This window comes from Rhinoderma darwinii, chromosome 3 (genome assembly GCF_050947455.1).
Source record: "Rhinoderma darwinii isolate aRhiDar2 chromosome 3, aRhiDar2.hap1, whole genome shotgun sequence".
Classification (NCBI taxonomy): Eukaryota; Metazoa; Chordata; class Amphibia; order Anura; family Rhinodermatidae; genus Rhinoderma; species Rhinoderma darwinii.
In genome coordinates, this window is record NC_134689.1 from 207,183,334 (window position 1) to 207,471,691 (window position 288,358).

The following is a 288,358-nucleotide window of genomic DNA, read 5'->3' on the forward strand; positions in this document are numbered from 1 at the left end:
TATTTTCTCGCTCTATAAATAAAATATGTGGCCATCTGTCATTCCAAATTTTTATACAGCTCTATTATAAATTGATTCAACACATATCTAGTTATGTTCCAAATAATACAACTTTAAAAAAAAAAAAAACCACTATGTTAATACCAAACGGACACTCGTTTAGCCTCTGTTGGGCTAAGGTAGCCCTATGGACACTTTTATCGTGTACATAGGAAGCTTTCCCAACATACACGATAAACAGGGTTCATAAACGTAATTTCGACAAGGCCTTGATATGAAGTTAGGCCTTTTTTTTGGCTAGAACAGCCTCCACTCTTCTGTGAAAGCTTTCCACAAGATTTAGGAGTGTCTGTAGAAATTTGTGTCCATTCAGTCAAAAGAGCATTTTTGTGGTCAGACACTGATGTTGGATGAGAAGGTCTGGCTCACAATCAACGTTCCACTTAATCCCACAGGTGTTTGATGGGGTTGATGCGAGCAACTCGAGTTACTCCCCACCAAACACGTCAAACATGTTTTGTTTTTATGGACTTCACTATGTGCCCTGGGTCACAGTCAGGCTGAAACAGCAAATGGCTTTCCCCAAACTGTTCCCAGAAAGTTTCAAGCATACAATTGTCTAAAATGTTTTTGTATGCTGTAGCATTAACATTACCATTTCACTGGAAATAAATGGCCTATCCCAAGCTCTGAAAAACAGCCCAAGATCACTATCCCTCCTCCACCAAATTTTACAGTAGGCACTATGCACAGTAGGCACAATGCCTGCTGGTAGGTAGCGTTCTCCTGGCATCAGCCAAACCCAGATTCGTCCATCAGACTGCCAGATAGTGAAACATAATTTATCACTCCAGAGAACAAGTTTCCACTGCTTCAACGTCCAGTGGCAGAGTGCTTTACAGCACTCCAACGCTTGGCATTGCACATGGTGACCTTAGGCTTGTGTGCAGCTGCTCGGCCATGTAAACCCATTAATGAAGCTCCGAACAGAGGCAGTTTGGAGCTCTGAAGCGAGAGAGGTAACAGAGGATAGGTGATTATTACGGACCAAAGGATTCAGCACTCGGCAGCCCTACTCTGTGAGTTTGTGTGGTCTACTGCTTCGTGGATTAGCTGTTGTTACTCCTAGAAATGTCTATTTCACAATAATAACACTTAGGCCTGATTTACACGAGCGTGTGCGTTTTGCGCGCGCAAAAGGCATTTGACAGCTCCGTGTGTCATCCGTGTATGATGCGCGGCTGCGTGATTTTCGCGCAGCCGCCATCATAGAGATGAGGCTAGTCGACGCCCGTCACTGTCCAAGGTGCTGAAAGAGCTAACTGATCGGCAGTAACTCTTTCAGCACCCTCGACAGTGAGTTCCGATCACAATATACACCAACCTGTGAATCAAAAAAAGACGTTCATACTTACCATGAACTTCCTGCTTCCTCCAGTCCGGTCTCCCGGCCGTTGCCTTGGTGACGCGTCCCTCTCTTGTCATGCGGCCCCACCTCCCAGGATGACGCGGCAGTCCATGAGACCGCTGCAGCCTGTGATTGGCTGCAGGCTGTGCTTGGCCTGTGATTGGCTGCAGCTGTCACTTGGACTGAATTGTCATCCCGGGAGGTCGGACTGGAGGAAGAAGCCGGGAGTTATCGGTAAGTCAGAACCTCTTGTTTTTTTTACACGTATATGTATATTGTGATCGGAAGTCACTGTCCATGGTGCTGAACCAGTTTAACTCTTTCAGCACCGTGGACAGTGACTGTCTCCTGCCGTCGCGTACCCGAACATTTTTTGCCGGGTTCGGTCAAAACGAGTTCGGCCGAACCCGGTGAAGTTCGGTGCGCTCATCTCTAATTTGACACTCCGTTTGGATGTTTGTAAACAGAAAAGCACGTGGTGCTTTTCTGTTTACATTCATCCTTTTGACAGCTCTTGTGCGAATCACGCAGTTCGCACGGAAGTGGTTTTCACGCACCCATTGACTTCAATGGTTGCGTGATGCGCGAAAAACGCACAATTATAGAACATGTCGTGAGTTTTACGCAACGCACTCGCGCTGCGCAAAATTCACGCATCGTCTACACTGCCCCATAGACTAATATAGGTGCGTACGACACGCGTGAAAAGCACGCGCGTCGCACGTGCGTATATTATGCTCGTGTAAATGAGGCCTAAGTTTGTGACATTTCTGATCTTCTAGATCTGCCGTGGTCAACGGGAGTTTTGCCAAAGAGAACATCATATATAGCAGTGCCATGTTTAAAGTAACTGAGCTCTTCAGCACAACTCATACTACTACTACTACTACTACTACTACTACTACTACTACCAATGTTTGTTTATGGAGATTGCATAGCTCTGTGCTTCATACTATAGACCTGATTGCAATTTGTGTGGCTGAAACACCTGAACGCAATAATAAGGAAGGGTGTCTGCATGCTTTTGGCAATATAGTGTAGTAGACAGGTAGGAGTGGGTGCAGCTGTATCACCTCTCCCTCAGTATCAGGCCGGATTCACACGAGCGTGGGCGTTTTGCGCGCGCAAAAGGTCCATAAAAGCTCCGTGTGTCAGCAGCATATGATGCGTGGCTGCGTGATTTTCACGCAGCCGCCATCATTATGACACTCTGTTTTTATGTTTGTAAACAGAAAAGCACGTGGTGCTTTTCTGTTTTCATTCATAGTTTTGACTACTGTGTCCGTGTGCCGTGTGAGGTTTTCACACACCCATTCACTTCAATGGGTGCATGATGCGCGAAAAACGGGCAAATATAGGACGTCGTGAGTTTTACGCAGCGGACATACGCTGCGTGAAAATCACGGACAGTCTGAACGGCCCCATTGACTAACATAGGTCCGTGCGTATTATACGTTCGTCTGTGTAAAGGGAAGTGTCCATATATATATATGTGTGTGTGTATATATATATATATATATATATATATATGTATATATATGTGTGTATATACAGTATATATGTATACACAAATATATAAAATATATGTGTATGTATAATACATATAATGTATCATGAGCCGGGGCTGTAACAACAACAACAACAGCCCTGGTCATGAATGCGGTTGTAAGCAGAGCAGGACAATTAGCATTGCCCTGCTTTGTTTGGTAACCATGGAGACAGGAGATAGTTATCCCCTGTCTCCATTTCAATTCTCCCGCATTCTCGTGCGGGTGCTCATGAGTCGGCTGGTGATACATTATCACCATGCCGACCCATGCTAGCCGGGGCCAAGCGCCACATCCCCCGCTGCGAGTGTACCGACAGGGTTAAATAGCCCTGCGTCGGTACGCTCAGGAGCCAAAGCTAGCTGGAGCCAGCAGAAGACCAGCTGAGAGCTGCCTGTTTTACCACCAGAACGGCTCACCTCTCTCTCCTCCAACGACCTGCTATGGCTCCTGCTCCACCAACAAGAGTCACGCTAAGTATCAAGTGTAGCAATAGCTACACTTAACCCTGTCTCTCCCTGTCTCCTCCTGCTGTAATCCTTGCTTCCCTGAGTTAACCCCTTGCTCTCCCTGAGTACTGTCCCTACTCCCCCTGAGTACTGTCCCTACTATCCCAGAGTTAACCCTTGCTTCCCTGAGTTAACCCCTTGCTCTCCCTGAGTACTGTCCCTACTCCCCCTAAGTACTGTCACTACTGTCCCAGAGTTAAACCTTGCTTCCCAGAGTTAACCCCTTGCTCTCCCTGAGTACTGTCCTTACTCCCCCTGAGTAAGTTAACCCTTGCTTCCCTGAGTTAACCCCTTGCTCTCCCTGACTGTCCCAGAGATAACCCTTGCTTCTCCCTAAGTTCACCCTTGCTGCCCTAAGTACCCTGCAGTGATCCTTGACCTGCACATCCCCAGGTACACAGAAACCCATTCCCCTTGTTCCTCCTTATCCCGTATTAACCCTTAGTGTATAGGGAAAGTTATATTAGGAGGGAGTGGGATAGAGATAGTGAGCGTGTGAGAATCACAAGTAACTTATGTGTATTGTGTTGTAACGTAACTATTCATATGTATGTTTAGGTAAGTGGGTGGCGGTATAATTAGGATTGTGATACCGTGTTTATACTGTACTGTGATTAGTTACTGTATTATATATATGAGAGTGATTACTGTATGTTAATAAATATTACCTTTATTTATTATACGGTTTTATTCCCTTGAGTAGCCGCTAAAGCAATTAGATCGACGTTAGTATAAGGAAAAGGTAGGAGAACTAGGCATAACCCTAGTGACCCTGTTTATAAAGGCGGTAGTAATAGTGGGTGTCACTAACCAGTGAATCCCACTATTACCCCACCCCCTTTAACATTGGCGAGCCAGCCCATACTGCTTTCAATTTATTTCTGTCTTTTGTACAATAAAATTGTGTTAAAACGTGAACTGCAGATAGGCGGCGAGGCGTGGACAGGTAACGTACATACACGGTGTAGTGTTGGGTTATACTGTGCGCCTAGACCTTTTTGAAGTTCAGACGAGTAACACAGTTTTATTTAAGGCTTGATACAGGATACAATTGATCAGCGAACCTATTGTTTTTTGTTTATTTTCTGAGGTATTAACGTCTTTTATTTTGCTTTGCGGCGTGCTGCTCTACGGCGACGAATCGTCGGGTGAGAGAGCAACTTATACAAAAGAGTTTGCAGAAGTATCAACGTCGGTGTTCTTCCGGTGAAGTCCAGCTGATCGGGAAAAGGTGTTCCGGAAGAAAAGGACCTTTTTCAAAACAGCGGGTGACAAGGAGGACAACGCAGATGGAGATGACTTCTGGAACAGTGAGTATGGACTTCTCCACACTTAAACACCTCGCCAAAAACAGTAAATTTAATCCAGTAACACCCACGACATACAAGTCAGCAGGAATGCTGTGGTCCACTCTGCTGGACGAGGCTTATGCACATGATAAGTTGTGTATTAGCAAGAGGAGTGTTCTTAACAAAACCTCCAAACGTCTCCACATGCTCGCTAAATTAATCTGTGTGTATGAGGAGACGTGGAAACCTGATCACTCAGAAATGAAGAGTGATTCCCCAAATCTTCACTGGCAGTGTTGTGCCAACAATGTGAAACGGGTTTGTGATTTGCAGACACAACTGGCAGAGAATGCCTAATGTAGAGATAAGCAAATTTGCTTGCTGGAATCGCAGGTGATAGATTTGAAAAATCGTGGCGATGATATTGATGCACAGCTGACTAAGGATAAGGCTGCATCTACGGATGCCATCGTTGCCAAGTTGAATGATGAGCTTGCTACTAGGTCACAATTGGTTGCCAGTATGCAAAACATAAAAGATTTCTCAAAAATTTTACCGGCTTTTTCTTTTTCAAGGCCTGATTCTGCTGTAAGTTTGCCCTCTACAGGGCAAAAAGGGGGGAGTAGAAAGAGTGATGGATCAGATGTCACAAATCGTGATCCCATCCGGAATCCTGAAGGTAACATTGTTACGAAAGTGTTACGCAGATGTAAGCGTACGATATTTAGAAGTGCGTCCCTAGCCATGCAGAACTTTAAGAGATCATGCACTGGTGACTGCCCTAAGTCCAGCAGAGCATGCACTGTTAAATGTTTCGCATGTGCCGGATCAGGCCACATTGCGAAGTACTGTAAGTGTTTGAGTACTAAGAAATGTGGTCCTGTTAAATGCTTTAAATGTGGTCAGATGGGACATATTGCTAGGAACTGCCACGGCAAAAGCAACCATGGAAAGCCCAGCGAAATGGCAATAGAAAATGGCCACGTCACAACAAAACGTGGGTTTAGACAAAATGGCTGCATAAGAGTCTCCTTACAGCCTTATGTGCTCCGCCACATGCTCAAGGGTCTAAATGACAAACCACAACTAGGGAGGAGTTTAGGAAGTTGGCCATAAATTCCATGTTCAGCCTGGTGTTACGTCTGTAATGGTTGAATATGGTCTGTTGTGTTTCTCCATTTGTTTTCATTTGTGTTTTTATTTTGTGGTTCTTTCACATATTCTATTGTGGTATATTCATGGTTATCAGTAGTTATGTAGTTATACTATATGGGTGTTGCCTGTATTTATAATGCATAATTAGAATACCACTCCAGGAAAACAACTGGAGAATCAACCATTGGATAGTGGTGTTTTTGCGCCCAATGGTTTAGTTGCTCTCTATTAGGATAACGTTGAAGTTGTTATTATACTGTGAACTCAGGTTGGGCAGTGCGAACAGGTAACATAAGTTCACGGTGTAGTGTTTTATGTTATTCTGTGCACCTAGACCTGGGGGGTTCAGACAGGTAACACAACTTCATCTGAGGCCTAATGTGAGTGCAATTAAATACAGCGAATAACAGTATGGCTGATTCTTTTGTGTTTAAATGGAGTTAGGAAACTTTGGACAGGGGGAGGTAACCCTGGCATTACACCCATATCTTGATTTTAAGATAATGGGTTTGGTAAGACAGGGATATAGTTCCACAAACCTGAGAATTGTGAGGAACCACAAAAACAGTGCTTCATCCACAGCTCCCCTCGGATATCCTGACCTACACCAGTGTTGGGATACCGAGGGGTCCTGTGATATGAAGGCTAATCCAATGCCCTCCTCAAGACATGGGTCAAGGATATTGGTGCTGGTATCTAATGCAGAATGCCACGCGACTAACTGCTCTGAAAGAGGCATACTCCTCCCAGAAGCATACTGTACCCTTAATCCCGTATTAGGCGTTGATGTGGCAGATCAGAAGGGAAGAACTCCAGTGACACCTGAAAAAAGGCTCGACATCCGTCCAGACACCGCTGTGAGACTCCAGACGATTCCTCTTGGGTTTGGCATCGAACTAAGAAATCTCCTGCTAGACTTCAATGAGGAAGAGGATGTCGTGGAGAAACTGAAAGATTCCCAACACCAAGCCACTATTCAGTTGGAACATGACACTAAAAAGATCACAGGAATTGTGAACAACCTTGAGGCGGACGCGGAAGTGTCTTGGTGGGAGACCTTGTTCGGATATAGTCCCAAGGCCACTTCCTTCTTCAACTTGCTCATCCACCCAGTGATAATCCTTCTCACTCTTGTGGCGATTATGTACGTTGGACTGTTCCGCGTGTACCGACGAATGAAAGGACTGGTTGACCAAATACAACGAGGTCAAGCAGAAAGCCACGAATACATTCGTAGACGGATCTAAGGACATAATGATACAGTCCTGCAACCCAGAATTGTTTATTATTGTATGTGTATATATATTTGTAAAGTGTAAATCTTAATCAATGGGTCGTACAAAATTTTCAAGGTGTACATATAGACATTCAAGATGTTGATATGTGTCCGCAACATAGGCATACTCAGTGAGGACGTGCCCGTCCCACAGCGAGTGAGTATGTATGTGTAGGCGGGCATATATTTACAGCCTGTAGTCACCTCATTTGCATGTGTACCTTGCACGTGTTTATGGAGTAGTGTGAGATGCTGTTTGAGCATGAATCTCTATATGTACATATACCTATGGTTGGTGGGGGAATATTTTTGTATGTTTGGTTATTTTTCACTTTGTTTCTATGATTGGGTCGTGTGTAGGAACCCTTAGGGAAAGGTAAGGTACACACACACACTTGTAGGTATTTGCCACCTCAACCTGAGAACTGGTATGGTCAATATGATGATGGATTGAATGTCAGAGGGGAAATGGAAGGCGATGCTCCACCCCACAGTAGATTCCTGGGTACCAAGACATCACCTCCTCCTCGGGGATGATAACCTGCCATGATAGAGACCTGGATATCGGCCCACAAAGATTGTTTCGTCTTCAATCAAAATGCTGGGAAAAGTTGGAAAAGTAATGGATCACGTAAAAAGGTTGTTGAAAGGCGGGCTAAGCCATTCCAAGGCTGACCATATGAGGGCACAAGTAGCCTTACACGGGTCGGCATGCTAAAATTGGATCGGCCACTGGAAAGACCTGCTGACGCCACGCAAGAGGAAGAAACTCCAAGCAAGAAAGAACAAGAAATCTGCAGTTCATGGACTTTGAGGTTTTCATATGAGCTTTGTTCGTTTGAGGCTTCGTTCTATGGACTGTGAGTTTATTTCAACCTCGTTCTATGGACTATGAAGGTTTCTTCGTTCTATGGACTATGAAGGTTTCATTTCAACTTCGTCTGATGAGCTTCGAGGCTTCGTTCTATGGACTGTGAGTTTTATCTCAACTTCGTTCTATGGACTTTGAGGCTTTTGTTCTATGGACTAGGAGATTTAATTTCATCTTCATTCTGTGAACTTTGAGGTTTCGTTTCTTTGGACACTAGACTCCAGAGTCAGAGGACTGGCGGGAAGGTGTCCTTGAGGAGATAGCTGATGTCGAGTATCTAGGTCTAATAGTATACTAAACACTTCCCCGAATTGCATTGTCGAGTCCCCGACAACAGGGGGATTGTAAAGGGAAATGTCCATATATATATATATATATATATATATATATATATATATATGTGTGTGTATATACACAGTGTATATATATGTATACACATATATATAATATATATGTGTATGTATAATACATATAATGTTTTATGAGCCAGGGTTGTAACAACAACAACAACAACAGCAGCCCTGGTCATGGATGCGGTTGTAAGCAGAGCAGGACAATTAGCATTGCCCTGCTTTGTTTGGTAACCATGGAGACAGGAGATAGTTATCCCCTGTCTCCATTTCAAGTCTCCCGCGCGCACGGACATTCTCGTGCGGGCGCTCATTAGTCGGCTGGTGATACATTATGACCATGCCGACCCATGCTAGCCGGGGGCAAGCGCCACATCCCCCGCTGCGAGCGTACCGACAGGATTAAATAGCCCTGCGTCGGTACGCTCAGGATCCGAAGCTAGCTGGAGCTAGCAGAAGACCAGCTGAGAGCTGCCTGCCTGCCTCACCACCAGAACGGCTCACCTCTGTCTCCTCCAACGACCTGCTATGGCTCCTGCTTCTGCCTCTGCTCCACTAACAAGAGTCACGCTAAGTATCAAGTGTAGCAATAGCTACACTTAACCCTGTCTCCTCCTGCTGTAATCCTTGCTTCCCTGAGTTAACCCCCTGCTCTCCCTGAGTACTGTCCCTACTCCCTCTGAGTACTGTCCCTACTGTCCCAGAGTTAACCCTTGCTTCCCTGAGTTAACCCCTTGCTCTCCCTGAGTACTGTCCCTACTCCCCCTGAGTAAGTTAACCCTTGCTTCCCTGAGTTAACTCCTTGCTCTCCCTGACTGTCCCAGAGTTAACCCTTGCTTCTCCCTAAGTTCACCCTTGCTGCCCTAAGTACCCTGCAGTGACCCTTGACCTGCACATCCCCAGGTACACAGAAACCCATTCCCCTTGTTCCTCCTTATCCTGTATTAACCCTTAGTGTGTAGGGAAAGTTATATTAGGAGGGAGTGGGATAGAGATAGTGAGTGTGTGAGAATCACAAGTAACTTATGTGTATTGTGTTGTAACGTAACTGTATTCATATGTATGTTTAGGTAAGTGGGTGGTGGTATAATTAGGATTGTGATACCGTGTTTATACTGTACTGTGATTAGTTACTGTATTATATATATGAGAGTGATTACTGTATGTTAATAAATATTACCTTTATTTACTATACGGTCTTATTCCCTTGAGTAGCCGCTAAAGCAATTAGATTGACGTTAGTATAAGGAAAAGGTAGGGAAACTAGGCATAACCCTAGTGACCCTGTTTATAAAGGCGGTAGTAATAGTGGGTGTCACTAACCAGTGAATCCCGCTATTACCCCACCCCCTTTAACAGTCTGAATAAGCCCTGAGTGTAAGGCTAGGTTCACACGAGCATGTTACGTCCGTAAAGGACGGAACGTATTTCGGCCGCAAGTCCCGGACCGAACACACTGCAGGGAGCCGGGCTCCTAGCATCATAGTTATGTACGATGCTAGGAGTCCCTGCCTCTCCGTGGAACTACTGTCCCATACTGAAAACATGATTACAGTACGGGACAGTTGTCCCGCAGCGAGGCATGGACTCCTAGCGTCGTACATAACTATGATGCTAGGAGCCCGGCTCCCTGCAGTGTGTTCGGTCCGGGACTTGCGGCCGAAATACGTTCCGTCCTTTACGGACGTAACATACTCGTGTGAACCCAGCCTAAGACTCATGCTGTCAGAAGAGAAGGGATGCAGCTGGTTGATCAGAGAACACTAGCACAGCTCTCCAGCCCCACACCAGAAAGAGATCCCCCTTTCTGCAAGCATAAAGAAAGAAAATGTACATTTACAAAATTATGCATGAGGGGGACCCAAAAAATGCAGGTAAAACATACAAATTCTGGCTGAACTATATGTACTGCACAGAATTCTAACCTATTCATTTATTTACTAAAAAAAAAATAATTATACACAGTTTTTATATATTAATTTCACTGAAACAACGCACTTAACAACAACAACAACAACAACAACAACAACAACAACAACAACAACAACAACAACAACAACAACAACAACAACAACAACAGAAAAGACTGTTCCTGGAGACAAAATTGTTTTTATTTAAAAGAAAATAGTTTTGAAAGTAACCTTAACTTTATTATCAAGGTGACAATGCGTGAAGAGATTATATTTTTTTAAATGTACAATAATTCAGCAGACCTAGCAAATGTCGATTGGCACTTTCTATCTATGCATATTAATGCATTTCATTTTTCCTCAGAATCTAATATGTATACCTCATTCAAAATGCAGTTACATCACACGTAAAAAAAAAAAGCTAAGAATGTTGTAGTAAACATGTTTTCAATTAAAGACACCAGCACCAATGCTTTGTCCATGACATTAGATTAGGACCATAAAGTAGGACCAGATCCTAGACAACTATCATATTCCTCCACAAAATTAATATTTCTCGCATATGATATGGTAAAACCGTATGTATAACAAGATATATTCTAAAGATTTTAGTTACAAAAATATAAATAGTTTTATTTGCGAAGCCATTTAAAAGGACTTACTAACTGTGAAAATTATGTATCTAATCGAGTTCTATTATTTCCTATGGGAAAAATAAATAAATAAATCACATACAATTTGTAGCTATTGCAGAAATTTCCAACAAGTATTGGTTTTCTATAATAGCAAATGAGAAGGAATTTTCCCTATAGAAAATAATAGTAATAGCAAGCAAATGCAATTTTAGTACATATTGCATGCAAATTAGGTCGTCATGTAGCCTGCTTTATATGATAAAACAAGACAAAAATCAACGTTTATTCAAGATTTATCAAGATAAATGTTTCAGTCATCTACTCCAAAGTGATTTAAATATCGATTATATTTGAGGGGATGGTCAAATAACACAAGTTATATCATTAACCTTCTAATTTACAGGTGAGTGAAACAGTACAAACTTTACCTCTTTGTAATAAACTATTTACAGAACTATTTTAGGTATCTAAGAACACAGAACATCACCATATACAATCAAGGCTCCCTAAATAAGAGCCCAACAAATGTTAGGTTTTAGATATTTAAATGAGCCATTTTTCTAAGTATCTGTAAAGTGTACAAAAGTAAGATTGCTATTACATGATACATCATTTCAGAAATTCATATTCCAATGATAAAAATACCCAAATAAATATATCTATATCTATATAGAGATATAGAAATATATATACATATATATATATATATATATATATATATATATATACACACTACCGTTCAAAAGTTTAGGGTCACTTAGAAATCTCCTTATTTTTGAAAGAAAAGCACAGTTTTTTTCAATGAAGATAACATTAAAGTAATCAGAAATACACTCTATACATTGTTAATGTGCTAAATGACTATTCTAGCGGCAAACATCTGTTTTTTAATGCAATATCTACATAGGTGTATAGAGGCCCATTTCCAGCAACCATCACTCCAGTGTTCTAATGGTACATTGTGTTTGCTGTGTTAGAAGGCTAATGGATGATTAGAAAACACTTGAAAACCCTTGTGAAATTATGCTAGCACCGCTGTAAACAGCTTTGCTGTTTAGAGGAGCTATAAAACTGACCTTCCTTTGAGCTAGTTGAGAATCTGGAGCATTACATTTGTGGGTTCGATTAAACTCTCAAAATGGCTAGAAAAAGAGAGCTTTCATGTGAAACTCGACAGTCTATTCTTGTTCTTAGAAATGAAGGCTATTCCATGCGAGAAATTGCCAAGAAACTGAAGATTTCCTACAACGGTGTGTACTACTCCCTTCAGAGGACAGCACACACAGGCTCTAACCAGAGTAGAAAGAGAAGTGGGAGGCCCCGCTGCACAACTGAGCAACAAGACAAGTACATTAGAGTCTCTAGTTTGAGAAATAGACGCCTCACAGGTCCTCAACTGGCAGCTTCATTAAATAGTACCCGCAAAACGCCAGTGTCAACGTCTACAGTAAAGAAGCGACTCCGGGATGCTGGCCTTCAGTGGCAAAGAAAAAGCCATATCTGATACCAGGGGCGTAGCTAGGGGGGGGGGGCAGGTGGGGCATGTGCCCCGGGCGCAGCCTAGAGGGGGGCGCCAGCGCCACCTCCTCCTGCACTATAATTGTACCTGTGTCGCAAGGACACAGGTATAATCAGAAGCAATGAATGACCGGGCACGGAACGTGCCCGGCCATTCAGCGCCTTTCCACGAATGAAGCGACTGGTACCTTTTGTACCAGTGACGCTTCCGTCGATGAAAGGTGCTGACTGACTGACAGGGAAAGTCATCCTGCCCAGCCAATCAGCGCCTTTCATAGACGCTGCGTTCAACCCCCAGGAGACCTGCGCAGAAGAGAGCAGGTCTCCATGGCTGCAGGACGGCGTGGGAGCGGGAATAAGGCGAGTTTGAATTTTTATTTTTTTTAATTGTAATAAAAGTGTGCGGCTGTATCTACAGGGGGGACGACTTTGTCCACGGGGGGGACTTTATCTACGGGGGGGCGACTTTTTCTTCACGGGGGGGGCCTTCATCTACAAGGGGGACTTTATCTACGGGGGGGGGGCTTTATCTACACGCGGGGGGCTTTATCTACGGGGGGGGTGTCTATCTACAGGGGGGGCTATATACTGGGGTGGGCTATCTATGGAGCACCATATACAGGGGTGGGCTATAGCTACAGGGGGGGCTATATAGTATATAGCCCCCTATAAATATAGCCCACCCCTGTAGATATAGCCCGCCCCTGTAGATATAGCCCCCTGTAGATATAGTCCCCCCTGTATATAGCCCACCCCTGTATATAGCCCACCCCTGTATATAGCCCACCCCAGCAGATATAGTCCCCCTGTAGATATAGCCCACCCCTGTATATAGTATCCCACAAATATCTCCCCCTATAGTGCTCCACAGAAAGCCCACCCCTGTATATAGCCCCCTTGTACATATAGTCAACCCCTGTATATAGTGCTCCACAGATAGCCCACCCCTGTATATAGTATATACAGGGGTGGGCTATCTGTGGAGCACTATATACAGGGGTGGACTATCTAGTGGAGCACTATATACAGGGGTGGACTATAAGTACAGGGGGGCTATATACAGGGGTGGGCTATATGTGGAGAACTATATACAGGGGTGGGCTATCTGTGAAACACTATATACAGGGGTGGACTATATGTGGAGCACTATATACAGGGGTGAACTATATATGGAGCATTATATACAGGGGTGGGCTATATCTACAGGGGGGGCTACATACATTGTTGGGCTATCTGTGGAGCACTATATACAGGGGTGGGCTATATCTACAGGGGGGCTATATACAGGGGTGGGCTATCTGTAGAGCACTATATACAGGGGTGGGCTATATCTACAGGGGGCTATATACAGGGTTGGGCTATACGTGGAGCACTATATACAGGGCTGGGCTATATCTACAGGGGGCTATATACAGGGGTGGGCTATCTGTAGAGCACTATAGGGGGAGTTATTTGTGGGACACTATATACAGGGGTGGGCTATATGGGGGCACTATCTACAGGGGGCTCTATGGCAGGCACTATCTACAGGGGACACAGTGTGTGTGTGGGACATGGTGTATGGTGCTATTATAATTAGAGGTGCAGTGTATGGCACTATTATATTTAGGGGTGTAGTGTGTGGTATAATGATAACTTTATATTTATTTATAGGTGCAGAAATGTTGGTAAAGTGAGAAGCTGAAGACATCTGAGCGGCAAACTGCAGAAATGGGCTGTGACTGGAAGAATTGATCATAGAGGTCTGGACCGGATGGAGAAAAAGAACTAGAATGTGATACGTCACCGGTGAGTCACTTAATGTAAATGTTTATTCTGCCTCTAATCAGGAATGTAGTCACTGTATGATCTGCAGCGAGATGATTATGATATGATTTATTTTTGTGAAACAGCATCTCCCAGCATATCCTTACCATTGTTCGGGCCATGCTGGGAGCTGTAGTTTTACGCCGTACACACCTATACGGCAGGGGTTGCACTAAATTGAGCTGTATTTGTTCTGGTGTTGTATTTATGTACTGACTTGGTTCTGGTGTTGTGTATAGAACCATATTGCTTGTAAGATGTACAAATGTGTTACATAAAAAGCAATGACACGTCGATTGGTAAAGAAAACAAACACGGCGAGGGGGAAGGAGATGTCGGGAAAGAGGTTGGGGGGGTGGGGCGCCAAACTGAATCTTTGCCCTGGGTGCTGGAGAACCTAGCTACGCCTCTGTCTGAGACTGGCTAATAAAAGGAAAAGATTAATATGGGCAAAAGCACACAGACATTGGACAGAGGAAGATTGGAAAAAAGTATTATGGACAGACGAATCGAAGTTTGAGGTGTTTGGATCACACAGAAGAACATTTGTGAGACGCAGAACAACTGAAAAGATGCTGTAAGAGTGCCTGACGCCATCAGTCAAGCATGGTGGAGGTAATGTGATGGTCTGGGGTTGCTTTGGTGCTGGTAAAGTGGGAGATTTGTACAAGTTAAAAGGGATTTTGAATAAGGAAGGCTATCACTCCATTTTGCAACGCCATGCCATACCCTGTGGACAGCGCATGATTGGAGCCAATTTCATCCTACAACAGGACAATGACCCAAAGCACACCTCCAAATTATGCAAGAACTATTTAGGGAAGAAGCAGGCAGCTGGTATTCTATCTGTAATGGTGTGGCTAGCGCAGTCACCAGATCTCAACCCCTTAGAGCGGTTGTGGGAGCAGCTTGACCGTATGGAACGCAAGAAGTGCCCATCAAGCCAATCCAACTTGTGTGAGGGGCTTCTGGAAGTATGGGGTGAAATTTCTCCCGATTACCTCAGCAAATTAACAGCTAGAATGCCAAAGGTCTGCAATGCTGTAACTGCTGCAAATGGAGCATTCTTTGACGAAAGCAAAGTTTGAAGGAGAAAATAATTATTTGAAATAAAAATCATTATTTCTAACCTTGTCAATGTCTTGACTATATTTTCTAGTCATTTTGCAACTCATTTGATAAATATAAGTGTGAGTTTTCATGGAAAACACAAAATTGGCTGGGTGACCCCAAACTTTTGAACGGTAGTGTATATATATATATATATATATATATATATATATAGATAGATAGATATACAGATATATATCTATATAGATATATCTATCTATCTATATAGATATATATATATCATCTATATAGATATATATATTATATCTATCTATATATATATTTATTTATTTGAGAAGATAATGAACACAAACAAGAAACTGCTAAGAATTCAATGGTTAATACTTACATGTCACAATCGTAGAGGCCGTGGTTTAATACATATTCCTCTTAGCTAATCTTGTTAAATCCATGTCTTCACATTTAGACTAGACTAACACTTAAGAACCTGGCGACTAATGCTCTAACACATACTGCAAGTTGTTCATTGGTTGAGAACAAGGCAAGTCTCTTATGAAAAGAAACATTAAATCAATAGCCAATGACTAGAATTAATTAAGGACGCAGGTTCCGTAAGTGAATGGCTATCCACTTGGTAAAAAACATAGTTTACAACTTTTCCACTTCTGTTGCTTAAAGAAAATGATAGCATTTTGGCTCAAGTACTAAATTGCCTTTTTGTTTACAGGGCTTTGATCTTCCCCTCTGGTGTAAATAAAATTCATATTTGCGCAGGTGCACAGCATGTCCCCAGCCATGACACTTTTTTCCCCGTCTGTTATGTCTCTATGATGAGTGTACAATCTCTATACAGGTATCTTAATCATTTGGCAGTAGACATTGTTACATATATTTCCTTATGCAAGGCCGACCAGTAATGGGGCTAACTGGTTGCTGTTAATACAATCTTTCTAAAATAATGGAAAATAACTTATACAGATCTGTTTTTCAGGATGATGTGATCTATTATGTGCAAACATGGTTTTATTAGCATATTATGTAATTAATTTAATAAACCATAAAATATCTGCCAACAAAGACTTGTGTATCAATCATAATGTTCTTAAATAGTGTTCACCTATAGCAAATCTGCACTGCTATTACAGTAAAAGCTGGAAGTAAATGGAAAGCTAGTGTGATGAAAAGCTGTTGCAAAGAAATTCGTTTAAACAATATAGTGATAAGTGCCACACGATGATAACAAATGGGCAAACACTCCAAATAAGATTTTTAGTAAGAACTGTACAATCTGGGACCTACAATTGTGTACTATTTGAGCAATTTTTTATAGGACTTGTTACCTGTTTATGATACACACTGCCTAGTCACCGTCATGTAGTCACAGTTATAGATCAACATTATTAAGAGAGTAATCAGAAATTGAAGAGATGAGAACAATATACAGAGAGAAGAATATTCCTCAACTTCTATTTTGGAAAAGTAACTTCTGAAACGTCCTTGTACACTGAACTTTCTTCTTACATAATGATGGCGTACAGAATTATTTCCACGACTTTTCACTTTTGCTGGTCAGTCAACATATTAGCTCAGGAGAACTGCAGAAAAAAAAAAATAGAAACAAAAATGATTAGTACATATGATTAAATCTGTCAGCAAGGTAAAATATATTACAAATCAATATAATACAGCACAATGGAAGGAAAGAATGCATTCTTTATATTTTGTATTAAGGATTCATCTCGAGACCATGATGCTTATTTGACATTTAAACCTAAACTAGCCCGGATAGATCTTTCAAGTTCAGCACAATGTTACATTTAAAAGAAAACGGTCATTAAGATCATGCTGCCCTAACCTAGAGCAAGGTGAAACGATCAAACAGCTATGTTTAACTCCAAGGGGAACCACCCAACAGACACTGCTTTCTGAGCCTGGCACATACAGTTGCAGGAAAAAAAGTAGATGGACCCCTTGGAATTACCTGTATTTCTGCACTGATTACTAATAAAACATGTTCTGATTGTTATCCAAGTCACAATTACAGACAAATACAATCTTACTAAACTAATAACACACAAACAGATGAACCATTGAATTTAAGAACATGTAAATCCCCCTTTTGCAGCAATCCGCTCCACAACACGTTTCCTGTAGCTGGAATAAGATTTGCACAACGTTGAGAAACAATTTTGGACCATTCCTCTTTGCAAATGTGTTTTAGTTTACCAATATTTCTGGGATGCCTTGAATACACAGCCAGCACCTCGATAGGTTTAAGGTCAGTACTCCAAAGGCCATTCCAAAGCACAAATCTTCTTTTTAACCCCTTTAGGACGCAGCCTGTTTTGGCCTTGTGGCACAGCCGATTTGTTCAAATCTGACGTGTCACTTTATGTGGTAATAACTTGGGAATGCTTTTACCTATCCAAGCGATTCTGAGATTGTTTTCTCGTGACATATTGTACTTTATGATAGTGGAAAAATTTGGTCGATAAATTAAATATTTATTTGTGAAAAACACCAAAATTTTGAGAAAATTTGCAAAAATGTGCATTTTTCTAAATTTAAATGTATCTGCTTGTAAAACAGATAGTAATACCACACAAAATAGTCACTAGTTACCATTTTCCATATGTGTACTTTATATTTGCATCGTTTTTTGAACATCCTTTTATTTTTCTAATACGTTACAAGGCTTAGAACTTTAGCAGCAATTTCTCACATTTTCAAGAAAATTTCAAAAGGCTATTTTTACAGGTACCAGTTTAGTTCTGAAGTGGTTTTGAGGGCCTTATATATTAGAATCCCCCAATAAATCACCCCATTTTAAAAACTGCACCCCTCAAAGTATTCAAAACAGCATTCAGAAAGTTTTTTAACCCTTTAGGTGTTTCACAGGAAATAAAGCAAAGTAGAGGGGAAATGTACAAATTTCTTTTATTTTTGCAGAAATTCCTTTGTAATAAAAAAAAAATTCTGTAACACAGAAGTTTTTACCAGAGAAATGCAACTCAATATTTATTGCCCAGGTCCTGCAGTTTTTAGGAATATCCCACATGTGGCCCTAGTGCCCTAATGGACCGAAACACCGGCCTCAGAAGCAAAAGAGCACCTACAGGATTTTGGGGCTTGCTTGTCTTTAGATTATATTTTAGGCACCATGTCGGGTTTGAAGAGGTCTTCTGGTGCCAAAACAGTGAAAGCTCCCCAAGTGACCCCATTTTGGAAACTAGACCCCCTCAAGGAATTTATCTAGGGGTATAGTTAGCACTTTGACCCCACAGGTATTTTGCTATATTTATTGGAGTTAGTCTGTGAAAATGAAAATCTAATTTTTTTCTGAAAAAACCTAGAAATTTGTAATATTTACAAGGAATAAAGAAGAAAATGCACCCCAAAATTTGTAAAGCATCTTCTCCCGATTACGGAAATACCCCATATGTGGTAATAAACTGATGTTTGGACACACAGCAGGGCTCAGAAGGGAGGGAGCGCCATTTGGATTTTGGAGCGCAGATTTTGCTGGATTGGTTTTTAGTGCCATGTCGCGATTGCAACGCCCTGGAGGGAACAAAACAGTGGAAACACCCCAAAAGTGACACCACTGGGGAAACTACACCCCTCAAGGAATTTTTCTAGGGGTATAGTAAGCATTTATACCACACAGGTTTTTTGCAGAATTTAGTAGAATTAGGCCGTGAAAATGAATATAAACATTTTTGTCCACTAAAATGTTGAATATTTTCATTTTCACAAGGGATAATGGAGAAAAAGTCGCCCTAAATTTGTAACGCAATCTCTCCCGAGTATGACAATACCCCACATGTAGTAATAATTTTTTTTTTTTAATAGAACTTAATTAACCTTTGAAGGACTGATCCTTTTTTGCTTTTCCATTTTAGTTTTTCACTCCACGCCTTCCAAACGCCATAACTTTTTTATTTTCCTATGAATTGAGCGGTGTGAGAGCTTATTTTTGGCAGGATGAGCTGTAGTTTTTAATGGTACAATTTTTTGGTACATACAACTTTTTTTTTTTCTTTATCAAAGATTTTTTCTTTTGAAAATATAAAAAAAACATAACAGCATACATATTGTTTCATAAATTTGCAAACTTCGCACGCATTGCAATATAACCACTTCAATATTGCATAAAGGTTATAGAGACATAGAAACAGCAGTAGGAGGTAGCCTCCCAATCAGTAAGTATAAGCTAAATAAGAAATGCAATGAGAATAACAATATCATAAGTGCAGCAGAATTAGTGCAATATTTAGGGAAACCAGTCCCCTCAAAAGTCGTCGCATATAAGTGCACATTATACTTTAGACCAGGGGTCAGGAACCTTTTTGGCTAAGAGAGCCGTAAACGCCACATATTTTGAAATATAATTCCGCGAGAGCCGTACAATATGTTTAAAGGGCCATTGACAGATCAATCGCTCCAATGTTCACTTAGTACAGCAAGGAATGCTCCTCCCTGCTATATAAAGCCACAACTGGACTGAAACAATGGTAATTAGCAGTAAAAAAATTAAATAAATAACTTACATTGTGAGCTTGCGATGCATGACATCAGTCCAGCAGTCTGGCTTCTTCTTTTTCCTGCGCATGACTGGAAGCTGGCATTCTTCCCACCTGATGTTGAGAGAATGCCAGCTTTGAGGCATTCGCAGAAGAAAGAAGCTGGAATGTTGGACATGTCACACAACGCATTGTCAGTTATGTCAATTATCTATTTTATTATTTTACAGCGAATTATTGTTTAGGTCCAGCGGTGGCTTAGTGCAGCAGAGAGGAACACTCCTTTGTGTACTAAGTGACCGCTGGAGCAATTGTATCTGTCAGTGGCCCTTTTAAAAGTGTTGGTCTTACAGAAAATGAACAAAAAAGAGAGGCTCAGACCCATAGGGAACTAAAGCATTTACTACCTAAAGTGGTACATACAAGCAGGCACACCCAGCGTAATAAATAATTGAACTTTATTAAATAGTCTCACTGTACATAAAGTGCACACATTGACTTGTATTTAATTTTAAAGAACAACAAATCTCCGAACTCTTTTTTTTATAACATAATAACGTTTTAATGCTGTTGCTAACCAACGACGAATAGAATACTTCCTACCGTTAACGTCCAAGGGAGACACAAGGGAGGAGGCAGATGCCGCTTCACTAGGGGACGCAGGTGCGTGCTTGCAGACGGCGCGGCTATGCAGGGAGTTATGGGAAATGTAGTCCATGCTCCCTGCCGCTCACCACTGCCGCCAATGCTTATCAGGCCATCAAAGAACTACCAATATCAGCGTGCACCGCGGCCTGATGGAGCGCGGTGCATGCATCCTTCCCATAGACAGGTAGGAGCCCTGTCTGCGAGCCAGATACGGCCATCAAAAGAGCCATATCTGGCTCGCGAGCCATAGGTTCCCGACCCCTGCTTTAGACTAACACAAACACAAGACAACAAAGGGAAACACATACGGACTTAGCACGCAAAAGTTGGCTATATAAGTGTTCAAAAGAGGCCATCCAGCCAGAGAGGTAGATCATCACTACCCCGGAATCCAGACCACACTGCCCAAGTGCGGACAAAGAGCTCGGATTTACCCCGATCAGCAGATATCAACTCCTCCATCCTCATAATTCCGTTCACCTCCGTTACCCATTCCTTCAAGGAAGGCACAGTGCTGGACTTCCAATGAGGAGGGATCACTGTTCTCGCTGCAGTCAAAAAATGCAGAAAGACACCCTTTTTGAGGTGTGGGAGTGATCCAGGAACCATGGAAAGTAAGCCAATGGAGGCTGAAGTCTGAACCTCAGTATGAAAAAGTTTGTTACCAAGATCAAAAATGTTTCCCCAAAAGGGACGAAGCTTGGGACAATCCCACCAAATGTGCAGCATGGTTCCAGGAGCCTCCCCACACCTCCAGCACTCATCAGATACATTAGGAAATATCCTATGCAGCAAAGAAGGACAGCGGTACCATCTGGTGAGAATCTTATAATTTTTTTCCTGGGCGAAACACGAGGTCGGTAACTTATGCGCCAGGAAGAAAGATGTACCCCACTCCTCAGCAGAATGTCGAGTCCCCAGTTCCTCGTCCCATGCGGTAGTGAATGTCAACTGAGAATAATCGTATTTAGGTAGAAGGATCCCGTGTAAATAGGACAACACATGAGAGGGGGCAGCAGTCAACAACAAATAGTGCTCCAGAGGAGTCTTATCCTGCAGCAATACAAGACAGTCGCCCATGGAAGAAAGATAGGAGCGCAACTGAAAATAGGACCACCATATTGAACGTCTCCCCGGGCAGGCCTCAGAGACAACAGTCTGTGACAAAATTTCACTCTCAGGTGTAAGAGTCTTAGCCAAATAACCACCGTCCTGTCTCTCCCAACAGAGGAATGTGTCCACACCCACCGCCGGAGGGAAGGAAGGGTCATCAAAAAGAGGAGTCAGAGGACCTGGACGGTGAACAAGGTCCATCGTGGCAATGATCCGCTCCCAGACTACAAGAAACTGACGTGTGAGGGAAGGCAGAGAAGATGAAGGTCGCTGGAGAGCAGACAACCAAGACAGAGACGACAGTGCTAGGGGAGACATAGCCTTCTCAATGCGCACCCATTGCTTACCCGCACCTGAGCGGAACCAGTCTACCAATCGCATGAGGACCGCAGCTTGGTGGTAGCGTTTAAAGTCCGGCAAGCCTGCACCCTCCTCCACTTTCGGCCGACTAAGCACAGCAAAACGAATACGAGGCTTAGAGGAGCCCCATACAAATTTGGTTATGGCCCTATGCAAGGTTTGGAAGAAGCTCGTTGGTATTATGATAGGGACGGTCTGGAATATGTATAGGAATTTGGGCAGAATGTCCATTTTAACCGCGTTAATGCGCCCAAACCACGATATGCGGTTCCCGCCATACGACATTAGATCCCTCAAGGTACGCTGCAGAATGGGTGTGTAATTCAAAGCGAAAAAATCCGACTGTTGTGTGGGGATATGCACCCCCAAATATTTCAGAGATTTAGATTGCCATTTAAACGGGAAGACCCGAGCGAGATGAGTGGCCAGAGTAGTATCAAGAGATATATTCAATGCCTCCGATTTAGAATAATTAACTTTAAAATTACTCAAATGACCAAATCGCTCAAATTCCCCAGTCAAAGATGGCAAGGAAATCATGGGAGTCGTAATGTACACAAGGAGATCATCAGCATAAAGCACCAGTTTGTGATGGTGTGCGCCTACACAAACGCCATTGATATTGGGGTTGCTCCGCAGTGCCACGGCCAGGTGTTCCATGACCAAAACATAGAGTAAAGGTGAGAGTGGGCACCCCGTAATGGACAAAGAATCAGATAACAGACCATTAACTCGAACCCGGGCCGTAGGCCCATGATATAATGCCATAATCCTATCCACCATAGTGGCGCCAAGGCCAACCTGTGTCAGGACACTGCGGAGAAACACCCAATGTACCCTGTCAAAAGCTTTTTCAGCATCGACCGAGAGTAGACACATCGGTATCTTACGGGATTGGCAGTATGATGTTAAAAGAAGGGTCTTGTTAGTGTTATCCCGCGCTTCCCTACCACGTACAAACCCAACCTGGTCATCTGTGACCAGGTCAGGTAAGAAAGGCGAGAGTCGAGAGGCAAGCAACTTCGCAAAAATCTTAACGTCTACATTTATCAACGATATTGGCCGGAAATTTTGCGCACGACGTCGGATCCTTGCCCGGTTTTGGTAGAAGGGTAATATGGGCCTCAAGGGACTTAGGTGCAAAGGGACACGAGGAAGACACGGAATTAAAAACTTTCGGCAAGAATGGAGCCAGTTGATCCTTAAATGTCTTGTAGAATTTATTATTAAACCCATCGGGTCCTGGACTTTTGCCCAAGGGAGTCTCCAATAGCACGCTCCACTTCCGTTTCCAAAAAATCTTCCTCGAGTCCCAAGGCCTCCCCGTCCCCCAATGACGGCAACGCAGTGTCATGTACATAACGGTCTATTTTATCCCGCAACGCATCCGCCTGAATATCCTGAAAATGGCCTTTAAGATTATATAATGCCGAGTAAAACTGTCTGAAGCATTCAGTGATGCCCACTGGATCATGAACCTCACCGCCCGAGGGAGATGTAATTTTAGGGATATACGACGCCTGGGTGCGAGGATGCAGTATCCGTGCCAGAGACCTACCACATTTGTCAGCAAATTCGTACGAATGTTTTCGCATCCGGTCCCTGAACCGAGCGTGTGACTGGTCTATCAGAGAACGCAAGGATTCTCTCGCTGTAGTAAGTTCTGCAAATATCTGTGAGGACAGAACACACTTATGACGGGATTCAAGGTCCCGTATCTGAGTGAGGAGCCGCGCAATAGCTACCCCTTTTTCCCGCTTCAAACGTGCCTCATGTTGGATCAGAACTCCCCTAACTACACACTTCAGCACCTCCCACTGTAATGGTAATGGGGTGGTGTCCTGTGTATGCACCTCAAAAAAGCCGGTTAGTGAGTCCTTAAGGGCTGACACGCACACTGAGTCACGCAATAAATTATCGTTAAGTTTCCAAGACTGGAAATTGGGTACCGAGCTAGGAAACGTGAGTGTCAGAAATACGGGGGGCATGATCCGACCAAACCATAGGGCCCACTTCAGTGGTAGGATGCCAGGTAAGCAAATGGTGGCTAATAAGAAAGGCGTCCAGCCAACTGTACATATTGTGTAGCGGGGAGAAGTAAGTATATTCTCTTACCTGAGGATGCAGAATCCTCCACACGTCAATCAATTGCATGGAATGCATCACAGTCTTCAAGGTTCCCAAGTGGGACTTCGGAACAGCAGACCTGCCCGAGGAGGTGTCAAGTCTGGAATCGAATGTCAGGTTAAAATCACCGCCCACAATTAAGACTCCCTCCGTGAACTCCTCCAATTTCCGCAAGTACGCGTAGCACACACGAGCCTGATCCTGATTGGGGAGGTACAAATTAGCCAAGGTGAACTGCTTATTCCGAAGGGACAATTTAAGAAACACATACCGACCACCCGGGTCAACTAGGACGTCTACCAGTTTATGTGAAAGTGACTTGTGAATCATATACTAGCGCCCTTAGACTTGGATTCCGGGTTGGCACTGTGGAACCAGACTGGATAATAACGATTCGTAAACTGTGGAGTATGGCCCACCTGAAAATGAGTCTCCTGTAAAAACAGGATATTTACACGCTCTTTGTGCATGTTGTACAATATCTGCGAGCGTTTTTCCGGGACATTAAGCCCTCTAGCATTAAAGATACAGACCTTCAACTGTGCCATCTCCAACGAAAGTAGGACTAGCAGGTCAAGAAATGTGCTACAACAAGGAAGAGAAAGACAAGACAGACAAGGAAGGTGTTAGGGATCTGCCAGGTACTACGTCTAGGTATACTCCTGGGATTAATCAATCCACACCTGAGGCCAGACCTGTTCGACTGACACCATCTCCCACCAACCAGGGTGGCAGGCTCAGGAGTGGGAGAGCCTATCGCGGCCTGGTCAGTCGGAGTTAGCTCCGCCCCCTGTCCTTTATTACCTGCCGTGTTCTCCTCCTCAGTGCTTGTAATTCTTTTGGATTCCTGGCCCCACTGCTGCTTGCTCCAGCCTGCTTCTGCCGTGCTTCTGCCTTGCTGCTGTTCTGCTTAACCTGCTTTGCTTTGCCTCTGGCTTGCTTCCTCCTCCGTGCTCACTTGGGTATACTCCACTTTATCCTGGTCCTGACTACTCATTCACCGCTCCGTTTCCTCGCGGCGTTCCGTGGGCTACTGCCCCTTCCCTTGCGTGTTCCCTGTTTGTTCTCCCGTGCACTTAGACAGCGTAGGGACCGCCGCCCAGTTGTACCCCGTCGCCTAGGGCGGGTCGTTGCAAGTAGGCAGGGACAGGGCGGTGGGTAGATTAGGGCTCACTTTCCCTTCACCTCCTTCCTGCCATTACAGAAGGGAGACACGACAACAGAGACAAACAAGCGGGTGAAACAATCACCTACTCCTTGATCTAATCAAGGAGAAACAATCCAATATACACCGGATATAACCAGTGAGTCCCTAAGAGGAGAAGTGTCAGGACAAGGTCTAGCCAGCGCCCCGCACCCCCCAACCCAGCAAATTTTATATAGCAAATAACGATATAACAGAAAAGAAAGGAAAATCAAGGCACTTAGTATGATACCCCAACATAATTAAGTGAGAGTATACAGCATTAGTAGGGACTAGAGATGAGCGAACCTGGACAACCAAACCCGGTTTCGGTCCGAACATCGGGAAAAGTTCGGTTCGCAGCGAATCCGAACTTCACCGGGTTCGGCCGAACACGTCTTGACCGAACCCGGTCAAAAATATTATACAAATCGGCAGCCACCTGTCTCCACCAATCACTGATAGAGAAAAGAGGCTGCCGATTAAAAACAAAATAAAAAGCATTTCATACGTACCCGGTCGTTGTCTTGGCGACGAGTCCCTCCTCTTCCTCCAGTCCGACCTTCTTTCCTGATGCGGCAGCCTGTGATTGGCTGCAGAGGCCGCCGCAGCCTGTGATTGGCTGCAGAGGCCGCCGCAGCCTGTGATTGGCTGCAGCGGTCACATGGGCTGTAACGTCATCCAGGAATGTCGGGCCGGATGTCGAGAGGGACGCGTCACCAAGGCAACGGCCGGGAGACCGGACTGGAGGAAGCAGAAAGTTCTCGGTAAGTATGAACGTCTTTTTCCTTTACAGGTTACTCTATATTCTGATCGGAATTCACTGTCCAGGGTGCTGAAACAGCCACTGCCGATCAGTTAACTCTTTCAGCACCCTGGACAGTGACTATTTACTGACGTCGCCTAGCAACGCTGCCGTAACGACGGGTGCACACATGTAGCCACCCGTCACTACGGGGCCTCATGCACACGACCGTAAAAACAACCGTCACTACGGGTCGTAATTATGATCCGAAATAGCGGGCCCATAGACTTCTGTTAGCCACGGGTACCTTCCCGTTTTCTCACGGGAAGGTGCCCGTGCCGTTAAAAAGATAGAACATGTTCTATTTTTTTACTTTACGGGCCGTGCTCCCATACTTTATAATGGGAGCACGGCTCGGACAAACGACCGGCTGCCCGTGGCCGGCCGTGCTCATCTCCTGAAACACTCTGCGCCGCCCCAAACTCCGTGGACAGGCTAGGACCCTGCCCCCCCCAAATGCCGCTGGGGAACCCGCTCGATCCACCACACAAGGCCGCGCTACAGTGCTTGGGAATAAGTGACTGGGGCAGAAGAGGATGGAGGCGCAGCCTTACATAGTGGATCGAGCGGGCTCCCCAGCAGCATCCAAAAGAAACAGGATCCTTACCTGTCCACAGAGTCCAAGGCAGCACAGAGCACCCCAGGAGATGAGCGTGCGGATCCCGTGCGGTGTGGCGACCTGCCAACCACGCGAAGGTGTCACTGAGGATAGGAGCGGAGGAGAGACAACAGACTGAGAGCCACGCAATGGCAAGAGCAGAGTTCACAGCAGCACAGAATCTGCACGCTCCTCTCCTGAAACACTACGTGCCGCCGTGAACTCCGCCCCCACCACCACGCAGCTCCCAGTCCGCCACCTCCCCTCCACTCCCGTCCCCAACAACACCCCCACACGATTGGCAAGTCACCACCACGCACAAGATCCGCACGCCCATCTCCCGAAACACTCCGCGCCGCCCCAAACTCTGTGGACAGGCCAGGATCCCGCCTCCCTAAATGCTGCTGGGGAACCCGCTCGATCCACCACACAAGGCCGCGCCACAGTGCTTGGGAAAAAGTGACTGGGGCAGAAGAGGATGGAGGCGCAGCCTTACATAGTGGATCGAGCGGGCTCCCCAGCAGCACCCAAAAGAAACAGGATCCTGACCTGTCCACAGAGTCCAAGTACATACAACTTTTTGATCACTTTTTATTACATTTTATTTAGAGCTTTGGTGACCAAAAAACAGTGATTTTGGCGTTTTAAATTCTTTTAAAAGCTTGAGGTCATAATATGCAGCCCTTTTTCCTGCAAAATGTTTATATAGACCTTTGAATTTATTGTTCCCTCAATGATCGCAAGTTGTCCAGGCCCTGAAGCAGCAAAGTAACCCCAAACCATAATGCTCCCTCCACCATGCTTCATTGTTGGGATGAGATTTTTGTGTAAGTATGAAGTGTTTTTGTCCCCTCCAAACATAGTGTTGTGCATTTGTGCTAAAAAATTACGCTTTTGTCTCAACTTTCCATAGAACATTTTCCTAGAAGCACTAGAAGTGTTGTGGAACATCTAGATAATCTCTTGAGACGGGTGGCAATATTTGTTTTGGACAGCAGCGGCTTCCTTTGTTTTGTCCTTCTATGAACGCCATTCTTGTTCAGTGTTTTTTTTTTTTTTAAATAGTAGTGGACACATCTGTAGGTCTTTTGCTGTTGCCCTTGGGTTCTTTATCACTTCTTTCAGGATTGCCCTGGTGGTTCTGGAGTGATCTTAACAATACACCCACTCCTAAAGAGCAGAAACATTCCTGAATTTTCTCCAATTGTAGACAAATTGTCTAACCGTGAATTGATGTACACCACGCTTTTGAAGCATTTTCCAGCTTCCTGCGTCTCTATAACACGTCTGTTAAGGTCTAAAACTGGTATCACCCGAGGTATGTTTCACACTAACCAATCTTCTTTTAGAAGAACAGACTTGTCAGTAACCAGGCTTTGTGTGCCTTTATTTAATGGGCAAAGCACCTTCGAAATCCACACTTCCAGTCTCTTCTCCCTAAATGAAACACCTTTTTCCAATTAGCTCTTGGAGAATTCTTTAACACAGAGATTCACTTACGTTTTCTTGCTGACTCTTGATGTTTACTCAATGGGCTCAATAAGACATCCATTTAAGTAGTGGGAAGGTCACTAAGTGTAATAAATAGGAAGCAAACTTTAGTTTCTAGTTTCTAGGCTTCTACCCCATTACAATTTAAGGAGCATTTTATTACCACTTAATATGAAGGATAAAAACAACTCTTCAGTAACATTTTAAATATTTTTTTTTATCTAGTCCTAACTATAGCTAGCAGCCTGTGCCCACGTAACAGCTTTGCATAGTGCCTGGGTCTATATATCCCAAGAGCGTTTGCTGCTGGCACAAGCTCCTAATGCGGCCATTCATAGTGAATGGCTGACCAGAGGCTACCTACTTTTCAAGTAGAAAGGAGCAGGAAGGGTTGTAAGATACTGCACATGCATGAAACCATCTATTATGTGAGCTTCCATGTATGTGCTGGCATTGCACGCTCCATTAAAGCCCTGGAGAAAGGAACTGTGAATACACAGCAACTCATATAGGTACTCTGGTTGCCATGTCAAGGGGTAACTAAAAGCAACAATGGGACCATAAGGATTTAGGTAAGAAGACTGCCTTTTTTCAAGAAGTAGACATGGAGGAGAGCAGGGTCAAAATGCTTCAGCAGGAGGTATCTAAAAATTTCAGACAAGGGTAAATTGAACAGAAAAAGGTTTAATATCATCCGTCGTCAAAAGATGGCATCGTATAAAGACCAGCTGTGAAATTTGTGCTGCTTGGTAGCATTTAGTCACATTTGGCACTCCCAGTCCTCCTTTGGATTTGTATCTAAAGAGAATAGCCCCTATTTACCCTAGGAATTGAGCCTTGCCAAATATATAGTTCATAAATAATGGGAGGGAGACTGCAACTGGGAGAACCCATGAAAAACAACCCCATAGTATTATCCCTCCTCCACCAAACTATACAGTTGGCACAATGCAGTCAGGCAGGTAATGTTCTGCTGGCATTTTCTTTTAAAAATGTTTGTAAAGACAGACTGCATGGCTAGGTGCCTGATTTTAAATAACTCTGGTAATGGAACTGAATAAAACACCTGAATTCAATGATTAAGAGGTGTGTCCCAATACTTTTGTCCATATATTGTATATTAAAGGCGTTTTCCAGGGATACAATTTTTTTTGTACTCTATGCCAAAATTAAATAAACTTCCTAATATGCATTCTGTCAAAAATTGGAACACATTTGTTCCTATTCACCATACCTCTGGCCGGCCGGAAGTTCTGCTTTTCACAATAGTGATTTTATGCTTCGACACACGCTCGTGCACGAGTGTTATTATGCAGATAGACCTGTGTCGATACCTCACTGAGTATCGACACAGGTCTGGCATTGAAGCATAAGCAAAGAATGAAAGGCGCAGGCATTGAGGCTGTGGACCAATAGGATGCCTCAAACCCCAGTATAAGTCAGAAGTCCCCGGGTTTGAGTCATCCTATTGGTCCACAGCCTCCTCAATGCCCGCCCCGTTCAACTCTTTGCTTACGTCTTAATGCCTGCCCCATTTTCTTAGTGTTCATTCTATTCCTCAGTGCTCATGCACTGTCCGCCCAGAAAATGTAGGTGTCCTTGGAAAACACCTTTAAATGCTTGGGATTTGGAGATTGTTAACCTTTTGGGTCAGAGTTATCCAACAGGTTTACTCACCAAACTAATGGTACCGGACATAAAATTAAACACTATTTGACCTGTGTATCTGATCATGTAATTTACATTATACAGTGCCTGTGTAAGTTATTATATGTGGGTGAAACATTCCAAGAATGTAGATCATGCATCAATAATCATAAGTCTACAATACGCACAAAGTAAATTGATTTGCCCTTACCAAAACATTTTGTAGAAATGGGTCATGGGGAAAATGATTTTAAACTTTTCATTGTTGATCATGTACCATGCCATAGACGTGGAGGCGATAGAATCTCCAAATTAAAACGTATGGAACTGGAATGAATTTTCACGTTAGATACTCTATCACCCCGTGGTTTAAATGTGGATTTTAAAATCTCCCCTAGTTTCACAAGATTCACACTGTTGCTCTGATGTGACTACTTACACTTTTCCCTGCTGGGTCCTGCTTATGTGACTTCATCTGTGTTTGAAAATGGTAACAGTGTGAAGTTTAATCTACAGCTATTTTTAGTAGTATTTCTAAAAATGTTCTCCTCTCTCCAGAGAATTATGTCTTCAAGTTTCTTCTCTGGGATCGGCTGGAAGCACCTATATACTATCTTGGATGTCCACATATTATCTTCTTAAAAAAAGCGATTTTTTTTTTTGATCACTATGTTGTTTGGACTTTAAAGGGAATGTGTCGCAAATTAAACTTTTTTTTTTTTAAGTAAGTTACTTATTTCTATTATATTTTTTACGTTTTTTGCTGTATTTTTTTTTCTTCCACATGGTGCAAAGTATTAAAAAATTAAATAATAATTTGACATGTTTTCCTATGTTGGCCACCAGAGGGAGCACTTCCCAGAATTACAGCAAGGTGAATAGGGCAAAGCAACCTGACTCACAGCTGCCCTTAAATGTGGGAGGGAATCTCACCCCCCTCCTACAAGCCAGGAAAAGGTGTCTTCAAATTGCTAAGCAGTGTCCGGCTGCCATTTTGGGTGTGATTCTGCAGCTGGCAGAAGCTATAGGACACACCAAAAGGCTAAGGGTATGTTCACACGCTTACTAAACAAAGGGAAAACAGCTCCTGATTTTCAGCCATTTTTTAATCAAACTCGCGTTTTTGGGGGCGTTTTTTACGGCCGTTTTTGGAGCTGTTTTTATATAGTCAATGAAAAACGGCTCCAAAAATGTCCCAAGAAGTGATATGCACTTCTTTTTGGCAGGCGTCTTTTTACGTGCCGTTTTTGGATAACGGCCGTGTAAAAAAACGCCCCGTTGGAACAGAACCCAGTATTTCCCATTGAAACGAATGGACAGATGTTTGTAGGCGTTCTATTTCCGATTTTTCAGCCATTTTTACGGACGTTTACGGCCTGAAAACACTGCGTGTGAACATACCCTTAAACAAAATTCACACGAACGTGTGCATTTTGCGCGTGCAAAAAATGCAGCGTTTTGTGCGCGTTGCAGTTCCGTGTGTCATCAGTGAATCGTGCGTGGCTGCATGATTTTCACGCATATGGCATTCTTATGACACGCGGTTTCGATGATTAGAAACTGCAATGAATGTGGTGCTTTTTTTTTTCCTTCATTTATTTAACAACTGTAGCGCGAATCACGCTCGACACACGGAAGTGCTTCAGTCTGCTGTGCGCGATTTTCACGCACCCATTGACTTCGATGGGTGCGTGATGCGTGAAAAACGGCCAAGTGTAGGACATGTCATGTGTTTTACGCAGCGGACTCACGCCGTGTGAAAATCACGGAATGTCTGAACGGCCCCATTGACTAACATAGGTCCGTGCGACGTGCGTGATTTTCACCCTGCCATATATGTCTATTATGTTATTCATATTCTGTCAATTTTGACATTAAACTGGCCTGGAGATTGCATATATAATAACCACAATGTATGAGCATTTTTCAGCGTTATATATTCCCCTATATGTACGTCTAATTTTCATTCCTTTGATAGTACCGGATTATATTGGGACATCTCTTTGGAACGTACAGCGTATCCTATCTTAATGCTATATTTTATGGTATGCGATGATTGTTGTAGTAGAATATTAATTACTTTGAGGGATGTTTGTTATATTACACATATTTATCCCACAGCATAACCATGTCTCATAATAAGGCCACATAAATATGTCTCATAATAAGACCACATAAATATGTCTCATAATAAGACTACACTGAATGCCCTTTAGATTCATTAGATATGAATTAGCTATCCTAATCTATACTGTGATGTATTGCTTGAATATCTCCTGATGGTCTTAATATTGCAATACTATTTACTAGCTGAATATATGTATCCCATCCTGGTATACATCTCCATTATAATCTGGGGTGTACCAAGATGGAATATGTCCCAATATGGCTACCGACTTTCTTGGGATTCTTTCCATTGGTCGGGGCATGTCCATTTCTGACAGGTCTGTATGTACTATCGGAGATGTAGCAGAGATTGTGCTCTTCTCTAAGATGTATTCAGCGGCACCATTGCGCGTCCGCGAGATGGCACGTGACGTCAAGACGCATACATGCGCTAGTTATGATTAATGGATATGCGCAATTGGTAGTGTAGGACGCTGACAGCCTTCCAAGTGATGGTAAAGTAAATCTTTTCATTTGTGTATACATTACTCACATTTGTTTATATATAGGTTACCAATTTCATTGATTAGCCTTATTTAAATGATATGACTATAAGGGTATGTTCACACGCTTAACAAAAAACGACTGAAAATACGGAGCTGTTTTCAAGGGAAAACAGCCCCTGATTTTCAGACGTTTTTTGAGCAACTCGCGTTTTGCGCTGCGTTTTTTTACGGCCGTTTTTGGAGCTGTTTTCATTGGAGTCTATGAGAAAACGGCTCCAAAAACGTCCCAAGAAGTGTCCTGCACTTCTTTTGACAAGGCTGTAATTTTACAAGCCGTCTTTTGACAGCGACGCGTAAAATTACAGCTCGTCTGCACAGAACATCGTAAGACCCATTGAAAGTAATGGGCAGATGTTTGCCGACGTATTGAAGCCGTTTTTTCACACGTAATTAGAGGCGTAAAACACCTCCATTACGTCTGAAAATAGGTCGTGTGAACCCAGCCTTACACTTTGTGAATATTTCACTTTGGTAATACACTTCCATATATGTCTGTATATTTCCATACGATTCCAGTGAAGTTGGTTTTATATGATATTTTGTACTTTTTTCACTATTTTTTTTATATGAAATTCTCTTAATGAAACTTGTAATTGGGAAGCATGTATATGTTTGATCATTTTGTTACACGGTTATGCTTGGGAAAGGCTCACACTGAGCTGAAACAACGAATGTGGAATTAAACAGGATCACTATTCATTTATTTGGTAGTGCTGCCTCATTCTCTATTTTGTTTAAGAGTGAAATTTAGGTGGGCTGTAGTGATCACTTGACTACCGGTCACTTTTTCCACGCCAATCCTTCGGTCTGACAGGGGATAGAAGATCTAAGCCTGATGCCCGTGATGATCAGGTGGCTGAATTTTATGGCTTCAGTGTAGAGCAATTGGACCCTGATCTAACTAAATCATGTGATGAGACAGATATAGATAGTTCTTAACTGTCAGAATCATACTGTCATTTACCTAGTCCCTCTGAACCATCTTTAAGGGAGATTCTTTCTGCCATTCAAATTTGCAGATCAAAAATGTAACTCCTTACTGAGCAGACCTCCCACATTAACAGTGATGTATCGCTAGTGAGAAGAGATTTATTGAATCTCAGAGATTGCTTCAAAGAAGCTGAAGATAGAGTTAGCTCCGTAGAGGAAAAAGTCCCCCATATTATTGTCAGAGAAGGCATTAGTTGCTGAAAATGCAAGACTTCTGCGTAAAACTACCGATTTGCAGAAACATCTTAGACGCGAAATCCCGTGGCTTTTAGGGTTCTCGGAAGGATCAGAAAATGGAGCTAGTTTGGGGTTTATTAAAGGTTGGATCTTGAGAATTTTGTCAAATGTTTTCTAACCTATTTTTTATTGAAAGAGCTCTTGGGTTCCCTTCCGCCCCTTTTTTAGTGGGTAATAAACCACAGCCCATTCTGGGCAAATTTTTGACCTCCATTGATCGTGACGCAATGCTCCAAAATTCTAGAAATTCTGGTAATCTTATGTTTGAGGATAGTAAAATTATGTTATTCCCTGATTTTGCACCTGAAACGAAGAAACGAGCTTCCATCATTGAAGAAAAAATTAAGGGAAAAGAATATTCAGTATTCTATGCTGTATCCTAGTAAACGTTGAATTATTCAAAACAATATAACTACATTTTTTGACGAGGCTCAGGATCCACAACATTGGTTAGAGGCGTGCTAACTGTTATTACTTGGATGGTCAAAATGTTTTTAGAAAATTAGAGGGTGGTTTAGTTTAATATTGTGTGAGGTGGGTAGGACGATGGTTAGGTGATCTACTGTATAGTGGCGGAATGCAGTAGGTTAAATAGTGGGAAGGAGGGAGAGTTCAGCCAACTAGGGCTGAGTTTGTTTTTTTTTAATCTTGAATTATGCTTAGAATTATATATCTTGGAATATCCGGGGGCTGAAAGATCTAATTAAAAGAGCTGAACTCTTTAAAAGAATTGAGGGTTTTCTTCCCGCAATAATTTTCTTGCAGGAAACCCATAAATATCTTCATCTTTTGTGCAGAAAATGGGTTGGCTTGGCCTATCATTCTTGTTTTTCAGAATATGCTTGAGGATTCTCTATTCTGATTCCGAAGAAATGTAATGTTGAAGTTATTAAGTTGAGAAACTGGATTTTTGTAGCTTTTTATTGTAAACTGGATGGAATGTATCTTGTTCTTTTCTTCTTATCTACCACCTTGAAATAAAATATATATTTTTTAATACTATCCATGTAATTGTTGGGACTAATTCTAAATGCCCGATGTACATTGTGGGAGATTTTAATAAGGTCATGGATGGATGGCCTATTGATTCTATTTTTTTCTAAACTTCTGACTCCAATTTCAACACATATATTAGAAATTTCGGTTGGCTGCATGCCTGGCGGCTGTTGAATCCAAATTGAAAAATTACTCCGGTTATTCTTCATCAAACAATGTAATGTCTCGAATTGATTATTTACTAACAGATAACTCGGGTCTGGCGACGTTAAGTGGTATTAAATATTGTGTCAGGTGTCTATCAGATCATAAACCTACAGTATATAAATCAATGTGCCAACCAACTGAACTTCGCACTTTTAACCCCTTCCCACTCAGCTCAGTACTATTACGTCGGGCTGAGCGCATCGTTCGCACTCAGCTCCATCATATTAATCGGAGTTAACATGGCGCCATTTTTCCCTGGCGCGTGTTTGAGCGGTGATACCAGTTTACGACAGCAAAGCATCAGAGCTCAGCATGCAGGGACCGATCACGGTGGTCCCCGCTGATTAACCCCTTATAATCTGCGTTCAATAGCGTTCGCGGCTTCTTAGGGGTTAAAACACCATAGACGTCCCGTGACATGATCACAGCCGCCAATTGTTGCTATGGCAACCGGAGGCCTAACAATTGCCTCCGGCTAAGCCATCTATGGAAGCCTAGTGTGTCCTGCCAAAGTCAGGACCCACTATGCTTGCTGTCAGTGAGTAGCTGACAGCTCTAATACACTGCACTACGCATGTAGCGCAGTGTATTAGAATTGCGATCAAGGCGTCCTGCCTTCAAGTCCCCAGGTGGGACAAAAAATTAAATAAAATAAAAAAGTTGTAGAAAAATAAAAAAATAAAAGTTTAAAAGTAAAAATCCCCTTTTCCATTATCAGTCCTTTATTAAAAAAATAAAAAATAAATAAACTATACATAATTAGTATCGCCACGTTCGTAATGGCCTGAACTACAAAAGTATTTCGTTATTTATCACGCGCAGTGAACGCCGTAAAATAAAATAGTAATAAACCATACCAGAATCACAACTTTTTGGTCACTTCACCTCCCAAAAAATGGAATAAAAAGAGATCAAAAAGTCGCATGTACTGATCGAAACTACAATTCCTTACGCATAAAACAAGTCCTCACACAGTTTTTCTGATGGAAAAATAAAAAAGTTATGGCTCTTAGAATATGGTAACACAAAAAAGTAAATGATTTTTTATAAAAAGTATTTTATTGTGCAAATGCCATAAGACATAAAAAAAACCCTATAAACATATGTTATCACTGTAATCGTATCGCCACGCAGAATAAAGTGAATATGTCATTTATAGTGCACGGTGAACACTGTAAAAAAAAAAAAAGGAATACAAAAAATAAATTGTAGAATTGCTGTTTTTTAGTTGCCACGCCTCTTAAAAAATAGAATAAAAACTGACCTAAAAATCTCAGCACCCCATAAAAACTGCAATGAATTCCTCAAAGGGTCTAGTTTCCAAAATGGGGTCACTTTTAAGGGATTTCCCCTGTACTGGTACCTCAGAAGCTCTGCAAATTTGACATGGCACCCAGAAACCAATCCAGCAAAATCTACATGCCAAATAACACTCCTGTCTTTCTGAGCCCCTCTTGGCACCTCAAGGCCTCTTCAAACATGAAATGGTGCCTGCAAAACATCCTAATAAAAAGAAAGCAGCAAAATCCACAAGGCGCTCCTTCAATTCTGAGGCCTGTGTTTGAGTTTGAGAACGCTACGGTCACATATGAGATATTTCTAGAAAATGCGAAATCAATGTAATAAAGATTGAGTTTAATTTCTCTGTTAATACCTGCTGTGTTATCTGATCGGTGGAGGTCCAGGTAAGCAAGTTCTCGGGATCGGGATATTTATCATCTATACTGTGAATAGGTGATAAATATTGATTATGGGAAAACTCCTTTAATTCCTGTGAAACTGCCAAAGGATTAACAAACTTCCTTAATACTGATTTAAATACTTCGAGGGGTGCAGTTTTTTTTTTTGTTTTTTTTAATTTATGGGAGATTTCCAATATATAAGCCCCTCAGAGCTAATTCACTTCATAACTGGTTCCTAAAAAAAATAGGTTTTGCAAATTTCGTTGAAAATTGTAAAAACTGCTAATTAATTTCTAAGCCATTTAACGTTCTAAAAAAATTCAATTAAATAAAAGATTATGCCAATATAAAAAAGACATATGGTAGAACTTATTAACTTTCTATTTTGCGTGGTATCATTGTCCATTTTAGAAAAAGATCATTTCAAAATGAAATTTTAATTTTGATTTTTTTTTATAAATAAAAGATAAAACATATCAACTAAAATTTACCACCAAATTAAAGTATAATGCGTCAAAAACAAACAAACACCAGTCTCAGAATCACTTGGAATAAGTAAAAGCATTTCAAAGTTATCACCAAAAACAGTGACATGTCATATTTGCAAAATGGAGCTGCGTCCTGAAGTCCAAAATAAGCTGCGTCTTTAAGGGGTTAAACAATGTATACTTGCATAAAGAAAGCGAAACAGATTTAAAATGGTTAAAATTGCAATGTATGGAATAAACCCCATCAAGTCTGTCAGGTCATATTTTGTTAAAACATCCATAAATCATAAAACATGATAGAAATAAATAAGAAGCTACATGCAGTGAAGTGTACATCTAAAACAAATAATTAAAACAGTCAAAAAGCTGTCTTGCTAAGAAAAAGGGGTCTTAGACTTGGATGGAGAGCAGGACAAGCATGCGCTGTCCCTCACCAAAGACTTGAAAGAGGGTGCCCAAACCCTACCTAACTTATTTTTATAATCTGTTTAATTGGAGGCTTCTAAAATAAAAAAAGATGGGCTGTTGTAGGACAACCCCCTGTAAGTAAAAAATACATAACAGATATGCTTAGTTTAACCCCTTCCTGCTGCAGCCACTTCCTGACAGAGCCTTATTTTTCAAATCTGATGTGTCACTTTATGTGGTAATAACTTTGGAATGCTTTAACCTATCCAAGCGATTCTGAGACTTTTTTCTCATGACACATTGTACTTTAAGTTAGTGGCAAAATTTGGGTCGATACATTCTGTATTTAATGATGAAAAACACCAAAATATAGCTTACAATTGCCGAAATTAGCATTCTCCAAATTTAACTGTATCTGCTTGTCAGACAGATAGTTATACCACACAAAATAGTTGCTCATTAACATTTCCCATATGTCTGCTTTAGATTGGCATCGATTTTTCAACATCCTTTTATTTGTCTAAGACATTACAAGGCTTAGAACTTTAGCAGAAATTTCTGACATTTTCAAAAGGCTATTTTTACAAGACCAGTTCATTTGTGAAGTGGCTTTGAGGGGCCTATTCAATACAAACCCCCATAAGTTACCCCATTTTAAAAACTGCACCCCTCAAACTATTCAAAATAACATTTAGGAAGTTTCTTAACCCTTTAGGCGTTTCACGAGAATTAAATCAAAGTAGAGTTGAAATTTACAAATTGTATTTTTTTTGCCGAAATTCATATTTAATAAAAAAAATTCTGTAACACAGGTTTTACCAGAGAAACGCAGCCTGATATTAATTGCCCATATTCTGCAGTTTTTAGAAATGTCCCACATGTGGCCCTAGTGTGCTAATGGACTGAAACACAGGCCCCAGAAGCAAAGGAGCAACTACAGGAATTTGGGGCCTTCTTTTTATTAGAATACATTTTAGGCACTATGTCAGGTTTGAAGAGGTCTTGTGATGCCAAAACAAAGGAAACACCCCAAAAAAGACCCCATTTTGGAAACTACACCCCACAAGGAATTGATCTATAGGTGTAGTGAGCATTTTTACCCCACAGGTGTTTCATAGATTTTATTAGAATTTGGATGTGAAAATGATAGATTTTATTTTTTTTCCAATAAGATGTAGTTTTAGCTCAAAATGTTTCATTGTCTCAACAAATAAAAGGAGAAAATGTACCCTAACATTTGTAAAGCAATTTCTCCAGAGTACGGCAATACCCCAGATGTGGTCATAAACCACTGTTTCGGCACACGGTAGGGCTCAGAAGGGAAGGAGCGCCATTTGGAGTGCAGATTTTGCTGGATTGGTTTCTATGTAGCATTTGCAAAGCCCCTGTGGGACCAAAACAGTGGAAACCCACCTGAAGTGACCTCATTTTGGAAACTACCCCCTCAAGGTAGTCATCTACGGGTCTAGTGAGCATGTTAACTCCAAAGGTGTTTTCCAGAAATCAGTGTGCACTCGATGTTGCAGAGTGAATGGGAATTTTTCCATAGACATGCCAATATGTGGTGCCAAGCTTGTGCCACCATAACAAGACATCTTTCTAATTATTATGCTGTGTTTCCAGGTTTTAGAAACACAATACATGTGGCCCTAATCTTTTGCCTGGACATTCGACCAGGCTTAAGAATGAAAGAGTACCATGCAAAATTGAGTTCACAAGTATTGGTTCACAATTGCAGAGGCTCTGATGTGAAATAATAAAATAAACCCCTGAGAAGTGATAGCAGTTTGGAAACGACACCACTTAAGGCATTTATTAAAGGGAATGTGTCGCTAGAATTTTTTTTTTTTTTTCAGTTAAACAGTTAGTCTTTAAGTGATTAAACATTGTTTTAATTTTTTCACAAGTCAGGAAATATTATAAATTAGATTCTAATTTATAACATTTCCATGTGCTGGTCACTAGAGGGAGCAATTCCCAAAATTGCAGCATTGCAGTGTGGTAAAGCAACCTCATTGCTTTATGGTGCAAATTTGGTGTAGACACACACGCTCTAGTGAGCTCACACAATCCCCCCTCCCTTATCCTGGCTAGTGCCAGGAGAAGGAGGTGGTTGAATCTTCTAATCCTCCTACACAGTGCATTCGCTCAGAAAATGGCGGCACACTGTGTAGGAGGATTAGATACAGTGGTAATCAGACAGTATAACACGAACATAATACACACATCACATACATAAACATAACTTACCTGCTCCTGACGCCGCTGTTGCCTCCGATCCTACTCTTCGCGTCTTCGCTGCCTGGAACATATGTCCGGAAGCGCAACCGGAAATAACATCTTACTGTCCGGCCGCGGCTTCCGGTCCACATGAAAATGGCGCCGGATGTCGCTCTGCCGAAGACCTTCCTTTTGGACTGTGTGGGAGCGGCACATGCGCCGTTCCCACACAGACGGCGTACACTATAGTGAATGGAACGGCTCCCGTTGACATTGTCTATGGGGATGTATGTGCCGTATTCCATCTCTGTATGTTTCGTTAATCGACACATACAGAGATGAAAAAAAAAATGGCAGCCCCCATAGTGAAGTAAAAGAAAGAAGAAAAAAGTAAAACACAAAAATACAAATAAATAAAATTTATATTAATAACATACTAAAAGCAAATTGATATAAAAAATTTTTTTTTTCGCGACACCTTCCCTTTAAAGGGTGTAGTGAGCATTTTCATCCCACAGGTCTTTTTCCATAAATGATCGCGCTGCGGATGGTGCAAAGTAAAAACTTACATTTTTCCCTAGCTATGTCATTTCAGTGGCAAATATGTCATGCCCAGCTTGTGCCACTGGAGACACACACCCCAAAAATTGTTAAAAGGGTTCTCCCGGATATGGCGATGCCATATATGTGGACGTAAACAGCTGTTTGGGCACACTGTAGGGCTCAGAAGGGAGGGAGCGCCATTTGGCTTTTTGGGCATGGATTTTGCTTGGTAGTAGTTAGTATTCCTGGTGTTTTCATTTATAATGTGGGGGTACATGTAAACTGGGCAGAGTACATCAGGGGCATAGTCAAGTGGTATAATAATCGGGTAAAAAAAAAACTGTAAACGAATCCATAGATGTGTGTTACGCTGTGAAGCAATCCTTTCTGCACAGGCTGGTGTCCACTGATAAATGGTGTTCTTTCTCATCCCCTTTTTCGTCCACACTCCGTACCTTTGCAGTTTGGGGAATTTTGCTGGGAAAGTGTTGTCCTGGTATAATACAGGCACCCTCAATTTCAGCAGATATATTTGGGCTGTACCCCTCTTGAAACAGAAGAAATGTTCCCCTCGGGCATGCACAACTGCATGTTTTTTCTTTCCAGGCTTATTGGAGCCTTAATACATTTTATTTTTTCATAGACGTGATGTTATGAGGGCTGTTTTTTTGCGGGACGAGCTGTAGTTTTTATTGGTACCATTTTGGGTTATATGCGACTATTTGATCACTTTTTATCCTATTTTTTGGGAGGCAAGGTGTTTTTTTTTTTATACAGCGTTCACCATGCGTTATAAATTACATGTTAACCCCTTAATGACCGGGCCATTTTGCACGTTAATGACCAAGGATTATTTTTTGTTTTTTCACGGTCGCATTCCAAGAGTCGTAACTTTTTTTTTATTCCGTCGACATAGCCGTATAAGGGCTTTTTATTTGCGGGACGAGTTGTATTTTGTAATTGTACCATTTTTAGATGCTTATAACATATTGATTAACTTTTATTAACTTTATTTTAGGAGAGAATTGAAAATAAGCAGCTATTCCAGCATTAATTTTCACGTTATAAATTTACGCCGTTTACTATGCAGCGTAAATAACATGCTAACTTTATTCTATGGGTCGGCACGATTACGGGGATACCAAATATGTATAGGTTTTATATGTTTTTCCTACGTTTGCACAATAAAAAGCCTTTTAGAAAAAAATTACTTGTTTTTGCATCGCCGCATTCCAAGAGCCGTAACGTTTTTATTTTTCCGTCGATGTGGTCGTATGTGGGCTTGATTTTTGCGGGACAATGTGTAGGTTTTCATTAGTACTATTTTAGGGTACATAGGACTTATAGATTAACTTTTATTTTATTTTTTATGGGGGGAATGGGAGAAAAGAGAGAATTTTGCCGTTGTTTTTTGCGTTTTCTTTGGACGCCGTTCATCCGGCGGTTTAATTAATGTGTTCATTTTATTGGTCAAGTTGTTACGATCGCGGGGATACCATATATGTGTATGTGTGATTTGTTTTGACAGTTTTACTAAATAAAACCACTTTTTGGACCAAAAAAGTAGTTTTATTTGACTTTGACTGTAATTTTTTTTTTATTTTTTTTCACAAACTTTATTTAACTGATTGTCATTTTATTTTAAAGTCCCATCAGGACACTTCACTATGCGATCTGTTGATCGCATATATAATGCTTTGGTATACTTAGTATACCAAAGCATTATTGCCTGTCAGTGTAAAACTGACAGGCAACCTATTAGGTCATGCCTCTGGCATCGCCTAACAGGCAGATGCTGAAGACAGACCTGGGGGTCTTTGTTAGACCCCCGGCTGTCATGGAAACCCGACGGCGACCCGCGATTTGTTTGCGGGGGCGCCGATCGGGTGACAGAGGGAGCTCCCTCCCTCTGTCAAACACATTAGATGCCGCTGTCACTATTGACAGCGGCATTTAATGGGTTAAACTGCCGGAATCGGAGCGCGCTTCGATTCCGGCAGTTGCAGCAGGAGCCAGGCTGTGTATAACAGCCGTGCTCCTGCCGCTGATCGCATGGGTACGCTGTCAGTACCCGCGCGATCACAGGACGGATATATCCGTCCTCCTGCGTGAACTAGCAGCTGCTGAGGACGGATATATCCGTCCTTCGGCGTTAAGGAGTTAACTTTACTCTGCGGGTCAGTACGATTCCAGCGTGTTTTACAAATTTTTGCACAATAAAATTACTCTTGTAAAAATAATATATTTTTTCTGTCGCCATGTTGTGAGAACCATATTTAATTTCTTTAGTCTACGGAGCTGTATGAGGGCTTGTTTTTGCGAGACGAGCTATAGTTTTTATAGGTACCATATTTTGGATACATGCGTCTTTTTGATCACTTTTTATTCCAATTTTTGTAGGGCAAATTCTGGCATTGTTTTTCAAGTATTTTCTTCACGCCGTTCACCGCGTGGAATAAGCAACATAATCTTTTTATAGTTCAGGCCGTTACAGTTACAGCGATACCATCATATATGTATGTTTTGTTTTTTTCAATAATAAAGGACTTGATAAGGGAAAAAGGGCGAATGTGTTTTATTTTATTACTTGAAACGTTTATTATATTTTTTACAACTTTTTTTTTTCCACTTTGTTTTAGTACCAGAAGGTCCAACTTTCTGATTTATTTTCTAATACATTGCACTACTTATGTAGCGCAATGTATTGGATCTGTCAGTCGTTTACTGACAACAAGCCGATTAGCCCATTATTAGGCATCCTATTGCCATAGCAGCAGTCGGCAGCCTTGCGATCGCATGCAGGGCTGCCGATCTGCTACCAACCTCTAAGATGCAGCAATCGCTTAATCTAAGGGGTTATTGGCAGGGACCGGAACTAGGTAAGAGATTTCAATGTATGTTCGTGTTTGTGTGTGTTTACTACTGTATGTAAACCTACTACACTGTGTGTTAGCTCAAAAAATGGCGACACACAGTGTAGGAGGTTACACCGTTCAAACCCCTCGTTTATCCCGGCACTAGCCAGGATAAAGGAGGGGGGGATGCTGAGAGCTCACTAGAGCGAGGGCTTTTTACCCAATTTTGCAAAGCTGCAATTTTGGGGATAGCTCCATCTAGTGACCAAAAATGGGTAGTATTATAAATTAGAATTAATTTATAATATTTCCTGACTCTAAAAAATTTGAACAATGTTTAATCACCCACACACTAAATCTTTAATTTTTTTAAAAAAAACATGTTTTTCTGGCAACACATTCCCTTTAAGGAATATAGCGTTGGTAGGATCATGTTGTCCCAAACTGTTTCTGTTTGGTCACATGGGGTAGCCCTCTGACATGCCCTTATGGATGTTGCTATCTTCGCTGATATACGTTACATTAGGCTGTCTGAGGGCATAACTGACCAAATTACCACTTTAACTATGTTAAGAGCATTTGGCAGTGGCAGTGAAGGAGGTTAATAAATATTGTTCCATGGATAGTTTCCTGTAGCAGGAGAAATAAGTTACAGCTTCTGCTCAATCCCTGTGTCCTATATACGGGACATAAAAAGTCTTAAAGCATAAGTGATTGGGTTAAACGAGATTTTCTTGTTAGAGTATGTTAAGATTTTGCTGAAAATTCGCAGCAAATTGTGCATGTTGACTTCACCCTTGGTATTGCAAAAATCTGCGACATACAGTTAGGTCCAGAATTATTTGGACAGTGACACAATCTTCATGATTTGGGTTCTGCATGCCACCATATTGGATTTGAAATCTTTTTACGAGGTAAACGAGATTTCGTATCCGTTGCTGTAAATCTCACAGAAAAGATTCAGAAGTGTCAGGATTCTGAGTACACATGACGTCCAGGCTGGATGGTCATGTGTATTCATTATCAGGACACTGTAGTAATGTTAGGGCTTGTGTATGAGGCTGCACATAGCGATATAACTATATCGCTAGTGCAGTGTAAATGAATGGAGAGGAGTGCATGATGCCGATTGGTCAGCGTCATGCACTCCTTTGTACAACGCCCACTTGGTCGAAAGTAAAAGTACGCCCACTTGGGCATTAAGAAAGCTCATTAGCATAAACCAAAATCGCTCCTAACGTTGTGAAAAAAGATCGTTTTTTTAAATAAAAAGCATTACTGTCACCTACATTACAGCGCCCATCTCCTTATGTAGGAGACAGGGCACTTATAATGTGGTGACGGAGCCTCTTTAAGTTTTGTCTTAAGAAAGTGAAATGCAGCTTGATCGGCTTGAGATTTGGTGATGGACTAGGACATTGCAAAATATTCCACTTCTTTGCCTTAAATAGCTCCTGGGTTGCTTTCGCAGTATGTTTTGGGTCTTTGTCCATTTGTACTGTGAAGCGACATCCAATCAACTTTGCTGCATTTGGTTGAATCTGAGCAGAAAGTATATCCCTGAACCCTTCAGAATTCATCCGGCTGCTTCTGTCTTCAGTCACATCATCAATAAACACTAGTGACCCAGTGCCTTTGGCAGCCATGCATGCCCATGCCATCCCACTGCCTCCACCATGCTGACTTCTTTAGATGTTTTGCAAAGTCTAATCTGGCCTTTCTATTTTTGAGGCTGATTAATGGTTTGCACCTTGTGGTGAACCCTCTGATTTGCTCTCATGAAGTCTTCTCTTTATGGTAGACTTAGATACTGATACACCTACATCCAGGAAATTGTTCTTCACTTGGGTAGATGTTGTGAAGGGGTTTTTCTTCACAATGGAAAGGATTCTGAGATCATCCACCACTATTGTCTTCTGTGGACGTCCATGCCTTTTGGAGTTCACAAGATCACCAGTGCGCTCTTTTTTTTCAAGAATGTACCAAACTGCTGATTTGGCCACTCCTAACATTTGTGATATCTCTCTGATTGATTTCTTCATTTTTTTCAGACTAATGATGGTCTGTTTCACTTGCATTGAGAGCTCCTTTGACGTCATGTTGTGGGTTCACAGCAACAGCTTCCAAATGCAAATGCCACACCTGGAATTAACTCCAGACTTTTTACTTACCCATTAAATAGCTATTGAGATAATTGTCCAATTACCTTTGGTCCCTTGAAAAAGAGGCACCTACGTATTAAAGAGCTGTAATTTCTAAACCCTTCCTCAAATTAGGATGTGAATACCCTTAAATGAAAGCTGAGAGTCTGCATTTTAAGCCCATATTGATTATATAACTAAATGCTGCATTTTCAAATCAACAGTACAAATTAAATTCTGTGTGGATTTTTCAAAGTTTTTCTTGTATGGTAAAGCCCCATCAACTAGCGTTGTACTATATTTTGCTGCAGATTTTCAGTGTGGAATTCACATTAAAAATCCACAACAAACCTGCTATGTCTGAGCTAGCCTAAGGACAACCACTTTTTAAAAACAGTTCACTGATCAGGTAATCGGGTCTGGTGGCTAAAGCCCCTGTGATCAGCAGCCAACCTGTTGCAGTGGAAAATGTATTACACAGGATGTAATAAATGGTAATGTTGGGCACTCCAGAGCTGGAGGTGCGGTTTCCAGCAGCTTTTTCCTTTGGATTTTAGGAAAAGAGTCCCAAGCAGTGGACCCCACTCCATAGGGCATATGGAAAGAGGTTCAGATGATTTTTTTGACTATGTAAACCGTTGCAGCCTATTTGTTTTATTTTAAATGTTTGTGTTAAGTGTTTTAACACATTTTTCTAAAAGACATTAAAAATGTGATTTCGTATTTATTGCTGCAGCTTCTATGTATCCACTATACACATAGAAGCTACATAATGCCGCGGCAAGTCGAATCCCTCAATTAGCTGTACTGACGGCTCGAGAGACAGTGGCTCCTGTGTGCCTCTGTCACACAATTTAACCATAATACCAATCAAAATATAGATTTGATCGGTATTAGGGTTATGTTGTGTATTAGAGGCACACAAGAGCCACTGTCATTCCAGAAAATAATAATCTTTATTTATATAGCGCCAATATATTCCGCAGCACTTTACAATTCAGGGGGTACATTGTACAGACATTACATATTGACAAAACTAATTTACATTTCAAACAAGAGGAGTGAGGATCCTGCTCACAAGAGCTTACAATCTATAAGGAAATAAGAGAGTCACAAAATGTAAAAAATACTTGTTAAGTACAATGGTCCAGCCATCTTTTATACATATTGGGTAGTACACATAACGCTGCATGAGCCGGTCACCAGCCAGTGTCTGTGTATGACAGACATGAAGTGCATTAGTGTGCAAGGTGTGTGGGGGATAGTGCTGAATAAAGTGGCCTCATTACTAATGTAAAGGGGGGCCAGGGAAAGGAGTTAGATTAGGGAATGTTATAGGCCTGTCTAAAAAGATATGTTTTCAGGGCGCGTGTAAAACTGTGGATTTTGGGAATTGACCTGATTGTCTGGGATAGTGCATTCCAGAGGACTGGTGCAGCATGGGAAAAATCTTGGAGATGGGAGTGGGAGGTTCGGATTATGGCGGATGTTAATCTAAGGTCGTTGGCAGAACGTAGAGCGGTAGACAGAGATGAGGGAGGAAATGTAAGCAGGTGCAGCACTGTGGAGAGCTTTGTGGGTGAGAGTAATAAGTTTGAATTCAATTCTGAAGGGTATGGTCAACTAGTGCAGGGACTGGCAGAGGGTAGAGGCATTGGTGTAGCGGTTGGTCAGAAAGATAAGCCTGGCTGCTGAATTAAGGATAGATTGGAGATGGGAGAGTTTAGTGAGTGGAAGACCGATTAGTAATGAGTTACAGTAGTCAAGACGCAAGTGACTCAGTGCAACAAAGAGAGTTCTGGCTGTTTCCACAGTAAGAAAAGGGCGTACTCTGGAGATGTTTTTGAGGTGAAAGTGACAGGAGTGTGCAAGTGATTGGATGTGAGGAGTAAAGGAAAGATCTGAGTCAAAAATAACCCAAAGACAATGGCCCTGCTGCCTAGGACTTATGGTAGTGCCACAGACTGAGATGGAGACATTAGGGTTAGGTAGGTTAGTAGATGGTGGGAACACAAGGAGCACAGTTTCAGATAGAGAGAGGACATGATGTTAGAGACAGCAGATAGACAATCACTGGTGTTTTGTATTAGAGCAGTGGTGATGTCATGGGAAGAGGCATATAATTGAATGTCATCAGCGTAGAAATGGTACTGGAAGCCAAATGGTTTGTCCAATAGGGGCTGTGTAGAGGGAAAAGAGAAGCGGACCTAGGACTGATCCCGGAGGAACCCCGATAGCAAGGGGAAGAGGAGAAGAAGTAGAATCAGCAAATGACACACTGAATGAATGGTCAGAGAGATAGGAAGAAAACCAAGAGATAGCAGTATCTTTAAAGAGGCTCTGTCACCAGATTATAAGTGCCCTATCTCCTACATAATGTGATCAGCGCTGTAATGTAGATAACAGCAGTGGTTTTTATTTTGAAAAACGATAATTTTTGAGCAAGTTATGAGCAATTTTATATTTATGCTAGTTACTACCAACTGGGCGTTCTACAGAGGAGTGTATGACGCTGACCAATCAGTGTCATACACTTCTCATTGTTCCCAGCCCAGCATGATCCACAGCACAGTGTGATTGTGCAGTGAAAGAAGCTGGGCTGGAACAATGAGAAGTGTATGACGCTGATTGGTCACTGATTGGTCAGCGTCATACACTCCTCTGTACAACGCCCAGTTGGTAAAAAGTAAAAACACGCCCAGTTGTCTATAAAGAAACTAAATTAGCATAAATCTAAAATTGCTCATAACTTGCTAAAAAATTATAGTTTTTCAAAATAAAAACCACTGTTGTTATCTACATTACAGCGCCGATCAGATTATGTAGGAGATAGGGCACTTATAATCTGGTGACAGAGCCTCTTTAAAGGGAACCTGTCACCAGCATTTCACTGGCCGCTGCTATAAAAAGTTTATATAAACAAGAGAAACAAGAAGTCCATAGATATCAAAAGAAGTTGAAAGTAGAAAATCTTTATTACAAGTCCAAAAACATGAGAATCTAAAACAGGTCTTTATAACTGGATCACAAATGACACCATATATCACAGATAGGTAAACAATGTATAGTATACCAAGGAACACATCAACATTGTATCCCAAAACAGCAAGGTATGCAAGGTATTCAAAAGTAGAAGGTATATGTCAGGTAAAACACTTTATATTTATATTCATATATACTTCTAATTATATTGATGAAATGTTTGCATATTTATGAGGAAGTACTGTATTGTATTGCTATAGATACGTATAAGGAAAATATTATATATTTTTATATTTACATTTGCACACTTATTGTACTTAATTTGTCATTACATTTATTATAATTTATTTCCTGTGGGTTATTCCTAAAAATATCCACAAGAGGGCGCCCATATATAGTCCATTTTTCATTTACATTTACATATTACACCGCAGGTTTACACTTCAACGTCCTTCTTTGAATGTAACATCTAACTAATTAGGGATACATATATTTGAGCTATACTCACGCCTTGTACTGTGACTGGGGTTGCGCTCGTGCAGTGATGAGGGTTGCGGACCACCCCCGTCGGCCGTCAGTTATCGCTCTACGCGCATGCGCCGTCTCCATGGTGACGCGTCCTGGGATTCGCGCATGCGCTGTCTGGTGATGACGCCCGACGATGGGGTTCTCGCGCTCTCCTCTAAAATCACGCACAAGCGCCGTGATGACCGGCACGGATTGGCCAATAACAGACCACATGATCACCAGGGTTTACTATTTAAACTAGACATGGACACAAGAATGGCACACCTTGAAAAAGCTACACGCGAAACGCGCGTCGGGGCGCTACCTTATCTTTTGGGTCATACCACTACACTACGGAAATATGGGTAAGCACATTATGGAGACTATGTAAGGTCATTTAGATACTATTTACGTTGTTTATGCTTATTAGGTGTAGACTTCAATTCTGCTGTTTGTTTTACCTGACATATACCTTCTACTTTTGAATACCTTGCATACCTTGCTGTTTTGGGATACAATGTTGATGTGTTCCTTGGTATACTATACATTGTTTACCTATCTGTGATATATGGTGTCATATTGTGATCCAGTTATAAAGACCTGTTTTAGATTCTCATGTTTTTTGACTTGTAATAAAGATTTTCTACTTTCAACTTCTTTTGATATCTATGGACTTCTTGTTTCTCTTGTTTATATAGTAATGATTTGGAGTCTTTATCTTTGATAAAGTGGGTGGTTGCTACCTCGGTTTCCCACCCTTACATTCATATGTCCTGTGAGACTGTCTTGTCTAATAATGCTATAAAAAGTTCATTGCCGTTATCCCCTCTCCTAAACTCCTCCTCCGACTGTAAATAACGGTCTGCAAACATTTTGCGCCTTTTAGCGTAATAATCCAGTGTCCCTTTGTGCGCACACCCCAGAAGAAGACATCAATGCACAAGTGTGGGATTTTGTGTGCTGGGGAAAGGCGAGGCGCTGTCAATCAAAAGTAAGGAGGCGGGGTAAACTCGGAAAGACTTGAGGAACGAAGATTTGACTCTTTTATGCTCATTAGCATACGGTGTGGGAACACTAAAAACCGGAATACGAAAGCTACAGAGCCGACTAAGAAGACAATTATAGGTTATATAGAAAGGATTTTTCACCCACTTCCACCAGGTATTGCTGGATTAACCCCTTCCCGCAAAATCACGTAACTGTACGTCATGGGATGCGGTCTGTTCCCGCAATTCGACGTACAGTTACGTCAACACTTTAAACTGTCGCCGCACCGGGATGTGCGGCGGCAGTTTAAAACAGACGGCTGTCCGAGACAGCCTAGCAGCTGAGGATGCCGGCCGAGGACCAATCACAGCTGTCCTCGGCCGGCGATGGCTGTGATTGGTCCATCAGTGCAGATGGACCAATCACCGCTTAGTGTGAAGTTTCGAGCGATTTAAACTTCCCTCGCACATCCTGGTGCAGCGGAAGTTTAAAAAAGACGGCTGTCAGAGACAGCCTAGCAACTCTGGATGCCGGCCGAGGACCAATCACAGCTGTCCTCGGCCGGCGATCGCTGTGATTGGTCCATCAGTGCAGATGGACCAATCACAGCTTAATTTGACTTTGACAGCGTTACAGTTCTGGAAATACGGCTGTCCAAGACAGCCTAGTAACAGGGGATGCCGGCCGAGGACCAACCACAGCTGTCCTCGGCCGGCGATCGCTGTGACTGGTCCATCAGTGCTGATGGACCAATCACAGTTTATTATGACAGTTGGAGAGGGGAGTTTAGTGTAGTCTCCGTCTCTGACCGCTTCTCTTCTGTCAGGGAAGCGATCAGAGAAGGAGCTATTGGTAGATATATTATAAATTAGTAATTAACCATATAAATTAACCCCTGGATCACCCAGCAGCCAATCTACTGTGCCCTATACAGGTGTCCTGTGCCCTATACAGGTGTCCTGTGACCTATACATCTGTCCTGTGCCCTATACATCTGTCCTGTGCCCTATACATCTGTCCTGTGCCCTATACATCTGTCCTGTGCCCTATACATCTGTCCTGTGACCTATACTGGTGTCCTGTGCCCTATACAGGTGTCCTGTGCCCTATACAGGTGTCCTGTGCCCTATACAGGTGTCCTGTGACCTATATAGGTGTCCATCACCAGCATCCAGCCCCCGTGCCGCATCCAGCCCCCCCGTGCCGCATCCAGCCCCCCTGTGCCGCATTCAGGCTCCTGTGCACCAAGACGTCTGTTACTGCCCAGCGTTTAAAATAAAAAAATTAAAACCCTCAATGCCTCGCCACCCTCCTGTGCTTGATTGGCACCAATCAGCCTCATCAGCACTCTGCCACCAGTATCACCTGTGATCCCTGCAAATCACTGCCCACCTGTAATTATCCTGTGATACCTGCAAATCACTGCCCAGTGACGTGTGTGAAAAGTGAGGTGTAAAATAAATTCACCCCTTCATTGTCTCATCGCTACCGTCCTGTACTCTGCGCCTAATTGGGACATACCAAACTCCATCCACCTGCGTTTGACACCTGTTACCCGGGAGTTTTTGTAGATATAATTAAAAAAAATACCTTGGTTTTAGGGAATTAGTTATTCTATAAAATAAAAAAAAACACATAAAAATAACCTAAAAAAAATAAAAATACAAAAAAAGTTTTACGTTACTTTCAACGCCAGTGACACTTTGTTTACAGAAAAAAAAAAAATGCCTAAGCGTCTGTATACTGCCGAAGAGGCATGTGCCATGCTCTTTGAGGACTCTGATTCTGGTAGTGGGGAAGAGGTGACATTTTTAGTGTCTTCTTCGTCTAGTGACTCATCTACTGATGAACCGCCACGTAGGCGTCCAAGGGTAGGCGTCAGTAGTGCACAATCGCAGCCCAGTACAGCTGACTCCACATGGATCTCCGCGGATAATTTTGTGCCCCAGGTGCCTGAATTCACTGCGACTCCAGGCATTAATGTAGATACCACAGGCTTCAGTGAAATGAACTATTTCCAACTGTTCTTCACTGATGACCTTGTAAATTTGATTGTGGAGCAAACAAACATATATGCCCAGCAATTTATTTCCCGCAATCCAAATAGTTTTTATGCCAGGCCCCAAAAATGGACCCCCACAAACCCCAATGAAATCCGCAAGTTCTGGGGACTTCTATTGAGTATGGGCATTACCAAAAAACCCACGATACGCTCCTATTGGAACAGAGACATCCTTTATCATTCCCCTCTTTATTTTCTTGCCATGCCCAGGACCCGTTTTGAAATTTTATTAAAATTCCTTCACTATAACAATAATGATGAGTGCCCACCCCAAAACGACCCCAATTATGATAGACTGTATAAAATTAGGCCAATAGTTGACCACTACAACTTAAAATTCAGTCAGGTCTATACTCCCCAAAAATGCCTAGCAGTGGACGAATCCCTAGTCCACTTTAAAGGCAGATTACACTTCCGCCAGTACCTGCCTAATAAAAGGGCTAGGTATGGCGTGAAGCTGTATAAGGCCTGCGAAAGTGTGTCTGGGTATACACTGCGCTTTCGTGTATATGAAGGGAAGGATTCGAAGATTGAGCCACCAGACTGTCCCCCTGTCTTGGGAATAAGTGGGAGGATAGTATGGGATTTGCTCCACCCCATACTAGACCAAGGATACCACTTGTATGTGGACAATTTTTACAATAGCGTCCCCCTCCTGAAGTGCCTTTCTGCCAGGGGCACACTAGCATGTGGCACAATTCGGCGAAATCAAAAGGGTCTCCCCAAGTCCTTTATAGATCAGACACTGCGCCGTGGGGAAAGCAGGGCTGTTTGCTCCGAAAATTTGATGCTTGTCAAATATAAAGACAAGCGTGATGTCTTTGTTTTGACCACACTGCATGCTGATCGATCCACCCCAGTTCCAGTCAGAGGAACCACAGAGCAGACCACCAAGCCTGTGTGCATCCAGGACTATAACCAATTCATGGGAGGGGTGGATCTTTCGGACCAGGTACTGCAGCCCTACAGTGCCCTAAGAAAATCTAAGGTGTGGTATAAAAAATTGGCGGTATACCTCACCCAAGTGGCACTCTATAACGCCTTTGTTCTCTACAGAACATCCAGCAATACGGAGTCTTTCCTGGGATTCCAAGAAAAAATTATTAAAAAAATGATTTTTGAAGACCAGGAAGCAGAGGGCAGCAGTGAAGGTAGCAGCACTTCTGGGATCTCCAGAATAATACATGGCCAGCATTTCCCGGGAATACTTCCCCCCACAGAAAAAAAACAAAAACCCCAGAAAAGGTGTCGAGTTTGTTCAAGCAGAGGGATTAGGAAAGATACCACTCACTACTGTATGACCTGTCCCTCTAAACCAGGCCTCTGCATCGGAGAATGCTTCCGTTTTTATCACACCTCTGTTGATATTTGTTAAATCTAATTTTTACTACTCCAATGACATCACATCCATTCCATTTATTTCTTAAATACCCCCCTGGCATTTATTTTCCAAATTAATTTGATATCTCAATAATACCACACCCGCCTACCCCACCCCCAAAAAAAATACAAATTCCCATTATACCCCTAGATGAATACTGTGCTTTGAAGGGTGCAATTTTATTACATGAGGCATTTCTTGAATTTACTTTATGTTCTGGAGCCTCTGCAAACATAAGGTGTTGCTTAAAAATCATCCACGTAAAAAGTAGGCCCTAGAAAGTGTAGTTTACAAAATGGGGTCACTTCCTGGGGGTTTCCACTGTACTTGTACCTCAGTAGCTCTGCAAACGCGACATGGCACCCGAAAACCATTCCAGACAAATCTGAGCTTCAAATAGCGCTACTTCTCTTCTGAGCCCTACCGTGGGTCCAAACAGCAGTTTATTACCACATATGAGGTATTCCCGTAATCGGGAGAAGTTGCTTTACAAATTTTGGGTTTCTTTTTCTCCTTTATTCCTAGTAAAAATTAAACATTTCTACGTTTTCTCAGAAAAAAAGTCGATTTTCATATTCATGGCCGAATTCCACTAATTTCTGCAAAAAACCTGTGGGGTCAAAATGCTAACTATACCACTAGGAAAATTCCTTGAGGGGTGTGGTTTCCAAAATGGGGTCACTTTTGGGGTGTTTCCACTGTTTTGGTCCCTCCAGGACGTTGCAAACGCGACATATCACCGAAAAACAATCCAGCAAAATCTGGACTCCAAAATCCAAATGGCGCTGTTCCTCTTCTGAGCCCTGCCGTGGGTCCAAACAGCTGTTTATTACCACATATGAGGTATTCCCGTAATCGGGAGAAGTTGCTTTACAAACGTTGGGGTTCTTTTTCTCCTTTATTCCTAGTAAAAATTAAAAATTTCTACGTTTTCTCAGAAAAAAGGTCGATTTTCATATTCATGGCCAAATTCCACTAAATTCTGCAAAAAACCTGTGGGGTCAAAATGCTAACTATACCACTAGGAAAATTCCTTGAGGGGTGTAGTTTCCAAAATGGGGTAACTTTTGGGGTGTTTCCACTGTTTTGGTCCCTCCAGGATGTTGCAAACGCGACATGTCACCGAAAAACAATCCAGCAAAATCTGGACTCCAAAATCCAAATGGCGCTGTTCCTCTTCTGAGCCCTGCCGTGGGTCCAAACAGCCGTTTATTACCACATATGGAGTATTGCTGTAATCGGGAGAAAGTGCTTTATAAACTCTGGGGTTCTTTTTCTCCTTTATTCCTTGGAAAATTTAAAAAATTCTATGTTTTTTCAGAAAAAAGGTGGATTTTCAATTTTACTGACTTTTTCCAATAAATTTAGCAAAAAACCTGTGGGGTTAAAATGCTAACTATACCACTAGGAAAATTCCTTGAGGGGTGTAGTTTCCAAAATGGGGTCACTTTTGGGGTGTTTCCACTGTTTTGGTCCCTCCAGGATGTTGCAAACGCGACATGTCACCGAAAAACAATCCAGCAAAATCTGGACTCCAAAATCCAAATGGCGCTGTTCCTCTTCTGAGCCCTGCCGTGGGTCCAAACAGCCGTTTATTACCACATATGGAGTATTGCCGTAATCGGGAGAAAGTGCTTTATAAACTCTGGGGTTCTTTTTCTCCTTTATTCCTTGGAAAATTTAAAAAATTCAATGTTTTTTCAGAAAAAAGGTGGATTTTCAATTTTACCGACTTTTTCCAATAAATTTAGCAAAAAACCTGTGGGGTTAAAATGCTAACTACACCCCTCGATAAATTCCCTGAGGGGTGTAGTTTCCAAAATGGGCTCACTTTTGGAGGCTTTCCACTGTTTTGGCACCACAAGACCTCTTCAAACCTGACAAGGTGCCTAAAATATATTCTAAAAAAAGGAGGCCCCAAAATCCTCTAGGTGCTCCTTTGCTTCTGAGGTCCGTGTTTCAGTCCAAGAGGATACTAGGCCCACATGTTGGATATTTCTAAAAACTGTAGAATCAGGGTAATAAATATTGAGTGGCAATTCGTGGCTAAAACCTTCTGTGGTACAATTTTTTTTTATTACAAATGAATTTTGGCAAAAAAAAAATGAAATTAGTAAATTTCACATCTATTTTGCTTTAATTCCTGTGTAACGCATAAAGTGTTAAGAAAATATTTGAATGCTGTTTTGAATACTTTGAGGGGTGCATTTTTTAAAATGGGGTGATTTATGGGGACTTTCTAATATATAAGGCCCTCAAAGCCACTTCAGAACTGAACTGGTCCCTGTAAAAATAGCCTTTTGAAATTTTCTTGAAAATGTGAAAAATCGCAGCTAAAGTTCTAAGCCTTTTAACGTCCTAGAAAAATAAAAGGACGTTCAAAAAACAATGCAAACATAAAGCAGACATATGGGGGATGTTAACTAGTAACTATTTTGTGTGTTATTACTATCTGTCTTACAAGCAGATACATTACAATTTAGAAAAATGCTAAATTTCACAAAATTTCTCTAAATTATTGTGTTTTTCACAAATAAATACTGAATTTATCGACAAATTTTTTTCACTAACATCAAGTACAATATGTCACGAGAAAACAATCTCGGAATCGCTTGGCTAGGTGAAAGCATTCCGGAGTTATTACCACATAAAGTGACACATGTCAGATTTGAAAAAATCGGCTGTGTCATGAAGGCCAAAACAGGCTGTGTCCTTAAGGGGTTAATAGGTGAAATGCTGGTGACAGGTTAAGGCCAATAGAGCGGAGCATGTTAAGTAGGAGTTGGTAGTCTACAGTGACAAAGTCTGCAGAGAGATCCAGAAAAATCAGGAGAGAGTATTTGCCATTGGATTTAGCCGCCAAGAGATCGTTTGAGACTTTAGTAAGGGCAGTTTCTGTGGAGTGTATAGTGAGGAAACCAGGTTGTAAGGGGTCAAGGAGTCAGCTAGTTGACGGATTCAGCTTACAGCGGCGTTATGCAACTTCTACGTAGAGTGGATACATAGAAGCTGCAGCACTAAAACTAAGGAACATTTTTAATAAATGTATAGGAAATATTTTTTTAAAAACACTAAATACATACATTAAATATTTTATTTTTAAAAAAGATACAAAGGTTTACATAGCCTTAAAAATATACAAAAGTGCATGAATTCCTTCCCCTAGTTTTCAGGAGTTTATAAAGGCTGTAATACATAAAACTTACATAGTGCCTAACACTGCCAAATGATATCAACGATAAGCCATGCAAATATAAAAGCAGTAGCACGGATAAACATTTCACAACGTGGTCACTTATGTGCCATGCTTAGACATTAAAAAGCCTTACACTGTACATACCTCAGAAATGTTAGGCATTTCCGTCATCTGTGAAGAAGGGAAAACATGCTTGTTAGGGTATAACTCTGTTAGCAAGCCAAATGGTGGGAAAATATACATTTGTGACAAAATAGTGATAAATTAGATATAACTACGGTACAATTATGTATTTTACTAAACTAAACACATACAAAACTGAGAATTTTTTATTAAAATAAAGAGCACCTGCTACTATTTCAGATTTTCTTGGTTATAGGGAAACAAGTAAAAACAAACTGATTTTCCCAAGTAAATTGGTAGATAAAATATTTCAATACGAAGCGTAAAGCGGCAGATCATTATTAACCCTTTGACACATTCCAAAGGTGAATATCTTTTGTTTTATACTGGAGTTAAATATTTGTTTTCCTTTAATGCGGCACAGGTTGGGTTTTGGTACCAAAACCAGTATCTTTTGATTTTTTTGTTTTATATAGGTTAAAAAAAAAATGAAAAATTGGAAAAATGCAAATATCCTTTTTTAACTTTTATTTTTTTAACTCATTTTATTAAACTCACAATGTAATACAATATGTTCATCAATGAAGAAATTAGTCACAGCATTGCTGTAAAGGATCTGCCAGGCACAGCTTCTGTGTCAACGCCCATAGGTAATCAGTCTGCACCTGCTTCTATGTCTGTGAGACTGACTCGATCTTGCACCACTCAGGATGGCAGGCTTAGGAGTGGGAGAGCCTATCACAGCCTGGCCAGACGGAGCTAGCTCCCGCCCTCTGTCTATTTATACCTGCCTTTCCTGTTCCTCCTTGCTTGTGATTCTTCTCGTTTGGTTCCTGGCCCTGCTGCAGCTTCTTGAACTATTTGTCCCTGCTTCATACTGACCCTGGCTTACTGACTACTCTTCTGCTCTGCGTTTGGTACCTCGTACACTCCTGGTTTGACTCGGCTCGTTCACCACTCTTGTTGCTCACGGTGTTGCCGTGGGCAACTGCCCCATTTCCCTTAGCTTCTGTGTACCCTTGTCTGTATGTCTGTCGTGCACTTATTGAGCGTAGGGACAGTCGCCCAGTTGTACCCCGTCGCCTAGGGCGGGTCGTTGCAAGTAGGCAGGGACTGAGTGGCGGGTAGATTAGGGCTCACTTGTCTGTTTCCCTACTCCCTGTCATTACAATTGCATTTGTATATTTTCAGACTATGGTGCGAGGTACTCTGCACACAGTTAAATCGGGAACATATACAGAGGTCGCACAACCACAGTCTAAATGGATAAAATAAAAGTACAATATCACACAATGCGGTACATCAAAAAAGGATACATGTAATACATATACGAATAGAAGGAACTAGAAGGAAAAACAAAGTCCAAACAAACAAAATTCGACCTAACGTTCACCTCTGAACAACATTAAAGTAATTACAGTGGGTGCACATTTATAAATCAGGTAACCAAAGGTTATGTACAGTACTAGGATTCCACCAGTGTCCCAGGGACATGCTCACTGGGGCCCTCCAAAACCAAATAAGAAGCCAGCTCTCAACGACCTGGGTGAAAAAAGGGCTAACAGGGACTTATACAACACATTCCACACTTTTGAGAATTTTTGGGGACAACTTCTATGGCGTTTATTTAAAAGGAAGCGTTATGTTTACTAATCTCCACCATTATCCCAAAGTCGAGGTTTATCGCCCATCCACCTAAGTGCAATGGCTTTCCTAGCAGAAAATAATGTTTTACCTAAGAAAAATCCGAATATGGTGTGGCCATGTCGACTCATCCAGGATACCCAGAAGGCAGACCCCAGAGTAATCGGCATCGGAACCCTAAGGAGAGATGTCAACATAGAAATAACCTCAGCTCAGAATGAGCACATATAGGGGCATTTTAAGCTGTATGCCAGAAATCAGTCTGTGGTCTAGAGCATCTATGGCATCCAGTATGCAGGATTATCCGAATTTTATGGAGGCGTATCGGAGATAGGTAGCATAGATGTAGGGAATACAGTTCAGTCATACGGTTGTTTACTGCAGGGGAGATATATAATGGGGCTGCGAGTGCTCCCTCCCAATCCTCTGAGTACAAACTAGGAAAAAATTACCTCCACTTATCCTTAGCTTCTAATTGTTTGGACTCCAGTTTAGTCCCCAAACATTGAGTATATAAAGCTGAGATGATTTCCCAAGGTCCCTGGGAGACAAAAATTCCAATTAAAGAATAGTCTGATTTGGAGCATATCGTATCTGGGAACAGACTCCGAAGGGCATGCCGCAGGTATCTATAAAATGGCAGCTTAATAAAATGGCTTAATAAAATGGCAGCTATAACTTGGCAGCTGGATACCTTCCTGCATTTGTGTAAAGGATCTAAGAGCCCCATCACTGTACAAATCACCTAAGTCTAAAACATTGTGCGAGGTCCAAAACGTAACCCCTTCTATATGTAGGAGATGAGGAAACAGCAGCATGGTCACGGTACTGAGACACCTCTTTGGCATGTCTTCATATTTGTATGGCTAGTTCATGGAGTAACAACAAGCATCAGGTTTACTAGATAAAAGGCTAAATCAGGGGTCTCAAGAACGCGGCCCACATGCGGTCCCTGAGGATGTCATCTGTGTCCTGCGGGACACAGAGCCGCTAGTACAGGCTCTGCTCCGGGACTTTGTGGAATCCCCTGACATCGCTGTCCATGAATGGACGCGTGATGTCTGGGGCTTCCCCAGAGCGGAGTCCCGGGCAAAGCGCTAGCATAGGCTCTGCTCGGGACTCTGTGGAATCCCCTGACATCGCTGTCCACTGTAGAGAGTTGTCAGGAGCACAGCTAGAGTCCCAGTAGGAGTACTAGTAGCACTCTGCCTGGGACTCCAGCTCTGGGGTTGCCCCTGACATCTCTGTCCATATATGAACAGTGATGTCAGGAGCAGAGCTGGAATCCTAGGCAGAGTGCTAGAAGCGGCTCTGCTCCGGGACTCCAGCTCTGGGCAAGCCCCTGACATCACTGTCCATATATGGACACTGATGTCAGTGGCTTCCCCAGAATTCCGGAGCAGAGCCTATACTAGTGCTCCGCTCTGGGACACCGTCTCTGGGGTTGCCCCTGACATCACATTCCGGTCCAGGAGGATCCCCTGACGTCACTGTGTATGGACAGTGACATTAGGGGTTCCCTCCAGCAGAGGAATCCCTGGCCAAAGCGTTGGTAACGCTCAGGCTGGGGATTCCACTCCTAGAGGGAGCCCAAATGGAGCTATCTACTGGGGGTGTCTGTAGCACTATCTACAAGGGGTGTGTGTGGCATTATTTGCAGAGGGCACTGTGGCAGCATCTACAGAGGGCACTGTGGCATTATCTATAGAGGACACTGTGGCATTATCCACGGGTGGGAGTGTGGCAGTATCTACAGAGGACACTGGGGCATTATGTAGGGGTGTGTGGCATTATCTACAGAGCACACTGTGGCATTATGTAGGGGTGTGTGGCATTATCTACAGAGCACACTGTGGCATTATGTAGGGGTGTGTGGCATTATCTACAGAGGGCACTGTGGCATTATCTACAGAGGGCACTGAGGCATTATCTACAGAGGGCACTGTGGCAGCATCTACAGAGGGCACTGTGGCAGCATCTAGAGGGCACTGTGGCAGCATCTACAGAGGGCACTGTGGCAGCATCTACAGAGGGCACTATGGCAGCATCTACAGAGGGCACTGTGGCAGCATCTACAGAGGGCACTGTGGCAGCATCTACAGAGGAGACTGTGGCAGCATCTACAGAGGAGACTGTGGCAGCATCTACAGAGGAGACTGTGGCAGCATCTACAGAGGAGACTGTGGCAGCATCTACAGAGGAGACTGTGGCAGCATCTACAGAGGAGACTGTGGCAGCATCTACAGAGGAGACTGTGGCAGCATCTACAGAGGGCACTGTGGCAGCATCTACAGAGGGCACTGTGGCAGCATCTACAGAGGGCACTGTGGCAGCATCCACAGAGGGCACTGTGGCAGCATCTACAGAGGACAGTGTGGCAGCATCTTCAGTGGGCACTCTGGCAGCATCTGGCACAGTGGAATTATCTACAGAGAGCACTGTGGCATCATCTACAGAGGGCACTGTGGCATTATCTACAGAGGGCACTGTGGCATTATCTACAGAGGGCACTGTGGCATTATCTACAAAGGGCACTGTGGCATTATCTACAAAGGGCACTGTGGCATTATCTACAGCGGCACTGTGGCATTATCTACAGAGGGCACTGTGGCATTATCTACAGAGGGCACTGTGGCATTATCTACAGAGGGCACTGTGGCATTATCTACAGAGGGCACTGGCATTATCTACAGAGTGCACTGTGGCATTATCTACAGAGGGCACTGTGGCATTATCTACAGAGGGCACTGTGGCATTATCTACAGAGGGCACTGTGGCATTATCTACAGAGGGCACTATGGCATTATCTACAGAGGGCACTGTGGCAGCATCTACAAAGGGCACTGTGGCATTATCTACAGAGGGCACTGTGGCATTATCTACGGATGGGTGTGTGGCAGTATCTATAGAGGCCACTGTGGCATTATCTAGGGGTGTGTAGCATTATCTACAGAGGGCATTGTGGCATTATCTACAGAGGGCACTGTGGCATTATCTACAGAGGGCACTGTGGCAGTATCTACGGAGGGCACTGTGGCAGTATCTACGGAGGGCACTGTGGCAGTATCTACAGAGGGCACTGAGGCATTATCTACAGAGGGCACTGTGGCAGCATCTACAGAGGGCACTGTGGCAGCATCTACAGAGGGCACTGTGGCAGCATCTACAGAGGGCACTATGGCAGCATCTACAGAGGGCACTGTGGCAGCATCTACAGAGGGCACTGTGGCAGCATCTACAGAGGGCACTGTGGCAGCATCTACAGAGGAGACTGTGGCAGCATCTACAGAGGAGACTGTGGCAGCATCTACAGAGGAGACTGTGGCAGCATCTACAGAGGAGACTGTGGCAGCATCTACAGAGGAGACTGTGGCAGCATCTACAGAGGAGACTGTGGCAGCATCTACAGAGGGCACTGTGGCAGCATCTACAGAGGGCACTGTGGCAGCATCTACAGAGGGCACTGTGGCAGCATCCACAGAGGGCACTGTGGCAGCATCCACAGAGGACAGTGTGGCAGCATCTTCAGTGGGCACTCTGGCAGCATCTGGCACAGTGGAATTATCTACAGAGAGCACTGTGGCATCATCTACAGAGGGCACTGTGGCATTATCTACAGAGGGCACTGTGGCATTATCTACAAAGGGCACTGTGGCATTATCTACAAAGGGCACTGTGGCATTATCTACAGCGGCACTGTGGCATTATCTACAGAGGGCACTGTGGCATTATCTACAGAGGGCACTGTGGCATTATCTATAGAGGGCACTGTGGCATTATCTACAGAGGGCACTGGCATTATCTACAGAGTGCACTGTGGCATTATCTACAGAGGGCACTGTGGCATTATCTACAGAGGGCACTGTGGCATTATCTACAGAGGGCACTGTGGCATTATCTACAGAGGGCACTATGGCATTATCTACAGAGGGCACTGTGGCAGCATCTACAAAGGGCACTGTGGCATTATCTACAGAGGGCACTGTGGCATTATCTACGGATGGGTGTGTGGCAGTATCTATAGAGGCCACTGTGGCATTATCTAGGGGTGTGTAGCATTATCTACAGAGGGCATTGTGGCATTATCTACAGAGGGCACTGTGGCATTATCTACAGAGGGCACTGTGGCAGTATCTACGGAGGGCACTGTGGCAGTATCTACGGAGGGCACTGTGGCAGTATCTACGGAGGGCACTGTGGCAGTATCTACAGAGGGCACTGTGGCAGTATCTACAGAGGGCACTGTGGCTGTATCTACAGAGGGCACTGTAGCAGTATCTATAGAGGGCTCTGTGGCACGATCTAAAAAGGGGCTGCCCAATCTTGACATTTGTGCGTCTGCCAAACGCAGCCAACTGAGCTGCCGGACTGCATTTAGCGACACTTAAACTGTAAATCTGGAATGTTGAAATAAGCACGTTGTAACGTCTATGGCGACGGTCTGTCGGTCTAACTTAGCCCTCGACGACAGCGGCCATGGAGGTCCTGCTGCTGTGCTGCGTCGTCCCCCTGTGAGGCGCCGGCACTCACTTCCGGGTATCGAGCCTGTCTCCCGGAGGGTGCGCGCGCGCGCTCATACCTGCTCTTAAAGGACAGGTGTTGCGAAAAAAAAAATTCAGATAAATTGGATTTTAGTGTGTTATTAAAATACATTTTATTTATTTGTGTGTTTGTGTTTTACTTTTTTTTTCATCTCTGTATGTGTCGTTTAACGACACATACAGAGATGGAATACGGCACGTACATCCCCATAGAGAATGCGAACGGGAGCCGTTCCATTCACTATGGTGTATGCCGTCTGTGTGGGAACGGCGCATGCCACACAGTCCAAAAGGAAGGTCTTCGGCCAAGCGACATCCGGCACCATTTTCATGTGGACCGGAAGCCGCGGCCGGACATAGTAAGATGACTACTTGCGGTCGCGGCTTCCGGACATGTGATTAGAAGCAAGTACTAGGAGCGGAGCGAGCGGACGGAGCGAAGGGAGCGGCGGCAGGAGCAGGTAAGTTATGTCTGTGTTTGTTCGTGTTTTAATGTGTGATTACCACTGTATGTAAGCCTACTACACTGTGCATTCGCTCAAAAAATGGCGGCACACAGTGTAGTAGGTTTGAACATTCAATCCCCTCATTTCTCATGGCACTAGCCAGGATAAGGGAGGGGGGATTCTGTGAGCTTACTAGAGCGTGTGTGTCTACACCAATTTTGCAGCATAAAGCAATGTGGGCAAAAAAAGTAGTTTTATTTGATTTTGACTGTAATTTTTTTTATTTTTTTTCACAAACTTTATTTAACTGATTTACATTTTTTTTTAGTCCCACCAGGGGACTTCACTATTCGATCTGCTGATCGCATATATAATACTTTGGTATACTTAGTATACCAGAGCATTATTGACTGTCAGTGTAAAACTGACAGGCAATCTATTATGCCATGCCTCTGGCACGGCATAATAGGCATACAGCCAGGGCAGGCATGGGGGTCTATGTTAGATAATAAGAGGTCTACTGAAATTTGCAAGGGGATATGACACCAACAATCTATGCCTGCTTCTGGTGACAACAAATCTCCATAAACCTGTGTGAACTGCTATTGCCAGTGAACGACATTTCCTGATTTCTACAAGCAATATGGCAGCCAGAACCTGGGCTAGAATATATCAACAGGCTTGATCTGTTTTCGGGAAAAAAGAGCAGCACTATGATGGGGGTCAGGTTAGTAGGTAGAGATAAATTATTATTGATATCCATAAATATATCATAAATGTCTTATCTAACAGAAAAAAATACATCAAAGGAAGCCTGTCACATTGAACATTCAGGCCTATCTGCAGGCAGCATGTTAGATGGAGGAGCTGAGTAGATTGATATATATTTTTGTAGCAAAAGACTCAGTATAAGATTTATTTACTAAAATCTCTGCTCAGTCTGGGTATAAAAGAGTCCAGTGAGCGTTCCTACAGGGATTTACAGTCCTCCCTGTATGAGTGTATAAATAGAAATGTCAGTCAGTGCTTAAGTCCACCCGCTGGACTCCTAATCAACAAATGCACAGAGCCTGAGGCAGGGAGAAGGGGCCATGTGATGTCTCAAATGGACAAGCTGCACCTGCGGTTGTATTGTTTAAAGACGGATTTTAAATCTCAGAATGCAAACAGAACTAAAACATAGCATATAAGTCTACCTTACCTCCTTTCTCCCATTTATTTTTTTTTATACCTGACAATCCCTTTCATCAAGAGTTACTCCATGTCTTCGCTAGATTTGACAGCGCAGATTTAAAGCGTGCTTATTATTATTTATTATATATAAATCAACAGTACATGTGAATTAATGAAACTTTGTAATATATCTTATAGTTATGTGAAACATACAACAATAAGCCGTGAAGTGAATAACATTGATTATCTTGTTATAATGGCACCTGTCAAGGGGTGGAATATATTACACAGCAAGTGAACAGTCAGTTCTTAAAGTTGATGTTGTGATGGATGGTTCATTTGCTTATATTCTCTGTAATAAATTAGATTATGAATTATCAAGCAGGATGCCGGATTATGCAGATATGTAATTTCTATTCCAGCTGCAATGACCTCCCCCCCCCCCCCATCTATTTCAGAAATATATCATCTCTGAATGTTTCTTCTGTAACCTTGATAAGTTAGCAGTCTGGGTGAACGCCCAGACATGAAGTTATCACATTCCTTATTAATTTGTCTCAAATTCATTATTCACATACATATTCACAAATTAACTCCCACACTTTTCCATTAAGAGGCCAAATAGAGCAGGTGCAAGTCTGACGTAAGCATATAATGCCTAGGCTTGAGAAAGACCCTCCACTTGACACGGGTCGAAACGTTGCCATTTTTTACTGGATGTTTGACGGTTAAAAGAATCTATTGATTGAAATGTGGGAGATGTGTGCTGCTGTTCAACCATGCTTTTTCTAAATATTTCAAGGTGTTGACTTGGCCTCCAAATACCGCATATCTTAATTCACTCGAGTATCTGTGGGATGTGCTGGAAAAACAAGTCCGATCCATGGAGGCCCCACCTCACAACTTACAGGACCTAAAGGATCTGCTGCTAAAGTCTTAGTGCCAGATACCACAGGACACCTTCAGAGGTCTTGTGGAGTCTATGTCTCCTTGATGGGTCGGAGCTGTTTTGGCAGAAAGAAAGGGACCTACACAATCTGAATGTTATGCCCACATACACCAATTAGCCATATCAATATTTGATCTTCATTTAAACACTATATAAATATAACGTTGAAGTAATTGAGCAAATATCACAAAAAAATGTATGCCAATAATTTATGAAACATGAAACGGCAATCTTAAAGAGGCTCTGTCACCAGATTTTGCAACCCCTATCTGCTATTGCAGCAGATAGGCGCTGCAATGTAGATTACAGTAACATTTTTATTTTTAAAAAACGAGCATTTTTGGCCAAGTTATGACCATTTTTGTAGTTATGCAAATGAGGCTTGCAAAAGTCCAAGTGGGTGTGTTTAAAAGTAAAAGTCCAAGTGGGCGTGTATTATGTGCGTACATCGGGGCGTTTTTAATACTTTTACTAGCTGGGCGTTCTGATGAGAAGTATCATCCACTTCTCTTCAGAACACCCAGCTTCTTCCAGATCACGCTGTGACGTCACTCACAGGTCCTGCATCGTGTCAGACGAGCGAGGACACATCGGCACCAGAGGCTGTTGATTCTGCAGCAGCATCAGCGTTTGCAGGTAAGTAGCTACATCGACTTACCTGCTAACGCCGATGCTGCTGCAGAATCAACTGAAGCCTCTGGTGCCGATGTGTCCTCGCTCGTCTGACACGATGCAGGACCTGTGAGTGACGTCACAGCGTGATCTGGCAGAAGCTGGGTGTTCTGAAGAGAAGTGGATGATACTTCTCGTCAGAGCGCCCAGCTAGTAAAAGTATTAAAAACGCCCCGATGTACACACATAATACACGCCCACTTGGACTTTTACTTTTAAACACACCCACTTGGACTTTTGCCAGCCTCATTTGCATAACTACAAAAATGGTCATAACTTGGCCAAAAATGCTCGTTTTTTAAAAATAAAAACGTTACTGTAATCTACATTGCAGCGCCTATCTGCTGCAATAGCAGATAGGGGTTGCAAAATCTGGTGACAGAGCCTCTTTAAACCCCCATTTTAAAAAACAAAATGCATTGCAGCACACCAGGGGTTATTAAAGAAACACTCCAGCAATTTTTTTTTGCCTATATAGTGCAGCAAAGGTTATTATAGAATAATGTACAAGCTCTTGTGTATGCCTTGTGTATACCTGTTTTAGTTAATGTATCATTTATGGGTTCTCTGCAATCTTGGTTCCTTCTTCAGCTCTGATATGGCTCCCCTAATGCAGTCTACATTTCCCATGATGCTTCTGGCTTTGCAGAGGGAGCGGAGTCTCATCACATTGTGCTTGTTCTGCTCTGAGTTTTATCTAAGTGCAGCAAGTGATAGATCAGTGATATAGAACTTCTGTCCCCTAACTGTAGATTCTGTGTATTCTATGTGATGCAGCTTGAGCCTATATCTTGCGTGTGTCAATTTTATACAGTAGGCAGTGAGAAGCAGCATTTCATAGAAATACACTGTACTCTCTGAACACATCACACACAGATAGTATAGACAGCAGTGAGAGTTTTATAACTCTGCAGCTAATCATTATAGGGACTCACCTATTATGTCACTGCATTCCTGGTTCCTTAGATAGAGCGAAAGTGGGGCTGAGCAGCAATACCGGGCACAGCCTATGGATAAAAGTGGCGCTGCACATTTCACCAACAGCTTTAAAGGGATTTTCCCATCTGAAGCATTTATGGCATAGTATAGTAGCATTATGGCATATTATACCACCTAAATGCATGATAGTTGGGAACCCCACCAATCAAGAAAAAGGGAGTACTCTGACCATTTTCTGATGCAAAGCAGCCGTCAGCTGCAACAGCTTCATTGGAGGGGTGGCAATGCGTGCATGTGGCTCTCTCCATTGAAGTGTATAGGAGTTACCAAAAAGGTCTCCTTTAACAATCTCAGACCCCCTTTTGTAGAAACTACTTCTCGCTAATGCAGACAATATAACATAATAATCTATTAATAAACTAGTACAGTTGTCAGACATTTTTTTCTTTACACAACAGGAATGACAAGATCCCCATTCAGGTTTGCCAACTGTTCGTAAATTCCTGGACAGTCCGTAAAAATAAGGGACTTTTCGGTGTCCGTAAAAAAAATTTGATGGGCCTGTTATTCTTTTGAAGTTGGAAGAGTTTGTGCCTTTTATTGGGATTGTAATTATTATTATTTTAGAAATCTCAGCACATGCTGCTAATGTGTTCATATCACTATTCTAAGCTATAGACATAAATTACTCATCATCTTTATGATTCATTATGGTTTTCCAATTTATCCCCCGTAAAAAATGAGAAATCAGAAACAAAGCGGCACAACACTCACTAGCTCTTCTGCAGCTTAATTTTAGCGATCGGTGGGGGTCTAAGTGCTTAGACCCTCACTGATCAAAGCTTCTGGCATGTCCCTATGACATGTCAAAAGTTTTTTGAAAGTTTAGTTACCCTTTAACTCAGATATTGCTATCACTAGATATGAGTTTCACCTCAATTGGCCAATTTGCCAGATTTGTCAATTTGCATATTCTCCAGTCCATAGAACATAATGAGAGAATCGATTAGTCTATGACTCTCCTAAATTTGACCAAAGCAAATCTCTATCCTTGCAAATTTCAAAAAATAAAAATCAATCTATCCTAATGAACAGTGAATTGAGATGCCACTTGCGCATTGGAAAAACACAAATCAGGTAAAAATTATATTAGGAAAAAAGCAAAATTGGATCCAGCGTTGAGTCCTTTTAGTCTGTTTAAAATAGGAAACTTCTTCCAAGTTTTATTGACAAGAGGATAAAAACAAGTGCGGTGAAATAAAATTATTTCCAGAGTACAAATGGAGGGATAATAAAGCAGTGAGCGGTGCCTACGCGTTTCTGACGCTGACTGCGTCCTTAGTCACACCAGAAGCCATGACTAAGGACGCAGTCAGCGTCAGAAACGCGTAGGCACCGCTCACACTGCTTTATTATCCCTCCATTTGTACTCTGGAAATAATTTTATTTCACCGCATTTGTTTTTATCCTCTTGTCAATAAAACTTGGAAGAAGTTTCCTATTTTAAACAGACTAAAAGGACTCAACGCTGGATCCAATTTTGCTTTTTTCCTATGCTTGTACGTGTGCCGACACGGGGATCCGTGCGTGAACGATACCATACATCTACATATCAAGGTGAGCTGGAGGAACCCTCCCATTGTTTCTAAAAATTATATTAGCTATGGCTAGAGTACATATAAAATAATGTCAACTGAAGCTCCCAAAAATAATAGTCCACATCCACATCCCTGTATTTAAAAGAGCCTGCAGAATTATTATTATTTTGTTATTATTATTATATTGTTTATTATTATGTTGTTTATTATATTATTACTATTTTTTATTATTGTTATTTTTTTTATTATTATTTATAAACAAACAGCAGTGATGTGTGATTCTCTTGTGCGCACCAGGCTGGAACTGTCTCATCCACAAGCGCAGACAGACGCATCCTCCTCCTCCTCTCCTCCAGGCTGTCAGTGCTATGAATGAACCCAACCTGTACAACAAGCTGGACATCTGATTGTCTAAGCCTTTTAACCCCGCCTGGGTATCATCATCCGCGACCTGCCCCTGTCTCCTCCTCCCCTCTGCTCTCTCTCTCCTGGTTGCTCCATCCGAGCATTCCTGCTGATGCCACCTGCAGTGCCCTCCTAAGGAAGGATCACTAGTTCTTACCAGGACCAACATACCCAGCTTTACCCCTCTAGACATTAGAGCTGTCACATAACTTTCCCGTCCTGATCTGCTCCTGGATACATTTCAGCTGCTTCGTTCTAGCGATTGGTGGGGGTCTCCGTGCTCGGACCCCCACCAATCCAAACTTCTGACATGTCACTATGACATGTCAGAAGTTTGTCGAACGTTTAGCTACACTTTAAGCGTTTTTCTCTGCAAATGCTAGCAACTGGCTGCAAGTTATGACATTATTATATTCTCCTTTAAAGGGAATGTGTTACCAGCAAAACTTGTTTTAGTTAAACAATTAGTGTATAGGTGAGTAAACATTGTTCTAATTTATTTTATTTTTTTCACGAGTCAGGAAATATTATAAATTGGATTCAATTGGATTCTAATTTATAATATTTCCCATTGCTGGTCACTAGATGGAGCCATTCCCAAAATTGCAGCATTGCATGTGGTAAAGCAACCACATTGCTTTATGCTGCAAAATCGGGTAAAAAGCCCTCGCTCTAGTGAGCTCTCAGCATCCCCCCCTCCTTTATCCTGGCTAGTGCCGGGAGAAACGAGGGGTTTGAACGGTCTAACCTCCTACACTGTGTGTCGCCATTTTTTGAGCTAACACACAGTGTAGAAGGTTTACATACAGTAGTAAACACACACTGAAACACAAACATACATAGAAATCCCTTACCTGCTCCAGTCGCCGCCGCTCCCTCCGGTCCATCCGCTCCGTCTGCTGCCGCTGCTCCATGTGCACAAGTCCGGAAGCCGCGACCGGAAGTAGTAATCTTACTGTCCGGCCGCGACTTCCGGCCCACAGGAAAATGGCGCCGAACGGCGCGCATTTCAAATCGAACTGTGTGGGAGCGGCGCATGCGCCGTTCCCACACAGCGGCGTACATGTTAGTGGATGGAACGGGCCCCGTTCGCAGTCCCTATGGGACTGGAGCTGCCGTATTCCATGTCTGTATGTGTCGTTAATCGACACATACAGAAATGGAAAAAAAAATGGCAGCCCCCATAGGGAAGAAAAAGTGTAAAAATAAGAAAAAGTAACACACAAACACACAAATTAATCCAAACGTTTTTAATAAAGCACTAACATCTTTAACATATTAAAAAAAATTTTGTGGTGACACTGTTCCTTTAAGATGTCTTTGAGTTTCTATAAAATAAGCATGTGGATTAAAGGGTGCAAAAAAAATAATAAAATAATAATAATTATAGGAACTCACCTATTATGTCACCGCACTCCTGGTTCCTTAGATAGGGCAGAAATGATCTCTTCAGTAGCACTATATGCATAGGGGGACATGCAGAGTGTAACGCATCTGCCAGCGGTCCCCGTCGCCGGGTCTTGTGCCTCTGTCGGTGCTCTCGGTCTTCTGAGGCTCACGGCCGCTGGATCCCTAGTGCGCATGCCCTTTAACCCATTAGTGACCGCCAATACGCCTTTTAACGGCGGCCACTAACGGGCTTTATTCTGATGCATATGCCTTTTTACGGCACTGCATCAGGATAATGTAAACAGAGCAGGGAGCGTCTAATCTCCCTGCTCTCAGCTGCCAGAGGCAGCTGAGGGCTGGGAGCGTCCCTGCTCTGCCGTGTGAGATCGATATTAGTATCGATCTCACCCATTTAACCCCTCAGATGCGGTGCACAATAGCGTGCACCGCCTCTGAGTGGTTTTGGATAGAGGGAGGGAGCTCCCTCTCTCTCCCACCGACACCCGGCGATACGATCGCCAAGTGTCAGTGTCTCCAATGGCAGCCGGGGGCCTAATAAAGGCCCCCATGTCTGCCTGGAGCGAATGCCTGCTAGATCATGCCGGAGGCATGACCTAGCAGATGCCTGTCCGTTTTAAACGGACAGGCAGTAATACACTGCAATACAAAAGTATTGCAGTGTATTATAATAGCGATCGGAGAATCGCATATTAAAGTCCCCCAGTGGGACTAGTAAAAAAAGTTTAAAAAAAGTTGAATAAAGTTAATTTTAAAAAAAATGTGAAAAAAAATGAAAAACCCAGCTTTTCCCCTTACAAAATGCTTTACTATTACAAAAACAAAATAAAGTAAAAAAGTTACACATATTTGGTATCGCCGCGTCCGTAACAACCCCGACTATAAATCTATTACATTATTTAACCCGCACAGTGAACGCCGTAAAAAATTTAATAAAAAACTATGGAAAAATTGCTGTTTTCTGTGAATCCTGACTTAAAAAAAATGTGATAAAAAGTGATCAAAAAGTCGCATCTACTCCAAATTGGTACCAATAAAAACTACAAGTCTTCCCACAAAAAAAAAGCCCTCATACAGCTGCATCGGCGAAACAATAAAAAGTTATGGTTCTTCAAATATGGAGACACAAAAACAAATAATTTTGGAAAAAAAAGAGTTTTTACTGTGTAAAAGTAGTAAAACATACAAAAAGTATACAAATTTGGTATCGTTGCAATCGTAACAACCCGCTGAATAAAGTTATTGTGTTATTTATATCACACGGTAAACGGCGTAGATTTAAGACGCTAAAAAGAGTGGCAAAATTTCAGGTTTTTTTCTATTCCCCCCCAAAAAAAAGTTAATAAAAGTTAATCAATAAATAATATGTCCCCCAAAATGGTGCTATTAAAAAATACAACTTGTCCCGCAAAAAACAAGACCTTATACAGCTATGTCGACGCAAAAATAAAAAGGTTATAGCTCTTGGAATGCGACGATGGAAAAACGTAAAAAATGGCTTGGTCATTAAGGTTTAAAATAGGCTGTCATTAAGGGGTTAAAGGGCCAGTGCGCGTGAAATTCTAAAAAGTTTCCCAATCACCCCTGTGGTTTCCCAGGACTATTTAAGGTATCTCCTCCATTTCCCAAGTGCCTGAGCAATGTTATTGCTAACCCAGTGTTGGTCTGCATGTTTGTAGCCTGTTGAAAGCTGTGGCCGTAAATATCAAGAGTCCGTGACGAGTCCAGTGTCTGCATCCAGTGTCCGTGACGAGTCCAGTGTGCGTGACAAGTCCAGTATCTACTTCCAGTGTCCGTGACAAGTCCATTATCTGCGTTCAGTGTCTGTGTCCAGTGTCCGTGTCTACTTCAATATCCGTGTTCGGTGTCTGTGACGGCTTCAGTATTTGTGTCTGTGACAACTTCAGTATCTGTGTCCGGTGTCTGTGACAACTTCAGTATTTGTGTCCGGTGTTTGTGACAACTTCAGTATTTATGAAGTATAATGACAATACCTGGAGATACAACTAGGTGAAAATTGGTGAACAATGCCCAGGTAGGACCGGTCCCACACCACCGCCGCGCTCCAGAAGCGCATTTCACCGTAGCTTTGTCAGGGAATCTCCAGGTATTGTCATTATGTTCTTACTATATCAACACTGTGGCTATGTTTTCTATGTGACTACCAATCTATATGAAGTAAATCAATGTGTGCCTGCACTGTGAGATTTTCAATACCTCGTTGCACTATGTTTTATTGTTTCTAGATATTTATTCCTTGCTCTCAGCGCCCATTGGTATTCTCCTGTAGGACCTTGACACAATTTATACTTCTGCCACTTCTACCGCGATTTTTCTTTCTCTGTCCTAATGTATAGGTTGCATTTGTGATTTTATTTCATCCATATATGTTTGTATATTTTAAAAGTTTATTTATTAAAATAGTTATTTTTATTGCATGCTAAAGGTCGTGTTGTGTTCTCTATTGGTTTTCTCTATTATGATTACAATTGAAGACCAGTTCTATTGATAATGTCAATTGTAAAGAGGACATACTATCTAGATACCTTTCAGAGAATTCACCAAGCTCTTAATAGATCAGATAGAACTGAAAATAATCTGCTTTATAGTTTTGTCATTTTCTTGAGATTCTTAGTTATTTTGTCACGTTCATAGGTGCTAAGGTCATTTATACTTTTCTAAGGCATCATGCACACGACTGTTTCTATTTTGCGGAACGCAAAATACGAATCCTAGTGGCTACCGTGTCATGACGGTTTTTTGTAGACCCATACACTAGGGTGAGACATACTGAAAACGCGGACAAGTATAGTAAACGTTCTATAATTTTGCGGAACAGTCACATGGATCCGTCAAAAAACGGATGTGTGAATGGCCCCATAGAAATTAATGGTTCACTAAACATACCCGCATAAAAAAACAAAACAGATAAGACACTGAAGAAAACAATGGTCGTGTGCATGGCCTTAGACAGGTTACACACACCCTACATAGCAAAACAATTCCATACAATTTAAAGTGAAACACAAAAATCACCTTTGCCCAAAGTTTAATAGCCCTACCAGCCCCCTCCAGTTAAATGGTTCATGTAAAATATGCTGACCAGCCTATGGGCAACATGATACAGAGCAGGTGCTAACAAAGTAAGTATGACTGGGAGAGTGAGTATGACTTTTAAACTCTGGGCAAAAGTACATATTTTCAGTGTTTGACTTGAGTTTCCCTATAAATACAATAATACTTAATTTCTTGCATTCTGTTTTAACCGCTTAAAGGGAACCTGTCACCAGCATTTCACCTATTGAACTTTACTTATCCTTCACTGGCCGCTTCTATCAAAAGTTCATTACCGTTATCCCCTCTCCTAAACTCCTCCTCCGACTGTAAATAACGGTCTGCAAACGTTTTGCGCCTTTTATCGTAATAATCCGGTGTCCCTTTATGCGCACACACCAGAAAAGAACATCAATGCACAAGCGTGGGATGTTGTGTGCTGGGGGAAGGCGAGGAGCTGTCAATCAAAAGTAAGAAGGTGAGGTAAACTCGGAAAGACTTGAGGAATGAAGATTTGACTCTTTTCAAAACAAAGCTTTGACTCTTTTCAAATGAAGATCTGACTCTTTTCTGCTCATTAGCATACGTTTTGGGAACACTAAAAAGCTGAATACTAAAGCTACAGAGCCGACTAAGAAGATAATTATAGGTTATATAGAAATGATTTTTCACCCACTACCATCAGGTATAGTCGGTTTAATAGGTGAAATGCTGGTGACAGGTTCCCTTTAAGGACACGGCCAATTTTGGCCTTGAGGACAGCAATTTTTTTTTACATTTCCCTCTTTGCATCCCGACGCTCATAACGCTTTTATTTTTTGTACGACGTAGTTGTATGAGACTTTGTTTTTTGCGGGACGAGTTGTACTTTATGTACGTACCATTTTTTGGTACAAATACATTATCGTTCAATTTCTATAAATTTTTAATTAGATTAAAATGCAGAAAAAAAGCAGTTGCGCAGCAGTTTTAATATTTATTTTTTTACACCATACACCGATCATCATAAATAATGTTATACATTTGTTGTACAGGTTGTTACGGACTTGGCGATACCAAATATGTCTATATTATTTCATGTTTTGGGACTTATATTTTAAAAAGTTGATTTATTATAAAAAATGTGTGTTTCTGTGTATTTTATTTACTTTTTATTTATTTATTTACCATTATTTTTTTTTTACATTCATTTAACTTTTTTTTTTAATCCCATAAAGGGATTTATCATTTTTATTTTTATTTTGTAACTGCAATGTACTGGCATAGATCTATATGCCAGTACATTAGCCTGTTACTGATTGTACACAGGCAGTTGTTAGGGCATACCTCAGTATGCCCTAACAACAGGAAATATGTTCAGACAGCCCTGGGGTCCTTCAATAGACCCTGGGCTGTCTGGCCATACGAGTTGTGGACTTTGATCGCGTCACAGTTATTTTCTGTGACGCGATCAATGTGCAGTCCCCTCTCTTTGAACGCCGCGATCTGCTTTCATCGCGGCATTCAAAGGGTTAACAGCGGAGAGAAGCTGTTTCTCTCCTCTCCGCTGTCAGAGCGGGGCCGTGGCTGTGTATTACAGCCGTTGCCCCGCTCTCGATCGCGCGCACAGACGCGCGCAGGGACGACTGTCACACAGGACGAGTATGCTCGTCCTAATGCGCGAAGTGCTCGCCGCTCAGGACGAGCATACTCGTCCTGTGTCGGCAACCAGTTAAGGAAGACCCATTACTGAAATCTTGGCTCTAGTCAAGTTGCTTTTTTTGCCCATAACAGAGTTGACACAGTTTTCACACATGATTCCTACTGTGTTTACAATATACAAAATGTATAGGTCAGGTACTAGTTGCATTTGAGCAAACACCATCTGTGGCAGGGACCTATCACTTGCACTGCTTTCAATATGCAAGTATATACATGTACCACATTTTGAAATGTGTATGTGACATTAAATGGACACTAACTTTTCAAACAACTTATGTTAATCTAATAATATACCTGATATATATCAACTTTGTAATTTACTTACGGTTAAAATTCAGTTGTTTTATACATGCAAATTCTGTGTAAAGTTACTGCCACTAAGAGTCTAAGTGTCTCGTTTCCTCTAATCTGCTGTCCACTCCCTGTTGTCAAGCATTGGCCAACCTTGGTTACAGAGAAGAATTGACGGACTGTAAAATTGTGGGTGTGTCTCTTCCACTGTCTGCCTATACAATTCTATGGAGAAGGGAGGGGGAGCAGGAAAAGTGAGTCATATGCTGCCCATACAAGTTTATCGAGAGGGGAGGGGGGGGGAAAGAGCAGAATGAAAATGACACAGACAGCTGCAGCAGCTTCCTAGTAAGTTATATCTCACCCCAGTGCTGGATTCTCAGCTACACTGCTCTTTACTGCTGTATAATGCCCTCCATGCTGCTGCAGCTTCTATATATACTGTATGTGATAGAGATAGGGGAGCAGGATTTTCCTCTTCTGTGTTGCCAGAGACATGATAACAATTAGACTTTGCCTACTAGCTCAGAGACAACTGAGAATTAGAGATAGAGCCTGCAGAGTGGAAAACTGCTTAGAAATTTGCAGACTACAAGTCATATAATGGCAAGAAATACTGTTATTCCTCAAGTACACAAATTTGTAAATGTCGGTTTTGTTCTGAACTATACAACATCTCGGACGGTCTGTACATTCAGGATATGACATTCCGGAGCAGGCAGGCAGGCATTAAAGGACTGCAAACATTTAGATAAACTATACTTCATAAAATGAAGCACATTTGAAGCTAAATGTTGTAATATTTTCTGCAGTCTGATTCGGTCCCCTAAGTACCAATACTGACTGTCAGTTTATTTACATTCCATTCATACATGTGCTGCATCGACATAGTGTGCACATTATCTCCTCTGTTGTGCTCTCAGTTGTCCCAATGCAGAGATACAAGGACTGTCAGAGTAATATAAAAGCATGCAGGCAACGGCAGGGAATATAAAGCTGGCCACAAATGTTGATGTGACTCAATGGGGGTGATAAAGGAACTTTTATCTACATGTTATCACCCCATTAGCAATCAGAAAGCATATGTGCTCCCTGACTGTTACATGTGGGGGGGGGGTTCCTTTTTTTTTTTTTACTAAAGTAGTGTGAAGATGAACAGTTTGTTTACCTCTTGAGCCTAATTAATGTTTATGCCATCTTTTTTTCTGATTTTTCTTCTCTTCAGTTCTGGTGATTATGTGACCAAATAAAACAGCCTTAGAGTACTTCCCAGTTACTCAACACAAAAATTTACACCACAAGTGAGAAGATGAGCATCCTGTGAGCTTAAAGGGTAGCTAAACTTTAGAAAAACTTCTGACATGTCATAGCAACACGTCAGAAGTTTTGATCGGTGGGGGTCTGAGCACTGAGACACCTCCATCACTAAAACGAAGTGAGCGGGTAAGTGCTGAGCTGTTTGGTTTCTGAATGGATTTTCTCAGAAACCCGAGCAGTTAAGTGTACGGGCTCAATAGAAAGTCTATGAGCCCGCACACAAGGGGTGTAGCTAAAGGCTCCTAGGCCCAGATGCAAAAGTTCACCTTGGGCCCCCCCCACGAAACTTCTCTTTACAGACGCTGGTTGCGACCCGTTTTTAACTTTCAGCCGCATTGCTGTGTCTCTAAAGTAACCCATCTATGCAGCACTAGCAGCCACAGATGTTGTTAAGAGTCTTAAAAGATCAGGGGCACAAGTCCCAACTCATATGTTTTGCTCCCCTCAAAACAAAAATATACAAACGTATACTTTTATAACACGGCAGGCTAAGACACAGCGGTGCAGCTGAATGTATAAATATACCTAAATAATGTATGTAGTGGTTCAGAGTGCACAAGATCCGGTAGGTGTACGAATAGGGTCCCAACCCAATTACGTAGCAAAGAAATATTCAGCACACAAGGTGATGATTTTAGCAAATCTTTCGGTTTTATTTTATCAAAAATTGATGCCAGAGGTTTAGTGCGATGTTTCGGTCGTATATTAGACCTTCGTCAGGCACTACAAAAGCAAAATATATTGCAAAACAGTAGATTAGCGTCAACGATGATGCTAATCTACGGTTTTGCAATATATTTTGCTTTTGTAGTGCCTGACGAATGTCTAATATACGACCGAAACGTCGCACTAAACCTCTGGTATCAATTTTTGATAAAATAAAACCGAAAGATTTGCTAAAATCATCACCTTGTGTGCCGAATATTTCTTTAATATCTAAATAATGTATTCACCAAATAATGGTCATATACCCGTTCTACAAAGTGAAAACACTACAGTTATATCCAGTGACTCACAGGTGACGTCTGCTCCGATTGTAATCCCTTTTCTTCTCTATTCAGGTCCAGACCACCATGATGACTTCTTCCAGCCACGACTCTGCATTATGCTGCTATCCCCAATGGCACTCTTTGTGCCCCTATACAGTAATAGTGGCCCATTTGTTCCCCATAAGCGCCTCTATTCACTGTCTATGACAATGCCAGAAACAGCCGAGCGCTGTACTCGGCTGTATCCTTCTTTCCCATAGACTTTGAATGAATACTCACAGAAGTAACAAGAAATAAAAGCATCAAGGTAAGTAAAAATCTTTAAAATTTCTAGGCGGCACGCCAAACACTCTCGCCCGACCCTGGGTTTCGCCCTTCCGGCTTCCTCTGGGGCATGTGTGACGTGTCTAATTAACAGGTTTATATAAACCTGTTATTTAGACACGTCACACATGCCCCAGAGGAAGCCGGAAGGGCGAAACCCAGGGTCGGGCGAGAGTGTTTGGCGTGCCGCCTAGAAATTTTAAAGATTTTTACTTACCTTGATGCTTTTATTTCTTGTTACTTCTGTGAGTGTGGATTAAACTTGGCGTGGAGCAATCTTTTTGCAGAGGGTGTTGCACTATGTGTCTTCCTTTTTCCATCTATTAGAGACATAAGATCCTTTTCCTACCAGGAGTTCTTTGAATGTGGAGAGAGACGATAAGGAGCTTGGTGGAACTACAAGGATAAGAATTACCATCCACACCCTCATTGGATTGCGGACTGTCCACTGCATTTTTCTGGGAGAGAGCCCATACTGAATGATATTGGACTGTTACCAGTGCCGTCTGAGCGGTAAACTTCACTGTACTTTTATATGATAATTTAGGATACTGGAAAGCAAAAAAACCTTTAAGAAAATGGCCATTACTATATATTGTCTAATAAACCTGTAGGAGCAACCTCCTTATCATCTATAGTTTCCAATGGACAGGTCCAATAGCAGGACTTGGTGTTTCATATTGCAGCACAGCTCCAGACCTCTTGTAATGTGCAATTATGACCCACAGTAAGGCCTCATGCACACGACCGTGTTCGGTCCGTGATATACGGTCCGCATGTCGGCCGCTTGTCCCGGACCGTACAAAGTACAGGGAGCCGGGCTCCTAGCATCATACTTATCTATGACGCTAGGTGTCACTGCCTATCCACGTAACTACTGTCACACACTAAAACATGATTACAGTACGGGACAGTAGTTCCGCGGACAGGCAGTGACCCCTATCGTCATAGATAAGTGTGATGCTAGGAGCCCGACTCCCTGCACTGTGTTCGGTCCGGGACATGCAGCCGACATGCGGACCGTATATCACGGACCGAACACGGTCGTGTGCATGGGGCCTAACATCTAGCCCCCTTATCAGTGTCTTATCCATAACTTGGCTGGAGCTGTCCTGTAATAAATTATGACAATCAGTAACCCCTGTTTATCAGTGTCCTCTCTGCACCGCTCTCACAGCTGAATCCTCCCGTTCTGTCCTTTGAGTGTGTGGCAGAACTAGGAGATAATTGTAGGATAGAATATATAGAGAGAAACAGCAAGATTCAAACACAGCATACGTTATGTAAAGTAAATGAAATAAAACAATGTCACTACATGAAAGAGCCTTGTCCTGAACTCACAGGTGTTGGTGGAAATAAGCTATGATAAGACAGAACCAGCACCTTCCTTACTCTGCCTGCGTCCGCGAGTGTATCTAGAATCCTCATCCCCTGTCTCCTCCAAACCAGTGCCTCAGAGCACAAGAGGGGAGCAGACAGAGGAGGATTCTAGATGCACACACACACTGCTGCACATGTGCTGTGCAAGGAAGGAGTTTATGTAAAAAGTAAGTATACGGTCAGTCTAAGCGTGGCGAGTGGGGGTCTGAGGGCCCCCCTGGCTTAGGGTCCCGGTTGCAATTGCGACCCCTATAGCTACGTCACTGCCGTACACCAATTGCTTGGCAATTGTTTAGTTACCCTTTAAGATCACACACACAGCTTTCATGCATTTTTTTGTTCGCTTTTTTTAACCAAAGCCAGAAATGGGTCCAAAATGGAGTTGATGTATCTCCTTTCTTGTGTCCACTTCTGAGTTTGGCTCAAAAAACGAAGCCAAAAGCTGACACAAAAACTGCATCAAAACGGTGTGTGTGATCCTGGCCTAATCAATATTTAGTGTGACGATATGTGCACGACACAGGCATAAATGGCATGTATGTCCAAATTTGCGAAAGGGTGTATGGCAGCACTTCTCTTAACAGAATGATGCGCATCCCTATGATCTCTCTGCCTTAGGTCATACAATATATGGTAACATGGATATAGGATAAGGCCCTGTTCACATCTGCGTTGGAGGCTCCGTTAGGGGCTTACATCACAGATACCGAATTAGCACATCATGCTGCGCTATTATGTCCGGTAAAATTATAGAAACCATGATGGAACCCATATAAGTCAATGGGTTCTGTCAGGTGTAGTTGTCGTCATGCATCGAATCCCTAGCTTCCGGTATTCTCGTTGACGGAGCAGAACAATGGAGCCCGGAATGCAGATGTGAACACAGCCTAATTCTTTTTATCATGCTTGGGTATTTTATTGAGAAAAGTCGCCTAAGTGGAGCCACAGAAATAGAAGCAACGTTTAGGGCTGTAGCGACCAGCAGGTTTGTGGACCCACTGGCTACCCTGCCAGATTGGCTTAGGGACACTCCGAAGGGAGTTGTCTAAGCAGTCTGGCTCTGGTCTTTGCTGCGGGAAGAATGCCACGTCGCTATCTCTTGAGGTGGTCCCGGCAGAGTAGCTGCTGGCCAGACAGGTGCAAGACAGGCACAAGTAAATGGTTCCTTGATGACAGGTGGATGAAGATAGCAGAACGCAGACAGGCAGAAGGTAAATGGACACAGGCAGGCAGAGGATACTGGATACAGGCAGGCCCCGGGCTACCGGTTGCAGGCTGGCACCGGACTATCGGATGCAGGCTGGCGCCGGACTACGGGATGCAGGCTGGTGCCGGACTACCGGATGCAGGAATGCGCCAGACTACCGGATGCGGGCTGGCGCCGGACTACCCGATGCAGGCTGGTGCCGGACTATCCGATGCAGGCTGGTAGCGGATCACTGGATACAGACTGGTAGCGGATCACTGGATACAGACTGGTAGTGGATCACTGGATACAGACTGATAACTGAAAGCAATAGCTGACATGATCAGGTGCATACAGAAACCTTCGCAGGATAACTCTGTTTCAAAATTGCTCAGGCACCTGGGAGATGGGGGAGGTGCCTTAAATAGTCCTGGGGAGAAGCAGGGGTTATCGGGTCATTTTTGAATTTCGCACTAGGGATCCGGCAGCCTTGTGGGGGAAGAGGCCACTGAGAAAGGTACAGGACTTGGCGGAGTGAACCGCTGGCAGGAAAAGGACCCGCCGCCGGCATTACACGGGCACGAGTCCTTCTTCAGGCAACAGTACGTAGTCAGGATATGTATGTAGTCAGGATATGTATGGCAGCCAGGCTGTTTGGTTCACTTTTGGCTACAATCATAAATTTTACTGAATTTTTTAACAAATCGTTAGTCTTTCATGAAAAATTGCATGAATTTCATGAGTGTAAAGTGCTGGGTGACATTTTCCCAATGTGTCAGGTGTTACTTATGGACATAAGAGTATAATATCTAAACATTTTTTTTAAAAGATATTTGATCTGTTATCTTTATATTCCATAACTCATGAAATTCTGAAACCTTGCTCTTACTTACAGATTCACAGACTTTTTTAATCGAATATTTTAATTAACTAATTTTTGCAATGTTCTTTTAATAGGCACTTTACTCTTCCTCTTTCTGTTTAAATAGGTAAAATTTCATATACATATTTTAGCATCTACTCTTCGTTTAACCCTTTCAGTGTTGGGACAAGTTTCACACATTTGACATTCACACATAAAACCTGAATTATAAAAAAAAATTAAAAAATGTTTTCTCCTTGTTGACCTAGTAATGGGCAGGATTAGGACGTCCAAGAGTTAAACCATATACTTTTTTTTAAATGTAATGAGGATACTTGGACTTGATATAATGTAATAAAGAATTTCTTTAAAGGGTAATTAAACGTTGGACATTTCATAGAGAAGTTTTGATTGGTGGGGATCCGAAGAATTGAGACCCCCACTGGTCCCTAAAAGGAAGCGGCAGAAGCCCTCAGGTGAGTGCTGTGCTGCTTAGTTTCTGATTGGCTTTCCTCAGAATGTCGAGCAAGCGGTGTACGGACTCATATACTTTCTATTGAGCCCATACACCGATCCAAGTAAAGCCAAGCAGAGCTGATCAAAAACAAAGCTCACCCAAACGCTTAGTTTTAGTAATCGGCGGGGGTCGCAGTGCTTGGAACCCACCAATCAAAACTTCTGACATCTCACTACGACATGTCCAATTTTTTTTTTAAAGTTTAGTTACACTTTAAAATCAACAACATTGGTAAGTGTATACATTAAAGTGGTTTTCCCATCAGGGACATTTATGGCATATCCACAGGATATGCCATAGATGTCAGATAGATGGGGGTTCCATCTCGGAGACTCGCACCTATCTCTAGAACGTGGCCCCCTAAACTCCGTTCCATCTTTCTCTGTTCCCGCTTCGACTTGTAATTTCCGACCATGTAAGTAGAAAACGAGCAGAACTCCCTCTGGACACTGTCAATGCAGAGGAAATGAATACTAGCCAAATCGCTTCATCGGTGATACCTGCTGACCAACTAATTTTTAGGGGGCCTTTTAGATGTATAGGGTTTGTCCAAAGCAGACAACTCCTTCAAAGACCGCTTAGCAAGAATTTTAGACTGTAAAATCCATTATAGACCTTTAACATTATACTCTGTTGAATTAAAAACACAATGTTTCACTTATGCAATTCAGTTCAACTAAGCTAGAATAAGTATAGCATAATAAACTTGGTCTATTTATAGAGGTTACCTACATCTACATTCATGTTGAAAAAAATGTAATAAAAAAAAACAAAACAATAGGTGTGGGGAAAAAAGCAGACTGTGCACTGTGTTGCATCGTCTCTTGGTAAGTGTTGAATGTACTCATGTGTATAAATAAATGCTTTTTACCTTTTGTTTCAAGTTTGAGCTGCTCGGCCATTAAGGTGTCCAATCGGTTACCTAGCACAAAGGCCAGAAAAGATAAGATGAGAGCGTCCAAAATTCCAATGATCGCCAAAATATAGGCCCAACGCACTGAACATGCACCAAGGGAATACTTGTCGGTCTTTTCACCACACATACGCTTGACTTCGTCTGCATCCCAACCATCAGGAAATATCATACAACCAAGTACAAGGCAAGCAGCTGGAGGAAAAAAAAATAAGAAATATCACATTATTAAGGCTTGCAGCACATGTAAAAAAATACTCAAAAACAATATCCAAAACTTGAGGATAGGTGCAGAAGAGCTCAGCGGAGTCCCCTGCACCTTCAGCTGTGATTGGCGCTCCCTGTCAAGCTGAAGATGGCTCTCATAAGGGTATGTGCACACACACTAATTACGTCCGTAATTGACGGACGTATTTCGGCCGCAAGTCCCGGACCGAACACAGTGCAGGGAGCCGGGATCCTAGCATCATACTTATGTACGATGCTAGGAGTCCCTGCCTCGCTGCAGGACAACTGTCCCGTACTGAAAACATGATTACAGTATGGGACAGTTGTCCTGCAGCGAGGCAGGGACTCCTAGCATCGTACATAAGTATGATGCTAGGAGCCCGGCTCCCTGCACTGTATTCGGTCCGGGACGTGCGGCCGAAATACGTCCGTCAATTACGGACGTAATTAGTGTGTGTGCACATACCCTATAAGTTCTATGTGAACGGTCTTCAGCCTGACGATGATTGCCGTTCACAGCCGAAGGTGCAAGGTGCTCAGCTGAGCTCTTCTGCACCTTCGTTTCAGCAACGGCGGGGGTCTCAGCACCCCGATCACAACTATTGATATGCCTGCCTGACACACATCAAAAGTTTGATGAAAGTGTAGTTCCTATTTAAATGTAGAAAGATTTACACTATAAGTAATGCTCTTTGAACATTGTTCAAAACTAGGATATTCGTTCGATTAATGAACTATAATTAACATACATCTCTAATTTATTAGTGTGTAACGTAAATTAATTCAATGTTCAACATGGTCAAAATACCATATACTGGGGCCTACCTGGATTTTTTTTTATTACCTGGCTATAAGGACTTTAACCTCTTTCCGCCACTGCAAGTTTTAGTTTGTTTGTTTTAATTTTTTATTGAACATTCAAAACATAGAACTTTGCCCGTGCATTGAAAATGTACATAATTATACAGAATGTAACATTTGAGCTTTTACAAGTAGCTACATTTCATCTTTACATTGTTGCCAAGATCTATTTAGATCAATACTGAGATCATACAGAATGTAAGGTTTGAGTTTTTTATAAGTAGCCACATTTCATCTTTACATTGTGTCTAAGATCTATTCATATCAATACTGGAATCTTTCCACGCAACTTATCAATACAATTCTCTCATACATTATAAATGACATATTTCAAGATACCAAGTCAAAACAGGATAATAACTGTAAACAGTAGTTGTTTTAACTTTGGCAGACATTTAACATCTTATTCTATAATCTTATACCTTGTCATATTTCGCATTCTCTAGGTGTACATCTCTGACTAACTTCTTGGTGTTACGACTGTAAGGGTATGTGCACACGCAGAGTCAAAAACGTATCAAAATACGGAGCTGTTTTCAAGGGAAAACAGCCCCTGATTTTCAGACGTTTTTTGAGCAACTCGCATTTTTCGTGGCGTTTTCTACGGCCGGTTTTGGAGCTGTTTTCATTGGAGTCTGAGAAAATGGCTCCAAAAACGTACCAAGAAGTGTCCTGCACTTCTTTTGACGAGCCGTCATTTTACGCGCCGTATTTTGACAGCGATGCGTAAAATGACAGCTCGTCTGCACAGAACATCGTAAGACCAATTGCAAGGAATGGGCAGATGTTTGCCGACGTATTGGAGCCGCCTTTTCAGGCGTAATTCGAGGAATAAAACGCCTCTATTACGCCTGAAAATTGGTCGCGTGCACATACCCTTAATTTACCCAAATTCCCTTTGAGATCTTCTGTGAGATACCATGTAGTATATTGAAATCCTGCCACCACATCCGCAATATCCATATCAGACAATTGTGCAATAAATGGTTTCTATCTTGAAAAAGCCCGCTGTTTTTTTTCTTTTATGTTTTGCTGCGTCAATCTTATCTGAATACAGACAAACCTCAACGGTTGTATTAGTTGATCTAAGGACCGTATGCTTGAGTCTAACCAAGTTTTTAAAATGCATCTTTTGGCAATGAGCAATATATATTATATATATATATATTATATGTACTAATGACGGTACATGCTTCAAGGACCCTTCCTCATCTGCTTCTATTGAGGCTATTGAATGGAAGAGAAGAAACATAGGAGCCATTGGTAAAGTGCTACCACAGAGTGTCTTTATGTAATCTAAAACTTCCTTCCAGTATCTCTGCGCATCAGGGGAAAACCAGATGCCAGGATACAGGGTGGCGTGCGGTTGTGTGCATTTCGGACATGCATGTATTCTATTTGGGTTATTAGCATTGGGTGGTATTCTGAAAGAATAGATAGCCGCGTGCATCAGTTTGAAATGGGTCTCTCGCCATACCTCATTTATAACATGTTTTCGTACTACATTCCATCCTTCCAATATGTATGTATTAATGTCTGGTATTTTCAACATGCGCCTCCAGTATGCAAAATGAATCTTTGGAACTATCCGTATGCCAGTTTTAGTTTTTCATCTTGTTTCTTAATCCCCACCTTCCATGAGCCATAGCTTTTTTTATTTCTCCGATTACATAGCTGTAGGAGAGCTTGTATTTTGCGGGACGAGTTGTCTATTTAAATTGGCACCATTTAATATACCTTATAATGTATTAAAAAACATTGTATTGTGGAATGAAAAAAAACAAACCGCCAATTCCAACATTTTTATTTTTTGCTTTTCTTTTTACAATGTTCACCGTGTGGTAAAAATGGGATGGTAACTTTACTCTGTAACTTTTTTTAAATTCTTTTATTTTGAGTTTTTAGTAATAAAGTACAAATGTAAGGGAATAACATATGTCGGCTCGCAAACCATCAGATTAATAAAAAGTGCAGATTATGGGGGCGTGGCCTGGATATGCATGGAGGAAGACGCATAGAAGCTGAGCTCCCTAATCCACACAAATACATTTAGTCACGGTGACCGGATTCCACTGTTGCTCCTGCCGTTAAGGATTCCGTCTAGCCCCTGTTTCGGGCTGTTTGAGCTCTTACTGTAATGGCAGGAAGGAGGTGAAGGGAAAGTGAGCCCTAATCTACCCACCGCCCTGTCCCTGCCTACTTGCAACGACCCGCCCTAGGCGACGAGGTACAACTGGGCGGCGGTCCCTACGCTGTCTAAGTGCACAGGAAAACAAACAGGGAACATGCAAGGGAAGGGGCAGTAGCCACGGAACGCCACGAGGAAACGGAGCGGCGAACGGACAGTCAGGACCAGGACGAAGTGAGTACACCCAAGCGGGCAAGGAGACAGAAACAAGCCAGGGGCAAAGCAAAGCAGGTCAAGCAGAACTGCAGCAAGGCAGAAGCACGGCAGAAGCAGGCTGGAGCAAGCAGCAGTGGGGCCAGGAATCCAAAAGAATTACAAGCACTGAGGGAGAGAACAGGGCAGGTAATAAAGGACAGGGGGCGGAGCTAACTCCGACAGACCAGGCCGCGATAGGCTCTCCCACTCCTGAGCCTGCCACCCTGGTTGGTGGGAGATGGTGTCAGTCGAACAGGTCTGGCCTCAGGTGTGGATTGATTAATCCCAGGAGTATACCTAGATGAAGTACCTGGCAGATCCCTAACAGTACTCCCCCTTTTATGAGGGGCCACCGGACCCTTACTAAGGGGACCCGGTTTAGTGGGGAAGAGAAGGTGGAACCTCCTGATCAATACCCCAGCGTGAACATCACGGGCAGGTACCCAAGTCCTCTCCTCCGGCCCGTATCCTCTCCAATGGACCGGGTACTGGAGGGAGCCCTGGACCATCCTACTGTCCATAATCTTGGCCACCTCGAATTCCACCCCCTCAGGGGTGAGAACGGGAACAGGAGGTATCCTCGAGGGGGACCAGGACGGGGAGCAGCGTTTAAGGAGGGAGGCATGGAAGACGTCATGTATGCGAAATGATGGGGGGAGCTCCAGACGGAAGGATACAGGGTTGAGGACTTCAATGATCTTATAAGGTCCAATAAATCGGGGAGCAAACTTCCTGGACGGGACCTTAAGGCGCAAGTTCCTGGACGACAACCAGACCAAATCCCCGACGATAAACCGGGGGTTAGCTGAACGTCTACTATCCGCCTGAATCTTTTGTGCGCTCTGGGACGCCTCTAGGTTCTTCTGAACCTGGGCCCAGACAGTGCACAGTTCCCGTTGAACATCCTCTACCTCAGGATTATTGGAACAACCAGGGGAGACGGAGGAGAATCTTGGGTTAAACCCGAAATTACAGAAAAACGGGGAGACCCCTGACGAGTTACTGACCCGGTTATTCAAGGAAAATTCAGCAAGGGGAAGGAATGAGACCCAATCATATTGACAGTCAGAGATGAAACACCTTAAATATTGTTCCAGGGATTGGTTGGTCCTTTCCGTTTGGCCATTAGTTTCGGGATGGAAGGCGGAGGAGAAGGACAGATCAATCTCCAACTTTTTACAAAAAGCTCTCCAAAATAAGGAAACAAATTGTACCCCTCTGTCAGAAACGATATTGACTGGGGCCCCATGGAGACGCAGGATGTGTTTCACAAACAAAGAAGCTAACGTCTTGGCGTTAGGTAGCTTCTTAAGGGGCACAAAGTGGCACATCTTGCTGAAGCGGTCGACTACCACCCACACCACCGACTTGCCCTGAGATGGAGGCAAATCGGTGATAAAATCCATGGAGATATGGGTCCAAGGTCTCTGGGGAATGGGCAAGGAACGTAGTAGGCCCGCAGGTCGGGACCTAGGGGTTTTGGACCTAGCGCAAACCTCACAAGCGGCGACGTAAGCCCTAACGTCTTTAGGCAACCCAGGCCACCAATAGTTTCTGGTAATGAGGTGTTTGGTGCCCAAGATGCCAGGATGACCAGATAGAGCGGAGTCATGGTTTTCCCTGAGTACCCTCAGCCGGTATTGCAGGGGAACAAACAGTTTGTCCCCAGGGACGTTCCCGGGAGCTGCACCCTGATCAGCCGCGATATCAGAAGCTAAATCAGAATCCGTGGCAGAGACGATTATACCAGGGGGTAAAATACAAGCAGGATCCTTCTCAGAAGGAGGATTGGCCATGAAACTACGTGACAGAGCATCAGCCTTAATATTCTTGGACCCCGCCCTATAGGTAACCAAGAAATTAAATCTGGTAAAGAATAGTGCCCACCGAGCTTGTCTAGGATTAAGCCTCCGGGCCGATTCTAGGAAAACCAGATTCTTGTGATCTGTAAGGACCGTTACCTGGTGTCTGGCCCCCTCCAGGAAGTGCCGCCACTCCTCAAAAGCCCATTTAATGGCTAGAAGTTCGCGGTTGCCAATATCATAGTTACTCTCCGTGGGCGAAAACTTCCTAGAGAAGTAAGCACAGGGGCGGAGATGGGTGAGGGAGCTGGTACCCTGGGACAAGACGGCCCCCACTCCCACCTCGGAAGCGTCAACCTCCACAATAAATGGCTCCTCTTGGTTGGGCTGAATCAGCACGGGGGCCGAGATAAAGCACTTCTTGAGGGTCTCAAAGGCCTGGACGGCCTCAGGGGGCCAATGGAGGACATCAGCACCCTTGCGGGTAAGGTCCGTAAGAGGCTTAGCGACGACCGAGAAGTTGGCAATAAATCTCCTGTAATAGTTGGCGAACCCTAAAAAACACTGTAACGCCTTAAGGGAGGCAGGTTGGACCCATTCCGCCACAGCCTGAACCTTGGCAGGGTCCATGCGGAATTCATGAGGAGTGAGGATTTGCCCTAAAAATGGTATCTCCTGTACCCCAAAGACACATTTTTCAGTCTTAGCAAACAGATTATTCTCCCGAAGGACCTGGAGCACCTTCCTGACATGCTCCACGTGGGAGGACCAGTCCTTGGAAAACACCAGTATGTCATCAAGGTACACAACAAGAAAATTACCCAGGTACTCTCTCAGGATTTCATTAATAAAATTCTGGAAGACAGCAGGGGCATTACACAACCCAAAGGGCATGACCAGGTATTCGAAATGACCCTCGGGTGTGTTGAACGCAGTTTTCCACTCATCCCCCTCTTTGATGCGGATAAGGTTATATGCCCCCCGTAGATCGAACTTAGAAAACCATTGGGCTCCCTGAACCTGATTAAAAAGATCCGGAATCAAAGGAAGTGGGTACTGGTTCCTTACGGTGACCTTATTCAGGTTACGATAATCAATGCACGGCCTAAGACCACCATCCTTCTTCCCCACGAAGAAGAAGCCAGCACCTACAGGAGAAGTCGAGGGGCGAATGAAACCCTTGGCCAGGCATTCTTGGATATACACCCTCATGGCTTCACGTTCAGGACATGAAAGATTAAATATCCTACCCTTAGGAAGCTTGGCACCAGGCACCAAATCGATAGCGCAATCGTAATCTCTATGGGGGGGCAACACCTCGGAGGCCTCCTTAGAAAACACATCGGCGAAGTCCTGAACAAACTCAGGAAGCGTGTTTACCTCCTCCCGGGGAGAAATAGAGTTAACAGAAAGACATGACATAAGACATTCATTACCCCATTTGGTGAGATCCCCAGTATTCCAATCAAACATGGGATTATGCAACTGCAACCAGGGAAGGCCTAAAACCAGATCAGACGATAATCCCTGCATCACCAGTACAGAGCACTGCTCCAAATGCATGGAGCCAACCAGGAGTTCAAAAACAGGAGTATGCTGAGTAAAATAACCATTAGCAAGGGGAGTTGAGTCGATTCCTACTACAGGGATAGGATAAGGTAAATCAATACAAGGCATCTTTAGAGACATAGCAAATTCCACAGACATGATATTAGCAGATGACCCTGAATCCACGAAAGCACTGCCCGTGGCAGCCCGGCCAGCAAACGAGACCTGAAAGGGAAGCAAAATTTTATTGCGTTTCACATTAACGGGAAATACCTGTGTGCCCAAGTGACCTCCCCGATGATCACTTAGGCGCGGAAGTTTTCCGGCTTCTTATTCTTGCGCCTGGGACAGGTGTTCAGTAGATGCTTGTCGTCCCCACAGTAGAAGCAGAGACCATTCATTCTGCGAAACTCCCTACGTTGTCGAGGGGACATGGAGGCCCCGAGTTGCATAGGTACCTCCGAGTCCTCCGTGGAGGGGCGAGGAGACGGGAGCTCGGGGGGGATCGCAGAAAAGTCAGAGGGGAGCACACTGAAGCGTTCTAGCTGACGTTCCCTGAGACGTCGGTCAAGTCGTACTGCTAGGGCCATAACCTGGTCAAGGGAGTCAGACGAGGGGTAGCTAACCAGCAGATCCTTCAGGGCGTCAGATAATCCTAACCTAAACTGGCACCTTAGGGCCGGATCGTTCCACTGAGAAGCTACGCACCACTTCCTAAAATCAGAACAGTATTCCTCAACCGGTCTCCTACCCTGACGTAAGGTCACCAGCTGACTCTCGGCTAAAGCAGTCCTGTCAGTCTCGTCGTAAATGAGTCCGAGGGCAGAGAAAAAACGATCAACAGAGGAAAGTTCAGGGGCGTCAGGAGCCAAGGAGAAGGCCCACTCTTGGGGCCCTTCCTGGAGTCGGGATATGATGATACCCACCCGCTGGTTCTCGGAACCTGAGGAGTGGGGCTTTAGGCGGAAATACAGTCTGCAACTCTCCCGGAAGGAGAGAAACGTCTTACGGTCCCCTGAGAACCGGTCAGGTAACTTGAGGTCGGGTTCTAGAGGTGAGGGGTACTACTAAAGCAGCGTCACCCTGATTGACCCTTTGGGCCAGGGCCTGTACCTGTAGGGAGAGGCCCTGCATCTGCTGGGTCAGGGTCTCAAGGGGGTCCATGATAGCGTCAGCGTAGGAGAAATGGTAGACTAGGTAAGGGCTTGTAATTATGTAATGGCAGGAAGGAGGTGAAGGGAAAGTGAGCCCTAATCTACCCACCGCCCTGTCCCTGCCTACTTGCAACGAGCCACCCTAGGCGACGAGGTACAACTGGGCGGCGGTCCCTACGCTGTCTAAGTGCACAGGAAAACAAACAGGGAACATGCAAGGGAAGGGGCAGTAGCCACGGAACGCCACGAGGAAACGGAGCGGCGAACGGACAGTCAGGACCAGGACGAAGTGAGTACACCCAAGCGGGCAAGGAGACAGAAGCAAGCCAGGGGCAAAGCAAAGCAGGTCAAGCAGAACTGCAGCAAGGCAGAAGCACGGCAGAAGCAGGCTGGAGCAAGCAGCAGTGGGGCCAGGAATCCAAAAGAATTACAAGCACTGAGGGAGAGAACAGGGCAGGTAATAAAGGACAGGGGGCGGAGCTAACTCCGACAGACCAGGCCGCGATAGGCTCTCCCACTCCTGAGCCTGCCACCCTGGTTGGTGGGAGATGGTGTCAGTCGAACAGGTCTGGCCTCAGGTGTGGATTGATTAATCCCAGGAGTATACCTAGATGAAGTACCTGGCAGATCCCTAACACTTACCTTCTGTTGTTTCCGTCGGTGACGGAGTATTCCCTGCTCGTCTGAAACGCAGCAGCTGCACAGCAATCCAAGAGCCGGTCCCCGTGAATCGGGGAGAGGAGGGTGAGGTTTGCTGTGCCTCATACAGATGCTCGCCGGCAGCTACATGTGGTAGGGGGTCCACGTGTGGTCACAGTACTCACCACCTCTGGCGCCATTACATTTCCTCTGGTGGCCACCTTCTGAACGGGGAGTCTCAGGTCAGTGTGCTGCTGCTGCTTCATCTCCAGGAGCATGGTCAGAGGTCTGTGGAATCAGCATCCAAGTCATATCTGGACATAATCCCTGCAGGGTCAAATTAAAGGTGAATTGGATATATTACATATTTCTTCCTTGCCTGTCCTTGTGGAGAACTTTATTGCGTTTACATACTATCAGCTGTTGTGATCTCCGTTGTTATAATGGGAGGCACTTCAAAAAGAAACACTAAATCCAAACCTTCTAAATTTAAGAGTTTTTCAATGCCTCTTCGTCTCAACAATCTGTTGTGAACAGACGCATATCTCTTCCTCCATCTTCGCCCTCTCCATCTTCCAGGGCTGAATCTGTGGATAACGACATGATGAGATGGAATCTCAACCGGTCTCGGAAACCCCTATTAAGAGACTTTTGAACTTTTTGAGGGATTCAATCCAAACAGACATGAGGCAAGTTATAGGTGACCTAAGATCAGATATTCAAGCTATTGCATAGAGAACAGACCATATGGAGCAAAAGCTGGAAGAATTTGTAAAATCTCACAACTTGCTCATTAATGCAAACTCAACTCTGGAGGAGGTATCAAGACTCCCTACTAAAGTTTTGGATCTAGAAGACAGATCCCGAATAAATGACGTCCGCATCAGAGGAATACTGGAATCGGTCACTCCGGACCTTCTGTCTCAATATCTTACAGACCTGATGGCTATAGTTTTGCCACAAAAATCTACTCTAGACCTTATAATTGATAGAATTCACTGCATACCTAAACCCAAACGCATTGCTGTGCATCTTCCTCGTCATACGATTGCACGCATTCATGTGAAAGATACTTTTCTGAGAGGACTAAAAACCTCCCCCGACCTACCAGATCGATTTAAGGACATTGCTCTGTAGCCAGATCTTTCAGCAGCGACCAAGTTAAGATGCAAGGAATTTGCTTCATTGACAAAAATTCTATGGGACAAAGGTATCTTATACAAGTGGGGTTTTCCAATAAAGCTCATCATCACTAAAAATGGAAACCAACACGTATGCCTCTCGCCAGAAGCAGCGATAGATCTTCTACACTCTTGGGTTCTCTTGTCGTCACCTCCCCGGAGTCTTAATCTCAGGAACGCCACCAGGCTGGAGTTTGTTACAACGTTGTGGTCCGATAAAGTTAGCAGATCCAAAAGGAGGCTACCTGACTAATGTTGATGCATCAGCTGTACAAATTCTTCATCAAGGCTTTCACATTTTCACTGAACGCTCTTCATCCTTTCTGACGTTCTTGTAGCTTTAAGCTTACAGGAAAGCCGGACTTTTGTCTCCAATATCATTTCCCTGAAAGAGAGAATTTCCTGTTTGGTAATTATGATGTATTACCTATTGTTTTTGATGTTCCTTGTTCTTTTTATATTTTTTGCTGTGTCACTCCTATTATTTACTCTCCCCGTGCGTCCCAATGGGTCTTAAAGGAACAGTGTCATCACAAATTATTTTTTTATATGTTAAAGATGTTAGTGCTTTATTAAAAACGTTTATATTCATTTGTGTGTTTGTGTTTTACTTTTTCTTATTTTTACACTTTTTCTTCCCTATGGGGGCTGCCATTTTTTGTTCCATTTCTGTGTGTCGATTAACGACACATACAGACATGGAATACGGCAGCCACAGTCCCATAGGGACTGCGAACGGCTCCCGTCCCATTGACTGCAGTGTACGGCGTCTGTGTGGGAACTGCGCATGCGCCGCTCCCACACAGTCCTATTCGAAATTGGCGCCGTCCGGCGCCATTTTCCTGTGGACCGGAAGTCGCGGCCGGACAGTAATATTACTACTTCCGGTCGCGGCTTCCGGATTTGTGCACTTGCACCAGCGGCAGCAAACGGAGCGGACGGGCCGGAGGGAGCCGCGGCGGCAGGAGCAGGTAAGAGATTTCAATGTATGTTCGTGTTTGTGTGTGTTTACTACTGTATGTAAACCTACTACACTGTGGGTTAGCTCAAAAAATGGCGACACACAGTGTAGGAGGTTACACCGTTCAAACCCCTCGTTTATCCCGGCACTAGCCAGGATAAAGGAGGGGGGGATGCTGAGAGCTCACTAGAGCGAGGGCTTTTAACCCAATGTTGCAATGCTGCAATTTTGGGAACAGCTCCATCTAGTGACCAAAAATGGGTAGTATTATAAATTAGAAATAATTTATAATATTTCTTGACTCGTGCAAAAAAAAAAAAAAAAATTTGAACAATGTTTAATCACCCACACACTAAATGTTTAATTTTTAAAAAAAAAACATGTTTTTCTGGCAACACATTCCCTTTAAGCTACTTTCCATTAATGCCTATGGCTTGAACTCTCCTTTCAGTAGATCCCTGCTTTGGAAAGAAGCTCTCAAATCTACATGTGATATTTTATGTGTTCAGGAGTCACGAGATTGTAATTTGATTAGGCACAAGAAGTTCCCTCATGTCTACTATGCGACCAATGATGTAAAAAAGGCTGGCGTAATTATTGCTGAAAAGAAACAATTGCATTTAAATGTCTTACTTCTTTTTCCGACCCTCAGGGTAGATATATAATTTTAGTGCGTGAACTAGATAACCTTATTTACACCCTAGTTTCATTATATGCTCCTAATATTAGACAAATACCTTTTATTAAAAAAGTGCTATCAAAAGCTAAATCTTTTCAAAAAGGGGGTTTAATACGGTGTGGGGACTTTAATGTAGTGGTAAATAAGGATATGGACCGTTTTGTAGTGGGTAATAGACTGTCTCCTGAATGGAGTTCTTTGGTAATGGAGGAAGAGCTACATGACATTTGGCGATATTAACACGAAAAGGATTATAGGTTTTATTCTTCCCTTTATAACATGTTTTCTAGGATTGACTTCTTCTTAGTTGATAGGCAGGTTTTATTAAATTCTCTTTCTTCTAAAATAGGTTTAATAACTTGGTCAGATCATGCACCAATTGAACTCACACTTTTGATCAATATACTGCACTTCCTAAATCTCCTTCGCGATTAAACACTTTTGTTTTAAATTCCCCAACACTTCAGTCATCCATAGGACAGGCTTTAGGGGAATTTTTTAGATTAATTCTCCTACATCCTCCTCCCCTGAACTTCTTTGGTGCACGCACAAAGCTTATGTTAGAGGTTTGTTTCTCCAAGCGGCGGCTAGAGCCAAAAGAGAAAGGAGCAAAGAATTTGACTCTCTTATTAGTACTATACAATCCTTAGAATCTCAGGTAAAACTAAATCCTTCAGTGTCACTGAGAAAAGAATTACAGAATTTTAGAGAAAAATTGCACGTATATCAGCTCTTCCTATATGAGAAAACTTTGAAAAAACTAAAATGGAACTTTTACGTTCAGGGAGATAGAGTAAAATACTGGCTAGTAGAGTAAAATAGCATATAGCGAAGTCAAAAATGTAATGGTTAAAAAATTCAGAGGAATCAAAGGTTTAGGATCCTCAGGAAATTTCTGAAACATTTGAGAAATATTATAGCTCCCTATATAATCTTAACGACGATATACAACTCCCTGAGGTGTCTAGGGACACTGTTAATTCCTTCTTGGCTCGGGTGAAACTCCCTGCCTTATGTGAGTTACAATTTAGTCAATTAAATGCCCCCATTTATGCTGATGAAATACGTCTATTGCTTCTTCGGTCTAAACAAAATAAATCTCCCGGACTGGATGGCCTACCGAATGAATATTATAGCTCTTTCTCGGAAATCCTATTGCCCTATTTGCAAAATATGTTCGTGGGATTTGCGTCCAATCCAACGCCTCCTCCGGAAATGTTACAAGCCATCATCGTCACTCTTCCTAAACCGGGAAAAACTCCAGATTCCCCAGCCAATTTTTGCCCGATTTCCCATTTAAAGAGGCTCTGTCACCAGATTTTGCAACCCCTATCTGCTATTGCAGCAGATAGGCGCTGCAATGTAGATTACAGTAACGTTTTTATTTTTAAAAAACGAGCATTTTTGGCCAAGTTATGACCATTTTTGTAATTATGCAAATGAGGCTTGCAAAAGTCCAAGTGGGTGTGTTTAAAAGTAAAAGTCCAAGTGGGCGTGTATTAGGTGCGTACATCGGGGCGTTTTTAATACTTTTACTAGCTGGGCGCTGTGAAGAGAAGTAACATCCTCTTCTCTTCAGAACGCCCAGCTTGTGACAGTGCAGATCTGTGACGTCACTCACAGGTCCTGCATCGTGACGGCCACATCGGCACCAGAGGCTACAGCTGATTCTGCAGCAGCATCAGCGTTTGCAGGTAAGATCGACTTACCTGCAAACGCTGATGCTGCTGCAGAATCAGCTGTAGCCTCTGGTGCCGATGTGGCCGTCACGATGCAGGACCTGTGAGTGACGTCACAGATCTGCACTGTCACAAGCTGGGCGTTCTGAAGAGAAGAGGATGTTACTTCTTTTCAGAGCGCCCAGCTAGTGAAAGTATTAAAAACGCCCCGATGTACGCACATAATACACACCCACTTGGACTTGTACTTTTAAACACACCCACTTGGACTTTTGCAAGCCTCATTTGCATAACTACAAAAATGGTCATAACTTGGCCAAAAATGCTCGTTTTTTTAAAATAAAAACGTTACTGTAATCTACATTGCAGCGCCTATCTGCTGCAATAGCAGATAGGGGTTGCAAAATCTGGTGACAGAGCCTCTTTAAAGTGTGACATAAAATTATATGCTAAACTTCTAGCAACCAGACTGAATGATTGTTTGCCTTCATTAATAGCGTTAGACCTGGTGGGGTTTATCAAAGGTCGTCAGGGAAGCGATGGAACCCGTAGAATTTTAGATCTTATCCAGATAGCAGGAGATTCTACAAATGCGTCTCTTTTCATTTCCCTGGATGCCGAAATGCATTTGACCGGGTTAACTGGCAATATTTGGAGGGTACGTTGGATAAATTTGGTTTTAATTCCCTTATAAAAATGGCCATTCTTTCACTTTACTCTACAGTCGGCTAAGATCCTTTCTTCTGGACTTTTGTCTAGAGCTATATCAATTACTAATGGAACTAGGCAGGGTTGCCCTTTATCCCCATTGATATTTACTTTGTGTATGGAGCCCTTCGCAGAAATGATCCGTAGTTCCAGTAACATTTCAGGCATCAATGTAGGGTCGACGGAACATAAAATAGGTTTATATGCGGATGATGTTATTTTAACTTGTACCTCTCCTCTTGTGTCCTTGAAGGAGTTATTACATATTATTTCTCTGTACTAAGAAGTATCCTATTATAAATTGAACATATCCAAGTCAATGATGTTATCTATTAATATTGATCCTCCGCTTAAAAGATCCTTGTCTGCGTTTCACATGGCTTGGGCTACGTCGGGTCTCCCATACCTAGGGATAAAACTCTTTTATTCAGTCTCTCAAATATTAACTGACAATTATTCAGATCTTCTTGTGGGAATGAGGTCAGAATGTGAGAGACTAACAACCTTTCAGCTGTCCTGGATTGCCAGAATCAACTTAATTAAAATGTTATTACTTCCCAGATACCTGTACTTTTGTAGAACCATTTTGATCGTACCTGCCTCTATTACTTCACAAATTCAAAAACTGTTTCTTAATTTTATTTGGAAGAGTGAGAGTAGCTAAAAATCTATTATTTAGTAAAGTTAGGTTGGAAAGACTGGGACTTCCAGACGTGGTTGCTTACAACATAGCCGCTATTAGGGATAAACTTTGCTCGTTATGGAACTCTCCGTCCAATAATTTATGGGATCAATTGGAAAATGATATGTTCCCTCACTTGTCCTTAACCCCTTCCCTCTTTAGCCACTTTTGGCCTTCCTGACAGAGCCTAATTTTTCAAATCTGACATGTGTCACTTTATGTGGTAATAACGTCGGAATGCTTTCACCTATCCAAGCGATTCAGAGATTGTTTTCTCGTGACACATTGCACTTTAAGTTACTGGCAAAATTTGCTCGATATGTTCAGTATTTAATTGTGAAAAACACCGAAAAATTAGCATTTTTCTCAATTTAAATGTATCTGCTTGTAACACAGGCAGTTATACCACACAAAATTGTTGCTAATTAACATCCCCCATATGTCTACTTTAGATTGGCATTGTTTTTTGAACATCCTTTTATTTTTCCATGACATCACAAGGTTTAGAACTTTAGCAGCAATTTCTCACATTTTCAAGAAAATTTCAAAAGGCTACTTTTACAAGGGCCAGTTCAGTTGTGAAGTGGCTTTGAGGTCCTTATATATTAGAAACCCCCAAAAAGTCACCCCATTTTCAAAACTTCACACCTCAAAGTATTCAAAACAGCATTTATAACATGTCTTAACGCTTTACACATTTCACAGGAATTAAAGCAAAGTAGAGGTGAAATGTACAAATTTCATATTTTTTTGCAGAAATAAATTTTTAATACAATTTTTTTTATAACACAGAAAGTTTTACCAGAGAAATGCAACTCAATATTTGTTGCCCAGTTTCTGCAGTTTTAGGAAATATCCCACATGTGGCCCTAGCGTGCTACTGAACTGACGCACCGGCCTCAGAAGCAAAGGAACAACTAGATGATTTTGGGGCCTTATTTTTGTTAGAATATATTTTAGGCACCATATCAGATTTGAAGGGCTCTTGCGGTGCCAAAACAGTAAAAATCCCCCAAAAGTGACCCCATTTGGGAAACTACATACCTCAAGGAAATGATCTAGGGGTATAGTGAGCATTTTGACCCCACAGGTTTTTTGCATAAATTATTGGAAGTAGGCCCTGAAAATGACAATCGAAATTTTTTCAAAGAAAATGTAGGTTTAGTGATTTTTTTTCTCATTTCCACAAGGACTGAAAGAGAAAAAGCACAGTAAAATTTGTAAAGCAATTTCTCCTGAGTAAAACAATACCCCACATGTGGTAATAAACTGATGTTTGGACACACGGCAGGGCTTAGAAGGGATGGAGTGCCATTTGGCTTTTGGAGTTCACATTTAGCAGGAATGGTTTGCGGAGGCCATGTCACATTTACAAAGCCCCTGAGGGGACAAAACAGTGGAAACCCCACACAAGTGACCCCATTTTGGAGACTACACCCATTGAGGAAATTATCTAGGGGTATAGTGAGAGATTTGACCGCACAGTTTTTTTGCAGAAATTATTGGAAGTAGGCCCTGAAAATAAAAATCTAAATATTTTCAAAGAAAATGTAGGTTTAGCTAATTCTGTCTCATTTCCACAAGGACTGAAGGAGAAAAAGCACCACAAAATTTGTAAAGCAATTTCTCCCGAGTAAAACAATACCCCACATGTGTAAATAACCGGCTGTTTGGACACACGGAAGGCTTAGAAGGGAAAGAGCGCTATTTGGCTTTTGGAGATCACATTTAGCAGGAATGGTTTGCGGATGCAAGGTCACATTTGCAAAGCCCCTGAGGGGACAAAACAATGAAAACGCCCAAAAAGTGACACCATTTAGGAAACTACACCTCTTGAGGAATTTATCTAGGGGTGTAGCAAGCATTTTGACCCCACAGATGTTTCATAGAATTTATTAGAATTGGGCAGTGAAAATAAAAACAATCCTTTTTCTACAATAAGACGTAGCTTTAGCGCAATTTTTTTAATTTTTCAACAAATAAAGGAAAAAAAGAACCCAACATTTGTAAAGCAATTTCTCCCGAGTACGGCAATACCCCATATGTGGTCATAAACTGCTGTTTGGGCAAACGGCAGGGCTCAGAAGGGAAGGACCGCCATTTGGAGTGCAGATGTTGCTGGATTGGTTTCTGGGTGCCTGTGGGCCTAAAACAGTGGAAACCCCCCAGAAGTGACCCAATTTTGGAAACTACGCCCCTCAATGCATTTACCTAGGGGTGTAGTAAGCATTTTAACCCTGTAGGTATTTTGTAGAAATTAGTGTGCACTCGATGTTGCAGAGTGAAAATGGGATTTTTTCCATAGATATGCCAATATGTGGTGCCCAGCTTGTGCCACCATAACAAGACAGCTCTCTAATTATTACGCTGGGTTTCCTGGTTTTAGAATCACCCTACATGGGGCACTAATCTTTTGCCTGGACATTCGACCAGGCTCAGGAGTGAAAGCGTACCATGTAAAATTGAGGCCTAATTTGGCGATTTACAAAGTGGTGGTTCACAACTGCAGAGGCTCAGATGTGAAATAATAAAAAGAAACCCCTAAAATATAATCTAAAAATAAGCAGGCCCCAAAATCGTGGGACAAATAACATGATATTTCAATAGTTCGGATCCTTACGGATGCAGAGATTTTGAAAATGGTGAAAATTATTAAGCTAGGATATATATATATATATATATATATATATATATATATATACACACACACACACACACACACACACACATTTCCATTACACAATACATTTTATTTACATACAATCTAGAAAACATTAGATTTGAGTTCCCATTCCTTTCATGGATCTATGGTACCTAAGGGTCTTCACACAAAACATGAAAATTGGCTTACAATAAAAATAAAGGACCTCGTATGTTAAATACACTTACATTTTATTAAGTAATAATTATTGCTCAGGGATGCACTTTAGGGCAGGGTCTGCATTACGGGGGGACGGGGACGACAAACTCGGCAACTGCCCACGGCCCCATCCTTAGGGCCCCCTGCCCGTGGCTGCTATGAGGCCCAAGGCATGAGGGGGGCCGGGGGCACCCGGCCAATAATATTTATAGGCCTGGCGGCATGGGCCCCCTCATGCCCAGTGGCGTCGTTAACACCGGGGGGCCCTAGTGTTAATGACAGCCACATTCACTTGTATCTGCGTCCTCAGTGACGAGCACGTTGGGATCATTATTGCCATGAGGGGCACTGTGGATTATGAGTTTGTTTGGAGGATATAGGGTTATAGGTATGGAGGGTGCTGGAAAAGCGAGAAACCAACATGTCTGTGCCTCAAATTCTGCAGACGTGTTGTGGCTGGAATAAGTCCTCACAGTGGTCATGGCCGGATGGAGAAAAAAAAAAAAGGGAAACTAAACTACTCTAATCAGGGGGGGGGGGGGGGGGTCTTGTGCTAGCAACAGCCACATTCACTTGTATGTGCGCAGATACAATTGTATATTATAGGCTGCAGGCCACATTAGCCTGCAACATATAAGGCGATGGGAAGACTACCTGCGCAGGCCGGTGTGATGACGTCACTGCATCACGCTGGTCTGCGCAAGCATCCCACCCAGAGGCTTTGTAGCACTTCATCCGTCGTGGGAACGGGGCACGTTAACTACAGTATTTTTTTCTTTTGGGGGGGGGGGGGGGTCTGCTGTGTAGAAATATATAGAAGGGGGGCTGTGTGGCACTATATACAGGGGGGGCTGTGTGACACTATATACAAGGGAGAACTGTGTGGCACTACATATAAGGGAGGGCTGTGTGGCACTATATACAAGGGAGGGCTGTGTGGCACTACATATAAGGGAGGGCTGTGTGGCACTATCTACAGGGGGTTGTGTGTGGCGCTATCTACAGAGGGCACAAAGGTGCCATTATTACTGTGGGGGCACAGTTACTGATGAGGCATTTTTATTGTGTCGAGCACTGAGGGATCATGATTACCATGAGGGGCACTGTGTATTATGAGTTTGCTTAGAGGATGGGGTATAGGTGTGGAGGGTGCTGGAAAAGCGAGAAACCAACATGTCTGTGTGTCAAATTCTGCAGAGACAAGTCGTGGCTGGAATAAGCCGTCACAGTGATCTGGGCCGGATGGAGTCAAAAAAGGGAAAGTGAACGACTCTAATCAGAGAAAACATCACCTGTGAGTCACTGGATATAAATGTGCTGTAATCATTTATACTGTCTGCAGAGCTTGTGTGTATAACTGACATCTGCCACTATATAGCGTAGTCAACTGCGCTATTGTTTCCGCCAAAAAATGGAAACCTTACGGAACGGAAATCAATAGTAATGCAATCGGAAAGCTATGGTTTCCGTTCATGGGTTCCCCTGACGGAAAGGTCTGGCGGAACACCGACGCTGATGTGAGAAGGCCCTACTTCAGCATTTGGGGCCCTACTTTTAACTTTGCCCTGCTTTAGGGGCATTTTCACACAGGGCGGATGTGCTGCGTAAAAGTACACAGAGTATCTGGTCCCTGCAGAGAATTCCGGCTAAAAAACTGATCCAAATTGTGGTGTTGTTTTATGTACGGAATGTCCACTGCGGAAAACAGCGTTAAAAAAATAATTTAAAAAAGCCTATACTTACCCGTATTGTGATTGGCTGCCGCAGTCACATGGGATAAAATGTAATTCCTGGAGGCCGGGCTGGACGCAGAGAGATCTGGGTAAGTATAATCTTTATTTTTCCTGAATTGTGATTTTTGCAGCGGAATCACAGCTTTTCCGCCACAATAATCGCAACATCTGCTATTTGTTGCTGGTTTTACCTCCCCATTGAATTCAATGGGTAAAACCTGCAAAACAGAAAAGAAGCAATTCTGAAGCATGAATTTACATGCTGCAGATTAAAAAAAACGCACCACGGGTCCATTTATGAACGTTTTTTGGCAAATTTTTTAAGCAGAGTATGGGTGAGATTTGTTCTTATCTCATCAACTTTGCTGATACTGTAATACGCTGTGCATTTTCCGCATTTAATTCCATTGCGGAAAATCCAGTGTTTAAGTTGTGTGGATATACCCAAGGCTAGATTCACAAAAGACAAAAATGCTGCGGATTCTCTGCAGAGAATTCATAGCATTTCTGCAGAAAGATACACATGTGTTACTGTAACGACAGGGGTAGTGAAACGAACAAGTGAGCCCTAATCTACCCGCCACTCTGTCCCTGCCTACTTGCAACGACCCGCCCTAGGCGACGGGGTACAACTGGGTGGCGGTCCCTACGCTCAGTAAGTGCACGAGACAAACATAAAAGGGAATACAAAGCAAAGGGAAAGGGGCAATTGCCCACGGCAACACCGTGAGCAACAGAGTGGTGAACGAGCCAAGTCAAACCATGAGAGCACGAGGTACCAAACGCAGAGCAGAAGAGTAGTCAGTAAGCCAGGGTCAGTATGGAGCAGGATCAAATAGTTAGGAGCTGTAGCTGGGCCAGGAAACCACACGGAAAGAATCACAAGCAAAGGAGGAATAGGAAAGGCAGGTATAAATAGACAGAGGGCGGGAGCTAGCTCCGTCTGGCCAGGCTGCGATAGGCTCTCCCACTCCTAAGCCTGCCATCCTGAGTGGTGGAAGAAGGAGTCAGTCTCAGAGATGTAGATTCAGGTGTAGACTGATTACCTATGGGAGTTAACCCCGAAGCTGTGCCTGGCAGATCCTTTACAGTTACATGCAGATTTTGCAGTGAATTTCACCCCTTCTTTATTGAAAAGGGTGAAATCTGCAGTGAGAATCCAGAATAGAATAAGAATTTTGCGGATTTGAAAATCTGCAGCCTGCTTTGATTTCCGTCCGGAAAATGTCCAGCAGAAGGTAGATGAGATTTCCTCAAATCTCATCCACATGGCTGGGACTGTATGCCGTGGAATCACACGAGACGGAAATGCTGTGTAAAATCCGCAGCAGATTACAGTCCCAGACATTAGGATCAGATGTGAACAAATCTGCGGAAATGCTGCAGAAAAGTCAGTGCTGGTTTCACACAGGACAGAAATGCTGCAAACTGTTCACCCATTACTTCCGTGCGGAATATCTGCAGCAGATTACAGTCCCAGTATTGTGGATGAAAGTTGTACAAATCTCATCCACATGCTGCTGAACGTTTTCCAGATGGAAATCAAAGCATGCTGCGGATTTACAAATCCATAGGAAGCTCTTTCTGTTCTGAGTGTTCACTGTGGATTTCACCCATTTCAATGTAGAAGGGGTGATATTCACAACAAAATCTTTCCATTCCGTGTAAGGCCAAGTTCACATCTCGTTTTTACTGCACGTTTGACATGAAAAAACGGTGTCAAAACGTGTACATTGATTTCTATGGTCAGGACAGATGCCCTAATATGTTTGTGTGCTTACGTTCTATCCTTTTTTTCCCATGTCCTGAAAAGTGTAGTCTTCTATACTTTTCAGTACTTTTCCACACGTATACGTTTTATTTGTATTGAAGTCAACGGTGACATATGGGCGCCGTATACAATCTCAAGACCAACGTTTGCATGCGTTTCTGACATCCAAACATGGGAAATCTTGACTTTACAAAGTGTGATTTAGCTCAAGAACAAAAAAAAGTATATGTTTTTGGATTTAAGAACGGACACAAACGTATAAAATCGTATACTACAAAAAAATAAGCGTATGTTACAAATGCATACGTATTTGTAACTTTAAGAAACGTATACATCGTCGTATACCACAAACGTGTGCACAAAACAAAATGTGAATTTAGCCTAATTCACATCTAGAATCTGCATTGTGATTATATACTGTACAACGGACTTGTGCCCTTAGAGTTGGTCCCTTCTGGATTGAAAAATTAAATGTAGTATGGTCTTGATATGGTTAAAATTTCTTGGACTATTTTTCGACAGCCCTCATCTAACAAAGTCCTTGCTCTCAAATTATCATTCATGGTTTGGATTTGATTGAATTTTAAACCAACAGCTTAACTTTAAAAAAGGTAATTGGATTCATACTGCAAACCACTGAAAGATTGAGATTTACCGCCTCATGGAATGTGTGTATTATCAGCATTTTACAGCAAACACGATCGGAATGATAAACAGAAGAAATGAAGACCAAGCAAAAGGGACACATCTACCATTTGTGAAAATGCCTCAAAAGGATAAGCTTAAAAGTGTTAATTAAACCTCCAGTTATATTGCATTAATGTACAAGACTAAAACATTTCTAAATTCTTTCATCAGCTAAAAAAAATATAGATAGAAAACAGCTTAAAAGTAAAGTGCTTTTCCATAGATTTAAAGGAACATAAATAAAAACTGGTTAGGATATGTCTCAGGGTGTATAATAAAAAGGCTAAATCTTACCTTTCTGTTCCTGCCATTATGTCCCAGCCCAAGAGCTACAGTATATTTATTTCTATCCATACCCAAGCTGGGGAATGCAACGCTCTGTAGAAGTCACATGGTGACGAAACGCGTCAGGGCACGTAGATTATGTTCTGACGTCACATGCAAGGATCCCGCGTGTTCACCTACATGCCGACCTGGTTGGTGTCTACAATCCATATGCTGCACGTATATTTGGACAGTGGACATTGCATGTGCTGATATCAGGCTTTAGACACTGGGACCGCAGGCCCCTGTATTGTTCCTTAGTGCTGAGAGCACCCTTCGAGGCTGGACATCTACACACTTTCCTGGATTACCACCCAGGATTTACCAACATAACCCACCTTGGCCGAGGTGCCTTTATGGCAGATGAGTATACAGTTCTTTTCAATACTGCAGGTTTGTTACTTGAACTGCTCTACTGTTCTGAATTATATGATCTGTCCTGAATTATGTACTGTTCTGAATTATATGGCCTTTTGCAAGCTGGGCATACATGTTGGTGACTGTTATTGTGGGCCACATCACTGCCCCTGGCCGTATTGCCTATACATTGGCCATGGTTGTGTGCTTTTTTGTTACTTTCAGCCCAGCACTTACATCTACAGGGCTGACACATTGACAACCACATCATGAAGCTGTTCATATAAATAAAAGGGGATTCACCATCCTGAGGTCACAGACTTACCAAATTTACTTTTTCAAGCAACCATTGGAGCTCTATGTGCTTATATGTCTCACTAATTCATAAGATTAATACCCTTAGGTGTACATCATATGTACTTCCCTAAATTAGGTTTATATGCACTATTTTTCTCTTGGTTATGATACTGCTATATTACTACCCAGCTGGGTATGTGACATCCATATGATGATGCAGATACACCTATGATGCTGTATTTTTCTCCTTTCCTATACATATATTACAGTGAATAAATTCTGATACGTGTTCTACGTGTTGCGCCTACATCATCTTAGGTCTGGTTTGTTTGCCCACTGGTCTCCCAACAACAGAAAGACAGGTTGAATTTTAACCGTCACAATCTATTCCTCTTAGCGATATTGTGTCTGCAGCCGCTTATCCAGTCTCTATTGAGATAAGAGAGCATAGTTATCGTTCCAAGCACGCTGGTTTAATGGAGGCATTTAGCAGGATAGCATTCAGACAAATGCTCAGCTATCCCATGCCTATGATCAGTTTTTGGTTAAATCTACACTATATTTTCAAACAAGTTATGCTAATCTAAGAGTTTACCTGATATAGATCAACTTTGAAATTTACATACTGTTAAAATGTAGTTGTTTTAGCCGTGAAAATTATGTGTGAAGTTACTGCCGCTAGATGTTTCACTTCCTCTAATTTGCTGTCCACCCCCTGTTGTCAAGTATTGGCCGACACTGGTTATAGAGCAGAATTGAGGGGCTGCAGAAGGTTGGAGTGTGTCTCTTCACTGCCTGCCAAGAGAAGTCTAAGGAGAAGGGAGGTGGGAGAAGAGAGGGAGTGTGAATCAGACACAGACATACTGCATATACAGCGCATTCAAAAAGTCTTCAGACTATTTCACTTTTTGTTATGTTAAGGCCTTGTGCTAAAATAAAATTAAAATGCAAATTTTTCCCCAATCATTCTGCACTCAATACCCCATAGTGACAAAGTGAAAACAGAATTGTAGAAATGTTTGCAAATTTATTAAAAACTTAAATTTTGCATGGACATATGTATTCAGACCCTTTGCTATGACACTTGAAATTTAGCTCTGGGGGCCTCTCATTTCTCTAGATCATCTTTAAAATGTGGCTACACATAGGTTGGAGTCCACCTGCGGTAAATTCATTTGATTAGACATGATTTGGAAAGACAATCTCCTGTCTACATAAGGTCTCACAGCTGACAATGATTAGCAGAGAAAAAAATAAATCATGAGGACAGAACTGCCTGTAGAGCTCAGAGACAGGATTGTGTTAAGAGCAAGGGTCTCAAAACACGCGGACCTGAGGCTGTCATCTGCAGCCCGTGGTGCATCGAAGCTCCCGAGACATCCTCGGGACAACAGAGAGCAGGCCGAAGGAGGAGCGCTGCACCCCCATGTAGCTAGTGCCAGCACCCCCTTCTGTACATACAGGGCCGGCTTCAGCACCAGGTGAACTTGGGCAAGTGCTGGGGCTCACGGCTGACGCAGCTGTGATTGCTCCTTCAGTAGTGGAATCCCTGGCCAGAGCGATGCCGGGGATTCCGCTACTAGAGGGGGCTCCTGTCTCGGAGAAGAATCCGGCTATTTGGCACTACCCGGGAGGGATGTGCGGCACTACCTGAGAGGGAACTGTGGCATTATCTACAAAGGGCATTGTGGCATTATCTACAGAGAGCACTGTGGCATTATCTAAGGCAGGGGGGGGCTGGTATTATCTACAGAGGGCACTGTGGCACTATCTACGGGTGATGTGCGGCACTATCTACAAAGCTCACTGTGGCATTATCTACAGAGGGCACCTTGGCAGTATCTACAGAGGGCAGTGTGGCAGTATCTAAAAAAGGGCTGACCAGTCTTGACATTCTTGTGTCTGCCAAATGCTGCCACGTGAGCAGTCAGACTGCATTTAGCGACACAAACTGGAAATCTGGATTGTTAAAATAAGCACGTGGAGTAAACTCGCAAATTTCCGGTACGTTTAAACCTATCGGTATTATTATCGTAATGTAGTATTGTTATAGTAGTTCAAATAACTAATTAATTAACAATTTGTATTGTATCAAATTTGAAAGTAATGCAGCCCGCCAACTTAAAATTTTTTCTATGTGCGGCCCATTTACCCGGCTGACTTTGAGAACGCTGTGTTAGAGGGACAGATCTGGGGAAGGGTAAAAAAGAAAAAGAACCCAATGATCTAAATATCCTGTGTGCAGATGGGAGAAAGTCAACCATCACTGCAGAACTCCACTGGGCTTTATGGCAGAGTGGCCAGAAAGAAGCCTCTCCTCAGTAAAGGACACATGAAAAGCCACCTGACTGTGAGAAACAAGATTGAACTTTTTTGCCTCAATTCTAAGCGTCATGTCTGGAGGAATCCAGGCACTGCTCATCCCCTGCCCAATACCATCCCTACAGTGAAGCATGGCGGTGCATGCTGTGGGGGTGTTTTTTAGCGGCTGCGACAGGGAGATTGTTTAGGGTTGAGGGAAAGCTGAATGGAGCAAAGTACATAGATATTCTTAATGAAAACCTGATCCAGAGTGCTCTGGACCTCACACTGGGCCGATGGTTCACCTTCCAATGAGACAATGACCATAAGCACACAGCCAAGTCAACACAGGAGTGGCTTAGGGACAACTTGTGAATGTCCTTGAGTGGCCCAGCCAGAGCCCTGACTAGAACATCTCTGGAGAGACCTGGAGACCTGAACATGGCTGTCTGACGGTTCCCATCGAACCTGACGGAGCTTGAGAAGACTAGAGGCCGTTATCGCTGCCAAAGGTGCTTCAACTAAGTACTGAGTAAAGGGTCTGAATACTTATGTCAATGCAATATTTTAGTTTTTCCTTTTATAATCTCCTCTATGCTGCTGCTCCTTCTATATATATGTCATAGAAGAGGAGAATCCTGCTACCCTCGATCTGTGTGTGCTGTGTAAAGAAGACATGATAGCCGTTAGGCTCCGCCTACTAGAACAGAGACAACTAAGAATTAGAGGTAGAGCCTGCAGAGAGAAAAAACGCTAAACACGCAGAATGTAAGTCATATAATGGTCAGAAATAGTGTTATTCCTCATGTACACACACACACACGACAGCTTATTCTGAAAAGTTAGATACGTTTTAAAGGTTTAGGTCTGCCCTACTCACTCCTGATGGTCAAATAAACATTTTGTGACCAATACCATTACAGGTTTCATCCTCAGGTGAATATTCAGACAGACATATCTCTATACAGAGGGAGGGAAATGGAAGGGGTTGCATTATCTCACTTTAATTGACTGACTGCAATAAAGACTTGACAGAGGGAGGGAGAAGTACATTTCAAGAGTTTGGGTGACAGAGAAATTCGTCTCAGGAGAGCAGACATGGCTGAAATGACATCTACTTCCTGTCCCGGAAACTGAAGGCAGGACAAGCCTGAAATATCAACAACTGAGCTTATAAGAGAGACTACATACAGTTACTAAACATAAGGATTCAGGCGATTCGCTGAGCTAGGCTGTTTCTGTAAGTCCCATAGAACAAAATGCTAGTTACGGAAACAGCAGAGTTCGCATGCTACTCTGCTTCGGTAACTGCCACTCACTAATACGGGAGTTACGTAAAAAAGTGTAGCTCAGCGAGCTACGTTGTTTCCGTAATTCATTGTTGTGAATCACATGCTTCAGCCACAACAGAGCAGTAGAACGGGGTTTAGGGGCCCCTGTTCACCGGGTTTAGGGGCACCTGTTCTAGACATAGGTATGGGTCCCAGAGGTGGCATCTTTCTGCCATTTATTACATATCCTGTGGATGTCATAAACGTCTCTGGTGGGAAAGCCTCTTTAAAATGTCCTGGTGCTGCCCCATCTAAAACTGAACAGGGCATTAGCTATTTAGTCCAATCTTGTAGCATCGCAAGTCTTAGACCATGTTCAGACGTAGCAGAATTTTTCCGCTGCAAATGTTGGTGCAGATTTTGGGCAATCACGCAACGAATCTGCACCAACATTTGCATATTTGACAGGTAATTCAAACGTTGCAGATATCACAGCGGAATTGCCACAGATTTCAGTTTTTGCATTGAAAAGGCTGAAATCCGCAGTGAAATTCCGCTTCTCCGCAATGTAATGAAAATTCTGCACCGCAGCCTAATTTCTGCAACGTCTGAACTAAGTTTCCTAAAAATGTATAGAAAGAAATGTAACAAACGGCTGCTGCAGGATTCCACTGCGGACTGTCCGCACCAGAATTCAACAGCAATTCCACCACGTCTGAATGTGCCCTTAGTGTTCAGTGTATCATGTGCTGCCCAGCACGTTGGGAATTTGCAAGTTGTTGAAAAAGGACTAAAATCTAAAAGCTCATCCCTTTTAATTGTGTCCAGCGCCTGTATAATAGCAGAATTTTCTGCTATTTTCCTCACCACAGGATATGTACACCTTCGAAAGAATAAATACATTTTGTCAGTCAGTGTGTTTGAACTGACTGAGTTATGAAGTTATAAACTTAGATGTGATAATTACAGGTGGATGCTGCGTGTCAGAGACACACAAGACCTGCTGACACTGAACCCATCAGTCCCACAGACCTGATGGATACAGGATTCAGCGAACGATACAGCTGCTCTGTATACAGAATACAAAAGCAGCTGTATCTCAAAAAGTAAAAATAATTTTTAATAAAAATTAATTTGAAAGTTCTCCAAATTATGGGCAAAAGTTGCCCTGAAGTCGCAATTTAGCGTTACAGACTTTAACCCCTTCGCGCTCAGGTCAGTACTATTACGTCGCGCTAAGTACATCGTTCGCGTTCAGGTCAGTAATAGTACTGACCTGAGTAAACACGGCGCCATTTAATCCCGGCGCGTGCTTGAGCTGTGATAACTGCCGTTTCTGACAGCACGCTATCACAGCTTAGTGTGCAGGGACCGATCGCGGTGGTCCCCGCCGATTAACCCCTTAGAAGCCGCGTTCAATAGCGATCGCGGCTTCTTAGGGGTTAAGCTGCCATCGCCGGCCTGCTACACGATAGCGGGCCGTGATGGCTACTATGGCAACCAGAATCCTAACAATGGACTCTGGCTACGCCATCGACGGAAGCCTAGTGGGTCCCGACAAAATCAGGACCCACTATGCTTGCTGTCAGCGAACAGCTGACAGCTCTAATACACTGCACTACGTATGTAGTGCAGTGTATTAGAATAGCGATCAGAGCCTCCTGCCCTCATGTCCCCTAGTGGGACAAAGTAAAAAAAGTGTGAAAAAGTAAAAAAAAGTTCTGTAAAAATAAGAAAATAAAAGATTTAAAAGTAATAAAAGTAAAAGTCCCCCTTTTTCCCTTATCAGTTCTTTATTATTAATAAAAATATATAAATAAACAAATAAACTATACATAATTGGTATCGCCGCGTCCGTAACGTCCTGAACTACAAAACGATGTCGTTATTTATCCCGCGCGGTGAACGCCGTAAGAGAAAATAATAATAAACCGTACCACAATCACAATTGTTTGGTCACTTCACCTCCCAAAAAATGGAATAAAAAGAGATCAAAAAGTCGCATGTACCTAAAAATGGTACTGATCGAAACTACAGTTCGTTACGCAAAAAATAAGTCCTCGCACGACTTTCCTGATGGAAAAATAAAACAGTTATGGCTCTTAGAATAAGGTAACACAAAAAATAAATTATATTTTACAAAATGTATTTTATTGTGCAAATGCCATAAGACATAAAATAAAACTATAAACATCTGGTATCGCCGTAATCGTATCGCCCCGCAGAATAAAGTGAATATGTAATTTATAGCGCACGGTGAACGCTGTAAAAAAAATTGAATAAAAAACAATAGTAAAATTGTTGTTTTTTTAGTCACCACGCCACCTAAAATTAGAATAAAAACTGATCAAAAAGTCGCATGCACCCCAAGAAAACTACAATGGATTCCTCAAGGTCTCTAGTTTCCAAAAAGGGGTCACTTTTGGGGGGGTTTCCACTGTTTTAGCACCACAAGACCTCTTCAAACCGGACATGGTGCCTAATAAATTAAATTAATTAAATGTCACCTCTACTTTGCTCTAAATTCCTGTGAAACACCTAAAGGGTTAATAAACTTTTAAAATGCTGTTGTGAATACTTTGAGGGGTCTAGTTTCTGAAATGGGGTGTTTGATAAGGGTGTCTAATATATGGGCCCCTCAAAGCAACTTCAGAACTGAACTGTAACCTAAAAAATAAAATAAAAATGAGGCAATACTTCGCTTCTTACATTATACTCATAATGAGCAGCGCCCACCCCGAGATGACCCCAGTTTTGACCGTTTGTATAAACGGAGACCCCTATTAGACCATTTCAGTGCCCGGTTTTCCCAGCATTCACCACCGAGAAGTGTATTTCTATTGATGAGTCCCTGGTACATTTGAAAGGGAGGCTTCAATTCCGCGAGTACCTGCCGGGTAAGAGGGCAAGGTATGGCGTGAAGATGTATAAGCTGTGCGAGAGTGCATCAGGGTATACCTACAAATTTAGGATATATAAAGGGAAGGACACCAGTACTCAGCCCCCAGAATGCCCCCCCTTACTGGGAGTTAATACAAAAATTGTGTGGGATTTGGTGCACCCACTGCTGGACCAGGGTTACCACCTCTACCTGGATAATTTTTATACCAGCGTCCCACTCTTCAACTGCCTCGCTTCCAGAAGTCCTGCAGCATGCGGCACTGCTAGAAGAAACCTGAGAGGCCTCCCTAAGACTCTGCTTGGGCAAACACTCAGAAGGGGTGAGAGCAGGGCACAATCTAGTAGCAACATATTGTGTGTCAAGTACAAGACCAGGGAGATGCCACACCAGCACCCATGTACCTGTACGAGGTACCAGTACAGGGACCCCCAAACTAGACTGCATCCTGGACTAGAATAGGTACATGGGAGGGGTGGACTTGTCAGATCAAGTCCTGAAGCCTTACAGTACTTCTGGAAGCGGGGCCACAGGCATCGTACCAGGGCAACACTTTTTAGGAGAAGTTCCCCAAACTGGCAAGAAGGGAAAAAGTCAAAAGAGGTGCAGAGTCTGCTATAAGAGGGGGATAAGGAAGGACACAATATATCAATGTGACGCGTGTCCCGAAAAACCAGAGCTCTGTATGAAAGTGTTTTAAAATTTATCATCCATCCCTTTATTTTTAATTTACCCCAGTTTTACTCGCTCTGATCCACTTTGCACAGCTTACCCCTCCTCATCTTTCCCCTCTGAGCCCTGCTGTGTGCCCAGGCAGCTGATAACAGCCACATGTAGGGTATTGCCGTACCCGGGAGAGCCAACATTACAGTTTATGAGGTGTATATCTCCGGTGGCGCATGCTGGGCACAATATATCGGACACTGAATTGGCATATATGTATAGAAAATTGCAAATTTCACTCTGCACCAACTGCTGCACATTATCTTTTACACAATACCTGTGGGGTCAAAATGCTCACTACACCTCTAGATGAATGCCTTAAGGGGTGTAGATTTTAAAACAGGGTCACTTCTTGGGGGTTTCAACTGTACTGGTACCTTAGGGGCTTCTGCGTACAAGACTTAGCACCAGAAAAGCTCCAGTAGGCCAAATGGTGGTCCTTTCCTTCTGAGCCCTGCCGTGTGCCCAGGCAGCTAATAACAGCCACATGTAGGGTATTGCCGTACCCGGGAGAGCCCACATTACAGTTTATGGGGTGTATGTCTCCGGTGGCACATGCTGGGCACAATATATCGGACACTGACATGGCATATATATAGAAAATTGCAAATCTCACTCTGCACCATCTGCTGCGCATTATCTTTTACACAATACCTGTGGGGTCAAAATGCTCACTACACCTCTAGATGAATTCCTTAAGGGGTGTCGTTTTTAAAACGGGGTCACTTCTCGGGGGTTTCAACTGTACTGATACCTCAGGGGCTTCTGCACACACGACTTAGCACCAGAAAATTCCCAGTAGGCCACATGGTGGTCCTTTCCTTCTGAGCCCTCCCATGGGCCCAAACTGCAGTTTATCACCACAAATAAGGTATTGCCACACTCAGGACAAATTGGGCAACAAAATGCGGTATTTTATTCCTTGTGAAAATAAGAAATTTTGAGCCAAAACTACCTCTTATTGGACAAAATAATTTTTTTTTTAATTCACAGCCCAATTCAAATAAATTCTGTGAAAAAACTGTGGGGTCTAAATGGTCACAACACCCATAAATGAATTCCTTGAGGGGTGTAGTTTCCTAAATGGGGTCACTTCTGGTGGGTTTCCATTGCTTTGATACCTTTGGGGCTCTGCAAATGCGACATGGCACCCGAAAACCAATCCAGCAAAATCTGGGCTCCAAAGAACACATAGCGCTCCTTTCCTTCTAATACCTCCCATGGGCCCAAACGGCAGTTTATGGCCACAAATAGGGTATTGCCGCACTCAGGACAAATTTGGCAACAAAATGGGGTATTTTATTCGTTGTGAAAATAAGACATTTTGAGCCAAAACTACATCTTATTGGGAAAAAGTTTTTTTTTTTAAATTCACAGCCCAATTCAAATAAGTTCTGTGAAAAAACTGTGGGGTCTAAATGGTCACAACACCCATAAATAAATTCCTTGAGGGGTTTTGTTTCCAAAATGGGGTCACTTTTGGTGGGTTTCCATTGCTTTGATACCTCTGAGGCTCTGCAAATGCGACATGGCACCCGAAAACCAATCCAGCAAAATCTGGACTCCTAAGAACACATAGCGCTCCTTTCCTTCTGAGGCCTCCCATGGGCCCAAACAGCAGTTTATCACCACAAATGGGGTATTGCCGCACTCAGGACAAATTGGGCAACAAAATGGGGCATTTTGTTCCCTGTGAAAATAAGAAATTCTGATCAAAAATGACATCTTATTGGAAAAATTGTCATTCTTTTAATTTCACAGCCCAATTCAAATACGCGCTGTGAAAAAACTACGGGGTCAAAATGGTAACAATAACCATAAATTAATTCCTTGAGGGGTGCAATTTCCAAAATGGGGTCAGTTTTGGGGGATTCCTACTGTTTTGGCACCTCAACACCTCTCCAAACCTGGCATGCTGCCTAAAATATATGCTAATAAAAAAGCACCACCAAAATGCACTAGGTGCTTCTTTGCTTCTGGGGCTTGTGTTTTAGTCCACGAGCGCACTAGAGCCACATGTGGGACATTTCTAAAAACTGAAGAATCTGGACAATACATATTTAGTTGTGTTTCTCTGGTAAAACCTTCTTTGTTACAGAAAAAAAATAGAATAAAATTGAAATTCAGAAAGAAAAATGAAATTTGCAAATTTCACCTCCACTTTGCTTTAATTCCTGTGAAATGCCTGAAGGGTTAAAAAACTTTCTAAATGCTGTTTTGAATACTTTGAGGGGTCTAGTTTTTAAAATGGGGTGCTTTATGGGGGTTTCTAATACATAGGCCCCTCAAAGCCTCTTCAGAACTGAACAGGTACCTTAAAAAAAAGGCTTTTGAAATTTTCTTAAAAATATGAGAAATTGCTCTTTATGTTCTAAGCCTTGTAACGTCCAAGAAAAATAAAATAATGTTCAAAAAACTATGCCAATCTAAAGTAGACATATGGGAAATGTGAACTAGTAACTATTTTGGGTGGTATAACCGTCTGTTTTTCAAGCAGATGCATTTAAATTCTGAAAAATGCTATTTTTTCTACATTTTCTCTAAATTTTGCAATTTTTCTCAAATAAAGACTGAATATATCGACCAAATTTTACCACGAACATGAAGCCCAAAGTGTCACGAGAAAACAATCTCGGAATCGCTTGGATAGGTTTAAGCATTCCGACGTTATTACCACATAAAGTGAAATATGTCAGATTTGAAAAATGGGCTCTGAGCCTTAAGGCCCAAACTAGGCTGCGTCCTTAAGGGGTTAATGAAAAAAGATTAAATAGTTTACTATGTACAGTGAAGGAAATAAGTATTTGATCCCTTGCTGATTTTGTAAGTTTGCCCACTGTCAAAGACACGAACAGTCTAGAATTTTTAGGCTAGGTTAATTTTACCAGTGAGAGATAGATTATATCTAAAATCAAAATGATATATATTTATTTGCATTGTGCACAGAGAAATAAGTATTTGATCCCTTTGGCAAACAAGACTTAATACTTGGTGGCAAAACCCTTGTTGGCAAGCACAGCAGTCAGACGTTTTTTGTAGTTGATGATGAGGTTTGCACACATGTTAGATGGAATTTTGGCCCACTCCTCTTTGCAGATCATCTGTAAATCATTAAGATTTCGAGGCTGTCGCTTGGCAACTCGGATCTTCAGCTCCCTCCATAAGTTTTCGATGGGATTAAGGTCTGGAGACTGGCTAGGCCACTCCATGACCTTAATGTGCTTCTTTTTGAGCCACTCCTTTTTTGCCTTGGCTGTATGTTTCGGGTCATGGTCGTGCTGGAAGACCCAGCCACGAGCCATTTTTAATGTCCTGGTGGAGGGAAGGAGGTTGTCACTCAGGATTTGACGGTACATGGCTCCATCCATTCTCCCATTGATGCGGTGAAGTAGTCCTGTGCCCTTAGCAGAGAAACACCCCCAAAACATAATGTTTCCACCTCCATGCTTGACAGTGGGGACGGTGTTCTTTGGGTCATAGGCAGCATTTCTCTTCCTCCAAACACGGCGAGTTGAGTTAATGCCAAAGAGCTCAATTTTAGTCTCATCTGACCACAGCACCTTCTCCCAATCACTCTCAGAATCATCCAGATGTTCATTTGCAAACTTCAGACGGGCCTGTACATGTGCCTTCTTGAGCAGGGGGACCTTGCGGGCACTGCAGGATTTTAATCCATTACGGTGTAATGTGTTACCAATGGTTTTCTTGGTGACTGTGGTCCCAGCTGCCTTGAGATCATTAACAAGTTGTTCCCCCCGTGTAGTTTTCGGTTGAGCTCTCACCTTCCTCAGGATCAAGGATACCCCACGAGGTGAGATTTTGCATGGAGCTCCAGATCGATGTCGATTGACAGTCATTTTGTATGTCTTCCATTTTCTTACTATTGCACCAACAGTTGTCTCCTTCTCACCCAGCGTCTTACTTATGGTTTTGTAGCCCATTCCAGTCTTGTGCAGGTCTATGATCTTGTCCCTGACATCCTTAGAAAGCTCTTTGGTCTTGCCCATGTTGTAGAGGTTAGAGTCAGACTGATTAATTGAGTCTGTGGACAGGAGTCTTTTATACAGGTGACCATGTAAGACAGCTGTCTTTAATGCAGGCACCAAGTTGATTTGGAGCGTGTAACTGGTCTGGAGGAGGCTGAGCTCTTAATGGTTGGTAGAGGATCAAATACTTATTTCTCTGTGCAAAATGCAAATAAATATATATAATTTTGACTATGTGATTTTCTTTTTTTTAAATTATATAATCTATCTTTCACTGGTAAAATTAACCTAGCCTAAAAATTCTAGACTGTTCATGACTTTGACAGTGGGCAAACTTACAAAATCAGCAAGGGATCAAATACTTATTTCCTTCACTGTATGTCTGGGTTCTGGTACTATATTGTATTTGCTCTAAGTATTTACCCCAAGGCTATTCTGTACTGTGAAGTCATATTATTTTAGTGTCTCTTTCACATAGAGATAATGGCCCACATTTATTATGCAGTTTATGCCAAGTTTTCTCTTAAACTGCGAGCAAATATAGTGAAAACGGTGGTACCGTGACGTGTGCAACTGAGAGTGCAACAAAACGCATTTATTTCTTTGGCAGTTTAAGGCACCGTTCATATGTGTCGGATTTGGGCACAGAATCGACGTCAATCAGCATCTCATGCATGTGAATGAACTTTCCGCAACCCCATTCACCTGCCACAGATAATTTAAAAGCAGATGTTTCCGCACTGTAGAAAAAAAAAAAAAAAAAAGAATCAGCCTCAGAGATCAGAAGCATGCTACTTATTTCCACCGAGTCCAAAAAGAAAATCCAAGGATTAGTCTCATTGAATGACATTGGGGCTAATCCTTGTGCAAATCTGCTACACAACCGCAGCACATCCACTGCAGAAATCTAAGGGTAAGTGTTCAGATTTTTAAGACGAAAAACGCGTTGTATTTTAATGCCCTGTAAGAATGGGGCCTAATATTTTCCATATTATCTCAATTAAAAAAAAAAATCTGTGTGAAATGTAAAGTACAGCCCACTAATAAAGGCTAGCATCCATGAATCTGGGAACAACATTCTGAATGATGACAATCTGTTCACAATGATGAAGGCCAAGAGAAAACATGAAATTATTAAAAATGAATAGATCTCAAATGTTCAGGTTTGTAAATTAGCCAGTTGGTTCCCTTGTTACAGATGTCTTGCTTCTTTAACATGCTGATCAAGTCTGAAATTTTTTTACTTAAAGGTTAAAACCCCAACCAAAACAAAATGAATGGTTTTGAGGGTAGTAGGATAAATTAAAACATTACTTATTTTAAATATTACATATCTTAATATGCAGTTTCCTGGGGTGGATCCCCTTTCAAGACACACTGAAAAATAGGCAAATGCTGGATATACGTTTAATGCCCTTTTACACAAACAAGTAATCAAAGTAGTTCTCGTATGACTCGTTATCCATCATTGCCCTTTATAAACAGGACAGCGATCAGCTGGCAAACGAGATCACACCTTTTATGTGGTTGCTTGATGGCATTCTGTAGCCTGTAACTCCATAGAAACACTATAGACCTCCGTAACTGTGTTGGTGCAAACATTAGTAAAGATATACTATAAAGTAGTACTGTCATTAGACTCTTGGCAACACTTATTAGGGAAGAACCACTGGCTGACAGGGCTCTCCGTTGCTGCACTCACATGTCCTTGTTAGGATTGCAGAAGTGTACAGCACTCCTTCTGTCGGGATCCAGGGGAATCTGTACAGCGTATTTAACTCTTCAAATAAAGGCATCTATAATAAGATGCCTATAAACTGCCACTGTCTCATGACATGGCTTCTGTAATGGGTTATTTTACAGATGAACTAGTAAAACAGGTCATAAAACGATCCCCCAATCTCTGCAGAGAGGTAGATGTGCATACCTAGCTCTCCCTTTGATGGAGTGTGCACTGTTGCATACCCCCCTCTCCTCAAGGACAGGGAATGGGGATTATTTTTATGCTACAGGGATATAAACTGCAACTGAAAATGGTTGCAAACACAAACAAAGAATTTTCAATTGCTACTAGACTTTTTTGGTGACCGTAGCTTCTGCTTGATATATACTTATTTTAACGCTTTACTGAGGTCAGTGTCTACAGTTCGAAGCTAGATAGCCTGGTGCTGGCTCCAGTGTGATGGAGGAGGACTTCTTGTTATACACTTATCACTCTTGTACGGAGCGGCTTCAATAGACGTCTGATGAATATATGTATGTCCAAGATAAATAATATTTTTACTATCAAAATAAAAGAACCTGCCACTAAACTTTATGAGATTAAACCCATTCCATGGTGTTATACAGCTTGTAAATACCTAGCTAAACATGCCGCTGTCAAAATAGTCCGGATAATTTATAAAAAGAAGTAATAAATCGGCGAGAGCTATATGTAAATAGCTTAACTAGAGTTATCTGGGGAGGAGTGCAGGAGTGAGACGAATTTACGGCATGTTACACTAAGCTCCACCCCTCAGTCATCCTAGGAGTTCTACAAGATATATATTTTTGTTTCAAGAGCAAGTTTTTCACCTGTTTACTTTAATATTTGAAGGAACACTAAACCTAGAAATAATTAGAGATTTGTTAGCAGGACAAGTGATCATAACTGTAAATTACCGCACAGATGAACCAAGCAGAAAGTATAAATACAAATTATGAATCTTGGGTGGAGTTACCTTTTAACCCCTTAAGGACACAGCCGATTTTTTCAAATCTGACATGTGTCACTCTATGTGGTAATAACTCTGGAATGCTTTCATGTATCCAAGCGATTCTGAGACGGTTTTCTCGTGACACAAAGTACTTTATGTTAATGGTAAAATTTGGTCTATATATTCAGTGTTTATTTGTGAAAAACCCCAAAATTCAGAGAAAAAAAAATGCAAAAATTTGCTTGTAAGACAGATAGTATTTGCTTGTAAGACAGATAGTAATACCACACAAAATAGTTACTAGCTAACATTTCCCACATGTCTACTTTATGTTTGCATCGTTTTTTGAACGTTCTTTTATTTTTCTAGGACGTTACAAGGCTTAGAACTTTAGCAGCATTTCCTCATATTTTAAAGAAAATTTCAAAAGGCTACAGTGACCAGTTCAGTTCTGAAGTGGCTTTGAGGGCCTTATATACTAGAAAGTATATAAATCACCCCATTTTAAAAACTAGACCCCTCATAGGATTCAAAACAGCATTCAGAAAGTTTCTTAATCCTTTAGGCTGGGTTCACACGACCTATTTTCAGGCGTAAACGAGGCGTATTATGGCTACAATACGACGGCAAACATCTGCCCATTCATTTGAATGGGTTTGCCGACGTACTGTGCAGACGACCTGTAATTTACGTGTCGTCGTTTGACAGCTGTCAAACGACGACGCGTAAATTGAATGCCTCGGCAAAGAAGTGCAGGGCACTTCTTTGCAACGTAATTTGAGCCGTTCTTCATTGAACTCAATGAACAGCAGCTCAAGATTTACGAGCGTCGCAGACGCCTCGTATATTACGAGGAGGAGCATTTACGTGTGAAACGAGGCAGCTGTTTTCTCTTGAAAACAGTCTGTCTTTTCAGACGTAAATGCCTGCTATCGTGCGCACATACCCTTAGGCATTTCACAGGAATTAAAGCAAAGTAGAGGTGAAATTTAACATTTTCATTTTTGTTGCCAAAATTCATTGGTAATACATTTTTCTCTTTAACACAAAGTTTTACCAGAGAAATTAAACCCAATATTTAATGCCCAGATTCTGCAGTTTTAGAAATATCCCACATGTGGCCCTAGTGTGCTTATGGACTGAAGTACTGGCCCCAGAAGCAAAGGAGCACATAGTGTATTTTGTGGCCGTCTTTTATAAAAAATATATTTTAGGCACCATGCCAGGTTTGAAGAGGTCTTGTAGTGCCAAAACACTGGAAACCCCCCAAAAGTGACCCCATTTTGGAAACTACACCCATCAAAAAATTTATCTAGGGGTATAGTTAGCATTTTGACCCAACAGTTTCTTTACTAAACCTATTGGAATTAGTCTGTATAAATGAAAATCTACTTTTTTCTGAAAAAAAAACTTAGAAATTTTTGCAAGGAATAAATGAGAAAAAGAACCCCAACATTTGTAAAGCATCTTCTCCTGATTATGGCAATGCCCCATATGTGGTAATAAATTGCTGTTTCGACCCACGGCAGGGTTCACAAGGAGCACTATTTGGATTTTGGAGTGCAGATTTTGATAGAATAGTTTTCCGTGCCATGTCATGTTTGTAATGCCCTGGAGGGACCAAAACAGCGGAAATCCCCAAAAAGTGACTTATTTTGGAAACTACACCACTCAAGGAATAGTTCTAGGGGTATAGTTAGCATTATGATCCCACACTTCGTTTTGCAGAATTTATGGGAATTATACCGTGAAATTGAAAATCTACATTTTTTCTAATAAAATGTCGTTTTAGCTCATATTTTCTCATTTTTACAATAGATAAAGGAGAAAAAGCACCCCAACAATTGTAAAGCAATTTCTTCTGAGTACAGCAATACCCCACAAGTGGTCATAAACTGCTGTTTGGACACACAGCAGGGCTTACAAAGGACGGAGCGCCATTTGACTTTTGGAGCTCAAGTTTTGATGGAATGGTTTGCGGAGCCATGTCACATTTGCAAAGCCACTGCGGGGCCAAAATAGTGCAAACTCCGCAAAAGTGACCCCATTTGGGAAACTACACCCATCATGGAATGTATCTAGCAGTATAGTGAACATTTTGACCCCACTGTTTTTTTGCTGAATTTATTGGAATTAGGCAGTGAAAATAAAAATCTACATTCTTTCCACTAAAATGTTGAATTTTTTTCATTTTCACTAGGAATAAAGGAGAAAAAGCACCCCAACAATTGTAAAGCAATTTCTCCCGAGTACGGCAATACCCCATAAGTGGTCATAAACTGCTGTTTGAACACACGGCAGAGCTCAGAATGGCAGGAGTGCTACTTGGCATGTCGATTTTGGTTTATTGTTTTTTGGGCGCCATGTCGCATTTGCAGAGCCCCTGAGGTACCAGTACAGTAGAAACCCCTAAGGTGACTCCATTTTGGAAACTATACTATACCCCTCAGGGTAATCATCTAGGGGTGTAGTGAGCATTTTGATCCCACAGGTGTTTCATAGATTGTATTAGAATGAGGCAGTGAAAATGAAAAAAAAAAAATTTGCCCCAAAAATATGTCGTTTTGCGACCAATTTTTTTTTCACAAGGGGTAATAGGAGAAAAAACAACACACAATTTGTTAACCAATTCATCCCGAGTACAGCAATACCCCACGTCTGCCCCTAAACTGCTGTTTGGGCACATGGCAGAGCTCAAAATGGAAGGAGCGCCATTTAGCTTTTAGAGAACAGATTTTGCTGGACTGGTATACAGGCGCCATGTCGCATTTGCAGAGCTCCCTTAGGTACCAGAGTAGAGTGTAAAACCCTGAGAAGTGACCCCATTTTGTAACCTACACCCCTCAAGGCAGTTATCATTTGCCCGGACATATGACAGGGCTTTAAAAGTGAAAGAGCAAATGTGCATGTGAGGCCTATTTTAGTAGTAAAACAAATAGTAGTTACACCAGAGGACGCGTAATCTCGTGAGATTACGCTGTAAATGGCAGGTTACAACGAGATCACGCTTCCTCTGTTGTAACTACCACAGACAGAGTAACGAAGTGCAGAGATTGTGAATAGGCATTCCGTGGAATGTCTATTGACTGTCTAAACACTTCAGTATTGTTAATGTGTTAGTATAAGACAGCACATACTGATCTAACAGGATCCCTATGCGCTGTGTAAATGAATGGAGAGGAGTGCATGATGCTGATTGGTCAGCATCATACACTCCCCTGTACAACGCCCACTTGGACTAAAGTAAAAATACGCCCACTTGGGCATTAAGCAATTCATTAGCATAAATCTAAAAACACTAATAAAGTGGTAAAAATAGATCGTTTTTTTTAAAAAATAAAAAGCATTACTGTCACCTACATTATAGCGCCGATGTCCTTATGTAGGAGATAGGGCACTTATAATGTGGTGACGGAGCCTCTTTAAGTTTTGTCTTAAGAAAGTGAAATGCAGCTCGATCGGCTTGAGATTTGGTGATGGACTAGGACATTGCAAAATATTCCACTTCTTTGCCTTAAATAGCTCCTGGGTTGCTTTCGCAGTATGTTTTGGGTCTTTGTCCATTTGTACTGTGAAGCGACATCCAATCAACTTTGCTGCATTTGGTTGAATCTTAGCAGAAAGTATATCCCTGAACACTTCAGAATTCATCCGGCTGCTTCAATCACATTATCAATAAATACTAGTAACCCAGTGCCTTTGGCAGCCATGCATGCCCATGCCATCACACTGCCTCTACCATGTTTTACAGAGAACGTGGTGTGCTTTGGATCATGAGCCGTTCCAAGCCTTCTCCATACTTTCTACCTCCCATCATTCTGGTACAGGTTGATCTTAGTTTCATCTGTCCAAAGAATGCTGTTCCAGAACTGGGCTGGCTTCTTTACATGTTGTTTGGCAAAGTCTAAACTGGCATTTCTATTCTTGAGGCTGATTAATGGTTTGCACCTTGTGGTGAACCCTCTGTATTTGCTATCATGAAGTCTTGTCTTTATGGTAGACTTAGATACACCTACTTCCAGGAGAGTGTTCTTCACCTGGGTAGATGTTGTGAAGGGGTTTTTCTTTACCATGGAAAGGATTCTGTGATAATCCACCACTGTTGTCTTCCGTGGACGTGGAGGCATTTTGGATTTCAGAAGATCACCAGTGCCCTCTTTTTTTTCAAGAATGTACCAAACTGTTGATTTGGCCACTCCTAACATTTGTGCTATCTCTCCGATGGATTTCTTCATTTTTTTTCAGCCTAATGACGGTCTGTTTCACTTGCACTGAGAGCTCCTTTGACCTCATGTTGTGGGTTCACAGCAACAGCTTCCAAATGCAAGTGCCACACCTGAAATCAACTCCAGTCCTAACAAGGGAATAGCCCATGCAGCCCATTAAATAGCTTTTGAGATAATTTTCCAATTACCTTTGGTCCCTTGAAAAAGAGGCAGCTACATATTAAAGAGCTGTAATTCCTAAACCCTTCCTCAAATTGGGATGTGGATACCCTCAAATGAAAGCGGAGAGTCATCACTTTAAGCCCATATTGATAATATAACTGTATATTCAATGTTTTTGCAACCAGCTAAAATGCCAAAACTTGTTTCACTGTCCAAATTATTTTGGACATGTGTGTTTCTGTGTGTGAGATGCTATAAAACTGTCATGCAACTCTTTTAAGCAGCCTACAGGTATGTAAACAGTACCCTGATAAGTTACAAATCTGGTATCAATACTGGAGTAGCAAAACTTAGCAGAGTTTACATTACAAACGTTATGCACATATGTAATGTTAAATACTATTGTGTCAAGGACGACAAAGGTATTATACAAGTGATAGCTCCAAAGAAATTACATTTGCAAGCTTCCAAAGCACAGAGGCCCCTTTATCAGGCGAGTTTACAAATGTAAGAGTAAGAGAAGAGCACAATATATACAGGGGTAGTGCCATCTTCGATATATATGCCATGTCCAGAAGATACACCATAAATGTCTGATAGCGGTGGGTCCCACCTATCTCGCAAACAGGGGACCCCCGACCTCAACCCGCCTAGTGGTCGCCATATTCAGGCTGAAAATAAGTAGAGTGGTGGCCAGGAATTACATAAACAGCCGAGCTCACTATCCTAAATAAATAATATAATAATAATAAATGTGTCGCATTTTCTGCTGACCATGCGCCACTGAATGAAATCTACGCCAGCCAGGAGCTGGCATAGATTTCCGCTACAAATTACACCAGTTTTCACAACATATTTTTTGGCCTAAGTTTGACGTATATGCTGGGAAAAGCAACCAACGTATACGTTAAATGTAGGCAGGAACGAATGTCTAAGGGCCTGTTAATTGATATCAATGGTGACTGAAACGGAAGCTGTGGTTTCAGTTTGACTTTCCATTGCGGGGTGCACTCGACGGAAACCTCCGACGGAACCCCGGAACGGAAAACCAACGCTGATGTGAACAGGCCCTAACAGTGACATCTGTCACCTATAGACTACTATAGTATCCGTTGAACGGATATGTCATAAACTCTCATGACCCTTTTCATAACGCATACGTTAATCGGATACCATTATAGCCTATAGGTGATGGATGCCATTGTTATGTATCCGTTTAATGCATCCATCACCCATCGGCTATAAAGGCATCTGTTTAACGTATACGTTATGAAAAGCTATTGAAGAGCTCATGACGTATCCGTTTAAAGAGGCTCTGTCACCACATTATAAGTCGCCTATCTTGTACATAATGTGATCGGCGCTGTAATGTAGATTACAGCAGTGTTTATTATTTAGAAAAACTATCATTTTTGATGGAGTTATTACCTATATTAGCTTTATGCTAATGACTATCTTAATGGACAACTGAGCGTGTTTTACTTTTTGACCAAGTGGGTGTTGTGGAGAGAAGTGTATGACGCTGACCAATCAGTGACATACACTTCTCTCCATTCATTTACACAGCACAGCACATAGTGATCTAGCTAGATAACTATGTGTAGCCACATACACACACATTAACGTTACTCAAGTGTTCTGAGAGTGAATAGACATCACTACCAGCCAGGACGTGAGGTCTATTCAGAATTCTGACACTTCGGTAACGTTTGTGTGAGATTTACAGCAAGGCAAGCGTAATCTCGCGAGATTACGCTGTAAACTGTCATTTAAAACAAGATTACGACAACATGTAGAAAAGAAGACAGCACGGCACTCACCATTTGCAAAAGGTTTTTCTTTATTCCAAGATTGAGGCAGGCAACACGGGATTCAAAAGACAACAGAGCCTGTCTTTGTTGTCTTTTGAATCCCATGTTGCCTGACTCAATCTTGGAATAAAGAGAAACCTTTTGCAAATGTTGAGTGCCATGCGGTCTTCTTTTCTACATGTTGTCATTTGCTAAAACTAACTTCAACACGCACTGAGCACTGCCAGACAAAGGCTGTCGAACCACAGGTCCCAGCGAGCTGAAGCACAGTCTGACAATGCAAGCTAAGGCAGTGCCAACCATTTTTCATTTCTACATGTTGCACAGTAAAACGAGATTACGCTTGCCTTGCTGTAAATCTCACACAAACGTTAGGATTCTGAATAGACATCACGTCCTTGCTGGTAGTGATGTAGATTCCCTGTCAGGACACTTCAGTAACGTTAATATGTGAGTAAGTGACTGCATATAGTGCTCTAGCTAGGTCACTATGTGCAGAGTTAATGAATGGAGAGAAGTGTATGATGCTGATTGGTCACTGATTGGTCAGCGTCATACACTTCTCTCCACAACGCCCCCTTGGTCATATAGTAAAACACGCCCAGTTGTCTATTAAGAAAGTCATTAGCATAAATCTAATATAGGTCATAACTCTGTCAAAAATGATAGTTTTTCTAAATAAAAAACACTGTTGTAATCTACATTATAGCGCCGATCACATCATGTACAAGATAGGGCACTTATAATGTGGTGACAGAGCCTCTTTAATGGATACCTGTTACAAATTCCATACAGTGGCATGCGCACTACAGAATACAGGCCAGACGGAGGCCAAAAAAACACTCTGTTAGCCTTCGTCTGATAATGGAACCCTATAAACAGATTTAGCGTGTACATCGGGAGATTTGTTGACGTATACGTTACACTTAAACAAAAGCGTGATGTGAACAGTGTCTCTCTGTTTTCAATTGTAAATTCCAACACCCAGAACTCATAAAAACTAGTACAGGCCGAAAGAGTTAGTATTCACCAAAGCAGCCAATCAGATCCCAGCTGTCATTTTACTGTGTGGATTATCAAAATGAAAGAGGTGATCTCATAGGTTGCCATGGGCAACACTGACTTTCTCTACTCTAGCTGTGTTATAGGTGAGGCCCAATGGTTTATATCTATGCTAGGACACTATAATCAGAGGCCTACAATGGAGAGAGGAAATACTTGGAGTTCAATGTGACAACGTCATTCTTCTCCTTGGGTTTTAGGGTGTAAGAATGCTGCTCTAATTCCTCCACCCTTAAAACAACGTTCTTGTCCTTACATTTATGGAATGTATGAATTAAAAATCCAACACTTGAGGTCCCAAATACTCACCTCTACTGGACAACACTGCAACAGACAAGCTGTCAATCAGCAGCTGAGATCAGACAGGGAAGAGGCAGCCGCTCTTCATTCATGCAGGGACTTAGCGCTTTCCTGGCTAGAGCTAGCCCCTACTCACCTGAGGAAAGCTGCATCCAGGCGCAGATCTTATACACCGTGGCTGTGTTACAGAAGAAGAACAGAACGAAGGACACGATGCAAGCGATGATGAGCGTCATGGACAGGCCGATGAAGAAGGAGGCGGCTTTGAATGCTCCCGAGGGAATGGAGGAGAAATCAGTGAAGCTGCCGGTGCATGTGAGCTCTTTGGAGAAGCCGCTACCGATACAATAGTGGAAGAGTCCGAAATAGCCGGCCTGAGGGGTGTCCACGCCGTCCCCTATCCAGTAGGGCTGGATGAAGCACACAATGTTGACGATGGCGAAGAGGATGGTGAAGATCGCCCACAGCACCCCGATGGCCCGAGAGTTGCGGATGTAATTGGCGTGATAGATCTTGGCCGCCTCCTGGGGGGACAGCATCGCTAAGCTTGCGTCTGGCATGCTCGATACCCGGAGAAGGGGACACTGGTGACTGAGGAGACAAATCACAGCAGCAGCGGCGACATGGAGAGAGGCTGATGCTGCTTGTAGACACAGTGCGTCATGGAGATTCCCCTTCTGCACACACCTGACCCGTCCTCTGAGCTCTCTGTGTAGACGGGTCACTGCAACCTGCTGCAGATCTGCATCCCAATGTGTCAGGAGCAGACGGTACCACGGAGAGCTGGAAGGGGAGCGGCCAACGCAGTAGCGTATGCTGGATGTCTCCACAGAGATGACAGGAGGGTACCAATTGCGGAGTGCACAAGACATCCCTCCTCATCCCCCCTATCCGTGCAGCGTGTGAGCGGGTCCAGGGCACGTGCTGGTGACGAGGGGGCGCGGGAAGTGTGAGGTGAGGAGCGGCGGTGCCGCTAAATATAGCTGTGCTCCAGCTCACGGTATCGCCTGTGGATGAACATTGAAGCAGTCATGATGGACCGTTCACAGCCCTGCCTTCCATTCACACATAATGACAGAATGCGGCAGCACTCCTGACTACCGCACTCACCAGTGAGATGACGTTTACATGTTAGATTAGAAAAGTACTTTTTATAGGTGTATTCCGATCATAAATAGCCATAGACTATGCCATAAATGTTAGATTGGTGGGGGTCCTACCACTAGCCCCCTTGATTAAAAAAAAAATGAAGGCGCTCACTTTGTGTTTTCATATCTCAAAGAATGGAGAGCCAACTCTTCAATCCTCTACCTCCCTCCTTGAGCGTAACCTCTCACACATTTGTATTATTTTTACATGTGTTTTTAATGCGTTTTTCAAGTCCTATAAGGCCAGGATCACACACACGCAGTTTTAATGCCGTTTTTGTGGCAGTCAAAACTCTGTGTGTGATCCTGGCCTATAGAAGCCAATAAGAAAAACGCCACAAACCAAAATGCTTTGTATGTAGCCTCCCTCTACAATTATTAACTTTAGGGGTGCGTAAAAGTGCACAGCGTATCCGCCGAGGTTGGCGCAGGGAATTTATGCCTGAAAAACAACACCAAATTGCGGTGCGGTTTTTCGGTTGGCATGTTCGCTGCCGAAATCCTGCAACCATAATGAAAAAAAAAAAGGTTATACTTATCCGGTCGTAGTCATGGCAACGCGTCTCTCTCTCTAGACCTTTTTTGGGTCCAGCATTTCTGCACTTGTTTTAATAGCAGCATACTGTTTTCTGCGGGGGGGGGCTAATGCTGCTGAAATATTAGAAACAACCCGTAGAGGTTTTCTTCAAGGGATTTATCATCTTTTTTGAAAGTCAAGTTTTCTTCTGAAAGTTTCTTGAATAAGATGGAACAAAATAAAATTTGCATTTTTTTGAAAAATGCGTCAGTTTACGCGAGTATTTTTCACACACAGTATAGACCACGCACAGAATTCATCTCCTTTCACGTTATAGTGCCACAATGCCCACATATAGTGCCACAGTGCCCACATATTGTGACATAGGGCCACAGTGCCCATGTAGATAGTGCCACAATGTCCCTGTATAGTGCCACACTGCCCACATATAGTGGCACAGTGCCGACATATAGTGCCACAGTACCCACATATAGTGCCACAGTGCCCATGTAGATAGTGCCGCAATGTCCCTGTAGATAGTGTCCACATAGTGGCACACTGCCACATATAGTGCCACAGTGCCCACATGCAGTGCCAGTGCCCACATCAGTGCCACAGTGCCCACATGTAATGACAGTGCCCACTTAGTGCCACCCGCCAATATAGTGCCACAGTGCCCATGTAGATAGCACCCGACCCCCCTAGATCGCAGCACACCCACCCTTGTAGATCACAGCAACCCGTCTTGTAGATCGCAACCCCTCTCCCTTGTAGATTGCAACCCCCTCCCTTGTAGATCGCAACCCCCCCCCCTTGTAGACGCAACCCCCTTCCTTGTAGATCGCGCCGATGCAGCTGCCACTAGGAGCTGAATCCCCGGCCAGATTGCCGACGCTTTGTAATAACAATAATAATAATAATATATGCAACATTATTGTACTTAACTTCACAACTTTTAACCTCTGCAAATAATTTTTTATCATAAATACAATTGGAGAATTGTCTATCTAAGGACCTGTTCACATCACGGTTCGCTTTCCGTTCCGTGGTTTTGTCGGAGGTTTCTGTCGTGTGAACTCCGCAACGGAAAGTGAAAGTGAAACCAGAGCTTCTGTTTCAGTCACCATTTATCTCAATGGTGACGGAAACATTGCTAATGGTTTCCGTTCGTCACCATTCCGTCAGGTTTCCGTTTTAACCACGGAATCAATAGCGGAGTCGACTGCGCTATTGATTCCACCGGAAACCTGCCGGAATCGTGACGAACGGAAACCATTAGCGATGTTTCCGTCACCATTGATATCAATGGTGACTGAAACAGAAGCGGTGGTTTCACTTTCCGTTGCAGGGTTCACCCGACGGAAACCTCTGACGGAACCCCGGAACGGAAAGCGAACCGTTATGTGAACAAGCCCTAACTGATTATAATTTCTGTGTTCCCTGCCAGGGAACAGGTTAACAGAATCTATAATCAATTATGTACTGCATGCACTAAAATGCAACCTCTGCCCATCACCCCCTCAGTTGGTCTCCGAAACTGCAGGCGAGAGCAGTGTAAAGTGCAGCAGGGCCAGGTAGATAATGCCAAGTGGGCACTCTGGGGGGAGATTACATTCTAGTGTCTGAGGTCTGTGCAGTACCGGCCCCACGATGGAGGGTTAAAATAAATGACAATAAGGCCGGATTCACACAACCGTGATTGGACCGTGAAAAACAATCCGTGTGTCCACCGGATTTCCCAGCCCGACCACGGTACATTTGAACGGGACTCCTTTCATTATAGACATTTAGGCTACAGCCACACAAAAGTGAAAAAAGATGGCCATTAAAAACGGATCAATTGTCAGGTTTTCATGTCCATTTTGCATCAGTGTCTCCAAATTCTCATCCATCCTCAGAGGTCTGGTCTTAGAAGGCGTTTGGCGCGCAAATCGCTCCAGCTGCGATGCCGTGTCCCCTCTGATACCTCTCCTCTCCGAGAGTGCATGTGTGTCAATGAACTGGCGTCCGAAGGAGGAGTCAGATGACTTTGATGCAGGCTTCCTTGTCCTGCCACCCAGCTATAGTGAAGAAACTGCAATCATAGCTGGTGACAGAATATATCGGACTACTTCTCCGGGTCACTGAAATGTGCATGGTGCATCGAAGTCTGAGGCAGCCATATTAAGTAAAAGTAGGGCACCATTTAATAGGTGACATGACAGATATGCTTTTCAGAATTGCTGTGCATTCTGCATTTATATAAAGGGATTGAATTCAATAAAGTAATATACTCATTATCATGCGTTATCGATCAACATTCTTTTTTACATAAGGGAATTGCATGCAAAGCAATTCTTTAATAATATACAGTATAATGTTGGAGCAAAAAAAATCACACTAGGTGTACACCACAAGATTATTGATATGTAAAGTAACAGGAAAAGGGATTGGGAAAAGTAGTGTGATATAATAGAATTTAAAGAGTAGAAAAATAATAAATACTTTATTAATAAATAGTTAAAGGGGTTGTCCCAAGTTGACTCAAATTTTTTTTTTTTAGACATTCTAAGCAGGAAATGAATTTTAAAACATTTGCTGTTAAAAATTTGTAAAAATTCATTTCCTAAGTGCCTTTTTTTTACACTTGATAACTCAGCAAGTGCTGGTTATCTTTTCTAAAAAGGGGCGTGAGCGGCTCGATGTCAATCAAGCCGCTCCGCTCTGCAGTGTGCGCGCTCCCGATGTTGCTAGATACTGTAGTTCTAGCAACATCGGGAGAATGTTCGTCTCAAGCGGGCATGGTAAGCCCGATTGAGACGAACTTACCGTGAATGTCATCAACCCTACACTACACTACACTACACTACACTACATTCTCCCCGTTTCGGCAAACAACTTCTCTCTCCCCCCCTGTCACTACATGTAATTTATGTATCCGCCGCACCGGTGCTGCATCAGCACGCGGCGAACAACTAAAAATATATAAAAAAAATAAACTCACCTAAGACGTTCTAACGGCGCTCTGAAGGGTCCCGTCACTTGCCATCTTCCTTCTTCTTGGCGCCGCTCGCATTCATAGTAACAGTGCGTTGTGGCGCAGATGACGTAATCATATCAGGCCCACGTGATTACGACATCTGCGCCCACCGCTATGTTATTGTGAATGGGAGCAGTAAGAAGAAAAGTGACGGGACCGTTCAGCTCTTCGTGGGAACGTCTTAGGTGAGTTTATTTTTGTATGTATGTTGTCATGTATGTATGTATGTATGTGTATATGTGCATGTAGGTATGTTGTGATGTATGTATGTTGTCATGTATGTATGTGTATATGTGCGTGTATGTATGTATGTATGTATGTATGTTTTCTTGTATGTATGTCGTCATATATGTATGTTGTCATGTTTGTATGTGTATATGTGCATGTATGTATGTTTTCATGTATGTATGTTTGCATGTATGTATGCATGTATGTTTGCATGTATGTTTGTATGTTTTCATGTATGTATATTTGCATGTATGTATGTTTTCTTGTATGTATGTTGGCATGTTTGTATGTGTATAAGTGCATGCATGTATGTATGTTTGCATGTATGTATGTTTGTATGTATGTTGTCATGTATGTATGTATGTTGTCATGTTTGTATGTGTATATGTGCATGTATGTGTATATGTGCAGGTATGTTTGAATGTATGTATGTTTGCATGTATGTATGTTTTCATGTATGTATATATGTGCATGTTTGTATGTATGGTTGCATGCAAGTATGTATGTTTGCATGTATGTATGTTTGCTTGTATGTTTGCTTGTATGTATGTTTGCTTGTATGTATGTTTGCTTGTATGTATGTTTTCATGTATGTATGTTGTCATGTTTGTATGTGTATATGTGCATGTATGTTTGCATTTATGTATGTTTTCAAGTATGTATGTTTTCATGTATGTATGTTTGCATGTATGTTTGCATGTATGTTGTCATGTATGTATGTTGTCATGTTTGTATGTGTATATATGCATGTATGTGTATATGTGCATGTATGTTTGAATGTATGTATGTTTGCATGTATGTATGTTTTCATGTATGTATATATGTGCATGTTTGTATGTATGGTTGCCTGCAAGTATGTATGTTTGTATGTATGTATGTTTGCATGTATGTATGTTTGCATGTATGTATGTTTGCTTGTATGTATGTTTTCATGTATGTATGTTGTCATGTTTGTATGTGTATATGTGCATGTATGTTTGCATGTATGTATGTTTTCAAGTATGTATGTTTTCATGTATGTATGTATGTATGTATATTGTCATGTTTGTATGTGTATATGTGCATGTATGTGTATATGTGCATGTATGTTTGAATGTATGTATGTGCATGTATGTATGTTTTCATGTATGTATATATGTGCATGTTTGTATGTATGGTTGCATGCAAGTATGTATGTTTGCATGTATGTATGTATGTTTGCATGTATGTTTGCATGTATGTATGTTTGCTTGTATGAATGTTTTCAAGTATGTATGTTGTCATGTATGTATGTTGTCATGTTTGTATGTGTATATATGCATGTATGTGTATATGTGCATGTATGTTTGAATGTATGTATGTGCATGTATGTATGTTTTCATGTATGTATATATGTGCATGTTTGTATGTATGGTTGCATGCAAGTATGTATGTTTGCATGCATGTATGTATGTTTGCATGTATGTATGTATGTTTGCATGTATGTATGTTTGCTTGTATGAATGTTTTCAAGTATGTATGTTTTCATGTATGTATGTTTGCATGTATGTTTGCATGTATGTTGTCATGTATGTATGTTGTCATGTTTGTATGTGTATATGTGCATGCATGTTTGCATGTATGTATGTTTTCAAGTATGTATGTTTGCATGTATGTTTGCATGTATGTTTGCATGTATGTTGTCATGTTTGTATGTGTATATGTGCATGTATGTTTTCATGTATGTATGTTTGCATGTATGTATGTATGTATGTTTTCATGTATGTTTGTTTGCATGTATGTATGTTTGCATGTATGTTGTCATGTATGTATATATGTGCATGTTTGTATGTATGGTTGCATGCAAGTATGTATGTTTGCATGTATGTTTGCATGTATGTATGTATGTGTGCATGTGCTTGCTTGTATGTATATATGTATGTTTGCATGTATGTATGTTTGATGGTATAAATGTCTGTATGGCCATGTATGATACTGTCTGCTGGCGCCCTGTATCTAAGCCAACTTTGCGGCAGGCTTGTATAACATTGTATAACATTGTATAACAGTCAGTATCACACATGAAACTGAAACTAAGGCTTTTTTTTATATATATATTTTTTTTTACAGGTTTGGTGTTTGGAATACGTCGGTTTCGAGGACTACATAGATGACGCTTTTTTTTCATTAATAAAATGGTTAATGAGGGTTGTGTTGGGGGTACTTTATTTCAATAAAATATTTTATCTATATCTTTGTCTTTTCTTTTCAAATTTTATTACTACCACTTTAGTAATGGCCGCTGTCTGAGTGACAAGGTCCATTACTAAGGGGAGGCTTAGTGTTAGCCGGTACAGAGGCTAACATTAAACACCATTATTACCCCGGTACCCACCACCACCAGGGGTGCCGGGAAGAGCTGGGTACGATCCAGTACCCGACCATCTGTTGTGATGGTCGGGCTCCGGGGCGGCCGCAGGCTGGTATTATGAGGCTGGGAAGGGCCAAAAATAGTGGACCTTCCCACCCTTGTAATGCTAGGCTGCTGCTGCTGTGTTGTATCTGGCTGGTTATAAAAATGGGGGGGACCCCACGTCATTTTTTTTTATTTATTTATTATTTTTATTAAAAAGACATGGGGTTCCACCCAATTTATCATAACCAGCCACAAACAACACAGTGTTATTAGCCTGGGAATGTACTAAACCAGTGGCCCCTCCCACCCGTGTAATGCCAGGCTGCTGCGGCCTTGTATATGGCTGGTTATTAAAAATGTGGGGGACCCAACGTCTATTGTTAAATTTAAAAAAAAAACGACGTGGGGGTCCCCCCCTTTTTTATAACCAGCCCGATACAACACAGCAGCGGCAGCCTAGCATTACAAGGGTGGGAAGGTCCACTGTTTTTGGCCCTTCCCAGCCTCATAATACCAGATGGTCGGGTACTGGATCGTACCAAGCTCTTCCCGGCACCCCTGGTGGTGGTGGGTACCGGGGTAATAATGGGTGGTTAGTGCTAGCCTCTGCACCGGCTAACACTAAGTACCGCCTTAATAATGGACGCTGTCAATCAGCTAACTGCCATTATCTAGGCACTAATAAAGTTTAAAAAAAAACACAAAGACAATTTTTTTTTTATTGAAATAAGAAATCCCCAACAAAACCCTCGTTAACCATTTTATTAAAATTTGCAAAAAACGTAGATCTACGCAGTAGTCCAAAGAATCGAAGACGTAGTCCAATCGGTACATCAAAATCTGCAACAACATAAAAAAAGTTATCAATGTGAACAATACTTATACTCCCCTACACACACACACAAACAACCACACACAAACATATACACAAACACATAAACACACACCCATATATTACACAAACACACACATAAACACACAAACACATATACACACAAACATATATACAAACACACCCATATATACACAAACATATACACATATGCACAAACACACCCATATATACACAAACACACACACATAAACACACACACATATACACAAAAAAATATACACACACACACATATACACAAACACATGTACATAAACACCCATATATACACAAACACACACATATACAAAAACACACAAACATATACACACAAACATACACATATGCACAAACACCCATATATACACAAACACACACATAAACACACACTAACATATACACAAACACACAGATATACACTAACACAAAAATATACACACAAACATATACACATACACAAATACACCTATATATATATATATATATATATATACACACACACACATAAACACACACACATATACACACACATATACACAAACACACACAAACATACACAAACACACCCATATATACACAAACACACACATATACACAAACACAGATATACACAAACACACAGATATACACAAACACAGATATACACAAACACACAGATATACACAAACACACACACACACATATATATTTACCTTTACTGGAGCGCAGACTTCTCCACACGACGGGTGTCTTCCTCGGCATCTCCTGCGCATGCGCCGAGATGCGCGTTCACGAGTAAATTACATCCTCTGCTCAGGACGCAGAGGATGTCATTACGCATGCGCGGCCACCGCTAAAGGTAAATAGCGGTGGCCGGGAACCTAGGCAACGAGCAGGATACAAAGAGGGACTGATCGCAACTTCAATCAAGGATATCAAGAAAACGACATCGCTGGACGACGGACAGGTAATTAGAAAACTTATTAACTTTTCATGGGGAAGCTAACTTGCTACATTTATCAACTTGGGAATAACCCTTTAAGTAAAAAAGAACAATGTTAGATGATGGTTGTATAGTGCCAAAGCCCCCTAACTTGGCACAAAAGACAAAGTATGTCTAGAATATTCATACTCCGTAAAGAATAAGTTAGATACCCTAGCCTACACAGGTCAAATGTCTAATGTGGTTATTATGTGGGTTTGACCTAACCTTTAGAACAGAGCTAGTCTGCTAGCACCCAATCAATATGAGAATATCCCTGATAAATAAAGGCTACCTAATATAGCAACATAATATATCACCCATAAAGGGCTATAGAGATGCCCCAAATCGCAATTGTATTGTCAAATTGTATTTTTGGTTATAATATTACGCCACTGGTGGTGCTCAATACCGCAATACCAGACAATCGCTATCACATGGGTGAAGCACACATATTGACAGAAAACAAAACCATGTTTTTCCATAAATGTGGTTTTATTTTTCTTCCCCCCCAAACAAAATTCATAAAAGTTAATCAATAAATTATATGTACCTTAAAATGGTTCTATTAAAAATTATTAACCGTTCCTCAAAAAACTAGGTCAAATACAGCTATATTTACAGAAAAATAGAAAAGTTATGGCTATGGAAATGCCGTAACATAAAAAAAAGAAGTCTTATTACCAATTAACTTTTTCAGAATAAGGTTTAGATTACATTAGAAAAAACAAAAAACATCTTCCCAAATCTTATGATTAATGATCAGAAATATAGGATTACTCAATTAAGGGTTTTACATATGCCACAAAATTAATTACAAACTTTTACTCCTCGAAAATATTGCCCAAGAAAATATCCAGAATATTTACCACCTACTTACCTCCGATCTGGAAATGCTCGTTTATTGGAAAAATGGGAAAGAGAACTTGGAAAAACGTTCTCAAGGGAGCAGATTGATTAGATCTTAAAACATTCTCAAATCACTCTCTAGCTCTACAAGGATACAGGAACTAAATTATAAACTAGTATCACGCTGGTATAAAACACCAGAGTTAGGCCTAATTCACAGGAGCGTATTTCACGTCCGTGTTACGCGCGTGAAAATAACGCACGTCACACGGACCTATGCAAGTCAATGGGGCCATTCAGACATTCCGTGTTTTTCATGCAGTGTGTGTCCGCTCCGTGAAACTCACTGCATGTCCTATACTTCTGCGTTTTTTGCGCATCATGCACCCATTGAAGTCAATGGGTGCGTGAAAATCACGGACAGCACACGGACGCACATCCGTGTGCTGTGTGTGATTCATGCAACAGTTGCTAAAGAAATGATGAGAAAGAAAACCACCTCCTTTAGTTTATTTTGCTGACGTAAAAAACGCATGACATACGGATTACATACGCGCGTAAAAAACGCTGATAAGCACCATACACTGATGTCACACGGAACTGCAATGCAGGAAAAAACGCTGCATTTTTTACGCGCGCAAAACAGACACGTTCGTGTGAATAAGGCCTTATTAAATAGAATCGATTCGAATCAAACTTCAACATACTGGCGATGTAAAAAAAGAAACAGGAAATTTATCCCACATCTGGTTTAATTGTAATTTAATTACGCCTTTTTGGAATAAAATACAAATTAATATCTGTACAGTACTTAACAATAAAATTAGCGTGACACTAGATCTTGCAATACTTAACTTAGACGCGTCCTACCAGATTATTAATTATAAAACAAGTATTCCTTACTTACTGCATGCAGCAAAAAGCATAATAGCAAAACATTGGAAAGAGACAAATACACCATCTATTCTAGAATGGATAAACAAAATCATTTAATTCAATTTTATATAAAGAAAAAATGGTCTTTAGATCAGAATCTCGACAAATATCACAAGGTCTGGGACGGTTGGACACGCTTTCAAAAAATCCAATGATTAACATATTTACTTATGAACAACAAAAAAGTATCAGTCCCATTCCAAATCTAAGACATCTGATTCCAGACTATACATAATGTATACACGAATGATCATTTCATTTTGAACACAGTAAAATATTATAGCCCCCGGAAGAACTTATGTGCGAAATACGTGTTGGGGTTTGGATCCCCTTATAACTTAGGTCTGTATGCCTCCTTATATATTTTTTTTTGTGATCTGGCTCTCATCATATAATATAATCCCTTTTTCTTAGATGTTTTCTATTTCCAGTTTTCACTTTATGATATATGTACCAGTTCTCATATGCACTATTTGCACTTTATTATATGAGGCTTTGGGACCAGTCCTATGTAGGGATCCTTCTTCATGGGTTATGGTAATGACGGGGAAGGGAGACAGACAGGTGAGCCCTAATCTACCCACCACTTAGTCCCTGCCTACTTGCAACGGCCCGTCCTAGGCGACGGCGTACAACTGGGCGACGGTCCCTACGCTCAATAAGTGCATGACAGACAAGGGTACACAGAAGCTAAGAGAAATGGGGCAGTTGCCCACGGCAACACAGTGAGCAACAAGAGTAGTGTTTAATAAATATTGGTCGATCTTAAAAACAGACAAACGTTTGTCTAAAATTATTACTCCTCTTCCGGCGATGACACCGCGGCGTAGTCCTAACCTTCGTGACATTCTGGTTAGGAGTCATTATGTTCCCTCCACATCTAATAAATATCTTTTTGGATCAAGGGGGCCCAAATGGGGAAACGTGTCATGTGGTAAATGTGGAGCCTGTCAAACTATGGAAAGAACTGATTCGTTCTCTGGCTCTGATTGCACTAAAGTTTATAAAATTGTACATTTTGTTAAAGAGGCTTTGTCACCAGATTTTGTAACCCCTATCTCCTATTGCAGCAGATCGGCGCTGCAATGTAGATTACAGTAACGTTTTTTTTTTTAAAAAAATTGAGCATTTTTGGCCAAGTTATGACCATTTTTATATTTATGCAAATGAGGCTTTCTAAAGTACAACTGGGCGTGTTTAAAGTTATGTACAAGTGGGCGTGTATTGTGTGTGTACATCTGGGCGTGTTTACTTGTTTTACTAGCTGGGTGTTGTAAATAGAAGTGTATGATGCTCACGAATCAGCATCATCCACTTCTCTTCGTTAACACCCAGCTTCTGGCAGTGCACAGACACACAGCGTGTTCTCGAGAGATCACGCTATGACGTCACTTCCCCAGGTCCTGCATCGTGGCGGACGAGCGAGGACACATCGGCACCTGCGTTTGCAGGTAAGTCGATGTAGCTACTTACCTGCAAACACTGATGCTGCTGCTGAATCAACTGTAGCCTCTGGTGCCGATGTGTCCTCGCTCGTCCGACACAATGCAGGACCTGGGGCAGGAAGTGAGTGACGTCACAGCGTGATCTCTCGAGAACACGCTGTGTGTCTGTGCACTGCCAGAAGCTGGGCATTGTGAAGAGAAGTGGATGATGCCGATTCGTCAGCATCACACACTTCTAGTCACAACGCCCAGCTAGTAAAAGAAGTAAAAACGCCCAGATGTACATACATAATACACGCCCACTTGTACATAACTTTAAACACGCCCAGTTGTACTTTAGAAAGCTGCATTTGCATAAATATAAAAATGGTCATAACTTGGCCAAAAATGCTTGTTTTAAAAAAAACAAAAACGTTACTCTTATCTACATTGCAGCGCCGATCTGCTGCAATAGGAGATAGGGGTTGCAAAATCTGGTGACAGAGCCTCTTTAACTGCAATACTAGGAATGTCATCTACCACGCGCGCTGTCCTTGTAATAAGATATATATCGGAATGACCTCAAGGGACCTAAAAATGCGGATAATGGAACATATCAGGGACATTAAGGGCATTCAACATAGACACGATGGAATTGATGACACCCCTTATGGTGACAGAAGTAAGCCTCTTGCAAGGCACTTCAAGGAGTTCCATGACAGCAATTGGAGACTTTTGAAAGTTAAGGGAATTGATTGGATTTATGCTGGGAACCGCGGGGGGGGATATTGTGAAAAATTTACTGAGAAAGGAAATAAAATGGATTGTTACTTTGGACACAATGTCCCCAAGGGGTCTGAACGAATCACAAAGTTTTACATCCTTTTTGTAATTGCTGTGTTTAAGACTAATGCTGTTTTTAATTTGTTGCCAGTGTCGAATTAACGGATTTCTGAAGAAAGTGATACCGAAAAAGTCCGAAATATATGGATTAGTGCCGATGATTATATATGCTGGAGGATGCGAAGTTACGAACATAATACATGGCTGTATTTATATGAGTTATATATGTATGGATTTTTATGTGTGTACGAGTGGTCAAATGAATAATGTTTTTATATGTATGTATGGCTCTCCCCTTCCCTCTCTTTTTTTCCCCTTCCTTTCCCCCCCCTTTTTTAATATGTATAATTTGTATATATGTATGCATATCATAAAATAATAAAAAAAAATTGTTATGGGAAGTTTAGATGTGTACACATACCTATTGGGTATTAATATTTATTCATTTATATAATCATTGTGTATAATTTTATGGTTATGTTTATATTTTGAGTGTATTTGTGTATATATATGTATAATTAATGTTTATCACTGTGGGGGATATGTATGCACAAAGGTGTTTGTTATCATGTCATTAATTAAATTTTTAAATGTGATTTAATTTATTGTAAACACTATATACGTATAAATCTATGTGTATGAATTAGATTTTCACTCTATTTTTGGATCCGTGCTGCTCATCCTGGTCGTAACCCGTGATTCCTGGTTACAGGTCGGGTCTCCGATTGGGATCAGCACCTACGAATCCATCAACCTACTAGTGTGCACTTTATATTTATATTTATTAATTATATTCAAGGGTCTGGTCCGGGTCGGTCCTCTTAATTTATTTATTTATGTTTTTTTTTTTAAGACACATGGTATTTTGCGTTAGATTTGGTACAATTATAGTTAATTATATTTAATCACTATTTGTGTAATATATTATATTAATAATTTTTATGGAATTTTAATATATGGATGGTATTTAAATATATGGTCAGTCATGCAATTATTCATCTATTTATTTAATGAGTAATCTATTTTTGGCATTTTGTAATACGCATATAAAGGATACTTTCGATATAGTCAGGTTTATTTTTCATGTGCACGTACATAGGTATTTTTGATAGTTCTAGGGTCCGGTATGACTAATGACACTTTCCCCTATTGACAGTACGCTTCTTGTCTCACCTGTTGGGTACTTGATGGGTGCGCATGTGGGTCGCGTGATCTCCCGTGCGTCGGACGAAGGAAGCGAAACGCGCGTCGAGGTGGTCCTCGGATCGGAGTGTGTTACATAGTTACATAGTTTGTACGGTTGAAAAAAGACACATGTCCATCAAGTTCAACCAAGGGATGGGAAAGGGGAAGTGGGATGGGAAAGGGGAAGTAAAAAATTTCTACACATAGCAGTTAATATTTTTTTGTTCTAGGAAATTATCTAAGCCTTTTTTAAAGCCATCTACTGTCCCTGCTGTGACCAGCTCCTGCGGTAGGCTATTCCATAGATTCACAGTTCTCACAGTAAAGAAGGCTTGTCGCCTCTGCAGGTTGAACCTTTTTTTCTCCAGACGGAGGGAGTGCCCCCTTGTTTTTTGAGGGGGTTTTACATGGAACAGGATTTCACCATATTTTTTGTATGCGCCATTCATATATTTATATAAGTTAATCATGTCCCCCCTTAGTCGTCTTTTCTCAAGGCTAAATAGGTTTAGTTCTTTTAATCTTTCCTCATAACTTAGATTCTCCATGCCCCTTATTAGCTTCGTTGCTCTTCTTTGTATTTTTTCCAACTCCAGGGCATCCTTTCTATGAACTGGAGCCCAGAACTGGACTGCATATTCTAGATGAAGCCTCACTAATGCTTTGTAAAGTGGTAATATTACATCCCTGTCCCGCGAGTCCATGCCTCTTTTGATACACGACAATATTTTGCTGGCCTTTGAAGCAGCTGATTGACACTGCATGCTGAAATTTAGTTTATGATTTACAAGTACACCCAGATCCTTCTCAACAATTGACTCCCCCAGTGTAGCTCCCCCTAGGACATATGATGCTTGCAGGTTTTTCGTACCCAGATGCATAACTTTACATTTATCTACATTAAACTTAATTTGCCAAGTGGACGCCCAAACACTTAGTTTGTTTAAATTTGCCTGCAATTCACAAACATCTTCCATAGTCTGAACTATATTGCATAGCTTGGTGTCATCTGCAAAAATAGAAATAGTGCTATTAATCCCATCCTCTATATCATTAATAAATAAGTTGAATAATAGTGGTCCCAGCACTGAACCCTGGGGTACACCACTTATAACTGGGGACCATTCAGAGTAGGAATCATTGACCACAACTCTCTGGATACGGTCCTTGAGCCAATTCTCAATCCAATTACAAACTATACTTTCTAAACCTATAGTCCGTAATTTACCCATTAGATGTCTATGAGGGACAGTGTCAAATGCCTTTGCAAAGTCCAAAAACACTATATCCACAGCGGCCCCTCTGTCTAGGCTTCTGCTTACCTCTTCATAAAAACAAATCAGGTTGGTTTGACAGCTTCTGTCCTTTGTAAAACCATGCTGGCTGTCACTTATAATACTATTTATCGTCACATAATCCTGTATATAGTCCCTCAATAGCCCCTCAAATATTTTCCCCACAATTGATGTTAAGCTTACTGGTCTATAATTACCCGGCGAAGACCTAGAGCCCTTTTTTGAAAATAGGCACCACATTTGCCCTGCGCCAGTCCCTTGGCACTATACCACTCATGAGAGACTCTCTAAATATTATGAAGAGGGGGACAGAAATAACTGAACTAAGCTCTTTAAGAACTCTAGGGTGCAACCCATCTGGTCCCGGGGCCTTGTGTACATTTATTTTATTTAATTTAGCTTGGACCATATCTACATTCATCCAATTCAGTATATCAACTGATATATTAACAGCACCGGCACCGGCTACATCAGCTGCTCCTTCTTCTGTTGTATATACAGAGCTAAAGAACACATTTAGTAACTCTGCCTTCTCTTGATCCCCTGTGACCAACTCCCCATTACCACTATTTAAGGGTCCTACATGTTCAGACCTGGGCTTTTTTGCATTTATATGCTTGAAGAATTTTTGGGGATTTGTTTTACTATCCTTGGCCACCTGCCTTTCATTTTGTATTTTTGCTGATTTTATTACATTTTTACAGATTTTATTAAGCTCTTTATATTTTACAAAGGCTGCAGATGTACCCTCAGATTTGTATTTTTTAAATGCCCTTTTTTTGTCATGTATTGCCCCTTTCACAGAAGGTGTAAGCCATGTGGGGTTTAATTTTAGTCGTTTATACTTGTTACCTATAGGAATACATTTTGCACTATAATTACCCAAAGTAGATTTGAAAATCTCCCATTTATCATGTGTCCCATTATTTGACATTAGTTCTTCCCAGTCTATATCCTGAATTGCAGCCCTCATCCTGGGGAAATTGGCTTTCTTAAAATTAAATGTTTTTGCCCTCCCAGCCTGCGTTTGTTTTTTACAGTATAGGTAAAATATAACTATATTATGATCACTGTTACCAAGGTTTTCACGAACATTGACATTCCCAACAAGCTCTGCATTATTAGAAATGACCAGATCCAACAGAGCTTCACCTCTAGTCGCGTCTTCCACAAACTGGCACATAAAATTTTCCTGCAACAGGTTGAGGAAATGTCTCCCCTTTGTGTTCTTTTCACCATGTCCACTTCAGGTAAATGACTAGCCTATTTAGACATTGATGTTCTTTTGCATACTTATTGAGTTATATCTTGCCATTTAAAGTTAATCATTCTAGATATCTGATCTTCTGGTTATTCTACTATAATATCATATGGTTGCAATCATGTTATAATTTATGGTCATTTCCATGGGACTTGGTGAACATTCCCATCCGGGGTGTTTTTAGCTCTTTGTATTTTAAATGTATGTTTTTTGTGGGTAATTTTTCCCGTATGGGACAATAAAGATTTACATATTTTATATTCTTGCGGTCTACTTGATGTTATTTATACATCAGGTATATTTTTGGATTTTGATAATCATTGTCATACCTGATGGTTTGATATATGCTCTGAATACATTTTCTGTTGATAATTTCGTATTTTTGTAGCAGATAATTTTTTTTACATGGATTATAAATTACGCGACCGAACCTGGGTCACACAACTAGCTAATGTTTTTGATGGTACTGAATTACCCTATGAGGATGTGAATACTGATGTGAAGGAGATTAAAGTGTCTTTGAAATATCTTTTGAAAAAAAGAACTCGAGTGTGGTGGAACAAAGCCTCTCTTGAGAATTATTTACAACGTAATATTATCCCCCGCAGCTTAAGGGTCCAATTGTTCCCTTCCTTCCCGGTTGATAACACAACCTTTAGGAGTAAGTGGGAGGAGTCATGTAAGAATTGCTCTAAGAATTTCCTGGAACTTCTTATTGGTCTAGATAAGAAGACTTTGGAGGTTACTAAAGTGGAAATTGAGGAATTAAATGATAAATTAAAGAAAGAGTTGAGTGAGAAATCACTTAAGGAATTCGAAAGTGAACTGGATAACGACTTTAAAAAGTGGGAGAGTGAGGTCCAAGCTGATAAGGCTAGAAAATTCAAAAGAGATCTTGCAGATTATCAGTCCAATAGTGCCTATAAATGGCAAAGATCAGGGAGACCTATGTCCTCATCGCGATCATCTTCTGTGTCATCCACCAGAAGCAACGTAGGGGAACATTTTTTAGACAAACGTGTAACCTCAATAAATCAAAAGGAATCGGATCGATGTCGAATGCATACCCGAAATTATTACAAAAGGAAAAATTATGGAGGTCTCAGAGAGAACCAAACGAAAGTACGGAAACATTAAAGGTAATTAATTTATCTAGTATTGATCTCTCAGATGCACAGATTTCCGTTTTAAGTAGAGGCCTGACCTCTTCACCTTCCGCTAACTTTGGTCTCTTCGAAGCGGTTAAGAATTTACACCTTTTTGGCGGTAAACTCATGCTTAAACGCTATTTTTCTAACCCGGGTGAGTTTATACCATGTGATGATACTGAAAGGGAGGCCCTTAGAGCATTGGAGGAATTAAGGGAGGAAAGTTCTGTTGAAGGTCATGGTGGACATGGTGAGAAGAACACACTCCGATCCGAGGACCACCTCGACGCGCGTTTCGCTTCCTTCGTCAGGAGGTGAAGTATGCCTAGTGTTTCCCCTCTTAAGTACACCTCCAAATGAGGTGATGTTAACCGCTGCATGAGTATACCTAAACTTCCCTTGTGTGCCCGCAAGAAATCCACGACATTTCCATCCTTTTCCCTTTGTCCACAGGTTGATATTTTTGTTAGATTGGTAACTGAGGATTTGAGATATGTTTCCAACAATTTTGGGGACAATCTGGCACCTTGTGAGAGGGAGGCTCTCAGGGAATTAAAACAGATGAAAGACGTTATATTCAAGCCAGCGGACAAGGGTGGAAATGTCGTGGTGTGGCCATGTGATATGTAAGAAAAAGAGGTTGGGCGACACCTTGGTGATAAAGAAACTTATAGGGTTCTGGATCACAACCCAATGACTCTATTTAGCTCAAAACTCGATACTATTTTGAGGAAAGCAGTAGATAAGGGCATTATCACACGGGAGGTTCTTGAGAGTTTGATTGTTAGAGAACCTAAAGTACCTACTCTTACCTTTTACCTAAGGTGCATAAAAATGTTAAATGCCCTGCTGGCAGACCGATTATTTCGGGAATCGGTGGGATCTGTGAGATGACATGTAGATTTATTGATTTCTATCTCAGACCCCATGTGGAAACTCTTCCATCATATATACGTGATTCAACTGATATTCTTGTATCCCTTGAGGGCCTGAGATTAGAATCTGATATGTACTTGGTCACGAGTGATGTAGAGTCCTTGTACACATCAATACATCATGATCATGGTCTGCGCGCATGCAGGTTTTTTCGGCAGACAGGAAATATGGCATATGAAATGGTTGAGCTCATTCTAGAACTGCTAGATTATGTATTGAGACATAATTTCTTTGTTTTTAAGGATAAATTCTACTTACAAAATCATCGAGGCACTCCAATGGGGGCAACTTGCGCCCCATCCTATGCAAATTTATTTATGGCATTTTGGGAAAGATCTTTGACAACAAATGGTAATTATTGTGATGAGTGGCAAGTTGTATCATGGAGGCGTTTCATTGATGATGTCTTGTTCATTTGGCAGGGGACTGAGGATGAGCTCAACCTATTTTTAAACCATCTGAACATTAATGAAATGGGTATTAAACTCGTGAGCAAGTACAGTAAGACCGAAATAGATTTTTTGGACCTAAAGATAAAGGTGGAGGCTGATGGTAAGCTTAACACCAATATTTTTAGAAAAACCACTTCTGTGAATTCTTACTTAAAGAGGCTCTGTCACCAGATTTTGCAACCCCTATCTGCTATTGCAGCAGATAGGCGCTGCAATGTAGATTACAGTAACGTTTTTATTTTTTAAAAACGAGCATTTTTGGCCAAGTTATGACCATTTTCGTATTTATGCAAATGAGGCTTGCAAAAGTACAACTGGGCGTGTTGAAAAGTAAAAGTACAACTGGGCGTGTATTATGTGCGTACATTGGGGCGTGTTTACTACTTTTACTAGCTGGGCGTTGTGTATAGAAGTATCATCCACTTCTCTTCACAACGCCCAGCTTCTGGCAGTGCAGACACAGCCGTGTTCTCGAGAGATCACGCTGTTACGTCACTCACAGGTCCTGCATCGTGTCAGACGAGCGAGGACACATCGGCACTAGAGGCTACAGATGATTCTGCAGCAGCATCGGCGTTTGCAGGTAAGTCGATGTAGCTACTTACCTACAAATGCTGATGCTGCTGCAGAATCAACTGTAGCCTCTGGTGCCGACACGATGCAGGACCTGTGAGTGACGTCACAGATCTGCACTGCCAGAAGCTGGGCGTTCTGAAGAGAAGTGGATGATACTTCTCATCAGAACGCCCAGCTAGTAAAAGTAGTAAACACGCCCCGATGGACGCACATAATACACGCCCAGTTGGACTTTTACTTTTAAACACGCCCAGTTGTACTTTTGCAAGCCTCATTTGCATAAATACGAAAATGGTCATAACTTGGCCAAAAATGCTCGTTTTTTAAAAATAAAAACGTTACTGTAATCTACATTGCAGCGCCGATCTGCTGCAATAGCAGATAGGGGTTGCAAAATCTGGTGACAGAGCCTCTTTAACGGCTGACTCCTCCCACCCTAAACACATCATTAGGGCTATCCCTAGGGGGCAATTCCTCCGGACTAGAAGGATCTGCTCTACTGAAGATGGGTTTGAGCATCGATCCAAGGATCTGATGAACAGATTTCTCAATGGAGGTTATCAAGAATCAGAAGTGAAACGTGAATACGAGTATGCCAAAACCAAGACCAGAACTGACCTACTTAAATCCCAAGTGAAGGGAAGAAAAGATTCGGACAATGTGGTAAGATACATATCAGGGTACAATAAGCAATGGAACATCATGCCAGGGATTTTTAATAAACATTGGTCGATCTTAAAAACAGACAAACGTTTGTCTAAAATTATTACTCCTCTTCTGGCGATGACACCGCGGCATAGTCCTAACCTTCGTGACATTCTGGTTAGGAGTCATTATGTTCCCTCCACATCTACTAAATATCTTTTTGGATCAAGGGGGCCCAAATGGGGCAACGTGTCATGTGGTAAATGTGGAGCCTGTCAAACTATGGAGAGAACTGATTCGTTCTCTGGCTCAGATTGCACTAAAGTTTATAAAATTGTACATTTTGTTAACTGCAATACTAGGAATGTCATCTACCACACGCGCTGTCCTTGTAATAAGATATATATCGGAATGACCTCAAGGGACCTAAAAATGCGGATAATGGAAAATATCAGGGACATTAAGGGCATTCAACATAGACACGATGGAATTGATGACACCCTTTATGGTGACAGAAGTAAGCCTCTTGCAAGGCACTTCAAGGAGTTCCATGACAGCAATTGGAGACTTTTGAAAGTTAAGGGAATTGATCGGATTTATGCTGGGAACCGCAGGGGGGATATTGTGAAAACTTTACTGAGAAAGGAAATTAAATGGATTGTTACTTTGGACACAATGTCCCCAAGGGGTCTGAACGAATCACAAAGTTTTGCATCCTTTTTGTAATTGCTGTGTTTAAGACTAATGCTGTTTTTAATTTGTTGCTAGTGTCGAATTAACGGATTTCTGTAGAAAGTGATACCGAAAAAGTCAGAAATATATGGATTAGTGCCGATGATTATATATGCTGGAGGATGCGAAGTTACGAACATAATACATGGCTGTATTTATATGAGTTATATATGTATGGATTTTTATGTGTGTACGTACGAGTGGTCACATGAATAATGTATTTATATGTATGTATGGCTCTCCCCTTCCCTTTCCCCTCTTTTTTTCCCCTTCCTTTTCCCCCCTTTTTTAATATGTATAATTTGTATATATACGTATGCATATCATAAAATAATAATAATTTTTTGTTATGGGAAGTTTAGATGTGTACACATACCTATTGGGTATTAATATTTATTCATTTATATAATCATTGTGTATAATTTTATGGTTATGTTTATATTTTGAGTGTATTTGTGTATCTTAATATATATGTATAATGAATGTTTATCACTGTGGGGGATATGTATGCACAAAGTTATCATGTCATTAATTAAATTTTTAAATGTGATTTAATTTATTGTAAACACTATATACGTATAAATCTATGTGTATGAATTAGATTTTCACTCTATTTTTGGATCCGTGCTGCTCATCCTGGTCGTAACCCGTGATTTCTGATTACAGGTCGGGTCTCCGATTGGGATCAGCACCTACGAATCCATCAACCTACTAGTGTGCACTTTATATTTATATTTATTAATTATATTCAAGGGTCTGGTCCGGGTCGGTCCTCTTAATTTATTTATTTATGGGGGTTTTTGTAAGACACATGGTATTTTGCGTTAGATTTGGTACAATTATAGTTAATTATATTTAATCACTATTTGTGTAATATATTATATTAATAATTTTTATGGAATTTTAATATATGGATGGTATTTAAATATATGGTCAGTCATGCAATTATTCATCTATTTATTTAATGAGTAATCTATTTTTGCTATTTTGTAATATGCATATAAAGGAAACTTTCAATATAGTCAGGTTTATTTTTCATGTGCACGTACATAGGTATTTTTGATAGTTCTAAAGACCGGTATGACTAACGACACTTTCCCCTATTGACAGTACGCTTCTTGTCTCACCTGTTGGGTACTTGATGGTTGCGCATGTGGGTCGCGTGATCTCCCGTGTGTCGGACCGTAAGTTGTCTTTAGGTTTGAGAACGAGTTCTGGTTTCCAGGTACAAACTTCCGGCCGTGACGCGGATGATCTGACGCATGGAGATGTGCGTGACCTGTCATGCGCCGGTTAACATCACCTCATTTGGAGGTGTACTTAAGAGGGGAAACACTAGGCATACTTCACCTCCTGACGAAGGAAGCGAAACGCGTGTCGAGGTGGTCCTCGGATTGGAGTGTGTTCTTTTCACCATGTCCACTTCAGGTAAATGACTAGCCTATTTAGACATTGATGTTCTTTTGCATACTTATTGAGTTATATCTTGCCGTTTAAAGTTGATCATTCTAGATATCTGATCTTCTGGTTATTCTACTATTATATCATATGGTTGCAATCATGTTATAATTTAAGGTAATTTCCATGGGACTTGGTGAACATTCCCATCCGGGGTGTTTTTAGCTCTTTGTATTTTAAATGTATGTTTTTTGTGGGTAATTTTTCCCGTATGGGACAATAAAGATTTACATATTTTATATTCTTGCGGTCTACTTGATGTTATTTATACATCAGGTATATTTTTGGATTTTGATAATCATTGTCATACCTGATGGTTTGATATATGCTCTGAATACATTTTCTGTTGATAAGAGTAGTGAACGAGCCGAGCCAAACCAGGAGTGCACGAGGTACAAATCGCAGAGCAGGAGCGTAGTCCGTAAAGCCAGGGTCAAAAATGAAGCAAGGTCAATAATCATAGCAGGAGCATCAGAGCAAGGAAACAGAAAAGAATCACAGGCAAAGGAGGAGCAGGAAATGCAGGTATAAATAGACAGAGGGCGGGAGCTAGCTCCGTCTGGCCAGGCTGTGATAGGCTCTCCCACTCCTCAGCCTCCCAGCCTGACTGGTAGAAGATCGTGTCACTCTCTCAGACTTAGGAGCAGGTGCAGACTGATTACCCACGGGCGTCGACACAGAAGCTGTGTCTGGCAGATCCTTTACAGTACCCCCCCCCCTTTTAAGAGGGGCCACTGGACCCTTTCTAGGTGGACCTGGCTTATTGGGGAAGCGAAGATGGAACCTCCTGAGCAATACCCCAGCGTGAACATCCCGGGCGGGTACCCAAGTCCTCTCCTCAGGCCCGTATCCTCTCCAATGGACCAGGAACTGGAGGGAGCCTTGGACCATCCTGCTGTCCACAATCTTGGCCACCTCGAATTCTACCCCTTCAGGGGTGAGAACAGGGACCGGAGGTTTCCTCGAGGGAGCCAAGGACGGTGAGCAGCGTTTAAGGAGGGAGGCATGAAACACGTCGTGTACTCGAAAAGACGGGGGTAACTCCAGTCGGAAAGAGACACGGTTAAGGACTTCAATGACCTTGTACGGCCCTATATATCGGGGAGCAAATTTTTTGGACGGGACATTAAGGCGCAAATTTTTAGAAGATAGCCACACCAGATCCCCGACCACAAACAAGGGGTTAGCAGAATGTCTTCTATCTGCCTGAGTCTTTTGTATGCTCTGGGACGCCTCTAGGTTCTTCTGAACCTGGGCCCAGACTGTGCACAGTTCCTGATGAACGACATCTACCTCGGGATTGTTGGAACTACCAGGTGAAACAGAGGAGAACCGTGGATTAAACCCAAAATTACAGAAAAAGGGGGAGACCCCTGACGAGTTACTGACCCGGTTATTAAGGGAAAATTCGGCGAGGGGAATGAAGGAGACCCAATCATAGTGACAGTCAGAGATAAAACACCTTAAATATTGTTCTAGAGACTGATTAGTCCTCTCAGTTTGGCCATTAATTTCAGGATGGAAGGCCGAGGAGAAGGACAGATCAATCTCCAACTTTTTACAGAAGGCTCTCCAAAACAATGAAACAAATTGTACCCCTCTGTCAGAAACAATATTGACAGGAACCCCATGAGTGTTTGACAAACAAGGTAGCTAACGTCTTAGAATTGGGTAGTTTCTTGAGGGGCACAAAGTGGCACATCTTACTGAAACTGTCTACTACAACCCACACCACCGACTTGCCTTGAGATTGAGGCAATCCATGGAGATATGGGTCCAAGGTCTCTGGGGAATGGGCAAAGAACAAAGTAAGCCCGCTGGTCGGGACCTGGGAGTCTTGGACCTAGCACAAACCTCACAAGCGGCGACGTAGGCCTTAACGTCTTTAAGCAACCCAGGCCACCAGTAGTTTCTGGCAATGAGGTGCTTGGTACCCAGGATGCCTGGATGGCCAGATAGTGCAGAGTCATGATTTTCCATAAGTACCCTTAGCCGGAGTTGCAGGGGAACAAACAGCTTGTTCTCAGGAAGGTTCCCGGGAGCTGAACCTTGATCAGCCGCAGTTTCGGAGACTAAATCAGAATCAATAGAGGAAATGATTATACCTGGAGGCAAAATACAAGCAGGATCTTCCTCCGAAGGAGGGCTGGCCATGAAGCTACGCGACAGTGAGTCAGCCTTAATATTTTTAGACTCAGCCCTATAGGTGACCAAAAAGTTGAATCTGGTAAAAAATTACGCCCATTGAGCTTGTCTCGGGTTTAGCCTCCGGGCAGATTCTAAGAAAACTAGATTCTTGTGGTCGGTAAGGACCGTTACCTGGTGCCTAGCCCCCTCCAGGAAGTGGCGCCACTCTTCAAATGCCCATTTAATGGCTAAGAGTTCGCGGTTGCCAATATCATAGTTACTCTCAGTGGGCGAAAACTTCCTGGAGAAGTAGGCACAGGGACGGAGATGGGTGAGGGACCTGGTACCCTGGGACAAGACAGCCCCCACTCCCACCTCAGAGGCGTCAACCTCCACGATGAATGGCTCCATTTGGTTGGGCTGAACCAGCACTGGGGCCGAGATAAAGCACTTCTTAAGGACCTCAAAAGCCTGGACAGCCTCAGGAGGCCAGTGGAGGAGATCAGCACCTTTGCGAGTGAGATCCGTAAGAGGCTTAGCGATGACCGACAAGTTAGCAATAAATCTCCTGTAATAATTAGCGAATCCCAGGAAGCAATGTAACGCCTTCAGGGAGGCAGGTTGTACCCATTCCGCCACAGCCTGGGCCTTGGCGGGGTCCATGCGGAATTCATGAGGAGTGAGGATTTGACCCAAAAATGGTATCTCTTGTACCCCAAACACACATTTTTTGGTCTTAGCAAACAGTCTGTTTTCCTGAAGGACCTGGAGCACCTTCCTGACATGCTCAATGTGGGAGGACCAGTCCTTGGAAAACACAAGTATGTCATCAAGGTACACTACAAGAAATACCCCCAGGTAGTCTCTTAAAATCTAATTTATGAAATTCTGGAAGACCGCGGGAGCATTACACAACCCAAAGGGCATGACGTGGTATTCGAAATAACCTTCGGCCGTGTTAAACGCAGTCTTCCACTCATCCCTCTCTTTGATGCGGATAAGGTTATAAGCCCCCCGTAGATCAAACTTAGAGAACCATTGGGCCCCCTGAACCTGATTGAAGAGATCAGGAATCAAAGGAAGGGGGTACTGGTTCCTTACAGTGAACTTATTCAAGTTACGGTAGTCGATGCACGGCCTAAGACCACCATCCTTCTTCCCTACGAAGAAGAAGCCAGCACCTACCGGAGAAGTAGAGGGGCGAATGTAACCCTTGGCCAGGCATTCCTGGATATACTCTCTCATGGCTTCACGTTCGGGACAAGAGAGATTGAATATCCTACCCTTAGGGAGCTTAGCTCCTGGTACCAAATCGATTGCGCAATCGTATTCTCTATGAGGAGGTAACACTTCGGAGGCCTCTTTAGAGAAAACATCAGCGAAGTCCTGAACAAACTCAGGTAGAGTAAAAACCACAGAAAAGGCCATACTTACTAGGTAGGTGGGTGGGTGAAAACCCGTTCCCAGCAGGACGCAGACAGATCAAAAAATGCTGCAGAAGGAGGGTGCATTAAATAGTGATAGCCACTCCCACTAGTCTTGAGGGGAGTGGCGAACTAAGTGCTCAAAGGTGTGCGATAAATGAGTGTCAGTGTTAGTGTAGTGCTAGGGTGTGAAATGTATAGTAAAAAAGAAATGTGTATGTATGAAAGTGTCAGAACTGTGTGATAATGTAATAAAAATAAATAATAAATAAATGTGATGAATAGGTGTCAGTGCTGTGAATAGTACATGGGGTGTCAGTACTATGTGTAATATGTGGAGGGATAATGTGCTGGTCGTCAGGCATAGCATATCTTGCCGAATAACAGCCTATTTGTAACGCCGCTACTGTTAGCTAAAGCGGGCTGCTCTGCATGCCAAACCAAACGCCAGCACATCATGCCCTCCCAGCATATAAGACCTGGCTGCATCCTGAAAAAAAAGTAGTATACATAGTAAAAAATATATCCATGAAACATGGGGTATTAGTTGTTATTTTGGCCAAAATACGCAAAGCTCGCAACCCAACGTCAAGTGTCCCCAGTGCCTTGCGAGTCCCTAACTAGAACTTTTCGTTCCTAATTTAAAAACACAAACAGAAAAAATGGGACATAGATAACATCAAAACCACAGAAAAGGCCATACTTACTAGGTAGGTGGGTGGGTGAAAACCCGTTCCCAGCAGGACGCAGACAGATCAAAAAATGCTGCAGAAGGAGTGTGCATTAAATAGTGATAGCCACTCCCACTAGTCTTGAGGGGAGTGGCGAACTAAGTGCTCAATTTGTGAAATTTCACAATCAGCTGTGAGTGCTATTATTGCAAAGTAGAAGTGTTTAGGAACCACAGCAAATTAGCCACAAAGTAACAGACCACATAAAATTACGGAGCGTGGTTGAGTGCTGAGGTGCATAGTGCATAAAAGTCGCCAACGTTCTGCTGACTCGATAACTGCAGTTCCAAACCTCCTCTGACATTAAAGGGGTTATCCAGTAAAAAAAAATTATATACTAAGGATCTAAATGCACATAATAAGGGTACTTACTAATATACATGTTGTACCACAAGGGCGCCGATTCCCCGTTACGGAGAACTTTCACGTGTCCCCGGAAGTCCCATCATTCTTTCATCATTGATGACGCTTCGACACAGACTCACGTGACCAAGAGGAGTCTCCCATCTTGCTGTATTGGAGCATCGTCAAAACATGTGACCTTTAGGGGGCTGGCTCTGTGAAGACACGAAGAAGCAAGCCAGCCCCCTTATTATTAGTGTCCGCTTGCTCTATCCAAAGAGTCAAATCCAAGCCTACTCCCCTTTACTGCCCCTCATCATGAATATTCATATCCTTCTCCTCTTGGCCCGCCCTACAGGCCGCTGAGAACGCTGGCTTCTGTCAATCAAAGAGGATAGAGCAGAGAGATGGGTGGAGAGGCAGGAGAGAAGAGGGAAAAAAGTCCCGCCTCATACCCGGAAGTTTGTTAGCGGCGCTAGAGCTACATAGGAGACATAGGAGAGCGGTGAGTAATGCTAAAGTTATTGTTTTTGCTGTCAAGTTACAAGTAGCCATATCTTAATATATATACCCGCATTTGTGTGTGTGTGTGGTTTCCTTTTTTCTGGTCCCCGGATAACCCCTTTAACATCAACACAAAAAGTGCATAGCGAGCTTGTGGCATGGGTTTCCTTGGCCGAGCAGCTGCATGCAAGCCTTACATGAAACAGGAAGCCAAACAACTTGTTTTGTGGAAACGTGTTTTGTGGAGTGATGAATCACGCTCCTTTATCTTACAATCTGATGGACGAGCCTGGGTTTGACGAATTTCAAGAGAACATTATCTGCCCGACTGCTTTGTGTCACCTTTAAAGTTTGGTGGAGGAGGGATATTGCTATAGGTTTATTTTTAAGCGGTTGATCTAGGCCCCTTAGTCAGTAAAGGGAAATCTTAATGTTTCAGCATACCAAAACATTTTGGACAATTGTATGCTTCCAACTTTGTGGAAGCAGTTTTGGGAAGGCCCTTATGTGTTCCTATGTGTTCCAGCATTACTGTGCCCAAGAGGACAAAGCAAGGTCCATAAAGGCTTTGGTGTGGAAGAACTTGACTGACCCACACAGAGGCCTGATTTCAACCCCATCAAACACCTTTGGGTTGAACTACAATGGTGATTGCGAGCCAGGCCCTCTCATCCAATATCGGTGTCTGACCCCGCAAATGCTCAAAAGTGGAAGCTGTTATAGCTGCAAAGGGTGTACAAACTCCATATTAATGCCTATGGATTTAGGTAGGTGTAATGTGTAGGTGTCCCAATACTTTTGTCCTAATAGTGTAGGTGTGATTTCTGTTTTCAAATGGCAAATATTCTGATTTTATGATTTAAAATTATTGTAAATTATTTTATGTTCATGCTAAACTGATTATATTTATTAGCTATACACTGAGGACTATTTTGGAAAATAAACAAAGCAAAATTAGTGGTTTAACTAATTTTCTTGACTAGTACCTATATAACAGAATGAATTGCAGAAAACACCTCTGTATTTGGTTGCAATTTGCCTAGTTCCTGAACATTCACACGCTTTCTACTTTAAAGCCTCCAGATGGAGCTCTGGTTCTTTAAATGTTTCATTTGTACCATAGCGTCTAAATTGAAGCAGCCTTGTTCCTAATATAATACTTTAACTAGTAAAATGCCTACTGTTAATAATCTCTGCTTTTTTTTTAAAATACAATAGTATTTATATGCAATTATAATAAGCCATTTTTGCCATTGTCACTAATGCAGTATGTTTTAGATGGGGGAGGGAGATATTTACTATGATGAGCTAGACTTTAAAACATTATATATAGTGAGCCTTGTGTATAAAACTTGCAAGGAACCTCCACCATGCTTCACTGTTGTCTGCAGACACTAATTATTGAGCAAACTTATTAGAACCAAGAAGCCAAAGAGCCACATGAGTAATGAAAAAATACAAATAGTTTATTAGGACATACAACACAAAAAATTGCAAATATTAAAATTCAAGGAGATCTAAAAAGAGCAGTATGGGATATAACACCAGTGAGTTAGGGTGTCCTACAATAATAGTTTACCATAGCATGGTTGTACATAACAGATGATCATGATTATGTCAAAAGAATCTCAATATTATGGAGAACATATATAAAATAGTCAATCGAAATTCCACTGGATATAATTGGTTACAGGCACATTAGGTACGTCATTCAATAAGTATAGGAAAGGTCCGTCTCCCGGTACCCCCGCCGATCAAATGTTTCATACGAGCGCTGCTTCCCTTTCATTTCCTTTACTGCTAACACTGAATCGCCAACACCATTGTAACAGCGGTTCACAGCATTACAGTCTTCTCCCATTGAAGTGAATGGGAGAAAGCTGTAATACTGTAAACCGCCGCTACAAGTGTGTCTGCGATTCAGTGTGAGCAGTAAAGGAAATGAAGGAGAAGCAGCTGATCGGCAGGGATATAGGAAGTCGGATCCCGACCGATGAGAAATTGATGGCCTGTCCTGTGGATAGGCCATCAATTTCTTAGGACTGGACAACCCCTTTAAAATTATGGTGATGTTTGCTTTTTTCTGGATCTTCTGTAGACGGGTGAGGACTGACTGTAAACGTGGCACTGTCATATGTTGCCACCTTTGCAGAAGACAGTTTGTGAAATTTATGATCTTCTAGATCTGCCCCTGTCAACTGTGAGTGCTATTATTGTGAAGTGGAAGCGTCTAGGAGTAAAAACATTCTCAGCCACAAAGTGGTAGACAACACAAACTTACAGAGCAGGGCCGCCAAATGGGTAAAAAAATGCCTCTGTTGCATTACTTACTACAGAGTTTTAATCATATGTGCAAGAACTGTGCTTCAGGAGCTTCATGAAATTAAGTAGTCGAGCAGCTACACACAAGCCTAAGATTACCATGTGCGTTGTGAAGCGTCGGCTGGAGTGGTGTAAAGCACGCCACCGGACTCTAGAGCGGTGAAAATGTGTTCTTTGCAGTGATGAATCATATTTCACTTTCTGGCATTCTGACGGATGAATCTGGGTTTGGCAGATGCCAGGATAACACTACCTATCAGATTGCATAGTGCTTGCTGTAAAATTTGGTGGAGGAGAGATAATGGTATGGTGCTGTTTTTTTGTGCTTTGGCCAGACCTCTTATTTCCAGTATGCTACAACATACGAAGACATTTTAGACAATTGTATGCTTCTAAATTTGTGGCAACAGTTTGGAGAAAGCCCTTTCCTGTTTCAGAATGACTGTGTCCCTGTGCACAAAGCACGGTCCATAAAGACATGGTTTGACAAGTTTGGTGACCCACTACAGCCAGTGACAGGCTGCAGTTGTCACATGTCCCTGTGTCAACACGTTATCGCTGCAGCAGAAAGTAGTGTTATGCGGGGGACCTGGCAGTGGTAGAACGAGAGTGTCAGGGGATCTGGTAGGGGAGTATACCCTTTTTTTTATGTTGGTACCGCACTGTGAGAAGTTTCGAAAATACATTTTCTGTGCCAAACAACCCCTTTATTTTTAGCAGATTGCAGTCATGAAATTTCACATCAAGTTGTATATCATCAATAAATGTCAATAATGACATTTTGGTCCATTTTCTTAAATATCATGTAGAATGGAAGGATTGTAGTACTTTAGCATTGGATCAGAGACAAATAAAATCATTCTGCTTTTATCTTTTACAGAAGATTGTACCGGGTTCTGTTGCAGAAAATCCGCAGCATGATACAGTAGCACCAGAGTGAACAAATCTCATCCACAAGCTGCGTAAATGATTAGCAGAAAACCCCGTTTCGAAATTGACCTGCGGTGCGTTTTTTTAATCCGCAGCATGTCAATTATATTTGCGTAATTGCTGCTTTTTTGCTGCGGGTTTTCCCCTTTGAATTTAATGGGGAGGTAAAACACGTAAGAAAATAGCAGATGTTGCGATTTTTGCGGCGGAAAAAACTGCGATTCTGCCGCAAGAATCGCAACTCAGAAAGAAAAAACAATCTTATACTTACCCAGAATTCTGTGCTTTCTTCTTCCATGCCGGTCTCCTGGGATGACGTTTCATCGCATGTGACCGCTGCATCGGTCACATGGGATGAAACGTCATCCCAGGAGGCTGGGCTGTGGGACGGCAGAGGAACGCGTTGCCATGTCTAGGGGTAAGTATGAAACGTTATTTTTACATGCAGTTTTTCAAAAGCGGACATTCCAGATGAAAACTGCACCACAATTTGATGCTTTTTCGTAGGAAATTCCCTGTAGCAACCAGGGTGGATACACTGTGTTCTTTTATGTAGCGCATCCGCCCTGTGTGAACTAACCTAAGAGTTTCTCTTTATTAGTAGAAAGTAGTATTTTCTTGTGAGGAATCCTGCTTTATATTTCAGTTATTTATAAATTCGTCTGAAAATATGGCTGATGATCTTGTCTATCTCTGGGAGTTACACATTTGATGCTCTGTCTTCTTGATGTCTTTCAGTGGACAGCCATATTGCACAACATAATTAGTATATCAATTTAAACAAAGCATGCTAGTATCAATCTCTATTGCAAATCCTCTCTGTAGTTTCAGAATTAGTACAAATCGACTTCATCTAATTGAAGAAACTTACTGAATTTTCTTCAGCAAAACTAGTACTATTTGTCTGCTAGAGATTTAAAAATTACTTTTGTAATTCCCACTACTTTGTCCACATCCAGCAAAACAAAAAATGTTTTAACTACTTTCTCTTCATGTATCTGTCTATTTTAAAGGATGTGCCTGGCTGAAATTGTAGCTGATTATACTCTTATGACATTGCTTGATTAAAGCAGCCTGAGAGAGACTCATCAATATGTATTTTATGTGCAGACACACGGATTTGAAATAATAATAAAGTCATTAAATTACAATTAGCTTACTAAATCAAACCAAAACTTTCCTTTGGCACATTAAGCCCTACATTGGAATCTTGCATCCATACCTGGGCTGTTTCGGGGGCCTCAAAAAGTACTTCTCTATTACATGGACACCCTTAATCTGGCCATGCAGTGATGACATCACAAGGTTGAAGATGTCACTGCCATGGTGACGTCTCCACTGATGACAACATCAAGGCAGTAATCAGGGACATGTTAGTGGGTCCTCTGTAGTTCATTGATGATGTCACTGGGGTGGTGATTGAGGTGATGTCACAGGGGTGATGATGTCGTAATGAGCATTGTTAGTCACGTTGTCTCTTCCCCATTTTTCGTTTTTGTTTAATCCCCACTTCCAAGAGCCATAACCGTCTGATTTTTCAGTGGACATAGCTGTATGAGGGCTTTTGTTTTTGCAGGACAATTTATATTTTTAAATGGCATCAATTACTAGACTATATAATGTACTGAAAACCTTAAAAAAAAAATTTTTGTCGTGTGGAGTGAAAAATAAAGCAATTCCGCCATTATTTTTAGGGTTTTGATTTGATGGCATTCACTGTGTGGTAAAAATACATGTTAACTTTATTACGCGGGTCAGTACGATTACGGCGATACCACATTTATATAGTTTATGTTTTTACACTAAAATAGAAACGAAAATAGCAATTTTTGAATTGCTTTTTATTTTATTTTTTAAGACATTCACCGTGCGGGTTAAATGATGTAATAACTTTATAGTTCGGTTCGTTATGGACGCGGCGATACTAAATATGTGTAACTTTTTTACTTTATTTTGTTTTATAATAATGAAGCCGTTTGTAAGGGGAAAAAGTGGGTTTTTCATTTATTTTTCACTTTTTTTTTAACTTAATTCAACTTTTTTTAACTTTTTTACTAGTCCAACTTGGGGACTTTACTATGCGATCCTCCGATCGCATTTATAATACACTGCAATACTTTTGTTTAAAACGGACAGGCATCACTACAGACAGACTTGGGGGCCTTTATTAGGCCCCCGGCTGCCATAGAAGACACCGGCACCCGGCGATCAGGGATGCAGCTGCAGAAGAGACTCGCCCAGGTTTCTCAAATAATGTGTGGCAGGTCCGTAGGAAACACTGTAGGTCACGGGTCTCTGGTCCCTGACGTTCCCAGGTGGGGTTCGCCCATGCCAGGACCTTGCCAGTAAGAAGAGAGACTATGAAGGCGATCATAGCATTGTCAGAAGGAAATGCTACGGCATGTAGACCGAAGTGAATCTGACATTGGTTCAGAAATCCCCTGCTGGTCCTTGCGTCTCCGTCATAGCGAGGAGGTAGTGGCAGAGAGGTGTAGTAGGAGGAACAGCAGGAGCAATAGGACCATGTAAAGTGAAGGCTGTAGCTTTCATATCCAGCCAATGTGCAATAGCGTTCACCGCCAGGAGGAGTTGGTCCTGTTTTGACCGAAGGTCTCGCATATCCTCCTGCATGAATTGTGATGTCGTCAAGGGCTTGGGTCAAATCAGCAGTTTATTACCACATATGGGGTATTGCTGTAATCAGGAAAAAATTTCTATGTTTTTTCTGAAAAAAAGTAGATTTTCATTTTGCAGCCTAATTCCACTAAATTCTGCAAAAAAAAACCTGTGTGGTCAAAATGCTAACTATACCCCAGATAAATTCTTTGAGAAGTGTAGTTTCCAACTTTTGGGGTGTTTCCACTGTTTTGGTCCCTCCAGGGCGTTGCAAATTCGACATGGCACTGAAAACCATTCCAGCAAAATCTGTGCTCCAAAATCTAAATGGCGCTCCTTCCATTCTGAGCCCTGCTGTGGGTCCAATCAGCAGTTTAATACCACATATGGGGTATTGCCGTAATCGGGAGACATTGCTTTACAAATGTTGGGGTGCATTTTCTTCGTTATTCCTTGTAAATATTAAAAATTTCTATGTTTTTTCAGAAAAAAAGACTAATTCCAATATATTTAGCGAAAAACCTGTGTGGTCAAAATTCAAACTATACCCCTAGATAAATTCCTTGAGAGGTGTAGTTTCCAAAATGGGTTAACTTTTGGGGTGTTTCCACTGTTTTGGCACCACAAGACCTCTTCAAACCTGACAAGGTGCCTAAAATGTATTCTAGAAAAAGGAGGCCCAAAATCCACTAGGTACTCCTTTGTGTCTGAGGCCTGTGTTTCAGTCCATTAGCATACTAGGGCCACATGTGGGATATTTCGAAAAACTGCAGAATCTGGGAAATAAAATGTGTTACAAAAAAAATATATTAGAAGTGAATTTCGGCAAAAAAAATAATAATACTTTGCTTTAATTCCTGTGAAACGCCTAAAGGGTTAAAACACTTTGTGAATGCTGATTCGGATACCTTGAGGGATGCAGTTTTAAAAATGGAGTGATTTATGTGAACTTTCTAATATATAAGGCCCTCAAAGCCACTTCAGAACTGAACTGGTCCCTAAAAAAATAGCCTTTTGAAATTTTCTTGAAAATATGAGAAATTGCTGCTAAAGTTCTAAGCATTGTAACGTCCTAGAAAAATAAAAGGACGTTCAAAAAATGATGCAAACATAAAGTAGACATATGGGAAATGTTAACTAGTAACTATTTTGTGTGGTATTATTGTCTGTTTTACAAGCAGATATGTTTAAATTTAGAAAATGCAAATTTTTGCAAATTTTCTCTACATTTTGGTGTTTTTCAGAAATAAATACCGAATTTATCGACCAAATTGTTTCACTAACATAAAGTACAACATGTCACGAGAAAACAATCTCAGAATCGCTTGGATAGGTAAAAGCATTCCGACGTTATTACCTCATAAAGTAACGCATGTCATATTTGAAAAAATCCGGTGTGACCTGAAGAACAAAACTGGCAGGGTCCAGAAGGTGTTAAGGTTCTAGAATAAGTGGTCACATCACTAATAAGAACATCACAGGTGATGGGGCGTCGGACAGTGACTTAAATTTGCTGTAGTGGCTGCACTCAGGACTAGGGGTAGCCCATGTCAGAGGCATAGTGTGTTCTCTAAAAGGCTTCATGCCCGGTAATAAAAATAATCTTTATTTGTATAGCGTATTTCACTGTACTTAAATATTTATTGTGCTCCCACAATTAAAAATGAAATGGGCAATTCACTGAATGTGCCTAGAGAGAAATATTAATCTTTAATTGGTATCTCATTAAAATCAGAGGTACAATAACCGCCGTGAAAAAAGCCCAATGTGTTCAAATTAAATTCTTACAGAACACGAGTAATTCATCATCTGTTTCAATTGTGAATCTTACAGAATGAACACACTCATACAGATATGTAATATATGGGGTAAACGTGTTTAGCAATTGGTGTTACAGCAGAACACTTCCACAGCTTTATGGAGCATCCAGGAACTGTCCTGAGTGCCCCAAGACAAGAACTGTGCTATCTAAGTACGTTGTCATCTACACTTATTTCCCCTCCATTCTGGCCCTACGCGTTTCCATATATTGATTTCATCAGGGGACGGCTGTTATTAAGCTGCCTAATATGCCAGTGATAGTCCAACGTGTTGGTACATTGTTTGTATATGCACAGAAGCGTGCTCGCATTTGATATCAGTGGCACGCTTCCACTGGGACTGAGAGTTTACATAGATAACACTCCGCTGCCCTCACTAAGGTCGAGCCACCTCTGCCGCCCAATCAGCGTTGCAAACGCCACTCGTGAAGGGCAGCCGCTCAGAGCCAGGCATGCCATGTGACTCGCCCAGGCAATCACAGCCGTCCAAGCCACCAGTGACTTCAGTGCTAAAACACTGGCAGGGTATGCCTCCTAACAGCGCTCAGCTACACATACTATTGAGGGAGAGTTTCCCGTTGCTAAGGAAATATAGGACACTGCACAGCCCAAGCCTATGTCCTGGCAGCCTATATTAGATAAATATCATGCTAATACTGCACTAATGGGAATAGACAATTAGAAGCAAAAAAATCAGCAGAATCAGTCAAATAATAAAGGGGATATGTCTTCATCTCTTGTTTATTTTCTACATGCTTGCAACTTCTGCATGTATCAACATCATCGCCCCGACATCCAGTATTCAACCTTCTTTAAATTATATCATCTTATAACATGCTGGAATATGTTAAGATAATTGCACACACAGATGTGGAGATCTACAAGGCTCAAAAGGAAGCTAGCCAATAACCCAAATATAGCCGTATCCAGACTGCACACTGAATATGTTTAAATAAAGCATGTTTAAATGAACGACTAAATGAAGCATGCAGTTAAGTTGATCATTTAGCCCATCTGGTTGCATACAGGCCATCCTATAGATCCACTGTGCCTCCTTTCTTAGGATCAGATTCTCCCAATCCCCACCTCTTTTTGGTGGACGTACCCATTCAATTGCCTGAAAGCATAAACATTCCACTCTCCCTTGATGTACATGTTTCGATATGGGGGTATCCCTTTCATTTGCAATATCCCCCATGTGGTCCCTAATATGGAGATGAAATTGCCAGATAGTCTTACACACATAATTCAGTGGGCATGGACAGGTGATTAGATATATGACACATTGTTCTGCAATCAACAAAGTCCCGAATACCATATTCAACCTGAGTAGTCACGCTTCGAAACTTCTTTCCACCTTGGATAAAGCTGCAAGCTCTGCAACTCCCACATCTGTGTGTGTCTGGGATCTTTCACTCCCCTTCCCATACCCAGTATAATGATCCCATATAGACCTAATAGAAAAATAATTACATAATTACTTACCTATCGCCGTTCCCACGACCGGTGGAGGAGATACTACTCCTCCTCTGCACTGTGCTGCGGGGCCCCCAGGCTTATGGGCCCGGTCGCAACTGCGACTGTTGCGACCCCTATAGCTATGCCACTGTATAAACAAGAGATGAAGATATGTCCCCTTTATTATTTGAATGATTCTGCTGATGTTTTTTGCTTCTAATTGTCTATTCCTGTCAGTGCAGTATTAGAATAATATGTATCATGCACTAATTTAGACTGCCACGACGTAGGCTTATGCTGTGCAGCGTCCTATAGCAATGGGACACTCCCCCTCAATAGTATGTGTTGCTGAGCACTGTTAGGAGTTGTACCCCACTGGAGTTTTAGAACTGATGGCGCTGGTGGCTTGGACGGCTGTGATTGGCTAGGCGGGTCACATGATGTACCTGGCTCTGAGTTGCCACATACCACGAGTGACATTTGCGGCGCAAATTGGTTGGCAGAGTGGGTTCAGCGAGGGGGATGGAGTGTTATCTATGTACATTACAAACCAGAAAAACGAGACATATTTACTAAAAAAAAAATCACAGAATAAAGCTATAATTACTGATACAAGGGCAAGCTCAGTTACTTGCTCCCAGCAGGATGCAGACAAGCACAATGCTACATGAAGGAAGGTTACACAGGTGCAAAATACTGACGAACACCCACTCTCACACCTACTATTCATGAGGGGGGGTGGGTGCTTAGTATTATCATTGCACACAGATAAAGTTTATACAAGGGTGACAGTCACATGGTTATGTGTAGTGCACCATGCTGGTTTGCAGCCTATTAATCACGCCCATACTATTAGATTATGCGGGCTGTCCAGCACTGTCTAGGTGCACCCCACTAAGTACTGACACCCCACTATCCCCCAGCATTATAAAAGCTTAGCTGCATCCTGAAAAAATATCCATGATAAACATGAGGTATTAGTTGATATTTTGACAAAAATACGCAAGTTCACAACCCGCGTCAAGAGTCCTCATCGTCTTGCATATACCTACACTCAAATAAATTACAAACCACAGAAAAAGGGGACATATAGTCACACAAAAAAGCACAGAAAAAAGCCATACTTACTGATACAAGTGCAAGCTCAATCGTCAGTTCCCAGCAGGGTGCAGACAAGCACATTGCTACATGGAGGAAGGACAGGTGCAAAATACTAATGAACACCCACCCACTCTCACACCTACTATTCATGAGGTGGGGGTGTGCTTAGTATTATCATTGCACACAGATAAAATTTATACAAGGGTGCCAGTCGGCTGTGATTGTCTGGACGGGTGACATGGCGTGCCCAGCTCTGAACGGCCGCTCGAGTGACGTTTGTGGCGCTGTACCAGGGAGCAGAGATGTACCATGCCAGAGGCATGGAATCCTTTTAAAGCTCTATGGTATCGTTACTTGATGAGGGACATTGGCTGTTTGGTCCTGTGTAGAGCACTACTGTATATGATAATATCACAGGTGGTGACATTTTAAGGATGACAATGTCATAATGGGCATTGATATTACCTGAAATGTCTCCCTTAGGCTGGGTTCACACGACCATGTTACGTCCGTAATGTACGGAACGTATTTCGGCCGGAAGACCCGGACCGAACAGAGTGCAGGGAGCCGGGCTCCTAGCATCATAGTGATGTACGATGCTAGGAGTCCCTGCCTCTGCGTGGAACTACTGTCCCGTACTGTAATCATGATTACAGTACGGGACAGTTGTCCTGCAGCGAGGCAGGGACTCCTAGCATCGTACATCACTATGATGCTAGGAGCCCGGCTCCCTGCACTGTGTTCGGTCCGGGTCTTCCGGCCGTAATACGTTCCGTACATTACGGACGTAACATGGTCGTGTGAACCCAGCCTTAAGGCCTCAGAAAAGGTGTTAATATCAGAAGTAATGTCAGAGGTAGGGGTGTGGTGGGAGGTGAGGTCACAAGGTGTACTATCCTGGTAAATGAAGCCTCGGGATCCACAGCTGCTGCTGGGAATAGAGTTTTGCTCATGCCGGAGGATCATAACGCTATTAGTGTGAATTCTCTGATGGAATTGAGGCATATTCCAAAAATGGATGGCATAGTTTCCACTATTTAGAGCAGGTTTGCTTTAGGATCAACACACTCCAACAATGCCACATATATTCTCTGAATGCTAGTACTATCACAACACATTTCCATATATTCCATTTACGTTGTGATACTGTAGATAAAGGGCACTTCTTTCTTTCTTTCTTTCTTTCTTTCTTTCTTTCTTTCTTTCTTTCTTTCTTTCTTTCTTTCTTTCTTTCTTTCTTTCTTTCTTTCTTTCTTTCTTGATAATGTGATGGCTATAAATATTTTTACACTAGATGGCAGTATTGGTTGTTTTGGTTGTTAACATTTTTCTAAAATACTTAACCCCTTAATGGTCGGCCTATTTTAAACATTAATGACCAAGCTATTTTTTGCATTCTTCCATCGTCGCATTCCAAGAGCTATAACTTTTTCATTTTTGCGTCGACATAGCTGTATAAGGTCCTGTTTTTTGCGGGACAAGTTGTATTTTTTAGTACATTTGACTTTTTGATCCCTTTTTATCACATTTTTTTTAAGACAGGATGAACAGAAAACAGCAATTCTGGCATTGCTTTTTATGTTATTTGTTAGGCCCCATGCACACGACAGCAAAAAACCTCCGTTTTTGCGGACCGCAATCGCGGTCCGCAAAAACGGAGCCATTCACTTTCATTGAACACTGACACCTTTCCGTAGCACTACGGAAGGGTGTCAGTGCCGTGGAAATGTTCCGGGAATTATGGAACATGTCCATTCTTTCGCATTTTGCGGGCCGTGCTCCCATACTTTGTATGGGAGCACAGCCCGAAAATGCGGCTGTCAGTCAGCGGCCGGCCGTGCCCGCAATCGCGGGCCGTGATTGCGGGCACAGTCGTGTGCATGGGGCCTTACAGCATTCACCGTGTGGAATAAATATCAAAATAGCTTCATAGGTGGGGTCGTTACGGATACCAAATATGTCTAATGTTTTAATTTTTTTATGTTTTTTCATATTAATGTATTTTATAAGGGAAAAAGCGGGTTTTTAATTTTTTTATTTGGAATTTTTATTTATTTAATATTAACTTTATTCAACTTTTTAAAACCTTAATTTTTAGTCGCACTAGGGGACTTCGCTATGCGATCTTCTGATCGCTTTTATAATACACTGCAATACTTTTGTATTGCAGCGTATTATTGCCTATTATTGCTAGTGTAAAACTGACAGGCTCCTGCTATGTCATGCCTCAGGCATGACTTAGCAGGAATCCACTACACGCAGACCTAGGGGCCGTTGTTAAGTCCCCGGCTGCCATAGAAGTCATTGGCACCCTGTTATTGCAATCGCAGGGTGCCGTTGGGGTGAGAGAGGGAGCACCCTCCCTCCAAAACCACTTGGATGTGGCGCTCGCTATTGGACACCGCATCTAATGGGTTAAACGGGTGAGATCGATGTTGCAATCGATCCCACCCATTAGTGCAGGTGTCCGGCTGTATTTAGTTAGTGCAGGTGCCGGGCTTATGTCAGAGCGCCATGAAAAGGCGGCGCTCTGGCATAAGTACTCTTAACGGCCGCTGTGAAAAGGCATATTGGCGGTCGTTAATAATTCGAACTGCACTATATGTGCAATTAAAAAAATATTGTTTGGTATAATATTCTTTGAATTTGTAGTCCATAGAATAGTGATCCATATGTGCAGATGAGTGTTATAGTATCAATACTAAATGCAGAACTTTGTAGAAGCTAATATTCTATCATATCAATTCTTTTTGAGGGTATGTGAAAGGTGAGCTGTACAATGAAGATAAAGGAGGGAGAGACCATATAGCGGCATACATTGTTCTTATAGGTCTATAATATTGATCTATGAGTTTATCTTGTGATGTCATGCAGGTACCATTCACAGGATACCTGCATTGCACATGAACCCTAAAGTACAAGATGAGTAGGAAAACAAAAAGCTTAGATGACAAAAAAAAAAGAAAATGTGAGCATATAATTTAGAGCTCAGCATGCTTTACCAGCCTGAATTATGCCTCCCCTTTCATCTGTTACTTCTCAACCCTAAGGCTATGTTCACACGTTCTGGATTTGATGAGGATTTAGACGCAAATTCCATTGCAAATTAATTAATGGTTGTATTTTTTATGTGCAGATCCGCTGGCACATCTGCTGCAGACATTCGAGTGCCAGCTTCAGATTTCTGTCACAGATTTTTTTTGTACAATACATGTCAGGATTTTCCATAGACAATGCCTGAACGTGTGAACATACCCTTACTAGGACCAATATTTAATTTTTTCCTGATGACATAAGTATTTACCATACACAAAAGAACTAGAGCATGTAGCCAAAAATATATAAGAATATGAAAATTTTATTACACAAATACGACAGACAATATATTAAAAAACATATAAGGACAAGACTCGGTAAAGTAAAGTTTATGGAGCGAAACATGGAAATTGCTGGATAACATGTAAAAATAGAAAGGCTGTATTAGATAACTGAAGCATCTATTCCAAACCCAAAAGTGTTCCATACTGATTATCTCTAATCCCTGTAAACATAATCGACTAGTAGAAGGAGGAACAAGAGAAAGTGTCAGTGCATACAAATATCGCTTAGAAGATAGCCTTACCCATAGCAGCAAAAAGATTCTATAGATCGATGTTCGCTCTAACACAGAGACCTCAACGCGCGTTTTGCTGTGAGTGCTTCCTCAGGGAACACACACCCTGTTGTGAACAGGACCCTGGGGTACAGTTTTCTCAAACTTTCTCCCCTGTCTACTTCAATATTCCGGTATGGGTGATCCATAAAATGGAGACGGATCTTAGCACAAAGGAGGAAGGAAACATTCCCTAAGGAAAAACATGGTTATTGTTCTGTTACTAGGTCAGCATATTTGCTCATCCTACACATAACCTGCCTAAAAAGACTCCTGATTGTACCCTGGGTTTACCTTCAAGATCAACAAATAAATTTAATTCCTAATGGACTAGATACAAACAGCACCACCGAGTTTTTATTTATTTAAAGTAATTAACTGAGGCTTTGTGAAAGAAAATAAGCCATGCCTTATAAGCATGCAGTGCTAATTGGAACCGTCACACTGAGTTTACTTAAGTAAATAATTATGCAATTAAATTAAAATTCGTATCTACTGTGAACTTTGTTGCAGATGTTCCTTCTGCTACAAAAATAAAACCAGCTCTTTACAGCAATAAGCATTGCCAACATGATACTTACATCCTCTCACTATCAATAATAGAGTTATAGATTACTATGAATCTACTTAATTTAGTGCTGAGTAATATACTGTAGTGACTGAGCTCATACAATGAGGTAAAAAGTTGTAACAAATCACTGCATTATAGATTTGCTCCACAATGCTGTGCAGTAGACATGAGCGAATCAATTCTACACGAATCAAATTGGTTACGAATTTCCCAAATGTTTTAAATTGAGGGAATCCATAACTTTGGGGATTCATCCCACACGAAACGCTTAAAATGGTGGCCGTCATTTTACAGATCAGAATAAGATAAGAATACAAAGAAGAAAGATCACATGACCTCAGATGGCGGCCCAGCGGGCTTCCCAATAATGCCTTAAAGGCAGCCTCCCCCTAGCACAGCCAATCATGAGGGGTATATGGTGTGAGCCACTGATGACTTAGCGGTAGGAAAACACCTGGATGACAGTCATATGAGTCATAACCACCATAAACAGCCCACCCAGGAAATGCTGGTGCTTTGTGGGGATACAGAGAGGAGAGAAAGTATGTCAGACAGAGAGTGAGAGATTGTAAAACACAGACTAAGGCACCATGCACATGACCGTAAAAACGGCCGTAATCACGGGCCGTAATTAAGGCCCGTAATTACGGGCCCATAGACTTCTATTGGCCAAAGGTACCTCCCCGAATGCTTACAGGAAGGTGCCCGTTCCGTTGAAAAATATAGAACATGTCCTATTTCAGGTTGTAATTACGGCACGGGCAGGCCCATAGAAGTCTATGGGGCTCCCGTAATTACGGGTGACTACGTGTGTGCACCCGTAATTACGGGAGCGTTGCTAGGCGACATCAGTGTATAGTCACTGTCCAGGGTGCTGAAAGGGTTAAACGATCGGCAGTAACTCTTTCAGCACCATGGACAGTGACTGCTGATCACAATATAGACAAAGCTGTAAAAAAAAAAAGACGTTCATCCTTACCCAGAACTCCCTGCTTCTTCCTCCAGTCCGGCCTCCTGGGATGACGTTATAGCCCATGTGATCGCTGCAGCCCATCACAGGCCAATCACTGGCTGCAGCGGTCACATGTACTGCGCGTCATCCAGGGAGGTCGGACTGGATGTCAAGAGAGGAACGCGTCACCAAGACAACGACCGGGTAAGTATGAATTTCTTTTACTTTTATTACGGAAAGGGCTGTCCCTTCTCTCTATCCTGTACTGATAGAGAGAAGGGCTGCCGATTACTGCAGAGTAATTTTGCCGAGAAAACGTTCCCGTAAATACTGGTGCAATACGGGTCGAATACGTGTGACCAAGGACCCGTATTTACGCCAGTATTTACGGGTGGACAAAAATACGGTCGTGTGTATGGGGCCTTACAGATAGTGAATTACTGTCAGTGACTGTGTTTCAGAGTGAGGAGAAGATATTAGATAGTTAGATTTACAATAATTTGATAGAGAGATAGATTTTAGAGCTATATAGCAGTCAGTCAGTGTCAGTGTGTTAGTTAGGCAAGCACAGGTCAGGCAGCTATTGCTGTGAATGATTGCTGCTGCAGCTGCATAATTTTTACATTAATTTGTGAAACACCAATCTTCATCACATCATTCACAAATCTTCTTCAATAATATTAATCCTGGTGTTGATAGCGTGCAGCTTCCTTCTGAAACAGATGTCATGGAGGTGACGTCACTTATTGTTTTGCATATATCTAATAGTGGTAGAAAAAAATTGGCGTATTATTCTGCATCAAGCATTTATACAGCGCCGTTATACTGTAGCCTGTGTCCAAGTGACCTTTTTTTTTTCTAACAGATTTTAATTTGAATCTAAATCCTGGTGTTGATAGCGTGCTGCCGCCTGCTGATACAGACATCACAGACGTGGCGTCGATAATTGTTTTGCATATATCTAATTGCTAAAAATTATGCCACCAAAAACCAGCCTATTATTCTGCGTCAAGCAGTTGTGCAGTCCCGTTATACCGTCTGTATCCAAGTGACAATGTTTTTTCAAATAAGCCATTACTTTTTTACTATCCAGGATGACCAGGCACACTGTCACTAGCACATGTAGTCATGGCGCTGGAAGTGGTGGATATTATATATATATATATATATATATATATATATACATATATATACATATATACAGCAAGTCCCTGAGAAAGTCCCTGTGAAAGGGATGAAACGTTGTATTTACTGCAGAAATTTCTGCGACTGAAAATCAGTTTCATTCATCTGAATCTGTAGTGGCGGTCACGCACGTCAGGATGACGTCAGAAGGCCGGCCTCCAGGGATGACGCTTCATCCCACGTGACCGCCTCTGCAGCCAATCACAGGCTGCCGCGTCACCAAAGAATGTCGGACTGGAGGAAGAAGAGGGACTCGTCACCAAGACAACGACCGGGTACGTATGAAATGCTTTTTATTTTATTTTTAATCAGCAGCCTCTTTTCTATATCAGTGATTGATAGAGACAAGTGGCTGCCGATTAGTATAACATTTTTGTAATGTTTTATCTGCCCGCCCGGGTTCGGTCAAAACGTGTTCGGCCGAACCCGGTGAAGTTCGGATTCGCTGTGAACCGAACTTTTCGTGATGTTCGGACCGAAACCGGGTTCGGATGTCCCGGTTCGCTCATCTCTAATTGGAAATAATTTTCAGTCGCAAAACTTTCTGCAAAAAAATCTGACGTATGGGAATCCACCCTGAGGCCGGGTTCCCACGGGTCAGATACACTGCGTAAAACTACGCAGCATATTCGACCTACAACCCGCAGCACATTCCGTCCGAAAAACCGCACCACATTGTGATTCTGTTTTTCGGGCAGCATTTGTGCTGTGGAAACCAGTGCTAGAAAAAAAAACTTTCATACTTACCCCGGCCGTAGTCATGGAGAAGCGTCCCTCCGTTGACATGTAGTCGCTGCAGCATTCACATGGGATGAAACGTTATCCCAGTAGGCTGGCCTGGAAGAAGAACAACAGAAGAAAGCGTCATTATAACAACGCCTGGGTTGTAAATATAAGCTTTTCTTTTTTTTCTAAACACTGCAGAATTTCTGCGGAATTCTGTGCGGAAATTCTGCAGCATTTACAGTAGCAGCAAATTGAATTAGATTTTAAAAATCTCATGCCGACGCTGTAGAAAAAAACCGCAGCGCAAACATTCATAAATTCACCTGCGGTGCAAATTTTAACCCGCTAGTGACCGCCCTTAGGTGTTTTTACTTTGGCCACTAACAGGCTTTATTCCGATGCAGTAGCCTTTTTACGGCCCTGCATCGGAATAATTAAACTCTGTCAGGGACAGTTGAATCTCCCTGCTCTCAGCTACCGTACCTGCTAGAGCGGCCAGGAACGATATTAGTATCGATCCCGCTCGTTTAACCCCTCAGATGTGGCACTCAATAGCGGCGCTCAAAAAAGCTCAATAGCAAGCGCCTCATCTGAGTGGTTTTAGAGGGAAGGGGCTCTCTCTCTCACCCCACCGACACTTTTAGCCTTTTTACGGCTCTGCATCGGAATAATTAAACTCCGGCAGGAACAGTTGAATCTCCCTGCTCTCAGCTACTGTACCTGCTAGAGCGGCCGGGAACGATATTAGGATCGATGCCGCTCGTTTAACCCCTCAGATGTGGCACTCAATAGCAGCGCTCAAAAAAGCTCAATAGCAAGCACCTCATCTGAGTGGTTTTAGAGGGAAGGGGCTCCCTCTCTCACCCCACCGGCACCCTGCGATGCGATCTCAGGGTGTCGGTGGTTTCTATGGCAGCTGGGGGCCTAACAAAGGCCCTTAGGTCTGCCACTAGTTGATGCCAGGGGCATGGCCTAACAGGTGCCTGTCCGTTTTATACTGACAGGCAGTAATCAATGCAATACAGAAGTATTGTAATGTATTATAAAAGCGATCAGATGATCGCACAGTAAAGTCCCCTAGTGGGACTAGAAAAAAAGTTTATAATAAATAAATAAAAATCCCAAGTAAAAAAATAAATAAAAACCCCACTTTTTCCCCTTACAAAATGCTTTAGTATGAAAAAAATCCAAAAAGTTAAAAAATTACACATATTTGGTATCGCCGCGTCCATAACGACTTCACCTACAAGGCTATTACATTATTTAACCCTGTTTTCAGTTCATTCTGCCTTAAAAACAATGTGATAAAAAGTGATCAAAAGGTCGCATGTACTCTATGATAGTACCAATAAAAACTATAAGGCTCTATTCACATGACAGGGTTCGAGTTTCGGCTGACAAAAACTGCTGTTTTGGTCCGTTTATCTCAGCACATTTCCCTCTGTAGATAATGCCACACACTGACCTCTGTAGATATTGCCACAGCCTCCCTGTAGGTAGTGCCACACATCCCCTCTGTAGGTAGTGCCACACAGCCCCCCTTGTAGATATTGCCACACAGCCCCCCCTGTAGGTAGTGCCACACAGCCCCCCTGTAGGTAGTGCCACACAGCCCGCTGTAGGTAGTGCCACACAGCCCCTCTGTAGGTAGTGCCACACAGCACCCTATAGGTAGTGCCACGCAGCCCCCTGTAGGTAGTGCCACACAGCCTCCCTGTAGGTAATGCCACACAGCCCCCTGTAGGTAGTGCCACACATCCCCCCTGTAGGTAGTGCCTACAGACTTCTATGGGAGCCAGGAGAACGGGCGAAAATAGGGCATGTCCCATTTTTTGACGGCCTGGTCTCTCAAAAAATCGGTTGTGTAAATAGCCCCATTTGGGGTCTATTGGGCCTTTTGCATCCGTTCTATTGTAGTTGCGGGCCGTGTTTCCGTTTTTAATGGCCAATTTTGACCTGTTTTCAATCCGTTTTTTTCCCTGTCCATTTTAACAACGGATGAATTTCATTTGTAAATATTTTAACACACACTTCCCTCTGTAGATAATGCCACATAGTGCCTCGGCCACCCTTTAGGTAGTGCCACACAGCCCCCTGTAGGTAGTGCCACACAGCCTCCCTTGTAGATAGTGCCACACAGCCCCCTGTAGGTAGTGCCACACAGCCCCCCCTGTAGGTAGTGCCACACAGCCCCCTTGTACATAGTGACCCCCATAGATGGCACCCCCCTACCTTCCTGTAGGGGACGGCTCCAGGTGAAGTCCCTCTCTTCACTGTCCATATATGGACAGTGAAGTGAGAACTTCTGGATCGAAATCCCCTGCCACAATGGTGGGGATTCCGCTTCAGAAGTCCCTGACGTCACTGTGTCCATATAAGGACAGTGAAGGTAAGGACTTCTCCTGGAGCAGAATCCCCGGCCACAGCGCTGGGGATTCCGCTTCAGAAGTGCCACACAGCCCCCCCTGTAGGTAGTGCCACACAGCCCCCTTGTACATAGTGACCCCCATAGATGGCACCCCCCTACCTTCCTGTAGGGGATGGCTCCAGGTGAAGTCCCTCTCTTCACTGTCCATATATGGACAGTGAAGTGAGAACTTCTGGATCGAAATCCCCTGCCACAATGGTGGGGATTCCGCTTCAGAAGTCCCTGACGTCACTGTGTCCATATATGGACAGTGAAGTCAGGGACCTCTCCTGGAGCGGAATCCCCAATGCCCGGCCACAGCGTTACCGACCGTGTGAATAGCCCCATTTGGGGTCTAATGCTCCTACTGTGGACGTGCGACGGCCTTTCAAAAAACGTCCGTCACACGGTAATCCCTGTCGTGTGAATAGGGCCTTAGTCGTCCCGCAAAAAAAAAGCTCTCATAGAGCAGAAAAATAAAAAGTTATGGCTTCTAAAATATGGCGATACTAAAACAAATAAATCTGAAAAAAAGTGTTTTTACTATGTGAAAGTAGTAAAACATAAGAAAACTACATCAATTTGGTATCGCCGCAATCGTAATGACCCGCTGAATAAAGTTATTATGTTATTTATACCACACAGTAAAGCGTTTAAATTTAGGATGCAAAATACTCTTCTCCCCATTCATTTACATTTGCAGCCAGATAAACACACTATAACGTTACTCAAGTGTCCTGACAGTGAATATACATTACCTCCAGCCAGGACGTCATGTCTATTAAGGATCCTGATACTTCTGTAGCGTCTGTGTGATATTTACAGCAAGGCAAGCGTAATCTCATTTTAAATGACAGGTTACATCGTAATCTCGCGAGATTACGCTTGCCTTTCTGTAAATATCACACAGACGGTACAGAAGTATCAGGATTCTGAATAGACATGACGTCCTGGCTGGAGGTAATGTATATTCACTGTCAGGACACTTGAGTAACGTTAATGTGTGTGTATGTGGCTGCATAGCATATCGCTATGTGCTGTGTAAATGAATGGGGAGAAGTGTATGACGCTGATTGGTCACTGATTGGTCAGCGTCATACACTTCTCTCCACAACGCCCACTTGGTCAAACAAGTAAAACACTCCCATTTGTCCATTAAGAAAGTCATTAGCATAAAGCTAATATAGGTCATAACTCCGTCAAAAATTATAGTTTTTCTACATAAAAAACACTGCTGTAATCTACATTACAGCGCCGATCACATTATGTACAAGATAGGGCACTTATAATGTGGTGAGAGTCTCTTTAACCCCTTAAGGACGCAGCCTAGTTTTGGCCTTAAGTCTCAGAGCCCATTTTTCAAATCTGACATATTTCACTTTATGTGGTAATAACGTCGGAATGCTTAAACCTACCCAAGCGATTCTGAGATTGTTTTCTCGTGACACATTGGGCTTCATGTTCGTGGTAAGATTTGGTCGATATATTCAGTGTTTATTGGTGAAAAATTGCAAAATGTAGAGAAAATTTTGAAAAAATAGAAATTTTTCAGAATTTTAATGCATCTGCTTGTAAAACAGACGGTTATACCACCCAAAATAGTTACTAGTTCACATTTCCCATATGTCTACTTTAGATTGGCATCGTTTTTTGAACATTCTTTTAATTTTCTTGGACGTTACAAGGCTTAGAACATAAACAGCAATTTCTCATATTTTTAAGAAAATTTCAAAAGCCTTTTTTTTAAGGTACCTCTTGAGTTCTGAAGTGGCTTTGAGGGGCCTATGTATTAGAAACCCTGATAAAACACCCCATTTTAAAAACTAGACCCCTTAAAGTATTCAAAACAGCATTTAGAAAGTTTTTTAACCCTTCAGGCATTTCACAGGAATTAAAGCAAAGTGGAGGTGAAATTTGCAAATTTAATTTTTCTTGCTGAATTTAAATTTTATTCATTTTTTTCTGTAACAAAGAAGGTTTTACCAGAGAAACACTACTAAATATGTATTGCCCAGATTCTGCAGTTTTTAGAAATGTCCCACATGTGGCTCTACTGCGCTCGTGGACTAAAACACAAGCCCTAGAAGCAAGAAGCACCTAGTGCATTTTGAGTCCTCTTTTTTATTAGAATATATTTTAGGCAGCATGCCAGGTTTGAAGAGGTGTTGAGGTGCCAAAACAGTAGGAATCCCCCAATAGTGACCCCATTTTGGAAACTACACCCCTCAAGGAATTCATTTATGGTTGTTGTTACTATTTTGACCACACAGTTTTTTCACAGCACGTATTTGAATTGGGCTGTGAAATGAAAAAAATGTCATTTTTTCCAATAAAATGTCATTTGTGATCAAAATTTCTTATTTTCACAGGCAACAAAATACCCCATTTTGTTGCCCAATTTGTCCTTAGTGTGGCAATACCCCATTTGTGGTGATAAACTGCCGTTTGGGCTCATGGGAGGGCTCAGAAGGAAAGGAGCGCTATGTGTTTGTTGGAGTCCAGATTTTGCTGGATTGGTTTTCGGGTGCCATGTCGCATTTGCAGAGCCTCAGAGGTATCAAACCAATGGAAAGCCACCAGAAGTGACCCCATTTTGGAAACTACACCCCTCAAGGAATTCATTTATGGTTGTTGTTAGCATTTTGACAGCACAGTTTTTTCACAACACCTATTTCAATTGGGCTGTGACATTAAAAAAAAATTCATTTTTTCCAATAAGTTGTAATTTTTTATGAAAATTCTTATTTTCACAGGGAACAAAATACTCCATTTTGTTGCCCAATTTGTCCTTAGTGTGGCAATACCCCATTTGTGGTGATAAACTGCCGTTTGGGCTCATGGGAGGCCTCAGAAGGAAAGGAGCGCTATGTGTTTGTTGGAGTCCAGATTTTGCTGGATTGGTTTTCGGGTGCCATGTAGCATTTGCAGAGCCTCAGAGGTATCAAAGCAATGGAAACCCACCAGAAGTGACCCCATTTTGGAAACTACACCCCTCAAGGAATTCATTTATGGATAATGTGACCATTTAGACCCAATAGTTTCTTCACAGAACTTATTTGAATTGGGCTGGGAATGAAAAAAAAAATATTTTTTCCAATAATATGTCATTTTAGCTCAAAAATTCTTATTTTCACAAGAAATAAAATACTCCATTCTGTTGCCCAATTTGTCCTGAGTGCGGCAATACCCCATTTGTGGTGATAAACTGCTGTTTGGGCCCATGGGAGGGCTCAAAAGCAAAGGAGCGCTATTTGTTCTTTGGAGTCCAGATTTTGCTGGATTGGTTTTCGGGTGCCATGTCACATTTGCAGAGCCCCAGAGGTATCAAAGCAATGGAAACCCACCAGAAATTACCCCATTTTGGAAACTACACCCCTTAAGGAATTCATTTATGGATAATGTGATCATTTTGACCCCATAGTTTTTTCACAGAACTTATTTGAATTGGGCTGGGAATGAAAACAAAATTATTTTTGCAAATAATATGTCGTTTTGGCTGAAAATGTCTTATTTTCACAAGAAACAAAATACCCCATTCGGTTGCGCAATTTGTTCTGAGTGCAGCAATACCCCATTTGTGGTGATAAACTGCCGTTTGGGCCCATGGGAGGGCTCAGAAGGAAAGGACCACCATTTGGCTTACTGGGGATTTTCTAGTGCGAAGTAATGTATGCAGAAGCCCCTGAGGTACCAGTACAGTTGAAACCCACAAGAAGTGACCCCGTTTTAAAAACGACACCCTTAAGGCATTCATCTAGAGGTGTAGTGAGCATTTTGACCGGAGACCTACACCCCATAAACTGTAATGTGGTTTCTCCCGGGTATGGCAATACCCTACATGTGACTGTTATCAGCTGCCTGGGCACACAGCAGGGCTCAGAGGGGAAAGACGAGGGGGGATAAGCTGTGCGGGGGGCGTCAGGGTAAGTAAAATTGGGGTAAATTATAAACCAAGGGATGTATGATAAATTTTAAAACACTCTTTCATACAGAGCTCTGGTTATTTGGGACACGTGTCACATTGATATATTGTGTCATCCCTTATCGCCCTCTTATAGCAGACTTTGCACCTCTTTTGACTTTTTCCCTTCTTGCCAGTTTGGGGAACTTCTCCTGGATAGTGTTGCCGCCCTGGTACGATGCGTGTGGCCCCGCTTCCAGAAGTACTGGGTGCCCCCCCTTCTTGGTCCCTAAAGATTAGGTTCTTGATAATCACCTCTTGAAATTCCAGGAAAGTTCCCGTCTGGCCTGCACATCGACGTAGCACGTACGCATTGTACAAAGCCATCTGTATGATGTGCCCGACCAGCTTCTTATACCACACCGCATGGCGCTGTAGGGCTTCAGGATTTGATCTGACAAGTCCACCTCTCCCATGTACCTATTGTAGTCCAGGAAGCAGTCTGGTTTGGGGGTGGCCTTTCCTTCATATATCCTAAATTTGTAGGTATACCCTGATGCACTCTCGCAGCTTATATATCTTCACGCCATACCTTGCCCTTTTACCCGGCAGGTACTCGCGGAATTGAACCCTCCCTTTAAAATGTACCAGGGACTCATCAATAGAAATACACGTCTCGGGGGTGAATGCTTGGGAAAACCGGGCACTGAAACGGTCTAATAGGGGTCTCCGTTTATACAAACGGTCAAAACTGGGGTCACCTCGGGGTGGGCATGGCTCATTATCAGTATAATGTAAGAAGCGAAGTATTGCCTCATTTATTTATTTTTTTAGGTTCCAGTTCAGTTCTGAAGTTGCTTTGAGGGGCCCATATATTAGAAACCCCTATCAAACACCCCATTTTAGAAACTAGACCCCTCAAAGTATTCACAACAGCATTTAGAAAGTTTATGAACCCTTTAGGTGTTTCACGGGAATTTAGAGCAAAGTAGGTGTGAAATGTAAATTTTTTTTTTTGTCAGAAAATCCTCTTTATACAATTTTTTTTACAACACAAAAGGATTTATCAGAGAAACGCAACTTAATACGTATTGCCCAGATTCTGCAGTTTTGAGAAATATCCCACATGTGGCCCTAGTGCGGTAATGGACTGAAGCACCGGCCTCCGAAGCAAAGGAGCACCTAGTGGATTTTGAGCCCTCCTTTTTATTAGGCACCATGTCCGGTTTGAAGAGGTTTTGTGGTGCCAAAACAGTGGAAACCCCCCAAAAGTGACAGCATTTTGTAAACTAGAGACCTTGAGGAATTCATTGTAGTTTTCATGGGGTGCATGCGGCTTTTTGATCAGTTTTTATTCTATTTTTAGGTGCCGTGGTGACTAAAAAACAGCAATCCTACTATTGTTTTTTTATTCTATTTTTTTTACAGCGTTCACCGTGCGCTATAAATGACATATTCACTTTATTCTGCGGGGCGATATGATTACGGCGATACCAGATGTTTATAGTTTTTTTTTATGTCTTATGGCGTTTGCACAATAAAATACGTTTTGTAATAAATCACTCACTTTTGGTGTTACCTTATTCTAAGTGCCATAACGTTTTTATTTTTCCATCAATAAAGCCGTGCGAGGACTTATTTTTTGCGTAACGAACTGTAGTTTCCATCAATACCATTTTTAGGTACATGCGACTTTTTGATCTCTTTTTATTCCATTTTTTGCGAAGTGAAGTTACCAAACAATTGTGATTCTGGGACGGTTTATTATTATTTTCTTTTACGGCGTTCACCGCGTGGGATAAATAACGAAATAATTTTGTAGTTCAGGCCGTTACGGACGCGGCGATACCAATTATGTATAGTTTATTTGTTTGTTTATATATTTTTATTAATAATAAATGACTGATAAGGGAAAAGGGGGGATTTTTACTTTTAATACTTTTAAATCTTTTATTTTCTTATTTTTACACATCTTTTTTTAACTTTTTTTAAACTTTTTTACTTTGTCCCACTAGGGGACTTGAGGACAGGAGGCCCTGATCGCTATTCTAATACACTGCACTACATGCGTAGTGCAGCGTATTAGAACTGTCAGCTACTCACTGACAGCAAGCATAGTGGGTCCTGACGTTGTCAGGACCCACTAGGCTTCCGTCTATGGCATAGCCGGATGCCATTGTTTGGTGTCCAGTTGCCATAGTCACCATCGCCGGCCGCTTTCGTGTAGCAGGCCGGCGATGGCAGCTTAACCCCTAAAAAGCCGCGATCTCTATAGAACGCAGCTTTTAAGGGGTTAATCAGCGGGGACACATCGATCGGTCCCCGCTGTAGGAGCTGTGACAGCTGCTGTACGAGACAGCAGCTGTCACAGCTCCTGTATGTGTCGGGAGGACGGCCGAAACGGCCGTTACTCCCGAGACGTACTATTCCGTCATGGAGCGCGAACAGGGTGCTTTCCATGACGTAATAGTACGTCACTGAGCGTTAAGGGGTTAAGGTCTAAAATAGAATCCGCAGCATGTCAATTTATGCTGTGTTTTCGTTGCTTCTCTGTTGCGGGTTTTCCCCACTGAATTCAATGGGAATGTAAAACTTGCAACAAATAGCCAAGTGTTGAGACTTTTGCGGCGAAATCGCGTCATCCCGGGACACCAGACTACACGTCAACGGAGGGATACGTCGCCATGACTACGGCGTGGGCAAGTATGAACTTCTGTATGAAGTTTTGTATGGCAAGTAAGAAATTCTGCCAGAAAAACTGCACCACAATGTGGTGAGGTTTTTCAGAATGAATGTGCTGCGGGTTCTAGGTCGGATACGCTGCATAGTTTTATGTGTAACCTAAGGCTTTCTTCACACAGATTTTTTTCTGGCAATTTACACTGCATCAAAAAACACTTCTAAAATGCCAGTATTATATAAATGTAGCATGCGTTTTTTGATAGTGTTTTTCGTGGCATCTTTGGTGGCGTTTTTCATTTAGTTTCACTGTATACAAGCTTTTTTTTATGTTGTTTAGGTCCTTTAGAGAAGCCTATGGGAAAATGGCTGTAATACATAAAGCTTGCTGCGTTTTGAAAAATAACGCCACTGACCACAAAATAGCCTCAAAAAAAGCCACAAATAAGAACACAGTTTATGTACTTATTTTGATATGTTACTATAGGCTTTAATGTAACATCTGGCTGCACCAAATAAAGCACCACATGGACGCTGATAAAATATGCTGCCAAAAACGCAGTAAAACACTGTGTGTGAGTCCACCCTAAGGCCTCATTCACACAGTGCAGTTTTACTGCAGAGTTTGCATGCATTTTTTTTAAGCCAAAACCAGAATTGGATGTAGGAGAGGAGGCACTTTAAGGCATTCCTTTAGGTATTTCTTCTATTAAGGTTCTGTTCCTGATTTTGGCTTACAAAAAATACATGCAAAATCTGCATCAAATCTGCACTCTGTGAAGGAGGCCTTAAAGAGAAGGAGAAAAGCAGCCATTCCCATTTCCCTCCTCCATTATTAGTGATGGCATATCACTAGGATATACCATCACTTCCTGATTGGTGGTAGTCCTTGGAATGAAGGGGCCCAGTACAGTTTTCCTGCACAGTAACGCTCTCATGCACCCTTTGTGCAGGCAACTGCAACAGAGCTCAATTAGCTTGAAAGAAGCTGCTGTGTTGCGGTTTCCTGCGCAGTGGGTGTCTAAAAAATATAACTGAAATACTTAAAAGGAATCTATTGTCAGAAAATAACCTATGGTTTAAATCAAGTTTTAAATATGCAGACTGCCACGTCTAAGTGATTTTTACGCTGTAAGTGATTTGTTAAAATCCTATTCACTTACATTGTACTGTTCTTTGTTGTCAATTGGGTTCTGCAACTAAAATGCTGCAAAAAAATACTCAATGTGTGAACGTTACCGTACATCATTGACAAAAGGTGAAGCATACAGCTCAGATCCTCCTCCCCCATCCATGCACAGTGACTATAGAATAAAAAAATATATATATACAATGAGATTATATGAACAGATTCAATATTTAATTTTATTAATAAATATATAAAGGTGATATATTCCCTTTATAGGGGTTTTCCAGTTCATGAAGAATTGCTATATGTAAAGTGCGTACAGCATCTATTTGGTTGCTTCATCCAATAGATCGGGCGCTGTTGGATAAAGCAGCCATGTGACAAGGTGACGTCGCCGCTGTACAGAGCTCCGCTGTACCAAGCTCAGCCATGGCTTCAAAGCTTCTTACATGTGGCAAGCTATGGAGGATACAAGAATTAATAACGGGACCATTATTTTTAATAAAGATATATTAGAATCTTATTTGATTTCTAGCCAAAGGATCACTTATAGCCAAAGCAAGACCTTTAACCTGCTAAATCCTAAAGCAGTGCAAACATGGCCAAAACTTCTTTGGCCATCTTGAAACATGTTGTTTGTTAGACAAAGCAGTCCAGCACTGGTTAGATCTAGTAAATTACCATATTGCTTAAGGCATTACAGCTTGGGAATGGAGTTAGGACCTAGATATTTGTATGTTTATAGCATACAAGATACTAAAGGTCAGTCAAAAAGGTATAACAATTCTAGGCATTAATCAGCTTTAATCTTTAAGGCCTTTTTCACACAGTACAGATTTTACATGTATTTTATAAGCCAAAATCAGAATTGTGGGGGCGAAAGGCCTTAGGGTAGTGTTCCATGTAGCAGCGTCCGCATGTGGCTAAAACCAAGCTCAATTGCAGTGGCCAATGGTCGCACAATTTTGCCGGGTATTACTGACAAAATCATGCAGCCACTCGCCACCACATGTGGGTGTGGTTTCAGCCGCATGCGGATGCCGCTATATTTTACGATAGAGAGCTCCACATCCACTGTATAGACATGGAGTTCAATGATAAAACTCAAGCAGCCTGCAGCTGCCATTAGAGAGACGTTAGGTACTTACTGTATACCGTAATCCATTGAACTTAATAGTAAAACACTGCAATACTCCATGGGATATTTGATTATTTGATTTTAAAATCTTCAAGCCAAGACAGAATTTTCCAACTTACTTACATTTGTATTTTTTTGTTGCCATGCACGATCCATTCTGATATGGTATTATCGTTATTTAAAATGATTGATAAATATGAAATTCTAAAAAGAACACCATAAGTGGAAAATTTACCTGAAATTTTAATTTCCTGGAGTCCGTAGGCAGCACACTTAAGGATTAAGATACTTCATCTGACCGGATAGAAGAGACATATTACTCAGAAGTAACCAATTAAACAATTAGGAGGTCCCAGGTAACCTTAAATAGAGCCCAAATCCCTTCAGAAAGCGTAACATATGCAGCAGTATATAGTTTTTGGTAGAAAACTTGTGCTGCCTACGGACTCCACTTTCCACTTCCTTATCGTCCTATGGCAGCACACTTAACCCCTTCAGGACACAGCCTGTTTTGGCCTTCAGGACGCAGCCAATTTTTTCAAATCTGACATGTTTCACTTTATGTGGTAATAACTCCGGAATGCTTTTACCTATCCAAGCGGTTCTGAGATTGTTTTCTCGTAACACATTGGACTTGATGTTACTGGCAAAATTTGCTCGATACATTAAGTATTTAATTGTGAAAAACACCAAAATGTAGCGAAAAATTGCAAAAATTAGCATTTTTCTAAATTTATATGTATCTGCTTGTAAGACAGATGGTAATACCACACAAAATTGTTGCTAATTAACATCCCCCACATGTCTACTTTAGATTGGCATTGTTTTTTGAACATCCTTTTATTTTTCTATGACCTCACAAGGCTTAGAACTTTAGCAGCAATTTCTCACATTTTCAAGAAAATTTCAAAAGGCTATTTTTACAGGGGCCAGTTCAGTTGTGAAGTGGATTTTAGGGCCTTATATATTAGAAACCCTCGATAACTCACCCCATTTTAAAAACTTCACCCCTCAAAGTATTCAAAACAGCATTTAGAAAGTTTCTTAACCCTTTAGATGTTTCACAGGAATTAAGGCAAAGTAGATGTGAAATTTTCAAATTTCTTTTTTTTTTTGCAGAAATTAATTTTTCATCTATTTTTTTTGTAACACAGAAAGTTTTACCAGAGAAACGCAACTCAATATCTATTGCCCAGATTCTGCAGTTTTTAGAAATACCCCACATGTGGCCCAGTGCACTTATTGACTGAAGCACAGGCCTCAGAAACAAAGGAGCACCTAGAGGATTTTGGGGCCTCCTTTTTTATTAGAAAATCTTTTAGGCTCCATGTCGGGTCTGAAAGGCTCTTGCGGCGCCAAAACAGTGGAAATCCCCCAAAAGTGACCCCATTTCGGAAACTATACCCCTTTGAGGAAATTATCTAGGGGTATAGTGAGCATTTTGACCCCGCAGGTTTTTTGGAGAAATTATTGGAAGTAGGCCGTGAAAATGAAAATCTACATTCTTTCAAAGAAAATGTAGGTTTAGCTATTTTTTTCTAATTTCCACAAGGGCTAAAAGGAGAAAATGCACCACTACATTTGTAAAGCAATTTCTCCCGAGTAAAACAGTACCCCACATGTGGTAATAAACGGTTGTTTGGACACACGGCAGGGCTTAGAAGGGAAAGAGCGACATTTGGTTTTTGCAGCTCAAGTTTAGCAGGAATGGTTTGCGGAGACCACATCGCATTTGCAAAGCCCCTAAGGGACCAAAACAGTGAAAAGACCAAAAAAGTGACTCCATTTAGGAAACTACACCCCTTGAAGAATCCATCTAGGGGTGTAGTGAGCATTTTGAACCCACAGGGGTTTCATAGATTTTATTAGAATTGGGCAGTGAAGATAAAAAAAAAATACTTTTTTTCCAATAAGATGTAGCTTTAGCTCAACATTTTTTATTTTCTCAACAAATAAAGGAACAAAAGAACCCCAACATTTGTAAAGCAACTTCTCTGGAGTATGGCAATACCCCATTTGTGGTCATAAACTGCTGTTTGGGCACACGGCAAGGATCTGAAGAGAAGGAGCGCCATTTGGCTTTTGGAGCACAGATTTTGCTGGATTGGTTTCTTGACACCATGTCACTATTGCAAAGCTCCTAAGGTGTCAGTACAGTGGAAACTCCCCAAAAGTGACTCGATTCACGAAACTACACCCCTTGAGGAATTCATATAGGGGTGTAGTGAGCATTTTGACCCCACAGGTGTTTCATAGATTTTATTAGAATTGGGCAGTGAAAATTAAAAAAAATCCTTTTTCTTCATTAAGACGTAGTTTTAGCTGAAAATGTTTCATTTTCTCAACAAATAAATGAAAAAAACTTCTCCTGTGTACGGCAATACCACATATATATAAGGGAAGGAGCGCCATTTGGCTTTTGGAGTACAGATTTTGCTGGATTGGTTTCTGGGCGCTATGTCGCATTTGCAAAGTCCCTGTGGGACCAAAACAGTGGATCCCCCCCAGAAGTGACCCCATTTTGGAAACTACACCCCTCAAGGTATTCACTTAGGGGTGTAGTGAGCATATTAACACCACAGGTGATTGGCAGAAATTGGTGTGCACTCGATGTTGCAGAGTGAAAATGGGATTTTTTTCTATAGATATGCCAATATGTGGCGCCCAGCTTGTGCCACTGGAGACACACACCCCAAAAATTGTTAAAAGGGTTCTCCCGGGTATGGCGATGCCATATATGTGGAAGTAAACTGCTGTTTGGGCACACTGTAGGGTTCAGAAGGGAGGTAGCGCCATTTGGCTTTTGGAGTGTGGATTTTGCTTGTAGTAGTCTTGTATTGAGTCTTACTGGTGTTTCCGTTTATAATGAGGGGGTACATGTAAGCTGGGCAGAGTATATAAGGGGCATAGTCAGGTGGTATAATAATGGGGTAAACAAAAACAATAAAATCCATAGATGTGTGTTACGCTGTGACACAATCCTTTCTGCACAGGCCGGTGTCGCACTGATAAACTGTGTCCTTCCTTATCCACCTTTTGGTCCACACTCCGCACCTTTGCAGTTTGAGGAATTTTGCTGAGAAGTGTTGTCCTGGTATAATACGGGCACCCTCGCATCCAGCATATATATGATTGGTCCCTCCCCTTCCTAGTTCCCTAATTTTAGGGGCCTTGATAATTCGCCACTTGAAACAGAAGAAATGTTTCCCTCGGGCCGGCACAACTACATATTTTTATTTCCTGGCTTATTGGAGCCTTAACTAATTTAATTTTTTTCATAGGCGTAGTGGTATGACGGCTGTTGTTTTTGCGGGACGAGCTGTAGCTTTTATTGGTACCATTTTGGGGTACATGCAACTTTTTGATCACATGTTATCCTTTTTTTTTTGGGAGGCAAGGTGACCAAAAAACAGCAATTCTGACATTTTTTTTATTCTTTTTATACAGCGTTCACCACGCGTTTATAAATTACACGTTACCTTTATTCTGCTGGTCAGTCCGATTCCGGTGATACCTAATTTATAGAACTTTTTTATGTTTTACAACTTTTTGCACAATAAAATAACCTTTGTAAAGAGAATGGATTTTTTCTGTCGCCAAGTTGTGAGAGCCATAACGGTTTTAATTTTTTCGTTGACGGAGCTGTATGAGGGCTTATTTTTAGCGAGACGAGTTATAGTTTTTATAGGTACCATTTTTGGGTACATGCGACTTTTTGATCACTTTTTATTTCAATTTTTGGAAGACAAAGTGACCAAAAAATAGCAATTATGTCAGTATTTTTTAGTTTTTTTTTTACGGCGTTCACTGTGCGGAATAAATAACATAATATTTTTATAGTTAAGGTCGTTACGGTCGCAGCGATACCAAATATGTATGGCTTTATTATTTTTTTCAATAATAAATGACTTGATGAAGGAAAAAGGGCGATTGTGTTTTGTGTTATTATTTTAAACTTTTATTGTATTTTTACAACTTTTATTTTTACTTTTTTTACACTTTTTTTTTTACACTTTTCTTTAGTCCCACTAGGGGACTTGAAGGTCCAACTGTTTATTTGATGTTCTAATACATTGCACTACCCATGTAGTGCAATGTATTAGAACTGTCAGTTGTTCACTGACAGCAAGCCGATCAGGCTCCACCTCCGGGCGGGGCCTAATCGGCTAACGTAATGGCAGATAGGAAGCCTTTGTTAGGCTTCCATTTGCCATACAAATCGCCCCCCCGCAACAATCGGCCCCCGCAATCGCGTAGCGGGGTGCCGATGTTGCTATAAGAACTTAAATGCGGCGGTCACTATTGACTGCCGCAATTAAGGGGTTAATCGGTTCGGATCACCGCTGTGATCCGACCCGATGTTTTCCCCCAGTACTAAGGCTGCTAGTAGCAGCCTGTACTGGGAGATACCGGGCTGCGGGGAGCGTCTGTGTGCTCTGTAAGGAGCACACGTGGATTAACGGGCTGCAGGCACAACGACCAGCTTTGTAGCCCGTTAATCTACGTTGGGTGGTCGTGAAGGGGTTAAGGGACTTAACAAGAAATGAGAATATGGGGGGGGGGGGGTTAAGCTTTGGATGCTCCCACTAGTATTTTCCTGCCAAAGGCAGAACCTTCAGAAGAAAATAAGTCGAGCCCATAGTGTTTAATGAAGGTCGAGGAGGAAGACCAAGTGGCTGCTTTGCAGACTTGGTCTAAGGGGACATGGCATCTTTCTGCCCACGATGTGGATATGGACCTGGTTGAGTGGGCCTGAATATCTAAGGGGGACTCTAGGCCTTCCAAGGAGTAGCAGTCCCTGATGATTTCTTTGAGCCACATAGCTAGTGAGGTTTTGCTGGCTTTTCCCCCCTTATTTGGCCCCTGAAATTGGAGAAACAGCCATTTGAATTGTCTAAAGGGGGCCGTTATTTCTAGATAGGCAAGTAGGGACCTCCTTATGTCTAAGCATTGTGAATCAATAGGGGTATCAGAGGCTGAGAATACTGATTGGACTATCTCTTGATTTAAGTTGGAGCTGGATGGCTCTTTTGGTAAGAACCCTGGCATTGTTCTAAGGATAACACACTCGGGCAAAATCCTAAGATAAGGCTCCTTACAGGACAGAGCTTGCAACTCGCCTTGCAGAGATAATAGCTATCAAGAATAGGGTTTTATATGAGAGAAGCTAAAGGCTTAAACTATGAAGCGGCTCAACTGGGGCATGGCTGACGTGCTTCAAAACAATGGGCAATTCCCAAGAGGGCAGAGGATTGTGATAGTATGGCCTTAATTTTTGAATTGCTTTCAGGAATCTGGTAATCAGTGAATGGTTGGAGAACCTCCCCTCTGAATTGGCATTAATGGCCGTTAAATGCACTTTTAGGGTATGTTCACACGGCCAAATTTCAGACGTATACGAGGCGTATTATGCCTCGTTTTACGTCTGAAAATACGGCTCCAATACGTCGGCAAACATCTGCCCATTCATTTGAATGGGTTTGCCGACGTACTGTGCAGACGACCTGTTATTTACGCGTCGTCGTTTGACAGCTGTCAAACGACGACTCGTAAAAATACAGCCTCGTCAAAAGAAGTGCAGGACACTTCTTTCAGACGTTTTTGGAGCTGTTTTCTCATAGACTCCAATGCAAACAGCTCCAAAAACGGACGTAAAAAACGCCGCGAAAACGGCGCGAAAAACGCCGCGAAAAATGCGAGTTGGTAAAAAAAACGTCTGAAAAGCAGGGTCTGTTTTCCCTTGAAAACAGCTCTGGATTTTCAGACGTTTTGGTTGACTACGTGTGAACATACCCTTAATGTATTGGACTTGAGGCCTTTCTGGTATCCCTCTTGCAGAAACTGTAATAATGTGGACACTGTATCTGGTGACCTGTCATTGACCTGACACAATTTTGAAAATATAAGCCATATTCGAGAATATATTTTCGTCGTACTGGGTTTCCTGGAGGCTAATAGGGTATTAACTACTTCATCAGAGAAGCCCTTATTTTTTAGAGACTGTCGTTCAGTTTCCATGGCGTTAACTGTAACCTGTCTAACGTGGGATGAAACCAATCCTCCTGTAGCAGGAGATCTGGACGTAATGGGAGTTTCCAGAAGTTGCCGTTCGAGAGTTTCAACACGAGCGGAAACCATGCCCTTCTGGGCCAATGAGGAATGATTGCTATGGCCTTCACTTTCTCTTCACTTATTTTCCTCAACACCTTTTCCCAACTCAACGATAGACTGTCTATGGCATATGGGTGATCCGACCTGTTGAGGGAGCAGAACTTCCTTAATTTGGCATTCTTTGCGGTCGCCATGACGTCTAAAGATGGTTTGCCCATCTTCCTGGTGATTTGGAGGAAGACTTCCGGATTCAAGCTCCACTCTCCTGGGTAAATCCGTCTCTTGCTCAGCCAATCCGCCAATCCTCAGATTCAACACTCCTCGAATGTGGGCTGCGGAAACTGATCTCAGATTGCGTTCTGTCCACTGCATAATCTGACTGTATTCCTTTCTGAGAGAATTGCTCCTTATGCCCCCCTGCTTGTTTACATAAAATACTGCGGGGAGGTTGTCCGACTGAATTTGTACATCGTGATGATGGAGTACAACCTGAAAGCGTAATAGGGCTCGTTTGATCAACCTGAGCTCTTTCATGTTGGATGAAAGGCAGCTGTCGTGTTTGGACCATTTCTTTTGCACCCATGATGTACCCACATGTACACCCGAGCCTGAGGCATCCATAGTGAGGAGTGTCCGATGAACTGGTCTCAGATATCTGCCTCAATCGAGATGGTAGTGTACCATCCACCACTGGAGGTCCAGTTTCACATCCGGAGACAGTGATATTAAGGTGTCGAGTGACATTATTCTCTTGTCCCAACTTTTTAGTATGTTGGATTCTAACATTCGGATGTATGCCCTTGCTCAGGGTACCGCCTCGATAGCCGACGTTATATGGCCTAACACTCATGGCCTGACGGATGGAACAGTGACTCAATGAAGTTAGTCATTGAACACCCTGATAGAACTTATCCGGTCGCTGGACAGAGTCAGTGACATTTGCTGTGTATCTACCATGAAGCCTGTAACGACTATGGCCAGGGGCCGTCGTTCAGACTTACCCTCTGACGGCCCCGGCCATGGACATCTGTCTTCGCGGCGTCAGCTCCCTCCAGGGAGATGCAAGCACTCACTTCCGGGTCCTTGGACTGTTTCCCGCAGGGCGGGCGCCCACGCGTGCACGGCCTTAAAGGGCCAGTATGCGTCCAGCTGTCATCCGTCAATAATTAGCCCAAATGGCTGCTGGACTATAATAAGGGGCTCTGCCCACTTGTTCCTCACCTGAGCGTTGTTGTTTACATAAGTTTGTCTTGCAAATGGTCTCCCAGTGTTTCCTAGTTCCCAGTGTTACCCGTTCCTGCTACCTGTACCCTGTATCCCGTGCTATCGTACCTGCTGATAAAGTCAAGTCGTGTCTTCCGCTGCATCCACGGTGTCACCTCCTGATAAAGTCAAGTCGGCACCTCCGCTGCATCCACGGTGCCACCCGCTGTGAAAGTCAAGTCGTGCTTCTGCTACTGTCTACATTGCCTCAGGTACCCGTTCTGATCTATAGACATTGTTTTGTACCTTGTTGGCCAGCTGCTACCCCGCTACGCGGTACGGCCCAGTGGGTCCACGCCTTGCGACTTGACAGTATGCTCAGGCCATGGACCCCGCTGGCCAAGTCAAGGGTCTGTCATCCTCCCAAGCCATGCAGGCGGACCTGCAGGATCTGCACAACAGGATCAACTCTTTGTGGCGGTAGACTCCATGGCACAGCAGCTAGTGTCGCTAGCTACTTCCTTCACCGCTCCTATTCAAACTCCTCCGATTGACCCTCCTGCTACACCTCCTGGCAGTCCCAGTTCAGGCCCTCGGTTCTCGCTGCCATTGCCACCTCGGTTCCATGGAGACGCAAGTTCATGCAGTGGGTTTCTGAATCAATGCCAAATCCACTTCACTCTGCACGCCCGAGTATTCCCTTCGGCCGGAGCCAGGATCGCCTTCATTATATCTCTACTTGCCGGCAAGGCCCTGGCATGGGCGAATCCAATCTGGGAATGACAGGGACCCAAGAACCGAGACTTCCAGGGCTTCGTGCAGCTGTTCCGTTCCGTATTTGAGGAGCCTGGACGAGTCTCGTCGGCAGCCACTGGTATCTTTAACCTGCATCGGGAGGACGCGTCCATGGGCGAATACACAATCCAGTTCCGGACTCTGGCAGGAGAATTGTCCTGGAACAATGAGGCTTTGGTAGCATCCTTCTGGCAGTGTCTATTGCCCGAGATGAAGGACGAACTTGCTGCTCGAGATCTCCCAGCTGCCTTGGACGACCTGATTCTATTGGCTACCCGAGTGGACATAAGGCTCAGGGAGAGATCTCAAGAGATTATACAGGAGAGACGGCTTCATAGACTGGCGCCCAACTTCCAGCTACCCCTCTTGCCTTGTTCTTCTGCTGCGCCCGAGGTTCCGATGAAGGTGGATCGGCTTAAACTGTCCATTCAAGAAAAACAGCGCAGGTGCACCTCTGGACTCTGTCTATATTGCGGCCATGTCATACGTCTGTGCTCCCAGAGGCCAAAGAAACCACAACGCCTGATATTGGTTGGAGAGACAACCCTGGGTGCTACAGCGTTTAATAGAGAACTCTCCTCCAAACGGTTTATTCCTGTGACCATCGTCGCTGACGAGAGACCTCATCCAGTCTCTGCCTACCTGGACTCTGGCTCCACAGCCAATTTCATCTGCCAAGACCTTGTGGATCTTCTTCAATTGCCCACTGTTTTGCTGGAGAGACCGTTGATCGTTGCTTCGGTAGATAGACTGCCTTTGCCTGACCTTGTATTCTCTTTACCAAGCCATTAAGACTTCAAGTGGGAGCTGTTCATTCTGAGCTCATCTCCCTGTATGTCCTGTCCAAGGCCGTGCACCCCACGTTGCTGGGTTTGCCTTGGCTCCATCTACACGCCCCAGTCCTGAATTGGAACTCCGGAGAGGTTCTCCAGTGGCGTCCCAAGTGTCTCGACCGCTGTCTGGTGCATGTCCATCCGTCCCAACCTTCTCCGCATCAGTCATTGGCAGGGTTGCCCCCTTGTTACTCTCAGCTCGCTGATGTCCTCAACAAAAAGGAAGCAGAGACATTGCCACCACATCGAGCATACGATTGTCCTATCGACCTGGTTCCTGATTCGTCTCCTCCTCGCGGTAGAGTATACCCTCTCTCCTTGCCAGAGACCCAGTCTATGTCGGCCTACATTAAGGAGAATCTGGAGAGGGGCTTCATACAAAAGTCTTCATCCCCGGCCGGAGCCGGGTTTTTCTTGGTCAAAAAGAAGGATGGATCCCTTTGACCATGCATTGACTACTGAGGTCTGAACCAGATCACGGTGAAGAACAGGTACCCATTGCAGCTGATTTCGGAACTCTTTGATCGCATAAGGGGGGCGAAATTCTTTTCCAAGCTAGACCTGCGGGGGCTTACAATCTAATCCGGATCCATCAGGGTGACAAGTGGAAGATTGCATTTAACACACGTGATGGACACTACGAATATTTGTTCATGCTCTTCGGCCTGTGTAACGCCCCCGCAGTATTTCAAGAATTTGTCAATTACATTTTTCGTGATCTCCTGTTTGTGTTGTGGTGTATCTCGATGATATCTTGATTTTTTTCCCCCTGATCTTGAGACTCATCAGGGCCATGTCCGCCAGGTGTTGCTTCGATTAACGGAGAATCATCTTTACGCCAATTTGGAGAAGTGCGTTTTCCAAGAGAAGTCCCTACCCTTCCTGGGCTATATCTTCTCTGATCAGTGTCTCAAGATGGACTGTGAGAAGGTCAAGGCTGTCCTGCAGTGGCCACGTCGCCAAGGCTTAAGGGCCATACAACGCTTCCTGGGATTCGCCAGCTTGTACAGACTGTTCATTCCCAACTTCTCTTCTTTGACAGCCCCCATCTCCACCCTCCCTAAAAAGGGTATGAATGCCAAGGTATGGACTCCAGAGGCGGAAGTCGCATTTAAAACCTTAAAAAAGGCCTTCACATCAGCCTCTATTCTTCATCATCCTGATGTATCCCTACAGTTTTCGTTAGAGGTGGACGCCTCCTCTGTTGGTGCTGGTGCACTTTTGTTCCAGAGAGGTTAGAAAGGCAAGACAGTGGTATGTGGTTACTACTCCAAGCTGTTTTCTCCCGCAAAGCGCAACTACTCGATTGTAGACCGGGAGTTACTGGTCATTAAGTTGGCCCTGCAGGAGTGGAGACACCTACTGGAGGGCACAGCTCATCCTAACCTACCCTCCTACCCTGGACCACAAGAACTTGACCTACCTACAGACGGCTCAACGGCTGAACCCTCGTCAAGCCAGGTGGTCATTATTTTTTGCACGGTTCGGGTTCGAACTCCACAAGAATGTGAGGGCCGATGCCTTGTCTAGGTCATTTGAGACAGGACACTGTGGAGTCCCCACAGAATATTATTGATCCTTCCTGCATCTACTCTGTTAACCCTCTGCAGGTTATAAACATTCCTCCGGGAAGAACTTGTGTACGTCTGGCTGACCAAGGAAGAATCCTTCGCTGGGGTCACAGTTCCAAGCTGGCAGGTCACGCGGGTGCCCGTAAGACCCGAGACCTAATTGCCCGTCAGTTCTGGTGGCCGACGCTGCCCAAAGACGTCATGGACTTTGTCTCCTCCTGTACGGTGTGTGCAGCAAACAAAGTTGCCCACTCCAGACCAGCCGGTCGGCTCCAACCACTGCCTGTGCCCGATGCCCCCTGGCAGCATATTGCAATGGACTTCATCACGGACCTTCCTCTCTCTGCAGGTTGCAGTGTGATCTGGGTGGTAGTGGATCGATTCTCTAAAATGGCTCATTTTGTTCCATTGACTGGCTTGCCTTCTGCTGCTCGACTGGCTGACCTCTTCATACAACATATCTTCCGTCTGCACGGCTTGCCCCTGCATATTGTCTCGGATCGAGGGGTCCAGTTCACCTCAAAGTTCTGGAGAGCACTCGGTGTAAAATTGGACTTCTCCTCAGCTTACCATCCTCGGTCCAATGGACAAGTCGAAAGGGTTAACCAAATTATGGAGAACTATCTGCGGCTCTTTGTCTCCAGACGACATGATGACTGGGTGCAGCTGCTCCCGTGGGCGGAGTTCTCTTATAATAACCATACCAGTGAGTCCACCACCTCCAGTCCGTTCTTCATAGTCTACTGCCAACATCCTCAAATACCCCTGCTCGGCTCTACTATGTCCCAGGTGCCTGCAGCCGACTGTACCTTCAGGGACTTTCTGCAGATATGGCAGCAGACACGATCTTCTATTCTGCTGGCGGTGGACCGCATGAAGAGAAAGGCAGACACTAGAAGACGAGAACCTCCCCAGTTTCTTCCAGGTACTAAGGTCTGGCTGTCTTCCAGGAATATCCGACTGAGGGTGCCATCTTGCAAGTTTGCCTCCAGGTTCCTTGGACCCTTCGAGATTCTGCTACAGATCAAGCCTGTGTCGTACAAGCTTCGACTGCCTCCTACCCTCAAGATCCCTAACTCATTCCATGTCTCCTTGCTGAAACCTATTGTCCTGAACCGCTACTCCAGGACTCCTAGTTCCGCAGTGGCTCCTGGCGGTTCATCCGGAACTTTCGAAGTGAGGGAGATCCTGGCCACCAAGAAACTTTTATTTGGTGGATTGGAGGGGATTTGGTCCAGAGGAGAGGTCTTGGGAGCCAGAGGAGAACATTGATGCCCCTGTCCTCGTGAAGAAATTTCTTTCCCGTTCTGGTCCCAAGTGGAGGGGGCGTAAGAGGGGGGATACTGTAACGTCTATGGCCGGGGGCCGTCGTTCAGACTTAACCTCTGACGGCTCCGGACATCTGTCTTTGCGGCGTCAGCTCCCTCCAGGGAGACGCCGGCACTCACTTCCGGGTCCTCGGACTGTTTCCCGCAGGGCGTGCGCCCGCGCGTGCACTGCCTTAAAGGGCCAGTACGCGTTCAGCTGTCACCCATCAATAATTAGCCCAAATGGCTGCTGGACTATAATAAGGGGCTCTGCCCACTTGTTCCTTAACTTAGCATTGTTGTTTACCTAAGTTTGTCTTGCAAATGGTCTCCCAGTGTTTCCTAGTTGCCAGCGTTACCCGTTCCTGCTGCCTGTACCCTGTATCCCGTGCTATCATACCTGCTGATAAAGTCAAGTCGTGTCTTCCGCTGCATCCACGGTGTCACCTGCTGATAAAGTCAAGTCGTGTCTTCCACTGCATCCACGGTGTCACCTGCTGTGAAAGTCAAGTCGTGCTTCTGCTACTGTCTGCATTGCCTCAGGTACCCGTTCTGAACTATAGACATTGTTTTGTACCTTGTTGGCCAGCTGCTACCCCGCTACGCGGTACGGCCCAGTGGGTCCACACCCCGCGCCATGACAAAGCCTTAACTTGGTGCATGGTGATAGTTGAGACTTTTGGAGGTTTATGATGAAACCGTACGAGATGAGCATGTCAAGAGTGACTTTTAGGTGTTTTACGAGCATGGCTTCTGACGAGGCTCTCACCAGCCAATCGTCTAGGTACGGACATACGAAGATCCCTTTCATGCGTAGTACTGCAGACAATACAACTGCTACCTTCGTAAACACTCGGGGCACTGACGTTATCCCAAAGGGTAGGCAGGTGAACTGAATTTGTAGGACTTTAGGGGACCTTTTGGAACGGTTTTGAAAGGTTTTAAATAGCGGCCTCTTTTTAGGACGTGGGAAGGAAACTCCTTTTTCATCATTTATTAATTTAAGGATGTCATCCAGCTGAGTGCCGAAGAGAGAAGAGGGATGAAACGGTAGGGAACAGAAATGATTCTTAGATGGCACGTCCCCTGTCCATTGCTTAATCCAGAGGGTTCTATGCGCCGTATTAGATAGAGACAGGGATCTGGAAGAACACTTCAAGACATCCAGGGGCTCGTCACACAAAAATTCTGCAGCTGCTTTCATGAGAGGGATAATGTACAAGGTCTTCTCTCTCGGTATGCATTCCTCCAGATCTTGAGAGCTGTCTAAGCCATGTACGAAGGGCTCTGGCAACCTGGATGGAAGCTGATGCCACTTTACATGCCACAGCCGACGATGAGTAGGCTTTTTTTAATATAAAAAAGAAAAAAAAACGAAAAAGGCCATACTTACAAATGGACACAGCCAGGTCAGAAACGCTGATGAAGGAGAGTGAGCAGGTGCTTTAAATAATAATAGCCACTCCCACTAGTCTTGAGGGGAGTGGTGTGTGGTGCATGGGATGTGTAGTAAGAAATAATAAATGAATAGTGTATGTGCAAGTGTAATAATGTAAGTGAAATATAGGGGGCAGTAATGAGTAAAGTGCCTCAAAAATAAATGAATAATGGGGTGCAAGTGTGTGAAACATGGAGGGATAGTGTGTAAGTCATGATGCGAAACGTGTATAGCCAGGTAGAAGCCTATTTGTGACACCTTGATAATTCATAGAGCGGGCTACCATGCTTGCTAAGCCAAACAACAACACACCATGCTCTCCCAGCATCAAAGACCCGGCTGTGTCCAAAAGAAGCGAATATAAGTAATAATGAAAAATACCTGGGGTATTAGTGATCATTTTGGCCAAAAGGACGCAAGCTCGCAATCCACGAAAAGGATCCCGAGACAATATGCAGGGGCAAGCCGTGCAGACGGAAGATGTGTTGTATGAAGAGGTCAGCCAGTCGAGCAGCAGAAGGCAAGCCAGTCAATGGAACAAAATTAGCCATTTTAGAGAATCGATCCACTACCACCCACCCCTTGTTTTTATCTGTTTTGTCTGTGCATCAGGAGCTTTTCGTTCCAGTTAGGGAGTTAGGGACTCGCAAGTCTGGGGATCCTTGTCGTGGATTGCGAGCTTGCGTCCTTCTGGCCAAAATGATCACTAATACCCCAGGTATTTTTCATTATTACTTATATTCGCTTCTTTTGGACACAGCCGGGTCTTTGATGCTGGGAGAGCATGGTGTGTTGTTGTTTGGCTTAGCAAGCAAGGTAGCCCGCTCTATGAATTATCAAGGCGTCACAAATAGGCTTCTACCTGGCTATACACGATGCGCCTCATGACTTACACACTATCCCTCCATGTTTCACACACTTGCACCCCATTATTCATTTATTTTTGAGGCACTTTACTCATTACTGCCCCCTATATTTCACTTACATTATTACACTTGCACATACACTATTCATTTATTATTTCTTACTACACATCCCATGCACCACACACCACTCCCCTCAAGACTAGTGGGAGTGGCTATTATTATTTAAAGCACCTGCTCACTCTCCTTCATCAGCGTTTCTGACCTGGCTGTGTCCATTTGTAAGTATGGCCTTTTTCTGTGTTTTTGTATATATATGTCCCCTTGTTTTTATCTATTTTTAATATAGAATCAGCTCTGCGATCCATTGGATATTTTAAGAGTGAGGACTTCGCTGAAGGAAACACAGATTTCTTTGACAATCTGGCGACAGCAAGATCAACTTTGGGCAGAACATCCCAGTTATAACTAAACTTGTGATCTGTTTTATAGGTGTTTTTAAACCTCGCCCCTTGATCGATGCGCCTCTCCGGCTTATCCCAATCCTTCTGGACCCAATCTGTAATAACAGGATGGGAGGGAAGAACTCTGTCTTTATTGACCAGAAAATAATAAAGTTATTCCTTTTTGGTTTTATGAGACACATCTTTATCGGTCTCAACGTTCAGTTTGACTGCTTTCAGCAAGTGCGGGACCTTGTCTTTATCTAACAGATACATATTCTCTAAGGGTTCCCTATCAGAGTCCTCTGAATCCAGATCCTCCTCCGATAGATCATATTCGGAAGGGGAATGCGGAGAGGGCGTCCGCTTTCTACCTTTAGATTTTTTTGGCATAGCAGCCGACTTAATCTCCTGAAAGCTGATCTTTAAACCAGGACAGAAACCCCACGGCTTCAGTATGGAAGGATTGTTCAGGAGGTCTGCAAGATGAGAAGAAACTCTGGTCCCAATCCCGTGGCAACGGTTGCTGACAACCTCTACACATATTTTGCTTGGATTTCCTTTTACGTTTCCGTTGAGATGCAGGACTTGCCATCTGGGAAAAAAAAGCATGCAATTTCCAATCTTATCTGTAAGTGGCCTCAAGAAAGCAAAACCCTTCTCACATTAACGCAATGAAAGTTTTGGGTACCTTAATCTCCAGGGTTGAGCAGCTGAACGAGCGCCGTAGCCCCGGATTCACGGTCCTTTCTTGAACCGCCAGGATCTCGCGAGACTTCCATTATCACGCATGCGCAGACCGCACTAAAGCCGGGAGAGTGCACAGCCGGAATCCAGCGTACACCTTACCTCGGCCATTGGCTATCTTGGGACACCCGTCCGGAGGTGTATGGGATCCACGTCTAGGAGCCGAGTGACAGGTAAAACCTGTATGCCGCTCCAGACTGGAAGCATGGCTTCTCATTACCTCCAGGTAAGATTTTTAGAAGCCAGGCCGAGGGACTGAGGAAACCCCCAGTATACAGCCCCCCATGCCCTCATGGGTCGCCGCTTACGGACAGAGGAACCCCCTCTGTATAAAGCATTTTGGCATAGATGTCTTAAACTATCCATGTTCATAGGAGAGAAAAAATACGCTTTCTGAAGGGATTTGGGCTCTATTTAAGGTTACCTGGGACCTCTTAATTGTTTAATTGATTACGGCTGAGTAATATGTCTCTTCTATCCGGTCAGATGAAGTATCTTAACCCTTAAGTGTGCTGCCGTAGGACGATCAGGAAATAAACCATACACAGAATGAGAGCTATGGCATCTTATTTGACTTCACCATGTTAACAGCATATATCTGATATAGCATATATGCTAAAAAATTATTTTATTTTTCTTCCATGTTATTCTGAAACCAACTAGAGGCCGTAGAAATTGTAAAATACTTTGTAAAGCTAGATATATGCATAGGTTCAATTTTTGTAAAATGCATGATCTACCTGACTAGTTACAATTTCAAATGTATTCCTGGAAGGCTTTATTATCTTTTAATATATTCCAAGCAAGCACAATCTTTGGGGATGGTATATCATTATTCCTTGGTGCTTGTGTCCTCTAGCCATTGCAATTTGTCAAAGGGATGTTAGGTCAAATAGCAGCAGATATACATCTACATAGAAGCCCTTGGTTCTTCATCTTTACCATTGTTTATAAAGCCCTGGAACTGCTACTGACCGTATTCAGATTGGAGAGATAGTATTCATTTTTAGTGAAATAGTCATCTAAGCCTTTTCCCTGCTTCAAACTGTGAGCACAGAAATGCAAGAGAGATATTTCTCAATTATGCATGTACCTGTGGACCATGAATTAGTAATATGAGCTTTCATTATGTGCACAATTTTCTAAACTGAAATATAATGGTTGTTATAGAGCTAGTCTTCACTGAGGTGATATATTTTACCCTTCCCTGTGTTTAGGACTTTGACAATCAGTCCGTCTTTATAAGACACTTTAATTGTGGATTCATGTCCTGGATATTTTGCAGACTGGTTCTAATGTCCTTGCTTTCTTGAAATTATGAAAATTCTCTCCACCATTAACTTTTTAATAAAAATATAAGATTAACATCAATATATAATGGCCTTTATTTATTGAGCTATTGGTCAAACTAATGTTTTATGTTAAAAGCAATATCTGGATTTTTATTGCACTCCATTTTTCAAGTAAAACACAAGTGCATCTTTATATTAACCCATAAGTTCATGTGCACATTGTGGTCTTGAGGCGATTAAGTATAGTATAGAGTCAAGTCTTTAGATTAAATTGCTTAATTCTTCACAGAGATCATGGTCTGCAGACTTTCCAAACAAGCATGATTGGGTTCAAATAGATATAAAAGGAAATGTTCAGTTTGAGATTTGAGGTGAATTCTGTGTGTTTAAAGCTCCTAGGGATTATTAAACAAGTTGCAACTTGCCGTTAAAATATTGCAATGCTAAGCATTCACAGACAACAAGTTGTGTCACACTTAAAGGGAATGTGTCGCTAGAAAAAAATATATTTTTTTTTAGTTAAACTGTTAGTCAATAAATGATTACACATTGTTCTAATTTTTTAAATTTTTTCACAAGTCAGGAAATATTATAAATTAGATTCTAATTTATAACATTTCCATGTGCTGGTCACTAGAGGGAGCAATTCCCAAAATTGCAGCATTGCAATGTGGTAAAGCAACCTCATTGCTTTATGCTGCAAACTTGGTGTAGACACACACGCTCTAGTGTGCTCACACAATGCCCCCTCCTTTATCCTGGCTAGAGCCAGGAGAAAGGAAGGGGATGAATGTTCAAACCTCCTACACTGTGTGCCGCCATTTTTTGAGCGAATGCACAGTGTAGGAGGATTAGATATAGTGTAATCACACAGTATAACACGAACATACACAAACATAACTTACCTGCTCCTGCCGCCGCCGCTGCCTCCGCTCCGTCCGCTCCCTCTGCTCCTAGTCCTTACTTCTGAACATATGGACGGAAGCCGCGACCGGAAGTAGTCATCTTACTGTCCGGCCGCTGTTTCTGGTCCACATGAAAATGGTGCCGGATGTCGCTCGGCCGAAGACCTTCCTTTTGGACTGTGGCAGCGGCGCATGCGTCGTTCCCACACAGACGGCGTACACTATAGTGAATGGAATGGCTCCCGTTCGCATTCTCTATGGGGATGTATGTGCCGTATTCCATCTCTGTATGTGTCGTTAATCGACACATACAGAGATGAAAAAAAAATGGCAGTCCCCATAGTGAAGTAAAAGTAAGAAAAAAGAAAAAAGTAAAACACAAAAACACAAATAAGTACAATTTCTATTAATAACACACTAAAAGCAAATTTATATAAAAACATTTTTTTTCGCGACACCTGTCCTTTAAAGGAACACTCCAAGAAAAAAAGTGATATATTGTGCAAGGCCTAAGGGGGAGGTGTACGACTCTTGTTGGAAAAAAAAAATAGCACAGTATGTTGCACAATTTTTCTCCGGTATTTTGACCAGATCTGCGACAGTAGCACTTGATGGAGCCACTGACGCAGATGTGAACAGAGCTAGATGTTATACACTGCCCCTCCAGGCCCTGCACTAAATATAACAGTGTTGTAACGGCAGGGGGTAGGGAGACGGACAAGTGAGCCCTAATCTACCCGCCACTCTGTCCCTGCCTACTTGCAACGACCCGCCCTAGGCGACGGGGTACAACTGGGCGGCGGTCCCTGCGCTCAGTAAGTGCACGACAAACACGACAAACATACAAGGAACACAAGCAAGGAAAAGGGGCCGTTGCCCACGGCAACACCGTGAGCAACCAGAGTGGTGAACGAGCCGAGTCAAGCCAGGAGTGTGCGAGGTACAAAACGAAAAGCAGAAGAGTAGTCGGTAAGCCAGGGTCGGTATGGAGCAGGATCAAAAATAGCAGGAGCTGTAGCTGGGCCAGGAACCACAAGGAAGGAAACAAAAGCAATAACAAGCACCGAGGGACAGGAAGTGCAGGCTTAAATAGACCGAGGGCGGGAGCTAGCTGAGTCTGGCCAGGTTACGATAGGCTCTCCCACTCCTAAGCCTGCCAGCCTGAATGGTGGAAGCAGGAGTCAGTCTCAGGGATGTATTCTCAGGTGCTGACTGATTAGTTCTGGGAGTTAACCCCGCAGTGCCTGGCAGATCCTTTACAAGTGTATCAGTTTTTCTTGAGTGTTATAAATCAGTACAGACTCCTGCTTCACCATTATGTAGAAAGGGCTAGAGAGACCATAACGCCTTGGTGCCGTCTGCTGTACATTTAGGCTGGGTTCACACGAACATGTTACGTCCGTAATGGACGGAACGTATTTCGGCCGCAAGTCCAGGACCGAACACACTGCAGGGAGCCGGGCTCCTAGCATCATAGTTATGTATGACGCTAGGAGTCCCTGCCTCTCCGTGGAACTACTGTCCCGTACTGAAAACATGATTACAGTACGGGACAGTTGTCCTGCAGCGAGGCGGGGCCTCCTAGCGTCGTACATAACTATGATGCTAGGAGCCCGGCTCCCGGCAGTGTGTTCGGTCCGGGACTTGCGGCTGAAATACGTTCCGTCCATTACGGACGTAACATGCTCGTGTGAACCCAGCCTTATGGGACCGATGCCATAAACTTAACGCAATCTGCCATACATGGAAGAGCATTAAAGGGAGTCTGTCACTAGATGTCCGTATTGAACTTCCAACAGGCTATTATAGATTAGGCTAACCTGATTCTGACGTGTATTATGTTTTTCTACCTTGCTATGCAAACTTGTTTGAAGCCGAAACGTTGCCACCTTTATATACATATATATATATATATATATATATATATATATACACACACACATACACACACACACACACACACACACACCTGTATTTGGCATGAATAAATAATGCATCCTTTTTCAATGGAAATGCTGTATTTTATCCCATTTTTCTGTATGGTAATCAGGGTTAAATTAGCTCTCCTATGTGACATAAGAGGATGAAAATTAAATTCCTTAATATCAGGAAAGGTCTGTCCTAAGATAAGCGTGTTATTTCTCAATATGCCTGCTATATATTTACTCAGGGAGAATAAGTGGACACATATAGAATTCTAGGTTTTTGCTCAGTCATCACTTTACTGCACAAAAGCTCTTCCCTTCTCTTTCCTTTTACCCATTGTTTATGTTTATCAACTAGCTTCTTCGAGTAACTGTGAGTAACAAACTTTCTGCATGTGTTATTAAGGTGCTTATCTACCAGTTCTTCATCTGCCACTATACATCTAGTCCTTGATACGTAGCTATATCACGGTTCTCACCGTTTTTTTTGTGGATCCTCTGTGTCGTCTGGGAGATGGTGCTTGTAACCCAGGGCAACGCTTGGCACAGCAGGTTTAGAGCCAGTCAGAAGAATAGTTCAGAAGTGAGGACAGGCAGCAGATGTCGTTACGGGTATGGATAGCAATAGGTCAAGGCAGGTGGCAGGCAAGGATAGTAGAAGTTCAGGCAGAGGTCAAAATGGGAAATCCAGACAAAGGCAGAAGGCAAGGTAACAGGGAAACCTGGCTACAGGGAAGCTCACAGGGATAACTTGGTTGAACAAGCAAAGATCTGAGGGAGGTGGGTCCTTAAATAGGAAGTCTTAGGATTTTGACACACGCCGGCCCTTTAAGAAGGGAAGAGTCAGCGCGTGCACCCTCTAGTGGCTGCAGCCACACATAGTGGATGATGGCCATGGAGGGAGGTGAGAGATGCAGTTACCTGATGATGCCCAGAGCCTGCAGAGCGTCTGGATCGGATGAGTGGAGCTCAGGACGAGCATGAGGGAATGGGGGGTGCAGGAACCGGAGCAGAGGCCATGGAAGCAGCGGGGAACAGCGTGGCAGCCGTTACAGTACCCCCACCCTTTTACGCCCCCTCTGTTTTTGTTCTGAGATCTGGGGTGTTGACATTCTCCACAGGTTCCCATGATCTCTCCTCAGGACCATAATCCTACCAGTCCACCAGGTACCAAAATCTCCCCCCGTGTTCTTTTGACATCAAGGATCTCTTTAATCTCAAACTCAGCATCAGCTGCAGGAGCAGGATGGATAGGAACTTTTTGGGAAAATCGGTTGAATATTATAGGTTTCAGCAGAGAAATGTGGAAAGAATTAGAGATTTTCAGAGACTGAGGAAGGTGAAGTCTGAAAGTTACTGGATTAATCTGTTCTGCTATCTCATAAGGACCCAGAAAACGAGGAGCGAGTTTGTAACAAGGGGTCTTCAGTCGTATGTACCGGGTGGACAGCCAGACTTTATCCCCAGGAAAGAGCTGCGGCGGTATCCTGCGCTTTTTATCCACGTTTCTCTTGAACCTGGTGTAAAGGATCTGCCTGACACAGCTTCTGTGTCGATGCCCGTGGTTACTCACTCTGCATCTGCTCCTAAGTCTGGTCGAGTGACCCCTTCTTCCACCAATCAGCCTGGGAGGCTGAGGAGTGGGAGAGCCTATCACAGCCTGGCCAGACGGAGCTAGCTAGGAAATGTCTCCCGTCCTCCAGGGCCAATTTAATAGCCAAAAGTTCTTTATCTCCAATAACATAATATTTCTCCGCAGGTGTAAATGATTTGGAGAAAAAGCCACAGGCCACATCTTTCCCTCTACAACTCATTTGTGAAAGAATAGCTCTGACTCCCACAGATGAAGCATCGGCCTCCAGAACAAAGGGTTGGGTGGAATCCGGTCTATGTAGGACTGAAGCAGAAGAGAAGGCAATTTTAAGAGCTTGGAATGCGGCTTCGGCCTCCGTAGTCCAGTCTTTGGCATTAACCCCCTTTTTGGTCAGTGCAGAAATAGGAGCTGTCATAGAGGAGAAGTGAGGAATAAACTGGCGGTAAAAATTAGCAGGCGTTGGACAGCTTTGAGTCCTTGCGGACGAGGCCAGTTGAGAATTGAGGACAGCTTGGCTGGATCCATTTGAAGTTCCTGGTCGGAAATGACATACTCCAGGAAAGGCAGGCTGGTCTTCTCGAAGAGGCATTTCTCCTGTTTAGCAAACAGGGAGTTCTGTCGCAGACGCTGTAACACTTGGCGCAAATGCACACGATGAGTCTGAATATTAGGAGAAGAGATTAAAATGTCATCTAGGTAAACCACCACATAGCTGTACAACAGATCTCGAAAAATGTCATTAACAAAGGCCTGGAAAACCGCAGGAGCATTACAAAGTCCAAAGGGCATGACGAGGTATTCAAAATGGCCATCACGAGTGTTGAACGTGGTTTTCCATTCGTCTCCTTCGCGGACACGAATCAGGTTAAAAGGTCATCGAAGGTCTAGTTTGGTGAAAATTCTCGCCCCCTGTAAGCGGTCAGAGAGCTCAGAGATCAACAATAACAGGTACTTGTTTTTTAACGTGATATTATTCAACCCACAGTAATCAATGCAAGGACGCAGGCAGCCATCTTTTTTCCCCACAAAGAAAAACCCTGCGCCAGCAGGAGAGGAGGACTTACGAATGAATCCTCTCTCCAGATTCTCTTGGATATACCGAGACATGGCCTCCGTCTCGGGCAAAGACAGGGGTTAGACTCTACCTCTGGGAGGCATGGCATTGGGGACTAGGCCTATGGCATAGTCGTATGGCCTGTAAGGTGGCAGCGATTCAGCTTGTTGTTAACAGAAAACATCAGAGAAGCTTTTATATGGAGTAGGAAGTCCTGCTGAGTTAGGTTCTGTAGGCTGAGGCATGGATGGGCGAATAGTTTGTAGACAATGTTGGTGACAGAAGTCACTCCAGCGGGTAATTTAACCTCCAGTCCAGTCAATAACAGGAGAGTGCTTCTGCAACCACGGTAGACCCAGTAGCAAAGAGTTCAGAGAGTTCTTTAAAACGTAGAAGGAGATACGTTCCTGGTGCAGCGCCCCTGCTAACATGAAAATGGACTCGGTGAAAAGATAGATAGTCTCCTGTAGAAGCCTTCCATCCACAGAAGCAATGGACAAAGGTTGGGTTAGTTCTTGAATTGGGATTTTGGAGTGATTAACCAGGGACGGGCACAGGAAATTCCCAGCGGATCCGAAATCTAGAAAGGCTTGAACGCAGAAAGTGGTTCCTGCAAAGGACAGTTTTGCCGATATGGTCATCTTTTGAGAGGGTGGTACTCCACCTACGGTAGCCTCTCCTACTTGCCCTAGGCATTGGAGTTTTCTGGCCTCACTGGACATTCCTTGAGGAAGTGCGTTTTACCACCACAATACAGACATAAATTCAACTTGCGTCTATTCTGGCGCTCCTCAGGCGTGAGTCTTGTTCTCTCCACCTGCATGGGTTCATCCGACCTAGAGGAAGATGAGGCAAGAAGAGGCCTTTGGAAGGTTGGTGCCAACCGTGATGTCCGATTGCCCCGAGCAGATTCTTGTTGCTTCACGTGGAAACGTATATCAATCTGATTGGCAAGGGTGATCAAGTCATCCAAGGATGGTGGAAAAGTCTCGGCCAGCAAGTTCATCCTTGATTCGGCCCGCCAGACCCTCCCAGAAGGTAGATACCAAAGCATTGTTATTCCACTGGAGATCTGTAGCCAGGGTGCGAAATTGAATGGCGTGTTGGCTTACAGTGGAGGTTCCTTGCTGGAGCTTGAGAAGAGAGGAAGCTGCTGAAGACGCTCGACCTGGTTCTTCAAACACCTTTTAAAATGTCGAGAGAAAGTTCTGAATATCATACATTATGGGGTTGTTTCTCTCCCACAAGGGCGATGCCCAAGCCAGCGCTTCGCCAGAAAGCAGAGACAGGATGTAGGCCACCTTAGCCCGGTCTGAGGAAAAATGATGCGCCATGACCTCAAAATGGATGGTGCATTGATTAACAAATCCCCTGCAGGTTTTGGGGTTACCCTCATAGCGGGCAGGCGTAGGTAAATGTAGTCCTGGACTGTAGACCGGAGCTTGCAGGGGTGGTGGCTGTATCGGAGGTGCTAGTTCGTTCAAACGAGTGGATACATTTTGCAGAAGCTGGAAAAGCTTGTCTTGGCGGACTCGTTGTCTTGAAAGTTCCTGAGCCATATCAGCCGCATCAGGCAGGGCTGTGTCAAGGGGATCCATGGCTTGTTCAAACTATCACGGTTCTCGCCATTTTTTTGTGGATCATCTGTGTTGTTTGGGAGATGGTGCTTGTAACCCAGGGCAACGCTTGGCACAGCAGGTTTAGAGGCAGTCAGAAGAATAGGCCAGAAGTCAGGACAGGCAGCAGACGTTGTTACGGGTATAGATAGCAATAGGTCAAGGCAGGCGGCAGGCAAGGATAGTACAAGTTCAGGCAGAGGTTACAACGGGAAATCCAGGTCTTTGTCAGGCATAAAAGTTTTTTTTTAAAAACACGTATCTTAAATATCCGTATCGTATGGTTCACACCCGGGTTAAATTGTCAGGGTCGGAGTTCAAAGAGGTAAGTAAGGATCGGCTTAGTTCTAAACAAACTATTTATGTTTTTTTCCTCAGGTTCTGAGAGCCAGCGGGTGGGTATAATTATGTCCCTGCTCCAGGAAGGGCCCCAAGAGTGGGCCTTCTCCTTGGCTCCTGACGCCCCTGAACTTTCCTCCGTTGATCGTTTCTTTTGTGCTCTCGGACTCATTTATGACGAGACTGACAGGACTGCCTTTGCCGAGAGTCAGCTGGTGACCTTACGTCAGGGTAAGAGACATGTTGAGGAGTATTGTGCTGACTTTACAAAGTGGTGCGTAGCTTCCCGGTGGAATGACCCTGCCTTAAGGTGCCAGTTTAGGTTGGGCCTGTCGAACGCCCTGAAAGACCTGCTAGTTAGCTATCCCTCTTCTGACTCCCTTGACCAGGTTATGGCTTTAGCGGTACGACTTGACCGACGTCTCAGGGAACGACAACTTGAACGTTTTTGTGTTTTCCCCTCTGACTCCCCCATGATGCCTCCCGAGGTCCCGTTGCTTCGCTCTTCCATGGAAGACTCGGAGGTTCCTATGCAACTCGGGGCCTCCGTGTCCCCCCGACAACGTAGAGAGTTCCGCAGGAATGGTCTCTATTGTGGGGATGACAAGCATCAAGTGAACACCTGTCCTAGGCGCAAGAATAAGCAGCCGGAAAACTTCCGCGCCTAAGTGATCATCGGGGAGGTCACTTGGGCGCACAGGTATTTCCCGTAAATATGAAACGTAATAAAATCTTGCTTCCCTTTCAGGTCTCTTTTGGTGGTAGGTCTGCTACCGGCAGTGCCTTTGTGGATTCAGGTTCTTCTGCTAATATCATGTCTGTGGAATTTGCTATGTCTCTAGCTATGCCTTTGATTGATTTGCCTAAACCTGTCCCTGTAGTGGGTATCGACTCCACTCCTCTTGCTAATGGTTATTTTACACAGCATAGCCCTGTTTTTGAACTCCTTGTTGGCTCCATGCATTTGGAGCAGTGCTCTGTACTGTTGATGCAGGGATTATCGTCCGATTTGGTTTTAGGCCTTCCCTGGTTGCAGTTGCATAATCCCACGTTTGACTGGAATACTGGGGAGCTTACCAAATGGGGTAATGAATGCTTGACGTCATGTTTTTCTGTTAATTCTATTTCTCCCCCTGAGGAGGTGAACACGCTACCTGAGTTTGTTCAGGACTTCGCTGATATTTTCTCTAAGGAGGCCTCCGAAGTGTTACCTCCTCATAGAGAATACGATTGCGCTATCGAATTGGTACCAGGAGCTAAGCTAACTAAGAGTAGGATATTTAATCTTTCTTGTCCCAAACGTGAAGCCATGAGAGAGTATATCCAGGAATGCCTGGCCAAGGGTTACATTCGCCCCTCTACTTCTCCGGTAGGTGCTGGCTTCTTCTTCGTAGGGAAGAAGGATGGTGGTCTTAGGCCATGCATTGACTACCGTAACTTGAATAAGGTCACTGTAAGGAACCAGTATCCCCTTCCTTTGATTCCTGATCTCTTTAATCAGGATCAGGGGGCTCAATGGTTCTCTAAGTTTGATCTACGGGGGGCGTATAACCTTATCCGCATCAAAGAGGGGGATGAGTGGAAGACTGCGTTTAACACGCCCGAAGGTCATTTAGAATACCTCGTCATGCCCTTTGGGTTGTGTAATGCTCCTGCGGTCTTCCAGAATTTCATAAATGAGATTTTAAGAGATTACCTGGGGGTATTTCTTGTAGTGTACCTTGATGACATACTGGTGTTTTCCAAGGACTTGTCCTCCCACATTGAGCATGTCAGGAAGGTGCTCCAGGTCCTTCGGGAAAACAAACTGTTTGCGAAAACTGAAAAATGTGTGTTTGGTGTACAGGAGATACCATTTTTGGGTCAAATCCTCACTCCTCATGAATTCCGCATGGACCCCGCCAAGGTCCAGGCTGTGGCGGAATGGGTCCAACCTGCCTCCCTGAAGGCGTTACAGTGTTTCTTGGGGTTCGCTAATTATTACAGGAGATTTATTGCTAACTTCTCGGTCATCGCTAAGCCTCTTACGGACCTCACTCGCAAAGGTGCCGATCTCCTCCACTGGCCTCCTGAGGCTGTCCAGGCTTTTGAGGTCCTTAAGAAGTGCTTTATCTCGGCCCCGGTGCTGGTTCAGCCCAACCAAATGGAGCCATTTATCGTGGAAGTTGACGCATCCGAGGTGGGAGTGGGGGCTGTCTTGTCCCAGGGTACCAGGTCCCTCACCCATCTCCGTCCCTGTGCCTACTTCTCCAGGAAGTTTTCGCCCACTGAGAGTAACTATGATATTGGCAACCGCGAACTCTTAGCCTTTAAATGGGCATTTGAAGAGTGGCGCCACTTCCTGGAGGGGGCTAGGCACCAGGTAACGGTCCTTACCGACCACAAGAATCTGGTTTTCCTAGAATCTGCCCGGAGGCTAAACCCGAGACAAGCTCGATGGGCCCTATTTTTTACCAGATTCAACTTTTTGGTTACCTATAGGGCTGGGTCTAAAAATATTAAGGCCGATGCACTGTCGCGTAGCTTCATGGCCAGCCCTCCTTCGAAGGAAGATCCTGCTTGTATTTTGCCTCCTGGTATAATCATTTCTTCTATTGATTCTGATTTAGTCTCTGAAATTGTGGCTGATCAAGGTTCAGCTCCCGGGAACCTTCCTGAGGACAAGCTGTTTGTTCCCCTGCAATTCTGGCTAAGGGTACTTAGGGAAAATCATGACTCCGCACTATCTGGTCATCCAAGCATCCTGGGTACCAAATACCTCATTGCCAGAAACTATTGGTGGCCTGGGTTGCCTAAAGACATTAAGGCTTACGTCGCCGCTTGTGAGGTTTGTGCTAGGTCCAAGACTCCCAGGTCCCGACCAGCGGGCTTACTACGTTCTTTGCCCATTCCCCAGAGACCTTGGACCCATATCTCCATGGATTTTATCACCGATTTGCCTCCATCTCAAGGCAAGTCGGTGGTGTGGGTTGTAGTAGACCGCTTCAGTAAAATGTGCCACTTTGTGCCCCTCAAGAAACTACCCAATGCCAAGACGTTAGCCACCTTGTATGTCAAACACATCTTGCGTCTCCATGGGGTCCCTGTCAATATTGTTTCGGACAGAGGGGTACAATTTGTTTCATTGTTTTGGAGAGCCTTCTGTAAAAAGTTGGAGATTGATCTGTCCTTCTCCTCTGCCTTCCATCCTGAAACTAATGGCCAAACCGAGAGGACTAATCAATCTCTAGAATAATATTTAAGGTGTTTTGTCTCTGACTGTCAATATGATTGGGTCTCATTCATTCCCCTCGCCGAATTTTCCCTTAATAACCGGGTCAGTAACTCGTCAGGGGTCTCCCCCTTTTTCTGTAATTTTGGGTTTAATCCACGGTTCTCCTCCGTTTCACCTGGTAGTTCCAACAATCCCGAGGTAGAGGTCGTTCATCGGGAACTGTGCACAGTCTGGGCCCAGGTTCAGAAGAACCTAGAGGCGTCCCAGAGCATACAAAAAAATCAGGCTGATAGAAGACGTTCTGCTAACCCCTTGTTTATGGTCGGGGATCTGGTGTGGTTATCGTCTAGGAACTTGCGCCTTAAGGTCCCGTCCAAGAAGTTTGCTCCCCGATTTATTGGGCCGTATAAGGTCATTGAAGTCCTCAATCCTGTCTCCTTCCGACTGGAGTTGCTCCCATCTTTTCGAATACACGACGTGTTTCATGCCTCCCTCCTTAAACGCTGCTCCCCGTCCTTGGCTCCCTCGAGGAAACCTCCTGTTCCCGTTCTCACCCCTGAGGGGGTGGAATTCGAGGTTGGCCAAGATTGTGGACAGCAAGATGGTCCAAGGCTCCCTCCAGTACCTGGTCCATTGGAGAGGATACGGGCCTGAAGAGAGTACTTGGGTACCCGCCCGGGATGTTCACGCTGGGGTATTGGTCAGGAAGTTCCACCTTCGTTTCACCAATAAACCAGGTCCACTTAGAAAGGGTCCGGTGGCCCCTCATAAAAGGGGGGGTACTGTAAAGGATCTGCCAGGCACAACTTCTGTGTATACACCCATAGGTAATCAGTCTGCACCTGAGTCTATGTCTCTGAGACTGACTCCATCTTCCACCACTCAGGATGGCAGGCTTAGGAGCGGGAGAGCCTATCGCAGCCTGGCCAGACGAAGCTAGCTCCCGCCCTCTGTCTATTTATACCTGCCTTTCCTGTTCCTCCTTTGCTTGTGATTCTTCTCGTGTGGTTTCCTGGCCCAGCTACAGCTTCTGACTTTTGATCCTGCTCCATACTGACCCTGGCTTACTGACTACTCTCCTGCTCTGCGTTTGGTACCTCGTTCACTCCTGGTTTGACTCGGCTCGTTCACCACTCTTGTTGCTCACGTTGTTGCCGTGGGCAACTGCCCCATTTCCCTCAGCTTTGTGTACCCTTGTCTGTTTTTCTTGTGCACTTACTGAGCGTAGGGACCGCCGCCCAGTTGTACCCCATCGCCTAGGGCGGGTCGTTGCAAGTAGGCAGGTTCAGAGTGGCGGGTAGATTAGGGCTCACTTGTCCGTTTCCCTACCCCCATCATTACATCGAGGTTGAAATTCGCTGCAGCAGTTCCTCTCTCATCTCTTTTGTTTTAATACGAGTTAGCAAAAAGAAAAAGAAAAAACTATTGAACAAAACCAGCACACTTTGGGTAAGAAATAAGTGCAAGGTACCAATTTATTTAACAAAATACAAAATTTTTTAATTATTAAAATATTAAACATTAATCAATAAATATGAAAATACATTGAAAACATGAAACATATCATTAACATCGTACGGGCGATATTCTGATATACTGAGCAATAGATGCACTCATCCAAGCAATTCTTTAAACAGTATTTAATTCGGGGGAACAGTCATCCACAAATCATCCATATGTAGCTGAAGATGGCCAGGTAGTGAAGGTATGTGCCAAGAAAAGAACCGATCGATCTCTGGTGAGACATCCAGTTCACTTCTTGTGTTTGCGGGAGAGACGTATAAGATACTCCCTAATTATGCTTAGAGAGAATGATTTCAAACTCTTGGCTAGATATTCATTCACCGGTACCCTTTTGTTACAAGTGTAGTCTAGGTTCCAACACGTCTTTTAGGACGGGATCCAGTTAGCATATGGTCCAGGCAAGCCTCCGTCCTCCATAGTATTTCTTATAGTCTTTACGGCTTTGTCTCCTCACGTTCAGGTGTGGTGCAGGTTAAACTAAACTCATTACAGCCTAGGGTTAGATCCAGCACAGGTACATGGTGTGTGACATTTAAACACACACGTGTCAGGAAAGAATTCGCTAACGCATTTCATCCCTTCTGGGACTTCCTCAGAGCCGTTATTGCACTCAAAGTATGTGCCGTTTATATATGATTCGTTCTCAATTTTAATTAGGTGTTCCCACTAATTCTCAAAGAGGGAAAAAGAGAGATTTCTCAAAATGTTTAACCTTATATTCAGTAAATTCCTATACATTTCATGCTATCCCCTTTACCAAATACTTTCAAAAAATTTTTTTTTTTTAATTTGATGTAAAAGGAAATTAGTTCTACCGACAATTACCATTATATCATAAATATAACTTTTTAACTAAGCCTGGCTTTCTTTAGTTTTTCTCTTAAATTCTGAATTAACCAAGATATATTTGAGGTTTGGGGCTCTTTTGGGCACCATACTCGGTGAGGTGCCCACCAGTGTCCCAATTGTAGGATTCAGAGTCAAATATGACCAATTTTTAAGCATAAGATTACGTAAGATTTCCCAAAGAGAGCCATATCTAGATATAAAACTGACTCTATCATCCTTTTTAATTCTTTTATCATTCTTTTTTTCTAAGACTTCATCTCTGTCCATTCTCAAAGATCGGTTATATCCACGCTTTATTATTTTTTTAGAATATCCCCTTGACTGGAATCTCTCTGATAACTCCATAGCTTCAGTTTTGAACTCACCAAAATTCGAACAATTCCTTCTAATTCTCGTGAATTCTCCCATCGGTATTCCCTTGATCTTAGGGGGGTGGTGACTGCTGGCTAGAAGTAACGTGTTCCCTGCTGATTGTTTACGGTAAGTAGATGTCATCAACATGTTGTTCTGTTTATATATGTTCAAATCCAAGAAATTTCTTGATACCTCGCTATGAGTACACATTAGCGAGATATTTAAGGAGTTCTGATTTAATTCGCTCAGAAAGAGATCCAATTCGAAAACCGATCCTTTCCAGCAGACTAGGAAGTCATACATAAATCTGTACCAGCAGGCAACATATTTTTTAAATAAAGCATTTTCATAGACTACATGTTCCTCCCACCAGCCCAGGTAAAGACAGGCATATGATGGCGCACATGATGAGCCCATCGCCGTCCCCTGGACTTGGCGAAAGAACTTGCCATCAAAAGAGAAGCAGTTATGGTTAAGAACAAAGTCCAGCATCTCCACTATAAATTCATTTAGATGTGCCCAGTCACCACCCCGACCCTCAAGAAAAGAGGCAGAGGATTTCAGGCCACATTCGTGAGTGATTGCTTTGGCAATGCTAATATGTATTTGGTCCTGCCAATAAAGCTTCTTTGAATTTAATTGAATTGAATTGGTATAGAGAGATTCCACATCCAAGCTAACTAGTATGAAATTACACTCAAATTTCAAGTTGTTAATTTTCCATAAGGGATCCCCAGTGTCTACGATAAATGATGGAAGTTGACGGACAAAGGGCTTTAATTTCTCATCAACATACTTCCCAAGGTGATTAGATGGTCCTCCCATTCCAGAGATTATAGGTCGTCCCGGAGGAGAATCCCTATTTTTATGCACCTTGGGAAGTATGTACATGGTGGGCATTCGTGGTTCCCTTACCAACAGAAAGTTGTATTCATGACAATTTATCAATCCCTCATCCAATGCAAATAACAGTTTTCTATTTAATTTATGGGATATATTTTCCATCGGGTTGTCCTTTAGGCAGACATAGCAACTTGATTTTAATTGTCTTTGGATCTCGCTGACATAATATTCCTCCCTGAGAAGGACAACATTTCCACCCTTATCGTTGGGTTTTATAACCACATTTTCGAGTTTACATAATTCCATTAGGGCCATTCTGTCTCCTTTATTAAGGTTGTCCATACCCATGAAGGAGGACCAGTCAACGAGACCCAAATCTCTCTGCATTGCTTCCATAAAAGATTGTGTATATCTATTTAGAGTCACATTGGGCATCGTGCTACTCTTTGGACGCAAGCTAGTAATTTCTGGGATCAAGGGTTTCTCATGAGTTTCATTTAATAATTCCATTTCATCTATTTTACCCTCTTCATGTAGGTCCTCCAGATCTTTTAAGAATACATAATCTCCCTGAGTCAGATTTTCTATGACACCCAAATTGCTATTCATACCAGATCCCTCATTTAGGGCATGACCACACGTGGCGGATTTCCTCCGCAACTGTCCGCATCAATGCCGCACAGAATCTGCATTGCAGATTCTGCTGCGGATCTGCACAAAATGTGCAGTAAATTGATGCGGACTAGCTGCTGCGGACTGCGGTAAAAGTACTTCCCTTCTCCCTATCAGTGCAGGATAGAGAGAAGGGACAGCACTTTCCCTTGTGAAAGTCAAAGAAATTCACACTTACCACCCGTTGTCTTGGTGACGCGTCCCTCCTTCGGCATCCAGCCCGACCTCCCTGGATGACGCGGCAGTCCATGTGACTGCTGCAGCCTGTTATTAGCCTGTGATTGGCTGCAGCCGTCACTTAGACTGAAACGTCATCCTGGGAGGCCGGACTGGAGACAGAAGCAGGGAGTTCTCGGTAAGAATGAACTTCATTTTTTTTTACAGATAGATGTATATTGGGATCGGTAGTCACTGTCCAGGGTGCAGAAACAGTTACTGCCGATCGCTTAACTCTTTCAGCACCCTGGACAGTGACTATTTACTGATGTCTCCTAGCAACGCTCCCGTCATTACGGGAGCCCCATTGACTTCCTCAGTCTGGCTGTAGACCTAGAAATACATAGGTCCAGCCAGAATGAAGAAATGTCAAGTTAAAAAAGCAAGACGGATCCGCAGCACACATAACATGTGCATGACAGCTGCGGACTTCATTGCGGAAATTAGAATCTCCATTGAAGTCAATGGAGAAATTCCGCCATGAGTCCGCCACTGCTCCACAACAGACAGAGCATGCTGCGGACACCAAATTCCGCTCCGCAGCCTATGCTCCGCAGCTGAATTTTACGCCTCGTCTAAACGAACACTGCTAAATTAAAGTGTAAGTCAATGGACAAATGGCTCCGCTGCGGATTAACGCTGCGGAGTGTCCGCAGCGGAATTTAAGTGAAATTCCGCCACGTGTAAACCCAGCCTTAGAGGTCCTCCCTTACTATCCTTGTCTTCATGCCATATACTTAGTAGTATTTTCCTCACAAATAAATGGAGATCCTTGTATATTTAAAATTAATTTCCCATGTTAACTGGGGAAAATCCCAGACCACGGTTGAGCAAGCTTATGTGGGAGGCGGATAAAGTTAGGTCAGTGAGGTTTATGATGTTATTAGCATTATTTATCTGCCCCTTCTCTGCCTCATATTTGGCTTTCCTCCTTTCTCTACTAATTTATCCTCTCCTAGTCTCGCTCCTGTTATTTCGCCTAAAAAATATATATTTTCTTGATTTTTCTAAGTGTTTCTCCCTCTGTAAACTTCATTATCGCTTGAGGGGGTCACTGGTGGTATCCCCATCAGTGGAAACAAGAGAGCCTCTCTTAGGGATAGTTCTTCGATTACCCCATCCTTCTTTTTTTATTCTTATTTTTGTTAAGAAAGGAAAAGATTTGGTTATTCTCAAAATCTTGCAAATCTCACTGATATTTCCTTTTCTTACGGATGGCAATTTCCTTTTGTTCCATCTCTACATCCTTTTTTAAATTGTCATTTAGCCTATCAAAGTCCGGGTGTGTGCGGAATTCATCCAATCTAATCACACTTTCATCAATTTCAGAGGTGAGGGATTTCAAGAGGCTTTTTTCTTCCTCTATTATAATCTCCATTAAACGTTTGGAGTGTTCTAAGCACTCCAAATCCCATTTTGTTTTAGAAATTCCTCACCTTTCAAGTGTGATGCAGGGAAGACTCTCCTTCTCAAGCCTCTAGGGGTGATATTAGATGTTCTATATGCCTCAAGGCTACTAATATCCCACTTCCTCCTACGATGACCTAGGACTAGTTTTCTATGTGTTTTAAAGAAACCAAATAAATCCCTGTTAGATTCCTCCATGTTCTTATTGATTTCACAAATAAAGAAAGCTGATATGTGGGCATCCACTTCCGCATCTAGACAGTATGCCATTGTTAAGCAGAAAAGGGGGGATTTGATATATGAACAAAAGGAGGGAAAAGAGAAGAAGAGAAATTATTCCTAAGAAGAGGAAAAAAAGGGGGGGGGGGAATTAACAAACAAAGGAATTTGGTATTTGAGAAACACCTGTCCACCGCAATCTGAGAGAGATTATCACTAGGATAAAGAAAATTGGGGAAAAGAAAAGGAAAGAAAATATCCCCAAGGTACAATATAACAAAAAAAGAAAGAATATCCTATTTGTATATCCCAAAAAATGCAATAAATTAATGCCGTCCAATATAATAATATATAGCAAAAAGAAAAAACGATTGAACAAAACCAGCACACTTTGGGTGAGAAATAAGTGCAAGGTACCAAATTATTTAACAAAATACAAAATTATTTAATTATTAAAATATTAAACATTAATCAATAAATAAGAAAATACAGTAAAAACATGATAACATATCATTAACATCGTACGAGCGCTATTCTGATATACTGAGCAATATATGCATGCATTCAAGCAATTCTTTAAACAGTATTTAATTCAGGCGAACAGTCATCCACCTATCATCCATATGTAGCTGAAGATGGGCAGGTAGTGAAGGTATGTGCCTAGAAAAGAACCGATCAATCTCTTTGTGAGATTTAACAACATCCAGTTCACTTCTTGTGTTTGCTGGAGAGACGTATAAGACACTCCCTAAGTATGCTTAGAGGGAATGATTTCAAACTCTTGGCTAGATATTCATTCACCGGTACCTTTTTGTTACAAGTGTAGTCTAGGTTCCAACACGTCTTTTAGGACGGGATCCAGTTAGCATAAGATCCGGGCAAGCCTCCGTCCTCCATAGTATTTCTTATAGCCTTTACGGCTTTGTCCAGATCTGTCTACTTTTGTGCCTCCTCACGTTCAGGTGTGGTGCAGGTTAGACTGAACTCATTACAGCCTAGAGTTAGATCCAGCACAGGTACATGGTGTGTGACGTCAAACGCACACGTGTCAGGAAAGAATTCGATTGGCTAACGCGTTTCATCCCATCTGGGACTTCCTCAGAGCCATTATTGCACTCAAAGTATGTGCCGTTTATATATGATTCGTTCTCAATTTTAATTAGGTGTTCCCATTAATTCTCAAAGAGGGAAAAAGAGAGATTTCTCAAAATGTTTAACCTTATATTCAGTAAATTCCTATACATTTCATGTTATTTTTTTTTTACATTTTATGAAAAAGGAAAGTAGTTCTACCGACAATAATTACCATTATATCATAAATAAAATGTATCTCCTATTTATGAAAATATTACAAATTCATATATTCCCAAGCACAGTTCTGGGTACAATTTTCATATGTAAGGTTCTCTCTATCTACCTGCGGAAAGATTCCAGTCAAGGGGATATTCTAAAAAAATAATAAAACGTGGATATAACCGATCTTTGAGAATGGACAGAGATGAAGTCTTAGCAAAAAAGAATGATAAAAGAACTAAAAAGGATGATATCGGAATAGCGCCCGTACGATGTTAATGATATGTTATCATGTTTTCACTGTATTTTCATATTTATTGATTAATGTTTAATATTTTAATAATGAAATCATTTTGTTATTTGGTACCTTGCACTTATTTCTTACCCAAAGTGTGCTGGTTTTGTTCAATAGTTTTTTATTTTTATTTTTTCCTATATATTATTATATTGGACAGGACCGTGCATTAATTGATTGCATTTCTTGGGTTATACAAATAGGATATTCTTTCTTTTTTTGTTAATACGAGTTATCCAATAAATTGTATAAACATTTACCTAATGGGTCCTTGGTAATCATCGCATTAGTTACACAGAAGCGCCCGACACAAGGAGCAATTTTTTATCCAGATAAGCACGTTTGATGACCACGTCGAGGAAACTCCAGCACAGGAGGTATCCACCGTGGGTCTGCTCCAGAGGCTAGCACAGTGTACCGGAAATTTCACCAGATGAGCAATAAAGTTAAGTTGTGCTGACGATCCTGCACAACTCTATCAGGTGAGTCGATTACAACTTCACTGCATACAAAATACCATCAGCATATACAATATCACCCCAGAGGAGCGCCATCTCTCTTTTTTTCCTTTTTCCAAGCAAAGATCTGAGGGGGGCGGGTTCTTAAATAGGAAGTCTTAGGATTTTGACACACACCGGCCCTTTAAGAAGGGAAGAGTCAGCGCGTGCGCCCTCTAGTGGCTGCAGCCGCACATAGTGGACGATGGCCATGGAGGGAGGTGAGAGATGCAGTTACCTGACGACGCCCAGTGCCTTCAGAGCGTCTGGATCGGGTGAGTGGAGCTCGGGACGAGCATGAGGGAATGGGGGGTGCAGGAACCGGAGCAAAGGCCATGGAAGCAGCGGGGAATGGCGTGGCAGCCGTTACAAGCTAACTGAAGGACAATGATTCAACAATATTTCTTGGATGCTGACTTTCTTACCTCAAGATATAATTCCTATCTGACGGTTTTGTGTAAAAATCTTTCTTTAGATGACCATTCTTTATATACAGCTTTGTGTCTAAAAATTGTAAACTGGAATTTATCAAAACTCCCAATAAGATCGTTCTACCACTCTTTTAGGGAGTCCTCAGTCCCTGTCCACACCAAAAAAAAAATGTAATCTATGTACCTTAGCCAACCTCTCACTATTGGAATAAGCTAGATGACTATACATATTTTTGTTCAAATAAAGCTATGTAGAGATTAGCATATGTAAGGGACACATTGTACCCCATTGCTCTTCCCCTGCATTGTTTGTAATATTCTCCTGAAACAAAAAATAATTGTGGTTTAATACAATCACTTTCAATTACATAAAATATTGCTTTCATTCATCACTAAAATACCAATTTTGGAGGGCCCAACCTTTCACTTCAAAATCCTTTTCATGGTCTGTGCTTATATAGAGACTAACCACATTAAAATAGGGCAACAGGTGGCCTTCCTCAACATCATTTCCTTGTTATTTCAGTATAAGGTTGTTCGTATCTTAAACATAGGACTTTGCACCAATCCTATACTGTCTCAATACTGTATCAAGAAATGTAGCAGCTGGTGTAAAGATTGACCCAAGTCCAGACACGATTGAACGAGGGTTCACTAAACTTTCGTGTATTTTCGGTGACATATTTAAAATAGGGGTCTTGCCTACACCACGTCCAGGTTGAATTTCTTTGTGACACTGAGTACTGATCAGTCACAAACATCACTGACCAGAATCTTACCCTTTTTTTCTGTACAGGAGCGTTATTTTTTTTTTCAAATAAAACGCTAAAAATAATTAAAATATAAATATCTAAACAAAACAATTTCGAATTTGTCAGTTTGCTAACAGGTTACATTCGGCCAAGGAGATGTACATCCTCATTGCCTATGACACAGATTTGACCAACAAGTGACATTCCTACGGTCATTCTCCTTATCCAGGGAGGATGAGGAAACCCGAAGAAGATGCCCCAGGACAACAACACATGCAACAACCGAGAATTTCGAGCCCCATATTCCTGCTTTTTAGGGGCAGCTCCATCTCTGAGAAATGTACTTTTTAATGTATATTTCTCTGAGGATTTTGTTAATTTAATAATGGCCCAGACTTATTTATACATGCAGCAATTTTTAACCCAAAACCCAACATCATTATATGCTAAATCCCGCACGTGGATCCCCGTAGATGCAGCAGATATTATAAAATGTTGGGGCCTTATGCAGCATATGGGACCAGCGAAAAATTCAAAGATTAAGCAATACTGGAGCCATGCTGGATATTTTGTAACCCATCCCGATTTATCGCATGGCCATGTCCAGGACATTTTGAAACAATCCTTAAATTCTTTTATTATATTAATTATGCTCAGCTGCTATGGGGTCTGCGGCAAGAGGGGGCCGGTGGTGCCCACCGGCACGGCCCCCCCGTGCCCGGACACTTTGCTAGCAGCTGCCATGGCTGCTACAGCAGTAGCGACGCCACCTTCGGACGCATATACTATTGAACACTATGACAGAGCAGGGAGGTATCTCCCTGCTCTACTACAGGCCACATCCGGTCTGCAGCCTATCAGGCGTAGGGTCAGGATCCCTGCGAAGGTCGGCGTGATGACGTCACTGGATCACGCCGGCCTACGCAAGGATCCCGTCGGCGTTGGAGAGCTGCTCCTTTTGTCGGGAGAACGGGGCCCAGGTGAGTATAATTTTTTTGTTTGGGGGGGGGGGGCAATATATATCACACCATATACAAGCGTGGTGGGGTGCTATCTACAATGGGGGGCTGTATAGCACTGTCTAGATGGGGGGCTGTATAGCGCTGTCTATAGGGGGGCTGTATAGCGCTGTCTATAGGGGGGCTGTATAACACTACAGGGCGCTGTATAGCACTGTCTACAGGGGACACTGTATAGCACTGTTTACAGGGGGCTGTATATCGCTGTCTACAAAGAAGGCTGTATAGCGCTGTCTACAGGGGGATGTATAGTACTGTCTACATGGGGGCTGTATATCGCTGTCTGCAGTGGGGGCTATATAGCAATGTCTACAGGTGGGCAGTATAGCACTGTCTACAGGAGGGGGCTGTATGGCACTGTCTACAGGAGAGGGCTGTATGGCACAATCTACAAGGGCACTATCTACAAGGGGGCTGTGCGTGGCACCCAGGGGAGGGAGGCTCAGTGAAAAGTTAGCTATGGGGCCCAGTGTTTTCTAGTAACGCCCATGGCAGGGCCCACCCTGAGATGACCCACAAGATGACCATCTATTTAAAATCAGGCCTATCGATTATTTTAGCTCCGCGTTTGCATTCCTGAGAGGTGCATTTCCATAGACGAGTCCCTGATATATTTTAAGGGGGGGGGGGCTTTATTTCCACCTGTATCTGAGCAGTAAGTGTGGAAGGTATGGAATCAATATGTACAAGCAGTGCGAGAGTACATCATGGTACACCCACAAGTTTAAAGTTTAGAAAGTGAAATACTCCAGGATTGAACCCCTAGAATGCCCACTTCCTTCCTGGGAGTTAATCGGAAGATAGTATGGGTTACCACCTCTAATAGAAAATTTCTCTACCAGCATCTCACTATATAACTGCCTCACTTTCAGACACACAGCGGCATGCGTTACCATGTGTAGAAAACAATGAAGCCTCCCTAAAACACAGCTTGGGCAAACTCTTAGATTAGGCAGGTGCAGGGCATTATGCAGCGAGAATATCTTGGTTGAGTATAAGGACAAGTGCTGAAGCTGTACATCGCCATGTGGAAATGTGCCGAAGGTGTCGTACAAAAAGCTGGCTGTGCATATCATACAGATGGCATTGTATAATGCTTACCAATGCTATACTAATGTGCAGGACAGAGAAGAATATTCCTGCCGTTTCAAAAGATGGTTATAAAGGCCCTAATATTTGGAGACCAGGAAGGTGACCTGTATTGTACAGGGCAACACTTCCCCTGTGAAGTTTCCCTGCACAAAGTGTGTTCTATAAGGGGGATAAGAAAGGACATAATTTATCAGTGTGATACCTGATATCACAGTGATACTTATGTTGACCCACTAGGCCGCACCGCCGTAGCGGGGAGGCAGCTGGCCAAACAACAGAGCACTCAAGCAATACAAAGTCCCACACTAGGGTACCTGAATAGTCCAGACAGTGGCTGAGGCTTTAGCATAGATGGAGGTGGGTGCAGCAGCTTGCGCCAGACGTGACGGATGACACTGGATGTGGCAGATGACACTGGACGTGGCAGATGACACTGGACGTTGCAGATGACTCGACATGGCAGATGACACAGGACAAGGCAGATGACATGGGACGTGGCAGAAGACAGCAGGTGCAGTATGACACGACTCGAACACTAACAGGCTCAGGAACAAGGACACAGCACAGGATACAGGTAGCAGGGCACGGGAAGCAACGGGAACAGGATAACTCTAAGGGACAATTTACAAGACTGACACAGGAATACTAACAATGCTCAGGCAATGAGCAAAGGGGCAGGGCCCTTCTTATAGTCTAGGGGAATCATAGGCTAACTGATGATGATGATTCACATGTGCACGCGCTGGCCCTTTTAGGCCGGGACATAGCGGACCGGCATGGAAGTAAGCGCTGTCGTCTCCTGGGAAGGAGATGTGAGCTCACAGATCCATGGCTACGCCGGCGGGGGGGGGGTGGGGGGGGTGAGTAAACCCAATGGTCCGTGGCCATGGACTCTACAGTGTCCCCCCTCTTCTTGGGGCTAGAGCGAGAGAGGAACTTTTCAATGAGAGCAGGGGCACTGAGGTTTTCTTCTGGCTCCCAGGAGCTCTCCTCAGGACCAAACCCACTCCAGTCAACCAAATAGAAAATCCTACCTCCTACCCTGTTGCAGTCCAGTATCTCCCTCACCTTAAACACATCAGATGAACCGCTGGGAGCAACTGCGGGACTGGAAGACTTACTGTAGCAGTTCAGGACCACTGGTTTCAGGAGGGACACATGAAAGGAGTAGGGGATTCTGAGGGTAGGAGGCAGCCGAAGCTTATAGGAGACAGGGTTTATCTGTTGTAGTATCTCAAAAGGTCAGAGGAACCTGGGAGCAAACTTGTTTAAAGGGTCCTCTAAACGAATATTCCGTGAGGACAGCCAGACTTTGGTACCTGGAAGATACTGAGGCGGCTCTCTTCTTTTTATATCTGGTTTTCGATTCATGCGATCGACTGCTAGCAAAATAGAGGACCGGGTCTGTTACCATATTTGCAGAAAATCCCCAAATGCAGAGTCAGCAGCGGGTACCTGAGATGTAGCCAAAACAGGAAGAGGGACTCTAGGATGTTGACTGTATACAATGTAGAATGGTGTGGAAGTGGTGGACTCACTTGTGTGGTTGTTATACAAGAATTCGGCTCATGGAAGAAGCTGTACCCAGTTATCATGCTGCATGGAGATGAAGTGGCGCAGATAATTTTCCATGATCTGGTTAATCCTCTCGACTTGCCCATTGGACTGGGGGTGACAGACTGAGAAAAAGTCCAATCTCACATCCAGAGGGAGGACCTTTGTGCGCCTGGCTGACAGAGGGAGGATCCTCCGCTGGGGACACTGCTCTAGACTGGCAGGTCACGCGGGTACCCGTAAGACCCGAGACCTGAGTTCCCATCATTTCTGGTGGCCCACGCTGCCCAAAGACATTATGGACATTGTTTCTTCCTGCTCTGTGTGTGCAGCTAACAAGGTCGCTCACTCCAGGCCTGCTGGTCTGCTCCAGCCACTGCCGGTGCCCAATGCTACCTGGCAGCATATAGCTATGGACTTTATTACTGACCTGCCTCTCTTTGCAGGATGCAGTATTGTCTGGGTGGGGGTGGATCGATTTTCTAAAATGGCCCGCTTCGTTCCTCTGACCGGCCTTCCTTCTGCTCCTCAACTGCCCAAGCTTTTCATCCAACACATCTTCTGCCTGCATGGTTTGCCGCAGCATATTATGTCTGATCAGGGGGTTCGGATAACCTTGAAGTTCTGTGGAGCCCTCTGCGGACTCGTCGGTGTGAAGTTGGACATTTCCTCAGCCTACCATCCTCAGTCCAATGGTCAGGTTGAGAGTAACTACCTACGCCACTTTATCTGCAAGCAGCATGATGACTGGGTGCAGCTGATCCCGTGGGCCTAATTCTCATACAATATTCACAACAGCGAACCCACAAGGAATACACCGTTCTTCATTGTCTATGGCCAACACCCACAAATTCCTCTCCCGGTGCCTGATACGTCCGAGGTACCAGTAGTTGACACTGCTTTTGGGGACTTCCTGCAGATCTGGCAGCAGACTCGATCCTACTGGCAGTCGACCGCATGAAACGGAAGGCAGACACAAGGAGAAGAGAACCTCCTCAATTTCTCCCTGGCACGAAGGTCTGGCTGTCCTCTAGGAATATCCGACTGAGGCTGGCATCATACAAATTTGCTCCCAGGTTCCTCTGACCCTTCGAGATCCTACAGCAGATCAACCCTGTCTCCTACAAGCTTCGACTGCCTCCTACCCTCAAGATCCCCAACTCCTTCCATGTCTCCCTCCTGAAACTGGTGGTTCTTAACCGCTATACAAAGACTCCTAGCTCTGGGGTTGCCTCCAGCAGCCCTTCAGACACCTTCGAGGTTAAGAAGATCTGTGACATCAAGAGGGTAAAAGGAAGAACTTTTTAATTGGTGGATTGGAAGAGATTTGGTCCTGAAGAGAGGTCCTGGGAGCCAGAGAAGAACCTCAATGCTCCTACCCTTCTAAAGAAGTTTCTCTCCTGCTCTGGCCACAAGAGGAGGGGGCATAAGAGGGGGGATACTGTTATGGCCGCAGGCCGACTGGTTCACTCACCTCCTGACGGCCACAGCCCTGGGTCTGCGAGCGCTGGCCCCAGTCTCCTCCTCAGGAGATGCCGGCGCTCACTTCAGCTTACCTTGGCTGGGTCCCGTAGGGTGTGCGCACGCTCGTGCCCGCTCTTAAAGGGCCAGCGCACGCACCAGAGTTTATTGTCTAAATTAGCCCATGAGTACCCTGGACTATAAGAAGGACCCAGCCCCTTCCTCCCATGCCTGAGCGTTGTTGTCATACCCTAAGTTTGTCTAGCAAATGGTCTCCTAGTGTTTCCCAGTTCCCAGTGTTCCCCCGTTCCTGTACCTGTATCCCGTGCTATCCTGGTCAAGTGCCATGCTGAGCTGAAGTCGTGCTGTGCTGTATACCATGTCTGTCCTGCTACACCACGCCTGACGGTCCCAGCCGAGCCTGTCATTACAACTGTCCGAGCTGCCACAGGTACATAATACGAACTATAGACTGTGACCTGCGTCCTGTTGGCCAGTTGCCATACCGTCAAGGCGGTACGGCCTAGTGGGTCCACGCACCCAACGTGACAAGGTGTAGATTTGTTTTTAGTGTAAAAATGGCGAATTTCATGCGTCAGACGAAACCTCAGCCATTCTCAGTTTTTTAACTATATGACCCAATCTGATAAAGGTGCCTCTGATGTATGCCTTATGGCCGTTCCATAAGAAGGAAATTCCGATATCTAATGTGTCATTGGTCCAGAAATATTAGTGAAAATCTGTTTCAAAGGTTTGTCTATGTGTGGGATGGGACAGGAGAAAGGGGCTGGATCTCCACAAATATGTTGGAGGGGAGTTATGAGTTTCCATGAGTGTCAATGTGATTGGAGCATGATCCGACCAGGAGATATCACCTATAGATGGGGATTTGACTAAAAAGAGAGATTCCCTGTCCACCAGAAACATATCGATTCTTGCATAGCTATTATGCACGTGAGAATGGTGGGAGAAGTCTGTTTCTGAACCATGTTGCATACGCCATATATCATGTATCTCCTCCCTCCAAAACAAGTCACCAATGATGGTGTGTGAGTAGCGAGATCGTGATGTGGTGTCCAACTCTGTATCCAGTATAGAATTAAAGTCCCCACAAAAAATCAACTTGCCTTGTTTGTGTTTAGAAATTAAGCGGATAATTTTGCGTAGGAACTTCAATTGATGTAGAGGCATATATTGTAACTATGGTATATTTAACATTGTTAATGGAACAAATAAGAATGATATATCTACCATTAGTATCAACAATTAAATCAGACAATTGGAAAGCGAGCGTATTTTTTACAGCCAGCAGTACACCCCTAGCCTTGGTGGAGTGGTGAGATTGAAAGATAGTGGGGAATAAAGGATGTTTCATACGATGAGCATCTTTTTTCAATAAATGTGTTTCCTGTATACAAAGGACATCACATGATAATTTTTCGGCCTCTTTCCACATGGTTGTCCGTTTATATGGACTGTTTAGGCCATTGACATTGATGGAAGCAAATTTAAGAGCCATAGTTGCGAAAGGTGTGCTGATAGCGGCAGATCCAGAAAAACCTTTGTATGACATATTTTCTCTTCATGGGTATATATAAAATCAAGCTAGATATTGTCAAAAAAGAGATATCACAGTGATAGATAAAGACACAATTGTAAGCCTGCATAGACATAATAAAAGAACAGAACAAAATTTGTGAAAACAGTCGAGGAAGTTTGTCTGAACAACAGCTATGTTCAGATGAGGGAGAGGGGAGTACAGTCAGCTTGAAACCTGGATGCATGAATAGCAGAGTATCTAATTACTTGAGACAGCTCAGCGTCCTGGACAATTGCGAGAGTTAGCCATATGCCATTCATCTGTCACAGGTGGTAGAAAAGCTTTCGGGTTAGGATCCACAAGTGCGACTGGAATGTCCCACAATTGAAGTAGAGAAATTCCATCTTTTACTGATCTAATGACATGCAAGGAGTTATTCTTGTTAACGAGTAAGCGAACAAGAAATCCCCATCTGTAGAGGATTTTGTTATATTTGAGTACAGAGGTGATGGGGGAGAATTGTCTCCATATTTGAAGAGTAGCAGCCGAGAGGTCAGTATATACGGAGACCATCTTGTATTGTGCAGGAAACATATCTTTCTGTCTAGATGCAGACATGAACAAGTCCTTGATGTGAAAGAAATGAAAACGAGCTAGCACATCACGCAGGACATTTTCAGACAGGTGTTTTGGTTTCGGAACCCTGTGTGCTCTATCAATTATTAGATCTCTAGGGGTAAATTTTGGGATTAATGCTTTGATGAATCCTTGTATGTAAGGAGTTAAATCTTTGGCAGCAACATCTTCAGGTATATCTCTAAATTTGACGTTGTTCCGATGAGATCTATCCTCTAAGTCAGCAATTTTTGCCTTCACCTGAGACAGGTCTGTTTCAAGATAATAGTGAGCGTCTATGAGGTCATTATGGGAGGCTGCAAACACACCCATTTTGGATTTCACATGCTGTACCCTGTCTTCTACAGCGGTGAGCGATTCAGAGAATGGTTTAAGCAATTGAGCGAACCCAGAATAAATAGATTGTTGTAGGGCTTGTAGTATGGTTTTGAGTGTGAGTTCTGTAATAGGGTCAGCGGAGGAGGGAATAGAATCAAAAATGTCTCCTTGTGCAGAAAGTACTTGAACAATATTAGCGATGTGTGCTACCTGTTTCAGTGATTGTTGGGGGAGAACAGGTGTTGTTTCTGTTTTATAGGGCTTCTGGAGTCAGGAGAAGAGGGTGAAAGTGATGAGACGCCACGTGCATGCTCCCCAAGATGGCGGCTCTGGAGCTCCGGAGGAGAAAAGGATACAGGTAAGGTTTTTTTTTATATGGAATGACCGTTGATAGTAGTGGTGGCATAGCTGGAACAGAGCTTCTTCTGTGAGGTGGTGCAGAGTGGAGAGAGAACGGTGAGCCCAAATCGCACGCCAGGGATCCAGCATGGGAGCCGTCGTCAGCGCCATCTTGATCAGCAGGGCGGCTGTTAGGGTAAAAGTCTAGCAGTTTAGCCCGTTTGGCCGCTGACTTTCTTCTCCTCGGCATTCTGAGCAGCAAGGTCGTCCAAAGAGGGTAACTGATGGCTACGAATGAGGTGCTAGTCGCGTTGAGCATTTGATGCAGAGAAGCCGAGCTCTCAGGCAGCCATTCAGCCCGGCAGCCAAGCCACACCCCAAGATATGCCATTCTCAATAGCAAATTTTTAGTTCACATCTTGCGCCACTGGGAAAAATAGGATCTATTTATTATGCTGTTTTTTCCTGGTTTTAGAAACACCCTACATGTGGCCCTAATATTTTACCTGGCCATAAAACAGCACTTAGAAGTGAAAAATCCCCTTGCTGAATTTGAGACCTAATTTGGTGATATACACAGCATTTGAGTAAAATTACAGAAGCTTTGAGGTGGCAGAAATACGAAATCACAGAGAAGTGACATCATTTTGTAACTTCCGCTACTTAAGGTATTCATCTAGGGGTAGTTTTTAAGGGGCTTTATTGATATTTAAATGTATAATAATTATAATGTAGGAACATATGTAAGCTGTGCGGAGTGCATTAGAAATGATAAGAGGGTATAAATAATTAATTAGGATATAAATAATACATTTAATAATCCATAAATGCGTGGTATGCTCTGAAGCAGCCAGGTTTTGTGGCGCAGGTGTAGCGTCAATGGCCACGGACCGTCGGGTTTACTCACCCCCCGGCGGCCGCAGCTATGTATCTGTGAGCGCTGGCTCGCATATCCTTCCCAGGAGATGCCAGCGCTCACTTCCGCTCCAGTCCGCTGTGTCCTGTAGGGTGCGCGCACACGCTCGTGCCAGGTCTTAAACGGCCAGCGCGCGCACATGGGAATCATCATCAATTAGCCCATGATTCCCCTGGACTATAAGAAGGGCCCTGCCCCTTTGCTCATTGCCTGAGCATTGTTAGTATTCCCATGTCAGTCCTGCAAATGGTCTCTTAGTGTTATCCTGTTCCCGTTGTTTCTCGTGCCCTGTATCCTTGTAGTCGTGTCCTACTGCACCTGCTGTCTTCTGCCATGTCCCATGTCATCTGCCTCGTCCTGTGTCATGTGCCACGTCCAGTGTCATGTGCCACGTCCAGTGTCATCTGCACGTCCAGTGTCATCTACCACATCCAGTGTCATCCACCACGTCTGGTGCAACTTGCTGCACCCACCTCCATCCATGCTAAAGCCTCGACCACTGTATGGACTATTCAGGTACCCTAGTGCGTCACTTTGTATTGCTTGGGTAATCTGTTGTTTGTCCAGCTGCCTCTCCGCTACAGTGGTGCGGCCTAGTGAGTCCACATAAACACAGACCGTGACAGTATGCTCAGGCCATGGACCCCGCTGGTCAACTTGAGACATTGATGACACAAACCATGCTGGCGGAGATGCAAGACCTTCAGTCACGGCAAGACCAAATCCTCCTGTCGGTGAACGCCATTACACATCGGCTGGTTGCTCAAGCCACAGTCGTCACCGCACCTATTCCTGCTGTTCCTTCTGCTACACCTCCAGTCTGTACCAGTGCCGAGCCCCGATGCTTCCTGCTGCTACCTCCTCGTGATGACGGAGACACGAGGTCCCGCAGGGGATTTCTGAATAAGTGCCAGATCTACTTCAGACTACATGCCAGGGCCTTCTCCTCTGATGACGCTAGGATAGTTTTCATAATATCTCTCCTTACTGGATAAGCCCTGGAATGGACAAATCCTCTGTGGGAACATCAGCGACCAGAGGCTCGTGACTTACAGTACTTTTTACGGACTTTCCGTTTGATATTTGAGCAACCTGGAGGTTTCTCTCTCGTTCTGGTCCCAAGAGGAGGGGGCATAAGAGGGGGGATACTGTAACATCCGTGGTTGCTGACCACGAACTCCTTCCATCCAGTTGATGCCCTTCTCTCCAGAGATGCCTGCCGTCCTGTTCCACAGTGACCACCAGGGTGCGGTCGCGAGCTCAGTCCAGACTTAAGAAGGCAAAGCGCACGCAGGTGGGAGATTGAGCTGATTGCTCCCAGAGCACCCTGGGCTATAAGAAGGGCTGTGCCCCTCCCTGCAATGCCTGAGCATTGTTTGTCGTATCCAAAGTTTGTCTATGCAAATGGCCTCCTAGTGTTTTTCAGTTCCCAGTGTTCCCTGTATCCTGTGATATCCTGGACAAGCGCCGTGTTGAGTTGAAGTCGTGCTGTCTTCCACGCCTGTCCTGCTACACCACGCCTGGCGCCTGCCTGCTGCCTAGTCCCACCTGAGCCTGTCTTGCTACTGTCTGAGCTACCACAGGTACACTATACAAACTATAGACTGTGACCTGCGCCCTGTTGGCCAGCTGACATACCGTCAAGGCGGTACGGCCCAGTGGTTCCACAAACCCAACGTGACAATGGTATAGTAACACAGCAAAGAATAATGCAAGAACAAAAATAAAGAATATATATAATCTAAGAAGACATCCGGAAAAGAAATAATAGAAAATAGCAATGTTGACAAATTACCGTACATTGAGGCAAAAGTGATATCATGACAGTAGGCGTCGATTATGTCAAGTATGAAAAACTTGAGGACAGCATCCGTATGGCAAAGATGTAAAAGTGTTTTATTAACGCATCCCAAATATAAATAGCTACGTTTCGACACCGCAGGAGTTTTTATCACGCATGTTTATCAAGCATGCTTGATAAAGACTCCTGCGGAGTCGAAACGTAGCTCTTTATATTTGGGATGTGTTAATAAACCACTTTTACATCTTTGCCATACGGATGCTGTCCTCAAGTTTTTCATACTAATCGCCTGTCCGGAAGGGATCTCTGGATATGGAAATCGCATTCCTGTGAAATTGAGTGGAGATTTTCCGATCAAGTAAGTGGCTGTGGATAATTTGTTTACTATTGATTATGTCAAGTATATCATGTAGTGTAGTAAACGCTCTGGAACCAAGGGTTCCACAGGAGTGTGAACTTATTAAATGAGGAATTATCCAAGGATATGATTTTTTCGTACATGTATGTTGTGTTAATCAGTTCTATCAATTCTCTTAATAGTGGTGCAGCAATCTCTCTCCAATGTCGAGTTATTACGAGTTTTGCCATTACAATGATTTTACACAACAAACAACGCAGTGTGACAGGAAATGGACCCATTTCAAGAAAGAGTAAGGCCAGCTGTGGTGTCTGGGGGATTTGACAGTTAGAGATATTGAACAAGAGTTCAAAAACCTGAGACCAGTATGATTCAAGTTTAGGACATTTTCATAAAATATGGTAGAGAGCGCCAGTGTTTCCGCATCCCCTCCAGCACACAGGGGACGAATCAGGGAACATTTTGTGTAAACGGTCTGGAGTATAATACCATCTCAGAGATGTTTTTGTAGCGGCTTCTATGTGTTGGATACACGGCAGAGATTTATAAATTAGTTTGAAGGCGTGTCCATCCATGCCCTATCAGATAAGGAGCAACCCAATTCCTTCACCCAGGACTGGAGGGGACTGTATTTGGAGAAACAAGAGTGTGATTGTAACATGTTGTATACAATTCTCAGACCCTTAATGCGTTTCGAGAAAATTCCAAACACCTTGAAAATGCATAGAGCATCAAGATTGTTATGAGTCATGATGCAATTATTAACCTGCAGGTATTTGAAAAAATCTGAAACAGGCACAGAGTATTTAGATGTGAGGTGCTCAAAACTCATTAACTGATTGTTGGTAAACAAATGTGAGGTATTAGTAATGCCTTTCATTGACCATAGGGTCAGGGTTAGATTGGGGACAATTAATGAAAAGAGATCTATGGGAATGTATGACTTTAAGAGATGGGTGCGTTCAAGAGATTCACGTTGAAAAAAAGACCAGCATTGTAATGTTGCTGTAACGTCGTCCATGGCTGCGGACCGTCGTTCAGACTTACCATCTGACGGTTCCGGCCATGGACGTCTGTGTTCCCTGCGGCATCTCCCTCCAGGGAGACGCCGGCACTCACTTCTGGGTTCTGTGACTGGTTCCCTCAGGGTGCGCGCGCCTGCGCGTGCACGGCCTTAAAGGGCCAGTACGCTGTCTATTATCAGTAATTAGCCCAGAATGCTGCTGGACTATAAAAAGGGCTCTGCCCACTTGTTCCTTGCCTGAGCATTTTTGTATACCTAAAGTTTGTCTTGCAATTGGTCTCCCAGTGTGTTCCAGTTCCCAGTGTTACCCGTTCCTACTGCCTGTACCCTGTATCCCGTGCTATTGCATCTACTGTGCCATCTACGGTGAAAGTCAAGTTGTGTCTCCGCTACTGTCTACATTGCCTCAGGTACCCGTTCTGGACTATAGACATTGTTTTTTACCTAGTTGGCCAGCTGCTATCCCACTACGCGGTATGGCCCAGTGGGTCCACACCCCGCGCCGTGACATTTGCTTGGGTCAATGGGGACAGTGAGTGGAAGGAAGAAAAGTTCCAAAAGGTTAAAAACAAAGTAGCTTTTAGGCTAATTGGTGATATGTACGAGGATTCTATCTGAAGCCAATGGATATCTTTGTCGTCATGCCACCAATCAGAGATCTGTGCAACAAGAGTGGCAATATAATAACTATGTATGTCAGGGACACTCTATCCACCCATGTTTTTGTCACGAGTGAGTATGTGGCGGGAGATTCTGGGTTTGCAACCTGTCCAAAGAAATCGGGAGAGGGTTTTTTGGGCTGAGTGAAAACATTTGTTGGGGAGACTGATTGGGAGGGTTCTAAAGATGTGAGAAGGAGAAGTATTTTATATGCAGCTATTCTTCCTAGCCATGACGTTTCATATTTAAGGAGTCTTTTAGATTCTGTATGTATGGACTAAAGAAGGGGTTCATAATTAGCTTTATAAAGGTCACGGAAGGAAGAGGTTATGGTGATACCTAAGTATTGAATGCCATTCATTTGCCAGTCAAACTGGACTATGCATTATGACAAAGCGTATGACCAATTAATGCGGTGAAACGCTTTCTCCGCATCTAGTGCTAACAATGTTGCTGGAACTTTGGATGATTCGATAGAATGTAAGCCCGCTCTTAAAGGGCCAGCGCGTGAACCGGAGTTTAATGTCTAAATTAGCCCATAAGTATCCTGGACTATAAGAAGGGCCCAGCCCCTTCCTCCCATGCCTGAGCGTTGTTGTCGTACCCTAAGTTTGTGTAGCAAATGGTCTCCTAGTGTTTTCCAGTTCCCAGTGTTCCCTGTTCCTGTACCTGTAACCTGTATCCCGTGCTATCCTGGTCAAGTGCCGTGCTCAGCTGAAGTCATGCTGTGCTGTATACCACGCCTGTCCTGCTACACCACGCCTGGTGCCTAAGTCCCAGCCGAGCCTGTCATTGCTACTGTCCGAGCTGTCACAGGTACACTATACGAACTATAGACTGTGACCAGTGTCCTGTTGGCCAGCTGCCATACTGTCAAGGCGGTATGGCCCAGTGGGTCCACGCACACAACGTGACAGTACACTCAGGCCATGGACCCCGCTGGTCGATCAAAGACCAAGGTGACGTCACAAGAGATGCGGACGGATATGCTGGACCTCCGGTCTCGACAGGACTAACTCCTCCAGGCCTTGAACATTCTCGCACGTCGGCAGGAGGCACAATCTGCCGTTCCTCATGCTACACCTCCTGGCAGTGTTGATCCTCGGACTACACCTCCCGGTGGTGTGCATCATTGATTTTCTTTGCCGCTCCTGACCATTATGATGGAGATGCAGGGCCCTGTCGTGGATTTTTGAACCAGTGCCAGATCCACTTCAGCGTGTATGCAAGGGCATTTTCGTCTGATGGTGCAAGGGTCGCTTTCACCATCTCTCTCCTCACTGGCAGGGCCCTTGCATGGGTGAATCCTATCTGGGAGAGACAAGGACCAGAGACCCATGACTTCCAGGGGTTCCTCCGGACATTTCGCACGGTGTTTGAGGAGCCTGGACGAGTCTCATCTGCAGCAGCCTCCTTGCTGAACCTACCCCAAGGAAACACAACCGTAGGCGAGTACGCCATCCACTTCCGCACACTGGGGGGAGAACTATTGTGGAACAATGAGGCCCTGGTGGCTACATTCTGGCAGGGACTGTCTCCTAAGATTAAGGACGAGCTTGCCGCTCGAGACCTACCGTCTACCCTTGATGACCTCATCCTTCTGGCCGCCCGGATTGATATAAGGATCCGAGAACAGCTCCAAGAGGCTCGTCGGGAGGGAGGCCTTCCTAGTCCGGTTCCTACTTTGCAGCAACCCCTGTTGTCTTCAGATGATGATCCTCCCAAGGAGTCTGTGAGGATGGACCAGTTTGGGCTATCTACCCAGGAGAGACAATGCAGACGCACTTCGAGACTCTGTCTATATTGCGGCCTCGGAGTCCATCTTGTGCGCCTGTGTCCCCAAAAGCCCCAAAGCCTAGGGTTGGTAGGAGAGACAACCTTGCGTAAAGAAGGACTTTCGTCTAAATTGTCCATACCCGTGACCGTGCGAGAAAACGCATCGGGTCCCTGCGTATCTGGACTCTGGATCCAGTGCTAATTTCATTTGAAGACCTGGTGGATCTTCTCCAATTGCCCACAACCCCTCTGGAGAGGCCGTTGATGGTTGCATCAGTAATAGACTACCTCTCTGAACTGTAACTCTGGAGAGGTTCTCCAGTGGGGCCCCGGGTGTCACAAACATTGCCTGCTACTGATTCGTTTGGCTCAGCCTCCTCTGCCCCGGTCTTTGGCAGGATTGCCTGCTCATTATGCTGCATGTTTGGATGTCTTCAGCAAGAGGGAGGCGGAGACGCTGCCCCCACACTGGGCATATGACTGTCCTATCGAGCTGATTCCTGGTGCATCCCTTCCCCGTGGTAGGGTATATCCTCTCTGCCTGCCAGAGACTTTGTCCATGTCTGCCTATGTTAAGGAGATTTTGGAAAGGGGCTTTATATGGAAGTCTTCCTCCCCGGCAGGAGACAGATTCTTCTTCATCAATAAAAAGGATGGTTCCCTGTGTCCTTGTATTGAATACTGTGGTTTCAACCAGATCAAGGTGAAAAATAAATATCCGTTGCCACTGATCTCAGGACTGTTTGATCGCATACGTGGTGCCAAGATTTTTTCAAAACTAGACCTGCGTAGGGCTTACAACCTAATCCGGATTCGCCGGGGTGATGAATGGAAGACTGCATTTAACACCCGTGATAGACACTATGAAGATCTAGTAATGCCCTTCGGCCAGTGTAATGCTCCCGCGGTCTTCCAGGAGTTCGTTAATGACATCTTCCATGACATCCTCTATGTTTGTGTTGTGATCTATCTTGATGACATCTTGATTTTTTCTCCAGATCCTCTGACTCATCAGAGACATATCCGTCAAGTTTTGCTGCGGTTAAGGGAGAATCGTCTGTACGCCAAGTTGGAGAAGTGCGTGTTTGAGAAAGATGCTCTACCCTTCCTGGGCTACATCGTCTCAAATAGAGGTCTCAAGATGGATCCTCAAAAGGTAAAATCCATCCTGGAATGGCCACGCTCTCAAGGTTTGAGGGCCATACAGCACTTTCTGGGATTCACCAATTTTTACAGACAGTTCATTCTAAACTTCTCCTCACTGACATCTCCTATCTCTAACCTCACCAAGAAGGCCATGAACGCCACGGTGTGGACTCCTGAGGCAGAGTCCGCACTCAATAGCCTGAAGAGTGCCTTCACGTTAGCCTCTATCCTCCATCATCCAGATGTTTCTCTACAGTTCTTGTTGGAGGTGGACGCCTCACCCGTCGGTGCTGGTCCACTCCTGTTCCAGAGAGGTTCCAAGGGCAAGTCAATGGTATATGGATATTTTTCTAAGCTCTTCTCTTCCGCAGAATGGAACCACTCGATTGGGGATCTTTACCAGGTTCCAGTTTGAGCTCCATTGTCAATTAGCAGCGGATCCAGAGTCCAGATACGCAGAGACCCAATGCGTTTTCCCGCCGGACACTATGGTTACGAGAATGGACAAAGTCACGGGTCTCTGGTCCTTGTCTCTCCCAGATAGGATTCGCCCATGCAAGGGCCCTGCCAGTGAGAAGAACGCGACCCTTGAATGATGAACGCGACCCTTGCACCATCAGATGAGAATGCCCTTTCATACAGGCTAAAGTGGATCTGGCACTGGTTCAAAAGTCCACGGCAGGTCCTCGCGTCTCCATCATAGCGGTCAGGAAGCGGCAAAGAAAATCAGGAATCAGCACTGCCAGGAGGTGTAGTCCGAGGATCAGTACTGCCAGGAGGTGTAGTGGGAAGAACGGCAGCTTGCACCATCAGCCAACCTGCAATAATGTTCAATGCCTGGAGGAGTTGGTCCTATCGAGGCCAGAGGTCTAGCATATCCGCCCGCATCTCCTGTGACGTCGTCATGGTCTTGTATTGACCAGCAGGGTCCATGGCCTGAGCCTACTGTCACGATGGGTATGTGGACCCACTGGGCCATACCGCCTTGACGGTATGGCAGCTGGCCAACAGGACACAGATCACAGTCTATAGTTTGTATAGTGTACCTGTGGTAGCTCAGACAGTAGCAAGACAGGCTCAGGTGGGACTAGGCAGCAGGCAGGCGCCAGGCGTGGTGTAGCAGGACAGGCGTGGAACACAGCACGACTTCAGCTCAACACGGCACTTGACCAGGATATGACGGGATACAGGTTACAGGTAGCAGGAACACGGAACACTGGGAACTGGAAAACACTTAGGAGACCATTTGCATAGACATACTAGGATAACGACAACAAGGCTCAGGCAAGTCAGGAAGGGGTAGAGCCCTTCTTATAGTCCAGGGTGCTCTCGGGGTAATCAGCTCAATCTCACACCTGTGTGCGCTCTGGCTCCAAGGCTGGACTGAGCTCACGAGCGCACCCTGGTGGTCACTGTGGAACAGGACGGCCACACGTGCAGAGAAAGGCGTCGACCAGATGGACCAGATGAAAGGAGTTTGTGGTCAGCGACCACAGACGTTACAGGTATGTCCCGGTTTCAACTGTATCTGCGTAATTAGGATGCAGATACAGTTGAATGCAATGCTGAAGCAGGGATCCGTCAGCTCCCTGGTTCAGCATTCAACTATGGAGTCCCAGACCAGAGCAGCGCAAGCTCTATGGCAGTGGACTTCTGTCTTGGAAAGCCCTTGATGTCACTGTCCATATATGGACAGTGAAGTCAGTGACTCGTCTAAGAGCGGAATCCCCAGGCAGAGCGTGGCCAATGCTCTGGCTAGGGATTCCGTTCCTAGAAAGAGCCCCAATGGAGCTATCTACAGGGGGGTTATCACTATCTACAGGCAGGGTGGCACTATATTCAAGGGGGTGTGGCACTATCTACATGGGCACTTAGTCACTATATGGGCACCATCTACATGGGCACTGTGGCACTATGTTGGCACTGGCACCATCTATGTGGGCACTATCTACAGTGGGCACTGTATTACTATCTACAGGGGCATTGTGGCACTATGGGGCATTATACTGTATGGGGGCATCTGTGTTGGCATTATACTGTATGGAGGCAGCTATGGTGGCATTATACTGTATAGGGGCATTATGCTGTATGGGGACAGCTATGAGGCATTATACTGTGTGGGGGCATCTGTGTGGGCATTATACTGTATGGGGCAAATGTGTTGCTTTTATACTGTATGGGTGCATCTATGGGGGCATTATACTGTATGGTGGCATTATACTGTGCGGATGCAGCTATTTGGAATTATACTGTGCGGGAAGCACTATTGGGTATTATACTGTGTGGGGGCAGCTATAGTGGCATTATACTGTGTGGGGGTTCTATGGGGGCATTATACTGTGGGGAGGCACTATGGGAGCATGATACTGTGTGGACTGAACAGGGTGTGTATGGGACGGTATTGGGTGGGGTTAGAGGAGTGGCTTAAAGGGGAAAAAGTGGTCCCTCTTTGTGATACTTCAAAATTGTGATGTATGCTCAATGTTACTGTATTTATTTCCTAATTTGTGTTTTAGAAACAGAAATCAATATTTACAAAACTGAAAATCTATCACAATTTTCTATACATTTTGAATTTTTCATAAATAAACACAAAATGTATTGGCAATGTTTTACAGCCAAAATAAAGTATAATGTGTCACAAAAACACAGTCTCAGAATCACTTCGATGAGTAAAAACATTACAACGTTTTTCCTACATAAAGTGACACGTCAGATTTGAAAAAACCGAGCTGCTTCATTAAAGCAAAAACTTGCTGCATTCATAAACGGTTATTCACTGATTTATTTCCTCATTATATACTACTCTACAGCAACCTTATTTTATTATCTTGCATTTTTCATTAGCATTATTTATATATTTTTTAGATCTGTGTTGATTTTAATTCTGTGTGTTTTATAGGGAAGTTTTCATACTTTTGTTAATGCAACTTTTGTGAAATACTACTGTAAAGGATCTGCCAGGCACTGCGGTGTTAACTCCCAGAACTAATCAGTCAGCACCTGAGAATACATCCCTGAGACTGACTCCTGCTTCCACCATTCAGGCTGGCAGGCTTAGGAGTGGGAGAGCCTATCGTAACCTGGCCAGACTCAGCTAGCTCCCGCCCTCGGTCTATTTAAGCCTGCACTTCCTGTCCCTCGGTGCTTGTTATTGCTTTGGTTTCCTTCCTTGTGGTTCCTGGCCCAGCTACAGCTCCTGCTATTTTTGATCCTGCTCCATACCGACCCTGGCTTACCGACTACTCTTCTGCTTTTCGTTTTGTACCTCGCACACTCCTGGCTTGACTCGGCTCGTTCACCACTCTGGTTGCTCACGGTGTTGCCGTGGGCAACGGCCCCTTTTCCTTGCTTGTGTTCCTTGTATGTTTGTCGTGTTTGTCGTGCACTTACTGAGCGCAGGGACCGCCGCCCAGTTGTACCCCGTCGCCTAGGGCGGGTCGTTGCAAGTAGGCAGGGACAGAGTGGCGGGTAGATTAGGGCTCACTTGTCCGTCTCCCTACCCCCCTGCCGTTACATAATAACAAGCCCATACCTAGTCTACCCCTGGTCCCTGACACCACTATGGATCCCCGTGAGACCCTGGCTCAGCAAATGCAGGGTCTCTCCCTACAGGTCCAGGCCCTGGCTCAGAGGGTCAACCAACCTGATGCTACCCTGGTAGTTCCCCGCACCGCACCTCTTGAACCCCACCTCAAGTTGCCCGACCGGTTCTCAGGGGACCGGAGGACTTTTCTCTCCTTTCGGGAGAGTTGTAGGCTTTACTTTCGTTTAAAGCCTCATTCCTCAGGTTCTGAGAGCCAGCGGGTGGGTATAATTATGTCCCGGCTCCAGGAAGGGCCCCAAGAGTGGGCCTTCTCCTTGGCTCCTGACGCCCCTGAACTTTCCTCCGTTGATTGTTTCTTTTCTGCTCTCGGACTTATTTATGACAAGACTGACAGGACTGCCTTTGCCGAGAGTCAGCTGGTGACCTTAAGTCAGGGTAAGAGACCTGTTGAGGAGTATTGCTCTGACTTTCGGAAGTGGTGCGTAGCTTCTCGGTGGAATGACCCTGCCTTAAGGTGCCAGTTTAGGTTGGGTCTGTCGAATGCCCTGAAAGACCTGCTAGTTAGCTATCCCTCTTGTGACTCCCTAGACCAGGTTATGGCTTTAGCGATACGACTTGACCGACGTCTCAGGGAACGACAACGTGAACGTTTATGTGTTTTCTCCTCCGACTCCCCCATGATGCCTCCCGAAGCTCCGTTGCTTCGTTCCTCCCCGAAAGATTCAGAGATACCTATGCAACTCGGGGCCTCCGTGTCCCCCCAACAACGTAGAGAATTCCGCAGGAAGAATGGTCTCTGCTTCTACTGTGGGGACGACAAGCATCAAGTGAACAACTGTCCTAAGCGGAAGGTTGCAGCCAGAGAACTTCCGCGTCTAAGTGATCATCGGGGAGGTCACTTGGGCGCACAGGTATTTCCCGTAAATATGAAACGTACTAAGATCTTGCTTCCCTTTCAGGTCTCTTTTGGTGGTAGGTCTGCTACCGGCAGTGCTTTCGTGGATTCAGGGTCCTCTACTAATATCATGTCTGTGGAATTTGCTATGTCCCTTGCTATGCCTCTTATTGATTTGCCTAAACCTGTCCCGGTAGTGGGTATCGACGCCACTCCTCTTGCTAATGGTTATTTTACACAGCATACCCCTGTTTTTGAACTCCTTGTTGGCTCCATGCATTTGGAGCAATGCTCTGTACTGTTGATGCAGGGATTATCGTACGATTTGGTGCTAGGTCTTCCCTGGTTGCAGTTGCATAATCCTACGTTTGACTGGAATACTGGGGAGCTAACCAAATGGGGTAATGAATGTTGTACGTCATGTTTTTCTGTTAATTCTATTTCTCCCCCTAAGGAGGCGAATACGCTACCCGAGTTTGTTCAGGACTTCGCTGATGTTTTCTCTAGGGAGGCCTCCGAAGTGTTACCTCCTCATAGAGAATACGATTGCGCTATTGAATTGGTATCAGGAGCTAAGCTTCCTAAGGGTAGGATATTTAATCTTTCTTGTCCCGAACGTGAAGCTATGAGAGTGTATATCCAGGAATCCCTGGCCAAGGGTTACATTCGTCCCTCTTCTTCTCCGGTAGGTGCTGGCTTCTTCTTCGTGGGGAAGAAGGATGGTGGTCTTAGGCCATGCATTGACTACCGTAGCCTGAATAAGGTCACGGTAAGGAACCAGTATCCCCTTCCTTTGATTCCTGATCTCTTTAATCAGGTTCAGGGGGCCCAATGGTTTTCTAAATTGGATCTACGGGGGGCGTATAACCTTATTCGCATCAAAGAGGGGGATGAGTGGAAGACTGCGTTTAACACACCCGAAGGCCATTTCGAATACCTCGTCATGCCCTTTGGGTTGTGTAATGCCCCTGCGGTCTTCCAGAATTTCATAAATGAGATTTTGAGAAATTACCTGGGGATTTTTCTGGTAGTGTACCTTGATGACATACTGGTGTTTTCCAAGGACTGGTCCTCCCACGTGGAGCATGTCAGGAAGGTGCTCCAGGTCCTTCGGGAAAATAAACTGTTTGCCAAAACCGAAAAATGTGTGTTTGGGGTACAGGAGATTCCATTTTTGGGTCAAATCCTCACTCCTCATGAATTCCGCATGGACCCCGCCAAGGTTCAGGCTGTGGCGGAATGGGTCCAACCTGCCTCCCTGAAGGCGTTACAGTGTTTTTTGGGGTTTGCTAATTATTACAGGAGATTTATTGCTAACTTCTCGGTCATCGCTAAGCCCCTTACGGACCTCACTCGCAAAGGTGCTGATCTCCTCCACTGGCCTCCTGAGGCTGTCCAGGCTTTTGAGGTCCTTAAGAAGTGCTTTGTCTCGGCCCCGGTGCTGGTTCAGCCCAACCAAATGGAGCCATTTATCGTGGAAGTTGACGCATCTGAGGTGGGAGTGGGGGCTGTCTTGTCCCAGGGTACCAGGTCCCTCACCCATCTCCGCCCCTGTGCCTACTTCTCCAGGAAGTTTTCGCCAACTGAAAGTAACTATGATATTGGCAACCGCGAACTCTTAGCCATTAAATGGGCATTTGAAGAGTGGCGCCACTTCCTGGAGGGGGCTAGGCACCAGGTAACGGTCCTTACCGACCACAAGAATCTTGTGTTCCTAGAATCTGCCCGGAGGCTAAACCCGAGACAAGCTCGATGGGCGTTATTTTTTACCAGATTCAATTTTTTGGTTACCTATAGGGCTGGGTCTAAAAATATTAAGGCTGATGCACTGTCGCGTAGCTTCATGGCCAGCCCTCCTTCGGAGGAAGATCCTGCTTGTATTTTGCCTCCAGGTATAATCATTTCCTCGATCGATTCTGATTTAGTCTCTGAAATTGCTGCTGATCAAGGTGCAGCTCCCGGGAACCTTCCTGAGAACAAGCTGTTTGTTCCCCTGCAATTCCGGCTAAGGGTACTTAGGGAAAATCATGACTCCGCACTATCTGGCCATCCAGGCATCCTGGGTACCAAACACCTCATTACCAGAAATTATTGGTGGCCTGGGTTGCCTAAAGACGTTAAGGCCTACGTCGCCGCTTGTGAGGTTTGTGCTAGGTCCAAGACTCCCAGGTCCCGACCAGCGGGCTTACTGCGTTCGTTGCCCATTCCCCAGAGACCTTGGACACATATCTCCATGGATTTTATCACCGATTTGCCTCTATCCCAAGGCAAGTCGGTGGTGTGGGTGGTGGTGGACCGCTTCAGTAAGATGTGCCACTTTGTGCCCCTCAAGAAACTACCCAACGCCAAAACGTTGGCTACCTTGTTTGTCAAACACATCCTGCGTCTCCATGGGGTCCCTGTCAATATTGTTTCGGACAGAGGGGTACAATTTGTTTCATTGTTTTGGAGAGCCTTCTGTATGAAGTTGGGGATTGATCTGTCCTTCTCCTCTGCCTTCCATCCTGAAACCAATGGCCAAACGGAGAGGACTAATCAGTCTCTAGAACAATACTTAAGGTGTTTTGTCTCTGACTGTCAATTTGATTGGGTCTCTTTCATTCCCCTCGCCGAATTCTCCCTTAATAACCGGGTCAGTAACTCGTCTGGGGTCTCTCCTTTTTTTTTGTAATTTTGGGTTTAATCCACGGTTCTCCTCCGTTTCACCTGGTAGTTCCAACAATCCTGAGGTAGAGGTCGTTCATCGGGAACTGTGCACAGTCTGGGCCCAGGTTCAGAAAAACCTAGAGGTGTCCCAGAGCGTACAAAAAACTCAGGCTGATAAAAAACGTTCTGCTAACCCCCTGTTTATGGTCGGGGATCTGGTGTGGTTGTCGTCTAGGAACTTGCGTCTCAAGGTTCCGTCCAAGAAGTTTGCTCCCCGGTTTATTGGGCCGTATAAGGTCATTGAGGTCCTCAATCCTGTCTCCTTCCGGCTGGAGTTACCCCCGTCTTTTCGGATACACGACGTGTTTCATGCCTCCCTCCTCAAACGCTGCTCCCCGTCCTTGGCTCCCTCGAGGAGACCTCCTGTTCCCATCCTCACCCCGGAGGGGGTGGAATTCGAGGTGGCCAGGATTGTGGACAGCAAGATGGTCCAAGGCTCCCTCCAGTACCTGGTCCATTGGAGAGGATACGGGCCCGAGGAGAGGACTTGGGTACCCGCCCGGGATGTTCACGCTGGGGTATTGGTCAGGAGGTTCCACCTGCGTTTCCCCAGTAAGCCAGGTCCACTTAGAAAGGGTCCGGTGGCCCCTCATAAAAGGGGGGGTACTGTAAAGGATCTGCCAGGCACTGCGGGGTTAACTCCCAGAACTAATCAGTCAGCACCTGAGAATACATCCCTGAGACTGACTCCTGCTTCCACCATTCAGGCTGGCAGGCTTAGGAGTGGGAGAGCCTATCGTAACCTGGCCAGACTCAGCTAGCTCCCGCCCTCGGTCTATTTAAGCCTGCACTTCCTGTCCCTCGGTGCTTGTTATTGCTTTGGTTTCCTTCCTTGTGGTTCCTGGCCCAGCTACAGCTCCTGCTATTTTTGATCCTGCTCCATACCGACCCTGGCTTACCGACTACTCTTCTGCTTTTCGTTTTGTACCTCGCACACTCCTGGCTTGACTCGGCTCGTTCACCACTCTGGTTGCTCACGGTGTTGCCGTGGGCAACGGCCCCTTTTCCTTGCTTGTGTTCCTTGTATGTTTGTCGTGTTTGTCGTGCACTTACTGAGCGCAGGGACCGCCGCCCAGTTGTACCCCGTCGCCTAGGGCGGGTCGTTGCAAGTAGGCAGGGACAGAGTGGCGGGTAGATTAGGGCTCACTTGTCCGTCTCCCTACCCCCCTGCCGTTACAACTACCAGTGAAAGAAGTAACTCACGTTTCTCAGTAAGGGTATGTGCACACGCTAGCTTGCTATTACGTCTGAAAAGACAGACTGTTTTCAGGAGAAAACAGCTGCCTCGTTTCAGACGTAAAAGCTCCTCCTCGCATTTTGCGAGGCGTCTTTGACGCCCGTAAATCTTGAGCTGCTCTTCATTGACTTTAATGAAGAACGGCTCAAATTACGTAGCAAAGAAGTGTCCTGCACTTCTTTGCCGAGGCAGTCAATTTACGCGGCGTCGTTTGACAGCTGTCAAACGACGACGCGTAAATTACAGGTCGTCAGCACAGTATGTCGGCAAACCCATTCAAATGAATGGGCAGATGTTTGCCGACGTATTTTAGCCCTATTTTCCGACGTAAAACGAGGCATAATATGCCTCGTTTACGTCTGAAAATAGGTCGTGTGAACCCAGCCTTAAGCACAAGTTGTCATCTATCTCTATTCTGGATACACCTTAGTATATTATTTTATTGTAAGCTTTTTTTTTTTCTTTCTTAAAGAATTAAGTATACTTATGTTTTATTAAAGGGTAACTGAACTTTCAGAAAACTTCTAACATGTCATACTAATGTGTCAGAAGTTTTGATCAGTGGGGATCCAAGCACTGAGACCTCAACCGATCGCTAAAACGAGGCGGCAGAGCGCTTTTGCCGCTTTGTTTTAGCCATTGTTGGGGTCTCAGTGCTCGGACCCTCACCGATCAAAACTTCTGACATGTCACTATGGCATGTCCGAAGTTTTCTGAAAGTTTTGTTGCCCTTTAAACAAAATGATAGTAAAAACATTATATTTGACAAATCCAGCAGGTGTCACTATGTATTTATTGTAACACACAACTTGCATGAAGAAAGAACCTGCGTTTAAAGAGACAGACCTCCTTGCATCATTTTATACCTATAATTTATATTGGTTGGTGTGCTTTACATCAACATTTTGCGCTAAAAAAACAATTGAACATGCTGTTAAAAAATCTGGTGCATTTTATAACTCCTCTTTGCCACGCCCTTTTCCTAGACACTTCTTAAAACTGTCCAGGAAGGGGCAAAAGAATATCAAATACACATAATAAATTTGGTATACGCCATGTACATTCATTTTTGGCACAATTTGTGCCAGAATTCTTGTGCATTTTGCTTAGTAAATCTCCTCCATTGTTTTGGCAACCTTTCATTTCAGGAATAATCTCCCAGTATCTAATTGGACACAGTCAGAAGAGAGGCAGTCATTGACTGATTGTTTCTCTCTCCGAGCCCTATACATACATAAAGTGTACCTATTGTTTTCGGGGTTTTTTCTAGATAGGTCCAAAATTCTGTGCTTTTTTTTTTATAGAGTTCGGTGCTCCAAATCCTATCTTCACACAGCCATTTTATTAAATGTCAAATTTCTTACTGCCATCAGACGGCATTAGGGGGAGCTTATTCAAGACAGATTTATTCAGCTCCTGTTGAACTCAATAATAAATCTGTGCAATGCTTTACAGATTGCTGAGTAGTTCATGATCTAAATGTTCCCTTTTCTTTAAATATTTCAAATTGGCTATCTTTTGTATATTGTAGAAAATATTTTTCAAGTTTGTATACATTGAGGGAACTTAACCAGGCAAAATGCGCCAGAATAGTGTTGGTAATTTTGGAGTTCATGCACCAAATGTATTATGTGTTTTAGACACCTTTTGCACCTTCCTCAACAGTTTTGAAAGTGTCTAGATAAAGGGGTGTGGCAAAGACGAATCATAAAATTCCCCAAATAATTATTTTTTTTGCACCATTTATTTAGGAACACAATATTGTTTTCATGTTCACCAGCCATGCTATAACCTGCAGAAATTTTACTAACCAAAATATAATGTTTGCTGGCTTTCTTATATTTTAACATAGACTTCAAAGTAATAGCTGGCTGCAGCATTTTTGGGGAAAAATAACCATTTAAAAATTCTACCACAAATTTGCGTAAATGCTGTGTGTGAATCCAGCCCTACATGTCTAGCGAGTTGCGTCTCATTTATTATTCCATGTTCACAATTTCGATAAATTTGTTGCAATTTGTGCCATTTTGTCAAATAAAATAATGAATTTTAAGACAAAATGTAAATCTCCACTGTTTGAAACGGTATGGGTTAACCTTTGTCCTGTTCTCATCAACTGGTGATGTTTGCCATATAATGGTGTTATTGCTTGTCATTTACCTTTTGCTTGAGAAAGGAGAAATATGGTCCAAAAGATCACTGTATCGTTAATATTGATATATTCTTTTTGCCATGATTAAGAGCAACACGCTTGCTCGAAACGCGTAGGCCAAGGTCATCCAGCCCGCTATATATACACCTTGAGACTGCGTCTCCGTGTAACTTTTAACTATTTTTTCAATAAAATTGGGAACAATTTTCCTTTTTAATCAAACACAGCGCTGGATTTTCTCTTTCTTTTTATTGATATAGTTGGTGTTGCTGAAACATGGCTAGACTCTTCTCATGACTGGGCTGTAAATCTAGAGGGTTTTACACTTTTTCGGAAAGACAGGACAAATAGGAAAGGTGGTGGTGTATGTCTGTATGTGAGAAGTGATATGAAGGCGAGTGTGAAAGAGACAATAGTGAGTGAAGACTGTGAGGAGGTTGAAACATTGTGGGTGGAACTAGAAAGGGAGGTAAACACTGAAAAAATTACTTTTGGTGTAATCTATAGACCCCCCCCCAATATAACTGAGGAGATGGAAGGTCAGCTATATAAACAGATGGAGCGGGCTGCACAGGCGGATACAGTAGTGATAATGGGAGATTTTAATTACCGGGATATTAATTGGTGTCATGGATCAGCTTCAGCTGCAAAGGGGAGAAATTTCCTCAATGTGTTGCAGGAAAATTTTATGGGCTAGTTTGTGGAAGACCCGACTAGAGGTGAAGCTCTGTTGGATCTGGTCATTCCTAATAATGCAGAGCTTGTTGGGAATGTCAATGTTAGTTCAAACCTCGGTAACAGTGATCACAATATAGTTACATTTTACCTGTAAAAAACAAACACAGGCTGGGAGGGCAAAAAACACTTAATTTTAAGAAAGCCAATTTCCCCAGGATGAGGGCTGCAATTCAGGATATAGACTGGGAAGAACTAATGTCAAATAATGGTACAAATGATAAATGGGTGATTTTCAAATCTACTTTGGGTAATTATAGAGCAAAATTTATTCCTATAGGTAATGTGAAGGATTTGCCTGACACAGAATTTGTGTCGACGCCCGTGGTTAATCAGCCTGCATCTGTTCCTAGGTCTGCTAGAGTGACTCGATCTGCTACAACTCAGGCTGGTAAGCTGAGGAGTAGGAGAGCCTATTGCAGCCTGGCCAGACGGTTCTAGCTCCCGCCCTTGGTCTACTTATACCTTCATTTGCTGCTTGTCCTTTGCCTGTGATTCTCCTGTTTCCTGGCTCTGCTGTTCCTGCTGTTACTATTGACCTCTGCTTCATATTGACCCTGGCTTGACTGACTATTCTCCTGCTCTGCATTTGTTACCACATACACTCCTGGTTTGACTCGGCTCGTCCACTACTCTGTTGCTCACGATGTTGCCGTGGGCAACTGGCCCACATTCCTTTGCTTTTGTGTTCCCTTGTCTTGTTTGTCTGTCGTGCACATATTGAGCGTAGGGACTGTCGCCCAGTTGTACACCGTCGCCTAGGGCGGGCTGTGCAAGTAGGCAGGGACTAGTGGCGGGTAGATTAGGGCTCACCTGTCTGTCTCCCTATCCTTACAATACAGGTAACAAGTATAAACGACTAAAATTAAACCCCACATGGCTTACACCTTCTGTAAAAAAATCAATACAGGACAAAAAAATGGCATTTAAAAAATACAAATCTACATTGTGTATGCTGTACTTTATACCTGGTACTTTCTTTACACTGATGTTGTTGAAAATTTACATTTTTGTAATGTTTGTTCCAAAAAAATGAATAAAATCATTTAAATATATAAAAAATACAAATCTGAGGGTACAGCTATAGCCTTTTTAAATTATAAAGAGCGTATTAAAATCTGGAAAAATGTAATAAAATTAGCAAAAATACAAAATGAAAGGCAGGTAGCCAAGGATAGTAAAACAAATCCCCAAAAATTCTTTAAGTATATACACTACCGTTCAAAAGTTTAGGGTCACTTAGAAATTTCCTTATTTTTGAAAGAAAAGCACAGTTTTTTTCAATGAAGAGAACATTAAATTAATCAGAAATACACTCTATACATTGTTAATGTGCTAAATGACTATTCTAGCTGCAAACGTCTGTTTTTTAATGCAATATCTCCATAGGTGTATAGAGGCCCATTTCCAGCAACCATCACTCCAGTGTTCTAATGGTACATTGTGTTTGCTAACTGTGTTAGAAGGCTAATGGATGATTAGAAAACACTTGAAAACCCTTGTGCAGTTATGTTAGCACCGCTCTAAACAGTTTTGCTGTTTAGAGGAGCTATAAAACTGACCTTCCTTTGAGCTAGCTGAGAATCTGGAGCATTACATTTGTGGGTTCGATTAAACTCTCAAAATGGCTAGAAAAAGAGAGCTTTCATGTGAAACTCGACAGTCTATTCTTGTTCATAGAAATGAAGGCAATTCCATGAGAGAAATTGCCAAGAAACTGAAGATTTCCTACAACGGTGTGTACTACTCCCTTCAGAGGACAGCACAAACAGGCTCTAACCAGAGTAGAAAGAGAAGTGGGAAGCCCCGCTGCACAACTGAGCAACAAGACAAGTACATTAGAGTCTCTAGTTTGAGAAATAGACGCCTCACAGGTCCTCAACTGGCAGCTTCATTAAATAGTACCCGCAAAACGTCAATGGTCAAGTGTCAATGTCTACAGTGAAGAGGCGACTCCGGGATGCTGGCCTTCAGGGCAGAGTGGTAAAGAAAAAGCCATATCTGAGACTGGCTAATAAAAGGAAAAGATTAATATGGGCAAAAGCACACAGACATTGGACAGAGGAAGATTGTAAAAAAGTGTTATGGACAGACGAATCGAAGTTTGAGGTGTTTGGATCACACAGAAGAACATTTGTGAGACACAGAACAACTGAAAAGATGCTGGAAGAGTGCCTGACGCCATCTGTCAAGCATGGTGGAGGTAATGGGATGGTCTGGGGTTGCTTTGGTGCTGGTAAAGTGGGAGATTTGTATAAGGTAAAAGGGATTTTGAATAAGGAAGGCTATCACTCCATTTTGCAACGCCATGCCATACCCTGTGGACAGCGCTTGATTGGAGCCAATTTCATCCTACAACAGGACAATGACCCAAAGCACACCTACAAATTATGCAAGAACTATTTAGGGAAGAAGCAGGCAGCTGGTATTCTATCTGTAATGGAGTGGCCAGCGCAGTCACCAGATCTCAACTCCATAGAGCTGTTGTGGGAGCAGCTTGACCGTATGGTACGCAAGAAGTACCCATCAAGCCAATCCAACTTCTGGAAGCATGGGGTGAAATTTCTCCCGATTACCTCAGCAAATTAACAGCTAGAATGCCAAAGGTCTGCAATGCTGTAATTGCTGCAAATGGAGCATTCTTTGACGAAAGCAAAGTTTGAAGGAGAAAATTATTGTTTGAAATAAAAATAATTATTTCTAACCTTGTCAATGTCTTGACTATATTTTCTAGCCATTTTGCAACTCATTTGATAAATATAAGTGTGAGTTTTCATGGAAAACACAAAATTATCTGGGTGACCCCAAACTTTTGAACGGTAGTGTAAATGCAAAAATGCCAAGGTCTGAACGTGTAGGACCCTTATATAGTGGTAATGGGGAGTTGGTCACAGGGGATCAACAGAAGGCTGAGTTACTAAATGGGTTCTTCAGCTCTGTATATACAACAGAAGAAAGAGCGGCTGATATAGCTGGTGCCAGTGCTTTTAATATATCAGTTGATATACTGAATTGGATGAATGTAGATATGGTTCAAGCTAAATTAATAAATAAAATAAATGTGCACAAGGCCCCGGGACCAGATGGGTTAAACCCTAGAATTCTTAAAGCGCTTAGTTTAGTTATTTCTGTCCCCCTTTTCATAATATTTAGAGATTCTCTAGTGACTGGTATAGTGCCAAGGGACAGGCGCAGGGCAAATGTGGTGCCTATTTTCAAAAAGGGCTCTAGGTCTACCCTGGGAAATTATAGACCAGTAAGCTTAACATCCATCATGGGGAAAATGTTTGAAGGGCTATTGAGGGACTATATACAGGATTATGTGACAAAAAAATAGTATTTTAAGTGACAGCCAGCACGGTTTTACTAAGGACAGAAGTTGTCAAACTAACCTGATTTGTTTTTATGAAGAGGTGAGCAGAAGCCTAGACAGAGGGGCCGCTGTGGATATAGTGTTTTTGGACTTTGCAAAGGCATTTGACACTGTCCCTCGTAGACGTCTAATGTGTAAATTTAGGACTATAGGTTTAGATAGTATAGTTTGTAATTGGATTGAGAATTGGCTCAAGGATCGTATCCAGTGAGTTGTGGTCAATGATTGCTACTCTGAATGGTCCCTGGTTATAAGTTGTGTACCCCAGGATTCAGTGCTGGGACCACTATTATTCAACTTATTTATTAATGATATAGAGGATGGGATTAATAACACTATTTCTATTTTTGCAGATAACACCAAGCTCTATAATATAGTTCAATCTATGGAAGATGTTCGTGAATTGCAAGTGGATTTAAACAAACTGAGTGTTTGGGCGTCCACTTGGCAAATGAATTTTAATGTAGCTAAATGTAAAGTTATGCATCTGGGTACCAACAACCTGCATGCATCATTTGTCCTAGGGGGAGCTACACTGGGGGATTCACTTGTTAAGAAGGATCTGGGTGTACTTGTAAATCATAAACTAAATAACAGCATGCAATGTCAATCAGCTGCTTCAAAGGACAGCAAGATATTGTCGTGTATTAAAAGAGGCATGGACTCGCGGGACAGGGATGTAATATTACCACAAAGCATTAGTGAGGCCTCATCTAGAATAAGCAATTCAGTTCTGGGCTCCAGTTCATAGAAAGGATGCCCTGGAGTTGGAAAAAATAAAAGAAGAGCCCTGGAGTTGGAAAAAATAAAAGAAGAGCCATGAAGCTAATAAGGGGCATGGAGAATCTAATTTATGAGGAAAGATTAAAAGAATTAAACCTATTTATATTTAGCCTTAAATAAGACGACTAAGGGGGGACATGATTAATTTATATAAATATATTAATGGCACATACAAAAAATATGGTGAAGTCCTGTTCCATGTATAACCCCCTCAAAAAACAAGGGGGCACTCCCTCTGTCTGGAGAAAAAAAGGTTCAATCTGCAGAGACGACAAGCCTTCTTTACTGTGAGAACTGTGAATCTATGGAATAGACTACCGCAGACGTGGTCATAGCAGGGACAGTAGATGGCTTTAAAAAAGGCTTAGATAATTTCCTAGAACAAAAAAATATTAGCTCCTATGTGTAGAAATTTCTAACTTGCTTTTTCCCATTCCTTGGTTGAACTTGATGGACATCTGTTTTTTTTTCAGCCGTACGAACTATGTAACTATGAACTACTGAGAATAAATAAAATTGATTGCATTGACCACTAAAGCTGTGGACCTAAACAGGGTGTGGTCAGATCAGCCTTCTCCGCACGAATCACCAGTCAGGACTGAAGTAACAGTATTTTGCTCATGTCACATTGTTTGCATATGTATAGATGGAAAAATAGACTTGTTTTAAATTTTCTAAATGCTAAATTTATTGGATCTAGCAAAAACATGTTTTCTTTCTACAATTTTGGCTTAAGTTATCACAATGTTTTACACCCTTCATTGTTTAACATTCATTAAATACTATAATATAAAAAAGAAGTGAAATTCAGGGGCGGATATCAAACTGTTTTAAAACGTATTATACATTTCTCTATGAGCAAGTGTTTAAGAGAAAGAAGATCTTTAATTTTCCAGAGACCGATTCATGCTACTTTTACAGCAGGAAACAAAGATGCAACCTGTGGGAAGCAGGCTGTCAGACTTACTAACACTAGGTGGTACAAGAATACCTATTGTTTTACTAGCAAGAAATCTGCTAATCTAAGAGATTATACTATGCATCTGCTTTATTTGTAAAATGAGGAAAATTAATTAGGAACTTTCTGGGCATATCCTAGCTGGATATATAACATTTGCTATTTCGCAGCAGTTCTCGACTAATTATGAATTGCAGCTGATTATTGTACATGACTTTGTCTTGCCTCTGTGACATTTTTAAATAAAACCTTACATATAAATAATAAATGTACCTCTTAAAAATGTAGCTGTGAATTTTGCACATTTTATTAAAGTTACAGATTGACAAATATATAAGTTTGTGAACCCTTTAGAATTTTTTTGCAAACATTTGACCTAAAATGTGATTAGAACTTCATCTAAGTCACAAAAATAGATAAAGAGAATGTAATAAACTAAAATGCAAAAGAATATACTTTTTCATTATTGCATACCTAAAAGGATCCACTTAAAAACCCCCTTATGATATAACTCTAGTGTTTAAATTTAAGTTTCTATTTAGAATTAAAAATGGAGTGTTTTATGCTGTTTGGTAGCTTCATTCACTTATAGAAAAAGACAGGAAAGAAGGATCACATGACCTCGGGCGGTGGCATGGCGGGCTTACCAATAATGCCTTGCAAGTAGCCTTCCCTCTATCACAGCCAATCATAAGATGTAAAGATGTGAGTCACTGGGGACTTAGCGTTAGGAAAACACCTGCTCCCTTAAGGTCACTATGACGACTTCTCTATCTTCTGGGCGGTTCTTCCTTTGCCTTGAGCCTATCTCTTTTCCCTGTCTGTCTGCCAATCAGCTGTGGGGTTGTATTTATGCCTGTCTTTTCCACCTGTCCTTTGCTTGTGAATTTCCTCCTTTGGTTTCTGATCAAGCTTCTGAAATCACCTGCACTTCTAATTCTGGACCTCGTGTATGCTGACCTCGGCTTGTCTCCCATTTACTCTCTGCTTACTGATTTTGATTATCCGCTCCTGGCCGGTTTTGACCTTTTGCTATTCCTGATATCTGCTTTCCTTCTGTTTTGAACTTTCAGTCTGGCTGTCTGGTTTCCAGCTGAAGTTTTCCTGCATTGCACCTATCCTATTCTTATACCTGCTCCTATTCCACAATGAAACCTATGCAAGCCCTGGTGTACCAATGCAAGATTTGGCTGGTGCAAGGTCTGGCTATAAGGATTCAACAGCATGAAACTGCACAGGCCCGAGCAGTAGCTCCAGTGGCATATCCTGTGGAGCCGAAAGTGAACTTACCTGATCGTTTCTCTGGTGATCATAAGTCTTTTATTAATTTTAGGGACGGCTGTAAATTATATTTCTGTCTGAGACCTATCTCCTCTGGAGATGAGCAACAACGAGTGGGTATTGTCATTTCACTCCTGCAGGGGGATTCTCTAACCTGGGCCTTTTCATTGGGACCTGATGCCCCTGATCTTTTGTCTGTGGAAACCATTTTTCTGCTCTGGGATTAATTTATGGAGAACCAGATGTCACTGCAGTAGCGGAGGCCAAGATGTAATCTCACCAGCAGGGACTACGTCCAGTCGAGGATTATTGTTCGGAGTTCAGATGATGGTCTATTTTTTCTCAGTGGAATGATGCTGCACTCCGTTGTCAATTCCGCCGAGGCCTTTCCGAAAACGTAAAAGATCTCTTAATCAACGACTATGCAAGCGCAAAAATGAAAAGATTGTTATGGCTGCTCCCCTTCGCTGAGAAACCTTCTTCTGATGCACAAGAACCCAAGAAGTTGGGTTCCACTATGTCCTCTCAGGAACAGAGTATTTTTCGAAAATGCAAGGAGCTGTGTTTTTATTGTTGGGACTGTGGTCATACTCCCAAGAACTGTTCCAAACGCCCTGAACGTCCAGCTCCGGAAAACTTCAGAACCTAGATGGTCCCTGGGAATGCCATCTGGGCAGTAAGGTTTTTCCCACATTTTCTAAAAAAGTATTTTGCCTGTGGATTTGTGTTTTGATAATGTTTGTGTGGTCTACCTTTTGTAGATTGTGGTTCTTAGAGCTCCAGGTTGCTAAAAAAATTAGCTATCCCTCTTGTTCAATTGAGTACTCCAGTCAAAGTTTCCGCTATTGATAATACTCCTCTCACTCAGGGCTCAGTCAAGTTTTCTACTCTGCCTGTTACATTGAAGTGGGGGCTTTACATACTGAACTAATTTCTTTCTTCATTTTTGAAAATTTGCCCTCTGAAATAATATTGTGTATCCCATGGCTACTGACACATAATCCAGTTATTGATTGAGTGAAAGAAGATGTGGTTAAGTGGAATACTAAATGTTATCATTCTTGCATTTCTTTGTCTACTACTAATATCGTTTGAATCACACCATCATTGCCTGAGTACATTCAAGATTATGCGGATGTTTTTTCTGAAGTTGGTAGTGATTCCCTCTCTCCTCATTGGCCATACAACTGTCCTAGCATACTTCTCCCTAATGCTAAACTACCCAAGGGGCAGATGTATAACCTTTCTGCTCCGGAAAGACAGGCTATGAAAGACTGTGTTAAAGACAGTCTCCAAAAGGGTCATATTTGTCCATCTACTTCTCTGCTGGGAGTCGGGTTTTTCTTTGTTTTCTATCGTGAATTGAATAAGATTACCGTTAAGAATCAATGTCCTTTTCCACTTATCCCGGACCTGTTTAATCAGATCCCAGGAGCCAAGCGGTTCTCTAAACTGGATTTACGCGGGGCGTACAATTTAGTTCATATCCCTAAAGGGGATGAGTGGAAGACAGCATTTAATACTCCAGACGGACATTATGAGTACTTGGTGCCTTTTGGTTTAACCGCTTCTCGATCGCTCACTGTAAATGCCCCCACATTAAAAACTGAAATACCAGTAAAACCCCAAACCAAACTCCCTTCTGAGCCATACAGCGTGCCCAAAAACCAGTTTATGTCCACAAATATGACATTTTATACCCGGGAGAACCTGCTCAACATTGTATGAGGTATTTGTCTTCAGTGGCACAAACTGGGCACAACATATTGTGCACTAAAATGGCATATCAGTGGAAAATTTAAATTTTCACTTTTCACCATCCGCTGCACATTAACCCCTTTGCGCACCATGACTTCATAGCATGTCATGGTGCTGGAGGTTATGTATGGAGTGGGCTTATGCGCTGAGTCCGCTCCATATGTTGCAGGTGTCAGCTGTGTATTACTAACGGATCACGCTGTTACAGGAGCCTGCAAAAATGACATTATACTGCAATACATTAGTATTGCAGTGTATTGTACTAGTGATCTAATGATCGCTGGTTCAAGTCATTTAGAGGGACTGATAAAATGTGTCAAAAAAATTAAAAAGTAAATAAAGTTATTATTAAAGTTATTCGCTGTTTTTTGGTCACCATAGCTTTTTTTTAAAAATGTAATAAAAAATGATCAAAAAGCTGTATGTACCAAAAAATGGTATCAATGAAAACTACAGCTCGTCCCGCAAAAAATAAGCCCTCACACCGCTCAATCCACCAAAAAATAAAAAAGTTATGGCACTCGGAATGTGGTAAAACAAAACTGTTTTTTTTTTAACAAATATTTTTTACTTTGTAAAACTGTATAAATTTGGTATCACCTTAATTGTATTAAGTCTCAGGAAAAATGTAAGTTGTCATTTTTACCACACGGTGAAAGCCGTAAAAACGAAACCCAAAAAACAATGGAGGAATCGTAGCTTTTTCCAATTTCAGCCTGCAAAGAATTTTATTTTCAGTTTACCAGTACATTAAATGGTACTTTAAATGGTGTCACTAGAAACTACAACTTCTTCCGCTAAAAAATTAGCCCTCACAACACTTTATTGACGGAAAAATAAAAAACTTAATGGCTCTTGGAAAGCGGGGAGAGAAAAACTAAAATGAAAAAGCAAAAAATGGATCAGTTCTGAAAGTAAGAAATTAATTTCTAATGAAAAACTATGACCACGTGGGGTATTGCTGTACTTGAGAGATATTGCTTTACAAACGTTTGGGTGGTTCTTCCCTTTTATCCTTTGTGAAAATGAAAAAATTCAACATTTTAGTGGAAAAAATGTTCATTTTCACGGCCTAATTCTAATAAATTCTGCAAAAGACATGTGGGGTCTAAATGCTCACTATACCCCTAGAAAGATTCCTTAAGGGGTGTAGTTTCCCAAATGGGGTCAATTTTAGGGTGTTTCCAATGTTTTGGTACCTCATGTGCTTTGCAAATGTGGCATGGCAGCCGAAAACTATTCCAGCTAAATTTAAGCTCCAAAAGCCAAATAGCCTACAAATTTACAAATTTTGGTGTTCTTTTTCTCCTTTATTCATTGTAAAAATTAAACATTTCTATGTTTTTTCAGAAAAAAAAGTAGATTTTCACTGACTAATTCCACTAAATTCAGCAAAAAAACTGTGCGGTCAAAATGCTAACTATACCATGAGAAAAATTCACGGAGTGTTGTAGTTTCCAAAATGGGGTCACTTTTGAGTGGTTTCTACTGTATTGATCCCTCCAGGGCGTTGCAAACGCGACATGGCACTGAAAACCAATCCAGCAAAATCTGGGCTCCAAAATTCAAATGGCGCTCCTTCCCTTCTGAGTCCTACCGTGGGTCCAAACAGCAGTTTATTACCACATGTGGGGTATTGCTGTAATCGGGAGACATAGCTTTACAAGTTTTGTGTTCTTTTTTATTCTTTATTCCTTGTAAAAATTTCTAGGTTTATTCAGAAAAAAAGTAGATTTTCATTTTCACAGACTAACTCCAATAAATATAGCAAAAGACCTGTGGGGTCAAGATGCTAACTATACCCCTAGATAAATTCCTTGGGGAGTGTAGTTTCCAAAACAGTGTCACTTTCGGGGAGTTTTCACTGTTTTGGTACCACAAGACCTCTTCAAACCTGACATGGTGCCTAAAATATATTCTAAAAAAAGGAGGCCCCAAATTCCTTTTGATGCTCCTTTGCTTCTGAGGCCTGTGTTTCAGTCCAATAGCACCCTATGGCCACATGTCATAAATTTAAATGGGCAATAAATATTGAGTTGCGTTTATCTGGTAAAACTTTCTGTGTTACAGAAAAAAATGTATTACAAATGAATTTTGGCAAAAAATTCCACAAAATTCTGCAAAAAAATGGTGGGGTCAAAATGCTAACTATACCCCTAGAAAAATGCCTTAATGCCTTGAGAGGTGTAGTTTCCAAAATGGGGTCACTTTTGGGGGATTTCGACTGTTTAGGTACCACAAGACCTCTTCAAACCTGACATGGTGCCTAAAATATATTCCTAAAAAAAGGAGGCCCCAAAATCCACTAGGTGCTCCTTTGCTTTTGAGGCGGGTTCTTCAGTCCATTAGGACACTATGGCCAAATGTTGGATATTTCTAAAAAGTGCAGAATCTGGGCAATAAATATTGAGTTGTGTTTCTCTGGTAAAACCTTCTGTGTTACAGATTTTTTTTTATTACAAATGAATTTCGGCAAAAAAAATGAAATTTGTAAATTTCACCTCTACTTTGCCTTAATTCCTGTGAAACACCTAAAGGGTTTAAATACTTTCTGAATGTGGTTTTGAATACTTTTAGGGGTGCAGTTTTCAAAATGGGATGATTTATGGGGACTTTCTAATATAGAAGGCCCTCAAAGCCACTTCAGAACTGAACTGGTCCCTGAAAAAATTGCCTTTTGAAACTTTCTTGAAAATATGAGAAATTGCTGCTAAAGTTCTAAGCCTTGTAACGTCCTAGAAAAATAAAAGAATGTTCAAAAAATTATGCAAACGTAAAGTAGACATATGGAATATATGAAATAGTAATTTTGTGTGATATTTGTTTTTGCCTCCATTGCTAAACCTCTGACGGATCTTACTAAAATGGGTTCTGATCTTGTGATTAGGAAACCTAGTGCGGTCTACACCTTTAAAACATTAAAACAGTGTTTTATGAAAGCTCCTGTTTTGGTTCAACCTTTCTAGTCCTTTTATTATTGATGTTAATGCCTCAGAAATAGGTGTGGGGGCTGTGTTGTCTCAAGGATCTTCTGTATTGACTAATATGCGTCCCTGTGATTTTTTTTCTCACAAATTTGCTTCCACTGGAAAAAACTATGATATAGGTAATCGTGATCTTCTTGCTATTAAGTGAGCGTTTGAAGAGTGAGGCCCCTTTCTGGAGGGAGCCAGACATCAAATTACTGTACCGACTGACAATAAAAACCTGACTTTTTTAGAATCTGTCAAAAGACTCAATCCCTGACTGGCTAGGTGGGCTTTGTTCTTTACCAGATTTGACTTCATTGTAACCTACAGACCCGGGTCTAAAAATGTCAGGGCCGACGCATTATCTCAAAGATTTTTCTCCTCATAGGTGCCCGACTTTCATCCTGAACCTATTTTGTCTAAGGGAATAGTGGTTTCTGCAATATCATCTGACCTTACTACTGAAATTAAAGAATGTCAGCAACTTGCTCCGCAAACTATTCCTGCAGGGAAACTCTTTGTGCCTCCTCAGTTCAGATTTCGTTTGCTCAATGAGTTACATCATTGTGTTTTGTGTGGTTATCCAGGGATAACTGGTACAAAAAAATTGGTCTTGCGGCTCTATTGGTGGGCGTCTTTTTCTCGTGGTGTGAGTTCCTATGTTTCTGCCTACAATGTCTGTGCTCGTGCCAAGTCTCCTGAAACTCGTCCTATGGCTGAACCACTGCCATTGCCTGTTCCACAGAGACCTTGGTCCCATCTTTCCATGGATTTCATCACTGATTTACCTCCCTCTGAAGGGAAGACTATCATTTGGTTGGTGGTGAATCGTTTTCATAAAACGTGTCTCTTTTTATTCAGTTGCCTCAACTCCCTGATTCAAAGACTTTGTCTAAACTATTTGTTGATCAAGTGGTTCGCCTGCATGTTATTCCAGAAAATATTGTCTCTGATAGAGGTGTACACTTTGTAGCTAGCTTCTGGAGGGCCTTCTGTAAGAAGCTTGGAATACAGTTGTCGTTCTCTTCTGCATTCCGCCCTGAGACCAATGGTCTAACCGAGCGTTAATCAAACCTTAGAACAATATCTTAGGTGTTATATTGCGGATAAGCAAGTAGAATGGGTTCCATATCTTCCTTTAGCGGAGTTTGCCAGGTTAGAACGATTAAAATATAAGTTTTATTGATACATTGTTAAAATAAGCTCTTAAAGCCCTAATTCAAGCATAACAGGCTCAGACAAGTAGTCAGCAGCAGAGAAAGGTCTATTAGTAGTGGTATTTTAACAATGTATCAATAAAACTTATATTTTAATCGTTCTAACCAGGCAGTTAATTTAGAAATTTTACAGAACGTAAGATTCATATCAATGTGCATAGGTATTTAGCGGAGTTTGCTATAAATAATCACCACCATGTTGCTTTTGATACCTCACCATTTTTCTGTAATTATGGTTATCATCCTCGTTTTGGTTCATTTTCCACCTCTTCTAGTGATAACCCTGAGGTGGAAGCTGAATCAAATAAACTGTGCACAGTATGGGCTCAGGTTAAATTGAACCTGAAGAACTCCCGAGTTATTCAAAAGAAAAATGCTAACAAAAACTTACTGTGGGTCCTGTATTTTGTGTGGGTCAAAAGGTTAGGCTTTCTACAAAAAAATCGGTGACTAAAGGTACCTTCTCGTAAGTTTGCCCCTAGGTTTATTGGTCCTTATGAAATTGTTTAAATTATTAACCCTGTGTCATTTCGTCCTTCATCTTTCAGGATTCATAATGTATTTCAGAAATCTCTCCTGAAATTATTTGTCCTCCATCCAATCCACTAAAGAAACCTCCTCATCCAGTTCTAGTAGAGGGAGATATGGAGTTTGAGGTTCAGAGGGTTGTGGATTCTAGAAGGATTTAGGGGTATTCTACAGTATTTAGTGCACTGGAAGGGGTTGGGCCAGATGAACGTACTTGGGTTCTTGCCCATTCAGTACACGCCAGTTGCTGGGGAAAAAAAAAATAACTTGAAGTTTCCTTTAAAACCTAGGCCAAGGCTTAAAGGGAACCTGTCACCAGCATTTCACCTATTGAACTTTATTTATCCCTCACTTGGCGCTGCTATCAAAAGTTCATTGCTGTTATCCCCTCTCCCTAAACTCCTCCTCCGATTGTAAGTAACGGTCTGCAAACATTTTGCGCTTTTTATCATAATACTCCGGTGTCCCTTTGTGCACACACACCAGAAGAGGACATCAGTGCACAAGCGCTGAATTTTGTATGCTGGGGGAAGGCGAGGAGCTGTCAATCAAAAGTAAGGCGGGGTAAACTCGGAAAGACTTGAGGAATGAACATATGACTCTTTTCAAATGAAGATTTAACTCTTTCCAAACGAAGATATGACTCTTTTATACTCATTAGCATACGTTGTGGGAACACTAAAAAACTAAATGCTAAAGCTACAGAGCCGACTAAAGACAATTATAGGTTATATAGAAATTATTTTTCACCCACTACCACCAGGTTTTGCTGGTTTAATAGGTGAAATGCTGATGACAGGTTCCCTTTAAGGGTCCGGAGGTACCTCGTAAAAGGGGGGTAGTGTTAAGAAAACGCCTACTCACTTAAGGTCGCTATGACGACTTCTCTAGCTTCTGGGCGGTTCTTACTTTGCCTTGAGCCTATGTCTTTTCCCTGTCCATCTGACAATCAGCTGTGGTGTTGTATTTATGCCTGTCTTTTTCACCTTTCCTTTGCTTGTGAATTTCCTCCGTTGGATTCTGATCAAGCTTCTGAAATCACCTGCACTTCTGATTCTGGACCACGTGTATACTGACCTCGGCTTGTCTCCCGTTTACTCTCTGCTTACTGATTATGACCTTTTGCTATTCCTGATATCCACTTGCATTCTGTTTTGAACTTTCAGTTACCCTCTGGCTGTCTGGTTTCCAGCTCAAGTTTGTCTGCATTGCACCTCTCGTCCCAGACTGCACTCTGCTAAGACAACCTGGGTTCTGAGCAGCAAAGTCCATCCCACTTTCCGGTCGGCTCTGGCGAACACCTCAGAGTAGCCTTAGAAGCTGTAGATCAGAGTGATTGCGGATTTGGGGTTGCGGTTTACGTGCACACTCTCCACCGGCAGACTCGAGCAGCCTTGAGGTAATCGCTAACATTACACTTAGTGGATGACAGTCATAAGTGTTATAGTCCCTATAAACCGCACAACCAGGAAATGCTGGTGCTTTGTGGGGATACAGATAGGATGTCATATAGAGAGTAAGAGATTATAAGACACAGAATACAGATACAGATGAAGTCATAAGTTTACATGCACCTTAGCCACATTCATTAATACTCAGTTTTTCACAATTCCTGAAATTTCTGGATGAATGGGCAAAAATTCCAAAAAACACACTCCAAAATCTTGTAGAAAGCCTTCTGAGACCAACTCTATAAAAAAAAAGCTCCTGTAGGTGCAATGTGTAGGTGTCCCAATACTTTTGTCAATATAGTGTATCTATTAGTGCCACCAAAAATTGCCGTATTGTTCTGCGCCAAGCATTTATACAGTTCTTTTATACTTCAGTCTGTGTCCAAGTGACAAATTTTTTTTAAATAAATAATTTTTAATTTAAATCCTAAAGCTGATACAGATGCCACGGACGTGACGTTACTCATTGTTTTGCATACATCTAATTGTTATTAATAGTGGCACCAAAAATTGATGTACTATTCTGCGTCAAGCAGATATACATCAGTCTGTGGTCAAGTGCCTTTTTTTTCCAAATAAATAGAGGGAAAGCCCTGCTTCATCACTTTCCAGGACGATCAGACACACTGTCACTGGCACATGCAGTGGTGGCAGGTGTCACGATCTAGGAGTATGTGGACCCACTATGCCGCTCCTCCGTAGCGGAGAGGCAGCTGACCAAGTCACAGTCTATGCAAAAGTCTATACAAGTTCGTAGCACCTGGGTACCTGAAATAGTCCAGATGGTGGCAGGGGCAATGGCACGGATGGTAGTAGGTGCAACAGGTTGCCACAGACGTGGCGGTTGACAGCAGATGCAGTAGGTTGCGCCAGACGTGGCAGATGACAACGGGTGCAGTAGGTTGCGCCAGACATTGGGGGTGACAACGGATGCAGCAGATTCCGCCAGACGTGGCGGATGGCAGCAGCTTGCGCCAGACGTGGTGGATGACAACAGGTGGAGCAGGACACAGCTCCAAACACTAACAGGCTTAGGAACAAGGACATAGAACGGGATACAGGTAGCAGGGCATGGATAAAAATAATAAATATAAATATAAGTACGAATGAATAACATGAAGATACAAATATATGTCTAGTTAATAATATGCCCTTAACTCTAGCTTGGTGTATGATTCTGTACAGCTAATATGTATCTTATTTGGATATTCTGCCCTTCTCAAATTTTATTGTCACTTATTTTAATATGGTACATTGCAGTACATCTGTACTGTGTATTCGTTTTCACTATTTATTATATATTCAATCATACTCGGGGTTTTTTCCGGGTTCTTAATGTATGTCTTTTGTCACTCAGTTATTATTTCACATTTTCTTTAATTATGCTAATTTCACATATAGTTGCTTCTGATTTCAGTAGCACTTTCCATGCCACCTGCATATTTATACACACGATTCCTAAAGTATTCAATATAGTACAGCCCCTTCACTAAACTTATACAAGGCGATTTATGCATTAGAAAGAAGCTCGGGCACGTAGACTAAAACATTTTAAAACACTTGGATCTACTCACTGACAGTTCTTGCTGGGGTACGGTGCGCATGTCCGCTGCGGCGGCTGGTTGCGATGCACTCCCCTCCGTCTCCAAGGGCGCATTGCGCATGTCCGGAACTCCCGTCACGCGTCGGGATTCCGGATGTGTGCTGCCGTGCCGGGAGGCGGATGTGGGGTCTGCCTCGCTTCCGGTCGCTCCAGTGGTGATGCGCCGTCATGCATCTCACTAATCACATGTCATGGGGACTATTTAAGGGTCGTTTAAGGGAGCACATAGACACACAACCCCCTGAGGAAGCACCTGTGGCGAAACGCGCGTCGGGGTCTATGTGGAGGAGCGGACATTATCAACTAACTTGCTGACCATGGGTAAGGCTGGTGTCATGCTTATTGTTTTGTAAATACACTGTCACTTTACTTCATCCTCCTTTGTGTTTACATGTGTAATAGACTTATTACACACTCACTAGGTTGGAAATGTTCTCCTTGTGAGGGGAGGTATACACCACTCTATACAAACAACTGCATGCTACTTCGCTATCCCATGTAAACGTACCAGCAACAATATTTATTACTACTTCCGCCATTTCTTACTAGAGTCTTATCTTTTTGTACTTTTACATTGTTTGTGATATATGTTGAATAAAGGTTAAACAATTTTTATATATGAATTGGCTTCAACTGCTCTATTTTCTCGTGTTTGGATTATGTCATGGAGCTGCCTAGGTGACATGGGGGGATGTTTGTATTATAAACAGTGTCCAGCCCCTATTACAAATGTATGTGGAGTCTATATATTGATTCTGATTTATTCTGTGTTGTTCACAGCTACTGGCTCTCAGCATCAAATGGATTACCGAGTCCGTGATCAATCATGGCTCGTGCAGTTAGATGAGATTTTTAAAGAGGACTCTAGTTTGATTTTAGATGGTAAAGTTAGAGATTATAGAGAGACCAGCCAAAGGCTGAAAGCACTATTAAACCAAAGAACGAAAATTTGGTGGAACAAAGCGTTCCTGGAGAAATACTTATCTAAAAATCTTATCCCTCGTGGCTTACGAATCCAAGTGTTTCCCTCCTTTGAAATGGATGTTAACTTTATAAAAAAGTGGGAGGAGCTCTCGGACAAATGCTCTAGGGGCTATATGGAACTACTGGTTCTCTCTAACCAAGCCAATTTGGTGGAAATTGAGAAAGATATAGAGGGTATCCAGGCGATTTTGAAGTCTGAATTGTCCGGTGATGCACTGGACAAATTGTCTGTAGATCTGGACAAAGAATTTACAAAATGGGAGAAAGATATTTGTGCAGTTAAGGCTAGCAAATTTCAAAGAGATGTCCATGACTATCAGCAACATAGAGTCTACAAATGGCAAAAGGTGAGGGGGAGATCTAGGAATGGTAGTTTCATCTCCCATTCCAGGTCATCCTCTGTCTCTTCCCGCAGCTCTGTAGAGGAACCAGTTAGATCCAGATTAGCCAGAAATACTTTTGAATCCGATAATACCCAAAGCCTACAAGGCTCACGCTGGCAATTTGATCGTCAAGCAAAACGGAAGAACGTATCCAACTATCAACGAGATAAAAAATCCAGAAGCAATTTGGAGGTAATAAACCTTTCTTCACATGTCCTCTCTGATGCCCAATGTGAGGTTCTAGAGAAGGGTCTGACCTTTTCACCGACCAATTCTTTTAATTTTTTCACAGCTCTAAAGGACTTACACCTCTTCTCAAGAAAGGTGGTGCTAAAAAAGCTACATAGCAGGGGATCGGTGGAATTTAATAGTTATGCTGAAAGGGAGGCCTTGTTGGCACTAGAAGAACTTTTACATGAACAAACAGCTGAAGTGCCAGGTGGGTTCCCCTCAAATGTTGTGTCCAAATCTGCCAGATTCCCCCCCTTGTCCTTATGCCCACAGGTGGAGATTTTTACTAAAATGGTTACTGATGACTTTAGGAGATTGTCAACCTATAAAACCAATGACAATCTTACGTACACCCAAAGGAAGGCACTGAGTGAACTTCAGGCTATGGATGATGTAGTCTTCAAGGCTGCGGACAAGGGGGGGAATGTCGTGGTTTGGCCAACAGCCAAATACGAGAAGGAAGTTTTTAGGCAGTTATGTGATAGATCGACATACGACAAACTGCCAACCAATCCAATTAATCTTTTCTCCCAGAAATTTAGGAGAATTGTAGATGGGGCTTTCGAAGAAGGCATTATCCCCAAAAAAATACACGATGGGTTAATTATGAACGATCCGAAAATCCCCACTCTATATCTTTTACCTAAGGTCCACAAGGACCCCATTGATCCCCCGGGACGCCCGATCGTGTCTGGGATTGATGGATTATGTGATCCGGCATGCAAATTTATTGATTACTATTTGAAAACCTTGGTTAATGACCTGCCGTCCTATGTCAAGGACACGACAGACGTCCTAGGAAGGATCAATGGGATCCAAATTGAATCTGACATGTATTTGGTGACCGCCGACATCGAGTCACTTTATACGAGCATTAGGCATCAAGATGGACTTGAGGCGGCCCGCTTTTTCCTGGGGACCAGCAACAGGGATGGCCAACTATGTGATTTCATTCTTGAACTATTGGAATTTATTTTGAGCCATAACCTTTTTTATTTTCAAGGACTGTTTCTATTTGCAGAAGCAGGGCACGGCGATGGGTGCGGCATGTGCGCCGTCCTATGCGAACCTGTTTCTCGGTCTCTGGGAGAGACAGGTTTTCCTGGGGGACGGCGCCCATGCCGCCGACCAGGTGCAAATATGGCTACGCTATATTGACGATATTTTCTTTATTTGGCAAGGATCGGAGTCTGGTCTGATGAGTTTCATGCAGCATCTTAACCAAAATCCTTTCAATATTAAATTGACATACAAATACCATCGTCATCATGTGGAATTCCTGGACATACGGATTTTTTCTGATGTTCAGGGCTTCCTACATACAGACGTATTTCGTAAATCCACATCGGTTAACTCCTTGCTGCATGCGTCATCAGCCCATACTCCGTCCACCATTAAAGCCATTCCTGTTGGGCAGTTCCTCAGGATGAAGCGGATCTGTTCATCTGATGCCTTATTTGAACAACAATCCTTGGATTTGAGAAATAGATTCAGAGAGAGAGGATATAGTAATAGAGTCATCAAATCCGGTTATAACAGAGCGAGAACAACTTTGCGTCACGACCTTCTGAGACCTAAAAAACATCAAAGCTGTGAATCAGGGGTACGTTTTATATCCACGTATAATGGCCAGTGGAACAAGATGAGAGCCATCTTGGAGAAACACTGGCCTATACTCAAATCCGAACCACAATTGGCTCAGAATTTGTCTGAAAGACCTATGATGACAGCTCGAAGAGCTATGAATTTGAAGGACTTCCTTGTTAGAAGCCACTATGTCCCACGCCAGATATCCCCCTTTGGCTCTCGGGGACCTAGAAAAGGATGTTATCCCTGTGGTAACTGTAAAGCCTGTGCTAACATCTGCCGGGCAACCAACTTTTCCTCAGCAGATGGAGGACGAACATTTGACATCAAAGAATAAATTTCATGTAGCACGACACATGTGGTATATTATGCCACATGTGGATGCCCGAAAATATATGTAGGACTTACCTCCAGAGAGCTGAGAATTCGTACAAGAGAACATGTACGTGATATCATGGGAGCTAGCGATGTGGAAGATTTAACTCAGTTAAAAACCATAGCTAGACACTTCAAGTTACATCATAGCTGTAACCCCAGATCACTATCAGTAAGAGGAATCGACAGAATACATTGTGGCATCAGGGGGGGCAATGTGAAAAAGGTGTTAGCACAAAGGGAATGTAAGTGGATAGTCATGCTGGGATCTATGACACCCCAGGGACTCAATGAATATTTGAGCTTTGTTCCATTCCTATAATCTCTACCGTCCATTTGTTTTTAATATTTTATATTAATTTTGTGCTGTCTTATATGTGTTTTTACTAGGTATTGTGCTCTAGACACCTAGCGCCCCCTATTTCGATCCTTGGAAGAAGAGAAGAGTCCCCAGAATCTTTTGATGAAGATCATACTTGATGTTTTCGTGGTCCGTTATAACAATGTGCTTTTTTGGTGGACTAATGTCATGCATGAGCATTATTTCGTGCTCTGCAACATAACATATCGTCTTTATACAATTGATTAATTATGTCGAAGTGGACGTATCCAACCAAAAGTACATGGTAATTAATATAAGTCAATAACATCTTGTACACGTCTGATCTGAAATAGATGTTGGATGTTGTAGAGAGATGTATTGGGGATTGTTTATGTTCTGGTCCTTGTGCTTCTAATGTGTAGTCGGTTTAGAAACCTTTCTTCATTGCTTATGCAATGGAGGGTATGTATTGTGTTTATAAACTGTATATTAATTGGCATGGATTACAATCTATTTGGGGGGGGGGGGGTCAACGTTATAAATATAAGTACGAATGAATAACATGAAGATACAAATATATGTCTAGTTAATAATATGCCCTTAACTCTAGCTTGGTGTATGATTCTGTACAGCTAATATGTATCTTATTTGGATATTCTGCCCTTCTCAAATTTTATTGTCACTTATTTTAATATGGTACATTGCAGTACATCTGTACTGTGTATTCGTTTTCACTATTTATTATATATTCAATCATACTCGGGGTTTTTTCCGGGTTCTTAATGTATGTCTTTTGTCACTCAGTTATTATTTCACATTTTCTTTAATTATGCTAATTTCACATATAGTTGCTTCTGATTTCAGTAGCACTTTCCATGCCACCTGCATATTTATACACACGATTCCTAAAGTATTCAATATAGTACAGCCCCTTCACTAAACTTATACAAGGCGATTTATGCATTAGAAAGAAGCTCGGGCACGTAGACTAAAACATTTTAAAACACTTGGATCTACTCACTGACAGTTCTTGCTGGGGTGCGGTGCGCATGTCCGCTGCGGCGGCTGGTTGCGATGCACTCCCCCTCCGTCTCCAAGGGCGCATTGCGCATGTCCGGAACTCCCGTCACGCGTCGGGATTCCGGATGTGTGCTGCCGTGCCGGGAGGCGGATGTGGGGTCTGCCTCGCTTCCGGTCGCTCCAGTGGTGATGCGCCGTCATGCATCTCACTAATCACATGTCATGGGGACTATTTAAGGGTCGTTTAAGGGAGCACATAGACACACAACCCCCTGAGGAAGCACCTGTGGCGAAACGCGCGTCGGGGTCTATGTGGAGGAGCGGACATTATCAACTAACTTGCTGACCATGGGTAAGGCTGGTGTCATGCTTATTGTTTTGTAAATACACTGTCACTTTACTTCATCCTCCTTTGTGTTTACATGTGTAATAGACTTATTACACACTCACTAGGTTGGAAATGTTCTCCTTGTGAGGGGAGGTATACACCACTCTATACAAACAACTGCATGCTACTTCGCTATCCCATGTAAACGTACCAGCAACAATATTTATTACTACTTCCGCCATTTCTTACTAGAGTCTTATCTTTTTGTACTTTTACATTGTTTGTGATATATGTTGAATAAAGGTTAAACAATTTTTATATATGAATTGGCTTCAACTGCTCTATTTTCTCGTGTTTGGTGTAGGTGCAATGTGTAGGTGTCCCAATACTTTTGTCAATATAGTGTATCTATTAGTGCCACCAAAAATTGCCGTATTGTTCTGCGCCAAGCATTTATACAGTTCTTTTATACTTCAGTCTGTGTCCAAGTGACAAATTTTTTTTAAATAAATAATTTTTAATTTAAATCCTAAAGCTGATACAGATGCCACGGACGTGACGTTACTCATTGTTTTGCATACATCTAATTGTTATTAATAGTGGCACCAAAAATTGATGTACTATTCTGCGTCAAGCAGATATACATCAGTCTGTGGTCAAGTGCCTTTTTTTTCCAAATAAATAAAGGGAAAGCCCTGCTTCATCACTTTCCAGGACGATCAGACACACTGTCACTGGCAGATGCAGTGGTGGCAGGTGTCACGATCTAGGAGTATGTGGACCCACTATGCCGCTCCTCCGTAGCGGAGAGGCAGCTGACCAAGTCACAGTCTATGCAAAAGTCTATACAAGTTCGTAGCACCTGGGTACCTGAAATAGTCCAGATGGTGGCAGGGGCAATGGCACGGATGGTAGTAGGTGCAACAGGTTGCCACAGACGTGGCGGTTGACAGCAGATGCAGTAGCTTGCGCCAGACGTGGCAGATGACAACGGGTGCAGTAGGTTGCGCCAGACATTGGGGGTGACAACGGATGCAGCAGATTCCGCCAGACGTGGCGGATGGCAGCAGCTTGCGCCAGACGTGGTGGATGACAACAGGTGGAGCAGGACACAGCTCCAAACACTAACAGGCTTAGGAACAAGGACATAGAACGGGATACAGGTAGCAGGGCATGGATAAAAACGGGAACAGGATAACACTGAGGGACCATTTGCAAGACTGACATGGGAATACTAACAACGCTCAGGCAATGAGCAAAGGGGCAGGGCCCTTATAGTCTAGGGTAATCATGGGCTAATTGATGATTCCCATGTGCGCGTGCTGGCCCTTTAAAGCTGGGCACGAGCGTGTGCGCACACCCTACGGGACGCAGCGGACCGGAGCGGAAGTGAGCGCTGGCGTCTCCTGGGGAAGAGATGCGGGCCAGCACTCCCGGCGGTCCGCAGCCATGGACGCTACAGCAGGGAAGTGGTGGATAAGATATATAAATGTATATATACATATATAAATGTATAAACTTATATAAGGTCCAAATTTTGAACGTGGTTCAAAACCTCCATGAATATATAACAAAAATCGGCCAAAAAGAAGTTCTAGGAACCATAACATCATTGACGGCATATAAAATACTTTTATTAAAATAAAAAACATCATATAAAGATGCATCAAGATACAAGGTGGGTATGCACAGTATATTAAAAACGAGGTAACATGCAAAGAACAACAAAATGCATAATATATAGGCTACCAATGGTATTTAAAGTCTAAAGTACCAACACCTGCTCGACTAAAAAAGCCCAAGTATGTGCAGATTGTGACAATGCATTTCGTTGTTGTTTGCATGTTACCTCGTATTTAATATACTGTGCATACCCACTTTGTATCTTGATTCATCTTTTTGTGATGTTTTTAATATTTTTATATATAAATGTGTATGTACTGTATATATATATATATATATATATATGTGTGTGTGTATATATATATATATATATATATATATATATATATATATATATGTGTATATATATATATATATATATATATATATATATATATATGTGGGTGAGCATATAAATGGAGTTGGGGATTTGGTCAGGATTACTGGGGTCCTCAATGCTGAGAAATACAGGCAGATACTTATCCGTCATGCATTCCCTTCTGGGAGGCGTCTGATTGGCTCCAAATTTATTCTGCAGCAGGACAACGACCCCAAACATACAGACAATATTATTAAGAGCTATCTTCAGCATAAAGAAGAACAAGGAGCCCTGGAAGTAATGATATGGCCCCCACAGAGTCCTGATCTAAACATCATCAAGTCTATCTGTGATTACATGAAGGATTTAATGAAGCCTTCATCCACAGATGATCTGTGGTTAGTTCTCCAAAATGCTTGGAACAACCTCCCTGCTGAGTTCCTTAAAAAAACTGTTTGCAAGTGTACCTAGAAGAATTTATGCTGTTTTGAAGGCAAAGGTGGTCACACCAAATATTGATTTGATTTAGATCTCTATTCTGTTCATTCCCTTTGCATTTTGTTAATTAATAAAAAAAAACTATTAACACTTCTATTTTTTAAAGCATTCTTACTTTGCAGCATTTTTTCACAACTGCCTAAAACGTTTGCACAGTACAGTATATATGTAGATATACTTTATTCAAAATAACATCAAACCTGCTACCACTCTCCAAAAAGAGATAATTTTTGGACTGCTTGTTAAAAAGCCATTTCTTCTTCCGATACCACCATATGTGTATAAACACCAGCAGGCATCTGCCCCAAAAAGGGGATCATTTTTGGACTGTATTTAATTTTAAAAAGCATAAAAAATCAGACAGTGCAATGTTTTTAAACAGGCTGTTTTTTTACCACTGGCTACTATCCGCTTACCTATAGCCATATATGTTGACAATACTAATACTGTCTTGGCGTTAAAGAGTTTGAAAGGGGTCATATTTGACTTTTCAGGGAAATCAGGGCCCTTTAGATCTGAATACATTTGTTGCAAATCAAATCGAATCTGACTGCTGGTTAGACCGAATCAGACTCTAAACGAATTTCGGGAAATGTATTAATTTCTAGTTTGAACCATTGACTAAGTTCCAAAAGAAACTTTTTTTTTTTAAATTCTTTTATTTTCATTTTGAATCTTGAGAATACGAGAATGGAGTGCAAACATGGGGAAGCACAAACATTGGCACGCAGGCCAACAGGAAGTATCATTGAAAAGTGAGAGACGATCAACAACATAAGGCTTTGTTCACATATCCGTTAGGGTTCTATTCTGAAGTTCCATCTGAGCTTTCCGTCGGAACGGAGCCCTGACTGACACGGTTTCCGTTTCCATCACCATTGATTTCAATGGTGACTGATCCGGTGCCAAAGATTTCCGTTTGTCTCTGTTGTGCAAAGGATCGGTAGTTTTCCGTAGTCGACCTTGGTTTCTGTTTGTGTCAGTCAGGGCTCCGTTCCGACTGAAAGCTCCGTCGGAACGGAGCCCTGACGCAAGTGTCAACGCAGCCTAAATCCGCAAGAAAACGTAACCAAAATAAACTTTAAAGTATTGTAAATGTTTGTGAAAAGAAATCTCATTTAACGGAGCAGTATGTATATTTCATATTTTCAAGTAGAGTAATCTGATAATGTAAGCTTGAACCAAGAAAAGATTTGTTCCTTATACTAATATTTCTAAACAAAATGTGTTATCAGAGAATGATCTATTGTTTAATCAAGATTTTATTTTAAACGCATACATTATTGGTGATTTTTGTTTATTTATGCCATTATCTATATTAAAAAAAATAATCCTAAAATCGTTCAGTTTTTACTCTGAGCACTGAGCCTCACAATAGACTGTCACTTCCTGTTCTGTAGAGATCACTTCTCAACAGGCATCTCATTATCAGGATTACAATGAAAGGTAACACCTCTATATAGATAACACAGGATCCACTATTGAAAATAGGTGATGTACACAGCTACCCTTCTCTCCCTTCCTGCACAGTGATCTCTGCACTTTCTGAACCCTCCAAGAGAAGTCAATGGATCCCCTCCAGTTCCTAACTATATCTCTAAATGCTGGTAACAGGCAAGATCGCTGAACCCATAATCATGTAAGAAAATAGAAAAAAAAAATCTACAATTTAAAGATAAAAACATCATAAAAAAAGATTATATTTCACTATCTGGTTGTAATTACGTAAAAAAAAAAAAGGCTGATATTATCAATATGATAAAGGTAAGACATGGATCATTTTGATAAAGGAAAAAGAGTACCTTTTGTGTTGCCTTATTAGGTTCCTTACATCTGTTAAGAATGGAATTGGAGTAGTTTATTTTGCGGATTTGTCTTTTATTTTTTGCAGCGACTATTGTGTAACTGACCTAGTTTTGCTACAATTACGAGAATTGCCACAAAATGCAAAAAGAAGCAACTAAGATTATAGTAAAAATCACAATGTAATTACCTCATATAGGATGTGTTTGGCGCATTATCAGCAAAAATTCCACACGGCATTATTATGCATCACTATTTTTAAAGGTTATGTAAACATTTTAAGACATTTTTTTTTTTAAATAAAACAATGTTTGAGGTGATTTAAAATTTGTTTTTATTAAAAACGCTTTATTTTTTTTACTTTTTGAGATACAGTTTCAATGTATCCTGTATACATAGAAGCTGTATCTAGCTGTCAAACCCGATTCTGTCAGGTCAGCTAAAAAAATGTAAAAAGGCAAAAAATATACTGGTTTGTTACCATAGTCACAAAAATCATCAATCATCAGAAATTGGTTATACCTATAAATATTATATAAATACTGCATGAATAGCAATCTTTAATATAATATTATTTAGCAGTCAGTGAGGCCCTGCTGTACCTTCACATGCTTAAAATTTCATTAGGAGAATATCTTTTGTAATATGGTGTCATATGGCGGCACATGGAGTGCCTGCTGATCGTTGTATTGAGCTGTAGAGATTCTGTAGATCAGAGGTGTTGGGGACTCACGGTGCCTCCATACAGGCTCTGTGCGAATGACTCTGCTGTATGCATGAGGCATTAGGGCCTGCTCTGCACAGTGTAGTTTGGTCCATTTTCTGTTTTTTTCTTTTATTACCAAAGGCAGGAATGGAGTCCTGAATAAGGGAAAAGTAAACAAAAAAACGTATTGTGCGCCTTCGAATCCACTCCTGTGCTTGGCTAAAAAACTGCTTGAAAACTGCCGTTTTAAAAATTCAAAACACACAAAGCGGCAAGACCCAGGTGGGAGGTAGTTTCCGAGCAGCACTGTATAATGAGCCCACACTATGAACGGACGGTGGGTGTCAGCTGTAACATACAGCTCCGATACCAGCCGTTAAACCCCTTGGATGACGTGTGCAATTTTTTTCCATACATCCCCAAAAGATGTATAACAATTATTCAATACATTATATGTACCAAAAAATGGTGCCATTAAAAAATACAACTCGTCCCCAGGCTTGTACTTACACGTGCATGGCTTAATATTTGAGACAAGCATATGCTACTGGCAAAAAATGGGTGTTTTTTTCTGCCATACGTGGTGTCTGGCAGAAAAAAGAACCATCCGGCATTTATTCTCATTCTCCCGAAGTGTTGCACTGCGCATGTGCCAAAATGTACATGCGCAGTACAAAGGGAAGAGTAGGCCACGGCCAAGTGACTGGACTGGTCCATTCCCGGGTCGGCACCGACTTCACTTAGTCTGCCGCCTCGTGACTGCGTCATTCACTTGGCTCCGTCTGCCCTGTTGCTTCTAAATGTGAGTGACATCATACAGAGCAAAGCTGTACCGATAGGCTACAGGGGGGCTGTGTGGCGCTATGTACAAATGGGGGGCTGTGTGGCACTATCTACAAGGGGGCCTGTGCGAAACTATCTACAAGGGGGGCTGTGTGGCATTATCTACAAGGGGGGCTGTGTGGCACTATCTACAAGGGAGGGCTGTGTTGCACTATCTACAAGAGAGTGTGTGTGGCACTATCTACAAGGGGGCTATGTGGCACTATGTAAAAGGGGGCCTGTGTGGCACTATGTACAAGGGGGACAGTGTGACGGGGGATGTGTGACACTATCTTCAAGGGGGTGCTGTGTGGCAGTGAGTTTGTTTAGAGGATGGGGTATAAGTGGGTAGGGTGCTGGAAAAGCCACTAACCAACATGTCTGCGTGTGAAATTCTGCAGAGACGTGTCGTGCCTGGAATAATCACAGTGGTCTGGGCCGGATGGAGAAAAAAGTGAATGACTCTAATCAGAGAAAACATCACCTGTCTGACACTGGATATACATGTGCTGTAATCACTTATATCATCTGCAGAGCTCCTGTGTATAACTGGCATCAACCAATATATGGCCACTATATGGTGGTAACATTGGCCATTGTATAGTGTTTTTTATTCAGCAACAGTATGGGGTATTATTCAGTCCCTGTGTGGTTATGGTGTGGTGGTATTATTCAATAACAGTATGGGGTTATTATTCATTCAGTCGCTGGTTATGGTGTGGCGGTATTATTCAGTAACAGTATGGGGGTATTACTCAGTCACTATGTGGTTATGGTGTGGCGGAATTATACAGTAACAGTATGGGGATATTATTAGTCACTATGTGGTTATGGTGTGGCGGTTTTATTTAGTAACAGTGTAATGGCCGGGGTAAGGAGACAGACAGGTGAGCCCTAATCTACCCGCCACTCAGTCCCTGCCTACTTGCACGGCCCATCCTAGGTGACGGCGAACAACTGGGTGACGGTCCCTCCGCTCAATGAGTGCATGACAGACAAACAGACAAGGGTACACAGAAGCTAAGGGAAATGGGGCAGTTGCCAACGGCAACACCATGAGCAACAAGAGTAGTGAACGAGCCGAGTCAAATCAGGAGTGTACGAGGTACCAAACGCATAGCAGGAGAGTAGTCAGTAAAGCCAGGGTCAAATTGAGGCAGAGGTCAATAGTACAAGCAGGAACAGCAGAGCCAGGAAAAAGGACAGAATCACAGGCAAAGGAAAAGCAGGAAATGAAGGTGTATATATAGACCGAGGGCGGGAGCTAGCTCCGTCTGGCCAGGCTGTGATAGGTTCTCCCACTCCTCAGCCTACCAGCCTGATTGGTAGCAGATCGAGTCACTCTATCAGACCTAGGAGCAGATGCAGACTGATTAATCACGGGCGTCGACACAGAAGCTGTGTCTGGTAAATCCTTTACAAACAGTATGGGGTGTTATTCAGTCATTATTTGGTTATGGTGTGGTTGTATTATTCAATAACAGTATGGGGTTATTATTCATTCAGTTACTGGTTATGGTGTGGCGGTATTATTCAGTAACCGTATGGGGGTATTATTCAGTTACTATGTGGTTATGGTGTGGCAGTATTATTCACTATCTGTATGGGGGTATTATTCAGTCACTGTGTGGTGGTATTATTCAGTAACAGTATGGGGGTATTATTTAGTCACTATGTGGTTATGGTGCGGTGGTATTATTCAGTAACAGTATGGGGTATTTTTCAGTCACTATGTGGTTATGGTGTGGTGTTATTATTTTGGCCTTATATGGTGTTATTATTGGTAATATTGGTCTTATAATAGTGAGTTGTGTTCAGTAACAGTATGCAGGTAATATTTAATCTGGTATAGTGGTATGATTTAATATAACTGTACATGTATATAGATAATTTTTTCGTGTGATGGGGGACATATGCTTTGGGGCTTGCAATACTCCTAGATGCTCTACAAATCAGCGATTCAGTTCTCTGCACACCACCTTCTGAATTGACTGCATTATTGATACAATAATTTAGAATTCAGGGCCGCACTTCTAACTTTGCCCAGGGCCACACTTTGTCTAAAACAGGCAGTAATGGAGATGGGGGGGGGGGTAGTGAGTGGTGACTGAGTTGGACCAATCACAGCCCGGGCTTTTCCGTGCTAAGTTAGGGCTTATTCAGATGAACGGGATATATGTCCGTGCAACGAGCGTGATTTTCACGTGCGTCGCACGGACCTATATTAGTCTATGGGGCCATGCAGACAGTTGCGTGATTTTTACGCAGTGTGAGTCCGTTGCGAAAAACTCACGACATGTCCGTTCTTTGTGCGTATTTCGCGCATCACGCACCCATTGAAGTCAAAGGGTGCGTGAAAATCACGCGCACCACACGGAAGCACTTCCGTGGGACGCGCGTGATTCGTGAAACAGCTGTAAAACTATGAATGAAAACAGAAAAGCACCACGTGCTTTTCTGTTTACAAACATCCAAACGGAGTGTAATAATGATGGCGGCTGCGCGGAAATCACGCAGCCGCACATCATACAGGGCTGACACACGGAGCTGTTAAGTGCCTTTTGCGCATGCAAAACGCCGCGTTTTTTGCGTGCGCAAAACGCACACGCTCGTGTGAATCCGCCCTAAGGGTGGGAAAGCTACAGGCGGGGCTGTGATTGGTTAGTCACTTCTAGCACACTGCACAGTGCACAGGCAATGATTTTTAAATGTGTACGTAAAAATTCTGGTCTGTGATTTTTAGCTGAGTTGTCCAGAAATGACTGAAGTGGAGGTTCACAACCCTGCTACAGCTACGTCAACGGAAAAACAAAAAAAGTTATAACTTACAGAATGCAGAAAATAAAAAAAAATAAAAAAAAATTTGTGTCTTTATGGTGCAAACTAGGTAGCATCTTTAAGGGGTTAATACCATAGGTTGTATATTGATAAATATACTAACATAATGTGAGTGCATTAGTTGTATTAATTGTGACCATTTTCTTTCATTCTAACCCATTTTATGTGCAAATACAGAGAAACAGTGTAGTAGATGAATTCATGAGATGTTTTTTTAGTATCTAAAGTTATTTCTATATTTTTTTTCTAAATCCTTATCAGTTTTTATAGTTTAGTTAAGATGCTTTATAAATTAAATAAGACACTGACAATGAATAATTAATTGTCATAATGGTTTAATATACCCATTAGCCTGAAAAGTGATATTATACACAATAGATTTAAATCATTATTATAGTATTCCATTTTCTCTTACGCTTTATTTAAAACTTGTTATTCTATTGAAAATGGATATCCTCAATTTAACAAAAGATCCTTTCTGAAAATGAAGATTTTGCTATGCCAAATAATTGCTGGTGAGGAAAGAATGCATTGTGTATCTTATTATAGTAAATGTTTTATTCTGCTGCTCTCAAAGTATTCATTTATAAAATCAGAGCGTATGTAGTCTTGTGTAGGAGTTTTTGGAATTTTCACATTTAGAAACACATATAGTTTACAATAAATGAAGGATGAAAGCAGCAAATTTGAATAAATGGAATTCTTATGAGTAAAAAAGAGAACAGGTGGCTGTGGGCATTTATAGAGTTTATGAAACATATGAACATACACACTTTGTTCATTTAGGGTATGTTCACACGTAGAGTCAAAAACGTCTCAAAATACGGAGCTGTTTTCAAGGGCAAACAGCCCCTGATTTTCAGACGTTTTTTGAGCAACTCGCGTTTTTTTACGGACGTTTTTGGAGCTGTTTTCATTGGAGTCTATGAGAAAACGGCACCAAAAACGTTCCAAGAAGTGTCCTGCACTTCTTTTGACGAGGCTGTAATTTTACGCGCCGTCTTTTGACAGCGACGCGTTAAATGACAGGTCGTCGGCACAGTACATCGTAAAGCCCATTGAAAGTAATGGGCAGATGTTTGCCGACGTATTGGAGCCGTTTTTTCAGACGTAATTCGAGGCGTAAAACGCCTCCATTACGTCTGAAATAGGTTGTGTGAACCCAGCCTTAGGCTTTATTCAGACGAATGGGAAAAACGTCTGTGCAATGCGCGTGATTTGCACGCGCGTTGCACGGACCTATATGTGTCTATGGGGCCGTGCAGACATGTCCGTGATTTTTCTTCAGCGTGAGTCCGCTGAAAAAAAGTCACAACATGTCCATTCTTTCGCCGTTTTGCACGAATCACGCACCCATTGAAGTCAATGGGTGCGTGAAAAACAAGCATTCCGCAATAAGAGCTGTCAAAAGGATGAATGTAAACAGAAAAGCACCACGTGCTTTTCTGTTTACAAACATCCAAACGGAGTGTCTTTGAGAAGAGCGAACCCGGACAACCGAACCGAACTTCACCGGGTTCGGCCGAACTCGTTTTGGCCGAACCCGGCAAAAAATTTTTCGGTACGCGACGTCAGGAGATAGTCACTGTCCAGGGTGCTGAAAGAGTTAAACTGTTTCAGCACCCTGGACAGTGACTTCCGATCCCAATATACATGAACGTGTAAAAAAAAAAGAAGTTCTGACTTACCGATAACTCCCGGCTTCTTCCTCCAGTCTGACCTCCCGGGATGACAATTCAGTCCAAGTGACAGCTCCAGCCAATCACAGGCCAAGCACAGGCTGCAGCCATTCACAGGCTGCAGCGGTCACATGGACTGCCGTGTCATCCAGGGAGGTGGGGCCAGATGTCAAGAGAGGCGTGTCACCAAGGACGCGTCACCAAGGACGCGTCAACAAGGCAACGGCCGGGAAGTTCTCGGTAAGTACATAGTTACATAGTTAGTACGGCTGAAAAAAGACACATGTCCATCAAGTTCAACCAAGGGACGGGAAAAGGGAAGGAAAAATTTCTACACATAGGAGCTAATATTTTTTTGTTCTAGGAAATTATCTAACCCTTTTTTAAAGCCATCTACTGTCCCTGCTGTGACCAGCTCCTGCGGTATGCTATTCCATAGATTCACAGTTCTCACGGTAAAGAAGGCTTGTCGCCTCTGCAGCTTGAACCTTTTTTTCTCCAGACGGAAGGAGTGCCCCCTTGTTTTTTGAGGGGGTTTTACATGGAACAGGATTTCACCATATTTTTTGTATGTGCCATTAATATATTTATATAAGTTAATCATGTCCCCCCTTAGTCGTCTTTTTTCAAGGCTAAATAGGTTTAATTCTTTCAATCTTTCCTCATAACTTAAATTCTCCATGCCCCTAATTAGCTTCGTTGCTCTTCTTTGTATTTTTTCCAACTCCAGGGCATCCTTTCTATGAACTGGAGCCCAGAACTGAACTGCATATTCTAGATGAGGCCTCACTAATGCTTTGTAAAGTGGCAATATTACATCCCTGTCCCGTGAGTCCATGCCTCTTTTAATCACGACAATATCCTGCTGGCCTTTGAAGCAGCTGATTGACACTGCATGCTGTTATTGAGTTTATGATTTACAAGTACACCCAGATCCTTCTCAACAAGTGAATCCGCCAGTGTAGCTCCCCCTAGGACATATGATGCATGTAGGTTGTTCGTACCCAGATGCATAACTTTACATTTATCTACATTAAACTTCATCTGCCAAGTGGATGCCCAAACACTTAGTTTGTTTAAATCTGCCTGCAATTCATGAACATCTTCCATAGACTGAACAATATGACATAGCTTGGTGTCATCTGCAAAAATAGAAATAGTGCTATTAATCCCATCTTCTATATCATTAATAAATAAGTCGAATAATAGTGGTCCCAGCACTGAGCCCTGGGGTACACCACTTATTACCGGGGACCATTCAGAGTAGGAATCATTGACCACAACTCTCTGGATACGGTCCTTGAGCCAATTCTGAATCCAATTACAAACTATATTTTCTAAACCTATAGTCCTTAATTTACCCATTAGGCGTCTATGGGGGACAGTGTCAAATGCCTTTGCAAAGTCCAAAAACACTAAATCCACAGCGGCCCTTCTGTCTAGACTTCTGCTCACCTCTTCATAAAAACAGATTAGGTTAGTTTGACAACTTCTGTCCTTAGTAAAACCGTGCTGGCTGTCACTTATAATGCTATTTATTGTCACATAATCCTGTATATAGTCCCTCAATAGCACCTCAAACATTTTCCCCACGATGGATGTTAAGCTCACTGGTCTTTTTTTTTTTTAACAGGTTGCTCGATATGGTGATCGGAATGCACTGTCGAGGGTGCTGAAAGAGTTACTGCCGATCAGTTAACTCTTTCAGCACCCTGGACAGTGACTGACGTCGACTAGCCTCATCTCTATGATGGCGGCTGCGTGAAAATCACGCAGCTGCGCATCATACACGAATGACACACGGAGCTGTCAAGTGGTTTTTGCGCGCGCAAAACGACGCTTTTTTGCGTCCGCAAAAACGCCACGCTCGTGTGAATCCAGCCTTACAGTGCATTCGGAAAGTCTTCAGACCCTATTACTTTTTTCACATTTTGTTATGTTTAGGCCTTGTGCTGTATGGACATACGTATTCAGAGTGATATGACACTTGAAATGTATCTCTGGAGGCCTCCCATTTCTCTAGATCATCTTTGAAATGTTTGTACACCTTGGTTGGAGTCCACCTGTGGTAAATTCATGTGATTGGACATGATATGGAACGACACGCCCTTGTCTATATAATTCAGTGGTTCCCAACCGGGGTGCCGCGGAACCCTGGGGTGCCGCGAGAGCCATCCAGGGGTGCCGCGGCACTCCGCTCATCCACTGCAAAAAAAATGTAAAAAAAAATTTTTTTTGCTACAAGCTCCGCCCCCAACATTGTAGCAGACGTGACGCACGGACGTCTGTTACAAGTACTGCCCACCGCTTCCCACTAGAAGCCTGATGGAGGGAGAGGAGCCATTGACGCTGGGCAGGGTAAGTGTTTTTTTTCTTTACTTTGTTAGCAGTTGTGTCAGAAATGGAGCCAGGGGAACACACCGATTATACAGGCAAGTCTTTCTGCACAGTAGGAAGAGAGCTGAGAATGTCCATTGATATCACATAATGATACCCTGGACATGCTGGGAGTTGTTGTTCTTATACCTCCTTATTTATTTATTCCCCAGGAGTAAGCACTCTTTCTCTCTGTGGTGGTCACTTTACTGGAGGGGCAGATGGTCATTTTATTGGGGGGGGGGGACTGAGGCTGGTGGTGGGTTTTACTGGAGGGGGGCTGATGGTCATTTTACTGGGGGGGGGCGGAGGCTGATGGTGACTTTGCTGGAGGGGCTGAGGCTGATGGCCACTTTACTGAAGGGGGCTTATGGTCTCTTTACTGAGGGGTAATTATACTGTGGGTGGGGGGCTGATGGTAATTTTACTGTGAGTGGGGGACTGATGGTCATTACTGTGAGTGGGGGGCTCATGGTCATTACTGTGAGTGGGCGGCTGATGGTCATTTTACTGTGAGTGGGGGGCTGATAGTCATTACTGTGAGTGGGGGCTGATGATCATTACTGTGAGTGGGGGGCTGATGGTCTTCGAGTGGCTTCCGCCTCTGACCTCTCATTGAAATTAATAGGAGGCAGAAAAAACATGCGGCGCTCGTTTGGTGCTTTTGTGTCTGCGGTTTTTGCATTCGCTTCAACGGCTTAAAAAAAATGTGGGCAAAAAACACAGCAAAAAAAAAAGTCAACGCTGTCAATTCAAAATCTGCCTCAAAATTCCTAAATTTATTTGGAGGCAGATTTTTAGTTTCTGCCTTACAAAAAAACGTTGTGTGAACATACCCTAAGGGCTTATTTACACAAACGTGTAATACGTCCGTGCAACGCGCGTGATTTTCACACACGTCGCACGGACCTATTTTAGTCTATATGGCCGTGCAGACAGTCTGTGATCTTTGCGCAGCGTGAGTCTGCTGCGTAAAACTCACGGCATGTACTATATTTGTGCGTTTTTCGCGCATCACGCAAATTGAAGTCAATGGGTGCGTGAAAATCACGCGCACCACACGGAAGCACTTCCGTGGAACGCGCGTGATTCGCGCAACAGCAGTCAAAAGTATGATTGAACACAGAAAAGCACCACGTGCTTTTCTGTTTACAAACATGCAAACAGAGTGCAATAATGATGGCGGCTGCGCGAAAATCACGCAGCCACGGATCATATGCAGCTGACACACGGACCTTTTATGGACCTTTTGCGCGCGCAAAACGCCGCGTTTGTTGCGCGTGCAATACGCACACGCTCGTGTAAATCCGGCCTAAGAGTGTAGTTCTTGTTTTTAGCCATTTTTTGTCGTTTTGTAAACAATTTTTGGTAGGGGTGCCCTGAGAATTTTTTTTTTTCCTGGGGTGCCTCAAGCCTGAAAAGGTTGGGAAACTCTGATATAAGGTCTCACAGCTGACAATGCATATAAGAGGAAAAACCAAGCCATGAGGAGGAAAGAACTGCCTGTATAGCTCAGAGACAGAATTGTGTAGGGGCATAGATATGGATAAGGGTACAAAAAAAAATGATGCTGCACTGAAAGTGCAGAGTGGCCCCCATAATTTCTAAATGGAAGAAATTTGGAATAACCAGGATGCTTCCTAGAGCTAGCTGACCCATTAAACTAATGGAGAAGGGCCTTGGTAGCACTCCACTAATCTGGGCTTTAACCCCTTAACGCACCAGGACGCACCGGTACGTCCTGGTGCAGGGGGAGAAGTATGGAGCGCGCTCACGAGCTGAGCGTGCTCCATATGCTGCCGGTGTCGGCTGTGTTTTACAGCCGACACCCAGGACTAACAGCCAGGAGTAGCGATCGCGCTGTTCCTGGCTATTTAACCCATCCAATGCTGCGATCAATCGTGACCACAGCATCTGAGGCGTTGAAAAGAGGGGGCGGCCAACTCCGACAGCTCATCACCCCCACTCGCAATGAAATCGAAGGGTGACAATGGTTGTTATGGCAACCCAGGGACCTAATGAAGACCCCCAGGACTGTCTTTACTCTGCCTCTGTTAAGCCAGGGGGCTGTGTGTGGAGATATCTACTGGGGGGCTGTGTCTGGCGCTATGTACAGGGGGGCTGTGTGTGGAGCAATCTACAGGGGGGCTGTGTGTGGAGCTATCTACAGGGGGGCTGTGTGTGGAGCTATCTACAGGGGGGCTGTTTCTGGAGCTATCTACAGGGGGCTGTTTCTGGAGCTATCTACAGGGGGGCTGTGTCTGGCGCTATCTACAGGGGGCTGTTTCTGGAGCTATCTACAGGGGGCAGTGTCTGGCGCTATGTACAGGGGAGCTGTGTCTGGCGCTATCTACAGGGGGGCTGTGTCTGGAGCTATCTGCAGGGGGCTGTGTCTGGAGCTATCTACAGGGGGGCTGTGTCTGGCGCTATGTACAGGGGGACTGTGTGTGGAGCTATCTACAGAGGGGCTCTGGTGGATGATTTTTCCATTGACCGGTAGCAGAATTGCACAACTGGAAAAAAAAAATGTCCCTCTTTTCCAAATTCAAAAGTTGCGATGTATGGTTGATCTTATGAGGAAGAAAAACTTCACAGAGTTACTATACATAAAAACTCCAGAGCACTGTTAAGTTTTTCATTTTTTTCATTTTTGGCAACAGGTATACATTAAGAAGTAAGTTTTATAAGTAGTTTACTAATGCAGCCATTTTATCAGTGACAGACAACCACTTTTTCATAAACCTTTACACCATTACTCTAACTCTACCAGCCTGAATTGCTGACACCTGACAGGAAGGGTTTATCAATTAATGCTGTCACGAAGGGTCTGTGGACCCACTGGGCCGTACCGCCTTGGCGGTAAGGCAGCTGGCCAACAGGGCGCAGGTCTGAGTCTATGGTACATAGTATACCTGTGTCAGCACGGACAGTAGCTTGGCAGGAACTAGGCAGCAGGTGGACGACAGGCGTGGGTAGGCAGTCAAGCATGGTATCCAGCACGGCATGACAATAGCAAGCACGGCACTAGATCGGGATACAGGAACAGGAAACACTGGGAGCAGGAAACACTAGGGGACCAATTTGCATAGACAGAGTAAGGAAACACAACAACGCTCAGGCATAGAACTAGTGGGCTGGACCCCTCTTATCGTCCAGGGTACTCACGGGTCAAAGGTTGTCCATGAGGTCCGGTGCACGCGTTGCACCCTACGGGATCCGGCAGAGGTGAGTGGATGCGAGCGCTGGCGTCTCCTGAGGAGGAGGCTGGGGCCAGCTCTTGCCGACTCGTGGCTGCGGCAGTCAGCGGGAGGTTGGAGCTGACAGCTCGCAGCCACGGACATTACACATGCTGCTTGCACCAAATTTTGGGCCCACCCCCATCAGCATGGTGCAAGAGAAAGCTGGATTTATCTGACCAGATGATGTTTTTCCACTGCTCAGTGATCCAATTGATATGCTATTCTGCCCACTGGAGTCTTGCCTTTCTGTTTCCCTTAAACTCTTGACGCATTATCACGTACCTGTATGTGATAAGTGTCGTATGGAGGGCGCTCACAGGCTGAGCGCCCTCCATACCCTGCAGGTATCAGCTCTGTTTTACAGCTGACAGCTCAGATTAACGGCCGGGAACAGAGATCGTGCTGTTCCTGGCCGTTTAAACCCTCAAATGCTAGTAGTAGTGAAAAAAATAAAATATAAAATGTTCAAAAAAAAAACTTTTTACCATTTTTCCTCTAAAGTAATGTAAAAAATAAACAAAATTGTTATTGCTGCGTCCGTAAAAGTCTGAACTATTACAATATAGCCTTATTTAATGCGCACGATGAACGCCATAAAAATGTAATACCCCAAAATAGCTGTTTTTTGGTCACCTTAGCTCGCAAAAAAAAATTAATAAAAAGTGAACAAAAAGTTTTAGTACCAAAGAATAGTACCAATAAAAACTGCAGCTTGTCCCGCAAAAAATAAGCCCTCACACTGCTCAATCCACTGAAAAATAAAAAAGTTATGGCTCTCAGAATGTGGTGAAACAAGACAATTTTGTTTTAACAAAAAGGTTTTTTGTTTTTTTTAAAGTAATAAAATATAAAAAACCTATTTAAATTTGGTATCACCATAATTATATTGAGCCGCAGAATAAAGTAAAGTTGTCGTTTTTACCGCACGGTAAAAGCCGTAAAACCGAAAACCAGAAAAACAATGTAGGAATCGCCGTTTTTCCAATTTCTGCCCGCAAATAAACATTTTTCCGTTTCCCAGTACATTATATGGTACTTTAAATGGTGCCATTAGAAACTACAACTCCTCCTGCAAATAATAAGCCCTCACACCGCTCCATTTGCAGAAAAATAAAAAAGTTATGGCTCTTGGAACGGCGGGAGTGAATAACCAAAAAAGGAAAAATGGCTTGGTCCTTTAAGGGGTTAAACATCAATGGCACACAAACTGGTAGTCTGCTGTTATAGCCCATCTAGGCTAAGAAACTACAAATTGTGCCTTCGGACACATAAGGTATACACGTGCTATACCAATTGAAAAAATACTTCCCACTTCCCCCTTGACAAAGCTTCTGTAATCGAGTTATTGACTCCTGGGACATGTTCAGCCCTGAAGTTGATATTCCACTCCATGCACTTCCCTACCAAATATCTTAATAGTGCCAACACCGGGAGGGCAGCCACTGGATAGATTGTTCATTGCCGACACCACACTCATATTGTCTATCCAAAAAAATTACCCACCTGTCCCTCAACTGTTCCTTCCATAATTCAACTGCTACCACTATTGGGAATAGTTCAAACGATGTCATGTTCCTCAACCACCCCTTTTCTACCCAATTCTCTGGCCATACCCCTGCACACCACTTCCCATCAAAAAAGGATCCAAAGCCAACTGACCCTGAAGCGTCTGAGAACAATCTCAACTTCTGATTGGAGCATGGTTCCCGTAGCCAAACTCCATTAAAGTTCACCAGGAAACTTTCCCATATCTGCAGATCCTCTTTTAATGCCCTTGTTAGTCTCATTTTATGTTGTCTTGCCTTCACTTCTGCCGTACTCAACTATAAATGCCTGGAAAATACTTTGCCCATCAGAATCACCCTACAAGCAAAATGAAGGGAACCCAACAGCTACTGCATCTTTCTTAATGTCACCTTCCCCCTGACTTTCACATCCCTTACCTCCTCCAACAATGCCTTCACCTTTTCGACAGGTAACCTACACTGACCTTCTAATGAGTCTATTTCAATGCCCACAGATGACAACTTTGTTATTGGCTCCACTGTATTTTCTTGTGCTATGGGGACCCCCAAATCTTGAAGTAGCACTATAAACTTTTGCAACATTACTTGGAAAATTTCTGACCCTGCTGACCCTACTAGCAAAAAATCATCAAGGTAGTGGGCAATTGTCTCCCTCCCGCACACCTTCTGCAAACACCAATGCAAAAGTGAACTGAATGCTTCAAAATACACACATGAAAAGGTGCAACCCGTAGGTAAACATTTATCTACAAAAAACTTTCCCTTGAAACGACACCCCGTGTATTTAAAACTCTCCGGATGCAATGGTAACAATCTAAAAGCGGATTAAATTTTTACCTTGGACATCAATGCTCCCTTTCCACATCCTCTTACCCATTCTACCACTGACTCAAATGATTGATAATGTAACTCGCTCACTTTCTTCCCTATTGCATCATTGACCAACCACTCTTTTGAGTAAGACAGGTGCTGAATCATCCTGTACTTACCCTCCTCTTTCTTGGGAACCACCCCCAATGGTGATACCACCATGCCTTCCACTGGTGGAGCATCAAAAGGCCCCTCTATGCTCCCTAACCCCACCTCCTTCATAAACTTCTCCAACACTCCCGGTAATAGATCAGCCGATTTGAAGTTTCTAAATTTTTTGGAACCTTGCACCTCTCCCTCAACAGGTAATTTAAAACCAAACTTAAACCGCTCCTTCAAAAATACACCTTTTTCCCTACCGGGATAATCCCTTAAAAATTTTAAGCATTCTGCCCTCGCTGCTGTTATCCTCCGCCTCTGACCACAAGTCCCCTTCTGATGAATCGGAATCAGACTCCCCAAACTGCTGGACCTCAAGGACTCCCGTCTTACCGTGGCCACCTTCTGCGTTGCTGTTGTCCGGTATCTCTGTCCGACCCTCCATCAGCTGCTTGTTGTGGTCGGTCGCTGCTCTGCTCTCTGCAATGGCAAACACTGTGCGAGTATATGCCGCCTGATACAGTTCTATTACCACATGTGCCCACATTAGACCCGGACTTCCCCTGTTGTTGGGTACTATACAAAGGGTTGGGGTTTTTCCCCCACAAAGGGTTGGATGGGGTCCATGAGGAGGACACACAGGGCAGATCCAGCGGACATCCCATACCAGTGATACTTAGGGCGGATTTACACGTGCGTGTGCGTTTTTGCGCACGCAAAAAACACGGCATTCAGCTCCGTGAGTCATCACATAGGATGCGCGGCTGCGTGATTTTCGCGCAGCCGCCATCATTATGACACTCTGTTTGGATGTTTGTAAACAGAAAAGCATGTGGTGTGTAAAGGATCTGCCAGGAACAACTTCTGTGGATACGCCCATAGGTAATCAGTCTGCACCTGAGTCTATGTCTCTGAGACTGACTCCATCTTCCACCACTCAGGATGGCAGGCTTAGGAGTGGGAGCACCTATCGCAGCCTGGCCAGACGGAGCTAGCTCCCGCCCTCTGTCTATTTATACCTGCCTTTCCTGTTCCTCCTTTGCTTGTGATTCTTCTTGTGTGGTTTCCTGGCCCAGCTACAGCTTCTGACTATTTGATCCTGCTCCATACTGACCCCGGCTTACTGACTACTCTCCTGCTCTGCGTTTGGTACCTCGTGCACTCCTGGTTTGACTCGGCTCGTTCACCACTCTTGTTGCTCACGGTGTTGCCGTGGGCAACTGCCCCATTCCCCTTAGCTTTGTGTTCCCTTGTCTGTTTGTCTCGTGCACTTACTGAGCGTAGGGACCGCCGCCCAGTTGTACCCCGTCGCCTAGGGCGGGTCGTTGCAAGTAGGCAGGGACAGAGTGGTGGGTAGATCAGGGCTCACTTGTCCGTTTCCCTACCCCCATCATTACATAATCACAAGCCCATATACCTAGTCTACCCTGGTCCATGTCACTACTATGGACCCCCTTGAGACCCTGGCCCAGCAAATGCAGGGTCTCTCTCTACAGGTCCAGGCCCTGGCTCAGAGGGTCAACCAGCCTGACGCTACCATGGTAGTGCCCCTCACCTCACCTCTTGAACCCCACCTTAAGCTGCCTGACCGGTTCTCAGGGGACCGGAGGACTTTTCTCTCCTTTCGGGAGAGTTGTAGGCTTTCGCTTAAAGCCTCACTCCTCAGGTTCTGAGAGCCAGCGGGTGGGTATAATTATGTCCCGGCTCCAGGAAGGGCCCCAAGAGTGGGCCTTCTCCTTGGCTCCTGACGCCCCTGAACTTTCCTCCGTTGATCGTTTCTTTTCTGCTCTCGGACTCATTTATGACGAGACTGACAGGACTGCCTTTGCCGAGAGTCAGCTGGTGACCTTACGTCAGGGTAAGAGACCTGTTGAGGAGTATTGTTT

The 288,358-nt window shown here is 43.0% G+C and overlaps 1 protein-coding gene across 2 annotated transcripts; it reads right to left on the minus strand.

The window, feature by feature from the left end:
• Nucleotides 1-16,110: 16,110 nt before the first annotated feature.
• Nucleotides 16,111-127,833, minus strand: LHFPL3 (LHFPL tetraspan subfamily member 3). 2 transcript variants are annotated; one of them, XM_075857305.1, is made up of 4 exons: nucleotides 126,933-127,824; nucleotides 82,784-83,020; nucleotides 56,539-56,565; nucleotides 16,111-16,940 (listed from the first exon to the last, which is right to left on the minus strand). In XM_075857305.1, the coding sequence occupies exons 1-3, from the start codon at nucleotides 127,666-127,668 to the stop codon at nucleotides 56,549-56,551; spliced, it is 990 nt and encodes a 329-aa protein (XP_075713420.1). In that variant the 5' UTR covers nucleotides 127,669-127,824; the 3' UTR covers nucleotides 16,111-16,940; nucleotides 56,539-56,548. The 2 variants fall into 2 exon arrangements, with proteins under 2 accessions (XP_075713420.1, XP_075713421.1); XM_075857306.1 differs by lacking the exon at nucleotides 56,539-56,565 and having other exon boundaries at nucleotides 126,933-127,833.
• Nucleotides 127,834-288,358: the final 160,525 nt, after the last annotated feature.

What these genes read in the sequence shown, in the direction of transcription:
- LHFPL3 (XM_075857305.1), bottom strand. Translation starts at nt 127,668, where the DNA reads ATGTCTTGTGCACTCCGCAATTGGTACCCTCCTGTCATCTCTGTGGAG. An exon ending in CTGGATGCAGCTTTCCTCAG is followed by an intron (nt 83,021 to 126,932) that starts GTGAGTAGGGGC and finishes TTTTTCCTCCAG; the next exon opens with CTGCTTGCCTTGTACTTGGT.